The sequence below is a fragment of the Uloborus diversus genome, chromosome 6, assembly GCF_026930045.1.
Source record: "Uloborus diversus isolate 005 chromosome 6, Udiv.v.3.1, whole genome shotgun sequence".
Taxonomy (NCBI): Eukaryota; Metazoa; Arthropoda; class Arachnida; order Araneae; family Uloboridae; genus Uloborus; species Uloborus diversus.
In genome coordinates, this window is record NC_072736.1 from 135,368,811 (window position 1) to 135,657,168 (window position 288,358).

A 288,358-nucleotide genomic window follows, 5' to 3' on the forward strand; every position below is an offset into this window, starting at 1 on the left:
ATATTACTAAAACTCAGAAGTTTTTATCAAGTCCCAATCCCTTTATCTTTCATTCCATGCTAATTATTTTCAATATCTAGACATTAACTTCTTTTAACTCGGAAGTTTTTTCAAAGATGAGTGGAAATTTATTTTGAAGGAACAGAAAAAAAAAGTAATTCTATGAGAGAAAAATTCCTTCACCTTCTTTTGAAAATTCCTGCACAATAGACCTTTAAAGCAAGGAGAACACATGTTGAGCCAATGTGTCATAAAGGAGTTACACGTGCGGAAACGAGTATAGCTTGTTTCCTTTTGTTGTACTGCACTGTTTACATTTAGACATGTTGCTGGACTACGAATCTGCTTTTAAGCTGTCAAGTAGTCAACTCAACTGATTAAACCTTTATTCAAAGGCTGACCTAAGTTAAGATGCGTTCCCCTTCATTCTTTAGGTCGATCATTTACTCATAAGTTCCCGAGAGGGAGAGAGAAAGATTTGTCTTTACTATTAAAGATGCCTAAGTGAAAGCTAAAAATCTTGGATTTAGAAAGTAAAGTAAATCTTATTCATAGCATTTAAAGGAATCCAACAATGAAAAAGAAAGATATTGCACTGAATGATGGTATACCTCCAAATTACTCTGTCAACAATATTTAAAACAAGAGAGAAAATTCAAAAAACGGTATTAATCCATGAATCCGAATTTGAAACGAATGAAGATGTGCACCTTTCCTGATGTAGAATCAGCTCTATTCAAGTGGTTCTAGCAGTATCAAGACCATGCCATTCCTATAAGTGGGTCTTTGCTGCTTGAGAAAGCACCAAATTTTGCTACATTACTGAAAATAGAAAATTTCCAAGACTGCTGGATGGCTGGAGAAGTTCGAGACCAGACACAACTTTGTCTTTAGAACTCTTCACGGAGACTCTGTGCATGTAGAATTCAAAAGCTTCTAGATTCTGTAATTTTGTCTGTTATATGTACATATTAATTTAAATATTCGATGGTTTTTAATATCAAAATGTTGAAAACCAAAACTAGCGGTAAGTCGAACTTCTGATAAGTCAAAAGTTTTTTGTCGGTCCCTTTAGATTCAAGTTATTGCAAATTGACTGTATATATTGGACATCGGAACACCTTCCAAAATGAAACCTTGTCTATGCCACTGTCCCCTGTATGTCATTTACAGTTCTAATGCTCCCCTTTGAGTACCAACTATTCTTAATGTGATTACACTTTCGACAAATGCCATTACTACCTTTTAATTTTGACTCCTGGTTTCCTACCAAAACCCTGCCCCCAAAATGTTGATAATATGCATACAAGTGTGTGTGAGTGAAAGTTTATTATGTATGTTTTTGTGTTTTTTAAATGTAATTGTCTTTTTTTTTTTTTTTTGCAATTCTCCAATTCCAAAGTTTAATTCTTTAACTTAATACAACTGAGATGAATTATATCAAAAAGTACTTCAACATTTGATCCTGAATTAAGCTGATATGGTTTTCTAAATACAGTTCTCGCTTTCCATTTCTAAAAGCCCAATACCAGTTTTGTGCAAAAAAAAAAAAAAAAAGAGAAAAGAAACCTTTTTTTTACATCTCTGGAGTATATAAATTGCATTTGAATGTAGAAAATCTAAATTGTTTTTACGTGTTTGTGTAAAAAAAAGTTATGTATTCATTTGTATTTTTTGTTTATTCATTAGTTGCAGCATAATATTTTTAAAAAAGCTAACTTAATGTTAAAGTCTTGTATTTAATCAAGTTATTTTATTATAATTTTCTGAATATTATGCTTCAAATATCTATAGTACTTGAATTTGGAACAATCTTTATGTATAATTTTCTTCTACTAGGCCCTTAATATTGAATGTGTGCCAAAAATATTAGCTCTTGAGAATGAAGATTATCTACAGTATCTTGATGATAGTTTTGAAGGAGTGGTCCTAGAATATTTAATCAGGTAAATTATTATGATGAATAATCATTTTTACTGTGGCTAACTTCATCTAACTTTTGTTTATATTTGTGCATTAAAAACTCTTTAGTTGTTAGAAAAGTTTCATTCATTTTTCATAAATTACTATACAGTTCATCCTTGTTGTAACAAACCGACTACAGATGCCTAAGAAGAATTTGTTCCGTCCAATTTTACATAGAAATATATCCTTACTTACTAAAATATTTCTATAATGTACAACTTTATTATACGGTCTTTCCAGCGGCGTAGTTGGGGGGGGGGGGGTGAACGCTGAGGTGCGTGGTTTATTGTTGTAGAAACAACACAACTTTAATATTGATTAGTTTGAAACTACCTTTTTAAAATATTAACTATCAACCTTTTAAATTAAAGGGGCTATGAGTAGTTTTAAAGCTAAAAGGTAAGGTGTTGGTGGAGAAATGTGTCACCAGGAGAGTTAGGATGTGAAATATTAAATGTTTGTATTATCCTGTTAATATGAATTCTTATTCATATGTGTGATTCATATGTGTTCACAGTGTAATTTCAATTTTATTTCCATATTTTGGCTTCTATTGAATAAAAGTTTTTAAATATATTAAAACTTTAAAGGAGCTCTCACATCTTGAAAATATATGCATACTCATTTAGTCAAAAATACGTAGTTTTAAACAAAGAATTCGTGAAAGCAGGATTTTGAAAAAGAAAAAGATGTGTTTGTTTTGTTGTTTTTTCTACTCTAATTCTAATTTTCAGGAAAATTCTTGCCATAACTTCAACTAGCAGCTGACTTTATCTTCAAGATCTATGTACCGTTTTTCTTGAAGTTAAAGCAACTTTCTAAATTCAAATAAGTTCTTAATGTGTCAAATATCATAATGTGTCAAGAAAATAAATTTCATTTATTGTGTACTATCATTCAGTAAGACTATTATGGCTCGATTAATAGGGTGAAGTTTTCAGAATCACAACTTTTTTTTTTTTTTTTTTTGATGAAAAATTTTATACTTATTATTATTATTATTATTATTTAACTCTTTTTATTTTTGAAAAAAGTCCCTCTCCAACTCGATTTGCTTGAAATTTTGTCTTCAAAGAATAATTTTTATTTTGAATTGAATTTTATTAGTTTTTAGAAACATTATTGTTATTTATTTACTTTTAAGGATTATTATTTGATTTGTAAATGTTTTTCAGGTATCCAAAAGAAACTCTTCCTGTATTGCCTTCAAATGAAATTCCTAATCTTTTACCTGAATCAGCTAAAAATTCCTTTGAACAAAACAGTAAATATTTTTTTTAAATGCCTGATTTATATTTCTAATGTATTCTGACTTTTTTTTAATATTATTTTATATTAAATTTTTGGATATATATTTTTTTTCCCTCCACTTTACATAACAGAAGGAGCAAATAGAAAAGTCAGGATGTTTCTTATCATTTCTCTTTGAATAAAAACTATTGAATGTGTTCTAGCCAAATTTATTTCTCTAAATAAAGCAATCTCAGAAATTTTACGTTTTAGGATTATGTATTCATGTGTGGTATGTAAATACCATTTTTTTTTCAAATGATATTTTAAGTTTTTTATGCAAATATCTTTCCTTTTTATTGTATTTCTTTGGTATTGATATTTTTTTAACAATGCCGTCTTAATTGAAAGTTATATCATGACCATAATTGTAAACTCCTGATTATCTGTGGGGCGGATTATCTGCGGTCTTTCACACATTAAAAAAAAGTTGGCCATGGTTAACTGAATATAGATAAATGCACATATTTTAACTGAATAAGTGCAAAATCTATGTCTAAACATTTATCTTTCTTTCTTTCTTCTCCCTTCCAATGACATCACACCTTCAAAGGTCACAGAAATCTAACTTTTACGCTACTTACTGTTTCAGATCTAAACAACTTACTGATTCTTAGATCTACCTTTCATACTGTATTATACACTAATTATGCATGTAAACGAATGCCCAGACTAGTCTTGAAAAATTCTCCTCCCCTCTCTTTTTGGTGTAACCTAATTTAATCTGTTGCAGTAAATCTGTTTGTGCTTGTGTATGTCTGTAATCCCTTTGCATTAATGAGTGATCCATTTTTAGCTTTTTCAAGCATTTTTTTACATACACTGTTATTGTGTTAGCTTCAGTTTAAATGTTTGTGAGTTCTAAGGATCTTTTTAAGCCATTGCATATACTGGTATCGTTTTTACCAAACTTGTTGATTGTTCGCAAATTCGCTTATCTGCAGTTACCATGCCACCCAATTTCGCGGATAATCAGGAGTTTATTGTAATTATGTATCCGATTATTAAATTTTTTTAATGAATTTTGGAAGCATCAATAGTAACAAATCAAAAAACACAAATATTTAAACTAATGCTTAATGTTTTCAGTGGAACTCCGATTCTACGTTGTCCATTTCATACGTTATCCTGCTTCCAATGTCATTTTCTGCTGGTCCCTGAAAAAAAAAATTCTTCTGATAAGTTAAAATGTTCTGAAATTTACATTACTTTTTTTCGGAAAGTTCTCTTAATATGTTTTTCTACATACATATCAAAATGATTTTTCATCCACAGCACTCACATGAACCTTTTTTTTTAGATTTCTATTTTTTCAAGATAAATTTGTTTTATAGCTGTTTAAATCTACTATGGCATCCTTCACTCTTTTTGTTCCATCTAATTGTCCATTGTCTGCAAGAAGGATTTCCTCTGAACATCCAATCTTCCTTCATGACAATTTAGGACTAGAGCTGCTGACACTTTTTTCTGAACATTTTTTCAAAAGTTGGTGACCCATCTCGTTTCATCACATCACGAATTCCTTCAATATTACCCGCTTTTGGGGGTAATGATGAAGACGAAAAAGAAATATTTGAGGGTGTCCCACAGCTGAATATGGGATTCTTAGCATAAAAACTTTAAAATTATTTTTATTTGTGAATGCCGATTAAGGAGAAAATTTTCCAAGAAAATGTCAGTGCAGATCATGCATGCTATAAATGAAATTGTGTCTAAAAACAAAAAGCAAGTAAAGATAACTCATTTTTCCCTCTACTTCATTGGACCAAAGTTAATTTTTTAAAAATATGCGTACGTTTTTAAAGCTTACCTAATTTTACATTTTCTCCCTTGAAATGTTTTTTTATCACTGTTCCAACAGAAAACATAAAATCCTAGTTCCCCTGTATATATTTAGGGTAAAGTATCTAAAGTTACCTTCCAGAAACAAACACACAAAATTTAAAACACACACCAAAAGATATCCATGATCATTTTCGATTTTTTATTGATTGTCTTGCATTGAAATGCATGGTAAAACTGCATTCGAGTTTAGTGTAGTTTTCTTGTGCCACTTAAGCTTATTTATGTATTCATTTATTTATTTTTAGCTTCAAGCACAGAAAGTCAGCATCAGGACTTTAAAGAATGTAACTGTAGGTAAGTGTTACAATTGGTTTTCCATAGAAAAATAAAATTTTTGTTTGGAAAAAGTTTTAGTTGGCAAGTAATATTCATATGTTTTAAAGGCACATAGTACCTCTACATGACATGTGGGATGTTATAGAGTCTTTGAAAGTGAACAACATTGGTATGTTCTTCAGATACTTTTTTTTTTATATTTCTTTAATTATGGCAATTGTTTACGTTTTTTTTTCTTCTATGTTTGTAGTTTCAATGCATTATTGAGAAGACATATTGTTCTATAGTTACCAGTTTTTTTTTTTTTTTTTTGAAACTTTTTTATAAATACTGATTGACTTTGAGCTAAAGAAATTAACTGAAATAATTTTGAAAAAAATAAATGAAATGTGCAATTTATAGTAAAATTTTGTCAGGCTGTCTTTATGAAGAATCCTAACAATTTTTACTTTCTTCAAATGTTAACTTTTTCAAACTGCATATAATATTTGTGGGAGATGGTTTTATAAAACTGTGCAGAACAGTTTGCATATTCATATAATCCTTGGTTACTTTTTCTGTCAATTATTATAATCTTTTTTTTTCTTTCTTTCTTTCTTTCTTTTTTCAACATACAAGCATATAAATATTTTTCCTTAGCTTTTGCCTTGTCTATGGTTGTAGACAAAGCAGAAGCTTTATCCTTTTTTTCTCTTTTTTTTTAGATTAATTAGTCTTTTAACTTATGTATGGTTTGGAGTTAATAATTGAGCCCTATAAACATAAACGGTTAAAAGCATCTTTTTTTGATGCCTCCTATGACAATATAAAAGTAGTTACCTTTAAAGTGGTCCAATTTGTGGTGGGAGGGGGAGTGAAAAGTAGGACTTCTTGCTGCTTTATAACAGTTTGCCTTTGAAGTGAACATAAAAAGGACATTTTCAATGTCATTCAAAAGAAGGAAAGAAACTATCATTGAACTAATCTATTGTTACGTTTAATTTCTTAGGTATAGAACCAATGTTTCTTAAAATTTTGAGACTTTTTGATGAAAGTCAAAGCTTGTTTTACTGTGTTTTGTCTCGTTCTCCAATCATCGTTTTATGTACTCCACTGGAATTATCTACAGCTCAAAATTTCCTCAAAGCCTTAAGCATATTCATACCAAGAAGAAAAAGGTGAACACAACTTGTTTTTTTAGTTTATTTATTTATTTAGTTATTTATTTATGTCTTGTTCAAACAAATGTAATTAAAACTTTTTCTAGGTGTGTGCATGTTTGTGTTCATTTAAAAGTAAAGGATACTGAATTACAAGTATGTTTGATATTCCTGCTAATCATGTTTTCTAAAAAGAATTTAATGACAGTCCACTTTGTTGAAGAAGCAAATCCTTCTAGGAAGTGGGCAGTTCCGAAGATGTTCATGGAACATTGCGAAAAGATTTTCCTTTTTCTTTTTAATTTTCTCTTCACATGGCAATATTTAATTTTCTGTGTAAAGGTGAGCATTAATTAGCATAGATAACCGGGAGCCTTGTGTATTCTCAAAGTGTTTTCCAGTCATATTTCAAACAAACTTGTGTGTGCCTTTGATGCAGGTTCTATGTTTTGTAGTGTTTCGACTTTCTGTGGAACAAATGAGAAAATGCAGTCTTTTCACTGATGCTAATTCTCAACATACCTACAGAAATATTGACAATAATATAAACCACAGAAGATATTTAGAACTCCACAAGGACATGCTGACTCGATCCTTTGTGATTTTGCTCTCTTCTCCCCTTCTGAGATCTCAATTTTCTGTTTACAAGGAAATTGTTTCATGGGAGAGTTCAGCATATATTTACAACAAGTCAGACAGCGTTGACAACCTCGTAAACTTATGTTCTCTCTTCTGACGGGGATTTTAAATGGTAAAGACAGTGGCTTGAATTTATATTTCCTATAGTGTCACAGGGTATCACCTAACACCAAATAGAAAATTTTGATGGCCACAACAAATGTCCAGATCTTGACGGATTTGGGCTGTTTACAAACACCACATGACTGGCTTTTCCCAGAAAAGGGAGGCTACGAGACATAAGGCGTGTATTTTTATGGCCCACCAGACCACCTAGCTATAATTTTATGATAGAGGCAAAACAACTCTCTTAGTACATCTTTCTCAATGAGTGTGGTCTTATCAAGAATTTCTAAATCGGGCCCTTGACATTGATTTGAAAAAGAAAACATATGGAAGAAGCACATCAGTACAATACTATTTGTACATCAGTGAAGTTTTCAATTCATCACCTGCTAAATTTATAACAAAAAAATGTGCAGAAATGATAATACTTTTCAATAATTATGTTCTCATATAAGTACTATAATGTGTTAGTGTAGCATTCAATCTTCTATATAAAAATTCACTTATTGAACTTCCACCATGCAAAGTAAACCCGTTGTAGTGTATTATTCCTATATTTAAAATATGAAATCTTGAAATGACTTCAAAAGAAATATTTGCCTGAAGAGCTAATATATTAAGCTATAATGCAATATAAAGTTCATTAATAATAGGTGAAAATGGCAGCATTGCAAACAAATCCCTAGCTCAATTTAGTAATCAATTATACAAATGCGACAACCAGCAATAGGCTCTTGGCCCTATTAAGCTGGTCCTAGTTAATAAACTAGTCCTCAATGAAGAGAAGGCCGTCATGGCCTGATTGGTAAGGCGTCGGACTTGTAACTGGAGGGTCCCAGGTTCGATCCTCACTGGTCGAAGATCAACTGTCTTCATTAATGGTGACTGGGGGACGTTGAATATGCTCGTGGTCACAAAGTCCTCCAAGTGAAACAATACCTCTGGGGGGTGCTGGACCAGGGATTGCTCGGTTTCTGGTCTGGTTCAAAAAATCAGAGCTGTCTTCAGGGTCCCATCCAACTGGTTAAGCCACAAATAGTGGTAGGTACGGGAGACTCTGGAGTGCAAAGTCCCCAATGAAGATCAATGGCTCTCTCAAAGCTATCTACTCCTTTGATCATTGCAACCTCTTCCAGTAAGCTGTTCCAAATGCCGACAACCCTACTAAAGTAGAAATTTTTCCTAATTTCCTGGTTAGCCTGAGATTTGAACAGCTTAAAACAATTGCCGCTTGTCCTGTGTTCCATGCAAAAATGTAACCCATTAACATCTTTCATTTTGATTAATTTAAACAACTGAATCATATCCCCTCTCACTCTGATTTGATCCTGGCAATACAAAATTTATCTTTAGTTATCAATTGCCTTGGATGATAGTAAATCTCTTTATAACTTCAAATGCTTAAATATGTATTTTTTTATTGAAAACAATAGTGAAATGCTGAATGTGGACATCAGTAGGCAAGGACGAGTTAGAAAAGCAGATTTTGAACGTGTCGCTGCTGTGACTATCTGTTTTCAGAAACATGACAATGTCGAGGATTTCATTCCATTTGAGCTTTTGGTAAATATATCCCTATCATTCATCGTAAGTTTCATGAAATTTATATAGGATTCAAAAATTGTGCTCTCTGACTTGATTTATAATTGTTGATAAATTCTTTGCTCTTTTTTGTTGTTCTTTCATTCATTTAATTCATTATTGATTTGTTGCAGCCTTCTGTATGCATTTTAAACCTGAAAGATTGCTCCTTAACAGCTCCTGGATACACGGTATGTTATTCTTATTTTCTTAATATTTCCAACAGTCTCAAGTTAGTGGATTTTAAATGCACCAGGGCTGCGGCTAGGAGAGTGGGTACCCAATCACCTCCAGCTTTGGTTTGAACATAATTGCCAAATAGTATATATAGATATGTAGATAACTACTACTATTAGGTGCTTCATTTAAGGGATTGGGGGGTAGGAAGCATTTACCAAAAGGATTGTAGAGACAAAAAAAAAATTAATTGTGCATTTGGGTTTGTATTTTTCCCCCGTGAAATGTATTGAGTTATAGTGTTACTTACCCTTTTCCCCTAAAAATTTAGTAATGACAGGCTTGACTGTTATGACCAATCCCCTCTCTCCCACCCCTGCAGAAGTTAAATTCTGCCTACCTAAGTGCAATGTGTATCAAAATATTATTTTAGTTATCATTAACTTTTGGCATGTAATTTAAGAATTTAGATTGAGATTGTATACAGGGCTGCAAAGTCAGAGAGAAAATGACCAACTCCTATTTCTTTACCCCAAAATTGGTTCGAGTGCAACTCTGACAACACAAGCACTGACAGAGTTACGGACTTAGAGGGAAAATGACGGATTCTTGGAATTTCAAACCTTTAACTACCGACTCCACCCCCAAATCAGCTTAACTCCAACTCCACAGCCCTGATTGTATAATACTCTTCTTTTTTTTCAAAGTTAAACCATGCAACAAATGGCAAGGCTCCCATTTGAGGAACAAAGGTTAAACTAACTTTCTCATTAATTTGAATGATGAAATTTGGCAGAGATTTAAATTTGATTGCTAAGGAAATTGAAAAATATTGGTTACATGATCCTGACAACACAGATATACATTTACTGATATATTTTTACTCAATCATTAGTTTTTTTTAATTATATATTAGTCGCCTGCGGCTGCTTAGATAAATTTGGCGGCAGTAGTAAACAATCTGTATCTGGCTATATCAATATTAATTTGAATAAAATATTTTCTAGATCTATCTCCAGTTTTCAAAAAACTGTGCGCTTTATTCTTTTAATTAAATTGTTCAAAAAAACTCTCTCCTTGTTCCCTGTAGTGCGCAAAAAGTAGCCTCCTGTTTTTATGCTAAGTTCGCCGCCTACGGCGGCTGTTTAAATATGTTTGGCAGCGGTATTAATTAATCTGTATCTATCTTTTTTGTATTTTCTATACCTATTTTCAGTTGCGTTTTGTGTCATTCACCTTTTTGCGCCAAAATTGCTGTCTTTGTGATCTATCTCTAATTTCTTTTATCCATCTCTATTTATTTTAACCTCCCCACCTATTCTCTAATATAAACAAAAATCATTTAAAAAACTGCACTCGATTCATTAAATTAAATGGCACAAAAAAAAGCTCTCCCCTTGTTCCCCATAGTTTGTAAAAAGTAGCATTTGCAAAAAAAAACAAAAAAAAACACCTATCTATTTTAATTAAATTAAGTTCGCAAATATGTAACATAAAATAGATACAGTAAAACGTGTGGCAGAGGAGGGGGGATTGAAAAAAGAAAGAATTCCTAAATAAAAAAAAGGAGAAAATCGAAATCCAGGCATGACGTCACAACAATTGGGAACACCCTATCATGACGTCACAGATGGAAGAAAGCTTTTTTTCCCTTGATCAAAAGGACAGTAAAAGATAAAATGTGTCACTTTGAATTTAAAAAATTGTAAAAAAAAAAAAGCTATTGCATATTTTTGGAAAAAAAAAAATTCTGAAGAAGGTGAAATGTCTTGACTACTACATACTAAATTTTCAGAAAGAAATCTCTCATACATTTTGTGAGATGGGTTTAGAAAGAATTAAACCTAGGAAAAAGCAAAAAATGAAAGTTTTTTTCAAAATTTCATAATTTTTTTTTTTTAAAGCTCTCTCGTATTTGTGAAAACTTTTTTTTTTCTGAAGAGGGAAAAATGTTTTTACTGCTTCATAAAAATTTTCGGAAAGAAATCTCTCATACTTTTGACGGGATGGGTTTAGAAAAAAGTTTAACACAGGAAAAAAAATGCAAAAAAAAAGGTTTTTCCAAAAATTCAAACAAATTCAAAAATCAGTGAATCTTCAAAATTTTTTCAGTCATCATATTTGAAATTAATTTCCCAGTACAAAAAATATTTTCCTGGCTTGATTGGTTCGGGGTCTGTGACGAATTTGGGACACAAGAAAGGGCACAAAATAGGGTTAAAAATCATATAAAACATTTAATTAAGAAAAACTAATTAGAAATTTAGAATTTCGGCTTTGAGGTGCGCACCCCCGGGTTACGTTTGAGTTTTGTGCCAAGTTTCAGAGCTGTAGGTGCTATGGGGGCTTCTGGCCATCGGGTACAAAGAAAGAAACAAAGAAATACTGTCTGCTTTATATATATATAGATTGAGCGTTTTATTAACATAAGTTATACCATATTGCATTTATTCTGTAGAAAAAAAGCTAATTTCTGAATAATGTTTTTTTTAAACAGTTTACTTCTCAATAAAGTTTACTCCTAACACCCCCCCCCCAAGCCTTTTTTTTTCTCATAAAAATTATGCCTGAGTTGATTTTTTTTTTTCTGGGAGATGTTGTACTTAAATTTAATTCTATCTCCCCTCATTTTTCTCTTATTGGAAACGCAAGATCAAAAACATGCAAGATTGAGAGCTATATGAAGTTTTAAGTGAAAATTTGTTTTTCTTTTCTGTTTTTATTTCTTCTATTGTCATTATTAATCTTTATTCAAACAAAAATGTGAAACTGATACTTTTTTTCTTTTCAATGCTAAATTTATATTATTTATTTTGTTACAATGCCAGGGTTCACTTCTTGCCGATGTAAATGACAGGATAAGAGCAGTTCCTACAAATGGACCAGTTTTTTCAATAATCTATAGGTAATATTCTTATATTTCTAATTTTAGCTCAAAATGTTAGAATTGCGTTATTTTATTTAATTTTTTGTGGTTAAAATTGAAGCAAAATATATATTCTTAAAAAAAACTTATAAAAGCTGGTTATGCAAAAAAAGTTACAAAATTTAGACGCTAATTACTTTGAGAATGCTAATATTTTTTTGAATAGCTGTTTTGAAAATGCTATTAAGCAGATTTAAGTTCTGAAATGTGTGAAAGTTGGGAAATGTGGGGCAAAGTGAAATAGTTACCATGATTGATCTTTTTCAAAATGAACAAATTGGGAATTTGTTTAGAAAATTACAGTACATAAAGAAAAAATTGTATTTTATAATAAAACTTGCATTGAAATTTTTTTGTTTTTTTTTTTGGCAGTAAATTTTTGCTTTCAAAAAAAGTGGAAAAAGCCTTTTTTTTATGGGGCAAAGTGAAAAATGAAATATATTTGTAATGAAATATTTTCGATTCAATTATAAAAAATATTTTTGATCAAATGAATCAGTAAATAAAAGGTTGAATGAATAAATGAAAAGATACTGGAGAAAAAAAAAATTATTAATTAATGTATGAGGACAAATAAATGAGTGAGTAAAAGAGTGAATGGATAAGAAAACAAGTGGAGAAATGGATAAATAAGTGAATTACTGTATTAAGGTATGTTAGTAAAATATTTAATGAAGAATACATAAGAGATTTAGAAAATGATTGAATAATTAAACAAAAATAACTACTTTGCCCTGCATGTACTTGTCTAATTGTGCAAAATATTTAAACTGCACATAAGCTTAATATTAACTAAATAAATACTGCACCTTATACTAGAAAGTCTCGATTAATATTTCAAATGTTATTTACAAGAACTTTATCATTTAATAATACCAAAGATAATTTTTGACTTACAGCAAATTATTAGAATATGAGTATCAAATTTTGAAAATTGCTTGTGTTATTATATTCTATGATTTTCAGAGGTAATATTTTCTTGACTGGAATAGACTACATGTGTTACTAGTTACTACATAGTTAAAATATTACTCGATAGGTGGCGCTAAAAGCAGAGTAAATATTTCACGATTTCACTTTGCCCCACATTCCCCTACTTTTGTTTTAACCCAACTAAAATGAAAATGACATTTGGATTTGTTTAAGACATGCTTATAAATTTTTCTATTTTTCCATGTTTAGCATTTTGTGTGACATAGAAAGAACAGTTCAGTGGTGGAAGATGGTTACTTCTCCTTCTGTGGATTCTAGTGCAGCTCGATCAGCGATACTATCAAAGGGTTTTTCTCGAATGGACACACAAATAATTAAGGTAAATCTTTTTTTATGTAAGCAGGAGTTGAGGCAAACTTCCAATGAAGTTTCAAACATCTTTTACCCTAAGAGGGGAAACCAGTTTAGAAGCCTAAAATTTTAGTGTTTTTTGTGATTTTTTTTTAACAGGAAAGAAATTGTCAGAATTTCTTTATATTTGGAAGATATTTTATTCATCTTTTGAAGTACACCTTGTAATTTTTTGGAGTTAGAAGCTGCTGTCCATGGGGCAGGCTCCTTCAGAGCTTGTTGCTGGTGGGCATTACCGAAGAGTTTTTGTCTGTAATTATTAAAATTTTTCTTTCCCATAAACAGCATATTTCCTAAGAATATAAACCTAATTGTGATCAAAAAAGTTGAAAATTGTACGTTTTTGAGGTGTTTGATTACAATGTTATGTTTTCTACTATTTTTTTCACATTTCTTGCACTTAAAAAATATTTTTTTCAATAATATCATCAAACAGTTAGGCTCATATAGAGTATAGACCAAGAGCTGACCCCCCAAAACGCGATTTATCTCTTTTATGGCTTGTGGCCGGTTAAAATAGTAAAAAATACAATGAAAAAACTTTGGCTCGAATGCCCCCACTAATTTTGGGTCACACGGCTGCGTGGGTGGATGAAAGGTGAAAAAAAAGAAAAATATTAAAGTGATGAGTTAAATGGCTAAAAATTATATAATAACATTAAATTAATAAGAAAAAACACGTAGCGAATTTCTCCCCCAGCTATGTTGGGGCGAACGTGGTGCCCCCCAGGGATAAAGTATCGATTATTAAACTAAAAAAAATGATCACTTTCGTGGGGGGGAATTTTACAGGGTATTAGTTTCATTATTTTGATTGCCAAAAAAAATTCCCCCCCAGTAACTATGGGTCAATTTGTCAAAAAAAAATTTTTTTTGTTCCTCTTTATTTGGTCCAAGTCGAGTATTATTCGAATGTTTAAATTGCAAAAAAAAAAACCCCAAAGTTTGAACGTTTATTCGTTAAAAAAAACTCGTAGCAATTCCCCCCCACACACACCTATGGAGGGGGCTGCTACGCGGTGCGCGGTTTTACAACGTGGTGCCCCCCCCCAGGGGTGAATTATCGATTGATTAAATAAAAAATGATCACTTTCGTGGAGGGAATTTTACAGAGTATACATTTAATTGTTTTAATTGCAAAACAAAATCTCCCCTCCCCAGCAATTATGAGTCTACTAGCTGCATTGCCCGGCGTTGCACGGTCTACCTCAAAAATGTACATGTATTCGGCGTTCCAAACATTTTATACAATTATATAAATTTTCCCGTTTTCATTACATTTCTTATTGCTGCTCCACTGCTATTAGTCAAAGCGCAATGTTATATAGCCTATAGCCTTCTCAATAAATGGACTATTCAACACAAAATGAATTTTTCAGTTCGAACCCGTCGTCCCTGTAGACCAAGAGCAGAGCTCCCAAAACACGGTTTATCTGGTTTATGGCGGGTGGCCGATTAATATAATAAAAAAATGTAATTAAAAATTTTGACTCTAATCTCCCCCCGCCCACTATTTTTGGGTCACACGCTGCGTGGGTGGATGAAAGGTCAAAATAAAAGAAAAATATTAACATAAGTGAAATGGCTGAAAATTATATAATAACATTAAATTAATAAAAAAAAAACCACGTAGCAAATTCCCCCCCCCAGCTATGTTGGGGCGAATGTGGGAGCCCCCCCCCCCCCCCAGAAGTGAATATTGATTGTTAAAATTAAAAAAAAAAAAGATCGTTTTCGTGGGGTTGGGGATGGGGAACTTTACAGGGTATTTGTTTCATTATTTTGATTGCCAAAAAATCTCTCCCCCCCCCCAGTAACTATGGGTCAATTTGTCAAAAGAAATTTTTTTGTTTCTCCTTATTTGGTCCGAGTCGAGTACTATTCGAACTTTCCCATGACCTCTTAAATTGTAAATGAAAATTGCAATTATTTATTCGGTAAAAAAAAAGGTAGAAAATCCCCCCCCCCCCAGCTATGTTGGGGCGAACTTGTTGCCCTCCAGGAGTGAATTATCGATTGATTAAATTAAAAAAAGATTACTTTCGTAGAGAGGGGGGATTTTCTCAGAGTTTACATTTGATTGTAGCAAAAAAAAAAAAAAAAAAAAGATTCCCACCCCAAAAAAAATTTTTTTTAATTTAAATTAGAAATTTTGAAATATTTTTCAAAATGAAAGGAAGCAATTCATCGTCCGTACATCAGTGTTCAACTGTAGCCAACACAGTGAAGTCGTTATAGCTGTTGGTTTTTCTTTTCGGAGCACGCTGTACCGCATCCTTAACTGAAAACGTAAAAAAATCCTTTTTTCAAAAATAAATTTTGATGTTTTTATATTATGAGTGTTTTAAAGGGCAATTTTAAGTGTAGCCAGCCATTAAATAAAAGATTGAATGTCTTGACAGAAACTTTATTTGAAGGAATAAAAGTTTCAAAGATTCGAAAACACTGAAAACTGAGATTCCGTGATTTAGATTTTTCCGAGTTCTTAACAGAAGCAGATCATCGAGATTGTAGGAACATTTTTATCAAACTAGATAGACACTATCACAACCAATATGATGAAGGTAAATAAATCTATATGAATTACCAAATTATTATTTTAAAAATTCTTTTAACGCATCGGATTAACGCATTAAAATTTACAAGTAAAAAAATCGTTATTGCAATTTTAACATTAAATCACTTTTGTTTGTGAAATAAACTCATAATTACTGGGGTAGGGGGAGATTTTTTTTTTTTTTTTTTTGCAATTAAAACAATTAAATGTATACTCTGAAATTCCCTCACGACAGTTATTTGATTTTTATTGAATCGATCGATAGTTCAATCCTGGGGGGGGCACCACATTGTAAAACCGCGCACCGCGTAGCAACCCCCCCCCCCCCCACAAATAGATGGGAGGAATTCGCTACGAGTTTTTTTTAACGAATAAACATCCAAGCTTTGTTTTTTGCAATTTAAGCGGTCAGGCTAAAGTTCAAATAGTACTCGACTCGGACCAAATAAAGAGGAACAAAAAAAAAAAAAAAAATTGACAAATTGATCCATAGTTACTGGAGGGGGAGGGGGAGAGATTTTTTTTTTCTTTTTGAAATTAAAACAATTAAATGTATGCTCTGTAAAATTCCCTCCACGAAAGTGATCATTTATTTTTAATTTAATGAATCGATAATCCACCCCTGGGGGGGGGGGCACCACGTTGTAAAACCGCGCACCTCGTAGCAACCCCCTCCATAGGTGTGTGTGGGGGGGGAATTGCTACGAGTTTTTTTTAACGAATAAACTTTCAAACTGGGGTTTTTTTGCAACTTAAACAGTCATGCGTAAGTTCGAATAATACTCGACTTGGACTAAATAAAGAACAAAAAAAATTTTTTTGACAAATTGACCCATAGTTACTGGGGGGGGGGGATTTTTTTTGGCAATCAAAATAATGAAACTAATACCCTGTAAAATTCCCCCCACGAAAGTGATCATTTTTTTTAGTTCAATAATCGATACTTTACCCCTGGGGGGCACCACGTTTGCCCCAACATAGCTGGGGGAGAAATTTGCTACGTGTTTTTTCTTGTTAATTTAATGTTATTATATAATTTTTAGCCATTTAACTCATCACTTTAATATTTTTCTTTTTTTTCACCTTTCATCCACCCACGCAGCCGTGTGACCCAAAATTTGTGGGGGGCATTAGAGCCAAAGTTTTTTCATTGCATTTTTTACTATTTTAACCGGTCACAAGCCATAAAAGAGATAAATCGTGTTTTGGGGGCTCAGCTCTTGGTCTAGTATAATTGAATAAAAAATATTCATACAAAATTTCAGAGCGATTGGCTTATAACTCTTTGAGCTAAAATGCCCACCAATTGAAAAAAAGTTGTTTCTAGAAAAACGCATTTGAAAAAAATGCTGTGAAAGTTTTCGAATCTACACAGTCACTTTAAGTGCTCATAGCATTGGTACTAATCGGAATTTTTCACTGAAATTTTGACAGCATATTCTTGAATAGTTTTACTAACATTTATGACATAAAATAAGTGGATTTTTTGAACTGTCTGAACTGGTTTCCCCCCTAAAGAGAAGCTTTTTGTTTGGCCACAAAATGGATGCAACTGTAAAACAATGCAACTATATTGCATTCAGAGAGAATTGATAGAAGAAGTAAACGAAGAGGGCTGCTGTTTGGCACCAAAATTTGCCACTGTCATAAATTATTCATTGGATTGGCGATTCTTCTCGGGAATATCTTATTGGTTTTTGCCGTCCTATGAAGGGCGCCCATATAGGGGGGCAAGGGGGGCTCAAGCCCACCTAGAAATAAGAACTTCCTTGCTTTTAGTGCATATTTTCTTTGCAAAATGTATAAAAAAAAATTTCCAGCCATTAATGAATAAGATATTAAAAATGTCAAACTTTAATATCTCCTATCTGTACTGAAATCAGTTTCCATGGGGAAAATATTCTGCTAAACCATGGGGAAAATTTTTGAGCCCCCCCCCCCCCTTAAAATTTTGCATATGGGCGCCCTTGCATCCTATGGCTAATCAGACAACAGGACCGCCAAGTGTTACATTGCTTTGTTTACTTCCACTATCAGTTCTCACTGAATTCACTATAGTTTCTTTCAATAAGTTTTCTAAACAAAACTTATAAGTTGCGGCAAAAATATTTTATATTTGAAATTTATTACTTCTAAAAATTACGTTTCATTTAAACTTTGTCTTCTCAATTTTCATATCAAAGTTAGAGTTTGTTATCTGTATGTCATTATTTTAGTATAAATGTTATTTTATCTATGTATTATTATTTATTTATAATTGGAATAATAAGCATCTTCTTTAAAATGTAATAAATGTTCTTTTTCCCTCCAGAATTTATCAAATTTGGCTGAAAGATGAAACTCAGTTGAAAATAAAAGCTTTGAAAATTTGTAATCAATTTAGGCAGTGAGAAGCAACTTAATGCAAGTGGACGTTTTCAAGTTTTGAGTAAAACGCGTTTAAAGATTAGCTCCTAGGTAGGCTTTTATTGAAAAGTTTTTCTAAATCATGCTGTATAACAGCACCTACCAGGACTACTAATACAATCTCTTGCCCCAAGACATAGGAGAGGTTCACCTACCTTCTGTACTGGTTGTCTCCAAATTTTTAATGTTGCCCCTTACATCCCTTTACTTTTCACTGCCTCAATTGTAACTTATTATTTTTTCATTGTTCTATTTATCTGTTATCATTGTTTTATCATTTTATATTTTTAAAATTATTGATTTTAAATACACAGTTTTAAATATTTTAACGCATCTTGATTTCTAATTGCATGCTTCTTAGCAAAAAAAAAAAAGAACTATGGTTAAAACTAAATTAAAAACTTAAATGCTTATTAAAATTATTTCATTTGTAAATGCAAACGTATGCTATGAGTTATTCAACCACTAAACATACTGTCTCACTTATGTTTATGAGATTTATACAATAATATTGTATTTGCATTTAATTCTCACTTTTTGAAATGAAAAGTAATTTAATCAAAAATTGGAGGGATTAGCAATTTTATATTACAGCATTTATTTACAGTCTTATACAGCCATACAGCCATAGATTTTTTTTTTTTTTTTTTTTTTGTTTATGTACTTGTTTTTTTTTTTTTTTTTTTTTTTTTTTTTTTGTATATATTAATGATACCAGCTGCAGATTCCTTTCCAATGTACCTCATTACACCAATGTTGCTCAAGGGCACCCATATGCAAAATTGTAAGGGGGGGCTCAGATATTTTCCCCATGGGTTAGGAGGGCATTTTCTCCATGGAAACCAATTTTGGGACAGATTAGAGTCATTAAAATATTTCATTTTTAATAACTTATTCATTAATGCCTGGAGAATAAGTGTTTTTACATTTTTGCAAAGAAAAAAGTACCAAAAGCAAGGAAGTTCTAATTTCAAAGGGGGGGGGGGCTCAAACCCTCCCTTGCCCCTCTACTATATGGGCGCCCTTGATGTTGCTTCTATCTTGAGAATTTTTTTTTCCCTTTTTAAATTGTTTTTGTGTTATCACAACGAGCCATTTTTATTAAAACTACACATAATAGATGAATCAGCTTACTCTCATCCTCATAATATCTGCATTAAGGTATTTTGTAGCTTTCTGTTTAAAAAGTACTGTTTGCGGTCTGGGGTAATGGATAGTGGTCTAGAATTCCTCTGACATTGCTTCTAGGGGGAAAATATGTAGTTTTAAAAATAGTCATTCAGAGATTTTTTTCTGTACATGAAAAAAAAAGCTAATTCTTCATGCAAGCCTACTTTAATGCCAAAATATTTCTTTTTTAAAGGATTCTTCTCCAAATTGTTTGAAGATGTTTCTTAGTTGTTTTAAATGTAAAAAAACTCCTTGGAAATTTTTTATTATTTTCATGCATAGTGTTATTTTTTAAAAAAATTAAGTTTTAATCTTTACAAATTCATTGATCAATTCTTTACCTTTGTTTTGTTTAATCTTACATAGGTTTTCTCGATTCTTTTAAATAAAATGAATACCTTGGCAGATACTGAAAACCAAAAAGTTTTCCTTTCATGTGTAATTTAGTTTCTGACAAAAGAAATGCTGGAAGAAACTTCATCAGATATTATTTTGATGCATATAAATCATCTGAATTACTTCCAATCTGTCACAATTTACATAAAATGAAGAAAAAAAAAGGACAGGAGTTGAACTCCCATGAGTTTTTCCATGCAAGTTGAGCCTTGCTTTCAACGGAACAGGTACATTGAAAGTGATTCAGCATTCTTATTAAACTAGAAAGTCACACGTCAAGGTATGACGAGTGAAAATTGCTTCTACTCTTCTACATTTTAACGAAGCAACTGTCTGTTCGGTGATATTTTGATAGTTGAAATTTTAACCCTAACTCCAGTGGATTAACACGAAACTCCAGTAGATTGCGTTCATTGTTGACCATTTCTATGTTACTTCATTCTCCTAAAATGACACAGTCTTACCAGTAAAAACGTTGCGTTAAGTTACCAGAAAGCATTTTCCTGCATGTCAAACGTTACCAAAAAATATTATCAAATTATCATTCCGTGGCGCGAGTTTCATTGTTGATGATGTCAGCGTCAGCGTAACTCGATCATTCGCTATGATATATATGAGAATGAGATTCAGTTTACAGTACTTAATTTCGACTTCATAGAAAAAAGTGGCAGAAAGCTTTTCAAACCACTCTAAAAATAACTCTGAATAGCTACTTTACCCAACAATTGCCTACCATTTAAATTGATGCCCTTATAGGATTGCCATACACAGGAGAAATTATGAGTTTTTCTCATGAGCCCTGCTGGAATTTATGCCTTGGTGAAAGACCTAGATTAGAAGCGTTCATCCTTTTGCCAAGCCTCTTTGTTGCCACATTTTTTTTTTTAGTCTATGCCTTCATTTCACCCCAATCATATGCCTGTAAAATTGTAGCAGTAATATGGCCACTAAGCCATGTCTATTTTCTTTTCTTAGTAGGTACTGGCATGGCTATGCTTAGTAAGTTCGACCACTAGATCATTTTTGACAAATCTGATTTCCCTAGGTGTTTCCGTTTTTGGCATACGTTTTTATTCTCTGGCATACGTACTCTTTATCTTGAACTTTTTTTTTCTACTTCATTCATTTCAGATCGTCTACTTTTATTCAGGCTTACAAAATTGGACAAAATGTCTCTCACTGGTTTAAAAGTGTTATTTTTAAAATAGTGCAAAAGTTAGAAATAAATGTTTCGAAAAGAATGAAAGTAAATACAATGTAATGAACAAATTTAAGCTATGTACAACATTGGTACTTGTATATAGGATTTGTTCATTTTTGCAATTGGTGATTTTTGTAAAATGTGTTCAATCTGTTTTTGAGGTGACGGTTTTTGCAAAATGTTTGTTTTCATGATTGGGATATATGTTATGAAAGAGGTGAAAGAAGGTAGATGTTGTGAATAAATTTTAGCTAAATTAATTTTAATGATCAAGAAAATGTGTTAACTTGGCTCTATTCATATTTTATTTCATAAACACTCAAAGTCATTAGGAAAAAAAATTAACTACTGTCTGACCATCGATTATATGGAAAGGCTAATGTCCGGTTTATAGGCGGAAATGGATGCATCTATTAGTTTATAGGGGTGTTGGTTTGTTACAGATGTGCACTTTTGCCTCTCTATTATTTAGCCCCAGTTTTGTGAAAATGAAAATTTGCTCACGGCAATATTTTTTAAATCTAAAGTATATTCGATCTATATTCTCATTTCAAAAATTGATTAATTTATTCACAACGTAGTTTTAAACTTACCATTTTGCTTGCCGAACGAAATGAAAACATTTTATTTTCTTTTTGTTGTTTCCATAGTAACTATTTGTTTCCCCTCATTTTATTTTAGAGAATGCAATAAATGAATAAGGCACTAGTGACATTATAAAATGCATGTATCAATATCTCATCGCTATTTTCCCTTCTCCCCTGCTAGATTCATTCAGATGGAATCGTTTTTACTTGGCCGATTGCCAAATTACATGCAATCCGTGGCCAAACAGGAAATGTATGTATCTGTTTGCCTTGCGATATAAAATGTAGCATTCTTGGATTCATCAGCTTACTAAAAACTTGTAAAAAGAAATAAATATAACCTCATTTAAAGTAAGAAATAACATCAAAAAGCACAAATTGCAGATTACTGCAGAACACATGTTTTGAAACAAGTGAGGTGACATGACATTGTTATTTCTTACTTTATTTTTCAGCACAAAGGTAAATATTTATTCTTATAACCACATTCATTTGAATTATTGGCAATGTTTCAAGTATCATAGGAATTCTTTTTGTATATATTTCTGTTGGAGTTGCTTATAATATATGTAGGTAAAAGCAACAGAGTGTCATAGGTGGCTAATTTTGACTTCCAGTGGCAGAACTGCTTCAGGTAACTTTTTTTTGTTTCCTCAGACAATGCCTTGGTGGAAATTGTTATTTTTATACAGATATATTAATATGGCCTCTATCAACACAACATCCTTATGAATATTATGTTTTGTCATAACTGTTGTATGTAAAAATATATATTATTGTTTTTTTAATAAATCCATTCAATTTTAGATTGAGGTTACTTATTTTCATGCTTTTTTATTGTAAGAATAATGATTATTTTAAAAATTGAGGCTTTCATGACAAACGTCAGTAAAATAACTACTTCTAGTGGGCTATGGCACAGCCAGGGGATGGGTTTTGGAATTAAAACCCTTCTAAGAATTTCAACACATTCTTTTTTTTCTCACAAATGGAGGAGAAAAACAGCATTGCACTTTATTTTTCTGAACAAGATAGGTTTTATATAGTGGTTAGAAAAGCTTTTTTTTTTTTTTGTAGTTAACTAAAAAAACATTGCTACAAATACAATTAACTGCAAGTGCAACTACTTTTTTTAAACATAGTGGCCACAAACTAATTTTGAAATGTAGTCACTACTTAACTAGTTTTAGGTGATAAATTAAGCTAAAGTTTTTAAAAAAATCACTGTTTACGGATTGAATGAAAAAAATAAAAAAAAAAAACAACGGTTCAGAACAGGGGCTGCCAAACTTTTCCGATTTGCGGCATCCTCTTAAGAATTAGAATTTTCTCTCGACACACTATTCTATCGCTGTTACATACCCATATATTGATACCATGGACACCTCACCTCCTCCTACGGCACCCCAGGGTGTTGCATCGCACACAGGGCCGTGCTTAGGGGGTGGCTAACTGTGTGGCCGCTAAAATACTTTGAAGTTTAGGGGCTGCTAAAATATTACAAGAGAATAAAATATTCCTGTGTGACATAGTGCCACTTAGTGTTTGCTATTGTATTTTGAAAAGATAAAAGAAATAGAAAATTTTTCTTCTTATGTTCGTTTTTTTTATATTTATTTTCACGTTTTTACTTTCAAGAGAAATTTCCAACTTTTAATTTTTAGTAAGAAAATTATAAATTACCATGCTATAAATTCGTTTAGTGCTATGGATTTTTGTTGATCATTTTGCAACGTTTTATATTTTTCATCTCAGTGTCATTGTTTTAACTCTTGCTTATGGGCAGTATAAAATATTGTTTTTATTTTAATATACACGTATTTTGTTCGTGTGCGATTTGCTTCTATAATTGCAAGTAGTAAAAGTAAGTGAAAAGGCAAAAAAGGTCAAAAACTTTCAATCTTTTTCCGAACGTTGTTCTGAAGTTTTCAATCTCGTATTTCATACCCCCCCCCCCCTGAAAACAGTGCAGTTTAGATACAAGGTTTTATTTCATCAATTACTCCTCTTTCAGATTCCGAAAATTTTCTTTGCAACCATATTTTATGTCATATTTTGAACATCAATTTTGTAATCACTTACAAAAATCTCGAATTAACTTATACAGCTATCAAATTGTGTTAATGTAAATCCAACCTCCCTCCTTCTGCTGAAAAAAAAATGAATGAAAAGCTCTCTTCCTTAATTGACCACTTTCGTATTCGAAAAATTGTTATAACAAAGTTCAGCCAATATTTTTTCCTGTGACATCTCTTTGTAGAAGGAGTGTAAAGAAACAATTTTCTTATGAGTGAAATGATGAGCCAATTCTCGATCCAGAAAGAAATTATCGCATAAATTTTTTCAACACTCTTCTTGCTTATCAAGCTATTATGTTCAACGAGGAACGCTTTCAATAACTTCAACAAGAAATTTGGATTTCTTTGCAATATTCCAGCATTACAAACTTTGGAAGAGCATGACTTAATAACTAATTGCAATAACTTGGCGTTGGAAGTAGACGATGTGAATGGAACTGATTTATATATACAGAGTTAAAAATTCGTGTCACTTTCATTCCAGAAACTTTAACTTCAACACTAGATACACTTAAATATTTGTTTGAAAACAGTTTCCAAGATGCTTTACCAAATGTTGTAATTGCTTTCATTCTCAAAGCTTAAATTAAAACTCATTTAAGATCAACTATGACTAATGCTCTTCTTAATGCGCTAGCACTAATATCGATTGAAAATGATTTATGTATTTGTTTAGATTTTTCAAACTTAATTGATCGATTTGCTGCTCAAAAAAAGCAAGAAAGGTTAGTCTTCAGTAGATTGTTTTTTTTTTTTACCGTATATCGTAATTTAGTTGTCTCCAGATTCTTCTTTTTTCAAAATAAATGTTTGTTTTCGGTAAATTTTGTTGCGTCTGTTTCTTTTCTTTTCTTTTCTTTTTTTTTTTTAAATTCACATAATATAGCAATTTTAAAATAAAATGTCAAAATGATTGTCGGTTTTTATGTACTGCGGATGGTGCGGGTTGTAGTGTGCGATAATGAAATGTGTTATGTTTTAGGAGCAAATAAATAAATAACAAAAATGATTATTTATCGACTATTAAAACAAATTTCGCACAGGGCCGCTAAAACTCTAAGCACGCCCCGGGTCACACAGTTTGGGAACCCCTAGTTTATAATAATGAATTAGATCATTTGAACATGGAATATTATTAAGAATTATCTATTCATGTTTTTTAGAGCCAATTTGTCGTTTTAAATATTCTCTTTTTTTTCAATCTTCAACTCTTTAATCCTTTCTTCCTTATAAAATTAACAGGGTTCCTACGGGTCATGGAAATCCTGGAAAGTCATGGAAAAAAAAAATAAGTAAATTTCAGACCTGGAAAAGTCATGGAAAATTGAAATTTTCATTGAAAGTCATGGAAATTTATTTCAAGTCATGGAAAAATGTCCTGGACAAAGAGAAAGTAACTATAACTAAAGGAGCATTAGAAATCTTGAGTGATTTAACAGTATTGCACATAAAAGCTATTAAAAGTGGAAAATTGAACGATCCCAAAATCAAATCTGAATTTTGAAATCCCATTGCATCCACTTCTGTCGCAGCCGCTTGCCTTTTTTCGCGATATGAATTTACTGCTTGGACATCACTTATTTTAAATTTACTGTTATTTTTGACACTTCTTATGTTTCATATTCTGTAGTAGCGAAATTTCACGTTCTTAGTTTTGCCATGCCCACTCAAAAAAAAAAAAAAAAGCAATTCAATTGCATCCGAGTTCGATTCCATCACTAGTAAGAACTTTATTATTAAACTTATCAGAGTTTATCTTAATTTGTTGAAGGTTTTAGAAAATGAAGATCTTTAGTCAGGCGATAGAATATAGAAAAAGAGAAATTCTAATACTTTAAAACAGTAGTGCCCAACATACGGGGCGCAAAATTGATCCATGCGACCCACTGCTACGTTCAATGTCAGGAATCAAACATGTTCTGAAATTTCCGCACCTATTAATTTATATGCATTTGAAAATGTGCAAATAAGTAAACAAAACAAGTATACTTTTGAATCAGAAGATTGATTCATTACTAAATGGTTTTTTTCAAAAAAGATCTGATTTTGAAACATAAAAAACTAAACTATGTGGCTTTTCTTTAAAGAACCAAAATACTGTCAAGTAGCGTGGATGATTAAATGCACTGTTGGATACTAAAAGGCAACTTTTGAAGCAAATTTTTTGAAACTTAGTGATGACTCATTCAACCTTTGTCCCATTCAATATCATTCTGCCTGTTTATAAATAAAATATCAGACATTTAATTCTGATATTTTATTTATAAACAGACAGAATTAAGACATCATATTCGTTTCACTGCAGTTTTACTTTACCTAAATTTATATGATGAAGACAAATAAGAATTGAGTTTAGTTTTTTAAGTGTACACTTATATTTTTTCCATTACGAGTAAGTACTTCAATGAGACTGTGGCATTCATGTAGACGTTTTGCTAATGCTCATTTCCAAAAATTATCAAGTTTGAGATTAAATAGTGCTATTTTCTTCGAGTAACGAGGTCATGAAAATTTTCATTGAAGTCATGAAAAAGTCTTGGAAAAGTCATGGAATTTTTCCATCCAAACAGAGTATGAACCCTGAATTAAAGTTTCAGCAATAGTTTGAGGTCTGCAAGTTTTTACTACCCCCAATTTTACTGCTTCAGAAGTGATTAGCAGTGGATGAGCATTGCAATACTACATTTGTAGAAAGAATTGTAGAAAGATTATCTCGCAGCCATCAAGTACAAATATGCGGTTTGGGGTCAAAACTTTGCGGCCAAAACTTTTCCGGACAAAACTTCGCCGATCCATTACTTCGCGCAGTCAAAACTGAGCGTGGACAAAACTTCGCGTGGTCAAGACTTCGCGTGGACAAAACTTCGCGTGGACAAAACTTCGCCGATTCATTGCTTCGCGTGTCTGAAACTTTGCCGATCCATAACTTCGTGTGTCTAAAACTTCGCCTAGAACTTCGCGTGGGCAGAACTTCGCGCATTCATATAACAATGAACTTCCATAAACATATCATATAAACTTCGCAAACAAGTAAAAATTTGTCTTTTTTTTTGGGGGGGGGGGTATTGTTCAATGGTTTCCATCAACGCATTGGACACACACTACATAAAAAACTAATTTTTCATAATGAATTACTTGATTGCAAGTGAATTGTGTAAATCCTAAATGAATTTAAGTATAGCAAGTTAATAAAGTAATAAATAGATATAAATTTGAAGATTAAATTAAGATTAATTGATCACTTTGTCACGATCGACACCGCGCTCCGCCAAAAGTGGGGAAGGAAGGAGGAGGAGGAGAGAACGCCGCGTGAGCAAGGGGGCAGTTGACCCCTGGAAGCTCAAGAGAGAGGAGGTACGCCTCTCGGTCTCTTAGAGACGGGAGGTTATGATTTTCTTCTCGCGGTTTGCGAGAAGGGTTTATCTGGCATTGTCGGTCAGGTTACTACCCATCATTTCATATTTCGTCATCATCTTGTACATAGAATTGTGTAAATAAAGCTATGTTTTGCGAACTCTACTCAATTGCCTCCTCACACCAATCTCACAAGTAATTACAACGGCTTCCGCTCGGCCAACTCCGACACTTTTCCAAAAACGATTAATTGGTTTTATAATAATAATTTAATGTTTTATAGCTAACTAACTGAAAAATTTTTGATGATAAAAAAATTTGTATTTCTTTTTAATTTTTTTTCATCATTTATATATTCCTAATCCTATTTTAAAACTAGTTTTTCAAAATTTGTCAGTAACATTCAGAAGCGATCCCCCCCCCCTCCCCTCCCAACTTGCTTTCCGGTGGTGTTACTCATAATTAGCTCGCCTCTCCATGCGAGCGAGAAATTGAATAATTTAAAAATTTTCACCATTTTAGGTCATTTTAGGTTGCAAAAATTTTCTACTCTAGAAAAAAATACCGGAAATATCCGCTGAATTCGGTCGTTATATAGGATTAAGCAACACAGAATAGCCGTTATACTGAAAGCAAATTAATTTAGGGATAAAATTGGGACTTTTACCACTAGTCGTTATAATGGAATGGTCTTTATAATGTGTGGTCGTTATAACGAGCGTCGATTGCATTTGTAATTTAAAGATTTTTTTTCACATTAAAACTGAAATAGTTTAATTTTAAGAAGTTTCATTTTAGATACGAAAAGTAATACACGCACGAAGTTTTGTTTGTGCCAAGTTTTGTACGCACGAACTTTTGAATGCGCGAAGTTTTGTTCAGGCGACATTTTGACCGTGCGAAGTTTTGACCGATTACCCAAATATGCATCTGTGTGGAAGTTATGGGGTGTCATTTAAGCGATTTTTGAGCATTGAGAGGTGTAAGGAACTGTAGCCGAGTGTATCATAAAATTAAATTAATGCAATATTTGCATTTTGAACTCAGTATTCCTGAAATATTATGCTTTAAAACTTCTTACAATAATACAGTCAAATCTTGATAACTCGAAGTTTATAACTCGAATATTCTTTATTTGGAAGTTTTCATTGGATCCCAAACTCTTGAGACTGTTGTGGAAACTTTCCACAACTTGAACTACCGATAATTCGAATGTTTTAGCCGGTCCCTTGGGACTCAGTAGCGTAACAAGGGGTTAGCAGGAGCGGCTCTCACCAGGGGGCGGCATTTCGACTGATTGAAAAAAAAAAGATTTTTTTTTTTTTTTAATGAAAAAAAAAATATCATATAAGTAGGAAAATGTTTTTATTCATTAAAATAACAAAAAAAGCTCGCAAGAAAAAAAGCTACAAGAAAAGATGAAACAATCCTTAATTCTCAAAAAAAAGGGGGGGGGGATTTTATTCGTGTTGCGAAAATATATTGCGATTTATTGAGTTAACTAAACACTTATTCACATAATTTGTATACCAGGGAGTGGTGCTTGGAGGGCGTTCTATGCCTGATGATTCAATTTTTTTTTTCGGGAGGGGCATTTTGTTGTGTCTAGTTTGAAGTGTCTAGTTTTTCTTAGGCTAAGTATTTATTCTTATTATAATCTTACTACTATTATAAATGCGGAAGTTTGTCTGTATGGATGGATGTTTGTTACTCTTTCACGCAAAAACTACTGAATGGATTTTGATGAAACTTTACAATAATATAGTTTATGCATCAGAATAACACATAGGGTAGTTTTCACCCCGTTATGGGGGGCAAAACCCCCATAGGGGGCGATAAAACCCAATTTTCGTATAAATTCTCTAATATGAGGATGAAAAAATACTTGCACATATTAACATTATATGTCCATCGAAAGCTCTGATTTTTCTGCTAAAGATGGCACCTGTTTCAAATTTCTAAGTAGAATAAAAAACGAGTTATGAGCTTTTTAGTTCCATGTTCGAAGGCTTTCCTCTACACAATATGATATTTAGGATATCATCTCAACTCCCTGTCGATAGCGACAATTGTTGTATTGTTGACTATTTTTGCTTTTCGTCGGACTGTTCAAGACTTTTCTCGAGTTAAATTTTAAAGTAAGATTTTTTGCACAAGATAGGCAAATAATACATGGATTTGGCTGATTTTTTTCCAGTTTTACGCTACTTTGAGGCAATTAATGATTATTTTTTTGAGCAATCACGATTACTTATTGCTTTCATTTGACTGTTTTGATGTCCTATCATTTTATTTTCCCACCGCCACCCTCCGCACCATAACCGTCGATCGGTTCCTCACGATGCTGCTCCACTAGCGAAAGCCGTCTCCAGGATGCATCCAAGTTCTACACACACGCGCATACATACACAACTACACACGCACGCACACACACACGCACACACACATACACCTACACACACAAACACATACACACAACTACCCACACATTCATGCCTGCACACAGACTCAAACACATATGCCTACACACACATACACATACGCCCCCCCCACACACACATTCATACACACAACTACCCACACACTTATGCCAGCACACAGACACAAACACACATGCCTACACACATACACATACCCCCTACACACAAACACACATACCCCCACACACAAACACACACTCGTGATTGCGAAAAACATAATTTGAATTCAAGATGTCAAAATTCAAATATTTTTTTTTTTTAAATTTATTTGTGTTGATTGGGTGCTTGATCGACCAGCAGGAATCTCGCCACACTTTTTTTGCGGAATCATTTCAATAGCTAAGGCATGTGGCAATTTTTCCAATTGTCGCTGTTTTTGAAGCTAAAAACTATTACGCGAATACGGTTTCTCGGTTTTCCCCATGTAACCAAAATATCGCCATTTCTTTAATGTTTCTTTCTTTATATCATTTGTTAACATGTAAAATGATCCGCCTACTAAATTAATCAAATCCATAAACAGCACAAGTTTGCGCACAATTTCAAACACAATTGCCAAACTTTATTACTTATTTTGGAAACATTTCGGATAGCATCATTTCATGGTCACCAGAAGTATCTCAGTATTTGGCGACACTATCTCTTCGATAAAATTAGTAACACACAGTTTTACAAAGTAGGGTGTAGAAAATCTCTATAAAAATCCTAAAGTATACCTGTGCGCAAGAGGGCGCTTTTCAATATGCAAATTTCCCACATGTCGGTTCAATTTAGTTACTCTGTCTTTCTGTTAATGTATTGTGGATTCGTGGCATTCGATAGCTTAATTTTGTTGATCGTCTCGTGGCAGTTCGAATAGCAAGTGCAATTTGGAAGCCCTTTCGTGTGTAGAATCCAAATAAAGTTAATTTATGTTTTTAGATAGTTGCCTTATCATTTTCTTTATAGGGAGGGGGAGACTTATCCAAGATATCCCAAAACGACTACCGCAAATTTCGTAACATTTTAAATCGCAGTAAGGGATTACAGGCGGCTACATTTTTTAAAAGTTTGTACTTCAATAGCTATATAGAGAGGATTTTAGCATATGTTCAAGAAAAAAAAAGGTAAACCGTTTTAAACAAGTGAAGTTTAAATTCATATTTTGGAAATTCCTCGAATTTGTATATTCTTAAATGTCGTTTTTTCGTTTCTAAAAGAGTGCTATTTTGTCCTTCGTTATTATTGCTATTTTACTTTTATGGGTAAAGAAAAAGCTCGATTTTTTATTACGTCAAAGTGGTGTGTTTTGAGTTATTTCAGTTACAGAAGAAAACGAATAAAAGTAACTATATTGTTTCTCACAATTATTACACACCCAGGCAACGCCGGGTATTTTTGCTATGTACAACAATCTCGTAACTAAATAAAGAAAGTTATTAAATAGAGTCTGCCCCCCTACCCCCAGTTACCGTCGAAAAAAATATTTATTTTTTACCAGGAAAGGCCAACTACATGCAAAACATTTTCTTTGCAGCATATCCTGTTCGGAATTAAAATTTATATCTGTGAATGTAGATTAAGCAAACATTATACGCAGTTTTATAAACTTGGCAAGTCTCTGGCGAATATATGGCACTGTGGTCCTTTTTCCGATAAGTAATGGATTTGGATTATTTTACTCTTACGCTGCTTTTAATTGCAAAAATAGATAATGAATTAGATTGCATTTGTTGAAGAAAATGAATTTAATTGCAAAAAAACAATGACATTTTAAAAACTTATTCGATAGGCAGAGTTATGATAACTCGGTCGGGACGAGTGTTCAAAAATCTTGGCCCTACAGCCATTACAAAATTTGCATTAAAATGTAAAAACTTCGCCAAACTAAATTTTGGTAAAAAATGTCATTAAATACTATGTATAGGGTATTGCAGATAAAATTAATTCACCAAATTAGTGAAACAACACGTTCAAATAACATTAAAAATGCTATTAAAGTGTAAATTAATCCACCAAATCCATTTTATATCTCCAGACTTACCAGGCGACTATGTTAGCGCAGTGGCGAATTTTTTAAAATTTTAATGAAACTTTTAATTTTCTTTTTTCTTTTTTTTTTTTTTTTTTTTTTTTTTTTGTGTGTGTGTGTGTTTTTAAGGATTAATGGGGGTGCTAATTAGGATTTTGTGGAATTAATATCCCTACTTTAATAGCGACAATAGAGAGTATTTTTCTTTCTTTCGTTTTTTAAATTTGTTTTTTATGCTATCGGACCTGTACTGATGAAGATTTTCGGAATTAATCATGAAGGAGATCTTCAGAGGGAGATGTTATTTGAAAACGCTGATACCAACATTCTAATAGAGACTTTAGGGAATGTTTCTCTTTCTGAAATGAGAAGTTTTTGTGCTATTGTCCTCATTTAAATGGGAACTTAAAAAAAAAAAACTGTTGTGCTTACTCTGATTTTAATGGTATTTTTACTCTGAACTTTTTTGGTATTTTAATCAGGACTTCTTACGTTGTTAAGAAACAGTTGATTCCCTTCACGTGGGGGATTTTAATGGTTCGATGTTCTCACTATAAAGGGACATTATTAGAATCTGGATCTGTAGTGACTGTTGATCCTATTTTGGGACGATTTCTCGGTAAGAAGCTATACAATAACTTAGATAGCAGGTGTAGCGCTGGACACCATTTGACGGGGATAATAAGGGAAATGATTGACTTTATTTAAGAATTGTTGACCTCACTCGATTTGGAATTTTTGAGAATTACCCAAACTAACTTCTTTACAACTCCTGAGCGTTTTCCTGATTTATGTTGTGTGATTTTTTGGGTGTCTTCCCAGTTTCACCGACATTTCATTTCCCCTCCTCCCTTGATTTTCAGTTTTCATCATATCTTTTGATATAGTAAAGGGGGGGAGGCCATTTTAAATGTCGAAGAAATTGGGGAGAAACCATTTTTTGCTAAGTATTTGACCTCTCCCTGTGTTGACCATTAACTTGAATAGATTGAAAAAAACTACGTCAACTGAGCGAAGCCGCGGGTAAAAGCTAGTAAGTAATACATAAAAGCATAAAAAGTCTTATTTGAACAAAGTATTGGGAGGCCTTAATTAACGGATATTAATACTTTTATTTTGCCTCTATGTAAATGGTCGTATTTTTAAATCAATTTCAGATTAACAATGCTTTTTGTATTTGCTTTGCATTCCTAATTATAATAGAATTTTTTTCAAGCATTGATTTTTACTTTAAAAATTTTTGAAGATTTTTTTCTGTCTCGTAGTAAATGTGTAAATTATGTTTACTGTACAATGTACATTCTCCTAGTGGTTTGGGACAAATTCTATTAAAAGTTAAAGCTGTTTTGAAAAAAATAAATCCTTTGCTATGAACGGAACTGAAAAATGTTTCTTCTTATTTGGTTCAAGAACGTACTTTATTTATATTTATTAACAAATTGCAAATATTATTGGTTTCATTGAATTTATGTGAAATGGTGGCAAGAGAACTAAAATTTTTGGTATGTGGATAATTCTCAATTTGTCGAATGAGATCCCAATTTTACCGAGTGATAAAAGTTGAGCATGCACACTATACATATGTAACATTTATTGAAGAAACATTGGGCATTATTGAAAACAATTAGAAAAAAAAAGAAAATAAAAATATTAAAATTGCAATTTTGTCTCCTAATTTGTCGAATCAATTAGTCAAATGCTCTCCCAAAAAAATGTTTTGGGGAGATCACAGTCTGGGAGGCAGTGGGAAGGAGCCTCCAGTGACTTCCCGTCGGGTGATCGTTGGGGGGGGGGCGCAATTTCTTAAGTTTGCCAGGGGCGCCAGACCCCGTAGTTACGCTACTGTTGGGACTTCGTGTTATCGAGAGTTGACGTAGTTCAAAACATTCCGTGGCCCTCTGTAAGATGTGTCTGGCTTGTCGCTCCTCTGAATTTCATTTTCTTTCCCTGGCACTCCTAGTTTTTCTTGTGGCCCCGAGTGAGAAACCCTAAACTAAATGAAAGTAATATCCTCATCTACCGTAAAACGGAGTAAATCGGAACACTTTTCAACTTTAAACATAAAAAAAAAGTAATTAAAGATGTTTTTAAGGTTAATTTTTTGACTTGAAACTTCAGTCATGTTTTGTTCTTGCAATTTCAAACAAAAACAAACCATTTTGAACTGTTTACATTTATATTAATAATTGTGTTTGAATTGAGAAATATAATGATCAAATACATGTTCAATTCTTCATGTTGTTTATAAGAATTATCATGCCCTTTGGGGAAGGAGCAGATATTTGTACGTTTTCATCTAACTAAAGTTTCTTCATGACATTTTCTGAAAGGAACTATACCTCCTCCCAGTGGCGTACCTATTGGGTTTATCGCCTCCTCCCCCCGCCCCCAGGCACCATATACTATAGAAATTTAATAAAATCAATAGCATTAGAAATGCATTACGGAACATTAATAGTGTTTGATCCGGAACCAAAGACAGAGGTATATTTTTCAGTTCTATTTATAACTATGCTATTCTTTTCTTTTCTTTTTTTTTTTATTCAAAAGGCATTCATTTTGAAATTTTTATTTAAAACACTAGAAGTTGTGTGATAAACGTAATTTGTACATTTACTAAGAGAAAGAAGCAATAGTTTTAAAAGAAAATGTAAAATAAGAATTAAAACATTATATATAGAAAGATTTTGCTATAGAAAATGTAAAATAAGAATTAAAACAATATATATAGAAAGATTTTGCTATGATTAGACAATAAAAGCAAGTATAAAAATTTAAAACTTTACTTATAGCTCTATCTCAGGCAGAGCAGTCACGATGGCAGAAAACTGCTGTGTGTGTTCATGAAGGGAGGGGGGGGGAGCTCGATAGTCCCTTATTTTTTCAGACGCATTTTAAAGTATACATAGAGTGGATTCAGTTTCTGGTTTTGTAGGGAGAAAGGAATCATTTCTAGATTTACGTCACAATGTGTACCTAAATGTAAGACTCAGAAATGGGGGATCCGGGGTTCTCCCCCAGAAATTTTTCGAAACTGTAGTTTTAAAAACTCCGTTTTCTACGATCTTTGGTAATATTTGGTCTCGAGGAAGGAGAGGTTAGGGAGCCCCCCAGACTGTTTTTCGTAACTTATACTCTAATTGTAGATCGTCTTCGACGGAAAGGGGTTACGGGGGATCTGTCCGGGAAAGTTTTCAAAATTATGGTTCGTAATACGCAGCTTTAGGCTATGCTATTTTAAATGATGTTAAACGGGAGAGAGATTCGGGCCCTCTGGAAACTAATCGAAGTTGAGGTTCCTAAAGCGAAATTTTAGCTGATCTCCAATGACGTTAGGAAGAGAAGTTTTTGGAAAATGTCCGAAATCGGAACCAAATTTAAGACAATTTTTTATGCTGTCGGCGAGAGGAGGGAGAAAATGCCCTGAAGATTTTTTGAAGTTGTCGTTTAATAAAAGTTTTTTTAGATGATCTTGGGTGCAGTGTTTATGGGAAGAAGTTTCTCCTCTTCTTTTAAATGGTAAGATAATATATTGCATATATTTATCTTATTTGAAAAATGTTTTAAAATATTTCTTTACCCATCGAGAGTTTAAATGCTGCCCCCTTCCCGATAAAGAGGCATAATCTAGGATGGAAAACCGTCCCCCACCCCTTCCAGATGGGCCAGTGCTTTGTAGAAGTATTTAACTAACCCAAGGAATGTGCTATACATGCACGATTCTTCTTCTTTTATTTTATGAGCATTAGGAACTGTTTCTTTTTCGCTTCTCTAGTTCTACTCTTACTATTTTTTTCTGCGAAAAAATTACGAAATTATTTGAAAATCATGATTTTTTTCGAAATAATATTGGCGAATTGCCGCCCCTCTTGCTGTTGTGCTCCTCGCGAGAGCCATTCTTGCCAGTCACGTAGCTAGGGTAGGGCTGGATCGATCCGCCCGTGTAGCGGTATTTCGAGGGCTGCAATTTGACACCTTTGTTGTTAAAAAAAAAAAAACTTTATCACAATAAGCAGGTCTTGCTTTTTACCTTAAGTAGCGTTTTTAGGATGTCATTTTCGAAAAGTTTCTAAGGAAGAGCAGTCTAACTTTCCACGCCACCTCTTAATGCTCCGAAAAATAGCCTACAATTGCGTTTTTGAAACTTCGGTATCGAAAAATTTCCAAAGAGAGCCCGCGAACTTTCCCCTCTCTGTTAGCATCACCAAGGATGGCCTAAAATCGATTTCATTTTTGAAAATACTTTGGGAGGCAGCTCCTGTTCTCCTCATTCCAAAAATTGTTTTTAACATTTCAATTTCGGAAAATTTCCTTGAGAATCTGAAAACCCTTTGACGCCATTAAAGAAGGTCTAAAATTGACTTCAACTTTGGAAAAAAAAAAAAAATAGAGAGGAAGCATTAATCCTCTTTTCCATTTAAAAGTTGTCTAAAATTGAGATTTTTGACATAAGTTTTGAAATTTTCGGTGAATAAAGAAGTTTTCTTTCGTCAAAAATTAAGATTCAGTGTTATTTAAAATACTTTTGACCGTTAAAAGTATTAAATTTTTCTCAACAAAAGGGACAGCACTGAGCGGCAGAAGCTGTAGCTACGTCGCTGACTCTTTCCAACCCATAGGTACGCCACTGAAGCTCCTCCTCTATTTCTTTATAAATATCTAACACAGGCACCCTTTTGTAAATTTTCCCCCCACATATGTCGTCGTTGGAGTACAGTACTTTGACCTCATAGTGTCGGTATGAGTCCCCTCCTTCCCTTAGAACTTTGATAAGGAAGTCTTTTGGAGCAAATGTGCTTGGAATAGAGATGCAAAAAACCCTCAGTTTTGGAACTACGGGATTAAACCCAGGAATTTTGGAGAATAAACCTGGAACTTTGGGGAGCATTGGGAATTTTGGAAATAAAACATCTCTATGTTTTCCGACGTGGATTCTGGGCCTTGATGATACTTGATTTTCTGTAATGTAAGATTTTTTCAGATGATATCATTGCTTAAAAATCTTTTGTTCTCAGTATAAAATGAGCAATATGAAATTGAAATCGAATTTAAACTAAAAATGTGCTTGTTGAGCTTTTTTTTTCCTTTTCGAAATGAATTCAAATTGTTGGTTGATGTCCAAAAATAATTACGCAAGCAACCCTTGCTCGCGTGGAATGATTTAATGATATGTCTTACCTTAGTGAAATTATTAAAGGCTGCTAATTATACAAATAAATCATTTTATGGTTAATTATAGATTGGTTACATTGAAAAAAATATTTATCATTCAAATCTATTGGTTAAATGTTTTAATTGCGAACCAATTAAAAAAAGTCAGTTTAGGGGAGCTAAACTTTATTTTGCACCGTTTTTCTAGAAAAAATGTTGGGTAACTTGCATTTACAGAAGGTAAAAAGCATTAGAAGTTTGAAATTGTGTAGGCAATAAGTTAAATTTAAACAAAGTTTTCCTTTCTTTTCCGGTAATTTTCAAAGTTTTCTTTCCAAAAATCCCGGTTTATTGCCGGGAATAAATCCGGTTTTTTCCTTTCCTTGCAACCCTAGCTTGGAAGTTGGGGGTTTTCTGAGATTCCAAAATCTGTGCCCTCTTTACAAGTTGCAAACAATATGAACTCTTTGTCATTCTCTTAAATAAAATAATCTGAGTTGAAATCTTCAGACGATGGTTTTGTGAATAGTTTGTTTCGTTCCTTTTCCTTTTATTTCTTCTTTTCCCATTTCAAAAAAATTGACCATGACTTTGGTTTGACATTCTTACTTCCACTTATGCAGCAAGAATATGTTCTTTGAAGGAAGGGGGGGATAGAACAGACCCATACATGCATTTCACTAAGACTGGCAATGAAATATAGCTTGAAAACAAAAACCTATGTAGGGTTTACCTTCCAACCCTCCTCCCTCGTTTCTTTTCCTTTTCTTTTCCCATTTCAAAAAATTTGACCAAGACTTTGGCTTGACTTTCTTACTTCCACTATGCAGCCAGCATATGTTTTTTGAAGGGTGGGAGGGGGGGAGAGGATAAAACAGACCCATACATGCGTTTTCATAAGGACTGGCACTGGCAATATGACTTGAAAACAAAAACTTCTGTATTGTTTACCTCCAACCCTCCTCCCTCGTTGCGTGCTTGCATAGATATTTTTTCATAAAAACGAGCTTCGATGCGGTTTATCCGCCGCGCCGCGGAGAATAAAGTACGTAAAATATATGCGTAAAAATGGCTCATTTGCGCAAATTGTGCAAACGACAAAAAATTGCTCTAGAAATACAAAATAGGTTGAACAATTCTTCCACGACGTCTTGTTTATTATAAAACCTATAACAACAAAATAAAACAAACAATTTCTTATAATATTATTGAAACTCAGATTGCATTTAATTTATGTAACCTATATGGCAATGATTATTTATTTTCTCATAATTCAAAAGTACAATAAGTGCGGAAATTTCAGTGAAACAATTTTACTAAATGTAACCAGAAAGCTGGTCAACGCTGGAACATGCCAAATGGAACAAACAATCACACTCCTCATTCTCTAAAAAAGTGTTTCAAATGATCCAAGAATAATTGTTACTTGAGGCATGTTGAATGCAACCACGTGACCTAATTCGTGGTTGGACCGACGGGCGCGAAATGGCGCAGACTTCGTTTTCTGTGGAGTTGGTCGTTTCGTTTCGCTCGACGGTCATTTCTGAACTACTTCTTAAGAGATTTTTTTCAATCTATCTACTTTCACTCTTTCTTTTTATTATTTAATAACTTAATGCCGAGCTCTGAGTTCTGGAGTGACTGTTCTGTGCTTACATTTAAAAATAAAGTTATGTTCTTGTTCGATGTATACAACCAATCAGTTAATAGCAAAACTTGTACGAAGTTATGAGTTTTGCGGAAGAAAGTATTGAAGTGAATATTCAAAATATGTCCTATTTGTACAGGATTGCTATTTTTAATTTCAAATTCAGAGCAGTAAACGATGGCTTTTGATTTTATGGGTTTAAATCATGCTGAGTATTGTTACATCATTTATTTGCCAGTATAAAACTAGCCACCTGCGGCGACCAGCTGGTTCGCCTTTTTACGCCATTACCCTTTCTATGCAAGCAGCCGCCTACGGCGGCTGTTTGGCTTACAAGTCATTCACCTTCTTACGCCAAGATTGTCACCTTTGGCGGCTGTTTAAATAAAGTTGGCTACGGTGTTTATCAATTTATATCTTTGTGAATATGAATAAAATACTTTCTATATCTGTCTCCAGTTCTGTTTTGTGCCATTCACCTTTTTACGCTAAGAATGCCGCCCGCGGCGGCTTCTACCTACTTATAGGACCTATCTCAAAATTTTCTAATCAATCTCTATTTTTTTTAACCTAACCGCCCGTTCCGTAATAAAAAAAAACCAAAGATTAAAAAAAAAACCTCTCTTATGTTGTTCCCCGTAGTGTGCAAAAAGTAGCGTTTGCAAAAGAAAAGAAAAATCACTATTTTTATTGAATTAAATGCCCGGGCAGGGCCGGGTACCCGGCTTGTAGTGAATGCATTTCATGCTTGCTCCAGAGAAGCCTTGATTCAAAATTTTCATCATGATTACTATTAATATTGCTGTTGTAAGGCAACGAATTTTTGCAACAGTGGGTTTTATATTTAATCATTTAATGGGGAAATTGCATGAAATTAACTGTTCCCCATCATAACTTTTTTTAAGCTAATTTTTTAGAAATAAATTATAGCCTATGTTTTTTCATGGTAATGTAGTTATCTATGGTGAAAATATAGTTAAAATTGGTCCAGTAGTTTCGAAGCTTACCCCGGACGTACATACTTACATACAGGGTTTCCACGGATCCTTGAAAATCCTTTTAAAGTGCTTTATTTTAATGCTGTGTTACAAAGAGCCCTTCAAAGTGCTTTTAATTTTGAACAAAAATTATGAATTTTTTTTGACAAGGTGCTGCATTTTTGATTTTTTAAAGCAAGTCTTTAAAATGAAAAATTCTTTCAATTTTTTTCTTTTATTTAGTCTTTTCTTTCTTTTTTATTTCAAATACCATTGTTGATATCTTTTACTGAAATTTGACATTTCAATGAGTTACAAAGGTTACTTTGTTAATGATTTCAATTGCTTTTTTTTTTTTTTTTTTCAAAATTAATGTCAAAAAGCTCTCTTTGCTCCCATTTTCTGTTTCCTTTTGCAAAAACTGAAACTCAGTAAAGAAGTTGATTCGCTATCCATTTCTCGCCAAACTTCATTTAATGAGCAGTTTTAAGCATTTGCATAAATACTAATTTCCACGTGTCGAAATATTTGCAGACTTGTGTATTCTTTTTTTTTTTCTAGTCCTTTTCCTTATATAATGGGGTCGTTTCCAAAATTTTAAAAGTATTTTTTTCTGAAAGAGCATGCTTAAAAACATAGGATCTGACCATTTTGTAAATAATTTGTTTAAGTTTAATATTTTTAAACAATTACTTTAATCCGTGCGGTTTCACTGTTTATGCTTCTGCCGATGACATCGCAAATGATGAAATGCCATTCAGTGTTGCCACTCACAGTGTAAAATATTTAATTCGCATCTTTACTCACGTGTATTGGCAACGATATGGTTGATAGCAAGCGTAGAGCGCAATATTAATTCGCTTCTTGATTATCATAACGTGGAAATGCGGTGAAAGATGTGCCAGAGAACATCATTTGTGACGTCATAATGACCACGCCTTGTTTGAAAAATTGGACATTTTAAAAAATAAATTAAAAAATAACTGTTGTGAAAATGAAAGTATTTTCTGGGTCCATGTGATTTTTTTTTGCTTATTGTATCAATTTCTGTGACTAAAAGTAGTACTTTTGACTGAAGAAAACAACCCCATTGTAATATTTAATGGTAATTTAAAGTTTTGTAAATTTAACAATTTTAAAAATTTTTATTATTATTCAGTTGTTTCTATTATTGTTATATTTTATTATTTTAACATTAATCACATGTATGTGGATATGGAAAATTAAAAGTCTTTTGTGGTCAGAGTTGGATTTAGTTAATGTCTTATTAATTATATTCTAATAATTATTTTTATGCTAGTGCTTTAAATTATCAAAATGCAAACATAAACCTTAGTTATGTTTTTTTTTAAATAATTTTTAAGCTCAAAGTTGGACCGCTCTGCAAAATCACAAGATGTTCTACAAAATCACTGTAGATGGTTCTTAAATCCTTGTTTAACAGCTTCAATCCTACATTAAAATGAAAATTTGCTTATTTTGTTCTCAACATTCGTTTACGCTGTTGTCGTAGTTTTTAAATTTCTTTAAAATTTATAGTATGTATTTTCCCATTTTTTACTGGGAACTTCAGAAACCATGTATAAGTAGAGGATAATACATAAATTATGAAAATACTTTGATTTAACCAAGAACACAAAGCAATCACCATGGAGAAAAAGTAGAGTGCTTTAAAGTGCTTTATTTTAATTTCCGTTTTGGAATGGGGAACCCTGCGTACAGAAGTAGCCATTTATGTATATAGATTAACCCTAGTCCGTCTTTGAACTTGTCAAACATTCACAAATTCTGAATTTTTGTACAGAAGTATGAGATATATTGAAAGCTTTTATTACTTTTTGCTGCTTTTCTTCGATTTATTTAAAATATTAATTAATAAGAAAGATCTAGATCAAACTTTTTTTTTTTAAATTTTGCACGACTTCATACTTAGGGCATCATTTCAGATTCTGTTAGTGCGATAACCTAAATTCGTTTTTGTTGCCAATGGGGAGAATAGCAATAAGCGGCTACATACGGCAGCTCTTTTCCGTCATTCTCCTCTGAGAATGTTGAATATAGGGGAGAGTGAAATACACCGCCAGCTCAGTCATTTCCAACCGAGGACTGCAGTTTCGTGCGTATTAGCACTCATCAGCCCGGCATAGGAAAGTGACTGAGCTGGAGATGGAAAACCTCTTAAGGAAGCCAAGAGTGCAAAACAAACTGGTAGCTTCGAAACTGCAGTCCTCGGCTGGAAATGACTGAGCTGGCGGTGTATGTCACGTATTTTTGCTTTAGCCCTGGCTAATGGGCGGTAATTTACTGAATATAAGGGAGAGTGTTGTACCCCTTGTGACACTTTTGATATTTTAATTTTTAACGCCAATTATTTTAACCAAATTTAAAATCTAAAAGTCACATTAAAATGCCCCAACCTATTTCTATGCCATATATTTTTTTAAAATTCAGACAGTTTGAAAATATTATATTGCCAGCCATTTAAAGTAAAAGTTCGAAGCTGTCCCAAAGTACAACATCCTATTGTACCTTAGGACATATCCTGTTGTACTACGAGAAAATTGTTGTACGCTAAACATTTTTTCCCCCAAAGCATATCCAAAATAAAGTTTTCTTGGAATAGCCGGAGCAAAATTTGAAATATTTAGCTTATTAGAAACATTTAAGACAATAAATAAATAACTATGCAGAAAATACTAAAAACAAAAATTAAATCTAGGGTCTAAACTTTTGAATACTTTTCCTGTTTCATATGGGTAGAACTAAGATTCTTTGGCGTATTATTTTTTTGAAAGAGTTAGCATTTTTTTTTTTTTGCTCTGCTTTAGTTATAGCAAGAAGCAAACGTTTTTGAAAAAAAAAAAAAAAAAAAAGAAGCGAAAAAGTTTTCTCTCTCTCTTTCTTTTTAACCAAACAAGTTAAAAAAGAATAATTAAAAACACTATTTGTCTATTTGGTTTTACATTGTCATCATGTGACTGCATTAAAGTTTTTATGCTATTTCATGAAATTCCAGTAGTGAGATTCTTTTTTTTTTTTCTTTCATACTTTTCTTATTTTTCTACTTTTAAAATTCTTCTGTTAAAAACGTTTTCAAATGAGCTTAATATTTAAAAATATGCATGAATAATCCTAAAATAAATTTAACTAACGTTTAAAAAATAATAGCAAAAAAATCCCGTGTCGCCACATGAGGAAGAAAGAATTCTTCCATTTTTTACCGCCAGCAAGAAGACACCCATCAATCGCCTACGCCCTCAGAATAACCCATACGTGTTCCATCAACTTGCGTCACGGTTACGATCAGATAATCGTGTGAGGTTCTGTTTCCGCAGGAGGTAATGCGAGGAACAGGAAAAACCCTGACCTCTTTGCGGCGAAAGTCGATCTGGAAGGAAATGTATGAGGAAAAATATTTCAAGGGCCTTTCTCACCTAAGGATTTGAACCCGAAAAGTGAAAATTACCGATTTCAAGGTCGATGCATCCATAAACGTCAGAAACAGGCTCATCAGTTACGCTAAACTTGCACAAAAGTTTTTTGTACAAGCTTTTATAGCATTTTGTAATTTCTTGTGCATGATGAATGCCGAAAACAGGTTTATCAATTAGCATTTTGCAATTTATTTTGCCGACATTAAAAAAACTAATTCTCATAATTGTTTGGGGGCTGTCCACAAATAATGATGTCGCACTTTCAACCCCTCCCTCTTTTGTCTCAAAGTGTCCCATCTCTCCCCTGTGGTTCAAAAATACATGCAATTTTTTTTTTCTCCTAGATAACAAGACACTCCGCAATATTTTTAGACTTGTGGATAGTAATATAGTGGAAGAATCTTAGCTTCTTATTTCAACTGGAAGAGGGTGCTCAACCCCCTCCCCCAAACTTCATACGTATGGGGGGGGGGTTAAAAATACATTGAACTAAAAAAAAACCATGATACATATTATAATATACACGAGTAATATGCATATATATTGCAACAAAATAACTATTTACAAAAAAAAAAAACAGGTGGGGAAAATAAAATGTTTCTAAATTTGAAATTTTCTGTGCTACGGCTAATGTTAAATTAAGGAGTCATTGAGTATCCTCTTAAAATTTGCGTAAGAAGCTAAAACTTTTACAATATAATACTATTAGTAAGCCTAAAAAAAGGGGGGGATGTCCTACCCTCTAGCTGAAAAATAGTTTTTTTGAACCACCCCACTCCCCCTCCCCCATTTGTCACATGTCACGCTATTTTTCATGAACATATTCAAATTTTAAAAAATGCATGATTTCACTCTTCTTGTTGTCTCCTAAATCCCTTCCCATCTCAAAGCATGACACAATTTTTGAACAGCCTGTTAGTATAGAGAGCAGTATTAATACAAAGTATTCAGTAGGAGTAGCAGTATTAATACAGCTTCTAATACAGATTATTCTGTATTAGAAGGCATACGGCGCTTACCATCTGGTTTCTTTCGAGAAATATCGTATGCCCTATGATTTTTATTTAATTTGACTTTTTTTTTTACATTTTTGTTGCTTTTTAAAAATAGTTACGTAAAAAGTGTCCCCCAGCAGTATATGAGAGACATTAATTTCTGTCATTCTAATTCAATTCTCATTATTCATTTTTCATTATCTATTTTAAATTTATCATAGTTTGTTAGACGAATACGCCGTACTCTTCTACATAGGATATTCAGAAAAATAGAAACCCTTAATACCTATTTTCCAAGTTTCAAATTCAGCTACCGATCATCTTCCTTCAATAATTGCCTCGCATACTATCTTATTTTTAAACTTGTGTACAGCAGTGGTACCTAACCTACAGCCCGTGGGCCATATAGAAATCATTTCCGTTGTTAAAAATCGAAAAATATTTTTTTGAGTCTTCGAAAAAAAGAGAAAAAAAACGACCATGTTGATTCAGTATTTTGAATGATTGTTGCAAATTTGACGTCAAATGGACATAATAATTTCTAAAAACAGTTAGAGTCAATAAAGTAAGCATGTAGTATGAAACAATTCTTGGTTCGTAATTTTGTTCCCAGTTTGATTTTTTCCCATTGTTATCTAAAGATATTCAATTATTTTTTTAATTTATGTGTATCCTGGCTCGCGAAATTCATCTTAGTATAAGTAGTAATATGACGCTAGCGAGTAAAAAAAAAAGGTTGGGCACCACTGGAGTACAGAATACCTAAAGCTACTTTTACGACTACAGCACTAAATGAGCGGGGAAAACAGCAATACGGTAGCAGCTTAAATTTCATTGTGGTCAGGCAAGGGTTCTCAACCTCTTTGAACTCGCTTACCGTTTTTCGTGTATTACTAAATATGCACGCCCAAACAAAAGCACTTTACTTTTATTAAAATGTGGTATATCAATTAAAGTTAAAGTTTAATTACCAATGTTTTATATAAATTAAAATCAAATTTTATTTTAATGAACTTTTTTTTTATTTCAAGTTTCTATTAATCCGACAAAAATGTAAAACTTTTCAGGAAATAAGTGGGAGCACTGTGTTGGTTTTTGTCCACAAATTTCATCGATCTCCGATTTTAGCTTGATCAAATATAGCCGTTAATCATCATCAGCATTCACTTGTTTTAATAATTGTCCGTAAAGTTCAATTCGAAAACCCTTTTCCGTCCAAGTAAGAAAGTACTTCACTGAAATATCTGTTAGTTCTTGGTATTCGTTTTAAATATCAGTTCAGAAGTAAATAAAAAATGATTGAACTGGCATCTAATGAAAAATAATTTGATTGCTTACCAATCTTATGTGTCAGAAGATCTGTAGTTTCTTCAGACTTCATTTTATGCGCTTATTGAGAAACACAGAACGGCCTTCGATGACGAGGTTTATGCCTTACGCATTGCATTAAAGTAGCTCTTGTATCGATGCAACAAGCTTTTTAGCTTGTTCTTCTGTCAGGTTCCCAAGCAATTAGCTCTTTAGGGGAGACTTTTTTTTTTTTTAATTTAATACTCCAGTGTCTGGAACTCTTGATTTTTCGAATTTTCTGACCCGAAATGTTCCCCAGCTATTAAAACTGAATTGCTCTCGCGTGTCCTATCTATATACATAAATGGCTACTTCTGTATTTATGTCCGGGGTCATCTTCAGAACTACTGGACCGATTGTAACCATTTTTTTTTACCATAGATAGCTACATTATTAGGGATCAACTTAGGCAATAATTTATTCCTAAAAAACTTAGTTTAAAAATGGAATGATGGAAAACAGTAAATGTCATGTAATTTCCCCATTGAATGATTAAATATAAAACCCATTGTTACGAAAATTCGTTGCCTAAGAACAGCAATATTAAAAGTAATCACAATGAAAGTTTTGAATCAAGGCTTCTCAGGAGCAAACATGAATTTAAAGTCACTTAAATATTCGGAAACTCTACTTTTTGAAGACTTGGGGAAACGTAGTAGAGAGCCTTTGTGTGTGTGTGTATGTACTATTTTTTTTAATGAATAAAGCGCATGGTTTTTTTTAGTGATCTTTGTTTTTGTTAGTTCATATTTTGGAAATTCTCCAAATTTTTATATCCTTAAACGGCGTGCTTTCGTTTCTAACTGAATACTATTTCGTTCTTTATATTTATTGCTATTTTACTTTTATGGGTAAGGAAAAACCTCAATTTTAATCACGTCAAAGCGGTATGTTTTAAGTTATTGTCGTTAAAAATAGAAAATGAATGAAACTAGCGATTGTTTCTCTTAATTATTACTGACCCTGGCAACGCCGGGTACTTTTGCTAGTTATTCCATAAAACTCTTCATCACAAAATTAGAAATCAACGAAAAAATGTCTCAAGTATGTAAATTCAATAAACTATTGAACCAGATTAAAACGTCCACTAAAATGTAAAATATTTTTATTGACTGTCGTGCAAAAGCATCAAAATAAACAAATACAAAGATTTAATCTGTATAGGAACTTTACAAATATTTACATAAGCATTACATTTAACAATATATACATAAAACAATAAATGCTAAAATTAAAATCACATATTTCCAACAATATAATTGTTACAAAACATAAAACAACAGCCGAGACAACAACTTAAAATTAGTACACAGTAAAATTTGTATTAAAATGCGCTAAGTTTGAAAAACCAGCAGCCTTGTAGGGTAAACAGCACATTAAAAGTCACAAAAGATTCATTATCTTTAACATCTCCTTCAATTATTTAATTTTTTAAAAGTTCATTTTGACACGAAACTGAGAATATTGATGTCTGCTGGCTGTTCTTAAGCTGAACAATTTCATCACCGAAACGGTTTCGTCATCGAATAAAAAACGTCAAATTCTTGACGTTGCCATCCATCAAGATGGGGCTTGAACCCATCCTCCAAGTTTCCTCTCTAGAAATTCAGCGACGGCGAGCGAAAACCTGTCATTTTCAGCAGCAGTCACTATTTGCATACCCAGTGGTAAACCTTTAGAATCAAGTCCTAGAGGACACTGAGTTGTTGGTAAACCCATTGCATTGAATGCTACGCTATAACCCGTATTAAAAGGATTGGCCAGTATCTGTCCATGATGTGATGCCACGTGTGGAAAAGTTGGATACAGAAACACTGCTGGCTCGGGGGATAACAGATTGTCCAACTCCACTCTCATCTTCTCTCCGCACTGAATAAAGAAGTCCAAGGGTTTCTGCATTATAGGTGCTAGATAATCTTGTGCGCATGCGTTTAGAATTATCGGAAACGTATGTTGCGATTTTCCCGACAGCCACTTCCACATTTCGTAATGCAAGGAGTCGCATTCGTCTGGGGATTTAACGTTACCGTTCATAAGATTCGAGATTCGCTGGTCTTTAACCTCGGACAAGTATGCGCACCAAACGAGAAATCCCATTTTTAAATACTTTAACTTCACTTCTTTGATGACTAGACCTTCCATACTCAATGCGTTGATAACCTGAAAGACAGATTTATTCGTTTTGTTAAGGATTTTATTGATTGTAAAATATACAGGGTGATTCAAAAAATGGACACAATTTGAAATAGCTATCTTTCCTGTACTCCGCATTGCACTTAATTTCTGAAAATTACATGTAATTACACATACTGTCTGACCAAGGATTGTATGGAAAGACAAACATCCGTTTTACAGCCGGAAATGGACGAATCTATTATTTTTTTAGCGATTCAGCTTTTGCAGAAGGAGAGCCTCATTCAAATGAGCAGAATACGCGCATCAAATTTTTACTTTTCCCCCTCATTCAGATAGATTCGTCTCATCTGGACGTTGGAAAATTCCATACAATCCGTGGTTGGACAGTACATAGAAATTTACAGATGTGCAACATGCCCTTTTCCGACTGTATGGAAAACATCTCTAGATGGTAGCTCTACTCAGTCCTGCGAATGTCGTAACTAAGTTCACCACAGCTGTGGTGCACAGTTTCGTAGGTCTTTCAAATTCCTGGGAACAGGTGGTACATAAACAGCATCTTTCACAAACCTCCATAAGAAAAAAATAATCGCAGTGTGTGAGATCAGAGGACCTCTGTGACCAGAACTGAAGTGCATGATCGCCATATCTCCATGCGACCTGTCCATCGTTGAGGCAACTAACGCTGTAGCACAGTACGGTTCTGGAGCATTTTAGGGGTAGTATTCAAAACTTTACAGCATCTTCTTTTAAATATACCTGTCAGAATTCAAGTTCAACGTATAGTGCAGGAAATATAGCAATTTGAAATTGTGTTCATCTTTTTAAATCAACATGTTATGAGTAAATCCAAAAAAAAAAAAATTCTTATTATTACGATCCTGTTATAGCACTCACACATGTCTCAAACTGTCCACTCATCGCTAAGAAACATGCACTAATTAAAGTAATCTATACTGGCATACTACAGTTGTAGTAAACCTAAGCTGGCAGCAATATGTGAAGGTTATGCAGATCTTAATATCACAGCATTGCGGCACTGAAAGGTTAGGTTTGCCCCAACTACCAACTATGTAGTCAATCAGTCTGACTTCCGAATGTCTCGGATTTACTTCGTTGTTTTCGACTGCCACGTGACAAAATTCACATCAGACGTGAAACGACTAAGTAACTAAAACTGACTTTTTTTAGTCTCATAAAAACCCGTCAACCAAGGCATTTACTGTATAAAAATACGGCTTCCCCAAAATATTTTTTCATCATCTACAGCACTGAGAACATGGCAATGCTTTTGTACTTAATTTTTTTTCATCTACAGCACTGAGAAAATAGCAATGATTTGGTGTTTTTTTTTTTTTTACATCTGCAGCAACGAGAACATGGCAATGATTTAGTGCTTTTTGAAGATGGGGATCGTAAAAACAAGAAACTACATTAACTTTTAAATAAAAGTAAATATTTAATCCGGGAATATTTTCCCCCTTGAAAAATGGCAGCGTTATTAACAAAATATAATATCTACTAATTTAGACATTCCATCATGACGGTTGAAATTTCTGGACCGGTTGAAAGAAGCGTACTTGTTTTGACCTATAAAAGATATAAATATGAACAATTTGTAATTCTGAATTTCCCCTGGAAGTAAGTCCAGCCAGAAGATATCAAATAATTTTCGAGATTTCATAAAAATAACAGCATTCAATCAAGTACAAAATATCTGGTTATTAAATGGTTTATCAATTGGGTTATTTCATCCTTACAACACTCATTCACACTATCATTAATTATACATATTAAAAGCCAACAAAAGCGAGACATTGTTTGACAAAGAAAATAAACTGTTCAAGGGTCAATCATTCGGCAGGTTTTCAGCACCTATGATTATAACTGACGAGTCAAAAATCAACTTAAGAAATTAGTAATGTGAACTTGAAGGGCATCAGAATATGATAGCTATACGATTATAAAAGCAAAAGTGAAATACGTAGCATGTATAAAAATAAGATATATATCCACCTAAGTTCACTAAGACCATTACTTGAACAGATGTTGGGGTATGAAGAAGTAGCAAGCAGTTACATCTATATGGTCGGAGTCGATCTTAAAACTTGGTAAATTTTAAGAATTGGATGCATTAAAAGACGAGACAAAAAAGAAAAGAAACAAGAAAAATGTCGATGGTGGTTAAGTACAAAATTTTCGCACGAGGGAGTATTGAACATTTCATAAGACAAAATAAAACAAACTTGTTTTATAAAAGTGCTAAGAAAACGAAAGTATCGCTGTTCACAGCCCCCCAAAAGCAACAGCTACTATTTTTAGTAACCGACTGTCTAAAAAATCGAAAAAACATTCAAGCACAGCTTTAATAGAGGCTGCATTCTAAATGCGAAGACACGTTTATTTTCAAATAAGAACTGCTTTGATCCTTGTGGGAAAAAATATTTGCGTTTATGTAGTTATCACTACGTAGACTATTTTTTCTATCAGCACACGTGCAAGTCTTTGCATTTCGTATTGCTTTTAGGAATAGCAATAACGCTTTCCGAGGGAAAAAAAAACATTCGATTGAGCCACAGCTGTTATGCAACTTTCAAAAAAAAAAAAAAAAAACTAACTAGAACAAATACCAATTGTGCACCAAATTTTGTTGGATTTTATGCGTTACTTTTGGAGTGAAAGTGCCTACAAAAAATTTTTCACTCAGACATTTCCCCAAAACTCTCAATATGTATTTAGCACACCTTAAAACGTTTTAATCCGTTAAAATTCCATAACCAGAAATTTTCACGCATGTAGAACTTTTTCCTTCAATATACTTTAGATACACAAGAAAAATAAAAAGGATAAGCGGATCTGCATAAAACTAAGTTTTTGAAAACCTGGTATACCTTCTTCATAGCTTCTCTTATTTCAGATGACACCGGAGTGGGAGCAGGAGATCCTCCATCGTCCAACATGTAATAAATTTTCAAAGACCGAAGCTCGACCTAAAGAAAATAGGTATTTAACATTACAAACTTAATCACGATCAGAATTATACTGCGTTCATAGAAAAGAGAGACTAGACGTAAGCAAACAGGTTGCCAGATGGTTTGCCACTGTGTCTGTTCTTCTGTGACAAAAAAGGAAACCAATAGTATTCACATCCGCCGTCTGATTGACCAATTTGTTTTCGTCCAAGCTAAAATACCAGATTGACGTCGCCAAATGGCGCATTTCTTTGTTCACATCTAGTCTATTCCCTTGAGCGCAGAGTCAAGTGAAAATTGATAAAAATAAAAGCTAGGAAAACAGAACGCGTTCCCCGCCCCCCCCCCCCTTTTTTTTCTTAAACATTCTGAAAATGATAAGATGCCCGCAAAATTTCTTTTAAAAATTAAAATATTTAAATCTTCCCAAACCTTAAAAACGTTCCACACAAAATTTACTTTCAGATAAAATCTTTACTGTCTAGTGAATGCAATTTAATTCTTCTGAGTGATTTTCAATCATGGGGGGGGGGGGGGGCGGAGTAAGGGGGCTAAGTCTCCATTGACAGCTTATTAATCCCCTCCGCCTTGAAAGAAAAAAGTACAAACGAGGTTTATAGCCCTCTTTCTACTGATAATTCTTTTTTCTTTGAAAAATAATTCTCTCCTGAAATTTATTATTATTTTTTGTTCAGCAATGAACATACTATGAGGCTTTTATTCTTATCTTATGCCCTCTTAAATTTTGCTCGTTGTTGTTTACAGAGCCGGATGTTGGTGCTTGTGTCCCGTGCGGCAACCTTCTGAGGTTGACGAATTAACATGAATTCCATTAAGAAACCAAAAGGAGTTATAAATTGAATAAATATAACCTTCAATTTTGAATGAGAAAAGTCACTTTCTCGCCTCTTCTGTCCTATAACTTGGCCAAACTAGAACCCCTATAGGGACCTGAGGCCAATCATAGCCGATTTCTAGACATCACTTTCAAATAATTTCTGGATGGTAACAACTCTTCGTCTGTTGTCTAATATCGCCAAAAAAAGCTTTAAAATGAGGGTTTTTTTTTTTTTAAGGATTTGTTTGCGCTTTTAGAGTTTTAATTTTAAATACGCGAAGAGTCCCTGAACTCTCACGTTTCCTCTAACATCACATCAACAAACATACCCTGGGAAGAAATACATTTTTTGGGATTCGAAAAAAATTCCAAGAAAGAATACCCATCTACTTCCCTAACGTTTCATGATATAGCTGAAAATGAGTTGAAAACTTCAACATCGAAAAAATTCAGAGAGCTGCTTCGAACGCTTCTCCAAACATACAGCCTTAAAAGCGCTTTTTGGAGTGCTCCACATAGCTAGAAACTTCGTTTTCAGAGATATTCTTCTCATCATTTCAAAGTTATCTTGGGGGGGGGGGGGAGAGGCAAATGATACATACTCTAAACATCCAATTTTAAGAAAAGCAACAAAACAAATATATGTATGAGGCAGTGAGAAGCAAAGGGATGCAAGTGGACATTTTCAAGTTTTGGGTATAAACGCTTTTACAGATTAGCTGCTAGGTAGGTTTTCATTGAATTTTTTTTCTAAATCATGCTGTATAGCAGCAACTACCAGGGCTACTAGTACCATCTCTTGCCCCAAGACAGAGGAGAGATTCACCTACCATATGTACTAGTTATCTCCAAATTTTTAATTTTGCCACTTACATCCATTTGCTTCTCACTGCCTCATATGTAAAATATTAAAGAACAATACGTTTCCAAAATGGAGGAAGGAGTAACTAACTCCTCCTCATCCCCCTATATGAAGATCCCCCCCCGGAAGCTTAGTCCCCCCCCCCCAGACGCAAAAGTGTAACTCCACCCATATTTTCAACTTACAAATCTGCTGTACGCTAAGCTGTTTTTACATTAATAGCTATTAAACACCAGTTCGCTGTAGGGAAATTTATACTTTACTTACGTTGAAAATCCCCTTGGTTTATATTTGAACTAGGGTTTCCAATTCCGCGCCGATTTCAGTCCCGCGGGATTTCGGAATTGTAAGGAGCTTGTCCCACGGGATCCCGCGGAATTGACTTTATTCTATCTAAAGATAGAAAAAGTAGTGCGTTTTAGGAAGGACTGGTCTTGTTACTTGAATTAGAAGTTTTTTTTTGAATTCCGTACACCAATATAAGAGCACTACAAAGTCAAATTCCAATTGGAATTAATTGTTTGGTACGCAAAAGTGTGCCCTGAAAAGGTCCAATGCATCTTAACAAAGCCTCGCTACTACAGGATGAGAAAGGATTTTTTCTCAAAAAATAATTCGCTTTACAAAAACACGTGCTGTTGCTCCGCTTTTTCAAAAGATCTCCATTATCTTCATCTTCTGAATTAGATTTTTCTACTCTTACGCTTGGTTCCCCCCCCCCCCAAGAACTGCAAATTTCGGATAAAAACGATGGCTATGTATGTTTTGCTGTGTTCAGTTTAACTTGCATTAAACCATTGTTGTTTCTTAAGCGTTGATCATTGAATCAGTGAATTTGGTTCATTACTGAAAGAAGTACTTGCTAATTACTAATTAATTACTACTTGGTCTCACCAAGTCACAGGCTCATTAAATTTTTTTGGATAATTTCACTAATTTTACCTCTTACTTTAAAGATCCATTCAAAAACTTGAGCAGCTTAACTTACTGCACTGTCATGAGAGTCGTTTCATCTAAGCTTCTGTCGCCTCTTTTAGAGTCGTGTCTAATGTATAAATAATGGCAGGTTTTACATTGCTTTCTTCTTGGCAGAAAAATATTGTGCACTTTAAAGTTAAAGGTTTTGAGTGCATTCCTTAAGCTTACAGAAGTTCGACAATATTGCATTGAGGCTACCCCAGCGGATTTTGCAATCTCTCTATTTTTTTCTAAAGCGTAATTTACTGGAATTTAAATTTTAGTGATGGTTTTCGGAAATGCTTTTAAATTACATGCATTTTCTCAATTGTTGAACGTATGAAAACTAAATCCTCGAATGAGAATACCAATTCAATCTCAGAAAAATAAATTCAATTTTTATTGTGTTCTTAAATGGTAAATCCACAGTTCCATACGAGACAACGTTTTTCTTCCTCTTCTTGCAGATATAAGAGGAAAGTTCTTCAAACTTCAGATGAGGCTTGTGAAAATAGTCATTTTATGAGCGACAAAAAATGGAAAACATTTACATGGAAAAAAATTGCAGGATTGAAAATCCCGTGGGATTTGGCTCTCAATCCCGCAGGATTAATCCCGCTAAATATTATACTGAATCCCGCGGGATTCGGGATTGGAAACCCTAATTTGAATGCAAAGATTACTCATGACTTTTCATGAACTACAAGATAATTCGTCAGAATTAATCTATTTCATTAATACTTCGGACATTACATGCTATAACTTAAAATTTTTACAAGGATTGCTTGGTTAAGTTACACAGCGGAAGAATTTCGGTAATTGAGCCTCAGCCATTGTTTTCAATTGTCGCCGAACTTTTGACGACAAACACAAGTCGTTAATATATTTCGACCTTACTGACACTACGAGAATAAAGATTATTTCCGAAAAAATAGCAATAGCGCCAAAATCTCTATTGGAAACATTCATTATACTAGCGTCTGATACTCAAGATCTGAAAATTTCGAAGCAAGAAACTGTGTAAGTTTTAACGAAACAGTAAAGTTCCGAAAACTCGATCGAATGTGGACTCGAAAGGGTGGCTGAGTTTGGAAATGTCGTGTTATTAGGGATACTCGGCTATCAGGTTTGGGAGCAGAGTTTTTTTTTTTACTTGGAATAGCGATCGATGTGGACGAGTTTTCGAGACTGGGGCCAGGTTATCGAGTGCCAAGTTTTCAGAACTCAACTGTACTATGCTAGTTGGCTTCGGTGGAAAGATTGGTAAGGCACTGAACTCCTAACTGGAGGTTTTCATATTCAATGCCAGCTGGTCGTAGATCTTCCGTGTTCGCTAATGGTGACTGGTGCACGTTAAATCCGTCGTGGTCACAAAGTTCTGAAAGTTTTCCTTCCAAACCCAACTTCTGGCAGTGATGGTCTGGATCAAGAAAAGAACTGTCTTCCTCCATTCAACCAATTAAACTATGTGTACAGGCAACATTTAATAGTGGAAACCTCTTTTAAAAATGAAATATGGTCTTCCTCCTTTTTATCTTCCATTAAAAAAGCCTATTCCTAGATTAACAAGCAAGGAATAGAGCTGATTTCAACTTACCGGCGAGTCCAGTCTAAGCCGCCGAGTTGCTTCTTTTCCAGCGAGGGCGGAGAGAACCAGCCTGAGATCTGTCGCATAACGAACCATCGGGCCAACAACGACGTAAGGGGCAATTTCTTCCAGAGCTGGAGGAAACTGGCCGTTGATTGGGACAATTCCTGGAAGAACCAAAAATAGCAAACACTGCTAATTCGTGAACATGTTTAAGTTACGTTTGTGATATCGGATTTGAAAAGCTAAATTGAAAATAATTGGAGTAACTTGAAAAAAAAGAAGAAAAACTAAGGGATTTGGCTAACACCCCTGTTCTCTGCCGCTTACCAATCCTCTGGGAACTGTGGGCAGTTCCGTTAGCCGATCTCCACATTTATTATTACTTATCCATTCATAATATCGACGTAACATCATTCACAACTTGTAAAGTGCACCAAAAGACACTTCATAGTTTAAAGGTGAATAATTTGCGAATATTTATTCGGCTTATTTTCAAAATCTTAGTATTTTAATATCGGGAAAAAAAATAACCGAGTAAACCGTGAAAAATATCCCATGCTTCTGTGCGAAAAAAAAAATTAATATTCTCACTGTGAGATCATATGCCGCTCTGCCAGAGCTTGCGGAGTCGGACTGATTTTGGGGTAAAAGAGTCGGAGACTAAAATTCTCGGAGTCAATCATTCTTATTCCGACTCCGCAGCCTTACTTCTAAGTCGATGATATTGGCCTTCGTAAAACGTTTCGAAACAAGTCTCCCGCAAAGGTGTTCAACGAACTGCTCAATTGGATGACCTATTGAGTTCGTCATCTGGCTAAGTTTGATCGTGGTTCACGAACAAGTATTCTACCCTGTTTTCAAGGAGTTGAAATCAGAAGTGTGATTGAGTGCTTACTGAAAGAACAATTTCCGAAAACTGTATAAATAAAAGGGGTGTTTTTTTCGTATAAAAGCTTTTTAAAATTCTATGACACTTAAGTCACAGAATACTAAATTATTAAGCTTAGACAGGCTGAGAGCAGGTGAGTTTTGTTGAAGTTACTGAAAGAAAGAACTGAAGGTGGACATAAATAGCTTTGCCTGTAGTAGAAAAATTAAAAGGTCATTTGGTTCGCCTGTATATTTACAAATAATTGATAATGAAATTTTCGCCAATTTGCTGTATTAATTTGCCTGCCCATGTTACGGTTCCACGTTATGATAATTTGGTAATTTACTCTTCCACGTTGTGATAATTTGCTCGGAAAAATTTAGTTAAAATTGGAATAGAAAAAGAACAAAATCGAATTTTCGAAAAATCGCTTAGAGGTGCACACTCCCATGTTTCAATCTAATTCTGTGCCAAATTTCATGAAAATCGACCGAACGGTCTAGGCGCTATGCGTGTCAGAGATTCTGACAGACAGACTGAGATCCGGACAGAGAGGGATCCTGACAGAGACTTTCAGCTTTATTATTAGTAAAGAAGATTGTTTGGTTTCCGCTGAAAATAAAGCTCGGAAAAAACGTTTCACTAATCCAAAACTCATTTCTTCAAATATCTCAAAAACTCATTTTGGCAGACACTGCGCTTTACTTTCCAGGGCAGAGTTCTGTCTTCCATTTTTACTTCTATTCCATAAACAATGTAATGTACAAAGTGTGAAACAACTCGCAAAGAATAAATTCTATCGTACCGCTCACTGAAGTTTCTACAAACATTGCAATGCGGACAGATGGATATGTTTCTTTAAGTAAAGAATAACGTAGATGGTTTGAACTAGCTCTCTAAAGGATGAAGTTCCTTATTCATTGAAATAACTTTATCACCAGTACGCTTTAGTTGAGAACAAATGAAAAATAAAGTTTAGTTGTACAAATTGAAGATGCAAATCGCACTCCAAGACAGTGCAAAAGTACTTCCGAGTTTTGAAAAAATATTTCAACTCAATGTGAAATTCGATTGTCATACTTCTTTTCATGCGAATCAATGAGCACACACGGATCTATAAGTATTGTTACTTTCGGATAGTTTAAATGAAATTTTCAAGTAAAAACTACTTGCCTTGGGAGGGCTTGTGTCCAAATATTCCAGTAAAAAATGCTGGCAGTCGAATACTGCCACCCAAATCTGTACCCAAACCAATAACAGAACCTGCGGCTGCGATCAACGCTGCCTCTCCACCTAGAGGAAAAACAATCTTAAATAAATAAAAATTATTAATATTAAAACTCGCAACATTTCAATGAGCACATTCAATTTTATTCTTTTGTTTTCCCATGAAAGATCATTTGTGAACACTTTCGTAAAACATTTTTAGCAAGCGTTCTTTATTTTCTTTTTCGCATTCAGTTTCTATTAGTAGAATAATTTGTTTGAAGCCTTTTATCTTATTTTAACGGATATATCTAATTTGTATTTATTTCTAAGACGACAATCCACCAAGTCATACAAAATCCTATAAAAAATCTAACGTAAAATCACATCATGCTTACCTGAATATTCATACATATTCTGCCATAGTTAATTGTAGCTTATTTATTAGTTTGAACTTCGTTTTCATTTGAAGAACTAGTTATAAAAGAATGAACAACACTTGCTTAAAAAAAAGTAATTGTCATTCTAGGAAAACGAATTGGCTTTCTACGCTTTAAGTTAAGCACATAAGTAGGACTAGTACTGTCATCTTTCAAAAAATTTTAAGACTTTTTATTTCAAATTTTCTTAGTTTAACGAACCATGCTCATGTATGCTCCTTGTTCCACATGTACCCCTTCTTCCCTACTGCATACAATATATATTTCTTTTGAACACAAACATGCATTCGACCATCTAATGTTATACGGGGGGAAAAAATAAAATTCTTACCACTGCTTCCTCCGACTGTTCTGGTAGTGTCATATGGATTGTTGGTTCTTCCATGAAGTTTATTATAGGTCTCCCACCACATGCAGATCTCGCTGGTGTTCGTTAAAGCTAAAGGAATGGCACCACAAGCTCTCAACCTTAGTACGGGATCACAGTCTTGGTCGGCTTTGAGTCCTTTTCGACACACCAAACCGCAGGTGCTGGACAGTCCTGGAAAACGAAAAAAAGTTACTGATCAAGTGTCTCGAGTAGAAGCTTTTTTAAGGAAACTAATTACAAGAATCGTGCTCCCTTTAAACAACTATGTGTATTATTTTTAAAAATCCGTTAATAATCAGACCTGTGTCTCTACAAGGTACCTTGAGCCTACGATTCCCCCCCCCCCTTTACAGAAATTCAACTTGTTCATCGGATTATTCCACAAGCCAACATGATTACTCGTTCATTGGAATTATTCGTTTAGTCTTCGAGATTTTCTATATTAACGTCATTTTAGTTTAGTGTCATGATTGTAGCAATTAGCTGTTTTGCAGCATTACAACTGTGCCCATCTATGAATACGAGCTTGAAGAGATTTAACACCCTTAATTCTTCGTAAACGAATTCACAAATCTACGAAACAATTCTGCAGATTGCAATTTTGCAGTGTGCACACACAGAGTCCGATAAAATCGCCCATGCGATTAGGGGGAACAAAACGCTTTGGTGACAAGTTCTTTCAGAAACAATGTCACACTAAATTTTCCTATTAGCTCTCTCCTAAATTTAGTTCAGAGGTACTTGATTACCCAGTAAATAAACTCAAGGGGGGGGGGTGTAGATTTCTGCACGAACGAATCTCCATAACACTCTGAAACTTTTATTCCGATATTTATAAAAATATTCGGACGTGGGGCTCATTGGAGCGAGTCCTAATATGAGTGAAAAAATATGAAACAAACTCCTAGAAAAAAAAAGATCTGATTTGATGATTTAAAAATTATTTAAGAGGGGAATACCTCCATGAGACTCGACTTGCTCTAAATGTTTATGCTTTTGAACTTAGCATCTCTCTAGTCTCCTAGAAGAGTGTTAATGACTAATATAATGCTCCCTTTTCCTCCAAATAAAAATTTCTATAAAACTGTGGAAAACTGAAAAAAATGAGGCGCCGTTTACAAAACGTGGGACGTAATGGGAAAAATTGGTGGTCATATTTGGATTCAGGGGGTCATTTTACATAAGAATCAGAGAGAACTATGTCAGAATTACTTTGAAGGGTTTTTCTTTTTTCTACCGCGCAGTAGTATTTAAGAGTAAAAAATGTTTTACTATGCGTTCGATTTTTATCTTTTTATTTACTTATTCTTCCATTATTTCATTATTCCCTGTCAAGACTGATTGTTTCCACTAGTGCAAAAAAGCTGCGTAACTTACCAACATTAATGATTAAGATAAAACATAATTGCACTTGATTGTAACCATGCGTGACAACAGTCGCGTAGTGAAGGACAGTCTCGTTATAGTTATAAAGAACGAAATCGAAGCCTTCATCTTCCATCTGCATTGTATTCCATTTTTTCCCGCCTATTATTTTTTGCAGCGAAAATATTTCATCACTTTTTACAATCGAAACAATCAGGTTGAAATGTCAGTAAAATGACGGAAAAAGAATTTTAAAATGCAATTTCAATTATTTTATTGTGGGGGATTTGAACAATAAACGAAAAACATGCGGAAAAGTAAGAAGAAAAATATATTTGTTTAGTTTGTTCACGCATTTACTAAAAAACTTTTAATTTGATTCTGAAAATAAATCCTTTTGTCGCTGGTGATAAAATAAATGAAAAATTATATTGTTCGTCAAAACAGCACATTTGAGTGTTAGAAATGTGCTAATAACGTGTGGAAACCAAAAACACGGGTTTATTTTTTTTTTACCAGAGTAATTGAAGATCGAAGGGGATTTGAAGGTTGAAAAAAGACTACCAACTTTCAATAAGAAAAAAAATAAGGAGAAAAATACAAGCAAATGATATGTTATTACGTTCAGGTGCTAAAATTAGCTTTTCTTCAATAATTTATGGTACTAGTGCAACGTTTCGAAATGTTAAAAAAGCATTTTGAAGATTATCGAGCTTCGCTTAAACAAAGATGAGTATATATTATGTTCAAGCGCTAAAATTAGCTTTTCTTCAGTAATGCCCGGATTCACAAAATGCGTTAGAATGATCTAAAATGGCGTCCTCATATATATATATATATATATATATATATATATATATATATATATATATATATATATATATATATATATAATAGTCAATGATCGAGTAACGCTCCTGACGTCATCAGCAATGAAACTCGTGCCACAGCATGATAATTTGATAAAATGTTTTGGTAATGTTATGCAGGGAAAGGCTTTGTTTGTGACAAGGCTGAACTCGATCCGGCAACTTAAGTTTTACTAGTAAGACTCATTTCAGGGGAATGAAGAAACGAACAAGTGGTCAACTATTAACGCTACCTACTGGAGTTTAGGGTTCATCCACTGGAGTTAGGGTTAAAATTTCAAATATCAAAATATCACCAAACAGGTAATTGCTTCGTTCAAATGTAAAAGCAATTTTCACTCGTCATATCTTGACGGGCGATTTTCTAGTGTTTTTTATGTTCTTTTCGTAAAATATATTATATTTTTAAAAATTACTTCCTCTAGATTCTTCTGTTTCATTTTTGCTTTGTATGTATTTTCCATATTTTAAGTTTTCCCGTATTTTACGTTTTTTCAACTCTGTCCCTTCAGAAATGCTTAATCGGGGTTTCGCCGTTTTTCAATTTCAAAATCAAGAACATGAGAACTCACCTTTTATGAGTAAAGCTTCTTTGGCTGTGAAGGGCACACCCAACAATGGCAGCTGCTCGGCCAACTGTTCTTGAGTGAAACGGCCTGATTTGACTAATTCGTCGGCAAGACGAGCTTCTTTCAAAGCCTCAGAATACCGGCCTTCAACTACAGCGTTCAGCAGACCGTTGATCTTGCCAATGCGGACTATGTAGGCTTTGACCACGTTCTCGCTAGATACCTGTAAAATAAAAAAGAAAGTTGTCAATTTTTTGTACCAAGTACGATTTGTGTTAAAACGAATCAGCACCTGTTTTCATTGAGGTTCACCTGTGCACCGACTTATTGTTTAAATCATTATTTTTATAGGTATAAGCAGTCGCGCCAGACGAAAGAAACGTTGGATTTAGCCAACCCCTTTAGAGTTATTCGCTCTAAAAATGAACCATCACCAATTCTCAGTGTAGAGCCATCCCCCCCCCCCCCCTACGAATCAATTTTTGACTAAATCTTTTCATTACTTTTTGAGATTTAGCACTCCCACTAAACGATAAAAACGATGGCTCCTCTTGAGGTGATTGGCGCGAAAAACGATACAGCAATTGTCACGGGAATACACGAAAGGAGTAAATTTCGTTAGATTTCATACATGACGTTCTGGTGTAAGCAAAAAAAAAGGGGGGTGACACATTGTGCAACAACGGTCAAAATGTCTTCAACATTCCTTAAAAATCCTATTATCCGAATCAAATTTGTTTTCCTATGTTTCGGGAGTATAATAAAGAAAACTTCTGATACAAGTAATTACCCATTGAATCTGTCTAGCCCAGTGGTTCCTAAAGTGGTCCACAGGACCCCCCCCCCCTCTTAGGGGCCCACGCCAGTTTTCCAAAGGAGTACATATCAACGAAAGGAAAAAGGGGGGAGGGGTGCATGTGATGAAATAGTGGCCCGAGAGCCTGGATCGCAGTTTATCAAATTATCACTAAAATCTAGGCACTTCTATAAATGCTACAGCTAATAAAATAGCATTTTCTCCTATTTTTCTTCTGTATCAAATATATCTATTTCTGCCATCATATGCAATTTCTTTCACTACAAAATGCCTGCAATGATGGCCGAGAAGATTTCAGATTAGGGTTACCTAAAATGACAGCACTATCGAATTTTTCACAGCTCATTTCCAAACTTCAAACTAATTTCAACACACCGGGGAAAAGTTTCATGACTTAATAACTAGATTATTTTTAAACTAATGAGTGGTTCTGGGTGACTCACGCTAAATGAACTAAAGCAAAAACAAAACTTTACAAAGCCGCCAGGATCTTCCTTCACTCACAAATCATTGTCAAGGAAGGACTCGCAATTTTCAATGTGAAAGTTTTCTGGTTGTGTGTCACTGATGTCGATATCCACACGTTGGTTTCGTTCTCCTTAGTAACTTCTGAAAGAAGTTCTCCCAGTGAGCTCTGCATAGTGTGAGTTTAAGAATTATGTATACTTCTAGAAAACTAATTGCAAAAAATTTCTCCAGTGGCCCAAGCTCGCTAATTAGCAAGCAAAATTGCAGATTAACGCATGTTATCTATCGGCAACCTCAGAAGTTTGATTTTTAAAAGAGGGGAAAATTTTTTCTGTTTACAATGCCGCTTTCGCGTAAAATCGAAACTCATCCGCGTAAAATAAAGAGGCCAAATCTCAAACCGTGTGTATATAAAATAAAACCGCGTAAAGTGAATCTACTGTATATAATATATTTTCATTAAACAGTGGTGGCGACTCGTGGGGTGGGGGCTTTTTTTATGGTTTATTAATTTATTTTATTTTTCAATTCCAGAACCAAAACTAAAATTTATATAAAAAAAAACAAATGTCAAAAAATTTTGAACATAATTATTTGTTTTACTTTGTATATCTGTTTACGAAACATTATTCAGCATAATCAGTAACTTTTAGTTTTAAATATTAGTAAATCAATTGCTTTGCTTAAAAACAAGCCATACTTGTTCAGTGAAATTATTACCAAGTGCTTGTGACACCTCAAAATACTTCGGGGTAAATAATGCAAGTCTAATCCATGTCTAAGTGTTTCTTCGGGGAAAGTCATTGTGCCCATAATTCATCAAAATCTTAAGAAACACGTAAGTTTAGTTGTTAAATTTACATTAATTCCCACTTATCTGCTCTCAAACGCAGCCATAACAAAATTTTGTACTCCCCCCCCCCCCTTTTTTTTTCATTTGTGCTGCCAACAAAAATCCTGTTTTTTTTTTTTTTTTTTTTTTTTGCAACCCCCTCCTTTCAGCCCCAATCGCCACCTCTGTCATCAAAAGAAAATGAGTTAACGCATGAGCAACTTCAATTAGGAGCGAATTTGATTTAACAGGAGTACAACTTTTTCAGCAGAGTCTCAGAACTTATTTTTACGTAACCACTGTCCCATTATTTAGCGATTGTGTATTATAAAAATAAAAAAAACTTAATTTTATTTCAAAATTATATAATGGGAATTTTCTTTGCTTCGAGAGTCAAAAAAAGCGACGTCAAATGGATGATCAATCGCTTTAGAGACCTTGCAACGACACTTTTGAAACATAAATCATGTCTCTTTTCAATGATGAATGATGTGTTTGCCCTTAATGTTTTCAGAATCAATTTCGACTGCAAACGTCACATTTTCAGTCAATGGTGTTTTCCAAGTCAGGATAAAGTTAACATAAATAAAAGTAATTTCGTTGTAATCAAGAGAAGTGCATTCCATGTTTTACAACAAAGATATCGATGTGCCAAAAGGGTACATAGATTAGCTGGTAGTATTGAGTTGATTAGCCATAATCGGTCAATTTTTAACGATAAATCGGAGAAAAAATTATCGAATTAAAATCATCGAATTAGAAAAAGTGCTGAAATAATTTATTACAATAAATTAAAATTTTATGTAACATAAGCAAAAAATATCTAAATAAAATCTAACAGCGTTAATTCCTTCATGTTAAAAATATTTATTAAATTTTGAAGCAACACTCTGATTGGAACAAAATGTACTTTATAGAATGTAATTTCTGTAACAAAGAATAAAAGAATGACACTCAGAATTTAAAATAGTTTTGAAAAAAAAAATGTGTGAAAATTTAGAAAAACAAGTTCCTCACTACTAACTAAATCTAAAAAATAAAAATTGTACTCAAAAAAAAAAAAAACTTTTTCTGCAGGTAGTTGTTACTATTTCGTACACCAATGATGACCGTAAGTCGAAACTTGATTACCGTAAACCGATGCCTTAAAAATGCTTTTACTGCACTTAAAGTCCTTTCGTAAATAAAGCACATTTACAGGATTTTACCGGTTCCTTAAAAACGCTTTTTCTGCACTTAAAGTCGTTTTGTAAATAAAACACATTTACAGAAATTTAAGAACCTCGTATTAAATTAAAATGGTTAATGGCTATTGCGTTTTAAATCAGTTAATGCATTTTTAGTTCAAATTTACAAGGAAAAGTGCATATGCGTTTCGGAGTTTCAAGGAGCCCAATTTTTAGTGCAAACAATAAAAATAGGACTATTCCATTTTAGATCTAATTCAAGTTCTGTATAATAAATCAATGAAATAATTTCAGATTCCGAACACGTATAACACAATACATAACATAATTTGATTTTAAATCGATTTTTTAACGAACCAGAAATATTAAGAATTATCGTCTGTGGGTTAAAAATCAAGACCTCTATAAAAGTAGATAATGTTAGAAGAAAAAGCTTTGAAACAGAATTCGGAAAAAAAAAAGTTTTTTATACTTCGGAATCTGAATACATTAATCTTTTGTGGCTAAAAAATGAGGGGGGGGGGAACCCAAAAACACCTTTTCTGTATGTTTGAAAACCATGGTGGAAAGAATGGGTCAGCTCCACATTCTAAAAACTTTCAAGAATGACGAAAAAACCTTTTAAGAATTCATTTTTAAACATTTTGTCTTCATATTGAAAGGTAGTATGTTTGAATTTGAAACTATGAAACCAATTACAAAGGCATTTTAATAAAATGTTACCATCGTGTAATTTGTTGTGCATTGGAGCTGTCCCGTTACGCATAAAGATCTAAACACATATTGGATTTTTAATAACAGCTCGAATAATATTTGTTATAAAAAGAAAACAATGCGAGTCTTGAAAAAAAAAAAAAAAAGTACTTTAGTTTCAAAATATAGAGTTTTTCACAAGCTGCATCGCTCCTATCCTGAAATGTAACTCTTAATAGCAAAAACTAACTGAGGAAAAACAAATGTTTTTTTTAATCCTATTCATGACGTTGAAAGCTTATGAACAAAATAAAGAAGTCTAGTGAAAAGAATGGCATTTTGCTCACATTTGTTTTCTCGAACTGCCACAATAAAAAGAAAAAAACCGACACCCGAAACAAGTTTTGCCCAAGTTTCCGTTAATAACCATCTTACCAGATTTTAATTTTGCGAGAATTTGCTAAAAAGCATACAACTGAGGAACTATTTCAACATTGAACTTATCAATCATCTAGAAAAAGAAGTCTTAAGTTGCTCTATTTTGTAAGTGTTTTTCATTTGCGTCAGCATGAGAAAACTCGAAGAAATGCTTTCTTCCCTTCTGGTTGGTGAAGTTCAATGCTTATGGAACACAATAAAAAGGAGTCCAGTGAGATTAATGGCATTTTAAACAGATTTATTTTCCTAAGCTTCACATTGAAGTGAGGAAACGATGTCCGTATAAAAGATTTGCCCAAGTTTTCGTTGAAAAGCACCCACCAAGCAAGCGCGGATACAAAGGGGCAGTGGATGGGGGGACATCCTCCCCCTTTAAAGATAGATAAAGGAACTGTCCATTGCAGATTTTCGATATTAAACTATCAAAAACGCAATCTTTTTTTATTTTCGATGATGTTAGAGGAGAAAAGTTCGGCGCTCTTCCCTAAAAAAATTTTGAAATTAAGTCCTAAAACGTTGGCCATCTCATTTTATGTTAAAAGAAGGAATGGAGTTTGGAACTTTTAGTGGGGAATTCAGGATACGTCACAAGGGTTGAGTAATAAAAACCATTCACTCTCACCTTGAATAATTTCTGTATCCGCCTTAGCCACCAAGATTTCAATTTAGCTATTGTGAGGTTCTGACTAGTTGAGCTCCGACTCGAACAATGTTTACCTCTGTTTCGGTAAATAGGGAGTGGTAATAGGCGCTAAGTTGAGTTGAGTTGAGAAACTCTTAGTAGTTCTTCAAAAATATTCCAACTGAAATCCGAGACAATAACACGTCTATTTTTCACTAAACTTCCCTAAAACAGGTAAACATAGAGTCAAGGTCACAGCTCAACTAACCAGAGCTGCACTATAGAACTTGCGAGAACAGCTGATAAACAATTTCAACACAGAAATAAACAATCTTCTAGAAAGAAAACTACTTAAGTTTCCCTGTGATTTCATTCGGGTTAGCATGGGAAAACCCGAAGAGTTGCTTTCTAACCCTCTGGTTCATGGTCATTTACTCTTGGCATACACACTCAGGGGCCCGGATGGGTCTCTCGGGTTAGTGGCCTTTCCAGAAATTTCAATAAGAAATCTAGTCACGACTTAAACTTGTCCCATTCAAAGGATTCGTATATTACACTGCTGCGGACATGAACTCGGCAATATCATTAAAAAAGTCTTCAAAAGATTATCTTGTTTGAGATACAGTACGGGGTCAGGTGGGATGATAAAAAAGGAAGAATGCCCTAGCAATAGTTTTAAACTTGGCATTTTAGAGAGGGTAACGGATTTTATGGGACAAAAACAGGGTTTAAATTGGGAAATGAAAATGAGTTATACAGGCAATGCATAGTTATGGTCAGGGCTGATTAATGCACGGTCCTACGGCTCTGTGAACCACCATAACTTTAGAGGCACCGAAATAGGGTAACTTTCTTCCTTTATGCTATTTTTTTGAAGACTACTACTTTGAAAATGTGTAGATATTTTTCCGAGAGGGGCACCAAATTTTACCGGGACTGGGCGCACCTAAACAATCTTTACTTTGCTAGAGATCATGCAAAAGTTTGAAGACTGCTGATTGGCTACCACGAAAAAACGTCATCCATATCCTCTGTTGCTTACTTTGCGTGATCTAATTATTTCATTTTGAAACAAGATCTTCCAGACAATATTCGAGGGGAGTCGGGTATTAAAAATATTTAAAATTTAATTCGGAACTTCTGAGGAACGAAATTTGTTCAAATGCGCTGGATGGAGGGCAAAATATGGCCGACGCATTTTCGTCTGCTGATAAAAAACAGGGGTCCCAAAACTATTACAGGGTTCTAGCTGAGTAAAGGTTAAAATGTCATCTGGACATCACTTTGGCCTATGTTACGTTAATTCGTTTCGTTTCGAATGAGACTGACTGAGTGTTTGAATAATCTGTCATGTTGTTCCCGATCAAAAGAAAGAAAATTACCCATAATTACAAATTTGAAATATAAATCAGTAGAAGTAACATAAGAGACAAACAACGCATATTGGTTAGTTTTTAGACTAATCTTTTCCAGCTAGAAATGCCACATCGATGACAAAACATTGAAGAAAAAAATATACTTCAAAATATCCTGTTTAGAACATCGGTTTTTTTTTTTTTTTTTAATTGTACAAAGGAGGGAGAGATTAGCATTTGATATTGTCCGAGTTTACCAATTTAAAACTAAGATTTGTCCAACAAAATGCATTTTTAAAGTATCGTTTTTTAAAACAAAACCTTGATGTCTTGAAAATATAGAAATAGATATTACATCTCTATCTCCACACCTAAAGAAGTACAAGCTATCTGGGACATGAATTCTTTTTAATGAAAAGATAAACGAACAGAATAGGAGTCTCCATCACTCAAGGGTCACATTGTTATTTTTTGGAGGCGAGGCGGGCCAACAATATTTCCGTTTAGGTGGTCTAATTAGCGCAAGCAACATACACCCATTTTTTTTAATTAAGCGCTTATTGGTATTAATTATCTTTAAAAAATTATCTTTAAAAATACATAAAAGAAAATATATGAACGAAAAACTTTTTTTAAAATTTTCTGTCTTTAAGCGTCCCACGGGCCAAAAGTGACCCATGGGCCATGGGTTGGAGACCCCTTCATAGACTTATGTTCAAGTGTTTTAATGCAGAAATACGATTACCGCGAATTGACGTACGAGGAAAAGTGCGATCCGTAAATTATGGTTTTATTCAATCACAACGCAAGGTCATTTTCACAAGACTTCCATCTGTCACCCAGAGTGAATAGATTGGAAGTTCTTTGTTTTCTTTCTGTCATTTCCTTACAGATGAAAGATTAGTAGTCCACCTGTCATCCATAAGCAGAAAAAAAAGAACATTCGTTTGTCTTTCTGATCATGCTGTCCCCTTCCACGTGAAGACGGTTCAGTATCACTGGTCTTTGTGTGGGAATATGCAAATGCGGATGCTTTGAATGGAAGTTTACAAAAGCAAGTTACTTTCTAGAAGTTTCATGTTTTCAATTTGCATGGAAATCAAATTTTCTACAAAATAGTTAGCAGTAATTCAACTCGTAAAATGCACATGCTAATTCCACATAAAGCTTTACCACGGACAAATGGCGGATAAACTTGAAGAGGAAACATCTTTTGTAACAAGTTATTTTGTAATAGATAAGATAAGCGGAGACTATTCTTACTACTCGGTGCTTTCAGGCTGATTCTACCTATTACAAATGATGTTTTTGCTTCAACGTCATTCGTCATCTCTCCGTGGTCAAGTTTTTGCATATTTTTATCACTATTGGTAATACTGAAGGTGAAATCGTAATGTTGTGCGAAAAAGTGCATGAGAGCAGACATAGTTGAAATGCATCACATTATTAGCTTTTTTTTTTAGTTATACAGGGTGTCCTTGCGTTTATGAAAACTTGATGCAACATGGAGCTAAATTAATTCTTAATCGTAAGGTTTTTTTTTTTTTTTGCTTTTTAAAGCTTTGGCTCCGGTAAGAAAATTAAAGCATAATGTAAGCGAAAATATAAGTCTCAGGTTTAAGATTTCAGACTACAATGGAATTGTTTTTTGTTCAGAAAAAAATAATAAATCGTATATTGAAATATAGATTCTTCTAATGAGTTTTTGACTCTTTGTACAAATAAAAAAATTACTACCTCAATTTGAAGGGTAAAATATATATTTTTTCTTCTTTTTTCAAAAAAAAAAAAAAAACATAGCCTATCACATTTTTACTACATTGGAAAAGCTACGCTTAAAAAAGAACTTAGTTCAAATTATTTTGCACTTTAACCGTGCTGTTAAATGATGAACACGTGCTACCATCTAATCTATTACGGTTCAAGCAGCCTGCGATAACAAATTGTAAAAATTTTCAAAAATAGAAACACTTTTCTTAAATATCTTATCTTATATATTATTTCAGTGGATTATTTTTCTGTTAGTATGCTTGGTCTTATCTCTTGAAGAAATTCCCACCTCGTTTTAAAACTTATCAGGCCGGCTAATAATAGCCGAAAAATAGACTTGCGGTCTAAAAATCAAGTTTTCGGAAACGCCCCTTGCTGTTGCAAAACCTTGATGCAGCCTGTAGTTCTTATGCAATTTTTTTTAAAGCAAAGTTCTCATACAATTTTCCAGTTGTTTGCGTCGTTTTCGGCAAGAAAAAAAAATTAAAATCAATCTGTGTGTGTGTGTGTTTTTTTTTAAATAAAGCTTAAAAGCACTGGACTTAGTTGTTCGGTTAAATTGATAAGTTTTTTTCGGTAGAGCGTTCGGCTATAAACTATTTGAACTTCGGGCAAGCTCGGGCTGTCCGACATAATAGCAAATTTACATTTATATTACGCATTACATGTACTCATAACATACAACAGATAATACACATAAAATAAATGCAGTGGGAATGCTACTTGGTGTTTCAACTCCACAGTTATCATTCTGATAAGTTTACTGTTAATCGAAGGGTGTTCTTCCTTTTTTTTAAAGCTTTGACTCCGTCCAGACCACTAAGCATGATGTAAGCATAAAAAAGTATTAGATTTACTTCAAGGGAATCCTTTTTGTGCAGAAAAACATTTTCATTGTATGTTGAAATGTAGATTTTTCTAATAGCAGTGTTCGACCTTTTGTACAAATGAAAAAATACTACGCCAAATTGAAACTACAAGTTTCACCCAGTAAACCTTTAATTATTTATTCGAATACGATATAAAACATTAAAATTATTATCAACTTCATTAGTAAGAAATCATTTTCTACTCCTCTGCTTTCGGCTGAAAAAAAAGAAAAAAACACATTTTGTCTACGTTCGAAAAATTACACTTAAAAAACGGACTCAGTTCAACTGGTTTTGAATTTTAAGTGTTCGATTAAAAGAAAAACATGTGCGGGTATTTAAGCCGTAATGGTTAAAGCAGCTTGATATGGGAAATTGTTCAATATTCAAAAATAAAAACACTTATTTTCAATCGAATTTATTACTTCAAATTCAATGTTTTACGAATAATTTTAAATCGTATCATGCTGGCTAATGACAAAACATATAGACGCATGATTTTTTTTTTGGGCAAAAAGCTTTTTTGCTGTTTTTATTACGCATTCCTTCAATGAATAGCATTCGAAAAGGAAGGCGCAATCGCTAGATTTGTTGGAGTGTCGCGCTGTTAATCAGAATGGCGATAGTTCGAATCCGTGCCAATAAAGATCTCTTTAATGTTTCTTTTTTTTTCGTCAGATGCTCACATGAGCAGGACTGTATTTGCCACAACTTGTTTTTTCACATGCAAAATTACTGCTTTTTCACGAGTCACTCAGCCACAGTTTTAATGTTTGCATTGAAAATACGTACAACCAAAAGGTTAGCGATGATCAAATTATTACAAAGTTGTATTTAACGAGGTTTTGTTACTGATGTCTTCAAATTACATGCCTTCTCTTGTGCGCTTACTTTTTTCGGTTCTTCTTCATAATGTTCTTTCTTTGAAATTTTTAAAGAGCGAAATGCCTTATGAACCGATTCGAAGCACAGTGCGGAGTTCCGCACGGGTCTACTAGTATTTTCATTACTAGAGTTTTATATGTGAATCGTTTGTGAACTTGGAATGAGCTTGGGTTCCGTTTAGATGTGGTTCGAGAAGCACACGGTGCACACATTGAACTCTGGTAATGAAAGGTATTGCTTTTTGTTGAATACAACGATCTCACAACGTTCATCAACGTTTGTTTTTCTTACTTTTACAATACAGCGATTCCGCACTATTACGCTTTTTTTTTCGTTATTATTTGTTTATGATGTCATAAAAAATTCTTGAACATGTGAAGTATTATGGCGCAAACTGCATATTTATACGACAGTTGATTGCTTTTTTATGAATATTTAAAACTTGTCTAGGACTTTTCGGACACAGTGTAAGTGCACTAGATGGTCGGTCGTTCGAGTTACAACCTGTGTACCCAATATGCGAACTTCAAAATACTAGTTTGTATTGCTCGCAGGAATATATAACTAGAATTTTTTTTTTTTCTTCAAGGGGTAAAACCTTTCTCGACTTTTTTAGATGAAAGACATCAACTTAAACAATTAAATACCATAATAGTCATCAGTTGCATTAGAAAAACTTATTTTAAAGGATAAAATCGAAAATGGTAGGAAAGAAGAGGTGCGTGCTATTTTAGATTTTAAACATTTAAAATTGACATTTTGCGTTTCAAAAAAAAAAAAAAATCGAAACATTTAAATGTAATGTTTTAAAAACTACAATTGCTTTAGTTTTTTTTTTTTTTTTTTTTTTTCATTTTTCTCTATGCCAAATTTTTATTTTGAATATAAAGCATGGAGAATGCGCTTGACTAAATTTTTGAAGCGTGGTTCCGATCCCCTCACTTAGCACTTTATTTTCCAGAGAGCAAAAATGGAATAAATCTGATTCTATTGACAGGGTCGACGAGAGGCTGTCAGCCTAGTCAGAAACAGGAGGTCCGCCTCTTAAGAGGGCCCGGTTCGGAAGCAGTATAACTTTCATAATTTTTATAGAGGGAGGCGGGGCCAGGAGATTCAACTGACAAGAGGACCGCCTTGACTCTCGGCAGCCCTGTCGATCAGGACAGACCTGGACACAAATCGCAAGTTCTGAAGACAATTCTAAAAAAATTCCAACGATACTTTGTCCTGGATCCTCCTCCCCCCTTTTAGTGCAAGGTTTAAAAGTAGACTTGTTCTTTTAAAATAAGTTAAACCTCAATTAAAATATATTTGACAAAAAAAAAACATTACTGCAATGAAATATGTTTATGCGAATTATTCCCTTTTATTTGTTTCCAGAACTTTAATTTGTTTCTTCTGGAAAAATTTTGCGATAGTTTATCAAACACAACACAAGATCCAAGGACAAACTGCAATAGATGGAATTCTGGAACACGAGTTACATACGCACCAAGAACTTACTTCACTTTTACCCCTTAGCTAAGACAGCTGCAAGCATTTTGCGTCATAAACGTGAGATGCGTTAATTTACACAAAATGTCCCTGAAGCCGATTATTCGAGATAACATACAAGTTTTGATTTAACGCTAACTCACTAAGTATGAAGCCATTTTGCCGATACATCGAAATGTCGGTGAAAGTTCTTTTATTATGGCTGTATCTAGAATTGTTTCGGGGAGGGTTTTACCGAACAATTTGATTTTTTTTTCGTATGTTCCACTGATTTCTCTTACAGTAGGTTATGTAAGTAAGAAGTGCTGGTGTAAGGGCATAAGGGTCATTTCACGGTATTTTTGACATTTATGTAAAGTCCGTAACGGTACCTTTTTTTGCCATAACTTTTTAATTTACTGTTTGATTTGAAATTATTTTAATTTGAGTTGGTGTGTTGGTAGGAAAAGCTCAAAATGAAATAATATGCTAATCATACAGTAAATTAAAATGTTATGGCAAAAAAAGGACCGTTACGGACTCTACATAAATGTCTCAATTACCGTGAAATGACCCATAAACATGAGCAAATGTAAAACGTGACGTAATTATGAAAAAACGAAAAAAAAAATGTTGTATTCGCTACATAACTTCACTCTTGGTAAAAAAAATCCTTGTATTTTCAACAGCGCAAAGTAATAGGTACGTGAACTCATGCGTAGTCAAAGTAATTATCTCTTATATTCATATACTTTACTAATAATAAGGCTGAAAGTCTGTCAGGATCTCTGTGACGCGCATAGCGCCTAGACCGTTCTGCCGATTTTGATGAAATTTGGCACAGAATTAGTTTGTAGCATGGATGTGTGCACCTCGAAGCGATTTTTCGAAAACTCGATTTCGTTCTTTTTCTTTTCAAATTTTAAGAACATTTTCCCGAGCAAAATTATCATAAGATGCACGAGTAAATTACCAAGTTATCATAACGTGGAACCGTAACATGGGCAAGCCAATTGGCGAGAAATTCACCATACATTATTTGTACATATACAGGCGAACCAAAAGACCTTTTAATTATCTACTACGGGCAAAGCCGTGGTGCGGGTGCCACTAGTATAAAATATGCTAGCGACTTTGTGTTAAATAATATCAGCAATCACTGAGTTAATGGATCGTCTCCAATCTAACCCAACAACTGGTAAGGTGCTTATTTTTCATAACGTAAGTGATGAGATGGGGTATGCAACCGCAACATTCATGTCCAATGCACTCCACAAAATTTAGTAAATAAAAATAGGGAAATTTCGAATGATTTTTGTCTTGTTTATTTGAAATAATCAAATAATTTCGGCCATTTCTAAGAACTCCTAGTGAAAAATATTCTTAAAAACGATCCAAAGAGGAAGTCTAGCAGAGTTCTGGTAAATAATTTTTTTCTCACTTTTGAGTTAGTTCTTTGTGAATATTTTCTTATGTAACACGTTTCAACAGCACAAATTTAATAAAAAGTAAAACAAACACTAGAAAACGCCTGCAGTGAATATTACGGTTCAGTACCGACGAGACGACCTATATTTTAGTATCTATTTATGAATGAATGTTTAGTAAAATTCTAGTTGACATAAACCAATAATAACCACAGGTAACCAATGAAATTTCGTGGAAAGGAGAATATGAAAACTTGTCACTTGATAATTAATGGTCAAGTCTTTGAATGTTTCTCGAGATTCCAAAAAGGGTCGCCCTTAAAAATATCAATTTGAGGGGGGGGGGAAGGTTGTGAAATTGAGACTGTTTGTGGCAAGGGGTTGGAGTGGGTAACAAGTGTGACATTTTTTTATAGCAATGACGAAAAACAGTGAATGTGAAATGTGACACGGGGGGGGAGGGGGTAGTGTTACACTTTATGACACAGGGTGAAGGAGTGTCAAATTTGCTGAAAAAAAAAAGGGTGGCATCATTTATGGGCATCCCTTAAAGGGAATGTTTTCTCTGCTAGAATGCTTCCTCAGAGGTTTAAGAGGGCACTTCATTTCCTAAATTCTTTTTTTTCCCTTCACATTGTTTAATTTTCATAAAAGCTTCAGATTGTTTGAAAACAACGCTTTAATAACACTCGCAAAACTTGAAGCATAAAACTTAACCGTTTTATGAAAGAAAATTTTAATTTCTATAAATTTTTAAGTTACCGATAACGTCGGGTGTATCAAAGACTTTGAAGTTTATTTTTAATCCAACTAACTTATCAGAAAAAAAAATTGCTGAAAATGTGCCGCCAGGGAAAAGCAGGTAATTTTGTAAATCACCCAGGTGATAAAGTAATTCTGTTTATTGATGTAAATTCTGAAATGTGTTCAAGCGTAATGTAATGCCTGAACAATTAGTCGAAATCAGTACTATATATTATGTTTCATGAGCAGCTTAGGGAGATACTGTTATTTTAGTAATGTTTTTGAAAGGAATAAATAGATTTTTACTGTATTAGTCTTTCTTCATTCATTTTGCTATCGCCGAAATGTAACCCTCAAACATTTCTGTTTTTACATTTCCTAACTCCTTGTTTTTTTCTGAACAAAATACAAAAAACAGCGTTAAAAAAATTGGTTTATTTCTATAGTAGTTTGAATGAAACTACAATTTTACCCATGCGAGTTTAAAGGGACCAGTGGATCAGCTGTTGCATTGTTTGCATTCAGTTTTGGAGATAGATTAAGCGTTAAACTTCGTCCTCCATGATTTAAAAGCTTTTATTTTAGTTTTTACCAGAGAAGAGAAGCTTTATATAGCTGAACTTTCCTCCAACGTGGTTTGTTTACGTTTTCAAGCGAGCGATAAAGCGAATTTTGATTGCAAAGACAGCTGTTGTTTATTTTTCATCTTATTTTTTGTTTTTTCATTCGAAGTTTTGAGATTATTACAGATATATGGAGGAATCTAGTGCCAAAAGGCCATCTGGTTCAAGGTCAAAAAAGAGGAAAAGAGGCAATTTTTATAGAATTTAACATGGAAGTAATAAGGGTGATACTGCAAAAGCAAATGCGTCAGCTTCATCAAAAAAGTTGGACTCCTCGTTTTATGAAGACACCTTCGAACATTCGGACAGTAGTTTTTCAGGCTATGCACTTGTGGATAAAAAGTTATTTTCTGGATTAGAAGACCTATTATGTTGCAAAAAGGTGTCACAGTCCAGTATCTGTATCCTCAGAAGTAGTCTATGGATTATCATTGAACATAAACATAGTTTGTACAACATGTGACAGTCTTGATACCATAAATTATTCTCGAAAGATCGGTGAGAAAAAAATGCTTCTGACATAAATAGAAGATTTGTGTTTGCAATGCGATGCATTGGAAAAGGCTATGCAGACATGGAGTTCTTTTGCGGGATGATGGACTTGTCTCCACCCATAAGTCGCAAATCCTACAACAAAATTTTACACCACGTCAGATCTGCCACGCACACTGTAGCAGAAAAAAGTGAAAAATGCTGCACAGGGAGAAATTAAACTAACATCCAGCACAAATTTAACCGTGAGTGGGGACGGACGTGGAAAACACGGGGCAATTCTTCGCTGCACGGTGTGTCAACTCTCATCGGTGGCGAAACTGGAAAAGTTGTTGATCGACATGTTTCATGCTCATACTGCAAAGGCTGAAAGTGTGGAAAATGACAGGAGAAGCCGCTGTAAAGTGGAAGCAGGAGCAAATGATAAAATTGCGCTAAAAATCACTCCGGATCATCAGGACAAATGGAAGTTAATGGGATGGCCACCATGTTTGCTCGTTCAGAAAAGAAACATGGTGTTAAGTACACAAGTTATATTGGTGATGGTGACCGTAAGACTTTTTTGGCAGTCGAAAATTCTAATCCTTATGATGTCCTACTCTCAAAGCAAGAATGTGTTTTGCATGTGCAAAAAAGAATGGGTTCGCGATTGCGTAAACTTAAAATTGCGTACAGAAAAAAAAAGCTCAGCGACAAAAAACCCCTTTGTGGTAAGGGTCGCTTAACGGACGCCGTTATAAATCCACTAATGATACATTATGGCAATGTTATTAGGCAGTTCCATAAAAACTATAAAGAAATGCAGAAAGGAATATGGGCCATATGGTACCATAAGAAATCCACTGACAGTGAAGCGATTCATGACTTTTGCCCGAAAGGAAAAACGTCGTGGTGTGCTAAGCAAAAGCTAATGGCACACTTGCCACTTTTGAGCATTCCAAATCCTTACCTGCAGCAGTAATGGATGTCATAAAGCCAGTGTTTAAAGACTTGTCCCACCCAGACCTTCTAAAAAAAATGCCTTGGTGGGAGAACACAAAATGCCAATGAGTCGCTCAATGCCCTTATATGAACATTCTGTTCGAAAGAAAAGAACTCAGGTCGGCACATTGTAGAAACAGCAACTAATTTAGCCGTTTCAAATTTCAATGATTGGAAAAAGTGTCTCTTACACATTATGCAGGAACTGGAGCTGACACCCGCACTACATAGCATTTTGTTTACAGAGAATGCTGATAAAAATGGAATTGCAAGGGCCGAAAAGCGAGCTTATAGTTACTCTAGAAGCTCGCAGAGCTAAAAAAAGAAAAATGAAGTAAAATGCAATTAAAAAAGACAAGAAGGAATTGTTTATGCCCCAGGAGCATTTTGAGTGCACTTGAAAACTAGTATATCAATAAGAGACATAAATTGAACTTTGACACGTTTACTCAAAACACTAAATTCTTTCTTTGTGCGTAGTGTTACTTGAAAACTATGCAAGATAATGTCACAAAAATTTAACCAGTTTAGCGTCTGTATTCTCTACAACTGAAAACCAGAAAAAGGTAAGATTTGTAAAAAATTGTTTGTGCATGGGAAAAATATTTCGAAAAATTGCAAAATTTTCATATTTTTAAATTTTAATTTAAAAAAATATAATCAAATCTTTTTACAAATATTCTGGTTTTAGAACAAATACAACATTATTATGTGTTCATTTTCATTTGAATTTCTAATTGATATGCATATTTTCAGATTTTATCTTGCGCGCAAGAAACTTTAATTTTTTTCTAATTACGTGTGTTTTAATTTGAAATTTGAAAAATTTATAAATTTACAAGCTTAAATTTTTTTACTAATGTACATTGCAATCATAACTTTACATCTAGAGTCATTTTTATTTATAAATTTCATTTATTGCATAAGTTTTAAAGCTTACAATGTAAGTCACTTTTTTCGCTTTTCGACAAGTCCAAAGGTGTCCTATCCCCTTAAACGGTAAAAACACTAATCAAGTTGAATTAGTGATGTCTAAATGGATCAGATACCAATCTTTTTTTAATTTGAATTTAAAAATCAGAATTTTTTCGCTTCTATTGTGGTTGGAATTTGACAGGTCTACCAACTGACTTAGAAGTAATCAACAATCGAAAGTAAAATAAAGATTGACTAACTTTAATTATTACGGTGGATACACGAAGTTACGAAACTCAGGCATTTCTCTCGTTTTTTACACCGATTAAAATAGTCGCTCATACTGAACATTTCCAGAAGAAAGAGTGCTATTTGAGTGCTGAACTCGAACTCTTATGAAAACAATTCTACTTCTTGGAAAATTTTAGCACAGAAAACTATTTACCGCATTAAAAATAAACACATATCAAGCGATCGCAAATCGTTCTAAATAAAGAAATGGATTATTTACTTCGCGAAATTACGGTCAAACACGTTTTAAACTTTCGCCATTTAATTTCACAAATTCGAAAATATTTATCAAAATAAGCTTTTATTAAAAATAAGCTTCACTTCGACACCGAAGTGAAGTGAAGCCGAACGCCTGTGGCTGAAAAGTGAACCCGATTCAATGCAACTACCGAATGGTGTCCGCAGCGCTTCCAGCACCTCAAGTACGTTGTAATCCTCGAAGGTCGACTTCAGAATAATGACGAAAGAGTGGCGGGGAATACGTTCGAATGCATTAACCGAATACCAATTTCGTAAATAATGCCTTTAGGGCGTTCCGGTGGGCAACCTAGCTCAACCACTTTCTCTGACCTCACGTTCATTACGAAACGAAACCAAGTCCTTTTGCTTTCTGCCACATTGTAATCAGACAGTCATGGCAAAAAGTAAACATTGAATGAAATGCGTCATGAACAATAGGAATATGTGGTATTCCATTTTTTAAATGTAGTTTTAATCTGAATTTTCATGGAATCGAAGACAAAGTCTTTCAGGGTTTAACGGATCGTAAAAACTAGCTCAAAGAACAATGTATCTAAAAAGCATTAACCCTTTAAGAACCATAAGCTTTGCAGTTGAGTATGAACATTTATAATATGGAAAACTATCAAAGGGTGTTCCGAATAACATATGCAATAAAATTGCAACGAATACTAATACAACGAAATAAATGTTCAGACCAATTTTGTTTTCACTGAATGTCATGTTTTGCAAAAATTGGTTCAGTAATTTTTGTGTAAATGGATGAGGCATATCTGTCTCTGTGATACATAAGAAATGAACTAGATTTTTTTTCGAAACTTTGATCATTTTATTCAGAAATATATGCATAATTAATGACAATACTTTAACAATTTAACTGAAGATGAAATGCACATAATCTTGAACAAAAATAGAGGAAAGACAGTTTACAAATAATTGTGGTTCTACCCTCTCGCCTTTCCTTTCACCCTCTCCAAGAAATAACAGATCAAGCTTCGAAAACTAAGAAATGATTTGATCTGTATGTAATAGACACGGCTTCGAGTTTGACTTCTGTTCAAAGCCAATAACCAGTCCCCTAAGAATCCCTGTATACGGCCCTCCATGTTAGTAACCTTGAATAAAAATATAAGGAACCCTGTGTAAAGATTTTTGAAAGATGAACGAAAGCAAAAGTAATTTTGACTGAAAGTAGAAATTCTCATGAATAAAATTTACCAGTTTCGCTTTGAAATATTAGTCTTGATTTACCCTGTCTTGGGCCATAAGGGACAAAATGTATCCCAACGATTAATTTATACACTAATGCAGGGGTTCCCAAAAAGGGGTGCCACATGGAGAGCCGAAGGGTACCGAGAAGAGTCCACGACATCTATATACACACAGATGAATTAGGGTCCCGTGAGAAAGTTTTAACTCTTCAAAGGGTGTCACTAGTAGGAAAGTTGGGGAATTCGGCACTACGTAGAAAATAAATTTCGCATATCGTTTCGTTCGTATTATTAACCGAATACGAGTTTGTACGCACCAAAAAAAAAAAAAAATCCAATTGAAAAAGTTACAAATATTTTGTTGATTCAAATCAGGGATACGGAGTCGTTTTGGAATAAAGGAGTCGAACCGGAAGTCTAAAGTTTATAAGTAAAAGAGTCGGAATTGATAATTTTTCCTCTGATTACAGACCTGAGTCAAAGTCACCAGATTTCGTTTATCTTTTGCAATGTTCTCACAAAAAAAGTCAATATTTTATTTCACTACTTCTTCACTATGAAGTGATTTTTGGAAATTATAAGACACATATCGCATCCTTGCAAAAAAAGTGACACAGCTCGAAATTTGAAAAAAAAAAAAGCGAACTAGTAATTATATCTAAATTTAATGCTCTTTCTTGCCGCAAAACTCTCAAAGTTAGCTTACATAACTGGTGCTTGGTGTCGTAAAAACCATATCAACAGTAATATATTAAATTTTCATAATCAAGAAGAGATAGTCTCGAACTTTAAGCATGCATTACGAATTTAGACAACAAAAACTAACCAGTAAATATCAGCGTTTGAGACTAAGTCACTTCAAATTACTCTGTTGCGTGTTTTTTTTTTTTTTTTTTTAGTTCTGTCACTTTCTATGCCAGGGTGCGATTTGTCCCGAAGAAACTTTTAACCCCGAAGAAGTTGTTTTAAAGGGTTAAAAACAACTTTTAACCCTTTAAAACAACGTTGTGCGTTTGAAATGCACAAATAGTGATAGAAAATGTAGACACGTATTTCAGTGTCAAAAGGAACCTGCTTTTTTCAATGCAAAGAAAAAAGCAGAGATGCAGCAAAGAAAAATGCCTATGGACTAAAATACATTTGACAGATGACACGTTTCTTACGAAACGGAACCACGTTCTTATGCTTCTGCCACATTGTAATCAGTCATAGTAGAAAGTGAACATGCAACGAACACGAACAAAAGAACGTCACAAATGAGAGGAATGCGTGCTATTCAATTTCACTGAATGCATTCTTAATCGAAATTTATTTGGATTTTCGTAGGAATCTAAAATGGAAATAATCTTTTTGGTTTGGTTCTCAAAGTCTCACTCGAACATTTAAATAAAAATTCATTGAAATTCGAGTTAAAAGTGTATCAAATAAAACTGAATGGTTTATTCTTTTGGTTCGTGCCGAATTTTCTTCTTTTAATAAAGTTCTAAAAAAGCTAATTTACAAACTTCGGGAAGATATTACACCAAAATGAACAACCTAGGAACATCCTTTCTCACTGTTAGAACGATTCATTTATTTTCCCTTTCACTGAACACTCCTCAATTTTCACACTTGGGCAATCAGGGTGGTAAAACAATTCTGTGAGCTGGAATTGATTTTATTATTCCAACTAAGGCAATTTTCTGTCCGAAAAGCAACAGTGGGATAGAAAATGGGGTGGTCCCCGGGTCAGGACATCTCTCTTTAGGCTCAAAATTAAATTCTTTTAATCAATTAAAATTATTGCCATCTGATGAAGTGGTATTTTTGAATTCTTTTCATAATCCATCACGAACTAATTTTGTGCATGCATGACTGTCTATGCAAAATTAAAATCAAGTTCTGATAGCTATTTACATTTTCAAATATTAGAGTGGACTATTTTTAGACCTTCCCTAAAAGATTTTCTTGCTCCGCCTCTGAAAAGCAATACTATAATCTCACAGTTTTAGTAGCAAATGAAAACAATGCTTCACACACTGAAACATTTTCTTACTACTGTAATGAGAAGTATGCATTCCGGTTTTTTAAAAACTTTTTTTTTTATTAAAATTTGATTTGAACTTCATTACTTTAGTTTTAACCGAAGAGCGCTTGGCATCAGACTATTACTAGTCTATTCTTTCAAATGAAAATAATTTATTCGACCCCCCACCCCCCGTTGGAGAACTTCATTGTGTCGTTCTTAAAATGAATCATACGAAGGCTGTTCAATAAGTAATAAGACTAAATTTATAAAAAATACAGAACAACTTTAATCGTCGTAATGTACATTTAAGAATAACTTCTGCAGGACTAAATGCATTTCTTCCAACGTTCTGTCCACTTCTTAAAAACTTGTGAACGCTAAGTTTGTAAGAGCTATTTCAGAAACGCCTCCGAAAAGTTCAGACATGCTTTGTTGCTTTCAAAATGTTTGCCTCGTAATGGTTTCCTAAGTTGAGGCAACAGCCAGAACTGACTGATGTAAAATAATTCTTAGATAACCCTTAATAATAATAATAGCAGCAGTGTTAATCATTGTCTCTGTGATGGACATTGAAGGTTGTCCCTCACGTTCAATAGATTCCATTTTCTGTCTGCCTTCCTTAAAAGCTTTATGCCAGCAAAATGTACTGACTCTAAACATTGATTTATCATTGAAAATTTCACGAGTCATATCAAAGATCTCCGATGCTAATTTTTGCAGACAAAAACAAATTTTAATCGCATAACTTTGTTCCAACGACTGTTCCATTTTGACACCTTGCTGCGTCTTGTAGGCGAACGCAAACATCAGGCTTCAATTCAAATACGTTATACTCAGGAACATGAGTCTATGCGCCAATTATTGGTAGGTTTTGTTAATACAGACAAAGACATTTCTCATGCCACAAAAATTAACATTCCGATGAGTGGTTTTGCGGCAGTAAAATTAGTCTTATTACTTATTGAACAGCCTACGTACATTTCTACTAGTAAAAATTGGTGCTTTCGGAAATCGAGTTTCACTCTTATTTTGCTTGCAGAGCTCGCTTTAAGGAAGAATGGTTCACAATATACTGTCATGAGCAGGTAAACCGTATCTACAAAAATGAGTTTCTGAGATATTAGACGAAATGCGTTCCTGATTCTCCACAAACGAAGTAAAATGTTGAAATTCGACTTTCTTATCTTGCATTTAAAAACCAACTTTTTTTGAAACCAACTAAAGCAAGTTTTTGCAATAAAGCTGAAGTAAAATAGATGACGAAAATGAAAAACGAGAAATTTGCAGATACTACTTTATCTGACCAGGGTAGAATAGTGACTTGGGCAATCAAAGGACAGTGACTGCAAATTTATCGTTTTGCATTTTTGTCATCCAAAACACGTTCGCTTAACTAGACAAGCTTGCTTATTTGGTTCACACTGAGAAAGAAAAGTGCGAAAAAAACACCAATTCCAACATTTCTCTAGTGTTAGCATTGAATCCAAAACGCTTTTCTTCAAATACCTCGAAAACTCATTTCTGCACATACTGCCGCTTGCCTGCCTACGGAAGAAGAGATAGCACGTAGACCCTCGTTTTACGCGGTTTAAGATTTGACACCTTTATTTTATTTTACGCGGATGAGTTTCGGTTTTACGGGGATGCAGCAATGCAAACAGATAAAATTTTCCCCTCTTTCAAAATCCAATTTCCTAAAGATTGCAGATTACGCGTAATGAACTGCATTTTGGCGTGCTAATTATCGAGTTTGAGCCACTGGTTATGCGATTGGTTCCAGAGCTCTTTTCAGAAGTAAAGTTATTAAACTCACACAGTTCAGAACTCACTGGAAGAAGAGCTTTTAGGATTGACAAAGGAGGCCAAAACCAACGAGGATACCGACGTCGGTAACACACAACCAAAAACGTTCACACTGAAAATTTTAAGCCATTCCTAGACAATAAGAAATGATCTTTTTGATTTGTTAGTGAAGGAAGATTCTATCATGGAAATGACGCAAGTGATCATGTATGCGTTAATGCTCTGCAAAGAATTAGAAAAAAATTCTTAATGAATGCCAAAAGACTGTCATAGCCAGATCCCCTTTATAAACAGGACACGAAATTAATTTGCTTTCTTCATGCATGTTGTGCATAAAAGTCGATACAAGCATACATTAAACTCATTATACAATTAGTCATCACTAGAATGAAGTATTTTTTTTTATCTGCGGAACCTAACCCCTGTTTTAACACTAGTATTAGGCCTCAATTTACGCGGCTTCGATTTACGCAACATTTCCGCGGAACGTAACCCCCGCGTAAAAACGAGGGTCTACTGTACCTCAAAAACTCATTTCTGCAGATACTGCCGCTTGCCAGCCTACGGCAGAATAGTCCTTTTGTAGTTCAAAGAAGAGATAGCACGTATATTTTCATTTTCGGTATCAAATCATGAGGCCTACATTTCCAATTGTACCACAACAGTTGCCTCTTCCTTTATTATTTTAATTGCCTTTGTTCTCATGCTTTTGAAACCATAATTTACTTCATTATTTACCGTCCTAAATGTTTATTCCAAATTTCCGGCAAATACGTGTTAATAGTGTTTACAACTTTCCGGCCGAGTTATGGCTTCTTCGTTTTAACCTTGGTCGTAGACTTGAACCCCAATTAAGCCTTTCCTCCTCAACATTAGGGTCACAGCTAACTCTCATAAAACATGTCTGCAATAAAACGTTATGACGTCTTAAAGACGTTTACCTGAAGCCAGTAACGTCATATCGGCGTAAATTGTCAATAATACGCAAAATAATTTCAGCTCGAATTAGTAACGTAAAAATCAAATTATGACTTCGGTAAAATGTTCAGCTCAATGACGCGAATAGATGAATTAAGAACCTTTGAGAACTGACAGTCGTAAAATGCAATTCTGCCGTAATAACTATAGCCGAATGCTAAACAACATGTTTTGAACATTTATACCAAGTGAATTTCGTTTGCTGACTAAGTATCTCAGAGTTTATTGCATCGAATGAATTATAAAAGTAAGAAAACTAAACTAATTTTGAGTAGGCAAGCAAAAGCCGTAAAACGCCCAACTGCTTAAAACCGTAAGTAAACATCCTAGTTGGCAAAGCAATGAGTCCATTCGCGAAGATTCGAGCTAAATGAGAAAATAGAACAAAACAATAAGAAACGAATAGAGGTGCAGGCGTAAAACGGGGTAAACGATTGAAATTAAGAACTCGGGATAATAGCCTAACTTGCGTATAAAGACTTCAGAACATCTAATTAAGGCCAAAATCATTAGGATTCTGAGTAATTTATTCGATCAGGGAAATGAAATCACTATACATAATCCATCTATATCTTAACTTAATCAAGTTCTAAATAAAGTTTTTGTAAAATTTTACAATACCATTCATATGCTTTTTTTAATGTTTTTAGTTAAATTTATTTGAAATGCGATCTCTGTTGGTTAATTTACAGAAAATTCTGTCGGTCACGTGGTAACGTTCTCGAGAGACTTTTTTTTCTGTTATAAATGAAGAAAAGGGCTTTTGCAGCAGATGTACCCAAATTGGAGGTTACCCCGAAAAATTTCTTTATCCGAAAAAAATTGGAAAAAATGTTGCTTGTTAAAATGTAAAATTTAAAAAAACGATGATTCATGTCTCTTTTCATTCCATGTAGGTACGCATGTATATTCGTATTTTGTCATTCGGTAAGATCTGGAGTTTCATTCTATAAATTGAGGATTTCTCCATTCGATCCCCCCCCCCTCCCTTCTTTCCGAACGAAAAAGTTATAGTTCGGGACACCACGGTTTTTAAATTGGCCTTAACTCGAATGCTTTCCGGTTACCCCGAACTAATAGTCTAAGATCCCACTAGGCTTGACCTACGTTCATCGAGTTTCCAGAAATTGTTACAATAGAAGAATAAAAGTTGTAAATAAAACGTGAAAGTAAGAATTTCTGCATCTTTCACGTGAACTAATCAGGGTTTCCAGAGGTTGAAAGGTGCCTAAAAATAAGTAATTTACCCTCATCGAGTTTCTAAAAATCATTATCATAAATGAAGAGTAAAAGATGGAAATTAAACGCTTAAGTAAGGATGCCTAACTTTTTCGGCTCTCTAATCAGGGCTGTCAGGGTATTAAAAGTTTTCAATAAGGGAGATAATTTACCTCTCATCGAGTTTCCGGAAATTGTTGTCATAAATGAAGAGTAAAAGCTGTAAATAAAACGCTAAAGTAAGGTTGTCTACCTTTTTTCGGTTCCTAAACAAGATGGCCAAAAGCTAAAAAGTGCCCAAAAATGAGTTATTTACCCTCATCGAGTTTCCAAAAATTGTTGCCATAAATGAAGAGTAAAAGCTGTAAAGAAAAAAACGTAAGAGTTCGGTTCCCTACCTGTTGCGTGTGAACTAATCAGGGTTGCCAGGTGCTAAAAGGTGCCCAAAAAAAGTAATTCACACTCATCGAGTTTCCACATAAGTCATAAAAAAAGGAAATAAAAAATATTACAAAACTAATGATATAGGGTTTCCTAACCAAAAGTGGTCCTATCATAGGGTTGCCGCCGTTCGAAGTTTCAATACTGGGTCATTCCATACGAAATGAGCAAAATTCGCAAAAACGTGGTGGCCGCACGGTAACAGATTTTTATGAAATTTGGTATACAGGTTCCTTTTATGCCTATATAAAAATATCTAAAATATTTGTACTTAAAATTTTTTATTTGAATAGTTACATGCGATTGAAAATTGGTCAAATTGAGCAGCATTCTCATAAATGCTAAATGTTGCACTTTTGAAGGCTTGTATCTTATTAACTATTTAATGAAAACATAAAAATTATATGTTGGTGCAATCTATGGAGTAGGGTAATTAATCTGATATCAGTAAAATTTTCAAAGTTATTATAGTTAACTTTCAACCGAGTTTCAAAAACTGAAAATATTTCAATTTTCTCATAATTAAGCATTTTATTTTTTAATCTCAATTTTTAAGGAATGCATTAGCTTTGATGAGATTAATACCCAATAATGTGCCAAGTATCATAAAAGAAATACTTTACTTTTGAAGTTGTATTTTAACTCCTTTGTCTTCAAAATCAGTTTTAAACTTAGTGACATTTTGTAAAATGATGATTTTCCCCTTCACATACACACAAAAATTCAAATGAGGGAAAATTCAGACAACTTTAAAATTTTACAAGAATATAGATCTGTGTTTCTACTATTTGCTTGAAGAAACTCGAAATTGGTTTTTGATTTCCAAACGTAAAATAAAATTCAGAAAAATAGCTTTTTTTTTTTGTTTTATCCATACTGGTTCGACGGATGGGGCGCTCGACCATTTTTAATTTTTTTTTGAAATTCATATTCCTAAAAGCTGCATATGAAAGATGTTTAAAACCACTTTATTTTTTCTCTCAACTGGACTGATTTTTTAGAGGTCATCAAAAGTGATTTTCGTAGTCAAAAATGGGACTTTCAGATCTTAGCATTTTGGCCGAAATCTATTTGAGTTACATTTATGACAGTTAATTTAACGCTTTGATGTTAAAGTGCATAAGTTGATAGTCTTACATGCTGAGTTACGTAGCTGTAAGTTAATAATTAAAATAATGGCAACAGGTTAAAGTTCAAGGCCAAATGTAAAAATTTTACTCATTTCAAAGGGGGATAACTCACGTAGGGGACGGAAACACAAAATGAAATACGACAAAAACTAATCGCTGGAACCATGCTAAAAAGAATATGTAACTGTTGTTGTGTGGTTGTGCACCCTTTATAGATTACAGCCCCTCAAAAATCGGAAAAATGACGAAAATGATATTTTTAGACCCCTATAAACCAAAGGGGGATGGAATTAAAAATAAAATTTCCTGGCCAATTGAATATTCCGTTCAAGTACTATACATGTTATACATATTGTTTTTTGTATTTGGTTTGCAAAAAAGATACAGTTCTTTGAAATTAAGCAATTTTGCTAGTCATTTCACACTAAAACAGAAATAAAAAGTGTGAAAACGTCATGGCACATTCTTAAATTACGTATATTGTGCCCTATATAAAACATTATACTGAAAATACGTATTGTAATTTTCAAAATAATTATTTTAATTTGATAACATTTGAAAATACACAAATATTTGAACATGAATGAGTAGTTTATACTGTATGGAACCTGTATGGATTGATCCTTATGTGAAATTACGAGAATTCAAGGAATTAGATAAACGACTAAATGATGCAAAAGCAAGTAAAACTAACATTTATTTCAATTAAAAAAATGTACATTTCAGACTGTACTTCATAAACATGCTTTTGAGAAAATGAAACACGAAAGAAACGGTTAGTTTTGCTAAACTTACAAAATAAAAAGAAGTAACTAATGAAATTTAACCTTAGTTCAAGTTACTCTAGTAACAAAAGTACGCTGATACCAATAATTAAAATTTAGTAGCATCTAAAAGACACTTCAATATGTTACGTAAAAAAAATTAAGTAAACTTAGAGCATTCCCTCATCTTCAAAAAAAAAACATCTGAAACAGAGGAAAAAATGAAATTTTTGGAAATTTTCGATTTTTTAAAGTACAATTTCGTCATCAAGAAATTCATAAACAGTTACTAAATTAGAGCAGATAGTTAGTTATAGATAATTTTTCAATCTAAATCATTTTTACTGTTATTTTTTCATTAAAAGAGCTAGAAGAGTGATTTAAAATCTGAAGTAAATTGGCAAAATTTCAATATTTGTTAATATCTCAGATTCAAAAAAAGATTCGAATAAATTTTACTTTGCTCTTTCCCAATAGAGATTTGTTTATAGAGTGTAGAAATGTTTATTTTTTAAGTGTACGTTTATAACTTATGGAGTTATTGAGTCACAAACTAGCTGCAATGAACTCTGAAAATTTAGGCTTAGCGTAAGGATAAACTTCTAATTTCAATAACAAAGCAACAAACAGTTTTTTAAACTTCCATACTTTGCATTCCCTCATAGATATGCATGGTTTACCTAAATAAAAATTTTCATTGAAATCTGTGACATGTCAGCCACATCTGATTTGCTCATTTCGCATGGAATGACCCTACTGAAACTTCGAACGGCGGCAATAACTTTTACTCTTCATCTATGGTAACAATTTTAGGAAACTTGATGAGGGTGGGTCAAGTGGGATCTTGCCCTATAAAGTCGACCATCCAAAACGTACTAATCCGCTTCATTTTTAATGTAGTTCGGTAAACAGAAAACTGCAGCTGGATTTTCCGGAACAAATCTAATGTGCTTTTAAAAACTTTTAATCACCTGCTAACACATTTATCCGGGCAAACTGGGACCAAAAGCAATCCGGGTAGTATGGGTAATGAGCAAAACAAATCTTTGAATAAGCAGTGTCACTGTTCATTGCGCTATAAAAACTATGTTTTGAAATAAAATTACATAGAATTGTTTAGGAGGCATTAAATATAAAACCTTTTCAAAATAATTTCTCAACAAAGAATTATTTCACTGTCTTCTGTTTCAAATACAGTACAACTCTTTTATCGGGGCTAGGCCCAAAGGAAATCCGGATAAACTAAAATCCGGACAACTTTGGTAATACGCAAAACACATTCTTACATAAGCAGACTTATCTTTTGATGGAGCAAAAACAGTGCTTTGTAACAGAAATACATAGTACCGTTTCGTGTAAATACTTTTATTATTTATATCTCAGCTGCAGTAGTGTCGGACTGAAGCTCCAAGTACGCCATATTACTCGTTAAATTAGTACTATACTTTATTATACGCTCTATGCAGGAGTAGTACGTTTAATCAAAGCAAAAAACGATTATTTTGCGTATTAATAGTTCCGTTCTATCAATTGTTATTTAGAATCATTATTTAAGTAAATACAATTTTTTTAACTCTACAAATTTGATCCGGAGAAACCATAAATCCGGATAACCGGAGGCCGGATAAATGGGGTCCTACCAAGGGCGCCTATATGGGGGGCAAGGGGGGCTTGAGCCCCCCTTTTGAAATTAGAACTTCCTTGCTTTTAGTACTTTTTTCTTTGCAAAAATGTAAAAACATTTCTTCTTCAGTCATTAATGAATAAGTTATTAAAAATGTCAAATTTTAATGACTCTAATATGTCCTAAAATCAGTTTCTACAGGGAAAATATCCAGCTAAATCACACGAGAAATATTTCAGCCCCCCCCCCTTGCAACTTCGCATATGGGCGCCCATGGGTACTACCGCACAGTCATTCAGGTTCTTTGAGTCAGTCCAGATAACTTTGAGTCACCTTATATTTTTTAGTTTATTCGACTTGGAGAAAAACTAAAAGTATCGGTGATACTTACTTGTTAGCGAGGTCGCAAAATAAATTTATGCTCTTTATGGTCTCAAAATATACAGAATATAAAAAATATGAGGTGACGCAGAGTTATCCGGACTTGCTTAAAGATATCCTGAGGGACTGCATGCGTTAAAGTTAGAATGAAGCTTTTTCATGCAAACGCGTTATCATTCATAAATCTATTTCTACCAGGGGGCCGCACCTCATACTAAGTTGAATTCCACGGGCCGGAACACATACAAACTTAAAATATTTTTAGTTACCATGGAAAAAGCAAAGAAAATTACAAACCAATTGTTATAACGACTGCATGCTTCTTCTATTGATACGAAATTTCCGCGTGTTTTTTCAGGAAAACAATTTTTGACTGATCAAATTTGCAACAATCATTCGTAATAACGAATGAAGGTGACCCCGATGATTAGGAAAATTCCAAAGTGTAGTTTTAGATTCGTAAATTGAGTCTCGAGGGCCACATATGGCCCGCGGGCAGTAGGGTTAAATCTACGTGATCCACTGATCTACGGGAACATACTTTTCTTAAATGAGCTGATGGAATCACATGACTTCCTTTTACACACCAATTTAATGTTATTTCCACATTATTGGCAATTTTAATTTGATTCAGTAGTTAACTCTCTAAGTATCAGTGGCCAAATTGAAACCAGATTTTAAAAAAAATGCCCAAATTTGGCGACAAAACTTGCGACCAAAAGATTGGCGATGTATTGCCACACACACAAGCGTCCGCCAAACTATAACACCGCTTGATTTTGCATGGAAATTAACAATGATTCCCCCCCCCCCCAAAAGGTGCAAAAGACCCCTTTAGAAACACTCGAATGCAACCAAAAGGGGAGGTGCACAACTAGACCCCACTAGGAGTCAACGTACCAAATTTCACCTTTCTAGGACATACCGTTCTTGAGTTATGCGAAGCACATCCATACGTACATACAGATGTCACGAGAAAACTCGGTGTAACTCGGGGATCGTCAAAATGGATAATTCGGGTGTCTTTCCGTTCTTAGGTATATATGCACGTTTAGTCGATTCGAAAAAAAACTACATTCATTCGAGGGTAAGCAAAATGGAAATTAAGGTTGATTTTTGAGTGAAATTTGTTTCGCGAATCCAATACTTCCTTTTTTTTTTTGTAAAAGGAAGTAAAAAGGCTACGAATTTGATCCGGATATCTGGCGACCTGGATGAACGAGATTTTACTGTTCTGTCTCCATTTACGATCTCTTAAGCAGCAAAATTTTGTTCATTGCTTTTTAAATTATTTTTTAATTTTCTAGACCAGGGGTTCCCAAACTTTTCCCCATTCGCAGCACCCACTGAAGAGTTAGAATTTTCTGACAGCACGCTACTCGGTCTCGGACACCTCGCTGCACCCAGTTTGGGAATTCCTGCTCTAGACCAGCGTTTCTTAAATTGTGTTCCGCGGAACCCCAAGGTTCCATGAGATCACACAAAGGTTCCACACAAAACATGCATTTCTTCCTTTTTCCCCCCCTAAGCGTTCAAATAAATCACTAAAAAATAAAGTTTGAGTGAAATGTTTAATGAGACTTGAATGAATGGCTGAGAACATATCAATTAAGTGGGTTAAAAAGCCATTTGTTCTCAATGTATGGCTTTCAATTATGTCAGCTCTAGAATACGGCCATTTTATTAAAATGGCATTTGATCCTTTCTTGCACCAGAAACTTAAAACTACGCCATTCAGTGAAATTCTGATGCAATTTAAAAGATGAATGTTCTCACTTGTCACGAAATTCCATGTTGGCACGTTTGCTGTGTACAATTAGATTTATGTTCTTATCTGTCGAGAAAAACAAAATATCACCTGAACCTGATTTGAAAATGCAGCTTCCATAAAGCCTGATATTAAGGGTTTATCTATCATAGTAAAAATATTTACCACTCATATCATTAAAATTAAAACTTCAAAATTTTGTTTGAAACGAGTTGTAGACGTTTCGTGAATGTTGAGTTTAAAATTACATTTTTTTAAGTCGAAATATATCATATATATTATATAGTTTCTTTTTTTAAGCAAAAAAGTGCTTTTATTGAAAATAAACCATGCCTAGAATGTTTTATGCAAACTCTGCTGTTAAAGAAAAAGCAGGGTTTCCCGAAAAACTTCGACATTCAAAGGTATTCCACAATTCAAACAAATTAAGAAACGCTGCTCTAGACAGACATCGCGCACTTGAACTACTCTCTCAATTATTAGAATTAGTGAAATATTTTAGCTGCTACGTGCAGGACAATCCCTTTTCCCGCGAAATGGCCCAAAACATTCAATTAGCATATCTTTCACTAAGTTCGAAAAGGAGAACTAATTCCAAAATAAGCTAAGCTTATACCAAATTAGCGCAAGCTTCTCTCCGCAGCAGTTATTACGCTTCAGAAATACATTAAAGAATAACAAAACAAGAGAAGTTGCTGAGATATACTGTTCGTTGAGTCAACTTCTAATGATTTCAACTTTGAATTTTCTTATAAAATAAAATATAAATGCAAACTCCTACTAAAATTCACTTCGTTCCATCGAAAGAAAAAATAAAAAAAGTGCAGAGAGATTTTCAACAACTCAATTTTGATGCCATTTTGTGAGAAATTCTTACAGCTCGAAATAAACTTGTGGTAACTTAAACATTTAAAAATTCCTTTAATTTATCAATGAATTCTCTAATCATACTTTTTTTTAATTTCTGCTTTCAGTTAGAAGAGAAAGCTAATCATAAAAGATAAAGCTAACCATAAAAGCTAAAGCAAAGCATAAAAGAGAAAGCCAATAACTGTTCAAATGCTTTTATAAAGAAATGTTTAGCCATAGCCTCCTCAAATAGGCTATGGTTTAGCTTAGAGAAATATATAAAAAAAAAAGAAATTGGAAGTTCTTCCTAATAATAGTTTGTAGTGTACATAGTTCTGTAATTAGAGGAGGGATGTGAAGGGATGCCGCGCCCTCCCTCTGAAATATTTTTTAATGTTTTAATCAGGGTTCGTTGTTTGTTGATTTAAGCCACGAATAAAATCATTTTTTTTTCAAAAAAATCATAGATTTAAATCAATTGATTTTTGAATCAAGTAATGTTTTTTTTAACAAAATCATTGATTAAAAACAGTTGGTTTTATTTTTATAAACCGGTTTTGTCTTTTTAGAATTTGTTGCTTTTAACTATAATGCATTGTACAATAATAACTTCAATTGGCAAAACTACATAGATCCCTCTTTCTGCGTGTGTAACAGATTTTCAGAATCCTGAAATATTGCTTTTACTCCAAAATTACAATTCAAAACAAAATAAAAAAATTGCAGTTTTTTTCTTGTACACCATAACTAATATAGCTAAGAAAAGTAAGTGTTCAACGTATTATTTTACGCTAAAAAGTACATGATAACGGAAACCTTATATTTAAGCAAAGCATAAGAAAAAATCATATCTTATCTAAACATTACAACGTATTTCTAAACCTTTAGAATTTATTCAATGTTTAGAGAACTTATCCGAATTTTAAGAGTGAGCCGAATGGATTCATTAGTTCAGATTGCTTCATCATCAAGTTTGCGATCTTCACCCCAATAGAATCCATTTCAGAACTTTTATCGACCCTAAAACTGGTCTACTTATGACTATTATTAAAAAGTAGCTACTGCGGTGAAATGAAAATAGCTAAAAAGTCGCTTTTTCATCTTTTGTTTGAAATATGTTATGTTCAAAAATGTAAAGTAATTAACTTACAAATTTTTGAAGATTAAAAAAAGCGATTTAAATTTAAAATAAATCAAATTTTTTGATTAAAAAATTTTAAAAATCAAAACCAGTGTTTCATTGTAAAAATTAAGTAAATGTTATCTGAATCGGTTTCAACCCCTCCCCCTCCTTTTTTTTTTTGTCGAGTCCCCTCAAACCTCAAGGGGCGTTTTCCCATACATGAATAATATATTTTGTATATATATACACACACACACATTTATTTACAAGTACAGCACTGAATATACGCTACGCAGAATTACAGCAATTTTTGCTTCTGGAAATTTGAGAAAAAACATGGGAAAACCCGACCTCCGTATGATAACATATAGAGGATAGGAGCATATAGAGCTATATGATATAACATATAGAGCAGTCTTTCAAAACTTAGGGGTTATTAGTTTATTTTTTTCAGAGAATAATTCCGAAAATGAGTGATTGTTTTGACTTTCAGGAATCTCATTTCGATATTTCCAGCCCTTTTTTTTTCCCTTTTCCTCACATGATATATTTTCAAGATTTGTACTTCAAGATTATGTCATGCTATCAACTAAGTATCCATATTTTAAATACTACGAATCGTGTATCTCCAGGAGAGGATCGGCACATTAGTCGCAAGGGACCATTCATTAATTACGTAAGGGTCCCGATGGGGATGTGGGTTGGAAAAATCTCTGCATACTCTTACTTTGGAGTGGGGGTGGGGGCTAAACACATTCTTACGTAATATTTTTCAAATCAATATTTTACATTAGAAATTTGGCAGGGATCCTATTTCATTTCCGTCTGGAAGGTAAAAAAGTATCATACGATGAGTTGTTTTTTCTTTGTTTTACAAAGAATGAATAGGGTAAAATATATTAAAAGAGTCGCGCTGCGTATGGAATGTTTTACTTTTAATTAGTATTGTATCACATGGAGGAATAAAAATTTCAAAAAAACAGTTAGTCTAGATTCCAACATTTTTGAAAATATTTCTTAACACAAAAAGGTTTAATTTTATTAATAGTGAATTTAATAACGATTCCAGTGATGTAAGATTCATTATTTTATTATTTTAAAAAAACCAAAGGAATCTTACGTAAGAGTGGGGGGGGGGTGAAAAAAATCTTACGTTCTCTTACATGGGGGGGGGGGCCAAAAATTGCCAAAACCATTCTTACGTAATTAATAACATTCGAGCATGATGTCAATTACCAACACTTAATTCAAAGTATGTGAAAGCTCTAAAATCTTCAGAATTAATTTTCCTAGTAAATAACCAGAATTTTGTCCAATATGAAAATAATTACAAAAAAGGAGCTTTAGTGAGTTCTCATGCAAATTAAGCCTTGGCTGCACCTATAGCTGGTGACGTACAACGTGAATTATTTCTTTAAAAAATGCTATTTTAAGTCATGAGGGGAAAAAAACAGAAAAAAGAAGTTGAAACAACATGACCGAAAATAGCTTCAAAAGAATTAGGAAAATACAAAATGGAAGGGCCCTTTTCGGAAATAATTTCCAAGCTTGGTGGTAACGATTATATAAAATTTCATACAAAGCACAGATTGAAACGCCAGTAATTCTCTTTAAAGTTATAGTAAATTAATAAATGAATATTTTAAAGAACCCTTACCTCAGCTTTTCGTATTTTCGCTGCTAATTCTGACGCCGGCAACAACAAAAGATCATTACTGACGGGCGGGACTTGTCTTTTACATCCAACATTCAGCACCGAGAGCACGCCATGGGTGGTGTTTTCAATAGTTCCTCTCATACCCCTTATTAAAGTATTGAAAATCATTGAGGATAAGCCATATTTCACCGGCTGCTTTTTGCCATCAAGCGCCTCGGCCATCGCGAATATCACTACTGAATAAAAACGTCAATCCCTCGATCCGCTGGCCTTTTAATAACCCGGGGAATGACACTGCTGCAGTTTCCGCCGGATCGAATCAAGCTTTCACTTTTTGCTGCTGCAAAGGGGTTACCGTGTTCCGCTTGGCGCGCTGCACGGGCGCCAAGGAGCGATCGTTTGGCGAGCTTCTAACTCAATGTTGCTGCTCGAAGGAAAAAAATTGAAATTAAAATTTTGAGGCATTTGGTCAGAACTAAGAATTTAAAGTTGTTGCTTTAACCAACGAAAAAAGAAAAACAATGTTGCTTGAATTCATAGATTAAAATGGATGGTCAGTTAAGTTGCAATTTCAGAAAAATATTAAACGACTGTGACAATTCCCAAAGCAATTTAAAATCGTTTCACGGGGTTTTTTATGCAGGCATCAAAACAATACACAAACAGCAAAACACAATGGAAAAAAAGATCGAAGTTCTCCCCCCCCCCAACTTTAAGGGAAGTAATTAGTGGCAGAAAATGTAACTGTTTATCACTGGCACAGCCAGAATTTCCTAATGGAGGGATAAGGGAGGAGTCATAACAAGCCTTAATTTCCTCCTTTGGGGGGGGGGGGAGGGGGATTAGTTACATCAGTTTCTGAAAATTATTTTTTTTACCATTTTACGATTGGCAATATATTTTAAAATCAAGTGTTCTGAGGGGTTAACCACTAAAAGTTGCGCCCTTGCTGCTTATAAATTCATCAGGGGTGCCCACCATCCCTAAGAGCAAGAACGAACCCCCCCCCCCCCTACATATCGCAAAGAACCCCCTACCCAAAAGCAAGAGCCCCCCCCCCCAAATGAGAAAAATACCCGTCAAACCGCCCCCCCCCCCAGGTGGGAACCCCTGAATTCATATAAATACTAAGCTGAAATTATGTCACTGATACAGTGCAATGATTTTTTATTATCAATGAAACATTATTGTGCAGAAAAAGATACAGTTGTTGTGAAAAAGTTTCTCAGACAAGTGTGTGAAAGATTTGTAAAAATTTCGCTCGATGATTTTCGCCAAGTATTGAGCTTGTGGAGCGTGTCTGTCAATTACGGGATAGATTTTTTTTTCTTTTTGAGGTAGAAAGTTGTGTGGGTGTTTCTTCCCCATCATTTCCAGAAATAAGTTAACATTTTAGCAAAACAAAACGTTTAATATCTCTTCGAACGTCAAATAAATAAGGTAGTTTGAGTCAAGGGACTGTCCACAAAGGATGTCACATTTGTTTTCAACACTTTTGGGTTTTTACCTCTTTGTCCAAATGTGTCACGCTTCATCTTACCTCCTCCCCTCCCCTCCCCTTGTCAATTGTCACGTTATTTTTCTCCATATTTTCATTTCAAAAAATATGTGCTGGCGAACTTCTAGTTACGTCCTCCATCAAACTGTCACACTTTCGCGGACCTCCCCCCCCCCCCCTCTCAAAGCGTGACAACATTTGTAGACGATCCCCAAGGAAAAGAAACATGACAGAATTGACAAAAATGTAAATCTGATTATTCATCTTGAGCAATCACGAAGCTTACTTTCCTCACCTGACCAAAGTTGATGTTGCTCTAATTTTTCAGATTTCCATGACAACGGGGTTGTTTTTAATATTTATTAATAGAGCGAAAATTTCGTCATCATATTAACAAATCGTCTGCAGTTTGATTTTGTTCATATTTTTTTCAAGTCTTAAATCAAGCAGACTTTACATTTAAAAAAGGCGTTTTTGGGCAAAATTACATTTATTCAGGAAAAGATACCTATGCAGATGAAATTAAACAGCAAAACTTCATCTTCATATAAAATTTCCAGATTATAATCATTCCCATCATTTAAGATTGATAAGAAATAAGAATACATAACGTTATACGCTGTAAATCATCTTTATGATAAGTGTATTGGTGGATATCGGGCATAAAATCTTTATCTTTATTACCGCAACCTAATCACTTTTTTTTATGGATGTGCCTCGTATTACCTATTCTAGAAAATCACCTGTCATAATATGACAGGTGCAAATTTCTTGGTCATTTCCAATCTATTCCATTTTATATAAACAAGAAACCCAACGAGTAGGATCCCATTGCAATTCGTGATTGCGAAAATCATAACTTGAATTCAAAACGTCATAATTCAAATGAATACTTAATTCTTGATCTTAAAAACTTTTTAATTCATTTATTTATTTATTTTGTTCCGTTCACTCAGAAGAAAATTGTAAAATAATGAAATCGTAAAATTAATTTACCATTTCAACATCATACTTGTTTTGTGTGTGTTTTAACAAAATGGCATCAACCATGGAAAATTTCTCTGACGTGGCAATATCGATCCCGGGTATAGACGCTGGGAGAATCGAAGAGGTGACGGGTATTTTCAAAACGAGTGTTCGGAGAGTTGGAGGAGGATATGACGTGGTATTGTGATAGAGACTGTAGTGATGAGGTGTGGTTGCGGGGGAAATAACATTGAACTAGTTGACCCGTGCGGAACTCCGCACTGTGCTTCGAATCGTTTCATAAGGTATTTCGCTCTTTAAGAATTTCAAAGGAAGAACATTATGAAGAAGAACCAAAAAAAAGTAAGCGCAGAAGAGAAGGCATGTAATTTGAAGACATCAGTAACAAAACCTCGTTAAATACAACGTTGTGATAATTTGATCATCGCTCACCTTTTGGTCGTACATATTTTCAATTCAAACATAAATATCATTAAAAGTGTGGCTGAGTAGTGGCTCGTGAAAAAGCAATAATTGTGCATGTAAAAAAACAGGTTGTGGCAAATACAGTTCTGCCCATGTGAGCATCTGACGGGAAAAAAAGAAATATTAAAGAAATATTTATTGGCACGGATTCGAATTGGCGCCATTCTGATTAACAGCCCGACACCCCAACAAACCTAGCAATTGCGCCTTCCTTTTCGAAAGCTATTCATTGAAGGAATGCGTAGTAAAAAACAGCAAAAAAGCTTTTTGCCAAATAATAATAATAATAATAATAATAAGATCATGCTTCTATGTTTTGTCATTAACCAGCATGATACGATTTAAAATTATTCGAAAAGCATGGAATTTGATTAAAGAATGACGAAGATCTCACGTAGCGATTGAAACGAACATTCTAGAGAAGTAATAAATTAGATTGAAAATAAGTTCTTTTTATCTTTGAATATTGAACTATTTCAAATAGAAGGTTGCTTTATGAGTTACGGCTTAAATGCCCGCACAAGTTTCTCTTTTAATCGAACACTTAAAATTCAAAACCAAAACCTGTTGAACTGAGTCCGTTTTGAAGTGTAATTTTTCGAACGTAGACAAAATGTTTTTTTTTTCCAGCAGAAAGCGGAGGAGTAGAAAATGATTTCTTGTTAATGAAGTTGATAAAATAATTTTAATGCTTTATATCGTATTCGCGCGAATAAAAAATTAAAGGTTTACTGGGTGAAACTCGTAGTATTAATTTGGCGTAGTATTTTTTCATTTGTACAAAAGGTCGAACACTGCTATTAGAAACATCTACATTTCAGCATACAATGAAAATGTTTTTCTGCACAAAAAGGATTTCCTTCAGGTAAATCTAATACTTTTTTATGCTTACATTATGCTGAGTGGTCTGGATGTAGTCAAAGGTTAAAAGGAAAAAAAAAGGAAGAACACTCTTCGATTAACAGTCAACTTATCCGAATGATAACTGTAGCCTGCATAAAGGAGTCGAAACACCAAGTAGCATTCCCACTGCATTTATTTTATTACGTTTGTATGTTATGAGTACATGTAATGCGTAATACTAATATAAATTTGATATTCTTTCAGACAGCCCAAACTTGCCCGAAGTTCAGATAGTTTATAGTTGAACGCTCTACCGAAAAAAACTTATCAATTCAACCGAACAACTAAGTCCAGTGTTTTTAAGCATTATTAAAAATATAAAAACACACACAGGCTTTTTTTTTGCCAAAAGCGACGTAAAAAATGGAAAACTGCATTAGAACTTTGCTTTTAAAAAATGCATAATAACTACAGGCAGCATCACGGTTTTGAAACAGCAAGGGGCGTTTTCGAAAACTTGATTTTTCGACCGTAAGTCTATTTTTCTTCATTAGCCAGCCTGATAAGTTTTAAAATGAGAAGGGAATAATATATAAGATAAGGTATTGAAGAAACATTTTTTTATTCTTGAAAATTTTTACAATTTGTTACCGCAGGCTGCTTGAACCGTTATGACTTAGATGGCAGTACGTGTTCATCATTTAACAGCACGGTTAAAATACAAAATACATTGAACTATGCTCTTTTTTAAGCGTAGCTTTTCGAATGTAGTAAAAATGTGATAAGCTATTTGTTTTTTGCAAAAAGAAGAAAAAATATATATTTTACCCTTCAAATTGAGGTAGTAATTTTTTTATTTGTACAAAGAGTCAAAAGCTCATTAGAAGAATATATATTTCAATATACGATTTATTATTTTTTTCTGAACAAAAACAATTGTATTGTAGTCTGAAATCTTAAACCTGTTACTTATATTTTCGCTTACATTTATGCTTTAATTTTCTTACCAGAGCCAAAGCTTAAAAAGAAAAAAAAAACGTACAATTCCGAAGTAATTTAGCACAAAGTCACTTCAAGTTTTCATATCGGCAAGGAGCGTTTCCTTCTCATTTATTCTATTCCTTCATAGTTGTTATTCACTTAATTAAGTGTTCATGTTATGCGCGATATTTCTCTAATTTTTTGTTGCAGATTGTCCGGACGTGGGCCCGAACACGCAATCACCTGGTTACGAAGAGAACGCTCTGCCGATCAAGCTATTCAGCTCTGTCGGTCATAGCGCAAATTAAAGTTATAAGTTTAACCGAAAACCTCATTCCGGTTCTTTAAAACAGGTTTTTCGGCTGGAAAAAACGATTTTTAGACCGTGGGTCTATTTTTCGTCAGTAGCCAGCACCATAAGCTTTAAAATAAGGCGTAAATCAAAGAAATCGATCAAGAATTGAGGAAAATCTGGCGTAGAAACCAAAAACAGGCTACAGAAATAATATATAAGGATTCACAATTTCGTATTTTAATCCCAAACTCAGAACGTTGGGAAATTTTTTCCTGTTGTACATTTCCTGATGTCCGAACCGTCTTAAGAGTTTAGTTCAATTATACAGAGATATTGAAAATAAATTAGTTTGAATAGAATTAGTTAAAAAATTTTAACATTAATCATATTACTAAATTCTTAAATTAAGCATTAAACTATAAAAATATTTTCAAAAATTATTTTTGACAAAAAAATGGAAATTAAATGTAAGAATGAAAGAGATAGAAAGGAAGAAAACATGTAATCTGTCTTAAATGTATCTCTTAGATTTATAAATAAAGCAAAAATTTCATTAAAAATTGCTTAAAATTTCAAGAATGGTATGTTTGCTTTTTTTGTTTATTTTTTTACAAAGTTTTTTGTATTTTTAAGCAATATTTAAACCAAAATTAGCATATTTCTTTTTTACTGCAATTTAAACATGCATTTGAACTTTGCATATAAATTTCTTTCAAAGAATGAACTTAGTTTCAAGAATTCACTCATTCTGTCTAATTAATGGATACTTCACTGGTGTACTTTGAAATAATACAAAATGAGGGTTAAGAACTAAAAATTACAACAAAATAATAAATATTGAGGTACATAAAAATTCATATCGCAAAGTGAGAAGATTCTATTAATTCTCACAAAATAGTACTTTGAAAATAGTTTTCCCCAATTTATTTCCATTTATATGAAAACAATTGCTCAATTACTAATTTATTTTTTCCCAAGAAATTTTTTGGACAACCAGAAAATCACTCTCCTGACCTATCCGGATTTTTTTTTTCAAATTAAATTGTTCAAAAATTGTATATTAACATTCCATAGATTAAATTTGCGATACCAAATTATACATGTACTCAAAAGGTGCAGAATAATATGATTTTTATCTACTTAATCACTCAAATAAGCAAGGTACCTACATCATTTTAAAGATGGTTAAAAAGATTTTATATCACTCTCTTGGCCTACCAACAGTAGCGGCGATTCGGTGGGGGGGGGGGGGGGGGCAACGGGGTGCGACTGCTCCCGCACTTTTTTCATCAAAGGTTGCTTCCACGTTAAGATTTTAATTCCAAACCATTCTGAGGAGATTACCCAAACGTCACCAAATATTGTTTAAAATTTCAATTTTGAAAATTTTCTAGGAAAAAACCTAAGAGCACTCTCTCCTTCCTTTAAATTCAAAGATGACCTAAATTTGCATTATAAAGACTCAAGGGGGGGGGATCAGAAAAGAATTCCCTCTGATAGCGTAAAACTGCGTTTTTAAGATTCCAACTTAGAAACAAGATTTTTTTTTTTTTAAGTCCTCAAAGGAAGTTCAAAACTGAGTTGTTAGGATTTCATCAGTTCAAAAAAAAAAAAAAAAAAAAAACTAGAAGAACCTCCGAACCTTTTTGTTTCTCCTAAATGCAATAAAAGAGAAGTCTGAAATAACGTTTTAATGGACGTTCAAAAAATGTTTTAAACTTTGCAAAATTTCTGGGAGCGAACCCCAAATCCCTTGCTCTAAGTTTGCTAAAAATGGCTTTTATTTGCGTCTTTAAGACATTTGTTTAAGATTTTTTTTCCCGGGAAGATCCTTCCTTACTCTTACATTACCAAAGACAGTCCAAACTTTCTATTATCATTATTCGTAATTAGACTTTATTAAAAAAAAAAAAACATTATAGGGACAACTCTGAAAACTCTTTTCCGTTCCCCAAACGTTGACGAAACTCTACAAAGACGGCATTTTTAAAACTACAATTCCAAAACATTTACACGAGAGAACATCAGCAGCCCTCCTCCCCCCAGTCACTCAAGATAGCATAAAATAGCCTTAAACTTCCTTAAAAAAAATTTACCTCCGCACTCTTAAGCCCCATTCGCCGCCTCTGCCTAGGAATGAGTTCAATTATTACAGGTAGAAAGAAGAAAGTTGGAATCTGCTGTACAGCAATGTTGTTGATTCTCACCATTTCGTTAAATTCCTAGAGTATTTTGTAGTACTGATTTACCTGTAAAGTTCAAAATTGAGGAATGTAACATTTTTGTTCTCACTATCCTGGATAACATTTCATTTCTGTGTTATAGAAAGCGGTTTTTTTTCCAACGATTCTTGTGTTACGTGTACTTTAAGATAAGAATAAAAAATAAAATCTTTAACCTTAAATATAATTCTTGGCTTTAGTAACAAACTCTGTGTATGTAAAATGTCACTCCCCTGGCACATAAAAATCTCACTACCCTTGGCATATAAAAAATGTCCCTCTATAAAAGGACAGCATAGCTAAAATGTAATATGAAGAAAAGTGAGTTTCATTTATTTTTCTCTAAGCAATATGAAAAGTAGATGATCCCTACCAAACCACTACACTGCGCGATTTTTTAATAAAAAATATCGACTTGAAAAATGTTATGTAAGAATGGGTTTGACCCAGGGTTGGCAAAACCCCGGGTTTTTTCAAAAAAGCCCATGGACCCAGGGTTTTTTGGGTTTTTTAAATAAAACCCAAAAAAACCCAACCAAAGTTGGGTTTTTTTAAATAAATGTGGATTTTTTTGTCTTTTTTTAGGGAAAATGTGGGGTACTTGTAGCATATTGCAGCGTAAGTATATGGACAAAGTGTAAAAAGTGTCTTCGGGTAAAAAAAGCTGGAAAACTAGTTAAAATTTAGCGTTTTCTGAAGAGAAGTATAAAAGACGAAAAAACCCAAGAATGGTGAAGTTTGAGGTTTTTTAATTTTCATTATTACCAACAGTTAAGGCAAAGTTACTTCTCAAGTGATAAAATCTATTATTTGTTTTTAATTACTACAATTTTTCTTTGCATTTTACTTTATTGTATTTCATTTTGTTATGCAAAACTACTGTAGAACCTCAAGTAGTTTAAATCCCTTTTTACGAAATTCCAGCTTAATCAAGACATTTCTTTGAATTTTATGTTGGCTGTTTTTCTATTTCTGTGTACAGAGTAAGAAATACTAAGCTTTTCGTAAGATAATGAAAATACTGTACCCGTTCTGTTTTCTGTCGACCGTTTGAAAAATCTGATTATTTCTAAAAAATATACCTTGTGTTTATTCGAGATTTGTGACGTGTTGGTTAGCAGAAAATAATTCACGTGAAAGCCTTTTAACTAGATTAGTTTCCTCTGTACAATCTACAAATATTGAGAAAATCAGACGTGACAGGACTTGGTCAATATAATTTGAGTTATTTATTGACCAGTTAAAGAAAAAGTTAAATACATTTATTTAAAATCTTTGACGTATTTTTTTAATGCCGTTAAGAATTAAGAAATACTATTAAAGTTCAAAGTTCATTTTTTATGTTCATTGTTTGTGTTTCCATTTCAACTTGCTCTTCATCTTCCTTTTATACTTGCTCTTCGTCGTCCCTTTCAACTTGCTGTTCATCTTCCCTTCCAATGTCATTTTCATCTTCGCCTTTAGTTTGATCTTCATCTTCCCTTTCAACTTGCTCTTCATCTTCGATTTTAACTAGATCTTCGTTTTCCCTTTCTATTTTCTCTTCTTCTTCAGTTTCAACTTGCTCTTCATCTTTCCTCTCACCTTACCTCTAGCACATCTCTTCTTGTATGCATCGGAAGGCGAATGCTGTTAGTTTTTTTTAACAACAATCAACATTCAGAACGTGCTTTCATGCAACAGGAGATGAATCTGTGTTGGACACCTCTTCGTTCGCTTTGTATTCTTCAGCATTTCTTGTGATTTTGAGAAATAGAAGAACGAGCTATTTGAACTAAACAATATTTAGAAAGAAGAAATAGTGGATTTCAAAATTAATTTCAAGTAGGTTACAGTGTGTCTGGGAACTTCAATCGAATGAAAAATAGCAGTTTAAAAATTTTTCATGCAGTTGAAACATTTCAGGAACTATAGGGTGGTAAATAAATACTGTAACACTCCAAAAAATAAGGGTTAATTTTAATCGTTTGTAAGATTTCTGACTGTGAATCAAGCGCCTATTGAGGTTGGAACTAGAAAACCTCAAAGAATAGTGCAATTTGTTGTTTGAACCTTGAAAATAATAATTTAAAAAATCTAATAGCGGGACAAAAAGTCGAGCTGGAATATTCATAGGAAAACAGGTAAAACACTTGAAAAACAGGGCCGACGAGATGCCATGTCAGCCTAGTCGAAAACTAGGGGCCCGGCACGGAACGGGAGTAGTATAAGTTTTAACAGTTTAATGAGGGGAAGGGGTCCGGGCTATATGTAAACTGACAAGGGGCCCAACTTGGCTCTCGGCGGCCCTGCACTTACATTTTCATTGAAAATGGAAAACAACTTGTTGCTAAAGCATACTTAAGTCAAGTGCAGAAAAAAAAGAATGCGCTTTTTCCATTTTCCTAAAACCCGTTAGGAATAATTAAAACCGGTATAGTAGAAAGTATTTCGCATTAAGTTCAAATGCGCTCTTGACCCAATTTTGTTATGCAATGTGGTTTTTCGAGGGGAAAAAAATCTCTCCTCTTTCTTTGTGTGTGTGCGTGTGTGTAAAAGTAATTACCATCATCTTCTTGCCACTAAAAGTTTCATCGTAAAACTTCAAAAGTGATTTTTTTCCCCTTTTGATTTTGTATGATTATGTTCAAATTACGAAAACACTTAGCCTCGATAACACGCATTCGAATTATACGAGTTCCATTTAATAGGTTCAGAGCAACAATTAGATTTGTGTAAATCCATCTGTCAGTGTAATATGCTTTAAAAAAATGCAAAAATATTTTTATTTTCTGCAATATACCATAAATCATCAAAGTTATCGAAATTATGAATTTTAATCAACGGACTTCAAAATGAAATATATGGACAAAACATATGAACGATAGTTTGTTCATTCGTTCATTTTTTTTTTTTTTTTTTTTTGAGCAATCACAATTGCTTATTGTTCTTACTTGACTGTTTTGATGTCCTATGATTTTATTCCCCCCCCCCCCCGTCTCCCTCTGCAGCACCACCGTCGAACGGCCTCACGATGCTGCTCCTCTTGCGAAAACCGTCTCCAGGTTGCGTCACTTACTTGCCTTCACTTACACATACACATACACCTACACACACACACACATACACCTACACACACACACATACACCTACACACACACACATACACCTACACACATACACCTACACACACACATACACCTACACACACATACACCTACACACACACGCATACACCTACACACACAAACATATACACACACGCATACATACAGACACCTACACATACAAATACCTACACATACACACACCTACCCACACATACACATACCCCCCACACAAACACACATACACACAACTACCCACATACACACACACACACTCGTGATTGCGAAAAACATAATTTGAATTCAAGATGTCAAAGTTCAAATTATCTTTTTTTTTTCTTTTTGAACTTATAATACTCAAAGAACCAATTTCGACGGTTCATTTCGTAATCTATAAAAGCTGATCCAACTTAGGTTCCGTACTTTTCTTACACTGTATTTGTTTTTAGAAAGAAAAGGTTCGAGTGAAAAACTAGTAATTTTCACATAAAAATAGGCAAGGCTTGATATATTCTCACTAAACAAAAGATTAAATATGAAATTCATTGCTTAAACAATATGATCTCCACTAACCAAGTTCCATATTAATATTGGCTGTCATTTTTATAATAAGATTTAAATTTAAATCGTTTTTGAGCAGCAGAACTTCTTGATTAAAAAATAAATAAATAAATAAATAAGAGGAAAAAGGCAAAGGAGAAGGGGGAGAGAAAACGGAAGATACTGTCTTCACTCGACAAATTCTGAAATAACTTAACTTAAAAGACTTAAAAGTATTGACGGTAAAAACTACAGACGGTCATCAGTGAGTCTGTAAAAGTAAAAGCTGCTAATGGTAGAAATTGCAGAGAAGAATTTCTGTAAATTAAAACGGAGCCCCTAATTATTTTAATCAACATTTTTAGTGTATTTTTAGTATTTTTAGTGTAAAATTTTAGTTTTTAGAAAAATCGCATTGCTGTTTGCAAATCTTCCTGTTATGAATGAAAAAGAGCGAGAGAGAGCAAAAAACTTTCATTCTGTTTACTTACTGCCTTATCATTATTAAAGACGCTTTTTGTTAAACCTAAACTAAAAGTTAAATGAAAAAGTTTTTATGAAAGAAATTTTTTAACACCTAGATATTCCTCTCTTGTCAAACTGTCTACTGTTAAATCTGTCATTTTTAAAACGAAAGAACTCGTTTTCTCGAATTTGTCGAATAACTTTTAAATGAAATTTTGCAACTTAGTAACCAACGAAAGGCACAATAAAAGTTCATATTTTTTATTATTGAAAACTTTATTTTTCAATAATGAAATGATAAATTAAAACGTGCTAACAACAAACACCAACATAAGCTGACTGCCTCAAATGAGTGACGTCTCAAATCAGTCCTAAGACTTTCTCTTTCGGCGGTAACGGATGAACCCGACAACATCTGTTCATGCGTCGAACTTAGAGGTTATGGTGTCATCGTACCGCATTCAATAGACGGAGGCATAATTTTAGGTGCCATATCCAACCTCGGAAACCTTATGATAGAGGCCGTTTGAAGGCATGTATAACAGCCTAAAATCTTTAAGATTTAGAAGTCACCTTCATCATGATCCTGTGGGGTCGCGAAAAATTTTTCCAGAACAAAAGAACAAGGCATCAAGACAGTAGCAAAATCTACACTGCACGAAAAGTCTTGGAGAGCACGAAGTTCAATTAAATTGCCGTTTTGAATTGACCGGCGCGCAGTACCAATCTAATCATCAAAGAGAAGCAATAAGCAATTGGATGACATGAAAAAACTGATTCATACTCTGGAAAGATGTGCAACGAAGTTTAAAAAGGAAGTTATAATGAATTCATTGGAATCATGCTAAAGAGCATTAATGGTAAATGAGCACTAACTCAATAACTGCTTCAACTTTGTGGTAGCCAAAGTTTTGGATACCCATTTTCTATTAAATGTTATCATTGTAAGGTATTAAACAGTTTTTTATATTTATTTTTGCTTCTTAATGTCTCTCTCAGATAAGACGGGGAACAGATCTGTACAATAATTTCAAGTTTTTAGAAACAAGTGATAGCTAAAGTTTTATCAGTGTTTGTTGATTTTCTATTTTTCTCATACTTTAACAAAAAGCATTTCTGATCATTTCTCATGCCCAGAAATGATTCAGGATTTCTGATGATTTCTGAAGTTAAGCAGTTTACTCGAATGAACATCAAACTGATTTCTATGGTTTTTGGTTTTGTTAAATTTGCCTGTTTTCTGGCAAGAGGGAAATATACTAGATTATTACTAATTAACCAACAAAGATTTTAACTCCAATTTCTACACTTCCAAATTGAATATCCAGGAATAAATCAAACAAATGTTTTTTTTTTTCGAACTAGATAAAAGTAATTCGGACCATTTTTTGAAAAATACATCATTTGTCTCTATATAATTGAATGGTTTTGTATACTTTTAATGATTACATCTATCTACCGGCAATTAAAATAATTACTGTGTCTTACATCAAATTTAAAATCCAACTTAAACCTCATGGTATTCTAAACAGGTAAGCAACAAACAATGCTGTCAGCACTCAAAAGCGTGACAACAGTGCATGTGTAAGAAGATTTTATTGTTCCACGTTAGAATAATGGAAGAAAAGAAACAAAACATTTTTTACAAGGTCTGTCATTACCATTTATGACATGGAGCAAAACCTTCTCGGGCACCACGCGGAAAACAGGTTTGAGGTGGCATGTGGCATGTTTATGTTTCGTGGGTTACTAGATTTGTGTCTTTATCGTTGTTTGAAGTTTTGAAGCGAATGGATTACGTTTTTCCCTTCTGTCCAGTCCAGTCATCAAAAAAGCAGAGTTGGAGGATTAGTTTATCGACGACAACAGAGAAAAAAATGTATTAACTAAGGGAAGACTATAAATGAAACAGATCGAATTAAAATCAAGAAAAAGTATAAATAGGTGACGTCGAAAAAAAAAAAAGATCCACTCAATAATTAATTTTTATTAGAAGAAAAAAGAAAAACTCAGCAACAAAAATTTTACAAGCTATGAGCAGGGCCGGATTTAGAAATTTTAGGAGAGTAGGTCACAGGGTTTAATTTACATTGGAACTCATGGAAGTTGAAGTCTTGCACTTCAACTCCATTTTGCATAAAAGTTAATATTTTAGGTGAAATGCAGGTTATTGACACGTAAAAATGAGTTGTAGGGACTAAACTGCCATTTTAAGAGCAAAAGCCGTATCTGCAGCTCAGTTCAAAATGAGAAATTGCCGTTAAAAGTTTTGCGGTTCCATGCATTTGATTCAGGTGGAATTTTTTAAATCATTTTTTAAAAAAGATTTCCCATTTTCATTTGACCATAGAAAGAGCATTTGGGTATAATATGTGACGAAGAACCATCTGAAGACCGTAACTCAGTTTCGATAAAAAGTGCAGACACGACTTTTATGCTTAGCGAGGCAGCATAGGGTACCTGCATTTCTTTTCGTAGAAATTAGGCCCTGGTAGGACAGATATATCTGTAAGGGCCTCTTTAATAGTACAATCAAAGAAAGTGCCATTGAGGTCCCTCGATACCCCTCCCCCTCCCCAAGGGGCTACAGGCTAGGACAAACTATAAGGGTGTGTGCAAACGACCTAAAAGAAATACTAGATGGCAAAAAATTGCTGTTTTGATGTTAAAAGCCAAATTGCTATACACTTGATGCATCTCTCTAGAGTTTAAAAATCATAGTAAACAAATTAAAATCGTATTTTGATTCATTTTCTACGATGTTTATAATTTTGGGGGACCACAAGTCCTGGCATCATGGGCCTTTTGGTAAATCAAGTCCTAGCTTTAGATAGAATGATTTGAGTTATCATCTTGGTGTAATTCAACATGAAATCACTTTCTGTAGCGTGGCACACGAACTGGTTGGCAGTAGTTGGCACCAGGGCAGCGAGGAACCACGCCAGGTCCCTTGTCAGATTGGCCCATGTGCCCCCGCACCGCATAAAACTTATGAAATTTATACTGCTTCTATTCCGGACCGGGTCCTCTCAAGGATCGGGTCCCTAGTTTTCGACTAGGCTGACACTGTCTTTTTCGCCGCCTCTGGATGGCATCAGAAAAATATCAGATTAAAAAAGTAAGATTAATGCAAATAATATTGTTTTAAACGTATTTTTGCAAATTCTTATGCAAAGCAGTATTAATCAAAGCCATTTTACCGTTACGTGTAGTTTAAAGAAATTATGTTTTGAAAATACGTTTTCAAAAACATTTTATGCAATTGCTTGTTTAAAATGTTTATGGCAAAAGTTTATTTATTGAGCAATCACGATTGCTTATTGCTTTCATTTGACTGTTTTGATGTGCTATCATTTTATTTTCCCGCCAGCACCTTCTGCAGCATCACCGTCGACCGACTCCTCACGATGCTGCTCCTATAGCGAAAACCGTCTCCAGGTTGCATCCATATGCTACACACACGCGCATACATACACAACTACACACACACACACGCGCGCACACACAAATACATACACCTACACACATACACAAACACATACACACACTCAAACACATACATAGACACACACGCATACATACAGACACCTACACATACACACACACCTACACACAACTACCCACACACTCATCACACTCATGCCTGCACACAGACACAAACACATATGCCTACGCACATACACATTTCCCACCACACACAAACACTCATACACACAACTACCCACACACTCATGCCTGCACACAGACGCAAACACACATGCCTACACACACATACACATACACCCTTACACACAAAGACACATACCCCCCACACACATAAACACACATGCCTACATACACACACACTCGTGATTGCGAAAAACATAATTGGAATTCAAGAGGTCAAAATTCAAATTATTTTTTTTTAAATTTATTTTGACTTACATTTTATTTTAGAGACATTTTAACTGGATATTAAATAGTTTACGTTTTACTTTTTTTCCCCTTTTGCTGGAAAGTAGATCAAAAAGACACACAGTCAAAACATACCTTTTTCTCACCTATTGTCAAAATACTCTCGAAATCACAAAAAATAACGAGGAAAAGAAAATCTTTAAAAAGTTATTATATGTAGGTAGATATAAGTTTTATTTCCTGATGAGATGGAACTAATGACTTACATAAAAATAAAAAATAAAGACCAAGAGAGAGAAAAAGAAGACATAACTTTGACGTTCGAAAAGAGCTATCAATAGAACCTTTTGTTAAAAGCAATATCATTACCGATTCATGAAACTTGATATGAGTCAGAAAATTCTTTTCATCATCAAAGCAAAAAATAATGACATTTACATAGTGTCATATCTCAGTAATCCAGGAAAAAAATAAGAATACGGCATTACATTCTTCATTTCAAGATTTTGTCAACACTGTTTGTGTAGTGATTGACAAGTTCAATCACTGTTTGAGTAGTGATTGACAAGTACATTATACAACATAGTTCGTAGTATGGGCCGTGCTTAGTTGGGGGGGGGGGGATATTTAGCGGGACGTCTTTTTTTATTGGGTACATATCACAATTGAAAATTTTTTGTCAGACCCAGAAAACCCCATTAGATTTCTTACACCGCCTTTTTTTCAAAAAGTAGACATTGGTTTTCTTTAAAAGGTAGTTTCAAACTAGTTGGGTTATTTTAATAAGAATAATACAATAAACTACGTATTTTGGGGGACGGTATCACCCCTACGTTCCCCCAAATGAAGTACTGAGTATAAGAAAGCAAACTAAAGCTTATACTCCGGTGCTGAGCACAGATGTAGTTCCTGCTAGGGATGCCCGATTAAGCTGCAGTAATCGGTAATCGGCCAAATTGTGCCGATTAATCAGCGGAGAAAATATTCTTCAAATACTTGTTCACTATTTTCAAATCTTTAAGTATTCTTTGAACAAGAAGCCAAGATGAATAAATAAATGAATGAATATATTAATTGAATGTAATTTTCTGTAGGGGGAGATGGGGCACGTTGGTCCGCGGGGTACGTTGAACCAGTTTTAATTATTTTAACCCAATTATTATTTTTTTTTTTTTAAATTTATGACTAACAAATAGCACCTACGGTGCTACAAATCCTATAATAAAATAACATGGTACAATTATATTGAATAAATTTTATTCCAGAAAGTGTTTTGTTTCAGTATGTGCTGAATAATTTTCAGAAAACTGCAAGATTATTTTTTTTTTTTTATGAATTTCATCAAGATTGCTGAAAAAAAAATTTTTTTTTTACTCCTTTCCTAAAGTACGTTTGTTTAGTTCACAATTATTTGCATTTTTTAAATTTTTTATCACAAATAAGGAAATTATGACATCATTTTTTTCAGACAAAATTGTAATTCGCGAACAATGATAATGATGATGATAGTTTTTTTAGAATAAGTCATTAATGAAGTAAATTGTAAAGCCAAAAAGTTTTTGATTTTTAACGTGGTTAAGAATTTTTAAAATCTAACAGAATAAACCAGAAAAAGTGTAAAATTCATTTCATTGCTAAAATATATCTCATGTAACAACTAACCCCATATATTGTAACAATATGCCCCGTGGTGGGGTAAGTTGTTACAATCTACATCTATTCAAAAAATTTGAAATATTTTGGAGTAGTGGTTTTTAATCATTTTTTTAAAAATATGTTATGAATGTTAAACAATCTAGATGCATTTTAAAGTTTCACGCGTGTAAATAATTAAAATAGTTCAGCGTAAAAAAATATTGAAAAAAATTGTAACAACTAACCCCTTTCTCCCCTACTTTTGACTGATGGAAACAACTACATTGTGGTAAATCTAAATTTAGTGACGTAAAAGCTTCATTTCTTCTGCCCTAATTTTGCATAAACCCTAACAGTAAATAATCAAACATAAATTCTAATGATAACTATTATCTGAAATAAGCTAGCAATGCTCGACAAAAGAACATTGACAAGATAGCATGATAAGACACCTTTTGTTCCGTTCGATACGAAATCCACTTCTTATCAGATGCATGGAAATTAGGCTCCACGGGAAAGAACGTTTACCGGTGTTCTTGTGATTTTTCCTGTGGGCGGACACCGGTTTGTTTTGGAATTCAATTTCCAAAATGGAGCTACACCACCATGGAGTTGTGCTTATTTTATTCATTTTTCTGTTTCAGCATACAGTTCATTGTGCAGGTAAGACTTTTTTAAGACTGAAAAATGTAATAAATATTGCTTTAAATGTGTGAGAACTCTTGTTTAGAGTTTAATTGTTCATTTTCAGTTTTTTAAGCAGTATAAATGGTAAGAGAATGAGGGGTAAAGTGAAAAGTTAAGATGACTTACTTTTTTCAAAATGGAAAATTGGAAATTAGTTTTGGAAGTTAGTATATAAAAAAAGAACCATGTATTTTACAATAAAACTTGAATTGAAATATTATTTTCTATTTTTGGCAGTCATTTGTGCCACAAAAAAAAAAAAAAGTGGAAAAGTTTTTTTTTTTTTTTTTTTTTTTTTTCATGGGGCAAAGTGAAAAATAAAATATTTTTGCATTGAATTATTTTTCATTTTATTGTTTTTTTTAATTGAATGAGTGAACAAAAAAATAAAGGAATAAATAATGAAACAATAAATAAATTAATGTATTAGATTTGAAGAAAAATTATGAGTCAGTAAAGTAGTGAATTATTCAGAAAATAAGAGAATGAATGAATAAATAAGTGATTTAATGAATGTAAATGAAAACATAAGTGATTCAATTAATGAAGAAATAAGTAAACGAAATGAACTATATCTCACTTTGCCTCACGCGCACTTGATAATTTTTATTCAACATTTAAAATCGAAATATGCTGAAATCAACTAAATAAGTACTGCAGTGGATATCAGTAGATCTCAATTAATGCTTTAAATGTCTGGCCGTGATTAAGTACTACTTTTCCAGAAGCTTTGGAGTATCAGCTGGTTCGTGCTTTTGGTTTTCAAATTATGGTTTTGTCATATCCTCCGCCCCCCCCCCCCCCTTCTACGATTACAATGATCCGTCAACGTCATTAGGGGAATGCAGTCTGAACGAATTTAATTTTATACGAAATATATGTATCAAATTGCATTAAATTGGCTTTGCAAATATTTTCCAGGGATATGTCAAATTATATTTAATCAGTTCTACACAGCGTATTTCTTTCTCGTTATTACGCTCAATCTTTCTTTGTTTAAAAAAAACTGTCTTGTTATAAATATTGAGCAATCATGAATTGTTTATTATCCTCACTTGACCAAAGTTGATGTTGCTCTGATTTTTCAGATTACATAATAGTTTAATAGTTATTGAGAAGATAAATTTACATCGCCATGGTTGCAAATCGTTTGCGCTCATTTCGTATCCGTTAAGAAAATTGACTTGCTTTTTAATGAGGCAAAAACTTCTGGCGTCAATGTTTGCAATCAAGATGTAATTATCGCATAGAAAACTCGGAAACGGTCCTGGAGATCTCACATTTGAAGTTTTGCACCCAAAACACATATTCTGACTTTTTGTGGGGGAAAAAAGAATATTAACTTATCAAACCTGAATTTTCTCAATCTTACAATTTACAGCGATATATTCAGATCATTAATTTCATTTATTTGAGATATTTTTTCGAAACAAAATGTAAATTAACCATTTTTTCATCAGGTTTGATGGTAAAACTTTTTCTTTTTTTTTTCAAATTATTCATAAGTTATGGAAGTGTTTTTATGGACTCAACAAGTGGAGGCACGAATCCGAATCAGCTGTCCTATTTGCACTTACTGTAATCAAGCACTGGCTGCTGCCCCCTCACACCTCGCTAGAACTTTTGATATTGAAGGGACACCTGTTGGCTCGGGCCCGAACCTGAAGGAGGCCCAATAATTTTAAAAGTAGGGGTGAAATATAAATTTAAACAAGATGGAGGGAGGCCCAGAAAAGTCATTTGTGACGGGCCCCAAAATTTCTGTGCACACCCCTGCCTTTACCAATCACTAACCGATTGAAACGTCAACGACAATAAGCAATCTTGATTTCTTAAGAAAATTTGAAGGAAAAAAAAAACAACGGACAGCAATCTTTTGAAAGCCAAACATGGCTTTGTTGTTGATTCTTTCACAGAAGAGTTTATGCCTTTATTTAAATGAAGTAATGTTCAAAATTTGAAAGTTAAACTTTAAAAAATAATTTTATTTAAAGGGAGATTTACTTTATGGAGTTAAAATATCAAATACTAATTTTCTTTATCTTTGCTGTTATTTTTTACAGAAAAACTGAAAGGTCCTCCAAAAATTAGCGGAAGTTACATGGCCTATGGAGAAATCGTAGAACCAATAGCTGATGCTTCAGGAATTCTACCACAGGTGTACTTTGAAGAAAGTTACAATTCGATCACCAAAAATGCAGCGTTTACCATAAAGTCGATGGGGATTAACCTCACCTTTGTCGAGAATTTCCAGACAAATCAAACGTACCGATACCTTAACAATACAGGTAAGGTTATATTTATAATTAGGTTGTTCCCGAAATTTTATAAGTATTTTTTAAGTAAGAGCATTTTTAAAAATATAAGTTTTAGGCGTTTTCTAAATAATTTGACAAAGTTTAGTCTTTTTAAAAAAAATATTTCAATCGGTGCGCAGATTCAATTTTAATTTTTTCGATTCTACTTATGCCATCACAAGTGATGAAATGCTACTCACTGATGCCATCAGCGCACAGTGCAATATTTTGGCATTAGATAAAGATAAAAACATTATAGCACAATAATACCAATAAATTTCATGTTTGCATCAGAAAAGTCTTCATTCAAAATTCTCATTATGGTTCCTATTAATGTTACTGTTAAAGGGCAACCTTTTTTTTCTAACAATGTAAACATTCAGCGCGCCAATGGAGCAGCGCGCTAAATTCACATCACTAGTGGCGTCATAAAGACCACGTATTATTCCCAAAATTGGACATAATTAATAAATAAATAAAACTATTGGGAAAATAAAGAAAAAAAAATTATCTTGCCTTTTTTTTTGCTTATCCTATCAATTTCAGTGACTAAAAGTAGTACTTTTGACTGAAGGAAACAACCCCATTGTGTCATTTTGTCTCAAAGGAAAGTTGTATGTACTCAACGAAATGCTAAATGTAGGAAGCATACAATTATTTCATTTAATAGAAAAACTGCTTTAGAATGTGCTAAGCTGATGATTCTTACCAGTGAAATTCACGAATAGTGTAATAATGAAAAAAATTGAAATAGGTAGTAATCGAAAGAGCATATTGAGATTTTTTTTTTTTTTTGACACAAAAAAAGTATTTGCCCTCGTGCCCATGTTATCAAGATACAGTCTTAAAGGCTGCCGAAAATTTAAGAAAAACGCCAGATTGGCGCGAATTTGAAGATACCAATCTCTTGCCTACGATTTCACCGTCTGCATGCGTTAGGACATTGAACTGCAAAGCTCGTGAAAGACGTCTGCTGTTACTCACTGAAACTCGCTAAATTTGGCGACTTTTCATAAAATTTCGGCGGACTTTATCACCTCATATTTCGTTTTTGGGGACACGAGGGCAAATAATTTATGCATCTAGAAACATGTTTTTGTATTTTGTAGTAAGTTACCGCCCTAAAGCCAGGGCTAAGGCAGAAATACTTAAAATACACCGCCAGCTCAGTTGTTCCATTCGAAGACTGCAGTTTCGTGCTTTTTAGCACTCATCAGCCCGGAAGAGGAATCACATGAGCTGGAGGCGAAAAATCTCTTAAGGGAGCCAAGAGAGCCAAACAAACTGGTAGCTAATGCAGAATTAGCAAACCAGATGAGCGACCGCAGCAATGGTGCAGTTCAACTCAAAAGATTGATGGCAAAGCTAAGGTATACCTTAGCTTTGCCATCTATGCTAATTCTGCATTAGCTACCAGTTTGTTTGGCTCTCTTGGCTCCCTTAAGAGGTTTTTCGCCTCCAGCTCATGTGATTCCTATTCCGGGCTGATGAGTGCTAAAAAGCATGAAACGGCAGTCCTCGGATGGAATAACTGAGCTGGCGCTGTATTTTAAATGTTTTTGTATGTTCGTTCAAATGCTACTGATCTTTTTTTTTTTTTTTTTTTTCATTTTTACACTATCGTATATTTTCCTGGATAGGATGATAAGTCTTCAGGACTTATTTTAATGCTTATAAATAGTCTGGATTCCACCTATGTACAAAATTTTTCATGAAATGGAAAAGAAGTGTAGGAGCTGAGCGCTCGTGAGTCTCATACACATTAAGCCTTGATTTCAATTAATTCTTTATGTTCGAGTTTAATTGTTAACGGAACAAGAATTGTTAGTTAAAAAAATATGTATTTATTTTGCGAAGTTTGACAATGTCCTGAAACTTTGTTCTGGTGTCTCTAGCGACTTGTTCACTTGTGACGTCAGCAGCGACAATGGGAACAGCGACTGAACGTCTTTTAAGATGGTTTTTTAAAGAGAGAAAATAAGCCAAAATTTTTTTTACAAAAAGTAACTCACTCCATGTTTTCGACCGCGCTCTTTCATTTTTTTTTTTTTTTTTTGAAAAATAGGAAGCAACCCAATTTTTGTGCTCAAATAATTACAAAATTGTGCATGAAAAAAAAAAAAATACATTCCTCTTAAAGTAAGCCCTAGCTTCCTAGCTTATCTTTAGCTACCAAAATTAATATAAGACTGGGTCTTATATTCAGTGAAACACGGCATGATATTGCGTTGCCATTGTACGAGGGTCGATCCAAAAGTAAGATTCTCATCAATTTTGCAAATATACAGCACTGTCTATTCTCATTGAAATTTACATCGTTGGAAAGAGAAAACATTTCTCTATTTTCATGCATAATCGCCTTCTTTTTCTGTGCATTATTGTCGACGGTGCCTTGCCTTAACTTCTGTATCGAGTGTCACAGAATTCCACCGCCAGAGTGGGACATGACAGTCAAGAAACCGCTCCGTTCTTGATTGCAGTCCAGAGTTCGAGTCTAGTGATTACCACTTGTTTCCTAAGTTTAAGGAACACTTTGATGGCCAACGTTTCCGGAGCGACGACGAAGTCAAAAAAAAGTGGTGAAACGCTCTCTCAACGGGTTGGCGGTGGACTTTTGTGACACTCGATACAGAAGTTAGGGCACCGTCAACAATAATGCACAGAAAAAGACGGAGATCACGGGACGCGGGTGCGTCCCGCCCCGCCAAGGAAACCAAACATCAGCAGCCAACAGAAGCAAATCCACCGCCAAAGACGAAAGAAAATAAAGCGACCAAGAACACGATTACACGACAGAACGAATTGGGGTTTTTTGGGTTTTTCACCCCTCTGTATCTCAGCCCCATGAAGACCCCCGGAGTTGATTTTTGGTACACTCAATTTCTAGTGGCCCCTGACGCCGTAAACCAAAATACAATCCCCTAGACCATCAGGGGGAGGAGGTATTAAAGTTATAAAATCGCTGTTCCAAAAAGTTTTCGCTTTCTTTGACAGGGCTACAGCCGAAACGAAAAAAGGAATCAAGCTGAAATTTCGCACACACATTCCTTGTGTCCTACTGATGTGCCTTTTGTGCCATTTGACCCCCCTCCCCTTCCCACTCGTTTTTACCCCCCAAATTGTACCTTCCCGGGGTTCTATTACAGCCCCCCGGGGGGCTACGGTAATGATTTTTTGTATACATATTCTTGGGGGGCCATTGAGTACATATACAAAAATTCAACCCCCAGGTACATCATGGGCCGGAGTAATTGAAGTTTGAAAATCACAACTTTTCCCTAAATTCTTATGTACTTACTCTCAGCTCATAGGGTTTGTTTATCTCGGACTGCAATTGCAATGTTAGAACAGATCTAACAGTTATTCCAAAGTTGTCTTAGGAAATGAAATTCAATCAAGACTAAAACATATCCAACAGTTGCAACTATACGTTAAATCGCGGATATCACAAATTTGCCACAGCGACTGCGCATGCGCGCAGACTTAGCTCATTGGGCTTTCTGTTTTCAGATTCTATGTTGTTTGTTTATACTTAAGCAGAGAAACAAATTAATGAATGTGATTAGAATGCTGTCCTCACCCCCCCCCCCCCCCCCAGTTTCGCCGATACAAAATTTCTTATCTTCCTGTTTTTCAGTTTTGATATATTTTTGGAGGGAAGAAATTTTAAATGTCGGCGCGAAACTGGGGTTAAACCATTACAATACTTTACGTGACAAATTATATGAAACTGTAAGCATATGAATACGGCACATATAACTTTTTAATTGAAAGCGAAAAATACCACTTTTTTATTGGTTTGCTTATTTTCTAAATTAATGGATTTTTCACAAACAATACATATTGAATTGAAAATATATGAAATTTGTGTGGATATCCGTGCTTTGCAGTAATTTGTTAGCTGAAAAATTTTTTGCAATTAATTTAAACAAGACTTTTAATGAGCTTAGTCCGCGCACAACATGCGCATTCGCTATGGCAAATTTGGGATATCCGCGATTTGACATCGAGTAAAGTTGTATAGATCTTCTGACACATTCAAATTTAAAATATTTAATGGCTTAGTTTTTTTTTTTTTTTTTTTTGCTTGGCGATAACATGCGTTTTTTCGTTTTTTAAATGGACTTTTAAACAAAACTAGATATTAAACAAGACAAAGACTTCTATCAAGAAAAAGATAAATCACCAACCAATTAAAATTATCCCATAAAACGTAAAATAATCCACGATTTAAGAAAAAATGTAATTAAACAAAAAGTGAAAAGCTAGATTAAAATAGCCCTCAAGCTGTAAAACATTTAAAGAAACCTTCATGAAAATGTTGAATAATCTGTCAAATAAAGAAACTGTAATAGAATTTTTTGCGAAGTTGTAAAATACTCGAAAGCAATATAATTTAAAATATAGTATTTTATGATTCAAGAAATTTTCTTTGCAACAGAGAGGATACAAGGATTGCAATAAAATTTAAACCGCCCAATTCTCGAAAAATGAACATAGAATCTTAATAGTCAGAAAAAAAACTTGACGTAAAATTAGGCTAGCCATTATTGTTCCTTAAAAACACAAAACAGCGTTGTTTCAATTGAAAATTTTTTGACTTGATGCTCTCAATTCTAAAAATAAAGACAAAATAATAATATCAATGTAAAAAGATGTGATATCTCATCAAAAACAGCCCTGTTGTAAAAATTTCCTCGCCAAGAAAACCTTTAACTTTTCCGCACAAAAAGAAAACCTGCATCCTAAACCCAAAAACCCTCCGCCATAAAAAGTTATGATATCTAGTTTGCCCGCGAAGTATCTGCCAAACTATCATCCTCCCTCTTCTCCTTTTTCATCACAGCTACTTCCATTAGAACCTCCTCCCCCCTTCAACTCCTCAGAAATATGGATAGATGTTTTAAATTGTTTATCTTGTTTGGCGGGAAGCTTTTTGCTCACCAAGCAACCACTTCACTTTGAAAAGCTTCACGCCAAACAAGATAAACAATTTAAAACATCTATCCATATTTCTGAGGAGTGGAAGGTGGGAGGAGGTTCTAATGGAAGTAGCTGTGATGAAAAAGGAGAAGAGGGAGGATGATAGTTTGGCAGATACTTCGCGGGCAAACTAGATATCATAACTTTTTATGGCTGAGGGTTTTTGAGTTTAGGATGCAGGTTTTCTTTTTTGTGCGGAAAAGTTAAAGGTTTTCTTGGCGGGGAAATTTTTACAACAGGGTTGTTTTTGATGAGATTATGCATACGAGAGCTGTTCAGAAAGTACCGAGACTGAATTTATTATGCAAAAACATACATACATAAAAAGGTTTTGAGTCAATCTCCTTCGAAATATGCTCCATTGACAGTAACACACTTGGCCCAACGATGTTTCCGTCCTCGAAACATTCCTGGAACTCAGACTTTAGGATGGCTTGAAGCTGTTGCGGCGAATTCTGTTTTATGGTTTCAATGTCCTGAAACTGGTGTCCTTTTAAGGTGCTCTTAATCTTGGGAAAGAGGAAGAAATCTGGAGGTGAAATCTCCGGCGAGTAGGGAGGATGTGCTACTTGGGTTGTTCCGTGTTTTGTCCGGAACTGCTGCACAAGATTGCTGGTGTACGCTGGGGTTCCGTCATGATAAAGCACCCAGCGAGAGGACCACTCAAAAAACCGAGCACGACTCATCGCCTCATCTCTAAATACTGTTTTCGTTATCTCGTAGGTTTAGGTTCCCCTTTTCATGAGCTTAAAGCAAAAATTGATACAGATTCGCTGCTCTGTGTTTTCACATATTTTCTGTTTTTGACGAACACTCGCAAACACTCTATATGTAATAAGAAGTCATTGTGACTGAACGACCCGCTGTACACACCTGCCGATTTTTGTGAGACGAGGTGAAATATGCACGTGCTTGATGCGCACAGTCCCACCGCTAGGGATTTTCTGGAATAAATAGAATACATTCAGTCTCGGTACTTTCTAAATAGCTCTCGTAAAAATAGAGAAACTTTTTTTCTTTCCAACGATGTAAATTTGACCAAATTACTAAAGCCAACAATTTACTGATTATGACCATATTACCAATTGTGACATTCTATACTGATTACGACTTTGTTACTGCACCAGTAAATTTTTAATCATTCTTATCGCAAATCAAGATTGTTTTTGAAAAATATAGGTTGTTTCTAAAATGTTAAATAACACTTTTAATCACTTTGTAATTAATTATCCTTATTATTTATGTTTTTGAAGTAACACCATTTTCTCTTCAAAATTGCATTTAAAAAAAATCATTTATATGTTTTTCTTCAAATTGCAATCAACCTTAATTATGTACACAAAATGTTCATTTTGATGGTGTTACTGTATTTTGTGTTGTCAAAATTTCAATCGAGTCAGCTGTTGTTCAGGGTTTCTTTGTTGGACGGCGAAGGAAAGTCACTCCACATCTCGCACCAAAACCGAGAAGGTCTTGTTACCATTCGGGGGAGAAGTGGAGGAGTTGTCTTCAATTGTCCAACGACGTAAATTTCAATGAGAATAAAAGGAGCGCTGTATATTTGTAAAATTGATGGGAACCTTACTTTTGGATCGACCCTCGTATGTTGAGAATAACTGTTCAAATGGCTTCCTTCTTCGTTAAAATGTAATTCATAAATCGATTATTTAATTTCAGTGTGCGTTTTACTCACTGTGTCTGATTGGCTAACAACTGATTCTGCCCCGTCTTTGTTGCACTACGAGAGCGGCGATGGCACTGTGCGGTTTTCACTGAAGCAACTGTTTTCTCTGAGTGACGACTTTCTGAAAATATCGAATGAATCTGCTTCTGTGAGAGGAATTCCTGCGCGGAAGTGGGTGTATGAAATGACAGAAAAAAAGGACCAAGACGATGAGACGACAGGAGTGGTGAAAGTAGAAGTGGAGGCGTATTGGTCTGGTACGTATGTAACAGTATAATATCTCTGTATAGGGAAATGTGGGGCAAAGTGAAATTGCTAAGGTAAATTACTTTTTTTTAAATGAAAAAACTAAAAATTTGTTCTGAAAATTACCGTACATAAAATAAGAAAAATATATTTTAAAATAAAACTTGCATTGAAATATTGTTTTTTATTGTTGGCAGTGAGTTTGCATCCCCCAAAAAAGTTGGAAAATTTTCACTTATATTTTCATTGGAGCAAAATGAAAAAAAAAAAAAATTTTCTAATGAAATATTTTCTATTCAATTATTAAAAATAACTTTCATTAAATGAATGAGTAAATAAAAGAATGAATGAATAAATGAAAAGGAAAGGAAACGATAAACAAATACATAAATAAATAAATAAGTCATTATATCAAAAAAGATAAATGTGAGGATAAAATAGTGAAGAATAAGAAAATAAGTGAATGAAGAAATAACTAAGGGAATTATTAAATAAAGGAATGCAAATGAACTAACTAATAAATGAATACTTAAGTGGTTTGATAAAAGACCGAATAAGTAAACGAAATGAACTATTTCATTTTGCCCTGCATGCTCTTGACTAACAGTACAAAGCATTTAAAACACAAATACGATTAAACAAATAAATAACTGCACTGAATATTACAAGTAGGTCTATATTAATATTTCAAATGTTAAAAACAAGGACTTTATCATTCAATAATATCGAAAATAATTTTTGACTTGCAAAAGAATCCTGGAATATGAGTATTATTATTATTATTAATTTTTTATTTTTTTTTTATTTATTTATTTTTTTTTTTTTTTTTTTTTTTGAAAATTGCTTGTATTATCATATTCTACGACTTTCAGATGAAATTTCCTTTTGACTGGAATAGACGATATGTGTTATTACATAGTAAACATATTACTAGATAGGTGGAGCTAAAAGCAGAATGCATATTTCACCATTTCACTTTGCCCCGCTATTTCACTTTTCCCCACATTCCCCTATTAAAATAAAATAACTTCAAAAAAATTGGGAAATTGTGTCTGTGACTGTTACACTTCTAGGAGATCTCCGTAGCACCTACAACCTTGAAATTTGGCATAAAATTACTTCGAACCTAGAGGGTTTCCTTCTCTCAGAGCAGGTTTTATTATTATTTCTTTAAATTTCGAATTTGCTTGTAATTAATTTTTTACGCTAAAATTTCACATAAACTGCCCATTAAGGTGGTTTTCGACGTCCTGTAACGTTCTACATCATTCGAAAAACTTTCTTTCTACATAAAAGACAACTTTGATTCCAATTTTCTCAATCAACTAGAACAAGAGGTAGCGATAATATTAGGCTAAACTCAAGTCAAACCCGGAGCTAAAGAGCAAAATGTTACTGGTGACCACGAGTTTGAAAACGAGTTTTCTTGCGCACAACAGATCGTTTTGCTATGCTCTGGAGCCCCTTAGCACCTATAGCTGCGAAATTTGATACAAGTTAGTTTGGACCTTGAAACTAAATGGGCCTCAGACCCGGGTTCAATCCCCGAGCTCAGCACGACCGACTGATGACTACCAAACGTGATTGGGAACTTTTTTTTTTTTTCCAAATGGGGGTTGCGTTTTAGTCTATTTAGCCTTTAGCAGACCTAACGCGATCCTCCGATATGGTATCCAGTCTTTCATGTGCTACCATTAAGGTGCGAATGTCAATGGCACGAATAATTTGAACGCCCAGTTTCCACCAGGTGGAGACTCTCTTTGAGGCGAAATTTATACTAGGATTATTATTATTATTATTATTATTTTTTTTTTTTTTGCCGAGGGAATTCTAAGACAAATGAAACCCAAGGGATCTTTTATATGCCGCATAATCATACGACATGGGCGTTGATGATTTTCTGTATCTCGAAAACCCACCGACTGGCCACCCCAGGTCAGAACCTGGGTCCACAGGCGTAGAAGGCCATCGCCTAACCATCACGCCACCAGCGTGTATGATTGGGAACTAAACACTCGGGGTTCCACTATCGGCTGACCTCCTGACCGGAACATCTGCTCTTGCACAACAGTAGGCCTTTACTCCCCTATGGGCTGTTGCGCCTCTGAGTTTAGTTTAGTTTTGATTTGGATCTTGGAAAGAGGTGCTCTTTTGAAGTGCTTTAATGCACATATTTTTATCAAGTTCTTTCCTTCTTCTGGTGGCAGCGAGATTTAAATATTATTTCTAATTATAACGAGCACACACGCATGGAGAGAGATCGCTATTATCAGCGATTCACAGTTTGGGCGTTATAACTCGTGCTCGTGCGTTCGCGTTCGTCAGAGGGTAACGCACCCACATTTGCTCAAACATTCCTCGAAAACCCGGCCAAAAGCACACACGTTCTCTGCTTAGAGCAGGAATAATAAATGGAGGGAGCTGTCCAATCATTGGCTAAGCAAAATCTTGGGCATGGAGCTAAAGTCACGTGACTCAACAACGACGAATGATTGACACGTTTTGCGTGAAACTAGCCTAAGAAAACTGAATTTCTTCCAATGCTTTGCTTTAAAATCAATCACATGACGAATGAAAATCTTCACTTCCTCCATTTTATCTCTTCTCAATGGTTTTATGTAATCTGAACAATGTTTCCCGCCGCATGAGCCACGAATAAATTAGACCACTCAGTAGGTCGCGGATTTAGCAATCATGCGCTGATCAGGTTCAATGGCATAGGCTCCATTGTTCTCTCCGCAGAGAGAAAAGGATCAGACTATACTGCATTCATGGGAAAGATGTACTAGATGAAAAAGAGGAGAAAATACGCCATGTGGTCACGTCAACCACGTGTTTGGTTTGGACGAGAACAAATTGGTGCCAAGTGCCAAGCAGACGGCGAATGCTATTGGTTGACTTATTTTCATTCCAGAAAAAATCCCCAAAAGAGCTAAAGTGGCAAATCTACTTGTTTATTAACACGCTTTTATTAGCTTCACCTGTATGTATGTATGTATGTATGCATGTATGTATGTATCTTTTAACGGAATCTTGCAGCTCAAATTTCGCCCACTTCCTGCGATCGGATTCTTTTGAAATTTGGCATGCGACCTCAGACCCGATGACAATGCAATATTCTATAATCAAATTAATTAGTTGACTCTTTTAATTGTTAGTTTCCTCCTATTTTAATCAATATTTTGGCATAAATCCAACAATGTGAAAAAGGAAAATTTTTTAAAAATACATTAAAAAATGCTCGCAAAAATTATTTAAAAATATCTACAAAAACCTTTAATTTTTCTGCATCAGACAAAATTAGTTCCAATGTTCCAAGGTAATTAGAACATGAAATATAATTGTTTTTAACTAATTTCATGCCAAAATTTAGGTGAGCCTTCAATTGGAAATTCATTGCTGATCAGACCATTGTTGAACAAAACTTTTATTCAATTGCATCTCAAATTTTCAAAGTAATATAATTATGATTTTCGCAAACATACATCGATGACTCATAGTAGCTTCCCATCGGGGTGCCCTTGTCTTAACTTTAGGATATTACCTCGCACTCGTTTTATAAATAATTTCGTCGCCTGATAATTCTCCAACATAAGACTAAAAAACAGAAAAATAAAATAATAGTTTAAAAAACTAAAAAACACGCTTTCGTAGCAAAATGAACTAAAAAGTGAAAAATAATCTTTGGATGATAGTAGTTGACCAATCACTTAATTTTAATGTAATACAAAAAAAGCGTGGGGGCTTCTTATCAGTTATCTTGAATTTCTTCCATTTCTTGTCCAAGCAAAAATGTAAATAGACAGCACCCCACGCTTCTTTGTATTACATTAAAATTAAGTGATTGGTCAACTACTATCATCCAAAGATTATTTTTCACTTTTTAGTTCATTTTGCTACGAAAGCGTGTTTTTTAGTTTTTTAAACTATTATTTTATTTAGTGTATCTTTTCCGTGAACGTAGTATAGACTAGTAGAACAAGTATGCTTCGAGTCGGTTTCTCGGTGCTATTTGCGCAAATGCGGACAAGCATGCGTTATTACGTTTTGCGTTATTTTGTCTCGTGATTCCGGTGTCTTTCAATGCGTGCGCACTTAAGTTTGGAAAGGACATTGGTTACTTTCCACCTCTGGCAAGTTGAGCTCCGCTGCCCGACCGATTCAACGATTCCATTACTTAAAATAAGGGTGAGAAAAAACGGCTTAAGAACTTGCGGACTTAGATGGCAGTGTATTGCCTATTTGGCGAACAATATTACTATTTAGGTAAGAAGTAAGAAGCGGTGCAGGATTTTCTCGCCAATAAAAGGGTTGCAATGGTAGCCCAACTCTACGCCTAACAATTCCACTTCTTAGTGATTGCTCTCCCTTGAAAGAAATGGACTTGTTCAAGGTCATAGCTCAACTTGTCGGAGGTGGATAGTATAAGAAATTTTATTCACCTTTCTCTTATAATTGTGTTGTATCTTCACAGATGGTACGTGGGTTACTTCAGACACAGCTCAAATTGTTCCACTTGCTTTTGTCGTCACGAAACTTAATACTACAAAAGGCCAGCCTCACGTTAAAGCACACCAACAGTACATCAGTGTTTTTGGATTTGCCAGGGATACCTATGATCACAAAGTTTTTCAGGTAAGTTTCCAATGCTTCTGTACAAAACTTTAGTCTTAAAACTATGAATAATTGAATTTTTTTGCATAATTAAATAGATTTAAATAGCAATTGCCACAAAATATTTTGTCAAGCACTTTTAATACTTCAAAACAGTGGTGTTTTTTTTTTTTTTAAATACAGGGAAGGGGACTTAACCTTACACCCAACCCCATTTTAGTCACCTCTTACGACATGCATTGGGACCTTAGAGCAGGAATTAAAATGGAGGGAGCAAGTCCAATCATTGGCTTAGCATAAGTTGACCCAAGGATCCCATGTCACGTCACTCAACAATAAGGAATGGTTTTCACGCTTTGCGTGACACAAGCGGAAGAAACCTGATTTCTTCCAATGCTTTGCTTTAAATCTATCACGTGACTTGGGTTCTTGGTTTCATGAATGAAAGTCTTCACTTCCTCCATTTTATCTCTTCTCAATGATTGAGAATTTCTCGCCTAACTCGGTCATCACAGGAGTTATTTTATATGAGGATCGAAAATGATAGAGCTGCATTGAAAGTTTTCAATGCAGTCCCTTTTGGACAACGACCAACAGGGCCTGATTAACGCACAGGCCAACTAGGTCTTGGCCTGGGGCGCCATCTTCCTAAGGGGCCCCTGTTTAAAAAAAAATATGCATAGCTACAAAAAATCATGACTTTTTGTGATAACAACAAAAAATTCTCTTTTAAATAAATGTTAAACATTATTTTAATATTATTTTGCGTTGACTTAAAGTGATAGAATAGACAGGGGAGCCTTCAAAGCATTGTGGGCCTTGGGCCTCACTTTCAGTTAGTCGGGCCTTGACGAACAAGGGGTTATAGACCGAAAAAGAGATGGGTCGACTGTTTGGACTCCGATTTTCGTGTTATTGAGAACAAAAACTGGAGGACCACGACCAAGACGAAAACAGTCTAGCCAAAGCAGTAACCACATTTTTGTCCCCCCCCCTCCCCTGCCCAATGAGGTTTTTACCAGAAACACATTTCTCGAAAAATCTACATGATCAATCAAATTCGATTTCATTCGTATATTTTATTGATTTTGGGATGGAATTGACCCCATAATAGCTCGAATATGTCCCCCTTCTATTTTGATCTGGATATGCCCCTGGGTTTAACCCCTAAAACCCTCCCTTTGGACGCGGTCTTGGTAGCTGGAGTTCACTGAAATACTAAAGCTGAAGGGAGGATATTTCGCTCTTGCACAAAGATTTGTTGTACCGAGAATCTAGAGTGATGTAAACAAGCCCGACGAGAGACCTTGTCAGCCTCGTCGGAAACTAGGGGCCGGGCCTTGGGGGGGGGGGGGGGGGCGCCCACACGCAAAGAAAAAGAAAGAAGAAAACAAGGGGGAATATAGGAAGAAAGAAAAGGGGGGGGGGATTCCGAATAAGAGAAAACGCAAAGATTAAGAAAAATTTAATCTTTTGGTATTTGCTGTTGTGTGGCACTTAAAATAGTTAATTGTTTTCTAATAAACAGTTTTGATTCCCCCCCTCCTTTTTCATTCTCTCCCCATTTTTTCTTCTTTCCCCCCTTTTCTTTTCTTTTTTTTTCTTCTTCTTTTTTTCTTTTTTTTTTGGGGGGGGGGGCAGGAGAGGCCCGGCGACACAACTGACAAGGGTCCCGCCTTGGCACTCTGCGGCCCTGGATGTAAAACAAGTTTAGTGCCTAAAACTTTAAGACCATTGTTCAAAGAATTGTCATCTATGCAGAAACTACAAAATTGAAGTTGTTTAATCATTCAAATGTTTTAGTTGAAATGATTCTAATTACTGAAAATCGCTATTTATTTCAGCCTTTTCAAGGAGTCCACTGCGAAAATAGACAAAGCACCATGGAATTTCCTAGCATCAACGAGTGGAAAGCAATGGCCCTTCATTCCGAGTTTATTTTACCTGATTATAGGGAGATTAAATATGTTGATGTAAGTTAAACTACCCCTCTCTCTCTCTCTCTCTCTCTCTCTTTCTTTTTTCCTTGGAGTATAAAATGCTTTTTGAGCAATTAGAAATTGCTTAGTATCCTGGTTGATGTTGCTCTGATTTTTAAGATTACCATGACGGCGAGAATAAGTCTAACTTGTTGTTTTAACATTTATTAAGAGGACAAATTTTCATCGCCATGGTTACAAATCCTTTTACGTTCATTCAAGGCTTAACTTAAACAGATTTTACTTTTAAAAAAGGGAAGGGATGAAAAATTATGTTTTTTCAGAAAAAGCACCAACGAAGATGTACTTAAAAAGCAAAACTTCATCTAAGTACAAAATTTTCAGATTCTCATTCCCATCTTTTGAGATTGATAAGGTAAAAGAAATAAATAACGTTATATACTGTAAATAATCGTTATAATAAGTGTACTGGTGGATATCGACCATAAAATCTTTATCTTTATTACCGCATCCTAATCACCGTTTCTTTTCACCGTCGGACATGCCTCGTTTTACCTATTCAACGAAATCCTCATTTATAATATGATGGATGCAAGTTTCTTGGCCATTGCCGTTTCAGTCTTGAAAACGTAATTATAGAACATGTCTTTTCACTTTAGTGATAAAGATCGGAGCTTTATTTAGGAAGTTTTTCGAATTTCCAAAAACTCGATTTTAGACGATCTTAGAGGGGTTTTGTTGGCTCTCTGGAAAGTATTTTCATTTGAAGTCAAAAAAAAAAAAAAAAAAAAAACAATTGTAGGGCACTTTTGATGACGGTAAGGAAAGGGATGGGGTTCAGTACACCCCTCCGATTTTTTTTTTTTGAAATGGAAGTCAAAAAAAAAAAAAAATTTCGAATTGTCAAAATTAATTTGAATTCTGAAATTTTGAATTCGAATTATGTTTTTCGCAATCACGAGTAGCGACTGGACCCTACTCATTGGTTACTACCCCACTCTCTTGTTTCTAGAAACGGTGCCCGTCCCTACTCTTGGACGGTTACGTGTGTATAGTTGTGTATATGTAGGATTGCGTGTGTGCGTAGACATGTGTGCATGCACGTTGGCATGTGTGTAGGTGTGTGAGTGTGTATGAGCGTGCGTGTGTTTGGGACATGGACGCCACCGACCAGGAGCAGAGGCTACCGGGAGGAGTTACGCCTGCAGAGGTCGGTAGGGTTGAAAAAGGAACCAAACATCATGGACTGTCAAACGAAAACAATCAGCAATCGTGATTGTTAAAAAACTTAATTTGAGACAATTTTCAATGATGTTAGGAGACGGAGGTTTGAGAACTCATAAAAGGGTTAAGTATCTGAAATCAATCGCCCCCTAGTTGAATACTTTCTGGATCCGTCCTTGACCGTGAGTAAAAAATATGTCAGTTAGCAACTTGTCAACTGAATTGCTTCTGTGAGATCGAGTCTGTGTGAATAACATGTCCGGAAAATTATAGTATCTTGCACCAAGTAAACGCCATGCATGAAAATCAAACCTGACTTTTCATCGTCACTTTCCAATGCACCTATCTCTCTTAATTCCTCCTAAAAATGTTCATTTAATTTTTCAGAATTGGTTTGATGCACAACACAAACTCCTGCGCATGGACAGCGAATCAATTCGAGACGAAAACCCGGTTTTCGAGGCTAAGGAACGAAAATATCAATCAGAAATAACTGTTGCTCCCTTGGGTAATAATTTTCTATTTCCTTCAAATACTTTTTGTAGAAAAAGCTTTTAGTATTAATTTCCTTCTATCTGTTACTCATATGTACTTATGAACAGGTTAGAATGAAAGTGGTGTGGTCAAAATGTATAGTTTGAGTTAAGCGTGGATTTGGGCTCTTTCGCTCCTGTACAGTCAAGTGCCCATACTGGGGACAGTTTTGAACTTTAACCTTCTGTATCGTATCAATAATAGGTTTTATATTTAAACGAAGTATTTATTCTATTTTTAGGAAGCGTTTTAGTATTTTGCCTCAGGACTAGATATAAATGTGTGGATATGTCCCTTAAAAAATACTTTTTTTTATATTGTCAACAGTTAGGGATCCTCCTTCCTAACTTGGGACACTTAACATTTGATTTTTCTTTTATGTATGCAGCTATATAAGCTTGGGGCACAAATTATCATTTTGAAGAAGCATATTTTACAACTAAATAAAGAAAAAGTCCTTGAAAATGTTGATTGTCTCTCCAACCGTCTCAATTCTTTTTAGAGATGTAAAATTTCCGGAAATTCTGAAGTGGTGGAAAAAACCGGTTTTTTACCAGTTTTTTTCGGGGAAAAATTGGAAAAAATGGAAGAATTGATTTTTTTTAATGAATAAAATAGGGTTTCTTAATAGCACTCTGTTTCTTGGAACATATAAATGCTTAAGTATTAAAAAATATATGCAATCGACACATCTTCTTTTTCTGCTTGACAGAAATACACATAAAGGTAAGTTAAATTAGAAAAAAAGAAACTTTTTGTTTTATAACTGAGAGCTTTCTTGGTCAAACACCAGAAATAAGTCAAGTCGTCGTTCAAACAATAATATTGGAAAAGGTATATCTAATCATAACAATTACATTTTCTATTTTAGATTGAGTTTGAAACCTGAAATAATAATTGTAATTTTTGACTTTCAAACATGATTGATATTAAGATAAATAAATACCTTTGTGCTGAATAGTAAAGTCAGACCAAACAACGTAAGTAGAAGCACAAATTTGTAAATTACAGCAGACACGTGTTTCGGCGTTACAGGGAACGCCTTTTTCAATGCAAAAAATAATGAGCTTATGGATGAAAAGACATCCGACAAAAGCCAAGAGCAGATAAGCATGCAGCTTAAAAGATAAAAACAGCGGATTAGCCAAACACCAATGACAAAGTTATAAACCGATCAGGAACCAATAGGAATGCAAGCAAAGGCCAGGAGCTTTCTCTTAGGTACGAACCCAGAAAGAAAGAATTCAATTGGACAAGGATTAAGCCGAAGCTTAAACAAAAAGAAAAGAAATTGTCAGTAACCGTGAACCGCAAGAAAGGAAAAGCAGAATGGAAAACCATGAAATAAAATAAACAGAAACAAAAAATATTCGAAAAAAGGAAAAATAAAGATAAATAGAAGAAAATTGGGGGGAGGGGGTGTCAATCAAGACAAAAAGGTAAAAATAAACAAAGGAAGATAGATAAAAATGAGTGGGAAAAAAAGGGGGGGGGATGGGGAAAGGACAGTATTAAAGATATGGGAGCCAAATGTTAGAAAAATATGGAACTGCACTAAGATCGTTAACTAAGTTAGAACTGTTCCTCAAAATATGAAAGGATTCCCAAAAGTCAAGATCTGATGAATTGGGGCATTTTTGGATAATCTGAAAAGAGTTAAAATCAAAAGAGTGATTCGAATCCCAACAATGTTGAGCAATACTAGACTTATTTAATTGTTGTTTTTTCACATAATTTTGATGCTCTTTCAAGCGAATTTTTAAAGCACGCCGAGTCTGTCCCATATAGGCAAGTTTACAACTACAATTAATTCTATAAATTCCACAACAATTAAGAGGGTGAATAGGATCTTTAAGAGAAGAGAATGAAAGTTTATTAATAGGAGAGAACACCACCTGGAATTGGAAACGTTTTAGAATCTTAGCAACCTGATAGCTTACAGATGGAAAGAATGGCAAAACAACCAAATTCTTTCTGATGAAGGTTCGGTTAAGAACATTAGTTTGGGATTTATTTGAATTTTTTTTATAAAGGGAATCAATCAAAGTTGGCGGATAGTCTCTATCAATTGCCACAGCTTTAAGATAATTAAGTTCCACTTTAAGAAGTTCCGACGAAGAACAAATATTAATTGCGCGATAAACAAAAGAATTGAAAGCAGAATATTTTTGATTTGGAGGATGAGACGATAGTCTATGAGGAGGTAAAGAGACAGCAAAAGGTTTGCGATAAACAGTAGTTTCAAAACCAATTTCAGTACGAGAAACAAGTACATCAAGAAATGAAATGCAATTATTCCGTTCTTTCTCACAAGAAAACTGAATATGAGGATCAATGGAGTTTAAAATTGATAAAACCTCATCACTCTCATACTGATTTTGGTTCATTAGAACAAAACAATCATCAACATACCGAACATAAAATTGGAACTGCAGTTTTTGGAACAGCTTAACCTCAAAATAATGCATGTAAATATCACTAAGAATGGGGCTAAGTGGGTTACCCATAGCCAGACCATCTAACATAATATAAAAATTCCCATTAAAAACAAAAGAACATTGCTTAAGACAAGTACGGGTGCATTCCTATTGGTTCCTGATCGGTTTATAACTTTGTCATTGGTGTTTGGCTAATCCGCTGTTTTTATCTTTTAAGCTGCATGCTTATCTGCTCTTGGCTTTTGTTGGATGTCTTTTCATCCATAAGCTCATTATTTTTTGCATTGAAAAAGGCGTTCCCTGTAACGCCGAAACACGTGTCTGCTGTAATTTACAAATTTGTGCTTCTACTTACGTTGTTTGGTCTGACTTTATGATTGATATTGTTTGAAGGAAAAATAAATATGATATTTCCCTTCCTTACAATGTAACTTTACTGTCTGAAAATGAAAGCTATTGAATTTTGATTTTTTTCGATCCAGTTTTAGTCCAAATCAAAACTAAATTGGTTTTTCTTTTTCTTTTCAACAGAAACACCAAACCAAAACTGCGCAATGGTTTCTAAAGCTGAACCAAAACTTGAACTGTAGTTTCAGTTTATTCATACAGCCGCGCTAAGCACAGTAATAAAAGTAGTCATACCTGCACTTTTGAACAAAACTGAGTTATTATAACCAAGTTTTTCTCTATTTCATATTTTACTTAATGAATAAAATGCTTTGGGGTCATTTTATCAGGAACTATTTTTTTTTTTTTTTTTTTTAAATTCTGAAAGAAAAATGACATTTGAAACAAATAGCCTAAACTTTAAACACAAAATCCCAGCTTGAACTCAACTACAGATTCCACTTTGTGCTTAGCACCACTTTTGCCGCACCCTGTATAAAATACAGGGTGCGGCAAAAAAAAAAAGACACCTCAACCAAAGATTGCAACATCGAATGGAAGTAAAGTAATTTCATTTTAATGAGTGTCTTATTTATTTTTGTTTCTCACTTTATTACAAAATAATTTACAATATATCTCCTAGTTTATGTATTGTTTTACGGTTTTCTTACAATTTTAAGCAAAAGACCTACTGTTTTAAAGTTATTCGATGTCCGAAAAGCGTACAAAAACGAACAGTGAACATTTCAGTTAATCGCCAGGTCATCCAAAAGTGAGTTCAGTGAAATCCTTGGGTTTCTACGAGAGAAGTCGTTCGTAAGATAGAAATTTGTGCCCGATAATTGCGACTAAGGGCAAAAACAGCTCAAACAAAAGTTTTACGAGTTTCAAAAAGTTCAGACATTCATATGACTCCAAAGATTCCAGAAACGTTTGAGACAAGCCGCAAGTCCACGCTGGAAGAGATACCTTTCACTGATTTACCGTTCAACCAGTTCAAAACCCTGAGAACAACAGGATTTGGTCTGTGGACACTCCAAGCACTTTAGAAAATATGAAACATCGCTAAAATCCAAAGTCAGGCTTTGCATATGATGGAATCAGCACAGGCGAAAGAAAATCTCAGTTTTTGAGAGGATGAGGGCCATAAAATGAATCAAAAAGTGTACCAGAAGGACATTTTGGAAGCTTCTGTGGACCTAAGAGCACTTCAGCACAGCAATGTAGAATGGACTCAATTTAATTTGACTCCACACCAGTTCATACGGCCAAAAAGACAAGAGTGGTGCAAAGGCGCATTGTTTTTGACATGATATCATCTTTATAGTGAACGCTCTACTCGCCAGATCTCAATCCCATTTATTACATTGTGTGACCTGTTTTAAAGTCAAAGGTCTACCCTGAACTACATATAAGTTTGGACACCAATTGCTTTATAGAGAATAGGATTGATTAAAGGGCTTGCGGCCCTTGAATGAAAATTTCAATAAGCAGTTGCACCTTTATTACTTCAAAAGGTGGTCAGTTTGAAACCAATTAATTTATTGATCGCTATAAGTCTTCTCATATCATTATTTTTTGTGATTTGTTTATTTTTAATAAAGTTACTTGGAAAATTGCTTGCCCCCCCCCCCTTTTTTTTTTTGCCGCACCCTGTAAATTTGATTCGCACAGTCAGCAGAAACACAGAAACATAGTTCTGTGATTAATGTTATGTTTGTTTTATGAAGAAAGAAAATAAGTTCTTCACTAAGGATATTGGTTTATTTTATCATTATTTTTTTTGCAAAAGCGTTAAATGTTTTTTGATCTATATGCAAATTATGTTCAACCTGCATTATCAAAGATAGACAGTATTAAAACATACAAGGAGGAGCTGGGGGGAGGAATTTGCATCAGAATTTAAGTATGAGAAATTTCTAATCACTCTTTGCCGAAAATTTCAATTAAAACTTCCTAAAAGGTTGAAAAAATTGATTTTTTTCAATTTTTCCAAAGTGGAAATAAAGCCCTTAGGGAAAAAATGTGTTTTTTTTTCCCCCGTTATCTCCGAAATTTTCCGGTTTTTTTCCGACCATTTTCATCTCTAATTCTTTTGCATGCAGGCTCGGACTGGCCCGCCTGCCAACCTGCCCGAGGGCAGGTGCGCCCTTCCTACTTTTTAAGATGAAATGCAATACAAACGCCTTCGCTGGAAAAAAAAAAAAAACTTGTCTTGCAAATTCAGAACGAAGTTTTCTAATTGATTCGAAAGCTCCCATACCTTCCCCTCATTTTGAAGTTTCGAAAATTTTCCTCCGAGCCCGGTTTCCCTAATGTTATCGTCTAAAATTTTCCGTCTTTTGAGTTTCAATTTCGAAAAATTGCCGGGAAAAGTTCCTTCTATCCCATCTCCCCTCCCTTTCCGTAATTTTTCCAAAGATGACCAACAAGAGCGTTTTTAAGACTCTTATTTCAAAAAAAAAAAAAAAAAAGAAAAGGGAGAGACCTTCGAATCTTCAATCAAAAAGACTGCCTATTCTGGAACTTCGATTTCGAAAACGTTCTGGAAGAAAGTTTCGAATCGCATTTTTTTCTCTAACGTCATTAAAGATGGACGGCAATAGCGTTTTAAGATTGAAATTAAAAACAATTTCTGGAGATAAGGCCACTAGACCTTCTCTTTTCATCTTCTAACATCATCGAAGTTAGTCTGAAACTGCATTTTTGAATTACATGAAGAAGTTTATTATGGTTGGTAGAGTCGGTAGGGGTTGCCGTTTGAACGCAGTTGTCTAGGCGTTTGTCAGTGAGTTTTTCTACACTTAGTTTTGATGAATTTCATAGTGGAAAAGTTGAATTTCGTATAGATATGTAGCAGTGCATTTTATAACATAATGACCACTTGACATCAATGTCGCCTAGTGAAAAAAATCTCTCTCAGAAGATGCGAAATCAAACCACTGGGCGACTTCAGAAATTCGGAATGTACTTATTCATTATTTTTTCTAAATTGCCGTTTTTGGCACTTGATTGAAAAAACTAGTGAAACGTGCTTTCCCCTTCCTTACAAAGATGGCCTACAGTCAAGTTTTTACAATTTCAATGGGAAGTCCACAAAATCTCTCCTCTCCCAAATAAACAAAAATCGTCTAAAATGGTGTTAAAAAAATTCCGGGAAAAGATCACCAAACTCTCTCTCTCCCCCCCCCCCCAACACATCACAAAAAATCGTCTACAACTGTATTTTTATGACTTTAATTCCGAAAATTTTGCAGGGGAAAGTTCCTCAACCCCCTCTCTCCAATGCCATCAAAGATTGTCAAAACTTTTGAATTTTTGGAGCTTCAATTTCGAAAAAATCGCCGGAATCGAAAACTTTTTCGAAAATGTCGGTAATGAGGGCTTTTTACGTTTTTAGAACTTCAGTTCCGAAAACATTCCGGGGGAGAGCCCTCAATCTCGAGTCCTTCTCCTAACGTTAATGAAGACCCATTAACTTATGTTTTTGAAGTTTTAATATTTAAAATTTGAGGGTTTACTCCGGACTCAATCCCTTCCCTATACGCTACCACAGACGGAAAACCTTCGTATTTCAAAGCTCCAATTTCCAACAATTTCCGATGGAAAGTTCCAAACCCCGTTCCTTCCCCTACGTCATAAAAATTGGCTTACAACTGCGTTTTTGAAACTTCAATTTCAAAAAATTTCCGGAAAGGAGCCCCCATGTCTTTCTTTCCTCATCTTTCAACATCATTCAAAGATTGTCTAAAACAGCGTTTTTGGAACTCCTAACATGAAAAGTTTCTGTTGAAAAGTTCTGAACTCCATGTCTTCTGCTACGTCATCAAACATGGTCTACAATTGCGTTTTTAGGAGTTCAATTACAAAAAAAACTTCCGGGGGTAAGCCCCCAAACCCCCTGGTTTTTAGCTACACTAAAATTGCGTTTTCAAAGCTATCATAAAACAACTGGGGAGAACTCATGTGTCTCATCTTTTCCTTCAAGAACACAAAGATAGCAAATAATTGTGTTTTCGAAAATATACCCTTAAATTAAAAAAAAAAAATTCCGGAACGGGACCCCCAAACCTCCCTTTTACTTGTTAACCTCCAAATAGTCTAAAAATGCTTTCCGAACAAAAAATTTTGGGAGAAAGCCTGCAAACACTCCTTCCTTTGCGCGAATATTAAACACAACTCAATCAACAAACAAATCCAAAACTATCTTCAAATTTTATTTACAAATGCAATTTTAGTATTTCATTATGTTCGGTACGTAAACTGGTAAAAAGAGATGCCATTTTGTTGCTGCAATCTTTCTTTTATAAGGAAAAAAAAAAAAACAATTGAGGACCTGAATAACAACTGAAAAAACTTCACGCGTTTTCAAACGAATCAAAAGTTAAAAGGTTTAATTTAGATAATTAGAAACTCTTTTTTCAGTTTTTTTATTCTTGTGTGTGTGATACTCGAAACACTTATAACTTTCATTCAAACTCTTTGAGCGAAGCACATTACACATTATTGGGGGGGAAAAAACATGCTATAAATTTTTTACTTTTAAAAAAAAATTATTTTTATTAGTCCACCGTCCCCCCCCCCTTTATGAATTAAGCAATCGCCCCTCTCAACAGGATCGTCTGGATCCGCCACTGATCGCTCCTCTAAAATAATCGTCTATATCCTTTCCGCGATCCCTCCCCCCCCCCCCATTGGCATGCGCCTTCAGGAAAATTGGGGTATGCGCCTTTTTGAGGACCCAGTCCGACCCTGTTTGCATGTTATGCTTCCGCGTTTCCGTCTACATTTGGAAGCATTGGTGAGCCCAAATAATTCCTCATGGAGCTGGAACTCCATGAGGTTCAGCTCCATGATGTTTATGATGTTCCTCATTAAACATCTTTTGCATTCCTTTTCATCCTTTACCTAATAAGTGAAATTGACAACAAATTTATTGGTTGCCTCAAAACTTCGAGACTCATTTTCATTAGTAGAACTTACATTTGTAATACTTTGGAACAACGTTTTTTGTTCATCGATAAATTCCGATTTTTCTACCGATAACACATTTTCTATCCTGTAACGGTAAGATACATTTTTTGTGATCAAAATAGTCATTATTCTTTAAGATTTATTAAATATATTTTTTCTCAAAACAACTACACAATTTATGTCTATTAATATTCCACGTGAATATTTTTTTAAATACCTTTGTACCCTAACTTCGAGCAGTGTCCAAAGTTTGGAGTGTGTTCTCAATGTGTCTGCCATTTCTTAAATTTATGAATAAGTAAGTTAAATTGAATTTGTTGGATGGAAATGAATATGCACAAATAGCCGCGTTTACATGAGACTTTTCTATCTAGCAATTCCCTGCTAAAACTCAAAAAAAAAAAAAAAAAATTTGGAAAACTCACCTTTTACACGTAAAGAGAGGTTGTACGGTTGTACACGAGAAAACGGTTTAACTCAGCAGCCTTAGTGGCGATAATGAGCAAGTAAGCAAACTCGTTTCACGTAATGCCCTATAATGGTAATGGTGCGCTATAATGGTTTAAAAAAAACCCCTACATTTACTCCAGTCCAGTGCAGGAGGAAAGAAGATCCATATTTACCCGGAAAATAACCGGAATGTGATTTAAAGCAGATTTTTTCAGGGGTAGAAAAAGTCCTTGTGATCGGGGCTAATAAAGCACAAGTACATAGCCGAGACGTATGGCAAAAATTTAAACCAATAATGTTCAGTTGACATTGGTAACCAAAATTATTTTTATTCTTAAAAATTGCATATTTTACCAACATTTTCAAAGAATTATAAAAACACTTATTTTTAGCGAAAATGAATATACCGGTGATTTCGGGAGCAGAAAAGTTTGCGAATTTCATATGAACCGAACCGAAAGTAGAAAAATATTTCTTGAGCCCAAAATTTTCGCGATTCCAACGAGCTAGCGAAAATAAATGTTTTTTCAGTATTAATCAACTTACCCATAAAGTTGAAGCATCAGAGTTGAACTCATATAGCCACAAAAGAAAACTATTCATTTATCCAAGAACACTATTTATTTCATACTCACTGGTAGAATGCTGACAGGTGTAAAAACCCTCCAAACAAAATTCGGCAAAATGTCCAAATTAGGCACAAAAATGTCCACTGATCCGAACTACTGTTGAGGTGAGAATGATTAGTGGTGTAAATTCCATGTCGCGGGTTGGACCAATGGCCATGATTTTACACTAGGGGAAGTCTTAATTTTTAACAGTCCTGGCATATATTTGACTTTTTTTTTTTTTGAGTAAATTCATTGTAAATGTAGAATAACAGTGGTGTAAGTAATTTAAACTTATTTGTAAACCAATAATAAGCAACTTCTGAAAAGTTGAATTATACTAAAAAGGCAGGGGCGGATTTACAGTCTATGCACGGGGGTAGCGGTTGAAAACCGTAAAAGCCATTCCTCTACCCAAACCCGTCATGCAGGGGGCAGGGAGTCAATTGCACCCCCCCTCCCTTTATCCTGTCTTTTAAATACTAATCGCCCCCTATGGCCCCTCAGGAACTTATCGCTCCCTTGAAGTGTTATGTCCCCTTGGGGGGCTATATCTCCCCACTGTTCCAGTCATAGCAATATATTATACCAGTATAGTGTAGTCCATGTAAGAAAAAGGTTGGAAGACAAATATAGAATTATAAAAATTATTATTCAAAAAAAAGGGGAAGGGGCGAGCTTAGGTTCAAATTAAAAAGTGGGTAACATTGTCTATATTCGACTACACTAACTGTTTAAACTTAATTTAAAACAAATTTGTGGAACGTACTTGATTGAAATTAGTAGCGATGGCTAGTAATTCCTTCAATTCCATATTATTGGTTTTAGAAAATGACTGTCCCGGAGGGGGCGGTCGCTCCCACCGCCCCCTAGTAAATCCGCCACTGTAAAAAGGAAGTACCTACTAATAAATAAATACTCATCCCTCTTTTGCAGTTGAAATTCCCAGCCTTGATTTTTTTCACGGATGTTTTTACAAAACCTTCAATAATTCGAAACAAAGTAAGGATAACTTGCACTACTGTCATTCTAACCACTATACATATACAAAAAAAGGTTTCATCTAACTTGTGCCTTTTAACTTTTAAGTATTTTTTTTTTTAATTAACTCGATGGACTTACTTTGTTACAAACAATTTTTGTCCAAAAAAAATCGTTATTTTACTGCTTATTTTTTTTCTTATGAACTTGAACTTCATTTTTATCTATTCACAGGTGTTGTGTTCAAGGTGAAGTACAAGAAAGGTCTCACCAATTGTGAAATCGAGGAAATACAAAATTACAAGTTTGATATACAAACTCTGTTTAATATAAAGCAGACGGCAGCAGAGTGGAGCTTGGAAAGTTTGATGGGAGTAAAAACCACTTCTTACGTGTACACAGGACAGGTTAGAACCTTTCTGAAACTTTCTGGATAGTTTTTAAAGACTATGTTTAAGATCATCTACATTATCTTTACTAATAATAAAACTCAAAGTCTCTCTCAGGTTGTCTGGATGTCTAGATGTCTGGATCTCTGTGACGCGCATAGCGCCTAGACCGTTCGGCCGATTTTCATGAAATTTGGCACAAAGTTAGTTTGTAGAATGGGGGTGTGCACCTCGAAGCGATTTTTTGAAAATTCGATTTTTTTTTCTATTTCAATTTTAAGAACATTTTCCGGAGCAAAATTATCATAAGATGGACGAGTAAATTACGAAATTATCACCACGTGGAATGGGAGGGCGAATAAACACAGCCAATTGGCGAGGAATTCATCATCCATTATTTGTAAATATACAGGCAAACCAAATGACCTTTTAATTTTCTACTACTAGCAAAGCCGTGCGGGTACCACTAGTAGCAAATAAAAATAGTTGTTACATATTACTTTCTTCTGGAATATCAATCCATATAGATCAGGCAGACCAGTACCACACTAAGAGAACAAACAATGCAAAGAATGAACAGTAAATCGCACCCCGACATGGAAAGTGATATCACTCAAAAAAATATTTTTGGAGAAAATCAAGGTTTTATTCAATAGTAGTTTTAAGTGATTTAGTCTCAAATATTACTTAACGTGCAAAAAAAAAAAAAAAATAAAAAATATATATATATAATGTGATGTTTACTGGTTAGTTTTTTCTGTCGAAATTAATAATCCATGTTTAAAGTTTGAAATATTTTCTTCTAAATTTTTAAACATTTAATGATGTGTCACTATTGATTATATCGATTTTGCGCCACCTCGCACCAGTAATGCAAGATAACTTTTATATAAGAGCATTAAATTTAGATTTTAAATCAAAAGCTAATACATTTTTTTTCTCCAAATTTTGAGTCGTGTCACTTTAAAGTGTTCGCTAAACTGATTCTTTGTTGTATTTGTCTCCTTAGACAGTCAAACGGAATATTCCTTGCCATGTATTCCAAGGAATTCGGAAAGACTGGCCAGACCCGAGTGCGAACGTGACATCTTTATGGGAATGGTGCTTCAATGTCAACATGACAGAAAATGTAAGTATAAATAAATTTATACTGAAACGAAAACGGACCGCTTTTATAAATTACACTGTACAAAAAAAAAAATTCGTTAAACGTTTCTGAACATATATGAGGGCAGTTGCAAATTTTCAAAATCGTTTCTGAGTATTTCGGAATCCGCTTTCTATAATTTCCAGAAATGTCTTCGGAATCCTCTTTCTGTAATTTTTGAAAACGTTTCCGAGTGGGTCGGAAACCTTTTTCTGTAATTTTAAAAAACGTTTCCCGGTATTTTGGAACTCGTTTTCTGCATCTCAGAAACTTTTTGGAGTATTTTTGGATTTTGACAAGTTTAAATGTGTTTTATCTTATTTAGGATAATGTTTTATTCAAGGACGGTGAAGTTGGACTCATCAATGCGCAAATAACAATTACGGAGGTAAGTGGTTTTTTTTTTTTCAATCTATGTATTGTTACTACATTTCTCTAAAATGGAACCTAAATTAATCAAGTAGCATTTATTAATGTAATTTAAAACAATATAACATCATAGTTGTCGCAATACAAATACATGAAATATTTCGTTCTAGATGGTATACTGTAATTTAAACCTAATGTAACAGATCATATAAACGACGTTTTATTTTCCCTCAATCGGAAAATTAAAATCTTCATTAGTTTGAATGTGAATTTAAAGGACCTCCCCCCCCCTTATTTGTGACCTCCTGCAATCTGAAGTCATTGGAGGGGAAAAAACTACCCTTTTTCACTAATTCACTGGCGCGGAGATCAAAATTAACCCTTTGAGGCACAGTGACTTCGTTTGAGTATTGAAGGAGGGAGAAAATACCTTTTTCACGAATTCACTGACGCGGACGCCGCGGAGCCTCTTCGTTCAGCTGATATGCTCATTTTTCGACTTCGTCCTTAATTTTTGCACACCAGTGTATGTCATAACCATAAAGTCCTCCAAGTGAACCAATGCCTCTGGTGGTGCTGAACCAGGAGTTGTTTGGCTTCTGGTTTGGATCAAAATTATCGAAATGTTGATAGATGGACTTCCACCAAAGTGGTGCTCTGTAAGAGGAAACCGTACCCTCTACCTAAAACCGGGTAACATTGTCTACTCAGGCTCGGATCCCGAGTGGGTTAAACAACAACAAATTATTTATTTATTTATTTATTTATTTTTTTGCTCTGCTTGATATACAGCTGAAAAACCACCAAATAAGGAAAATAAATTGACTGAAATGTTTCTTATACACCAAATAAGGATGATACACTGACTGACATTTTTATTATCCATGTATTTTAAACAAAATTTTGCATCAATTCAACAACTTACTTTTCAGAGCAATTATCCATATTTCTCTAAAGGCTACAGATTAATTCATCACTTTTATCACGTGAACCACATAAAAAATGCAGATATAATGGAATCCACAGAGTTTAGTATCAGCAGGTGCTATCGAGAAGACCAGAAAGTAGCCCTACAATTCGAATCCATTTGTAAGTAATGCTTCAATCAGTATTTTAATCTTAAACATAATTCTTTTGTACTTCCAATTTATAATACGGTGGGGAACAACTTTATCTCTTCTTCCATAAATATATATTCAATCGAGGGTTTTTACTGTAACTTTCTCCTCTTTTTTAGAATTATTTTTATTTTTTTTTTCTCTTTTTCAGTACTACCACTGAATTTCACTACGAAAATAGTTGCTTTAGTAGGGAGAAAAACGAAAAAAAAAAAGTCTTTAAAATAGTCGCCCGATGCAGAAAAGTTTTCCATTTTCAAAAAAAAAAAAAGCATTTATGTCATAATAGTGTAATGATAGTTCGATAAATAGACGTATCTTGGGTGCGTGGATGTAAGCGGAACCACTTAAAGTAGAAGACTGGGCCTATAAGAGGGGCAAATTTTCAAAAAAAAAAAAAAAAAACAAGCAAACAAACAAACTGCCTTTTAACAATAAATAAGAGAGAAAAAAACCCTTTCGAATCATTAGTACAACCCTTATAAATCCTTAGAAATAATTAAATGGGTCTCTAGAAGAAGGACATACGTATGTTTCTGGAAGAAGGGCATATGTTACACTTAATCTTCATTATTATTTAGTCCTTCCTGTCCTAGAGGAAGGACGTATATTACAAATCAATAATAAAATTCCTAATTTGTAAAATATGCCCTTCATCTCTTCTAGGGATCCATTCAATTACTGACAGATTCTGGTATAACTTCAGTTTATAAAACACACCAAGTGGCTGCATGAAAAGCGCTAGAAACGCCGCAATCGCGATATTTCCGATCTCATGGAAAATAGCTTTTGTTTTCAGCAGATGAATGTAACACAGTGACGAGAAATAAATATGCCATAACTTAGAGATATACATAAAAAATACAAAAAACAATTCATAAAACTAATAGTAGCAGAAACGAACTTCAGGCAAAAATCGCGATCACAAAAGCATACCCTTTATAAAAACTGCGATTCCATAGCGAAAAATTTCGCATACAAATATGAACACTACACAATTTTGATTGTAAATATGTTTACAGCATTTCATTTTCTTACGTTTGAAAACGCTTATTTCAAAATTTAAAAAAAAAAAAAAAAAATGCAGTAAAATGTTTAAATTTTTTTAGCGAATTTCCAACATTTTTTGTAATCTCTAAAGAGCAGTTTTTATGTAATTTAATCACTTTTCGCTGAAATAGTCACCGTTTTTTACAATTGTTTATGAAATAGTTGTTCTTGCTCACATTTTGGCTAAAATAGCAAGATTTATATATATTTTTTTTTTCCTTCCTATTTTACGAAATTCTGCTTCTATTTTCTCTGCTACATATTTTACAAAAACTCACTTAGGGCCTTAGAAAAAAAAAAACAGGAAGTGTGCCCACTAAAAACTCTTCCCACCCTCTTTACTTCGGAAAAAAAAAGGTATCTAGGGGAAAAAAAATAATAATAAAGCAGCCATGCACGACTGAATGAAATCTTGTTCGGCGCCACCTGGAGGAAAACTTCGGAATTATGATTCTTATCTTGAAAACAGAACACGATATGTAGAGCATCATCGATTTAGAACAAAAAGACACTTTGTGTACATCAATGAAAATAATAGAACGGTTGAAGAGCATTTTTATTTTTTCGTGATTTCCTATACGTGACGTGAGAAACTGATCTGAGAAAAAAAGAAACAAGCTATAACAATGTACTTTTATTTGACATTGCGGTGTCATGTTTTACCCGAAAGATTGTTATTTCTCTTTCCGTTCAAGTTTCCTGACGTCACAGGGATGTGAATCCCAGACGTTTTCGTGAAATCACAAAAAAAAAAAAAAAAAAAAAAAAAAAAAAAAAAAAAAAAAAAAAAACTGCACATATTACCTATTCTTGATTATTGTCAACAATGTACCCGTTTGGTGAATCGATGATGCTCTACAACTTTGCAATTCGCTTTTTCCCCCTATCTCGAACCGTTTTTGAGGTATGAATTCTAACTGAGCAGTTTTCCACCAGGTGGCTTTATTCAGTAGTGTACGAATCCACTTTTACGAATATAGCACTTAGTAGCGGCCGTGACGATATTAAGAGGGTGGAAAGGGACTTTAGTGGGAACACTGTATATAACATTCTAACAACATCTATAATTTTTTCTTAACTTCCCCGTTTCAAATTTTTTTAGATAGAATCACTGATGACAACTTGCGACTTGTGGAGAATGCAACATCAGACTTGGTCTTCCTACAGAAGTGGAAATCCATTATCTATCGTTACACTGAAATGCCATCCTATAGTTTGAGAGTATCCAACGTAGAGTCGGTAAGGAAAACTAAAAGAAATTACACATTTACAATACACATTAATTTCTACCCTGATGCAGAGTTTTTCAGAAATCGATTCCTTTATTGAATATAGGGCTCAAGTTGCCATTTGTTTTTTAAAAGAAAAAAAAAATTATTTTATTATGTTTCAGGGTTGGCAAAAACCCGTTTTTTTTTTTAAAAAAAGCCCATGGACCCAGGGTTTTTTGGGTTTTTTTAAATAAAACCCAAAAAAACCCAACTAAAGCTGGGTTTTTTTTGAAAGAAATGTGTGTTTTTTTTTTTGTTTTTTTTGTCTTTTTTTAAAGAAAATGTGGGGTACTTGTAGCATATTGTAGCGTAAGCATATGGACGAAGTGCAAAAGTTTTCTTGGGGTAAAAAAAGCTAGAAAACTAGTTAAAATTCAGCGATTTCTGAAGAAAAGTATAAAAGACGACGAAACCCAAGAATGGTGAAGTTTCAGATTTTTTAGTTTCCATGATTACCAACAGTTAAGGCAGAGTTACTTCTTGAGTGATAAACTCTATTGTTCATTTTTAATTACTACATTTTTTATTTATTTAATTTTTTTTTTTTTTGCATTTTACTTTATTGTATTTTATTTTGTTATGCAAAACTACTGTAGAAGCTCAAGTAGTTTAAATCCCTATTTACTGAATTCCAGCTTAATCAAGACATTTCTTTGAATTTTATTTTGCCTGTTTTTCTATTTCTGTGCACAGAGTAAGAAATATTAAACTTTTTCGTAACATAATGAAAATACTGTACATCCTATTCCGTTTTCTGTCCGACTGTTTGTAAAACCTGTTAATTTCTAAAAAATATACCTAGTTTATTCGAGATTTGTGACATGTTGGGTTTCCGAAAATAATCCACATGAAAGCCTTTTTGCTAGAGTAGTTTCCTCTGTACAATTTACAACTATTGAGAAAATCAGAAGTGACAGGACTTAGTCAAGATAATTTGAGTTATTTATTGACCAGTTAAAGAAAAAAGTTAAATATATATTTTTTAATCTTTGAATTATTTTTTTAATGCCGTTAAGAGTTAAATACTATTAAAGTTCAAAATTCATTTTTTATGTCCATTGTTTGTGGTGCAGAACAAATAAAAAAGAAGTTTAAATTGTAAAAGTATTTATATTAATTAATTTTTTAAAAAACTTCTCAGAAAATTTAAAAAAACCCTAAAGTGGGCTAAATAATGGGTTTTTTTAAATGGTTTTTTTCAAAAAAACTCATTGGGTCCAACCCAATTGGGTCCAATCCGGCCAACCCTGTTATGTTTTGAAAAGGCACATTACTCACTGAACTGTCTTCCGCCTTGTCTAGTGGTCAGAGAAGTCTGACTGCGATGGGCAAGTCTCGGGTTCAAATCCCGGCTCGGGTATGGATGTACTTTCTCTCTCCTATTCTATTCTTGTCCTTCCTTCGCGTGAATATATTGTGCTGCGAATTTGCTTTAAAGTAAATAAATGAATAAATAAATAAAATAAAAATTAAAAAAAAATTATTTTGAAAAGAAAATACTAATAAAAAACAGAACCCTAGTCAGGGCCGCCGCTACCAGCAATGGGGCCCGGTACCAATTTTCATTCCGGGCCCCCCCCCCATGACCCCCGCACCCCCATTCCTTTTTTTAACTGTCGCGCTTCATTTCCTTTCACTCACACACTTATTAACTTCAAAATGAGTAGTTTAAAATTGCATTCATATGTGATGTTCAATTGTTTAGTTGCCGATAGTTTTTTTTTTAATTTTAATGTTAATTTAAAATTTAATCATCTTTTATAAAATATGTTTTCAAATACAGTAACTTCATGCGGTAAAAATTGGATAATTTGTCATGTTTGAGATAAGTGAAGTTACATGATTGTGAATTATGAATGTTCAGTAAGGCGAAGCCGGATGAACGAAGGGAAAAAAAAATCCGAATTACGAAATAAAAAGCTCTAGACGTAAAAATTAAAGCCGAACAATGGTACCGTAATGATATTATAAGTCGAAATATCATTGAAATAAATGCTGAATTTATTACCACACATACATATCACATTTGACTTAGATAATCCACAGTCAGGAGAAAGTATTGAGTTTCTAGAGTAAATATAAATTAATAATCGAAAATAACATATACATATAATCTCTCCGAACATGAGATTTTAAATTTATATTTAAATTAACTTACATACGTTTCCATAACTTTAACTTCTAACGAATATAGATATACCTGTCTGGATTACAGAATGGACATTTAGTGGTTTTTTTTTTTTGTCAGTAACATTCACTAACATATTCTCACCCTACGTACTTTTTTTGTCGCAAACTCGTGTATGACTGAATTAAAATCCACTTGTGCTGCCAACTGGTGCTCAATGCCAAGAATAGCTAGCGAATTTAGTCTGTCTTGTCCAATTGCTGATCTAGTCCATGTTTTAATTCGATTTCCTAATTTACTAAATGCCCTTTCAGCTTGGGCGACAGTCAAGGGGAGAGTGCAGAATATGCGAAGGGCAATACATATGTTAGGAAATATTGTTTGAAGCTTTCTGTTGTAAATCTCATTCAAAAGCACTAGGGGAGAAAGTTCAGTTACTTCATTAAACACTGACGAATGAATGTTTCTAATGTGAATAATCTCATTTCCAAGTTGACTATTTAAGTCGATTGCATACTTTGATGACAAGCATGCAGACAGCTTTTGCACTTCTTCATCATCTAAGGACGTATATTTCAGTATTGGTTTAAATAGAGAAAAAATTTCTTTCATTTCTTCAAAACGAGTATTTATATCAATTATAATAAAGTCCAAAACTGTAAAAATTACTTCTGTTCGAAATTTATATTCACCGGGTAAGAGTTCAGTACTTTGATGCATTGCTTCTTCTTCAACTTCTGCTCCTTCGTCAAAAAATACTTTTCTCTTTTTTGTTCGTTTTTTTGAATTTGAAAATTCGATCTCCAAGTCCATGGCTTCAGAAACCAATTTTGTTTCTTGAAAAATTGCAGGCCAACCATCCCTTAACTTTTGGAGATCTTTATGGATATCATTTAGAAGGTTCAGTTCCACATCCAGGGAAATTCCACGTGTTTGGATAATCACGTTTCGTTCGTCAATACATGACAGCACTTTTAACCAGAAAGCTGACATAAGCATGCTCTCAAAAGAGCTAAAGTATTTTCTTAATGCTCGAGCTTCACTGAAGGCCTTCTCGGTTAATTGTAGTTCATCACACAAACGATCGAGAGCTTTCAATAATCCTGGACGGTGCAAGGAGATGGGTCGAACAGCGTCAATGCGAGAACTCCAGCGCGTTTCTGATAATGCCATGAGAGAAATTGGTATCTCTTCTAAAAGAATGGACCATCTGGAAGGACTGGCTGCAAAGAGTACAAATAATGCTTGCACAGAACCAAAGAATGTCATTATTTGAGGACACATCTTTGCAGCATTTACTCCAGTTAAATTTAACGAGTGGGCCCCACAAGGTGAAAATAGAGCAAGTGGGTTTTCGTTTAGAATTCGGCTCTTGACTCCTTTCACAGCGCCCTTCATATTCGACCCATTGTCGAATACTTGTCCGCTGCAATCCTCTAATGGAATCGCATGCTTTTTAAGGCAATTCAACAATTCCTGAGCAATATCAAATCCCGTTTTTTTTGAGAAATTCAGAAATTCAATAAATCTCTCCTGAATTTCAAACAAATTCTTATCTGATGAGAAAGAAAGATACCTTAATATCAATACATTCTGTTCTTGATGACTTACATCTGGTGTTGCATCAGCTATGATAGCATAATAAATTGCCTTTTCACGTTCTGCAAGAATTAATTTCAAAACCTGATCACCACATAAGGAAATAAATTCATTTTGGCTCTGCCATGACAGATAATGCGTATGTTTTTTGCTTTCCCCACGTTCCTGTTCAAGTTTAATTTTGTTCAGATGATCTCTAGTTATTTCATCATAATGGCTTATCAATTCTAAACATCCTAAAAAGTTTCCGTTGCTCACATGCCCTATGTGGGAATTATCTCCTCTGAAGGGGAGACCTCGAGAAGCGAGATGAAGTGTAACATCAATTATTCTTTTAAGAATTGCTTTCCATCTTTCTGTCTCGCACATTATCAGAGTTTGGATGTTGCTGTCAATACCCTTCCCAGCCAGAGACTGCTCCAAAGATTTCCACGAAACATAGCAATTCTTATGTCCTGCACTTTCTTCATGTGAGGGAAATCGAGAATAACATTTTTTCCAAGGCACTTGAGCTGGTGAAAAATCACTTTTCTTCGCAAGACTGCTATTGCCTTTACTAGAAATGGAGTTTTTAAATAAAAAGCAGGGGAAACAGTAAAGTGCTTGATTCATAGAACTCCATACAAGCCAGTCTCGCTGCAATTCTTCTCTTTGGTTTGAGCTTTTGCTGTATAGAAGCTTCTTTTGAAACTGTTGCTTGTTTAGGTCTCGTGGAAACTTAACTGCAGACAGTTTATTAAAATTTGGAGCTCCAATTTTTATTATTTCTGAGCGAAGAGTATCATTTATAAAGTCCGGCCATTCTGCAGGATCACTCAGATTTGCATTGCTAGTTGAATCCAGTTGACTTATATTTTCACTTCTATTTTCATCAAATTTGGAGCCTAGAGAATCTTCTTGAGTTATTTCAATCGCTGATGTAATTGGTTCATTTGATTCCAGTTCAGTTGTTTCAGAAAATACTGGTTGCACTTCAGGATCGTTCAGATTTGCATTATTAGTTAAATCCAGCTGATTTACATTTTCTCCTCTACTTTCATTAATTTCGGAGCCCAGAGAATTTTCTTCAGTTATTTCAAACGCTGAAGTAGTTGGTTGATTTGATTCCAGTTCAGTTGTTCCAGAAAATAACGGTTGAACAGAAAAACAAGCAGAGGATTGAAAAAAATTAGTAATCTCTTGCCTGCCAATAGCACTTTTTTTTTCTTTTTCAGCTCGGAGCCTTTTCTTTTCAGCCCCTGATTTGTGTTTGTAGGACATTTTGACCAAGACCTGCAGTAAAACTTTCTCTAACACGTAAATTAAAACACGCGTCAAGCGAGATCGTAGATTACCGTGAAAACAAAATCAAAGCACATTCGAAATACTACGTCTTTCACGAATCGCAAGAAAATGAGATTTCGAACCGACTCTCCTTGCGGATTGCATTGTAACCGACAGCGCATTGCTAAACGCTGGCTTGCATTGTCTTGTGGTTCTTGGAAGCAGTGGTTTCCCAGGCCGCTATCCGCCTACCCGTCGCGATGTCGCGACCATAGGTCGCATCAACATGTGCCGAGTGGACAAACAGCGTGCAGCTAGCCAAGGTAGATTCCTAGGCAACGCTGATCGCGCGGAAAAATTGACTTAACGAGTTTTTGTAGCGGGAGAAGAAAAGTTTGCGTTGCAAAATTCCAGTGGTCAGGTTGATTTCAGCTTAGCACTTCATGAACAAAAGCTTAATTTTTTTCGAGAAATTATTAACATTATTATTGGAAAAACTGTTTCATTACTTTACGGGCCCCCCCAGAGCTCCGGGCCCCGGTACTATAGGTCCGGTGTCCCCCCCCAAACGGCGGCCCTGACCCTAGTTTTTTTTAGTGATTTACATGTGGGTGCACTTCGATTCTGTCGGCCCCCTTGATGCACATGAGTTCTCTTAAAAGTACTTCAGAAACCTGTGACCATGTAAAAAGTTAGATTTTGAGTGGTCTCTCTCCCCCCCCCTTCCTATCAAGCTCTCAAAATCGAAAACCATTCATCTCATTTGGACAATTTTTGTAATTGAAAGAATAGAAATAGCGAAACTGTATGCCAGTCAGTTTAAATGTAAATTTAATATATTACTTATTTATATAATTTATTTTTTTATTCTTATTTTTTCAGACAGTGATCAACAAAAGATTATACGTTAAATTCCTGATCTTGGACGTTCACGAAGGTCTTCCTGAAGCTGTTAAGAAGGGGCAAATAAGTGCAGAAGAAGCAGAAAAAAATCTGAGAAAGAACATTGATGCGGGAAGCGTCATTATATTCTATGACTTCAACAATGACGGAACGGTAATTTTTTATTGTTATTACGTTTCAATAAACGTCTTCTGTTTGTGATCCCCTTGATTCTCCTTTGGTGCCATTAATTATAAGTTGGTCCCCTTTTGTGCACGTTAGAGACTAAACATAAAGTTACTAAAAATTCGGAAAAACAAAATGTTTTTTTTTTCTTTTTTGGTTATGTTACACTAATTGCTACAGATTTTCATTCAGAAAATTTCCTCTGGTTCCTTTGCAATGTGAAAATAGTCAATTGCTCAAACATCTCTGTTTACCTTTCCTAAAGACTGCAAATAAAATCTGTACTTCAAAGCCAGAGAAACGTAAGTCACACTATGATAATTTTACAGTAGAAAGGCAAAACTTTTTTCTGATGCAGGTAAAGGATGGGACGCGGGCTCTTTTAACCCTGGTAACAAATTGAAAAAGATATTTTGTAAAGAATTTTGTTCACATGGCTCGATGCGGGATAGGCTTCCACATACAATGCACTAATAAACAAAAAATCGCAATTTTTGGACTAACGTCACTCTGGCTCTGAGGTACAGAAATGTGGAAAACAAAAAGTCGGAAATAAATAAATGAAATAAAACAAGAGAACAATTAAAGTTTTCTTATGGTATATCCAGTTAAACACAGGGTGGTTTAGAGGTATATCCCCATATGAAGCCCCATAGTGAACTATCCACTGAATCAATTGAACCAAAATTTTAGGTAAGGTGGTTTGAAAGTATACGCTCGGGATTGTGATGGCTTTGAAGTTTTGAATAACGCAGTGATCTAGGTTACGGTTACAGTGAACGAATTAAAAAGCTTTTTGAATGGCGACACCTTTTTTTTTATTTGCGGAAATTGATCGGCGTATTGAAAAACTTCAAATGGCTTTGGAATGAATGGCGTGTGAAGAAACTTGCCAGTTTAAAGCATTTACAAAGATGAGAATTTTTAGGTCTAACAACAGCACAAAATATGAGGATTTTTGATGCAATTAGCATAACTGTCAATGCAAATAAGCATCTCGCGTTCAATCCTATCAGGATTGAAGCTCTACTATCTTCATTAATGGTACCTCGAGGGGAGGGGGGGAGGAGGCTTAAATATGGTCGTGGTCACAAAGTCCTCCAAGTGAAACGATACCTCTGGACTAGGGATTGCTTGGCTTCTGATCTGGATCAAAAAATCAGAGCCCCCTTCAGGGTCCAACCACAGGTCATCCAACAGGTCAAACCAAAAATTGTGGTTGGTATGGGGAACCCTGGAGTGAAAAGTATAAAAAGTAGTATAAGCACCAATAGGGGGGTCCCAACAGGACGTCAGAGACCTCCAAAATAGTTTCTCATTCGGTAAATATTGACTGAGATTCGGAAAATTCGAAGAAGGAATTGCAATATTATAATTTTTATATTTTTCAATGATGCTTAATGTCTTTTCTCCTTAGACGAGGTATGTAAGCATGCACAAATCTATACTTTATTTAAATTATTTTTTTTATTATTCGGTAAAATTCGGAATTTTATTCGGTAAATTGAGAATTTCCCCCTTTCAAAAGTTTAGATTCGGGACCACCTCAATTACTAGTCACAAAACAACAAGTGCAAAGCATTGCTTTTGAATAATACCTTTGAAAAGCAGTGTGGGAAGGATGTTTGTTTTCTTCAGTCAGGTGCTCAAATATGCCAACTTCCAAAATTTCACAACAAACCAACATGGTGGTAACAAAATCCGGGAAATAAAGTTCCCTGACAACTCACTGATATTTCCTGATCGAGTTCCAAAAATTTCCCTGATTTGACAATCATGACTTTCACAGATATGTAAAGGATAACAACATTATTGTAACACAAAATTTCAGAAAAAAGGTACAGATGTTTCAGAATTACAATGAACCTTTTTATCAAAGCAAAGGAAGTAATGGATAAGAAACATTTGACTAAGGGCAACAAGCAATGTTTAAATCGTCTGATGTCTTTTATCTATAAACTACCTTCTTCACTCATAAAAGGGGGTAACCCCTTGTAACCCGGAAAATGTGTCAACTTTTCTTTTTTCAAGTTTTGTACTGCACTTTAAAGATTTTTCCTTATTATTGGTTGCTCATACAACTTACTATTTCTTGAACATTTGACAATGCAAAGCAGAGTATGCGAAAATAAAATGCTATTTTTCAATTTTGATTTTCCTTAGGCGTGTTTTGTTTGGAAAAAATGATATTTCTTTCATTTTGTTCAATGAAAGAAAATTACCAAGATTAGCCGATTTGGAGACCGCAAACAAAATTTTTTCCCGATATTAAGAGAAATTTTTTAACACCCCCCCTGATAATTTTTCGATATTTTCTAGGTTGTGTTACCACCCTGAATCGCTGTGATGTCATTTGTGGTTTTTCAATACGCTGATCAATTTGCACAAGGAAAAAACGGGGCTTTCTATTCGAAAATGGTGCACTATCACCGCAATTATGAGCACTGTGTCGTTTAAAATCATCATAATCTTGAGCCCATATCTTCAAATGACCATACCTTAAACTTTGGTTTGATTGAATTAGCGGTAGTGGATAGGCCACCAGGGCTTCATAAAAGGGGAAGTTTCTTTTGGACCATCTTGTGCAATGACATGCAATAATTGATGAATTTAAATATGCATTAAATCTTTTGGAAAACTTTGTTAATAATCGATTGTTGCCACAATTGATGTAATACTAGCATTTAACTCCAGAGCCTTTAAAATTTCTGATTTTTTTTTTCCGCTGTATCTGCAGTAACTAACGTTTCCTTTCTTGTTCTCCTTAGTTTGACAAAGTTAACGTAAAAAAAGAATCCCTACGAAACCAACTCAACAAGACATTTAAAGCTCATACTCTGCCTCCACCACCTCCGCCCCCATCAACAACAACTTCGAAGATTTTCACTCTGAGGACACCAGGTCCACATCATACAGACAACCCAGTTACTGACGATGCAGATGCAACCAAAACCACCAAAAACAAGAGTACGTATTCGACGCCAGAGAGTAGCAGCAAAGATGATCACGGCATAATTACCACAACAGAAAGAACCAAGAATAAAAAAATCAAATACACAGGACATCAGAAAGGGACGGTAGCTGGAGTGTCTATTGCAATGTTGCTCGTTGGTATTTCCATAGGATCTATAGGCACGTTTTGCAAGTATAATGGTCTGCCTGCTTTCCTACAAAGGGGATGATCACCTTTGAACTGTTTTATCTAAGGAACACATGAAATTTGAGATGCAATTGGTTTATATTGAACTGCACCAATTAGTGCCTTGGCTGAAAAGATAATACGGAAGTAAAAGTCAAAGTTATAAACATAGTAGTCAGAATTCATTACTAGAACCCAAGATGCTTCAGAAAATGCTTTGGAGTAGCATATTACAAGAACAATATTAACAACTACTTTATTTTGAAAGAAATAACTGCTCAAAAGTAGATGCAAGCACAAAATAACATACAGAGTGCTTTTCTAATAATCTGTATTGAATGTCGAAAGCATGCCATTAGTATTGTTGAGATATAAGACAGCTTTGGTTATCTTTCATTCAGTTCAAAAGCTCAAAAAATATCTTGTCTCAGAAATTTCTTTTAAAAAATAACTTTTGTACAGAAAGATTCTCTTCCATCCTCAAAAACTAAACCTATTTCTTAATTTGTATCTATGTAACCTTTACAATAAAATATATTTTACTTTTTAAAACTTGATGCTTTTGTTACTCAAATTATCCAAAAACGCATGAAAAACAGCATTTACAAGTTTTACTGCTTAATATGACTGACAAGAACAAAGTTAATAAAATAAAATACAAATTTGCCTATTAAACACATTAGTTGTTTAACAGCTACAATAGAATTTCATAGGCTCCATCCAGCTCGAATGTTAACTTTTGATATAAATATCGTATCCTTGTGTTATAGTTATGCTTAAAACTTTAAACGTGTCAGTAAATTATCGCTATCGAAACTGCAAAAGAGTACTACTTTGATTTTCAATTAACATCTTCGGTAACTAAAGACCTACAAAGATGAGAACGGGCCTAAGAAAAATCCATGAAATTTTATTGTTTGTATATTGAAGCATGTTTGTGAACTATCATATTGAACTATCATATGAGGCAGTGAGAAGCAAAGGGATGTAAGTGCCAAAACTAAAAATTTGAAGTTAACCTGTACAAATGGTAGATGAACCTCTCCTCTGTCTTGGGGCAAGAGGTGGTACTAGTAGCCCTGGTAATTGCTGCTATACAGCATGATTTAGAAAAAAATTTCAATGAGAGCCTACCTAGGAGCTAATCTTTAAACGCGTTTTACTCAAAACTTGAAAATGTCCACTTGCAACCCTTTGCTTCTCACTGCCTCATATGTACATCTAAATGATATATGTACATCTAAATTTAGGTGGGTCAGAAGGGGGCAATTGACCCCTCCCCTGGCTTTGAGAAATCAATGTATTTCCATACATGTGGGCGTGGTTTTTTTTTTTGGATACACTCTGCATTGAGTATACTTTGACCTTTTTACTCCCCCTTCCCCCAGGAAAAAATTTTAAATGACTGACTGGTCTAAATGGCCGTGTGCATTAAGGGAAGCTCAGTTTAATAGGGTCCGGATAAATGAAGACTTACCATATCATTACATTTAAGAATCATAAAAGTAAAATTAAACACATTTCCTGTATAAATATTTATTAAATATGTATAAAAAACATTGCACATATACTGATTACTTAACAAGAGTAAAACAATAATTTGTATAAAATATATCCTTTGGTTTCTCAGTAGGATTTTTTAACTTTCCACAAGACATCAGAAGCGTCTTGTAATTAATACCATTTTCTTCCTATTGTTTATTTCATACAACAAAATCACACTGGCAATAACCTGGTCCATTGACAGGCTCGACTTTTAATCCATTTCTAAAAAGAAAAATTAAGACATTTAACAGGATTTTATATTTTTCTAAAATATTTATTGCAACTTTGATTTCATTTCTTGCAGATTCTGTTTATGTAAATCTAAAATTCTGACAATAATTGAAATGTTTAAATTTTTCTTCATTGCAGTGTTGCCATTGCTCAATCGTGCAATTTGCTTTACAAACAAATTGTTTACTGCTTGCAACATGAAAAGTTTCTGAAGGAATGCCAAAGAAAGTCATTGCCTTTCCTAGTTTTGCTTTCTTGGAGAGCATCACATGCATCTGCAGGGCTGCAAACCCCCCTCCCCTTTCCGACTTTTTTTCTTTTTAAATAAAAAGACTAACTTTCGGAAAAAAGCCAGTCTTTTGACTTTTTAAAAATACAAGCTACTTTTAACATCCAACATCTATAAATGAGGTACTGAGAAGCAAATGGATGTTAATGACAAAATTTAAAAATAAAAGATATCCAGTACAAATGGTAGGTGAACCTTTCTTCTGTCTTGGGGCAAGAGATAGTACTAGTAGCCCTGGTAGATCATATTATGCAATAATTATAATTTTCTACATGGTCTATAATTTTGGGTGTCCCCCAGTGTGAGTGCCCCTAGGCCAGGCCTCATGAGCACAATGATCAATCAGGCCTGGGTTTTACATGCTGAGGAAACAATTTATACACCCATATATCAAAACTATTTTTTATAACTATATGATTTGTAACGTAAATGGGACTGAGGTGTGTGAGTTTTGTCAAGGGATTATTATTAAGTTTCTGGTAAGGTTCAGAATCTCCTGAAGTTTCTGACATTGAAGAACTTTTCTATATTGTGTAAGTAGCTATGCATTTTTTAATTCCAAAAAAGGAAACACAAGAGAGCAGTTATGTTTTGTGAAGGTAGTTAGTTTAACAAGAGTGTCATCATCCCCAAAAGCAAGGGCATACCTCCCCTCCAAATACCACAAAGCTCCCCTAAGAGTGAGCCCACCTACCCAAAGAGAAAAATAACCCTCAACCCCCAACCCTCATAAAAATTTCAACGCCACAGTTTGTGCCATAACACTCCCAGGAGGGTACCCCTTAGTTTAGTATAATATATGACCATGTATAAAGACAATGTTCACCAAATTCAGCTAGTAAATAATATAGTTACTTGATCATATTGCAACGAAGTTTTTCAAGTCTTGGCATCGCTTGTGTAGAATTGGCAACGGACTGACTACTCCACAGCTTTTCAGCAACAGCAGCAGCTCTTGGCCTAGATAAATAATTACAGACTTAAGATTAGTTAATAAAATTTGAAATAGGATTTTTCTGTTAATTAAGTTTTGCAAATTTCCAAAAGAGCAGTAAAGCTGTGAATGAGAAATTTAAAATATGGTTTTAAAAAAGAATAAGAACCTCTATAAATGTAACAATCTTTATACTGCACATCCACTTCAAATTATCGCAAAATATGGGCAGATGATGGCCAAAAATGAATGTATCATACTTTCCTCGTTGGATTAATTTATATGTGAGTTTCATCATTCATTTGCTCATACTAATTAATTTTTAATTGCATAATTATTTTAAACTTTTGGCTAGAAATTTTTATCAAAAGAAAACCCCATTGGTAATGGTAAGACCCCATTTGGAGTATGCTGTTCAGTTTTGGTCTCCTTATCTTAAGAAAGACATTAATGTATTGGAAAGGGTTCAAAGGCGAGCTACAAGGTTAATAAGTGGACTTTCCCACTTAGATTATGATTCCAAGCTTAGAAGGCTTAAAATGTACAGTCTTGAGCAAAGAAGAGACCGAGGGGACATGATTCAGCTGTTTAAATTTATTAAAACGAAAGATGTTACGGGCTGAAGTTTAGCACTGAAAACAGGACAAGGGGTCATTGTTTTAAGCTATTTAAATCTGAGGCTAACAGGGATATTAGGAAAAATTATTATTATAGCAGGGTAGTGGAACCTTGGAACAGCTTACCGGAAGAGGTGGTAATGAGCAAGGGAGTAGACAGTTTTAAGAGGGCCATTAATCTTCACTGGGGATTGTAAATTGACTAGGACCAGTCTAGCTGGGCCCAGAGCCTGTTGCTGGTCGTCACTTTTGTATTTGTATTTATATTTGAAAGTCAACGTATTACTTTAAATTTTACATACACAAGCGTTTTTGCATTTTTAATGCAGCATTTATATGTGAGTTTCAGCATTCATTTGCTCATACCAACAAATTTTTAATTGCATGTTTATTTTAAACTTTTGGCTAGAAATTTTGATTAAAAGAAAGCTAAAGTATTACTTTAAATTTTACATACACAAGTGTTTTTGCTTTTTTAATGCAGCATTTTAGTTTAAATTATCAAGTATTCAAAGAGAGTATAAGTATTCCCTCTTAGTTCATATTTTAATTATGTAACACTGAAAGCAAAAACTAATTTAAATTGGAGTTTGACCTCTTTGCTGATATACGAGCAGACTGAAATTCAAACAAAATTCAATAACTCAAGAATGCGAAGATAAAATATACACACACACACACAGGGCCGGATTTGGAAGTGCGGAGGCCCCGGGGCAACGAAGGAGTGGAGGCCCCTAACTAGGGTTCGAAAAGATCATCATATTTTCGAAAATATCCGATATTTTCGACCCGTGAAAGTTAGGATATTTTGTAAAAATATTATTGTGGGGGCCCCTTTGTTGTGGAGGCCCAGGGGCAGTAGCCCCGCCTGCCCTCCCCTAAATCCGGCCGTGCACACACATATATTTCTATATATGTTCAGAGAGAGAGCTTTTTTTTTTCTCATATTAAAAGCGAGGGGGGGGGGGAAATCTATTTAAAAAAAAAATCAACAGCTTACATTAGAAATGACATTTGAAACAATAATAAAGTGATTTTCTCAATATTTTGACTAGTAGAGCAAAAAACTTAATCATACCAAGTTCTGGTAATTACGTTTGTACCGTCAACATATTCACCCCACATGCAGGCTTCTCCTCCAATGACTAAACGTTTCTGTTTTTCAGTACCTAGGGAAAAAATTATAATTATTCTAAAAATAAATTCACTGGCAGTTTTACTTGAAATATTAGTGTAATAATATTAGTGTAATAGAAGTAATTTTTCTTGTAAATTTAGAATATGTACTACACTACACAGTTGTGTAGAAAAATTAATGGAATGTATTAAAACACAACAAATGAAAACTATATATCTTTCATATTAAATCATTATTGAGCATTTGTTGACCAAATGAACTTAAAGAGAAATGAATTTTTAAAATGTTTGCACCCATCTGGAAGAAAAAAAAAATGCAAATGATCCAAAACCTTTAATCTAGAAATATGAATGCAATACAACTAAGTTTGCTTCAGTAGACGTGGAATAATTTATTATACACATTTTAAAATATTTTGGAGGGGGGATGGGATATTTGAAATTAGCTACTCACTGACATTTATCTATTTATTTATTTTTTAAAAGATTAATACTGTGTGCCAAACGCTGGAATCAAAAAATGTTTTGCGCTACATTTCAGATATTACAAACATGATTATTTGCACTACCATGTATGAATTCCTTACTAAAACCAAGTAATGTATGAAATATTTTTTCCCTACTTAGGTCAAATTTGCACCCCCATGCATGAAAACCATATTTATATTGCTAAAGCTGGTGATAGCACTAGTTTTAGCGAGCATTTTTCGTCCCCATATAAGAGAATTTACGCAAAAAAATTTTGATTAAAATTGGAATAAACTAACAATTAATAATCAACTAAATAATTTGAGTATAGAATATTGCATTGTCATCGGGTCTGAGGTCGCATTCTGAATTTCTAAAGAATCCAATCACAGGAAGTGGATGAAAATTGAGTTGCAAGAGTTGAACAAGATATGTAAACAAATATATGATGATTATGAGCTAATAGTAGGAATTGGACAATACTAAATCTTTTGAAGGTGATCAAAATTCCTAGCTAAAAGTTTTCGCTTTATCTTATTTTTTTAAGTAGACAGTTGTCATACTATGAAATTTCAAAAGTGGAGGGCAGAAACAGAATGAAAACAGAACAATTTTGAACTTTTTAGTTAATTAATCTCTAAGAGCTCATACACAGTCAAAAACAACCCCAATTACATTTATTTTTATGAACCAAATGGCGACTCAATTTGTTTAGTAGCAGACTTTGTGTCCATAGTTGTTGTATAAGTGTTTTTGGAATTGTTTGTACCCCTATTAGACTCCCTTCAACAAGGCGGTTTTCTGAGAATGGGGTCGTTTTTGACTCCATGCAAGTTCTGACTTAAGAGAAACTTTTGGAATGAAATAAGTATCAAATTAGTTCAAAAATGTAATGAATTAGTTTCTATTACATTTTTGAATACTTTGAGGAAAGATCACGTAATTTCCTTCAATTCTCATTTGAGTCATTGCTTTGAATGTATAGGTTTTCCGTTCAAAATGGTTAGCTAGATTAATGAAAAATCCACTTTTATGCACTAAAGTTTTTAACAAAATGTGTTGAGAAATAAACATTCGAAACAAAAATGTAAGTTCCAAACTAGTATTTGTCACCACCCACTATCAATTCAAGAAGAATAACATTTTGACCATTTCCAACATTTTGACCCCATCCTCCTTCTTGTCAGCCACCCCTCCTCCTTTTTGTCACAGAGGGGCACTTCACCTTACCCTCCTCCCTCCCTTTGTCACACCTCATGCTGAAACATATTCTTAGGGGGAAAAAGCACAAATCCTATAAAAAGTTCTTCATACCAAACATATGGACACAGACATACTCAACATTCTATGAGACTGAGTGAAATGGCTTCCCTGAGATATTTTTCATCCAACAATACAAGTCTCAAATTTGAATGAACCATAAGTATTTAAGAGAGATCCAGACAAACAGTGAAACACACAGGGTTAAATAATACAGATAACAAAACAATTTATTAAATAAAAAAGATGTTTTACTCAATATTTCAAACCCAAATACTCTGAATTTGGGAAAAATAAAGACTCCCAAGTAGTGTTAAGTTCCTGATCACAATCCCTTCTGGTTGCTCCATTTAGGTTTCTAATACCAAAAGTTTTTCTCAATATTTCAAACCCAAATACTCTGAATTTGGGAAAAATAAAGAATCCCAAGTAGTGTTAAGTTCCTGATCACAATCCTTTCTGGTTGCTCCATTTCGGTTTCTAATACCAAAAGCATACTGGTACGTTAAAAAGCATTAAAGCAACAACTACTAGTCCAAAAATAAACAAATAAAGAAACAATAACAATAACATTGTCCAATATTATTGTGTATTCATTAAATAATATTTATATAAAAGCAAATGTCTTCCAAAAATTAAATTAGTGAGTTAAAATAATAATTTGAATAAAGATATCAGGCTTGATTTACCTGAAAAATCATGTGGCTCACAGGAGTAATATGAGATCCAGTCATTTCCATAGGCAATGTCACTCAAGTACCAACAGGCAGAAAGTATTGCATTATACCCAGCAAGTGTGACATTGGTTAGCTCGGATTTGTAGCCATTTTTCCAGATGTGAACTATTGTGTCAGGCTTTATCTTTAAAGCAAAGAAATGAACCAAATAATTTGCTAAATTTTAAAAATGTATGGTTTTAAAATAAAAAGCATATGATTGTTATTTAAATAGGAATTGATTTCCCAGATTTCTTTAACAAGTTTATAAAAAAAACTTCAGTTTAAGTCAGTGGTGTAGTTTTGCAAAAAGAGGAGAGGATTACTTGGATACGAGCATAAGTTGATGAAATCAAAACTGATAGTGCTAAAATGTTAAAAAGTGGGCGGATGCCTTCAGAGGAGGATACAGAATACTATTGGAGGGGGGGTCAAGTTTTAAGGGGCTGAAAAATGACCCCCCTTCCCCACTCAATGGGTAAATCAACAGGCAAAAAAACACTGAAACTGCTTGGATGTATATTAGGCAATGAGAAAAAATACTGAATAACTTTGTAGGGTAAGAGATATGTTTAGTAATTTTTAAAAAAAACGCCCATTTAACTTCTAATGGTATAGAAATTACATAGAAATATTCTTGTAATGAGAAGCAAATATGTAAACAAATTTCTCCTACTAACAAACAGAACAAGAAAATGAAGTTTCATATAAATTATTGTTTACAAAAACGTGTGAAAGATAAATTATTTTTTTCTCTCCATAAATCATGCTTACATACATTATTGAACACATTCAAAATAATTAGAAACAGAATTTTATACTTTAGGATTGAAATAAAATTGCCTACCTTTACTTGATTGTCAAAAACTTCTTGCCAGACAATGTAACTTTTATTAAGTGACTTTATTATATTAAGCAACCTGAAATAAAAAATTAAATAACAGATGTTTTTAATTCAATCAACGTATTTAATTCTATATTTTGATAAAAAAAATCCCTGAATTATTAGTGAAATCTATAGATGATTCAATCAATACCAATAAATATCTTGCCAGCTACAGTCACTATATTTTCATATTAAACGAACTGATATGTGCATCACATGACTTCTTTTTACACAAAATTTTATGATAATAGTGCCTTGGAGTAAGCAAGGAAACACTTTAAATATTTTCACCTCTAGTTCGTCATGAACCGATGCAAAAAAACGTTTACAGAGGGGGGGGGGGGTTAATTTGACATTGATTGAACTGATTTAAATGTTCCTTTCATTTTCTCACAGAAGGAAAATGTTTATTTGCTTTAAATTTGTATGGAGATTGGTGATTGAATATCTGTGCTTGAGCCCTAGCCTGAAACCTATTTTCAGTTCTAGAGCATGAGCCCGCTTCGGGCCCGGGCTGAGCCCATCTCATCTCTAATGTCCATACGTTCTTAGGCACATGCGGCAGGGTCGAAAAAAAAAACACTCAACATTCATTTGGGGATGAGTAAAATGGAAAATTAGGCCGCAATTTAGGGGAAAATTTGTTTGCGAATACAATACTTTCAATAAAGGAAGTAAAAACACTGAATTTGCTCAGTTTATTCGAGTCCCATCCAGTACAGCAGAGTCTCGAAAATCTGAGTCTCAAGAGTCCAAAGTTCTGTTAAACCGAAGGGGCTTTTTTAATATTTTATGCTATAGTTTTAATAGCTAAAAAATTATTTGCATTAAAATATGAAAATCTAAATCTTTTGCAACTGTAAAACTTCTTTAGTTACAGTAATAAAAAAGGTATTGATAGGCGGCAGAAAGTATTTATTGACAACTAGAGATTGTTTAATTGATGTCTTGAAGAAAATGACTTATGAAAAAGGACTTAAAATCAGCATTATTTTGCCACAAAGAAGGAATTAACAGCCAGTTTGGGATATCGGATTGCAACCAACAAGAGAAGTGCACAAATTAATGGCGTATGAGTCAAATATATGAAATTTTAACCTTCTATGACTAATCATTTCTGTGTTGTGTAAAGTACTTACTTACATATATATGCACACACATACGTACACATGTCATGACAAAACTTATCAAAATATATTTGAGAACAGTCAAAATGCATTTTGTGGTTGCCTACATGTTTACACCAACTAAAGCACTATAATAATAGTAAAATTGTTTTAAAAAGGATGGTCTAATCATATTTTGATTTAAATTTTGTCTTTCATGTAAATAAAATATATGAAAGCAATATTTGAATCGCTTTTTGCGAAAGCGCAAGGCAACTTTGTCTGTAAGTTGACTTACGCTCTTTCACCAAAAACCGATTCATTTAAAAGTTTGATATTTATTCCTTTCAAACATACGCGTTTATTTTTCTTCATATCAATATTTCAAGAACAGTTGATTCAAAATGCTAAAGTACAAAAAATACAACTACCTCTAGCCAAATGTGATAAAATCAAATTATTATTATTTTTTTTTTGCATAAAAAAATAGACTTGAATGGAAAAATCTTACTTAGAAATATAATAACCCTCCAAGAGAGCATAATTGTCACCAAATTTCTTTTCTGCCATAAAAGCTTGAATGTCTGGATTTGAAGCCCTTCATTGAAAAAAAAAAGATACAAGCAGTGATTACATAATTCTTTTTCTCGCACATAGAACTTTCAAAATTATGTAGAATTTGTTTAGAAAAAGAAAAAAAACTTTCAAATGAAGAGCATAAATACATATACACATGGGTGTGTCCAGAATATATATATATATATATATATATATATTTAATTTTTAGGGTAAAATTTTTGATGAATATTGTAGCCAAACAAATAATGATACTTTTAGCATAATATAAGCTAGTGAATTATGACACACAGATAAAAGTAAAATACCAATATAAGAGTAGCAAGTTTAATTTGAAAAAAAAAATCACACACAAATTACAAAAAATATGCATTAACATTAGAATTATGGAAGGGATAATTTGGGCAACAAGCAAACTGTTTTTTGCTTATTGTTCCTCTGTAAAGCTTAATCTTTCCATGACTTTTCCTAAATAATCGTGCTGTGCAATAATATAAAGTTTTCAAGAAGATTCTATTTTTTAAACCCGAACTAAAGGGATGGTACCTAAAATGTAGGCACGTGTCATTTTGACCCTTTTGAGAAAAAAAGAAATGAAACTGCATTTGCTGATGTTGAAACAGAGCACCAATTCGAAAATGCCTCTTAGAACATAACATTGAAAGAATTTGAAGCAGCACATTCTTTCATAATGTTTTTGCACGCAAAAAGGAGCTTTAGCTGCTAGTTTCTGAAATGCAACTGAAACAGCGCTGGTTATTTTAACGGTATATAAATTTTTTTAAAAATAATTTATTATGCATTCATGAAATCTTTACATACTTTAAAAAAACTGCATTTAATTTAAATATGGTTATTTTAAGCTAATTTTTCCAAACATATACAATTATCTGGGGAACTATGCAGATTTCTTCTCGGGGGTCAAAATGATACCTGCCGTAATTTTACATATACAAAGACCTCTGTAATTCTAGTGTTAAAAACCATCATACTTTCACAATGACAGGCTCGCCAATTAAAAAAGAAACTTTCCTGTATTTACATTATAAAAGAGTTAAACTGGCTAAAGACTTGATGTTTGCAAAGATTTATATTGCAGAAAAGTTTAAACACAATATACATGCAGAAAAAATAAACTATGATCGTAATCAACTTTCATGTTTAAGAGTAATGCCATAAAGATACTTTTTTAACATGATATTACAAAAGCTTACTAACCAACAATCAAAACTGACTTCATCGCCTCCTAAATGCAGATATGCATCAGGGAAAACATTTATGACTTCAGCAAAGAAAGCTTTTAAAAATTGGTATGTTTCATTTTTGGTGGGATTTATAGGTCCAAGCTGTCCATTAGGAAGACCAGAGGAAAAGCAAGGCGTCAAAAGTTTAGGCCTTCCTTTTCCCCAAGAAAGTGTATGACCTACAAAAAAAAAAAAAAGATACTAATGGTTATGGTGAAAATTACTGAAAAGCAGTTTCAACAGTATAAATATTATGAGATGCAACACAAGTACACTATCAACTTATATGAAGAATTTTGTTGCCAAGTAAGCAGAACTGCAGCTCTTGCAGGCATGGCCCAACTATGAGTTTTGAGGACAAGCGCTATATTTGGTCCCCTTTCCCTGTTTACACAAAATAATGAAGTAATATAATATTTTTGAACTGGAAGTGACTGCAAACATTTTTTTAAAACATTTAAAACTGCTTCCTAAAATAAAAAATGTCTCTTTTAGGAAAAATAAAGCTGTTTGTTAGTATAAAGTAGACAGCTCGATAATTGAATCCATACATCGTTTCTATGAGTTTTCTTTCCTTTTTCCAAGATTTAATACTTTTATCTTGCTATAGTGCAGAAACTAAACCTACTTTTTAAAAACTTTAGGTGCAAATTTGGTGCCCTAGACTTAATCTGGTCCTGGTTGCAGCCATCGAATTATAGTAGTTAACACTTTTGAGACATTGAAGGGAAGACTTTTTCAGGCAGATGGGAGATAAAATGAAACGTTTGGAGACAAAAAAGAGACGATTTGGCTACAAACTAACCAAAGAAATCAGATAACTAAATCTTTGTTTGGGAATTTAGAGAGCTTTAAAAATCAGTCCTCTGTCGTTACAAATAAAAATATACAAATGTGACGACCAGCAAAAGGCTCTGGGACCAGCTAGGCTACTCCTAGTCAGCTTATCAGTCCTCAATCAAGATCAATCGCTCTCTTAAGGCTGTTCCGGTAGAAAAACATGCTAAACTTGACTCTTTGGGAACAGCGACAAAAAAAATCTAATCGCCGGATTGCAATGAAACTTTTTACTATATCAGATGAATGTGTAAAAAACAACGTGCATGAAGTAAATTGCTGCTGAGTTACCTACATTTATCACAAAATGATATTAAAAAGTACTTTTTGTCAAATATGAAATATTTCTCTTAAACACATTCATGAAAAATCATCTAAACACAGAGATTCGAGATTTTTTTCTCTGAACCATAGAAACAATGTAGACGCATTGCAATTGAAATATTTTGTAAATATCATTAAAAAATTTTTCAATGCTCACGTGTTCTGAAACTTACTCGATTCTGTCCACTAATCTTATAGTTGCCTAAAGTGCCAATAGATGGCGTCAAAAACTCGAATAAGTAAGGATACGTGAAATTAAGGTCTATTTTATTAATAGCTCGGCTTTTTTCTCATTTTTATGCTAATAAATGATTCCATATGGACCATAAACTTTCTGTAACAAGTTTCATTCCTTCATATTCTTCATAAATCAGTCTAGATTTTTTTTTCTCTAAAACCAATTGTTCGTGATCGCGTGGAGATCCCGCCGGACAAATATCGCCATCAGTCAGTTTTGCAGATGAACTAGATTTTTGCGAAAAAGTGAGGCTTTCCATGCGTGTGCCCGAAGTGATGGCCAGTGGTATCGGATGTCAGTGCTTGTAGCTTGGGCTCGAGGCGGCAGTGATTGTAGTCAAGGAAAGAGAAAGGGGGGAGGGAGGACGTCCCCGTGTGTATTTTCCGTGTTATTAGAAACAGGTGGGTGAACTAGAATTGGAGGGTTGGCCTACGAGTGCTCGCCACACAATCTTTCCTAATCCGCAATGAATATCTTTCTAAATTGACGCAACAGAGATCATTAAAATTTCGTGATATTTTATTTCAACAACGATTTTAACTATTTTTCAAGAAGTAATTAATATTTTCTAATGTTAACGAAGGACAAAGATGATCTGAAAATAGTTCTTATTTAATTAAAAAAACCTTGCTCAATCCATTTGCGCAGGTGTGACATCTTTGTGCATATATTTGCCCTTTATAACAAAGAGCAAAGTATTATGTATGATAATATATGAACTTTCAAAAAAAAAAAAAAAAATTGAACTTGAAAAGTAAAGATTTTTACATATTGTGTGCGTACGCGTAATAGGCTCAAATCATTACCTTGTAGACACGAAACTTTTTTAGAAAGTAGGTACTTCGTATATTATGTAACGTTTAATGGTTTTTATATTTGAATGTATCAAAATTTTAAGACAAAGCTTAAAATTCTGGGAATAAATTGCAAATACAAGCATAAAAATGTCAAATTTGTGCAAATGGATTAAGTAAATCTTCATCTCAATTTTATACTTTAAAGTTTTAGACTTGGAAAAGTAACAGATTAAGTAAACATGATATTGATAAGCGTTTATTTAAATTGCACAGGAAGTATTATAGTGTGATCCGCGAGTTACAGACCATCAGCCAGTAAGTTGAACTAAGTTGTAACAAAGGTTTTGATTTGACCATTATGAAGGTTACGTACGATATACTTACAGAGACATCTAGAAGTTTTCAAGGAAGTCACTTTTCTTACTGGTGCAAATTGTTATCAGATAAAATGTTGAATCACCTTTTTCTAGGTTAAATTTAATTTTACAGGTTCATTTACTGAGATATGCTGATCAATGCTTATTCTCAGTGAAGGAAAAAAAATGCATTTAATAACTATCCATTTATGCTGGTTGTTATTGAAGGTTGGTCGATTACATGCATTGATCTAAAATGCCTTCAACGCCAGTAATTAACAAACACGATCTACCTGTAGTAATGACATAGTTAAATGCTAGTTTTAAAGCTTTTTTCTTTATACCAAAGTAATTACAAACATTTTTATGCTAAAGATATGAATGTGTATAGTACAACTTTTATTGAGAAAAAAAATATTTTAACCATTAATTGACTAGCACACACAAAATCAACTCCTTCAAAGTTTCAGTAACGATACTAAAGTTAGTTGAAATCTATGATCTAATAAACTTTAATTTTAAAAGCACCAGCTTTGATACGGTGCTCCAAAACTTGAATTTGTTTATATATATATATATATGTTTTTGTTTTTTTTAATTATAAAATGAGAAAAAGCTTACTGATGATCAATTGGGTGACGGAGAATTAAAAACAGCAACAATAGCGATAATAATAATGAACAGAAATTTAAAATTAACTTTAAATTTCTTTCTATTAGAATTATGTTGTCTGAAAATTAATTTTTTTTCTCTCTTTTTTCTTCAAGTCCTTATTCTATTATACCCTTCTCAAATAGTTTCAATTATGCGTGCTCAGTCATTTAAAACGAGGGGCATCATGACCGGATAATTGGACAGTTCGGGCAATTAGAGTTTGGATAACTGGAATCCTACTTTGATATAACACAAATGTAATGTATCTTCAAACTCAGAAAACTGTAATTCTGTTATGGGGGAAAAATTCACTTCAGAGAACTCATAATTTAAAAATATTGATTTTATTTTTAAAAAACCATTTTTTGTGAAGTTATTTCTGAAATTAGATTTTTTTGGAGTTTTAAATAATAAAAAATGTAATAAACATCCATGGAATGACACAACCAATGATTAAAAAAATTATAATAACGAAAATTTAAAAAGAATCGCCGTTTTTGGTTCTGGACCAGAAATGGCAGCCGGGGGGGGGGGGGGGATTTTGGAATGCCTCCCCTTTGTAAAATTTTTGTTTATACAATGTCTACAAGCATGCCGAGTTTCATAATTTTATCACAATTTGCAGTTTCTTCCCCCGTAGCCCCCCGACTATTTCCAAGTTAGGCGAAAACTAAGATCGATCTCGGGGGGGGGGGGGGGCTGTTCCTCCCCCTCTTGGCACGACTGGGCCCTGTTAAATGCCGTAAAAAACTATGTTTTCTTCTTCAAAATTTTAAAAGATTCGTACCACCAAGTTTTCTCTGTAATTCCATGGTAATTTTTGTGGACCTTTGTCATGAACAAAAGGTAAAATTCCTCGTAAAGATTAAAAAAATGTGACCTTTCAAACACAATTTTCTTTTAAACTGTCCAAGTCTGATTTAACAAACTTTCCAGTCTTTTCTATTACTATTTAGCAATTTCTATAAATGCAGCATGAAGGAAACAAAGCTTCTAAAGATTAATATTTAAAAAAAAAAAAAAAAAAACATTAGATTGACAACTTTTATTAGTAGATTTAATAGCCAAAAAGAAGACATTTCTAAAATATGTTGCAATAAATTTACCGAAGTTTCCGCGGTTAAAAAGATGAACCCTTAGTATAACGAAATCATTTCTGATCTAAACTTCAAATCGAAGCAAAAATGCTCTCATCTCATTTCTCTGCAGCGGTTTTGTTTGCTTTTCCGATTCCTTCGCGCTGTCAATGCCTGAAGGCACTTGAGGGGTGTGTTTCGAACAATGAAAGACATTCCTCACTGACTCCTCTGAAGAACAATATCTCCTCCACACAAATTCCGGTTTGTCCCCTTTTCTGGATGTCGCGTAAATCCTGTCAGTTGTAAAACTAGTTTGCGGCTAAAACGTACAACGAGCATGATGCTTTCGTCACAACCAGGGTGCAACATTTTGCGCCATCTATTGGGTAAAGGAAGTTTTTTTCATAAAATGGGACAGTCTTAAAGCTAGTCCCACCCAACTCGTTAAACCATAAATATTGGTAGGTATGGGGATCCTGGAGTGAAACGTATGGTGTTTTAAATGCATTTAAAAGAATTGATATCAAAAGAGCAGATTTTTCTGGGAAATGATGGAAATGAAAAGCTCAGTATGCACTGTCTGCCCAAAGCTTGCAGAATTTTCATAAGTTTTTAAATACAAAAGATGAAACTGTAGGTCATAGTTGAATGTTTCAAGCTCAATAGCTGACACTTCCCAATAATGGACTAAACTTCCGGTCCCATGACTGTCTATTATTCAAATGTACAATGCAATTAATATACTGTTTAGATTGATTTTCTTTCTATTAAAGACAAAAAGAACAGAAACTAACACAACTGGAAATTAGCTATTAAGAAATTATGTATACTTATACATGGTAGCAACAATATTTCTTTTTAAAGCATTGATCTGAGCTCAATAATAAATTTACAAAAAAAAAAAAAAAAAACAAGAAGTTAATACACCAGAAAACTATCAGGCACAACATCTGAATTAATTTTGTTAAAACTCCCAGTTTTTCAGCTAATTAGCCCCATATTTGAGCATTCATGTAATACAATTATTATTACCTTTAAAGTTCAATATAGTTAAGATATTATACAGAATGAACATCTGAATTAATTTTGTTAAAACTTCCTGTTTTTCAGCCAATTAGCCCCACTTTTGAGCATTCAAGTAATAAAATTATTATTACCTTTAAAGTTCAACATAGTTAAGATATTATACTTGATGAACATCTGAATTAATTTTGTTAAAACTCCCAGTTTTTCAGCTAATTAGCCCCACTTTTGAGCATTCATGTAATAAAATTATTATTACCTTTAAAGTTCAATATAGTTAAGATATTATACAGGAAGAAAACTTTCCAAATACATAATTAACACAGCAACACAAAAAAATTATGCATTAACAGAAACAGCTTATAGTAAAAAAAAGCAAGATTTTGTTGAAACAAATAATAGTAATATCAAAAAATAATGATGACAGTAATAATAACACATTAATGTGATAATACCTGGGGTATCATATTCAACTAACACTCTAATTCCTCTTAAACGAGCATACTCAATTACTTCTGATATATCAGTAGGAGTATAAATGTGAGTGTCAGAGTCGTAAGCTCCCTGAAAGAAAATAAGGTAAAATTAATACCCTATATACTCAAGTATAAGACGACCCCACTACTATTAGGAGAAAAATAGAGGAAAAAATCGAATGTGTTAGATATGGTTGTAAGAAAGAAAACAAAAATCACTCAGGCATTCAACCCTCATGTTATGAGCTGTGAACAAGCTCCACAATTTAAAAATTTATATTATTGAGGAAAATTGTAAAAAGGAATTTTTTCCCCCAATGTTCAGCTGCATTTTGCATCTGCAGCTCTAATTAAGATCATGAAGTTCTTAGAGACTAATAGTCTGTTGACTAGTTTGCAGTATGGTTTCAGGAAAGGTAAATCCTGTACTACTAATTTATTGCATTTCTACGACAAGGTTACCTCAGCTTTAGATAACAAAAAATGTGTGGATGTTGTTTATATTGATTTTCAAAAAGCTTTTGACAAGGTACCGCATGTTGCTCTTCTCAGCAAGTTAGCTGACATTGGAATAGGAGGAAAAACTTTACTTTGGGTTAGAAATTGGCTTACTGGTAGGAAGCAAAGAGTAGTTGTGAGAGGAAATCATTCTAATTGGAGTGATGTTTTAAGTGGGGTTCCTCAGGGATCAGTTTTAGGGCCTCTTTTGTTTATTATATTTATGAATGACATCAATGAAAATATTTCTGGAAGCATGAATTGTTTTGCTGACGATGTAAAAGTTATGGGGATTGTCGAAAATGAAGAACAAGTAAAACAGCTGCAAGAGGATTTAGATCATATTACTAAGTGGGCAGATAAATGGGGTATGGCAGTTAATGTAGGGAAATGTCAAGTGCTACACTTAGGTCATGGAAATAAGCGTATGAGATATCGTTTACAGGGTTCAGTCATAAATCAGGCAGAAAATGTTATGCATCTGGGTGTCTTTATAAATCAGGACTTCAAGTTTAGTCAACAGTGCAGTATTGCTAGTAACAAAGCCAACAAAATGCTTGGGTTCATCAATAGATCTATTTCAAACAAATCTAAGAAAGTTCTTCTGCCTTTATATAGGAGTTTAGTAAGACCTCATTTGGAGTATGCTGTTCAGTTTTGGTCGCCTTATCTGAAGAAAGATATTTTTGTATTGGAAAGGGTTCAAAGAAGGGTAACTAAATTAGTAAGGAGACTCTCAGATTTAGATTATGATACCAGACTTAATAGGCTTAACATGTATAGCCTGGAGCAAAGGAGAGTCAGAGGGGACATGATTCAGTTATTTAAATTTATCAAAATGAAAGATGTAAATGGATTAAATTTTTGCGGGGAAAGCAGGACAAGGGGTCATTGTTTTAAGCTATTTAAATCTCAGGCTAACTAGGAAATCAGGAAAAACTACTACTTTAGCAGGGTCGTGGGCACTTGGAATAGCTTACCGGAAGAGGCGGTAATGAGCAAGAGGGTGGATAGTTTTAAGAGGGCCATAGATCTTCATTGAGAACTAATAAATTGACCAGGATCAGCCTAGCTGGGCCCAGAGCCTGTTGCTGGTCGTCACATTTGTATTTGTATTTATAAGTAAGGGGCTGTCCATAAATGTTATACTTTCTATCAACAAATTTGACCCCCCTCTTTGTTTTATCACAAAAAAAAAAAAAAAAAATCACACTTCACTTTACCTCCTCTTGTCACAAGTTTCACTTTTTCACAAGCATATTGTCACAAAATGTGTCATATCACACTTCTTGTTACCCCCTCCCCAGGGCCTCATTATCATACAGGCCGACTAGGCCTGGGTCTGGTGCCCTATTTTCCAAAGGGGCCCCAAATTACTTGAAGAATTATGCATAGGATTACAACTATTCGAAAAATAGATACAAATGACTTCAAAAATGCATTCCAATCTTCCATAAACCTGTACTGTTTGACCATGGATTGTATGTAATTTGGCAATCTGCCAAGTAAAGACAATTCCATCTGAATGAATCTAGCAGGGGAGAAATGAAAATGACGATGGGATTTTGATGCACGCGTTTTATAATGTCACTAGTGCCTTATTCATTTTTATTGCATTCTCAAAAATAAAACAAGGGGAAACAAAAATAGTTATCATAGAAACAACAAAAAGAAAATAAAATAGTTTCATTTCGTTCAGGAACGTAAAAGCAAAATGGTAAGCTCAAAACTTCGTTGTGAATAAATAAATCAATTAATTTTTGCCGTGAGAATATAGATCGAATTACTTTAGATTAAAGAATGCTGCTGAGAGCAAATTTTCTTCTTTACAAAACTAAGGCTAAATAATAGAGAGGCAAAAGTGCACATCTGAAACAAACCAACTAACATCCCTATAAACTAATAGACACGTCTATTTCCGCCTATAAACTGGATATTAGCCTTTTCATGTAATCTATGGTCAGCCAGTAAGTCAACCACTGTATTCCGCTTTCGAGCCTTCTTGGGGCTTCCAAATTATTGTGGGTCAAGCGCCTCCCTTTGAGTTAGTTGGGCCCTGCCCCTCCTTGTTACAAACTCACAATTTCACTACCCCCTTCCTCCCTTAAAGTGTGATATCATCTCTGGACAGCCTCAAAGAAAGAGCTTTCAATGTAAAACACATTATTAAAAGAGCATCATGCTACATAGCAATTTATTCAAACATAAAGAAACTCATAAAAACACTCACCTTCAAACTAAGATTAGGAAATTTCTTACTAACATAGGGAAAAGATTGATCATCAACAATATGCCAATGGAAAACATTCAATTTAGTTTGAGCCATGGCATCCTATAAAAAGTTTGCATTAGTGAAAATCAGAAAAGAAACTTGAAAAAAATGATTGAAATAAAAATATAACTTGCTTTTTTAAGTAATTATTATAGTTGGGGCAAGCTTAACCTGGCAGCATTGTGAAGGCTACGCAGATCCTGAATACAGCATTATGATGCTGTCAGGTTAGGCTTACCCTAACTATAAAGATTAGAATATTTTAATTACGACATCATGCTTTGCTAATGCTACAAAAAAAAAAAAACCTAAGACTTCATATAAATACAAAAACAAGCTGGTATTTTCAGAGTGCAGTTTAAAGCATTTTATGATGAATGTACCTCAAGCCAGCCTAACGTAATAAGCATTGAGAAGAGGTAAAATGGAAGGAGTGAAGACTTGCATTCATGAAACCAAGACCCCAAGTGAGGTGATAGATTTTAAAGCAAAACATTGGAAGAAATCAGGGTTCTTTCGCTTGTTTCACGCAAAACGTGCCAACCATTCGTCTTTGTTGAGTCACATGACTTGGGGTCTTTGGGTCAACTTTTACTAAACCAATGATTGTACTTGCTCCCTCCATTTTAATTCCTCCTCTAAGGTAATAAGCAGTAAGTCCCCCTCCCCCTCCCCCAAGCTTTAATCAGATGACATCTGACTCCAGCTCGGTTGTCAACTGTTTCAGACCGATGTGTCCATAACAAAGACGAGATTGCAGTCTCTGGATGTCACAATAAGGCTTTCGGCCAAATGTAAGTTACATCATCACCAGTAAGAAAGTAAAAATGCTAGTCTGGTGCATACAAAGATTGGGACTTTTACTCTTATAAAAATGGTAAATAATTATTTAAAAAATTTGGTTATAGACTTACGTTGATATGCCTGAATGCTGAATAGGATTCTGCATGCAATGCAGAAATAACCTCAAATTTTATTTATTTGGACTTGCCTTAGTCTGGCCGTGAGATACAGATAAAAAAGTTTTTTGAAAATCTGAATTTTCATTGCGAATTTTACAAGAAAGAAAGTTAGAAAGTTCTGAAATAATTACCAAATTTTTCAACAAAACTGGTACAGGAATAAAATGGCGAGAAGTATCAAGCATTAATCCTCTATATGGAAACCGAGGAAAGTCACGGATTGAGCCAGAATAAATTCCAAACTGAAAGAAATACACACACACACACATATATATATATATATATATATATATATATATATATATATATATATATATATATATATATATATATATATATAAATATATATATATACTTCAATTCAGAGAATATATTTATTTACAAACTATAACACAAAGAGCAATGCATCAAGAAGGCATTCTAATGGGGTGAAGTTGGATAGGCCATGCATACCTTATAATAGAATATGCAAATGCTAAACTTTTGCCATCTAATAAAGAAACTAATTAGAAAATGTGCTACATTTCCAGTACTAATTATAATTATAACAATAAAGTTCAATCAATTTATTTTTCATAATTTCTTATAGGGTTTTTAAAAGTTTGTGTTTCAATGGATGTCGAGAAACATTTTCCATCGTAATCTGCGTTTGAATCTTCATCGTAATATCAGAATTTCATTTTGTTTATTACTTTATCCATTTGACTTTCAATACATGCTTTGATTTCATGATGATTGTACAGCGAAATCCTGTTACAACGAATACTGATGCAACAAAATATTCGTTACAATGAACAAAACGTTCGGTCCCTCTTTAGAACTCATACCATAATTTATAAAAAATCTCCTTTAACGAAACAAATTTCTTTAAAAAATCGTTGCGACAAAATGTTTTTCTCAACGTTAGTTTGAATATGTTTTTCTTAATGCTGTTTCCGGAAATTAAAATATGATTTTCACAAGTTGTAACGTTAAAACTCCATTTGAACATTCCAAACAGAGCAATTCAAGGTGGAAATCCATTCATGCTGAAACGGAAGCTGATATGAGACAACAAAAGCCAGTACCTGGACATGCATAGTCAATTTCTGTGCTGAAAACAAAAGGCACCCTCTGGGAGCAAATTTCTCGCAGAAAAGACAATAACTTTTTTGTGAAGACGACCAATGAATACAGATCAGTGTTTAATATATTTCTTTGTTTTTACAGAAGAAATAAAGACTTTAATTATATTTCAGATTGAAGGTAATGGTAAATGTTGAAGATTTAATTGTATTAGAGTGTAGAGTAGATATGCAAATTTAGCACTTTTATAAAAATACAGAAAGTTTTAAAACAATTCTGTTACAACAAATAATCCATTACAACCATTATTTTTATCTGTCCCTTGAAGTTCATTGTAATGGGATTTTACTGTATATATTTTAGTCCATTTGTGCAATAATTTCATATTAAAATCATAGATAAAAAATGTTTAAATTGTTATATTGATGGAATTTTATGCTGCTTTCTAATTTTGCCAAAAATGTTTGCTTTTGCTTCTTTACTGGACATTTGTTTTATAATGAACAATGTAGTGCAGTAAGTCTTGCAAAAAAGAAAAAACGTAGTTAGATCTGAAATTCAAATTTTTAATATTTAGTTTCATCAGATATTCATGAATTTGAACTTTAGAAATAATCTTTTTTTTTCTCAAACCTTTAAGAGCTTTATATGCATATGGTCACCTCAGAGCAACACCAAGACATTGAATCCCAAGAATAATGCTAAAATATCCTATTGTTGCTCCGAGGCGACCAAATACCAACCAATAAGACATTTTTTAATATTTAAGTAAATCAAACACTAATTTTCATTATAGAAAAATATGCAGTTAAGAAACATATTAAATGATATGTTGACTGTTTAAAACAATAAAATGCTCACAATGCCTTTTTGGAGATTAAAAACCAGCTGGCTGAATGTCTCAAGACCACGCAATGCACCCCATACAGTAGTACTAAACAATAAAGCACTGTTTATGGTGTCTGATGTATTAATCCTCAAGATATCTAAAATTGTACAAAAATAATAAATAGCAGTTTAAACATTTCTTAAAATTTCTCATAATTCAAAACTATGCATTGTTTCACAAATTACTGAAAACCAAATAATGGAAATACTCAAGGGACTTCAACAATTGAGAACATTTATAAACTAAATCAAACTCTGAACACAAAAAACTTTGATTTCCCATAACCACACATTTGTGATTACAATCTTAAAGTAACCAAGTATAACAATGATAGAAAAGAAAAAGATTGAATAATATTAAAAGTTTTAAAGTTAGTTATAGTTTAAAAACTTCAAATTACAATTAAAATTTACATCAATACAAAGGAAAGGAGCAAGAATAAACAACAACATGAGTCTGCAAAAATTGACAGGAAAAATCAGTATATTTATGCAATCGCTTGAAAATGTTCAATTAATGAATTTTTGGGAGGCATGCGAAGCAAATCAACTTCTTTGCTGTGTTTCAGTTTTTGCGAAAAAGAACAGAAAATGGGAGCAGGGAAAGCTTTTTGAAAGTATTTTACATTAATTTTGAAAAGAAAAAAAAATCAATTGAAAACATTAACAAAGCAATCTTTAATTCATTGAAATGGAAAAAAAAATCAGGAAAAAAATCAACAATGGAATTTGAAATAATACAGAAAGAGATTATTGAAAATATTGACAGAAATTTTAAATTTTAAAGACTTGCTTGAAAAATTAAAAATAAAGCACCTTGTAAAAATAATAAAGAATTTTTGTCCAAAATGAAGCACTTTAAAGGGTCCTTTGTAACACAGCACTAAAATCACTTTAAAGGATTTTCAAGGACTTGTGGGAACCCTGATTTTGCTAAAAAATTTCAACTAGTTAAAGAGATGCACCAAATAGCATACTTTGTCAAATATTGAATATCCAATTCATATTTTTTAACAATTATATTCACATTTTCATTTTATGCAAATTTAAAATACAAGGTTCTTCTTAATTTTATGTCTTTTGTAGAAAACAAACATACATTTCTACATAACGCCCTAAATTCATGTACATAAACTTCTTCATTGGCTTTAATGCATTTAGTGCATTATTTATGAAAAAAATTTGACAGTTGAGGACATTGCCGGATTTGGAAGTGTGGAGGCCCCGGGGCAACGAAGGAGTGGAAGCCCCTAATCAGGGTTCGAAAAGATCATCATATTTTCGAAAATATCTGATACATTGATATATATCCAAATATTTTGATATATATGTATATACCCGAATTTTTCGACCCGTGAGAGTTAGGATATTTTGTAAAAATTTTACTGTGGGGGCCCCTTTGTTGTGGAGGCCCCGGGGCAGTAGCCCTGCCTGCCCTCCCCTAAATCCAGCCCTGGTTGAGAATGGTGAATAGGTTAAATATAATTATTAATCTGAAATCAACATAAAATAAATCATTCCAACACTAAAAGTAAACTAATATTTAGTAAATGGATAATTTGGTTTATGCTTGCTTGTTATTTATCTTAATATTTATAGTGAGCATCTATATCTAGAAGCAGGGAATCTTTATGATCCAAAATGTGATAGTTGCAACCTAAAACTCAAATTATTTGCTCTTGAATGTAGATTACTCAATCTAAAAATTTAAAATGCACTTCACAGTTTTCCACACCTATTCGGGGAAAAAAAAAAGGTTACAACAATTTTAGAATCAACTTTAATATATTTATGCAAAAAGCATGTCAATGCTTTTTACTTTAGTTCATTAAAGAGGAAATATAGAACTATTCATAGCAACTTCGAGCAATAATTTCTCTATTTTAAATGACCTTGCTAATATTTTAGAAGTTTGTTGTGTACTTAAAGGTATAAAATGAAAGAAAAACTCCCAAAGTATTTTAGAGCAATCCAAAATTAAGAAATAAAAATTACTACCACATTTGAGATTAATTATTAGCCTAGTTCAAAGTTACCATTTATCATAACTTTGAGATTCGTCAGAAATGGGACACAAAATAAATTATTTTAATAAAAGTACTGCAACTGTAAAGCAGAAAGTAAAATTTCTAAATGTTTACTCCCCCCCCCCCCACTGTACAACATCTAAGTCAAATATGCTAAAACGTTTGAAGTAGGGCTAAGTTAAATGGCATTTTTCAAAGTTACACTGATGGTTATAAAAATAAATATTATAACAATAGAAACGTACAAATACTCACATTGCTCATCCATATTCATGTAGGGATACTTTTCACACGGACCGACTACTTTTATAGTCAAGTTCAATAATTGAACATTACTGTTCAGATGCAAATTACTTTTATCATCAACTGAGGACTTAGAGCATTCTCGAAATATAATTTTCTGATAACGCTGAATGGCTTGCTTAATTATATCACACTTGCTTCCATATAAGAATTTAAAGTTACCAGGTCTGATGATGAAAAAATCAGATCCCATCACATATTGTTGGGGCAGTGGCCAAACTTGTTCCTTAGAAAAATCAGTCTAAAAATTACAGAATACATTAATTAATAAATAACATTTTTTTTATTTTAAACATTTTTAAAATTCAATAATATTAAACTCTATATAAAATAAAGCAAAATATTTATTGGAAGCAATAATCTGGTATATGTTGCAATAGGTCTTTGCAGCTAGTTAATGCTTTTTCAAACAAAAATTAGAATTTTACACAAATTTAGATCCTATAATGACTGCAGTTTTAAATTTAAACTGAGCCAATAATTTTAACACAAATGTTTAAATTTACCTACAACATTAATTTTGTATTAAATAGCTTTAAACTGTTGAAATGTGACCTGGTATTAATAACTTCTAAGCAGGGTTGGCCAAAACCCGGGTTTTTTTTTAAAAAAGCCCATGGACCCAGGGTTTTTTGGGTTTTTTAAAAATAAAACCCAAAAAACCTAACTAAAGTTGGGTTTTTTTAAAAGAAATGTGGGTTTTTTTGTCTTTTTCTAGGGAAAATGTGGGGTACTTGTAGCATATTGTAGCGTAAGTATATGGGCAAAGTGCAAAAATTGTCTTCGGGTAAAAAAAGCTGGAAAACTAGTTAAAATTCAGCGTTTTAAGAAGAAAAGTATAAAAGACAAAAAAACCCAAGATTGGTGAAGTTTCAGATTTTTTAATTTTCATTATTACCAACAGTTAAGGCAAAGATACTTCTCGAGTGATAAAATTTATTGTTCGTTTTTAATTAATACATTTTTTTTACATTTTACTTTATTGTATTTCATTTTGTTACGCAAAACTACTGTAGACCCTCAAGTAGTTTAAATCCCTTTTTACTGAATTCCAGCTTAATCAAGACATTTCTTTGAATTTTATGTTGCCTGTTTTTCTATTTATGTGTACAGAGTAAGAAATATTAAACTTTTCGTAAGATAATGAAAATACTGTACCTGTTCTGTTTTCTGTCGACCGTTTGAAAAATCTGTTTATTTCTAAAAAATATACTTTGTGTTAATTCGAGATTTGTGACGTGTTGGTTAGCAGAAAATAATTCACATGAAAGCCTTTTAACTAGAGTAGTTTCCTCTGTACAATCTACAAATATTGAGAAAATCAGACGTGACAGGACTTGGTCAAGATAATTTGAGTTATTTATTGACCAATTAAAGAAAAAAGTTAAATACATTTATTTAAAATCTTTGAAGTATTTTTTAATGCTGTTAAAAGTTAAGAAATACTATTAAAGTTCAAAATTCATTTTTTATGTTCATTGTCTGTGGTGAAGAACAAATAAAAACGAAGTTTAAATTGTGAAAGTATTTAAATTTATTAATTTTTTTAAAAGTTCTCAGAAAATTTAAAAAAAACCCAAAAGTGGGCTAAATAATGGGTTTTTTTAAATGGGTTTTTTCAAAAAACCCCATTGGGTCCAATTCGGCTAACCCTGCTTCTAAGACAACTGAAGGAGCCACTTTTTAGGAGCTCCTTTTTTACAAAAACGAACATAGCCCCTAACCTTTTTTTTTCTGATTTCCTTGTGAACTCTTCTTATTAAAGATTTTTTTTCCAAACATTGAGAAAAATGCTCTTCTAAACTCCTTTTTTTAAAGAAAATAAAGATATTCTGATTTTTTAAATTCAAATCAGATTTTTTGATTTTTTTAAAATCTTCAATAACGTGCAGATATTAGTTACTTTATATTTATAAACATAATATACTGCATACACTCGATGAATCCATTCAGCTTACTCTTAAAATTAGGATAAATTCTTTAAATATTCAATAAATTTTTAAGATTTAAAAATACATTATAATGTTTCAATAAGATCAGATTTTGTTTTATGCTTTATTTAAGGTTTGCATCATCATGTACATTTTTAGTGTAAAATAATATGTTGAACAATTACAAATGTGACGACCAGCAACAGGATCTGGGCCCAGCTAAAGCCCTCGAACGGAGAAGAAGTAGCAACATCGTTTTCCCCTATTGTCTGGTGCCGCTTCCGATTCTTATTGGATGTGACCGATCACGTGGGTAATTGTTTGACATCTTGGGCCCAAAATCTGAGTGCTTACCGGTCTTTTAACATTGCGTTCTCGCTATTCTTGCTCATATTTATTTATCGGTATATTTATTTCTTCGTTCATTTTAGCATCTACTTACTGTGCCGTTAAGTGAGTGAATAATGCAGAATCAGGCACCAAATTATATCCTTTACCTAGAGGGAAACGAAATAAAGAAAAACGTAAAATCTGGTTGCATTGAATCGGCAGAGATGACTTCACTTCTTTTATCCCTCCCCCCTCCCCCAGTGTGCATCTCTGTATAATTCAATGTTTTTTGTATATATATTTTTAATATTTGTTTGTATTCAAACTCACGTTTTTTTTTTTTTTTTTCCAACGCATCATAGTTGAAAATATTGCATTCCTTGAGTTTTTACTTTTTCACAGTGAGTTCTTGTTCATTTCTTCTTCTAGGATTATTTTCACAGGATATTTTTCTGCCATTTTTGGTGTTTCATAAAGTATTTATTGTAACTCTTTCGTGTAAACACGTATTTATTAAATGGCCAGTTCCTTATTTATTTATTTACTTTTCTTCAACAATATCGATTTATTTGGCCAAAATTTAAAGTTCAAATTATTTCAGCGCAGTTAAAATTTAAAACTTTATCGTCAATGCTTCTATTTATCTCAGATCTGTAATCTGAATACTTGTTCAGTGAATTCAGGAAAAATGCCAGTGAAACGAAAGCAACATTTTGAAACAAGCAACTATTAATTTCATGTTTAACAGAATTGTAAGCATGCATTAATGTGCAATACAAAATCAATAACACGAGTAATTGATTCATCTCTTTATATGTATTTTAAAACTTTTGTTTAAAATCTTAAGCTAATTTATTACTTTTATTCTATGTTTCTGTGAGTTAATATGACAAATATCTCCCTTTATTCATTGACATTTAAAAAAGAAAACAATCAATTATTCACGGACATTATATTGTTGAGAGAGTTGATGTTGCATAAAAATATTTATACTAATCCAATATCTTATATTTTAACAATTTTGCAATATAAAACTTGAAACACTCACCGTATTTTGCTGTGTTATTTTTAATGAACATGCTACTTTGACAACATTTATTTTATTTTATTAAAAGGCAGAAAATCTTACTTTGCATTTCATTGCGTTACTCATTCAAAATTTTATTTAAATCCACTTTGTGTAGTGAAACATTAATGCTGAAAACGATATTTTATATTTTAAGTAAATGATTAAATATAATTATAAGTTTTCAAAGAAGAATTCAATCCTTGAAATAAATAGAAAGTTTGTTTTAATCCATGAGTTTTATGGATGAAAAGAAAGCCGCTTTATTTTTAAATACTACATTGTTTTCGATTCGAAATTTCATTTCAGTTTAATAATAAAAACTTATATTCTATACAAACTGGAACTGCAAGTATCATATTTATACATTGATTATGTTACTTTAAAATTCAAAGAACCAGTAGTTTAAACCCTCGTAACATACAGCTTAATTTTGTGTCTGTACGATAAAAAAAAATCCACTTTTTGGTTAATAAAGTATATCTGTTGTGATTAATCAATGGATGATTAATTATTTATGCTGTTCTGATAATCAATACAATCATAATATCTATTCTTTCAACATAAATATCCTACTTCCATGCTTTTGGGGAAGAGAGTAAAAAAATATTTCACAAAAAGGTCGAGAATTATTGTAAAACATTAAGCATCAACATCTTTGCACATTAAAATGCCTTAATATCAAAATTAGTTTCCTTACCAAATAAAAATTTTAAAAAAGTTAATGTACATTCAAATTTTTGTTATCTTGAAGAATTTAGGAATATTTATTAACAAGGAGTTACTAAGAAACCACTATTTCATCATAGCAGACATAGGAAAACAGCCGATGCTTGGCCCCAACATGGCCGACAACTCCCCGTGTCACTACTTAGGAGAAGGATCCAGGGCTTTAGGCCCAGCTAGGCTGGTCCTAGTCAATTAATTAGTCCCCAACGAAGGACTATGGTCTTCTCATAGCTATCCACCCCCTTGCTCATTACCACCTCTTCCGGTGAGCTGTTCCAAGTGCCCACGCTATCCTACTAAAGTAGTAGTTTTTCCTTATATCCAGGTTAGCCTGAGATTTGAATAGCTTAAAACAATGACCCCCAGTCCTGCTTTCGGTGCAAAAATTTAACCCGTTAACATCGTTCATTTTGATAAATTTAAGCAACTGAATCATGTCCCTTTGGCTCTCCTTTGCTCCAGGCTATGCATATTAAGTCTACTAAGTCTGGTATCATAGTCTAAATCTGAAAGTTCCCTTACTAGTCTAGTAACTCTTTCCAATACAGAAATATCTTTCCTGAGATAAGGAGACCAAAACTGAACAGCATACTCCAAATGAGGTCTTACTAAACTTCTATATAAGGGCAGAAGAACCTTCTTACATTTGTTTGAAATAGATCTAATTATAAACCCAAGCATTCTGTTGGCTTTGTTACTTGCAATGCTACATTGTTGACTAAACTTGAGATCCTGATTTATTAAAATACCCAGATCGATAACGTTTTCTGCCTTACTAATAATTGAACTCTATAAACGATAACTCGTGCACTTATTTCCATAACCTAAGTGTAGCACTTGACATTTCATTAACAGCCATACCCCACTTATTCGCTCACTTAATAATGCGGTCTAAATTCTCTTGAAGCTGTTTTACTTGTTCCTCATTTCCTACAATCCCCATAATTTTTATATCATCAGCAAAACAATTAATGTTTCCAGAAATATTTTCATCAATGTCATTCATAAAAATAAGAAACAGAAGAGGCCCTAAAGCTGATCCTTGAGGAAGCACGCTTAAAATATCACTCCATTTAGAATGATTTCCTCTCACAACTACTCTTTGTTTCCTTTCAGTTAGTCAATTCCTAACCCAAAGTAAAGTTATTCCTCCTATTCCTATATTAGCAAGTTTGCTTAGAAGAGTTACATGCAGTACCTTATCAAAAGCTTTTTGAAAATCAATTTTTCTTAATATTTTAGTCATGGTGTATAACATGGGAGGTTTGTAAGGGTGGGCAAGGGGGCAACTGCCCCCTTCACTTCTAAAAGTAAAGGAGTCTTGCCCCCTAACTTTTCAGTGTTATAAAATAATAATTGATTGAAAAATAATTTTTTATAGGATGGAATGATTCATTTCATGAAAATGAAAACTAAAAATTTCAAATTTCACCTTAATTCAAATAAATAAAACAAGAAAGTCAACGGCGGCGATTCGTCCCAATTTTCGATGCCATATTCCACATTTTAAAATGTTATTTACTCAGAAATATTAAAAAACAGTAACATAGCAAAATTTTATTTTAAAAAAGATCAGTTTCAAGGTCCACGCCCCTTAACTCCCACACTTCTTTGTTGGACCACTCACTTTTTTGGTGCACCAACCGTCTATGGTGCATAAGAAAAACTAAATTTTTATTTAGTTCTGAACTGTAATTTTGAAGTAAAAGCAATATTGCAAGAGTGTAAAAATCTCTTACACACACAGAAAGAAGGATCTATGTAGTTTTTTCAGTTGAAATTAAGATTGTATAATGAAGTGTAGTAAAATTTAGAGCAACACATTCTAAAAATGCAAAATTAATTTAAAAAAAAAACTGATTTTAATCAACAATTTTGAAAAAAAAAAAATCTCTTGATCTAAATCATGTTGATTTGAATCAACAAACCTTGCTTTAAACTCTGCAAAAGAGCAGGGCTGTAGATTCAGCGTTGGGCTGACTCAGAGTGGTGAAAAAGTCAGAAATGCTTTAAAAAAAAAAAAAAAAAACAGTCCACTTCAGGAGCAAAATTTACTCCCAAAACATAAATAAACATAAAAAAATATCTTTGATATTTAAAGAAAGCTCACACTTTCACGTTGAAATTATTCAAAAAAAAAAAAAAAAGAAAGAAAAAAAAAATGCAAAATCTAATGAAATTACTCAAAAAGGAATCAAAATGACAATAGCATTTCAATGTCAACACTATCAAGTGAACAAAATTAATCACCTTTTGGAGTGTTTCAAACTGCTTATCATCACTGATATAATGAGCGAATGCACTTGTGAAACATAGAAGAGCAACAACTAGAATTTTCATTTTTAATCTGTAAATTAAAAATAAAACAAAATTAACCAAAGTAAATATGTCATTTATAAAACATTTAAAATATACATTATCTTTTCTTAATCCTTTGATTACTAACAAAATAAATACATTTAAAAAATGTAATTTTTATATTAACACCTTCATAATTGACAACAGTGGTTCTAAACCTGAGAGAGTGGGCAGGGGTGTGCATAAATGAATTTGAAGGGATGTGGGAATGTTTATAAAAACAGTAAGTGGGAAAGTAAAACTTACAACAATTCACTCAATTTTCAAACTATACAGTAAACTCCCAATTATCAGCAAGCGGATTATCCACGAGTCAACTGACAATCAGGAACATGTATTTTTGAAGCAAAAAAAAATGTAATTAGCTATTTTTTCTCTTTTTTATCGAAAAATTGTTAATTTAAATGGGTTGTTTTTATTTTTATTTATTTTTTTGTGCTTTCTTCATCGTATATACTTGTTCTTTATTGATGTTACGTTCTGCTGCGTAAAAATAATGCAAAACATTTTTACTAAACTGTATATATTTTCACTATTTGGTAGAAAGTATTATGCATCAATACAGATGAGTTTTTGAGGAAAGACGATTTTTACCTGATTTGTCCCTCATTTTAGCTTTTTGCATTTTATCTATGATTTTTATTATCTGCGACACTTGTGCCACCCAATTCCGTAGATAATCGAGAGTTTACTGTATTTGTCAAAATTATTGAGTAAGGCATCAAAAGTGACCTGGATTGAGCTTATCACAGTTGTAACCTAATACTCAAAAACTTGTCAAGAACAAATAACCACAGAACTCCCATTGTTGTCATGAAAGTGACTGGGTATCACATGGCAACCTCACCTATATTCAAGAATACATCACATTAACTTGCATTTTTCCTTTGATTTCATCTGTTCTAGTAAGAATATGTTCAAAATCAAGTTAGGCGAAAGAATACAAATGTGATGACCACCAATAGGCACTGGACCAAGGTTACACTGGTCCTAGTCAATTTATTAGACCTCACTGAAGATCAATTGCCCCCTTGCTCATTACAGCCTGTTCCGGCAAAGCCGTAGCAAGGGGCCAGGGGGAAAACAGGGGGAAAGACCCCCTCCCCCAAACTTTAAAAGTTTTACATGCTATAAAAAAGCTGTAAAAAATTTCGTTTTTTGAACTTTGTCTCAAACAAAATCCAGATGCCCCCCTCCCCCCCAGTATTACCAAAACTCATACAAACTTTCGATTTTAAGGCTTTATTTTGGAAAAAATTACCTGGGCGTGCCCCCAAACCTTTCCTCCCACAAACATTACTGAAAATAATCTGAAACCGGCGTTTTAGGAGCTAATTTCAAACATTTTTCGGGGGAATGTCCCCCCTCCTCCTCTTCTCTCTCCAACATCATTCAAGATTGTCTTAACCCCAGAGAGCTCGGGGGTGCTTTTCGTCACAGGAAAGCTCGCGGGGGGCTCCGTAGGATCGGAGTGGTTATTTCAGTAAATTGAGTTTGCAAAATAGAAAAAAAATTGTGTTTTCAACACTGAAATATAAATAGATCAACAGCCTCTAAAATATGTTTTAAAAAGTAAGGTTTAAGAAAGTTTTATGATACATGAATCTAAATCTTCTTCTAAGCATGACTGATGATCGCTATACTCCCAGTGGCAGAAATGCCGTGACACGGCAACATCGTCGCGGACAACAAAAGCCTATTGCGGACAGTTCTGTCCGCGCTAAAAAAATAAGTTGTCCGCAAAAAAAAAAAGCTGTCTGCAACTGTCGGACATTTATTTGCATGAACTGTTGACGCGAGAAGAGAATGATCGCACAAGTGATCGTTCGCCCATCCCCGGTGGCATATACTAAACGATCTTTGAAAATTTTTTTACTGAAAAAGCAAATCTGAAATCAAAATACAGTCGACTCCCGCTACAACGCGATTCGACTTACGCGAAATGGCTACAACGCGAGTTTTTTTCCGAGTAACGAATCTTAGAGCCAACGCGAAATTTTCGTCCACAACACGGATTTTTTTGGAAGAAAGTATCTGTTTCGTTATTGGCTACAAAATATTTATTTTGTAAATGTTACTACATCACTTTAAGCATCACTGACAGTGAAAGTTCTCACATCGAACTAATCTACGCATCGCGTTGTTAGTGCATCAAAAAACCACTCAGCATCTTTCATTTATTCATTTTTTTCATTCTAAATCTTAAAGTGTATGAAATTTCTGGCACCTCAGTGGCACCTTTATCTAAAGTTTGTGAAGATGGGAAGAAAAAGAAAGTTTCTGATTTTTTTTAAAAAAGCCTTAGATTCTCGATAGACTTGAACAACTACAAAACGTCGACGGTATAGCACGACATTAATATGAGTGAATCTTCCATACGTACAACTAAAAGTCAAAACAAAAAGATATCCGTAAAAGTTCATAACTTAGTTTCAATATTGAAGCTTGCAGAGCAGTCTAGCAAAGTAAATATTAATAAAGAAGCTGCTCTTGTATTGTGGATTAAAGAGATAAGAAAGAGGGGCTGTTGCCCCTAAATTGAAACGTTATAAAAGAAAAGGCGAAGCAACTGTATTTAAAAATACATTAGATGAGAATAACGATCTGATCATGGAGCATACATCATCATCTTCATTTTTTAACTCATAAATATTATTACTGTACCTACTATACAGTACTATTATAGTTCAGTATTTAATTATTAATACATACTTTGCATACAGTGTTGTTTTATTTTATATCTATATCTCCATTCATTTTGAGCATTTAAAATATTTCATGTTGAAGAAATGCTTTTTTTTATTTTTAAATACGGTAAAAGTTCAGTTCTTTATTTAAGAAATTGTGGTATGTAGTTAAGGAATTTTTTTAAGGCAGTTTGAGACGTGTTTATAAGTGACGAAAAGAATTTGGTATGCTTTAAAAAAATGTTTTTCATATACTTTTCCACAAAGCCAAATTTCAACTTACGCGAGGAGTCTTGGAACGCATCCTTCGCGTAAGTCGGACACTAGACTGTAATGCATATTACTGTGCACACACACACAAAAAAAAAAGCCAGCACATTTCTGTGATGCAAGCGATAAATATCTAATAACATAGTGAATAATTTAGCTTGTTTGTTTCATCAAATCGTTAGCAGTACTGTTGTTATAAAGTTCTCTGAAAATGAAAAGTTCTCTCTAAAGACTTTTTCTTCCCACTAATGACTTACGAAAAAAAAGCATGTATTAGCGAATTGAAATGTGATCGCTTCAAATAAGGTTACCAGCTTTAAAATTATCGCTATTTAGTGTCTGGTGTTAAACCTTTTATTCATCCTTTTGTTTTTTCACGACTCCGAATTTTCGGTGAATATGTCAGTGATATTAATAATATTCATCAGGCACACTTGTTAAATGGGTATTCTAAAATTATTTTACTTTAATAAACTTTTTATTTACCATTTTATACTTTAATGTTTTCATTTTGAAAAATGCAATCTGATTGCATCCGATATGAAAATCAAACTTTTACTCTTTTTTTTCAAGCTAACTTCACTTTATATGGAGGCAAATAAATGAAAAGTATTAAAACCATCATTTCAAGATTTTAAAACGAAATTCCGTTTTGCTTGAGTCAGACATTTAAATGTTGAATAGATAGTTTATTTTTAGTTTTTGCTGCAACTTTGTCGATAGATATAAATGATATGTTTATTATAAACCTCTAAAATGCAATTCTAATATTAAAAAAAAATTCTTTTATGAGCCGTTTTTACAGTTTTGGAGCCGTCACTTTGCGAATTGCAGTCTCTTTGCATCCGCTTTGAGAAACAGATTTTTCGAATTTTTGATGTTTAATACGCTTTGTTAAGAGGTAAACAAATAAATTCTCCTTTTATTTTTATGGAAATCACGAAATTTAGATGTTTTTAACGAAATTCGATTTTTTTCCCAATTATTAAACAGAAAATATAATATAATAACGGAAAAAGAAAAAAATTCACACAAACACCCATTTTGATATTTCACTCTTCTGCTCCCCCCCCCCCCTCATGCAAAATTATTTGCTTTTTAACCAAAAAAAATGGACCCTGTGGAAAAATCGTGGACAGACCTCTGTTTAATAGCCAACACATTTTTTGAAAATGTCAGGTGCCCACCAAGGACAGGGGTGCGGGGGTCATCAGATTGCACCATTGAAACTTTTAGGAGGAGGTAATTTGAGAAAGATTTTGGGCTTAGTTTGGAGGAGGAGCATCGTCTTTGGGTGGGGGGCACCTCCTGCCTTATTTCAAAAATAATTATTTAAAAAAGACTCGTTTATTTTTTTTAATTGAAACCACGCTCGAAAATTTGCAGCCAATGAAGTTCTAAAAGCTTGTTGCAGAACAGCTACAAAACTTTCTGCCACTGGGGCTATACTGTTCTGTGTCAACTTCTTCTTCATCATCTTCATTAAGGGAGTTCTCATCAGTTGGAACATCAACTAACAAGGTCTGCAACCTCTTCATTTCATCTTTGTAGCTTAAATAGCGATGAATTTCATAACCTTTTTTTTTACATTCACAATCTGAAATAAAAAGCATGAACACTCGCTCCGGGTCTTCAAGGGCCATACTGGAATTTCCTGGGCAGGGTTCGTACTCAATTTCAAAATTAAAATGAAGGAGTTTTGAAGGAGTAAAATGATATTTTGAAGGAGTACTAACGGACTGTCTTATGTCGCACTTTTTTTTCAACATGTTTGACTCCCTTCCCCTTTATCAAAAAGTGTCATACTTTATCTTATTCCTCCTCTTGTCACATGTCATATTTTTTATAAACATATTGTTATAATAACTGCGTGATGTTACTTTTTGTCGCCCTCTCTCTTCCCCTTGTCACAATTTTATGAACCAGTCTCCCCAAGGCACTTGTGGATGACTCATTTTACAATATCATAACTGTGATTTGCTAAACAATTGTTTTTTACACAATCACTTAATATTGTATTTTTAAATATTTAAATAATACTTAGACAAACTGATTTTTTCAGCTGAAAGTGGGAGAGAAAAGCAATGATCATAAAACTTGAAAAAATGGCCAAGCACCATTTAAACATGGTTTACTTCATTTATGAAATGTCTTAGTCATCTAATAGGTAATAATTTTACCTTCAACTTTTATAACTTCTATGATCAATTTGTAAATCACTTTTTTATGAAAAAATAAATATACGAAATTACTACATTAAAATTGCCCTTATACCTTCGCCTTTGTGATGAATTTAAGTTGTTGATCGAAGTATTTAAGTTACTGTCATAGGGAAGATCATGTAGTCTTGAATTAAGAAAGAAGGAGTTTTGAAGGAGATCAAACCAAAATGAAGGAGTTTGAAGGGCCCTTCAAAAAAATTTCCTAAATGAAGGAGTATTGGAGGAGTTTTGAAGGAGCGTACGAACCCTGTTGGGGAAAAAGGGGAATGTATATTCCTGAAAAACATGTGGTCAGTATGCAGATCACCTTGAACGCAACTACTGTGGACCTCATTCATTACCGTTGAAAATGTGATTTTTTGGCAGCGTAGTTTTGTAATGACCGGGCTTGAGAGACCCGATGTGAGTTCTCCCGGATTAAATTCAGTTTTCGACGCTTGAGTTTCGAAAAAAGTTTCCGGAGGAGAGCTTTTGAAAATTCTTCTCCTAGACATCATTGAAAGTGAACCAAAATTATGTTTTTGGAGCTTCAATTGGGAAGATTGCCAGTCCCCTCAACGTTACCAAAAATGGTCAACACTCATGTTTCAAAGATTTCTATTTTAAAAAATTTACAGAGATTGGCCCCAAATCTCTCTTTTTTCTAACATTAACCAAAAATAGTCTAAAACTGCATTTTTGCAACATACTTTGGAAAAATATTGAGGAAGAGCTATTGAACTCCCCATTTCGTAGCATAATCAGAGATAATGAACAATTGCATTTTATACGATTTAATCTAAAAAAGGGACCGGTGGTGTGTCCTTGAACCTACCTCAACCCCTAATTTACATTACCAAAAATTTTCTACTATGCATTTTTAAAAATACAAATTAAGAAAGTTTTCGTTGTTGGGTCTTCGAGTCCCTCTTCCCCTTAACGCCACAAAAAATCGTCTAAAATTGCGTTTTTAGAACTACAATTAAAAAAAAAAAATTCGTTGGCGAGCCCCCAACACAACGATATTTACGCCGTTGTGTTAGTGTGTATGAACTAGTGATAAAAATTGAAAAGAATCAACATATCATTCATTTTGAGACACAAGCGGTCACTGCTCCTTTGATTAGAACAAATGTACTCTTGAAAATGTACAGTACTTACTACCAATCACCAGAGCAAGTTGCGACCATAGAAATTACCTAGTTCATACAAGCAAGTATAATCACCACCTTTGACGCCAAGTGCAACAGCTTGTTTACAATTTTGACACTTATCAATCATATGGCTTTGTTGTGATAAATCAAAAAAAAAAAAGTTGGAAAGGGGAAGTAGTAGTTCTTTCAATACCTATACAAGCCGTGTTGAAAATAACATCTTAATTTTTCCCTAGTAAGTTTCTTTCTTGAATTTTGAAAAATATTTCAGATAAAATACGTTCACACACATTTTACAGACTCAAAAATAGTTTTTTCTGCTTCCCAAAGCATAGATGTAGCCCAAACTTGATTTTTGTAGTATATTTTGTTACTGATTTCTGATGTTTGGCAATACTTGCATTGCAATATGGAATTGTGGGTAAATTGGAAAATTTCGGGTCAACGGAATGGAGTTTGGTGTGTATTTTTGAGCTGTCAAAATTTGGACGGACCTTTAAGCAAATAAAGTAATCCTAAGAATAGTAATATACAATTACTCTGTATTTATCTCAACACTAATTTACTATTCGAACGATGTGTTTTTCTTCCCAAGCACATAAAATAAGTTTTGTGAACTTGATTTATAATCAAATAGTGTAAGAAGTAAATTCACTTGTGTTTTTTGGATCTTATATCTATAAAACCCCCAAAAATGTTAAGTTAGTACCTTCACAGGTATGTATAGTTCTATGATTCTTATTCTTTAATTTTATACGTGTTATATTTCAATCTGTACGAAATGAGAATAATCTTATTGCATAGTATGTTATAACTTTTCACGGAGAAGATAGTTACATATTTATGTAATGCTGCCTCAGAACAGCAAATAACTTAATAACAAATATATTTTACACATCACTACTGTACAATGGTTTTGAATACGTTAAAAAGATTATTTTCAAAACCTCGGCATATTTACGAAACATTTTGTCTGCAGTCGGACCTTCATATATCGAAGTAAAAACAGCCAAAAAAATCGACGTGTAGAAAATTTTTATGCATAAGAAGCGATCTTAATTTTATTGCAATTACTTTTACAACATTATAGTTATAGCCAGGGCCTGATTAACACACGGTCCTGCAGGTCCATGGACTTGGGCACCAGTTTTATGGGCATCAAAATAGGGTATTTACATTTTTTTTTGTTTGTCCTCTTTTTTTTAACTGCTACTTTGAAAAGGTGCAAATTTTCTAATGAATGGGCTCCAGATTTTACCAGACTGGGACATGGGCATCACGTTAGCTTGATCGGGCCCTGATTAGAAGCTAATTTTCATATGCGACACTTTATTTTTAATTTATATGTGAATTGCATCAATGTATGAATGTTTATAACTAAGCAAAGAATTATATTTAAAAATATTATTGTTTGTTACTTTTAAATAAACAACAATTTACAATGATCAAGGTCATAGAAGTTTTTCAGAAAGTTCACCAAAGAAATGTTTCCATTTACCAACTCCACTAAAACTTCATAAAGGACATTTTTTGCAAACTGAAGTCCATGATATGTGTTTTAAATACCTTTTGCAATTTGTGTTTGATGAGCTAAAAATGCTTACAGATTTTTGCTGAAACTAAGCTGATTTAGGAGTGAGGAAAAAAGGCATGGTTTAAAATTGGTTTTACAGAATAAGTTGCAACAAAAATTTGAAAATGATTTTATGTATAAGAATGAAACAACTAGAGATGCACCAAATATTTGTTTAAAATTTATTGAAAATTAATATGAATAATTGAAAATTTTGAATTTTATGCCAATTTAAGATATAGAGAATGTTAAATTATAGTGCTTGTCAAATAGTGACGACATTTTATGCCCCCTCTGTTACATACACATTTAATTAAATTATGGAGGTTAAATGAGAGAGTAATTTCAGTTTTAGGTCAATTTATCAAGCATTGTTCCTAAAATGCCAAAATTGTCTGTTTTTTTTTTTAATTTTAGAAAGTTTCCTGAATTTTTTCACAGTAAAATATGTGTCTGATGTCCCCTCTGTTACATTCAAAACTCACCCTAAGTGTTTTCTCCTTGTTTTTGGCTGCATATTTTATATTTAAAAAAAGTTTTAATATTAAGCAGTTTTAAATTAACATAATTTATTACTACTAAACATAATTTTACTAATGATGGTTACAGTCATATTTAAATAAGAGTGTAATTATATTATGTGTCACAAGATAAAAGAAAATTTGAAAAGCTTCAGCAGAATTTAAATTTAACATGGTTTTTCTTACAATGTAAGAATTTCTACATCGTGATTCGTTGCCAACCTTACATCACAATGTTATACATCATGATGTAAGTTTTTTTGTTTTTTTAAGAGCTTTACTTATAACTGCTTGTTTAAATTTTACAAAAAATATTCAAGATGAAAAAATATAAATTATGTCGATACTACAAACATATTCTAACATCAGAAAGAAATTGTCAAAAAAGAAAAGAAAAACAGTGTTGAAAATGCAAGACAGCAATAAATATTAGACATGTGTTTTGAGATTACTATGAATTTATTTTTTCAATGCAAAAAGATGTGAGCCCATGGAAACAGCCTCATCTGCTTGCATTTAAAAAAGGATTCTTCGAAATACCAAAATATGTGTGTTTTGGTGAATGATTGCAATATATTTTCTGTCATGACTTTAAAAAATTGCATTTTCTGCAAGTTTTGAGAAAAATGGAGACCTTGGTTTGCTAAATGATAGGTACTTTTACACAGAGATGCCCAGAACTTGAATATTTGGGAAGGGGAAATTTTTAATTTGCCAAATTGCACCAAATCAAAAATTTCCAGTATGAACACAAACATGTATCTAATAAGAAGAGACCTGAAACATTATTATATTTTAAAAAAACAATTTCAAAGTAGTTTCCAAATTTACCAAAGTGTTAGAAAAAAAATGTGGGATTAGAACCTTTTTCGTAGATCACTGTGACCTTCCGTTGGGTTGACTCTGCTTCCCGAGTGTTTGGAAACAATTAACAAACGATCGTGGACAAGTGTTGAAACATCAGTGCTTGGATTTGTAGTGGGTGCAGTATTGATCATCCGTTTAGAGAAAAATTCTAAACCTGTTTAATGAGGCGGGTTATGTACTCCGGTTTTTTACATAGTTAAAAACCAGCTTTTTCTGCAGGGATGATTTTTGTAATTTCGGCTTTCTCTATTGGCGTTACCCCGCCCCCCCCCCCCTTTTGTTGCCTCTTTTAGGCCTTTAAACAATCCTATTTCTCTTTAAAATATGAAAAGATTCCGAGTTTTCCTAATTTGTAGTCTCCGTTTTCTTGTTTCGCCTCAAATCTTCATCTCTTCCACAATATCTGTCAAAAACGTATGTTCGGGAAACATGCCAAAAATGTCAGAGAGTGAGATTTACCACTCTTACGGTCTCTGATTTTAATGAACTTTTTCTATGTAATTAAGAAAGTACAAAATATTTTCGGTGAATCTCAAATGGTTTTGGTATTCCATGAGGCAACTGCAAGTTTTTTTTATTCTAAAAAATTAATATTTTGCTTTCGAACAATATGTGCCATGTATTAAATACTACCCAATCATTTCAAACATAATTAATATGGAAAAATATTCCTATTACCTTTGAAACTAGTAAATTAGCCATTTTAAGTTTTATTCTGGCATGTATTTTTTAGACCAACATGTCCGGCAGGGCATGTAAAATTTTTGAGATTTTTCTAGCCCTGACTCTCATCTCTGTTCATGGTAATACCCCAACCCTAGCTCTGGGCCCAGCTAGGCTGGTCCTAGTCAGTTTATTAATCCCCAATGACCTTAAACAGTGCCAGCTCGTGATTTGAATTTATAGGATTTGCAGCTCTTAAATTTTCAATGTACCAAAATTTTGGGCAGAGATATAGTTAAGATTTTTCTGAAGACATGGAAGACATTTTTTTCCTTGACATTTTTAGAGAATTGAATTGTACAAAATGAAAAAGACCAAAGCGATTGATTCCATAGAAAATTAATTTTTCTATATATGAAACAGAAGATGACAGGGGCATGGTGTTTTGTGTTTTTTAGAATGTTTAACATTTTGTATTTAATAATATAATGGAATATTCAAATGTAATATTTTTGAAATTCCAGTCACATTTTTTCTCCCATTTTCCTTGATGCTGATTTTTCTTTTAAAATACAAAGTTCAAAAATATGCTTTACTAAATACAGTTTAGAATGTACGATTTTTAATAAAATTATCTTATATGAAAATATTTGTATATGGGTGAGATGAAATTATAAAAAAAAAAAAGAGTAATTGTTTATTATATATGTAAATTCTTTTTTGAGTGAGTCTTACAAAATGTTTAAAATAAACAAAAATGCTGTTTATACATAAAATTATTCTTTGATGCATCTTATTTTAGAAAACTTTTTAAAAACTAAGTCCATTCATCTTGCTTTATTTTAGCGAAAAGATCAATAACTTTTACTTTAATGTCTGTAAGAATTAGTAATTGTTTTCCCTCTGAAATCATTGCCAATGCGTTTAATCTATTCTGATTCATTGTGCTTCCATCACAGATCTCTAACACACAAAACAAAAACCTTGCTGTAAACTCTCGCAGTTGTCTTTGAAAGCAAGGACCTTTTCCATAGATAGTACTCGTGAAAAGGAACTGTTTCAAATACAGTAGTGCCCAGAACTAGAAAAATCACAAAAATTTTGTATGCCCTGTCGGCAGTGGCGGCTCGTGCCTTGAAAAGGTGAGGGGGCCAGATCATGGGTGCATGCACCCCTCCCACCACCCACGTCGGGTTTTTAAAATCAAAAAGATTTTTTTTTTAAATATTCTTTTAATATTTAAATTTTCTCAAAATATTCTTATTTGTGTTAAATTAATAAAGTTAAATCCTTTTTAAACAAGGGACAAGCTACGAAATACTTAAACTACTAAGTAAATCACAAAATATATTAATCTCATGTTTATGTCCATGATCACCGCCAGGGTGGTGCACTTTCAAAATTAAAATTTAAAAATCAGATTGGGAAAAGCTACAAAATACATCACAAAAATTATTAATCTCACATTTATATCCAGTACGCTTTCGGTGCTGCAGTACCTCTTCCCTTTTCATAATAAATTTTAAAAAGCAATATTAATCTAATATTTTTAATAGTAATATTACGTTTAATCTTTAAATAACTAATTATTTTGAATGAGTAAAATTAATTTTATTTTAAGCAAGACCAATTTACAAAAGTGCAAAAATATTGTTATCAGAGAAATATGTAAAAATTAGCGGACCCGACAGACGTTGTTCTGTTCAAACTTTGTAAATTGAAAAGTTGAAAAAGTTCTATAACTATCAAGCGTTTCAACCGTTTTGTCAAGAAAAATAAGTAAATAGAAAATGTTTTAAGCTGCTTGGTGTCAGAATGCATATATTTATTACAATTTGATTTATCTAGTGCCCACTGAGCAGTTGTTTTATCAACTATTTTTTCTGGCGTACTTGAAAGATCTTCATAGATTGTATGGTTTTTCCTTCAGCCATACTCAAAGGATAAAAATCATCCTCAGGTATTGAGTATAAAAAAACTAACTAGATGCATTTAAAAAAACGGGAAATTTCCACTGCAACATGCCCGATATGAAAAAGAATAAAACAATCGAATGGATATCGTTTAAAAAAATGATAAATCTAAAAATATTTCCCTGAATAAGCAAAAAATCTGCCCCCCCCCCTTCCTGATGTAAAATAAACATGTTCTTCAACTAAAATGACTAAACACTCTTTAAAATCAAAAAAACAGTTGTTTGCAATTTAAAATATTTCACCAAATGAACAAAAAATACAATAAATTACATTAACAGTAGTAAACAAATAAATCACGCAACTGTTTTGTTATGGCCAATGTCACCAAGCCACCACGTACCTGTAATCCAGCCAATCAGTGAGCGAAGCAAACTCCAATCAATTAGCAGTACCATCTTTTGAACAATAATTTCATATATTTGCCTAATTTGTTCTTTCCACCAAAGATATAATTCTTCCGCTGCACTGATCTTCTGTGTACAGAACTACCCTGTTGTAATTTATCTGGACGAAAATAAAATTTGTTTCGTCTTCAAATTCCATCATCCTTTCCTTTAATAATATACTGATTAGTTTGATAATCCTCAAAGTATTCTTGATATATGTGCCAAAACTCAGATGGATTTGAACCGAGAAACAAATGTTGTTATGGATGACACTATCTGATCATTTGGTTAGGAAAACCTAGAGCCGCTATATAGATAGGCCGACGCATCAGCTTAAGTTTGGCCATTTTGGATCGGATTTTTCATTGTTGCACTGCTTGGGTTGCCGCAGCAAAGTTTGGGATTTTGCCAAATTTGCAGAAAATCATATTTTATTTTATAAACAATTCACGTTTGCTAATAATTGCTTACAGTCAACAATCACCAATGCGATAACTCGCCAGAAAAGACAACCATTCAAACACGGGCTCCGATCCAAAAAGGCTGATCTTAAGCTGATGCGTCGGCTCGTATATATAGGGGCCTTAGGAAAACCTAAAGCACCGATCCGGTAACATGGTTTAAGTACGACAAAAAATATGCGTTCTGCGTGAACCTAGTGAGAGAAACTCGATTTCTTCCAGTACTTTACTTTAAAATATATCACTTACAAAAAGCAGAGCTGGCTTTCTTATTCTCCTTTGGCAATGGGTTAAATATTTATTTCAGTTCTCGCTCAACAATAGGTTAAAATAAATATTAATTATTTGGGAGATATAACTATCCAATGTTTAAATTAATTAAGAAAAATGTTTCTGATTCGATCCATCGCGCTTCGAAACCATGCTTACCACAACTTAATTACACACAAAAAAATTGATCAAAATCGGTCCAGCTGTTTAAAAGCCTTATGGTGACAAACGTCCACACAGAAGATTTTATATATTTAGATCATAAATTAAAACCCTTTAACAAAGATGAAAATACATTTCAGTATTCGCTTTAAAATAAATAAGGTAAAAATCGATAAACTAAATTTTTAAAAAGGAAAAATAAATTAAGAAACGGTAGTAAAAAAAATTCTGAGCGATTCTCATGCAAGTGCACCTTTCTGCATATTATTTCATGTGCCAGATACAGAATTTTTCTGCAGACAAAGAAAAAAATATGTAACTTTTTATTTTCTTCAAATTATTGATAACTTATCACATTTTCTTTAAAACTGCACGAGCAGTAACTTAAAAACAAGTAATAATTTCTCTGTAACAATGGGAAACATTTTTTGAATTAAAAAAAATAATATTTTGACAATATATGCACTCATGTACATACAACACAACACACAGCAATGGCACAACTAGAAAATAGTTTTTAGGGCGTGGAAGGGCACAATAGGAAAAAAATCTCATCAATTTGATTGATTTGATTTGCTCATCAAATCTCTCGATGTTGAAACTTTTAGTAGTTTTAGAAACGCAATTTTAGACTGTCTTTGGTGATGTTAGGGGAAAGAACAGTACAGAGGGGACTCCGATAAAATTTGAATAAATCGAAACCTTAAAATGCGGTTTTAGACCATATTTATTGACGTTATGCTAAGGGATGGAGCTTCGGGACTCTCCCCGTTCTTTTTTTTTTTGTTTTTGAAAAATAAATAGAAATAAATTCCTCCTCCCCTCTCCAATTTTTCGAAATTGCAGTTCCAAAAAATGGAATTGTAGACAAACTTTCAAGATTTTTACGAAAAGGGGTACTGACGCTCTCCCCTGGAATTCTTTTCAAAATTTAAGTCCTAAAAACTTAAGCACAAGATTCTATGGTAATATGAGGAGGAGAGACTATTCCACTTAAATTTTTCGTAAGTCGCTGTTTAAAAAACCTATGTTTTGATGATATTAAAGAAAGGCGGTTTGGGGGCCCTTGCTGGAAACTTTTTTGAAAATGAAGGCTTAAAAACGCAATAGTAGGACCATAATTGGTAATGTTAGGGACAGCAATCTTTTGAAACTGAAGCTCCAAAAACTCAATTTTAAGCGATTTTTGAACGCAATTTTAAACAATGTTGTAAGGTATTCGGAGACTTTCCCTGGAAATGTTGCGAAATTGAAAAATCTGGAAATAAAAGTTGAGATTTTTCATAATGTTTTTGGCGGGAAGGGGGTGGGGGGTTCGGACTTTTATTTTCACACAAACTTAAAAAATTAGAGCAAGAAATAATACAGGGGGGGAGGGGGCGTCAACTAGCTAAAACTATTGAAAATTTTAAATTTTAATTTCTCTCTTAGTTGAGAATATTAGGAGGAATCATTTCATTTCAGGGGGAAAATGCAACAAAGTGATGTCAAAAAAATATATTTCCTGGACCACCCCCTCCCTTTTCCCTCCAACACATACATTCCATTTTTTTTAATTTCAAGCATGAACGCACCTCCCCCTCCCCCCCCCCCCCGCCAAAAAAAGGAAAATAAATAAAAAGTTATTTATAATTGTCTGAAAAAAGTGCAGGGGCCCGGGCCCCTCCCACAGGCCACCACTGCCTGTTGGGCATGTTTGTGTAAAGAATACATGCCCAAATAAAAATTTTACATGCCCAATTTTATGTACTCAACTTAAGGCAGGGCTGGATTTAGGGAAGGGCAGGCGGGGCTACTGCCCCGGGGCTTCCACAACAAAGGGGCCCCCACATTAAAATTTTCACAAAATATCCTAACTTTTACGGGTCGAAAATATAGGATATATACATATAATCAAAATATTCGGATGCATATCAAAGTATCGGATATTTTCGAAAATATGATCTTTTTGAACCCTGATTAGGGGCCTCCACTCCTTCGTTGCCCCGGGACTTCCATACTTCCAAATCCGGCCCTGACTTAAGGCTTGTCGCTCACTGACTTTGCCAACGATTCCTAATGATTTTTGGTTTGCCCGAGTATGATTTTATCAATACCGCTTGAAATAAATTTGAGGTCCACTATGGATGTGGACATTTTTCAATAAAATACAAAATAATAGAGTTTTAGGGAAAATATTTGATTTAAAAAATACATGCCCAGTAGTTCATGTAAGGGTAAAAGATTCATGCCTGCTTGGAATGGCCATTTTACATGCCATGGAGCATGTCGGCCAATATAATTTTTTGAATCCTGGTAGTGCCACTGTGTAATATAACACAGAGACTGAGAAGTTGAGCATGCACCCATTTAACTTAAAATTTGGCACTGCAAAAAGAACAGTGCTGCATCTTAGCGTAGACATGTAATTTACTGTTGGCACCATCTGGTGACATTTGCTCATATTTTATATAATACTAGCTGCGTCGCCTGGCTTTGCACGGTCCACCTCGAAAATAAAAGTTATGTCAAGTGACGCGAGTTCAACACTCAGGCTTGAACCAAAAAAAAAAAGTCAGTGAAATTTTGTGGCAGATTGCAGAAAACCCCCATAAAGTAAACATTTTAAATCCCCTGATTACAGGAAAAGCCTCAAAACAAAAACAAGAATTTTACCTGAGCAAAAAAAATGGCAACAGATCTTTCATCTCAATGATTTTCTTCACGCTCACATACATTTTAATAAAAGCATTGTTGCGGAAAGTTGAGATGAAGCACTGAATAATAATTTAAATGGAGGAAAGCCTTCGAAAAATAGGGATTTGATTTTGAAATCTAAGAGTCATAATTAATAGTTTTTAATTGATATCTCCGCTAATTATTATCGGAGGATTATGTTAAATAGCTAAACATGAAGACGGGAGGATTACGAATCCATCGATACCTGGTTCGATGGTCAGTTCACTGTCGTTCGGGAGAAGAAGCTTGGACATAGATAGATAGATACTCAGATTTTATATGTATAAGATTGGAGAATATGCATAATGTTTGGTAATAATCAATAAAAATAAATAAATTAATAAGTACATTTTACAAGGACAAAAAGAGGGGACGCTGCAGTCTTGCAGTGTCTATACACAAGCCGCCCCTGTTCTTAACGCTATCACCCCCTTGCTCATTACCACCTATTTCAATAAGCTGTTCCAAGTGCCCACTACCTTACTGAAGTAGTTATTTATCCTGTTTTCCAGGTTAGCCTGAGATTGGAATATCTTAAAGTTACCCCTTATTCTGCTTTCTGTGTAAAAATTTAATCCATTACAATTTTTGCTTTTGACAAATGTAAACAACTGAATCATGTCTCCCCTGACTCTCCTTTGCTCCAGGCTATACATATCAGAGGCGTAGGAACTTAGTGGAAGTAGGGGGAGCTGAGACACATTATTCCATAACCGGAAAATAATTTTGGGGGGGGGGGGGCAATTAATTTTTGCCCCATAAGAAATTAGCTTTTTTCTCCATCTCTCTCTCTCTCTCTTTCCCAGCAAAGTTTTCAATCATATTTAATAAATACACTGTATATGGAAATAATGAGGTGATAAAACTCCGGTTTTGAAAGGGGGTCGTTCAGTACTCGAAGATGAGCACGTATAAAAAAAGGGGGTTCCGGGGGACCCTCCCCGGGGAAAATTTCAAAATTCTTGTTCTAAAAACGAGTTTTTAAGCGATTTTTGGAATATTAAGGGGAGAAATGGTACGAATAAACTTCCCGGAAAATTTTTCGAAATTAATGTCTTAAAAACGGATTATATACTATATTTTTTAATGCTAATGAAACTAATATGACTCGAGGGATTTTCCTCGATCGAATTTTCAAATCGATTTACATCTCCCTCCCAATATTTCGAATTTGAGGATCCAAAATCGCAATTGTAGACAATCTTCAATGATGTCAGGGGAAAAGGCTGTTCTAGGGCTCTACTCTGGTAATTTTTCAAAAATTGTCCTAGAGAGCGTTCTTCAATGGTGTTATCAGAAAAGGTTCAGAGGTTCCTTCTCCTTATTTTTTTCGAAATTATAATCTCTAAAAAACGCGACTGCGGATGATATTTGTCAGCGTTAGGGGCAGGTCCCCAATAACAAAATGTGAGGCCCTAGGCCTGCAATAATTTCAGGGCTCCCTGAAGACTCTATTAGCCCTGTCGGAATGCATTTTCGTGGGCCAAAGAACTATGTAAATTATTTATCATGTGCATTCACGAATCCCCTTCGGGGCACTCGAAATTGTGGCATGGTAAATTCGATACTGGCAGAATTAACAAAAATTATCCTTTAAGGAAGTTCTTTTCTAAATAAAAAGTCATTATTTTTTTATTATTACTTTTAAAAATACATGGAATTTTTTCGTATAGTTGTAATGCTATGCATAATTTTTTCAGTAATTTGGGGCCCCTTAGGCCTGGCCAATTAGGCCCAGGTCTAATTGTCCTGTGAGGTAATTAAGCCCTTGTTAAGGGCCGAGTAATTTTTTGAAATTGAATTTCCAAAAACGGAATATTATTTATTTTCCCATGTTATTGGAGAATGAGGCATTCAGGCACTCTCTTTCGGAAATTTTCAGGAAACCCAGTCCTGAAAACAAAATTTGAGGCGCTCTGTAATAATTTTGAAGGAAAGGAAGGACTTCGGCAGAGTAGCATTTAGAAGACTCTCTTATTTTCTGAGAACTAGAAAAAGGGAAAAGGATGAAACATTATGGTGGAGAAACAGAACGTTAGAAATGTATTAAAATGAAGTGTTCGTTACATATTTTATTGTTCAGATAAATTTTAGTAAAAGTCTTTGAGAGAAACTAAAATATTGTAGGAGATTTTTTAATAAATGAAAAATAATAAATGAAAAGTTACAATTTTGGCATGAAAATATATCTGTAAGTGACAAAAAAATCTTAAATTAGGAAAGCAAAAAATATGAATAACTCTAACTTCGTAAAGTATTATGTTCAAAATTTTTCATTTCAATAAACTCGCACCTTTCAAAACAGATTTTTACATAGTAACTGTTTTTATAATCATTGAAAGATTTTAAGAATATTATAATAATAAAGATTTCACCGATTTTGATTTATGTGAATTTTTGTTCCTGTAGGGTAAGTACCTTTAGTATTCTTCGAATGATATATATCTTTGCAGTTTTATAACTAATCTATCCCTGACGCTTTAAAATACAATAAAGTAACGGGCACATTTTTTTTTTAATTTTTTACCGTGGGATAGTTTTAAAAAATGCGTTTTTTATCACCGCAATGATTTGCGCCCCCAAAATTAATTTCTGAGTACGCCGCTGATTTATGTTGTTTCTTTTGATAATATTTCCCATCAAAAAATAAATAAAAAATTTGTTTGAATAATATCTATTTCGGGCGCTACGTGTTCTCTATCTGGCAACAGATTACTTTCGATTTCGATAGATCATCGAACAGTGACATTTTTGCGATCTGATGGTACCTTTTGATCGAAACATAGAATTTAAACCCGAAATATATGTACGTTCATGATCCCTCGAGAATTAGTTTAGGACTGTTCATTGTTTTGTAACTACATAATTAGACTTTTGGGAAATCTTTAAAGAATTGTCTTTGTTCGGGGCTTGACTTTTTATGAAGGAGTGAAAAATGATCAAACCAGAGAAATAAACGACGGAGTAAAAAATAAATAAATAAATTTGTTTGTAAATGGGGATCCCTCCTCCCCGATTTCTTTTTATTTATTTATTTATTTTTTAATGTAGGTAATTGCAATGAATAAAGAACAATACCAATTGGTCTTTTAGTTTAACTTTCACGTAAAATTTTGCAAGTTTATTTTAATCAACCAGTTTCAAAGGACTCCGCTGGAAATTCCTTATATTGTGCCTAAGAAGTCATATATCTTAAAATGAGATAAGTTTCTGGAAAGTTGAAATCACTTGATTTGAACAAGTTGCTTACCTTAGTAACCTTTTTTACAGTTATGTCTGTATCATATTCCATATTATTCATATTTAAATGCAAAACTGACTCACTATTCTTTTTAGTGATCACACGACAAAAAAAAAAAAAAAAAAAAAAAAAAAAAAAAAAAAAAAAAAAAACGGTATGCGAGGCAAAACTAATAAGAATGTGAACTAAACAGCGATGCCGCTCTCGAAACACGAGCTCAAGGTGGGGAGCAAACCCCTATCGGTACGGTACTGGTACTGATTTTTGCAGGCCGCGGGGCAAAGCCCACTTTTCCGCAGCCGGTAGGATAGCTTGTCTAAAATTATTTTAATCTTCTTCCGGGAATCAAGAGGTGTGTAAACAGTGAGAAAAAGGGTGAAGGTGGACTCAAGTGCACTGACCACTCCGTCTGTCCCCTGATTTTGTTGCTTATTGGGTGGAAATTCTTAGAAAAGGCAGATCACATTTTTGAAATCAGGTTTGAGGTAAACAATGTATGACAGAAAGCTGCTGTGCGAGAATTTTTCCGGGGGAGCTGAGCCGGTCTGAAATATTCCAGGGGGAGCTCAAGCTCCCCCAGCTCCCCTGGCTCCGACGCCTATGATACATATTCAGCCTTTTAAGTCTGGTATCATAATCTAAATCTGAAAGTCCCTTTACTAGTCTAGTAGCCCTGCTCTGAACCCTTTCCAATAAAGAGATATAATATCTTTCCTGAGATAAGGGGACCAAAACTGAACAGCATTCTCCAAATGAGGCCTTACCAAACTCCTATATAAAGACAGAAGAACCTTTTTAGATTTTTGGCAATTGTTATTTGGATTAAACTGTTCACTTATCAGTTGCCGAACATTGAAATATTTAGTCTAACCAACTATTTGGTTTGTCTGCCTAATGTGCAGTATACCAAATACCAATAGAATATTTGTTGCACCTCTAAAAAAACACTTTTTTGTCCATTCTGTAACGAGGGTTTGCCGATATATATCATGATATACCTCACAGCTGGGCATTAAAGCATTGCAGTGTTTGTTGCGACGGTAACTATAATAGCCGACAGCATTTGTGGGGCAGCCCAATTTAGTTCAGAAACTCATCTACTCTGTATTATGTTGCGTTAACCAGTATGTCACAAAACAAGGTTCACCATATTTTCCGCATCCCTTGTTTGGTTCTTTCCTCCATGCCGGAAAAAACAAGATTAGAAAGATATATAAAACTTAATGCACTAACGTAACCACACTTACCTTCTGGAGAGGTGTTTTGATCAAAACAGTCCAACATGTCATTAAAGTACTGTATTAGGATTAGCAATAATATTAAAACCAAGATCTCTGGAGGGTGCTTTTACCCCCCCACCCTCCTTCGCTGCACCACTGAAAGTATAAGTTTAACTTAAAAATTAATGTGAGCTCTGTATATTATCTTATTCACGTTAATAAACAATTAAATTTCATTACATTTTCGACCGTCTTTGGTGAACCTAGTGGTAGGGATTCAAGGCTACTGTCCTGAAAAATCTTAGAAACTGAAGTACAGTAGACCCTTGTTTTACGTCGGGGTTACGTTCGGCGGAAATGCCGCATAAATCAAAACTGCGTAGATTGAGACAATACTAGTGTTAAAATTGGAGTTTGGTTCCGTAGATAACAAAATACTTTATTCTAGTAATGACTAATTCTATAGTACGTTTAATGTGTACTTATATCGACTTCTATGAAACAACATGCATAAAGAAAACATAAATCAATTTCGTGTTATGTTTATAAAGAGAAGCTGGCTATTATAGTCTTTTGGTAGTCATTAAAAAATTTTCTCTGTAATTCTTTGCAGAGCATTAACTCATCCAAGATCACTCGCATCATTTCCATGATAGAATCTTCCTTCACTAACAAATCAGAAAGATCATTTCTATTGTCTAGGAATGGCTCAAAATTTTCAATGTGAATGTTTTTGGTTGTGGGTCACCGACGTCGGTATCCTCGTTGGTTTTGGCCTCCTTTGTCACTCCTAAAAGCTCTTCTTCCAGTGAGTTCTGAATTGTTTGAGTGTAATAACTTTACTTCTGGAAACTTTCTGATTTTTATCTCATTTAGCATTATTTTGAGAAATGTTTACCCTGTTTTGTACCACCTCAGAGTAGTTATTAAGAACTTGTTTCCATGTTCAATGCCGGCCTAAATGTTTAATAAGTGGTACAAAGTGCCTAAATTTCATGCTGCACCTAGCACTTGGTTTTATTGAATAAATAAAGCTCATTACTGAGTAGTGACATTAATTTACTAGTGGTTTTTCCATTATCTTTATACATAAAGGGCTACTTCTGTCCGGATGTCCGGGGTAAACTTCAAAACTACTGGACGGATTTTAACCATTTTTTCACCATTGATAGCTACGTTATCAGGGAACAACTTAGGCTATAATTTATTCCTTAAAAACTTAGTTTAAAAAAGTTATGATCGAAAACAGTAAATTCCATGTACTTTCCCCATTAAATTATTAAATCTAAATCCCATTGTTACAAAAATTCGTTATCAACAACAGCGATATTAAAAGTAATCATAATGAAAATTTTGAACTAAGGCTTCTCCGGAGCCAACATGAGTTTAAAGTCATTTAAACATTTGGAAACTCTACTTTTTGCACACTTAGGGAAACATAGTAGAGAGTTTTTTTTTTCTTTTTGTTTGTGTGTATACTATTTAATTAAATAAAGCGCAAAGTTTTTTTTAAACTGATCTTTGTTTTTGTTAGTTCATATTTTGGAAATTCTTCAAATTTTTATGTGCTTCAATTCATGCTTTCGTTCCTAAATGAATACTCGTTCGTTCTTCATACTTATTGCTATTTTACTTTTATGGGTAAGGAAGAAGCTCGATTTTTAATCGCGTCAAAGCGGTGTTTTGAGTTTTTTCAATTAAAACAGAAAACGAAAGAAAGTAGCGATTGTTTCTCACAATTATTATTGACCCAGGCAACGCCGGGTATTTTTGCTAGTCAATACATAAAGTTGCAAGAACCGAAAACTTGGATGTGTTAACTTTTTTTTTTTTTGTATTGATAGGAGTTTTAATACCGAATTAGCACTCCCAAATGGAATGCCATTGTCCAGTTTTATGTAGCATCTCTAACTATGTTGGTGTAAAGATATAAGTAATTGCTGCACTTAATTTTTTAGGTATAATTTGGTTTTTCAAACATAGATTGATTAGGTAAAGCATTGTCATTGTGTTTTAATAGGCTCTATAGGAAGATCTATTGAGACCCTATAGAAAGATTTATAGAGGCTCTATGAGAAGCTCCATAGAGGATCTATAAGAAATACTTGTATATAGTTTTATAGAATTATGGCCCAATTTTCGATAGGACATTTCTATAGAATTCTATAAAAAAAATCTATAGCACTCTATAAAAAGTATATAGAATTCTGTAAAACTAATTTTATAGAAACCTATACAGTGTTTCACTATAGAATTCTCTAGAAAAATGAGCCATAATTCTATAAGACGGTATATAGATATTTCTATAGATTTTGTTCAATAGACTTCTTTATAGACCATTTTCATAAGGGCCCCATTCAACTCTTGTAAACGTCTTAAGCTGTCAGTTTCTCATTGCTTACTTCTACTCGCCTGTTTATTCTAGTTTATCGTGGAACCTAAAACTATTCCTGTGTTTGTGTAAGTGGTTTCTGGGATTCTTTTGAGTTTTTCTCCTCCATATTACAATCATTCTTTACATTTGGTGCTTTTGGTAACAACTTTAAAAGTTGTCTTGTTTAGATTTACAGCATTTCATTTCCATTATCCTTTGACCAAATCTAGAAGCATGGATAGCATTAAGTGCTATGTTAGATAAAGTACTCTTAGATGACATGGCTTAAGACTCATTACTAGATTGACTACCTCTAAGTATTGACAATGAACCTAATTGTAAACATAATATTCACTCAGGAGTAAGGGTGATCGGCAGTTTTTCCCATGTATTAATTTAGAATTTGTAGTCTTAAAAATGCATTTTAGACTATCCTTGGTAATTATAGGGTTCAGAGGCGCTCCCTCACCAATTTTTCGAAATTGCATCACTAAAGAGCAGTTTTAAACAGTCTTTGGTGGTGTTAAAGGCAGGGGAAAAACAGAAAACCATTTTAACAGTCTTTGGTGGTGTTAAAGGCAGGGGAAAAACAGAAAACCATTTTAGAAAGGGGGGGGGGTATGCTGAAGAATGACCCCCCCCCCCCCCGAACGAACCTGCAGTTTTGGGCACGAAAAATTTCTGAAACTGCTTGGGGGTCAATAAAAAGCACCAAACCGGTCAGGAATAAGGTACCTAATTGGGGATAAACATTGCAAATTAATTTTATAAGGAGTAAAACGAAGTTGTAGTTCAAATATTTATTATCAAAAATAATTAATAAATTGAAAAGATAATGTAATCGTTTACATTTTATAAAACTAAGTGTATGAACACAATGTGGGCGGATGCTGCTGTTGATTGTTTAGGGAGGCGGGGTCATGACCTCCATGACCCTTCTCTTGTATCCACCACTGATTAAGGGGTGTACAGAGTCGCGGATGGAACCCCGGAAAATTTTCTAATTTGTATAGTTTTAAAAAGGCAATCTAGACAATCTTAGATGCTGTTAGGGAGAGAAGAGAGGTCCGTGGGCTCTGAATTCGAATTTCGAAATTGAAACTTTAAAAATGCAATTGTTTATACCGCTAAATACGTTAAGGTGCGGGGGTTCTGGGCTCTCTTTCAGAAATTTTCAAATTTTTTTTTCTAGAAAGTTTTTTAAGACCTTCGGTGATTTTGAAAGGAGTAGAGATTCGGGGCCCCAGAAGTTTTTCTACTTTGTAGTCTTAAAAATGCACGATCTTTGGTAATTTTAGGAGGTTAAGGGGTTCGGAGACACTCCCCCGGCTATTTTCGAAATTGAAAGATTAAAAACGCAATTGTGGATTATATCCGAATATGTTTGGGAGAAGGAAATTCGGGGGCTCTTCCTCGAATGTTTTTCGAAATTGTAGCTATAAAAACGCAGTTTTAGACGATCTTTGGTAATGTTATGAGGAGGAGACATTCAGAGGTTTACCCTCAGAAATTGTTTTCAAATTAAAAACTTTAAAACGCAATTGCAGGCGATCTTTAGTTATGTTAAAGGGGGTGGCAATGTTTCGACATTGAAGCTCCAAACTCATATTTTTATTTAACTTTCAATGTTGTTAGGGGAAAGAGTTTTTGGGAGCTCTCCCACCGAAGGGTTTCAAAATCTAAGCTTTTAGAAAAGAATTTAGTTATGATCTTTAAAGATGTTGGTGCAGGGGCAGGGAGGGGAACTTTTAAAACGCAGTTTTTAGACGATCTTTGGAAATGTTAGTGGATGGAGAAGTTAGGAGCTCTTTCAGTAGTTTTCTGAAAATGAAATTCCAGAAATGCTATTGCAGATGATCTTCGATGATATTTTCTGGAGGCTCCGGGCTCTTACCCTTACCAGAAATCTTTCTGCCATTGAAGTCCTAAAAACGAATTTTTTTTTTTTTTTTATACAATCGTTGGAGATATGACGGGGACGGGAATGTTTGGGCACCTCCGAAATTTTTCTACTTGGTCCTAAAATCGAAAATTTACACGATCTTTGCTGATGGAGGGGGGGGGGGAGTATTTCTCGAGGGTTTATGTAGGGGCGCTCTCCTGGTAGCTTTTCGAAACTGAAGACCTATATGCTCAATTGTCATCCATCTTTGATGAAGACAAACGATAAGGGAAGGAATAGGGTTTGGGATCTGTTCCCTGGAAGTGGAATTCCTTCAAAAGCTAAGTTTCAAACATGCACTTGTAGGTGCGCACCTTTAGTGCCAAATAACAGATTTTTTTAAAAAATACTAAGCACATCTCATAATGCACTCAAAAGAACAAAATAACTTTTCTGGATCAGAAAGGACAATTGAGGCAGTGAGAAGCAAAGGGATGCAAGTGGAGATTTTCATGTTTTGAGTAAAACAACTTTGAAGATAACATCTTAGTTAGGCTTCCATTGATTTTTTTTTTCTAAATCATGCTATACAGATGCGCCTACCAGGGCTACTAGTACTATTTCTTGCCCCAAGACAGAGGAGCGGTTCACCTACCATTTGTACTGGTTATATCCAAATTTTTAATTCTGCCACTTACATCCCTTTGCTTCTCACTACCTCAATTTAAGTATTCTTGTAGTTTTCAATTATTCCGAGAAAAATGACTTTAACGAAGAAAAGTGCGGCTGAAGTCATGTAGAGAATTTCTTATCATTATCTAGCTTTCAATCATAAATTTGAGTGTTGAAACATGCATATTTTTCTGAGAAAATTTGGTATGAAATCTTAACTTGAGTGAAAAAAAAAAAAGAAAAAAACTTTGTATGTGTAGGAAATAATTATAATGGTAGTTTTAAATATATGTTACAATTCGGTTAATGATGCTTGTTAATTAGTACTATGAGTAAATGGATTAGTGATATGTGATAAATAATACTAAGAGTAAATTGATTGCAAGTTTTTAAATTGGTTGGCTGAAAATTGAAGACACGGTATGTAGGATAATGTTTGCAATAAAAAAAATTGTCCAATTCCTATCACTGATTGTGAAAAAATTGCTAAGTTCTAAAATGTGCGAAAAAACGATAGTCAAAACAAACGAGAAAATAATCAAACTCATGAATAGAATCTAAGCCCGAAAATAGTGAAAAATAATCAAAAATTAAATGATTAAATTCGAAATAATTGAAAATAAACTAAGTCGGAAAAACTAAGAAGTTCGAAAGGCGCGCAAAAAAACTTAAGTTGTAAAAAATGATAAAGTTCGAAATTCATGAACAAATCAAAGTTCGAAAAATATTTCAAGGGTAAATGTGCATAAAAACAATTGGACTTGATAAATGAATGAAAATGGATAAAGATTAGAAAAATGATAAGGTCAAGTATACTTTTAAATAAATAAAGGTTGCAAAAATAGTTAAAAATCGAAATGTATTAAAAAAAAGTCTAAAAAAATCGCGAAAAATAATCAAAAGAGCAGTAAAATTGTCTAAGGCCTAAAAAAAAAAAAAAAAAAAAAGAAATGCATAAAAATAATCTAAGACTAAAAATCACGAAAAATATTCTAAGTTCAAAAATGCGGGGAAATAGTCAAAATCCAATATGTTCTAAAATAATCAAAACTGAAAAATAATCCATAATTATAACTTTGAAGTCCGAAAGGTGTAAAAATAAATCTAAGTCGGGAAAAACGACAAGTTAAAAAAAATTATAGAAAAACGACTAAGTGAAAATAATCGAAGTTCAAAAGAAGCGAAAATAGTCTAAGACCTAAATGGAAAAAAAAAAGTTGATGCGGTGTGTTGTTTTGATACACCGGGCTGGATGGTGGGACCATCAACTTAAAACAAAAATTTATTTTTGAAAAACGACAAAGTCCGAAAACGTCTGCGCGCGAAAAAAAAAAAAAAAAACAACCGTAACCTTTCACGGTAAAATGACCAAGTCCAGTATGTTTGTAAATAAATAAAATTCGCGCCAAAATATCTAAAACGCGCGAAAATACCACTGTAACCTTTCGCGGTAAAACGACAAACTCCAAAAAACGCGGAAAAAAAACGAAAATATCCTCGTAAAAGATTATGAGAAAAAAAACGAGAAAGTTAAAAACGAGCGAAAATACTCAAAAACGCACGAAATACCCTCGTTATCTTTCACAGCACGCATTCGGGAGGAAGAGTGACAAGGCCGATTCACATGGCGACCGATCCGTCCGCCCGTTCCGATTTATCGGACGTGACGGATGGGTGTGAAAATATTGCAACATTCATACTAGCTCCGTCCGATAGCCACGTGAAGGTGTTCACCCGCTAGGGGTGAAGAGCGCGGATCTAATGCCGTTCTTTTGTCGCTCTCCTAATCAAAATAAAATTAACAAGAAGTTATAAGCGATGTTGCTGTGATTGCAATAAGCCTTTTAAAAATACATTATTGTTTGTCACGAACGTCAAGCAAGCGGTTAGTAGGATCACTCTGAACGTTTAAAAGAATTTGGGGCAGTAGAAATTAAAATGGCCGAATGATAAGGGTAAGCAAGTAGTGTAACAGAAAATTTATCAAATTTCTGTCTACAACATCTCTGTCAAAAACGTGTTTACACACCTCCCCCACCCTCTTATATTTAATAGAATTTAAGAGAGAAATATTATTATTATTATTATTATTATTATACTTTTTTTTTTCTGAAAAACTTGTTGGTTGAAGTTTTAGCAAAAAAGTAAAAATTGAATGAGAATTGTACATAAAAAAAAAAGAATCTGTATTACATTCCACTCCTCCCTCCCCCCCCCCCTTGATCTTCAATAAAATATATGAGAGAAAGATTAAATGTTCAATATTTTGAAAAAACTTGCTGGTTGAAGTTTTCGCAAAAAAGTAAAAATTTAATGACAACTATACATAAAAAAATCTATTTAGTTTGAAATTAATCTAGGCATGCAACAGATGAAACTTCGATTCGATGCTACTACAATAGGTGTTGATACTTCATATAAGTTCAAGAGCTAGAGCACTCTTCGTCTCTTAAAACATTAAAAAAAATTTTTGGTCTAATATTTCAATCGTTTAGTAATAACTGAGCGTTATATGATTAGATCCCGGACTTTGATGGCCTAAAAAATCTATAAAAATGCTCTTAAGAACTGAAAAAATGTTGTTAAAATTAGCAAAAAAAACCCCTTTAAATATATAAACATTGTTCTTTAAATAAAGGAGTTTTCTCTATATTTTAACATGGATTTTCACTTGAATTACTATTTATTTCTTAAATTTACAAACAGTATTCTTAAAATATTTATATTGAGATAAATTTGGGTACAAATTTCCTCTTTTTACGATTCAGGATGATCGATAAAAAACTTTGATTTCTTCAATTTGTTGTTGGATTCTTAAATATTTTGCGTAACTAAATTTTTACTGGGAAGTGAGCTAAAGCATACTCTTAAAATGACAAAAGCTACAAAAAAATTCGATTATTATATTTATCCAGAAATCCAAAAAAGTGACAATTTTTGAAAATGTCAGGATATTTCTGACAAAATAGCACATATTATATTCATGAATAAGTTCGTGGCAAAGCCTATTTATTCAAAAGTTTGAAAAGTCCAGCAAACGTTTAAGACAGTTTAATATCATTAGGATCTGACGACATTTTAACGCGTAACCATAAAAGATTTAAGTTGTATGATTTTTTTTTTTTTTTTTTGGTTAAAATATGATTTGCTTCATCACATTTCGAAACAATGACTATTCAAACAGAGATTCAAAAACTTCTACTGATTAATTAAAAAAAAATAATAATAATAATAATGGGTTTCGTTAATGGTCCCACTGCCAATGTTTAGCGTTAGAAGCTGGTTTTGCAAGTTATATGAGCTGTGGAATTATTTTTTAACGAAAAAACAAATTGCAAAACTAAATTTTCACGTAATTATATCTAATTAAGCATTCCACGCAAAATAAAGACAATTGAGTAATAACCCTCATATAACTTCTAAGGCATTCTCATTTTGAAAAACATCAACTGTCTTTTGAAAAATAACCACAAATTTTGTACGAAACTAGCAGTAAACAAAACGAGAAATATTCCCGCAAAAGTAAAAACGGCGTCTCTCCTTTGTTTGGCTATCACATTCGCTCCCCGAATCGGACGGCCGTCAAAATCCAGCATCGCCAGAACGTGACGGGAGCCGAGAAATTCGGCGTGCTGTCATGGCAACGGATTCCGAAAACCAGTTTGGCAGCAAAAATATCGGAACGGACGGACGGTTCGGTCGCCATGTGAATTGGCCTACAGGCGGCTATCGGCAGGCGATGTGAGTTGGGAGGCGGCGCAGGTGGATTGCACAATGCACCTCCGCATGCTGCAGGTGAACCGGCCTTTATCCCCTACTACTAATGTTCGCCATCATTATCGAAATATTCCCCAATTTGCTCATAAAGAGAAACCAGTGCGCGGTAAAAGTAAAGAAAAAAGAAAAGAAAAACAAAACAAATATGAATGCCATGTATTTATTGTTAACGCATTTTAAAACTGAAAAATTATTTTTAAAAAAATCAATGTTTTCTCACCCAATGATTTTTGTATGCATATTTAAAAAGTTTTTGAGGAGAGGGGGAGGGGCAAGCTTCCTCATATTTTCCGAAAATTTCACTGTCTTCAGAAAACTTTACTTATGTCCACTATCACACCCCTGTTTTGTATAGCCTAATTTCCATTTTAGTGTTTAAGAATTAAGTTCGCTTTTGAAATCTGAACTCTTTTTATCGGTAACACCGACAGCTTGAACTTCATTCCTGCCGACTTGCCACTTTTCCACGTTTATGTTCTGTTTTGATAATATCTTACGAAAAAAACATCTACTCAACACGATTTCTTCATCATCATTTCATTTGCTGTAGAAACACATGATTTTTCAAGACAAAAAACGTAACACTTATTCTTTAAAACTGGAGCATTATGTGAAAAAAATTGCAATGATAATTGAAGATTCTTTTAACTTAGAAATTCGTAATTATGAGTATAACCACGTTTAGACGAACTCTTAAGCGCCTGACTCAACCTAAATTGTATTTCTGAAAAGATGGTTACTCTTCAAAAGTATCATTATAAAGTATAGAGTTGACCAAACTAAACAAATGAAGGCAGATCTGTTGAGGTCATCTTTTCACGGATGACTAAAACTGTCTAGAGGGGGGGGGAGCAGAGATGGTGTTTGTTCACAGATGTTTAGATTTCGTAAATTACTGAGGTTTATTTTTTACATTCTTGAAACGGGAGAACTTTAAAAAACGTAACAAAATTGTTGCAAAATCAATCATTCATAAAAATACATAATTGTCAGAGATGAGAATCAAACTTCCACCAGGAAAAATATATGCTGCCAGGCAAATACCGGCGGCTAAGCATGAATGGAAACGTAAAATACCTGACCAGATTTAATGAACGAGAGAGTATGAAGTCACGGGGACACGCCAGTGACGTCATCATAGCGTATTACGACTATGATTCGCTTTAGAAGAGCGATCTCTCTGCGTGCTGGTTTGGTTAAAGCGATCGATACATAAATCGATATAACTTCACGAAAAACGGATTCTGCGAGTAGTTATCTCTTTTCCCTCAGAAAAGTTGTATACTGCGAGCTGAAGTCTTTTTCCAAATTTGAATCGACTGAAATGTGAGAAAATCATGGATTAGAATTTTTTTTTTTTCGAAATTCGAAAGTCGGAAATGAACCGCAGAATCGCTATAATTCGCTATAATATTCAAATTATTCGCTTTTATTATTTTGGTTCTGTTTAAAATCGTGGAATTGAAAAATTGACACACTAAAAATGCAGAAGAGAGACGAAACGTTCTTATTCGGTAACTCCAATAAACTATAGGGAGCGCTGTAGCCACTGTCTAATGGCAGATGAAAAAGGTAAAACAAATGCCGTAACTTATAACTTGCTTTGACGCTTAGTGAATGACGGTAATTTTTCATCCTGTTTGTAGGGAGCTTTCTTTTCTATTCTTCTGAAATTACATTACACCATAAACTCTCTGAAGCCTGTAATTTATCCCCAAAGAAAACACGTGGAATGGAATGATTTACCTTTTTCTTTAGTATTGTTAATCATCGCAAAATAGCGTATTCGAGCTCTGGAGTTGCGAATCGGAACATTATTAAACGTTTAAAGATCTAATAATTCCGTCATGACAGCGCATGTTGCTCAGACGTAGGGTCACCATATTCAAAACTGCTAAAAAGAGGACAAATCCAGGGGCGCCCCGATGGGAGGTTACTGTGACCTCCCAAAAATTTCCTTATTCGGCAAATTCTATCTGACAATTCGCAAAATTTGGAGTTCCATTTGGCAAATTGAAAATTTCCACCCTTAAAAATTTAAGTTCGGGACATACCCTGGACACCTCTGCTCCTCCTTCAAGCTTCAAGGTATGGACATTCAGCCTATAACAGAAAAAAAAAAGTTAGCAAAATTAGTTTTTTTTTTTTGCTAACTTTTTATTATTTTTTAAAAATATATTTACAGTGGAGTTTCGACTTACGTGAGGGAGGCTTTCCAAGATCCCCCGTGAAAGTCTTTAAATTTCGCTTTGTGAAAAAGTATGCATATGTACCGCTAAGCAAATTGGCCGATTACCGATTAATCGGTGAAAAATATCGGCCGATTTTGTAATAATGAATTTTAATGCTATAAGTCTTCCGTCACCGTTTTTTTTTAAATCTTTTTTTTAAAACTTATATATATTTTTTTCTCTTTAAACTTAAAATGTTAATCTCAGAATTAATAGCTTGTTTATTCCTGTGTTCCTGTGACTGATGCGATTTATTTTTCTCAGATTTCATGTTTAAAAAAAATAATAATATTTATAAATTTTATTCTGAGTCTGTAAACCAATTTTTCTATTTTAATAGAAATACATTCTGTTTATCAGACATGAAAATTCAAATATTTAGTTGCCCATGATCAGTATACACTTTCAATTTAGTAGCTATTTTTTTTATTTATTTTTAATAGTCACTAAATCCAAGACTTACATTTTTTATTAAAATTACAAGACAATCTTAAAGCACCATGTTAATGATAGAATAGTAGGAAAAGTTATTGACACATTATATTTGTAAAAACATTGCATATATGCGCATTTATAAAGTACGAGATTATTCCGGTTCTATTGAACGGATTCGAGTGAAATATACAGCGTGTAAAAACTTTTAAGACCAGTAAAAAAATTTGAGAAAACTGGAAAATGAAATTGAAGAATTTTTATATGATTGTATTAATTGTTAATGTTCATTGGTAAGAAATAACTCAACAAACGGAATGTGTAAAGTGTGAGATTACTAGAAGCACAGTGTTATTTTCAAAGTTAGTATTTCAGCCTCAGTAATACTTTAAGGCCTCCAGCATTTCTTAAAAATTAATTGTACATATCATCGCCTCAGAGCAACCGTCAGAACATTTATTGCTCTGTAACTTTGGTCACATAAAAACCATGTTCAACTGTAATTTTCCAATAAAACTTAAATCACTCATGCATTTAGGGGACCAGCTACAGTTTGAAAAAGCAAAGTAAAAAAAGTTTCAGATCATCCTTCATCGTTGATAGCTGGTAATGAGCTATAAATTTCGGAAATAAGTTTACTTACTATGAAAAATTAAGTTTTATATTTTCGTGATAGTATCACTTATACTCCCGAAGATGTAGCATTTCTTTCAAAAATTAAAATTTTATTTGATGGTTTTCAGCTCATAACATGCAGAGTTTCCGTCAACCGTTACTAGACTTTCAGAATATTTGACAGCATGCAAGGAAAACGTAATAGTAAAACTTGAAATTAAAGTACTGAAAATTTGATGAAATATAAACGTTTAATGCAATAATATTTTCACTGCGTATGCGCGAAAGATAGCAATTTAACCTTCATAATTTGAACCCTAAATAGATTTCCCAACTCATTATCAAATTCCAGTTCAATGTTCCAAAAATTTTAAAAGATGTTGGTCGCAGTAGCGTAACTTCAAATTTTCGGCCGCCCCGCAAAATCTGATTTTGGGCCCCTTACTAAAAACTTTTTTTTTAAATACACACACACACACATGTATCGTCGCCTCATAGCAACACTGAGACATCTAATCCTAGGAATAACACTAAGATATCCTATTGTTGCTCTGAGGCGAAGCTATATAAAGGGGGGGGGGGGAGATTGAGATTTAAGTTTAGAAAGGGATCATTAGCTACAGAAATCCGGAGAATTCGTCACAATGAGGAGAAAAAGAATTACCAATATGAATTTAATTGTAAATATAATATTTGTACAGAAATTGGGGTTCAGGGGGAGTTTATAAAGTTCTTCTGAAATTCCAGTTTAAAAAACGAAATTTCATACTATATGTGGAAGAAGGAAGGTTCGGGGCCCTTCGTCGTAAATTTTTCGAAATTGAAGTTTTAAATAAGCGATTTCAAGCCATTTTTTGTAATGTAATGGAAAGGGGTCTGTGACTCTCTTCCACAAATATTTTGGTAGGGGAAGTTCGGAAAACGCAATTTTAAAAGACTTTCTTTAACGTTAAAACAACGGAGTTCGGGGGCTATCCCAGGAAATTTTTCGAAATTGTACTTCTGAAAATTTAAGAGGTTATCTTCGATGACGTTTGGGTGAAAGGATGAGGTTCAGTACTCTCCCTCAAAGTTTTTCCAACTTCCAAAATAGTGATTTTAAATGTTCATCAGCGATGTTAGGAGGATGGAAGGTTCGGAGGCCTTATTTTTCGAAAGTTTTTACACACGCGATTGGGAATCACGTTTGGGGGAAGGAGTCAGGGGGCTCTTCCGAAAATATCTCGATATTAAAGTTCTAAAGACGTAATTTTAGACAATCTTCGTTAATGTTAATGAAAAGGAGGAGGGAGGGGGGTTCGGGGACTCTCCCCCAGAATTTTTTTGAAATGAAACTTCTTAAAACGCAATTGCAGGCCACCTTTGATGACTTTACAACAAAGGATTAAATTGGGGACTCTGCCGAGAATTTTCGAAATTGAAGTTCCAAAATCGCAATTTTAGGCGAATTTAGGTGACATTAAGAAAAGGGCAAGTTTTGGGGACCTTCTTCGTAAATTTTTCGAAATTGGAGTTTTAAAAATGCGATTGCAAGCCATCTTTAAATTGCCTTTTTGGAACTTCGGTATCGAAAAATTAAGGGACAAAGTCTCAAACGCCTCACCCTTCCCCTAACTTCATCGGAAGTGATCCACAAATCGTTTTAAGGATGTTATGTATAATGAGAAGCTGTTCAAAGATAAGACTTCAGGAAAATTATTTTGATATTTAAGTTTCCAAAACGCAATATTAGATGATCTTCGGTAATTTAAAAAGGAATGAGGGTTCGTAGGCTTCCCCGGACATTTTTAAAAATTGAACTCCTGAAACGCAATTGTAGGCCACCTTTAATGGCCTGACGAGAAAAGATGGGGTATCGGGGCTCTTCCGGCATTTTTTGAAAATTAAAATTTTAAAATCCGAAATGTGGGAAAGGATGAGGTTTGGAACTTTGCTCCAGAATTTTTCGAAATCGAAGTTCCAAAACAGCGATTTGAAGCGATTTTTGGACACTATAGGGAGAAGGAGGTTTTTCAGATTCTCTCTTAGAATGTTTCCGAAATTGAAGTTTAAAAAAACAATAGGTTGTTTTTGGTGAAGTAAAAGGAAATTATTTAGCTTTAGGACCCCTTCTTTCACACCTTCTTGGCTAAGGCCTTATATTTTATTTATTTTGAAAAAAAAAGTAAGAAAACTTAGTTGGTAATTTGTTAGCAATTGTCCTCAAAAAAATTTTAATCTTAAAACAAGTAGCTATTACATTTCTTTTCTTTAAATTGGGAAATCAGGAGTTGGGATCTATTCCCCCACCTAATGTCAGGGCCTGTTTACCGAATAGGTCAAATAGACCGTTTCCTAGAACCCCTGCTATTTGGGGCCCCTAAGTGGCAAAAACTGTTTTAGCAAATGTCAAAAATTTTAATGTTTGGTTCAAGATGGCTCCGAAAATGTTTGGCATACGACCTCTGATATCTTATTCGAGGGCCCTGGGCCAATAGGTTGAGATCTCGCTATTTGGGGCCCCAAATGGCTATAACTGTTTTAGCAAATAGCAAAAATTGTAATGGTTGGCAAAATGAGGGCCCCGAAAAAGTGTTTGGCTTAGGGCCCCAATATTTTAATCGGGGGTCCTGGGTCAATAGCCCAGAACCAAAAAGCTTTTAAAGTAAGTTTGATTTTTCGAACAATTTAATGAAATTGAATGAAAACAAAACTCAAAAATTTTCGGGCTCCTTCCGATTCCGGGCCCCACCGCGTTGCGGGGTCTTGCGGTACGTAGTTACGCCATTTGCAACATTCACACTACGTCCGCACATCCGTCACCGACGTATGCTTTTCTCCCTAAAACCAGTTTTCGACCGGCGTTGCCATGACAGCAAGCCGTATTGTACGGGACCTGTCGACGGGACGAGAAGCCAGATTTCTGACGGTCCGTAGAGTTGGGCGTCGCATTGCATTGGTCTCTACGAGATGAGCCCGCTCTCTCTATTGGATGAGAGACTGACATGTGACTTTTTCGCGTTCCGCAAAGTATGAATGCTTCTTCCTTTTCGGAAAACGTTACTCTGTCCGCTTTACGTGGCGAACGTGATGTGCGGCCGCTGTTTGAATGTTGCAATTGTGTTGGTGATTTAATGAGCCGATGTTCAATAATTTTTGGATAGGTGACGAATCGTAAGGGGTCATTTACAAATTCGCTACACTTGCTTGCAATCGTTCGGTGTGATTCATGATAAAAACAGATAATTTGCGATCGATCCCTTACAATTCATCGTCCTATCCAAGAATTATTGAAATTTGGTTTATTAGATCGTTGATATTTTTCTAAGTTTTTGAACTGGAATTTATGTATGTTTCAAACTTTGAAAAGCTCCTGTTTTTGTGATCGCGTAAAGGGTTCGTTTCGTGATTACGGTTCTTGCTTATTGTTGCTTTTATTCAGAATTAATGTGAGTAAAATCTGGCTATCGAATGCCTCTGGCTTCATTACATTCGTTTATTTAATAAGAAGTTCGTCCAAAGCTTAACGAGCTTACTTTATGTTAACATAAAATTTCTTGCCATAACTGTATCGCTTTGTCAATCTGAGCAATAACAATCTTCAGCAATAACTTCAAGCTAATTCTATATAAACTTCTAGCAGTAAGTCTGAGACAACTGAAAAGTCAGTTGTCTCAGACTTCAAATAAACTCAAATATAACTATTCAAGAGTTAAGAACCATTTAATATATATATATATATATATATATATATATATATATATATATATATATATATATATATATATATATATATAACTTAACTGATAATTTAATTATCTTGTTTCAGTAAATTTAGCTAAGTTATCAGCTGCCGCTGCTTCCGATGGTATTCCACTTCAGTATATTCCTCCCGATTTTTTTTTATTATTTTTAATAATTTTCTAAATATTTTATTAAAATTGCTATTAAAATTTATTATTATTTTTTAAGCTTAAGACCGATATTTGAATAAAATTTTTGCCGACCTAGCTTGTCATTTCGCGATCGTCCATCGCGGTATCTTACTTGTAAGTTGTTGAAATTAATTCAGTGAGAGTCTAAGATTGCTGCAATTAATCAAATTTAACATATTGCGAGATTTCCTCTTAATTTACGCCGTGAAATCGACAGTAAAATCGGTAGATTAAAGGCATTTTTAATTATTTTTAAAACCTAAATTTTCCATTCCCTATTACTTTTTACGCCATCCAGAAAAATGTAGGGGGAAAAAAGCTGGTGGGGGGAGGCACAGGGTGGATCCGGGAAGATCGTTTTTCGATCGGGCAGGCGATACTTCAGTATTTCAGTTACGCGTAAAACATTTTCGCCATATTTGGTCATTCACCAAGCTGGAAGTAGACAAGATGCTTAAGTGCCTAAGTTTCCGAAGTCAAAGCAGAATTGGATGTTTTATTTAACTGCAAACTAATAAAAATAGTGACGCAAAATGTTCTGCAATTTTATTATTATTATTTTCAATAGTTTTTTTTTTTTTTTTTTTGAAAAATGAAAAAAAAAAAAAAAAAGCATTTAAATTCTAATCTTATCTTTATTGCTGTGGATACAAATATGCTAAAAACTCATCAACTAAACTAGTTTTATGAGAATATTTATCATTTTTATGCTACAAATTCAAAAATTTATGTTTTAATTTTTGATTTAGGTGTCATATATTTGGTCATTACCAAGGTGAAAGTTCACAAGAGTGCAAACAAGTTCACAAGTCTTTAAGTGCTTAAGTTTAAAATCAAAAAAACTCCGTTGAATCGTCATTGCAATGCGAGCTTTTGAAAATAATGCAAAATGTGCCTTTTTTTCTAATTATTCTAAATTATTTTCTTCAAAAATGCAAAAATTTATCTTCAGAATATTATTTTGCCCTTATTGCTTTAGATGCTAATGCACTAAAAACTGACTATTTGGTCTAAATTATAATTTTTTGAAGATTATTAATTATTCACATAATTACTTTTATGCAACAAATTCAAAAATCTGTTTTTTATCTTAAATTTTTCGCGTAGTTGCCATGTAAGGTCATTTGCAAGAGTGGACAAAACTATTAATTGCCTAAGTTTCCAAAAACAGAATTGGATGTTTATCTCAATGTAAAGTTTGAATTGAATATAACATAAAATTATCTTGTTATAAATTACAGTTTTTTTTAAAATTATTTTTGTGAAAAGTGAAATTTTATCTACACTGTATTTGATCCTCATTGCTTTGGAGGCTTTGCTATAAACTGAAAACTACGTATTTCGCCCAAAATAGTTTCCTGCCGATTTCTCATTACTTATTTATTTACTTATTTTTTGAAAAACATTCAAAAACCTATTTTAACTTAAATTTTCCATATTGTGGGGAGGGGGAAGCATTGAATAATTCTCTTTTAGGAAGTGCAAGAATATATTTTTTCCCCCTGAAACAGTAAAAATTATCCTCTCCTCCGAATTTCGTACGTGACCACATAGAACAATTCTGACTCTTGACCTTTAGGTCCTATAGTTATGGGGGGGTCCCTCAAAATAGCAATATGGTAAATCCACTACTGAATGAGCAGAAACATTTTTTTTTCAAAAACTGTTTGTTGTTTGTAAAAGGAAATATTAATTAATAACAAGCTGTTAAAGTATGCACTTGCTTTAAAACTGAAATATAGTGAACAAACTTGAATTCTTTCATTAAACATGGTATATAATATAATGATCTTGTAAGGGTAATTTAAACAAAGAATGATGCTTTTTTTTGGGGGGGGGGGGGGTCTTAAATATGACTTGAAATACTTCAAAAATATAGACATTGTACAAGACTGACAGCTGCTGGGGATGTCCATTATAATGACCTTTTTCAACATTTGTTCTGTTGTTTTAAAGTGTTTTAATTGAAACGAGCGTAATTTTTTGATTCAAATAAAGAATAACAAATCAAACATATATGATGTTTGAAAAATTCCAAAAAGGCAGCCAAATCATTTTGAATGTTTTAGGGCTAAAAATTACCCTCTATTTTGAGAACCACTCATAAGTGTACAAAACATAATGGTGGTTTAATTAATTTTTAAAGTACAAATTGCTTGTGTTCATGAAAAATATCAAGATACAATAGTTTTTCATAAACATAAGAGTTTTTTTTAACTTAAACTAAAAAATTGTGCTCTTATAAATATAACTAAATCTGGATAATTATTTGTTCATGCTCGTAGTGAATGTGCTAGATAGTTACGCAAATTTAAAGGTTAAAATTCCACAATTATAGACTGTGAACATAAAATATTGTCCTGGTGTTGATTAATGTTATGCTGAATTTAAAAAGAAAATTAATTTAATACTGACATCTACACTATGCAGTCAGTCAGTGTCACTTGTTTGCCACAAAAACAGACAACCCCAACAAAAATGTTGAACTTTGAAACAAAGATTAAAGATGGCAAAAGCAGCTCCGAAATCAGCTAATTTAATCACAAGCAATGCTTTAACCTAAAAAAAAATGACCCCACTATATTTAAGTAAGTTTATAGTTAAAAGGTAGCAAATTTTTTGGAAACCTTTCGTTCTTTAAACAACAAGCTTTCCTTTTTTTTTGTTTCCAAATTACGAAATGCATGAAACCAAAACAAACTCTACCCCTAAATGCTTTTTGCTAATCAATAATTACTGCTTCTGAATATTATTAAAATCTGCAATTTTTCTTACAAATATTAATTATGTACTCATATTTATCAGGGTTTATGGCTCCAGTGCTCCGTCACTGTCCCTGCCTCCGTCCCGAAAATGATGATGTAAGATTATTGGATTACAGCCATTCAAATCTAGAAGATGTGCCAAATGAAGTATTCAGCTTTGAGAGAACGTTGGAAGAGCTTTTTTTGGATGCCAATCAGATTAAAGATCTTCCAAGGGTAAGTGCCAATACCAGGGCTTTTAGTAAGAACCCTAAAACCCTGAGAGTCCCTTTTTTCATTCTGGTCCGTAAAAGTCACGTTTTCTTTAAGTTCGTCCATAAGTTTTTTTTTTTTTTATTCTATAGTGGAATAATAGCAGTCTTTTGGAAATGTTTATTTCTTATTAAATTATAGTTAAACTTTTCCTTTAACATCTGCGCCATTGAAATTTTTAGAGGGAGTGTTTTAAGGAGTATTTTCTCTTTTTTGGGATCTTTGTAGCATTGGGGAGGGAGGGGGGGGGGCACCCTTCCTCTTATGGAGGATGGGCTTAATTTGCCAATCAAGTTAATCGGATTGAAAATTTTTGAGAATTTCTTGATACAAATGCACAAATTTATTGGTTAGTTCACCTGAAAAGTTCAGGGAAACAATTTCAATCATAGAGAGAAACTAGGGATGCACCGGATAGTGATTTTGCCGGATACCGGATATCCAATGCCCCCTTACCTGCCGGATTCGGATATCCGGCATTTCGATTGTATTGCATGTTCGCATATTTTTCTACAACGCCGTTTCAAAACAATAAATCAAACTTGTTCCACATATCATTTCTTTAAAAACATGTTAAGTACATTCAAATGTACTTTTTTAGAGCCTCTATATTTTAATTTAAAAATTGTGCTACATATAAAATGAAACATTAAAATATTGTTTTATTTCGACAGATTTTTTTGAAAGAGACAAACTTTCGGCAAAAATTATTTCTGTATGTAATGTACACATGGTTTAAACTTTTAATTATTCATAGTTGAAATCTTAAAGGTTGTATAATGAGTCGTGTTTGTTATTAGATTTGCATGACGTGTAGAAATTTTTTAAAACTTCATCATAAAGTAATACATTTTCTTGTTTCCAATTTAGAAATAACAAAAAATAAAACTTTGCTTTGAAATCATTTTTATTACAGATAATACACATGTAAAATTTTTCTAACATACAAGTTAAAAAAGAAAATATTAAAACAGGTCCAGTTTGACTCAAAAAATAAATAAATAAACTTAAATAATTAACTTAAAATTTTACTTTAATTCCAGAAATAAAGGTGCATTTTCTTTAAAGATGCAAATTAGCATCTTAAATACAGGGGTGCCCCCCCTAAGAGCAAGGACCCACCCCCTAAAAACCATAAATACCCCCTCCCAAATAGAAAGCCCCTCCCAAAAAGAGAAAATACCCCTAAAACACCCCCCCCCTCCCCCTAGGTGGGCAACCCAGTTAACAAATTAATAAACTTATGCTAAAATAATCAACTGAAAATTTTACTTTTAATTCCAGAAAACAAAGATTCACTCTCTTAAAAGATGCAAATTAACATCTTAAATACAGTATTCAGAGTCATTCTCAACGCGTTCATTTTTTAAAAGCAAATTAATAAACTTAATCTTAAATAATCAACTTAAGATTTCCCTTTAATTCCAGAAAATAACGATTCACATTATTAAAAAATGCAAATTAATATCTGAAATATATTATTAAAAGTTGTTCTCAACATGTTAACAATTTTTTTTAAACATAAAAAAAATTATACTTAAATAATCAACTGAAAATTTCAGCCGATCTGCCACCCTCCCTTCTCCTTCCTCTAAAATGTGTCATGCTTTCAATAAAATGAATTGTACGTTTGTTCTGAGATTTTTTTTTGTTTTTTGTGGATGGTTTTTTTTCCAGGTAGATTTCAACTCATTTTTACGGAAGTGGAATAATTTAAAAAAGGGGGAGAAAACTTTTACGGATAACTAAAAATGGAAAAAATACAAACGCAACACAAAATTTTGGATATAAATGAATGCAATGAAAGGATTTTAGCATGTGTAGAAATATACAAGCAAATATAATTTCGAAAGTAGTTCATTTGTACAACTGCGCGGGCTGGGTGCAAGCATCGACTACGTCATTGGTCACTACATATTGGTTTCTTGATGGTTCTTCATCCTTTTAGTATCACTGAAAACGGAAGTTTCCACGCCGTACTACTCTAAACATTGCTTTGTTTCAGTGCAACTATTCCGCATTTTTCATTAGTTTCTTTCATTCTTCGTTTTAATGTTCATGAGATATAATGGCACCAAAGCGTGCATTATTAAATTATTAATACACAGTAACTATATTATTGTTTTATTTACATGTCCCTCTCCCATTGACCATTAATTTTGTACATCGTAACAGAGTTTTATGGTGAATAATACAGCTTTTTTTGTGCAAGAAATGGTAATATATAGTTAAGAAATGGTTCAAAATAGTGTGAGAAGTGTTTACAAATGCCTAAAATTTTTTAGTATGTTTCTAAAAATCCGAATTCATACATTTTTCTACTACGCTAAATTTCAACTTACGCGAGAGGAGTAGTGGAATGCATTCCTCCCGCAAGTCGGAACTTGACTGTATTTTAATTTTCAACACAGCCGCTCCTCCAACTTCAAGCACTTTGATATGAACCATTTCAAGGTTGACTTTTCACTTCAGTGTGTTAAAGCAGAGAGAGTGAGAGAGGGAGGGAGAAATTATTGGGAACATACCGTCCGCAGATTTGCCAAGGGGAGGGGGGGACGACGCGGGATAATGCCAGAAGCTAGGTTTGAAGAAGAATGGTTGTTTTTGAAGCAGCAATATTAAAAGAGGAAGCATGATCGAAAAGTTTATGAAACAGTGAAAGCTTTAACTGGAATTTTTGCAAAAGTAAATTCAAAAGTAAACCCTCATTTCGTACCGGATAATCCCACATCAACCCTGGATATCTCTCACATTTTTACCGGATAACTGCCCGGATATCCTGCAAAAAACTGTCGGATATCCGGATCCGGAGTGGCTTGCCGGATCGGATACCTCATAGTTCCGGATAGTTAAAAAATCAGCCGGATAGGCCGGATACCGGATAGTTACCGGATATTCAGTGCATCCCTAAGAGAAACCATTTCAATAGGTCTCATTTCTGTGAGGCTATAATCTGGAGATATTAGTTAAAAACCACAAAAATGGGAGGGGTGCCCCCCTTGAAAAGAAAAGTGATGGGGCACTTTCCACCCCCCCCCCCCCAAAAAAAGAAACAGACCCCAAAAAAAACACTGTCTGAAAGTTTCGATTGCAGTAGCAACCCCTTTTGAACACTCTAAAACAGGCACTTTTCATCATTTATTTTTAGCAATAGAAATCAAGGCAATGCAGATGATAAATTGAGACTGCAAAAAATTAAAATCATAAACATAATAGCTGAAACCCCAGAAAGCAGTTGAATTAAGTTCATAAAAATAAATTTCTGCAAAAAAAAAAAAAACTCTTTCATCTGTAGTTATCTGAAAAGTTGTGTGGTTTGGTGTCAAATATTGCGTTACTATCAGTCAGCAATCATACAACTTCTACTGTATGATTATATTTTTACCATCAAGCTGACCTGTCATCATTTGCAAAGATTAGGCAATATGCCTGTTACAACTTCATTGATCTAGCCACATTTTATGGGTCTGCCACGGTCTCTTCTGCCCTTAGGAGCATAATTTTGGGCAACCTTAGAGAGTCTAGTACTCGGCATGCGCTGTACATGACTTTTGTACTTGGTGTGGTATTCTTTCACTCTGTCACATAAGTTAAATATCCGTAATTCTTTTCTAATATCTTCATTACGTATTTTGTCAGCAATTGTGCATCTCTTTATTGATTGGGGGTTTATTTCTGATGCTTGGATTGTTTAAGTCTTCATTCTCTAGGGTCGAAATCTCTGACCCATATAGCGAAACAGGTACTGCCATAACTTTGTACATCAAGCTGACCTATCCTTTGATGTAATGATAGAAGTTCCATCTGCTCTAAATGCAGCAGTCAATTGACTATTCATCTGAGGATGTTTTGCGCAATTTTTGACGCCTCACTATCTATTGAAAATTCCATCTTGCATATGCTATTTCTTAAGGATACATTAGCTATAAGTTAGTGCAGACAAGAAATTCGACATTTGGTAAAACATTCTGTCACAAGGTAGACAAGTGAAAGTGTTTCCAAGTGAAACTTGGAACAAGCAAGTGGCAATGCAATGCTGCTTTTGTAAATAAAGTAGCTGCATAGAAATTATTGACACATTCATACAAGAAAATGTACTTAAGTGGATGAAAATTTGAATATTTTTATATAATGCTTTTGTTTTCGTTATTTATATTCATACTTTTGCTGTTACATTCTGAAATAAAGTTTTTTCTACCTTTTTTTTTCCCAGCCTTTATTCCATTGCCATGGCCTGAGAAAATTAAACTTAAGTGACAATGAAATTCAAAATCTTCCTCCAGCAATAGCATCTCTCATTAATTTAGAGCGACTGGATATTAGCAAAAATGGTAATTTATAACTTGGTGTTTTTTTTTCATTTCAGCATGTGATATTTTAGATCATTTATGTATATTATGAGAATGCAAGTACTTTGAAACTGTCTGATTAGAAAAAGACATTAAGGTAAAACATTTGGTAATGATATGTTTCTGGTTTTATTCTCTACGAGTGGTACCCCGCACGACTTTGCCTGTAGTTGAAAATTAAAAAGTCATTGGGTTCGCCTGTATATTTACAAATAATGAATGACGAATTTCTTGCCAATGGGGTTGTTTCCTTCAGTCAAAAGTAGTCCTTTTTGTCACTGAAATTGATAGAATAAGCAAAAAAAAAAATTATAACATGGACCCAGAAAAAACTTTTATTTTCCCAACAGTTATTTTTTAATTATTTTTTTTAAATGTCCGATTTTTCAAACAAGGTGTGGTCTTGATGACGTCACAAATGATGCACTTTGCCGCATCTTTCTACCGCTATTCCACGTTTTGATAATGAAGAAGCGAATTGAAACTGCGCTGTATGCTTGCTATAAACCATATTGTTGCCAATACATGTGAGTAAAGATGTGAATTAAATATTTTGCTCTTACAAGACGCAGAATAGCATTTCATCATTTGTGATGTCATCGGCAGTAGACATAAACATTGAAAGCGTGCCAATTTAAGTAATTTTTTAAAAATATTAAACATAAACAAATTATTTAAAAAATGGTCAGATCCTATTTTTTTAAACATGCTCTTTCAGAAAAAAAAAAACTTTAAAAATTTTTGGAAACGACCCCATTGGCTATGTTTATTTGCTCTCCCATTCCACGTCATGATAATTTCGTAATTTACTCGTCCGTCTTATGACAATTTTGCTCTGGAAAATGTTCTTAAAATTGAAATAGAAAAAGAACAAGATCAAATTTCCGAAAAATCGCTTCAAGGTGCACACCCCTATGCTACAAACTAACTTTGTGCCAAATTTCATGAAAATCGGCCCAATGGTCTGGGCGATATGCGCGTCACAGACATCCTACAGACATCCAGACAGAGAGATTTTGAGCTCTATTATTAGTAAAGAAAATCTTTTTTCAATCAATTTCAAACTGGCATAATGTTTGCATAATTAATGTTTACCAGCTTTTTGTTTATAAATTATCTGAGATATGAAATGTCTGATTCAAAAAGTAACTGAATTTTAGATCATCCACCTCCACGAGGTTGACATATACTGCCCTGTGCAGGTAAATGGCAGTAACTGCATACATTTTTAATTTTTAATTTTTTTTTTTTTTTTTTTGTCATCTATTAAACTTTATCTTTTTTGTACAAGCTCGCTTATTTGGTTTCCGCTAAGAAAAAAGCATGAAAAACCGTTTAATCCCAGCATTTTCCTGTTGTTAGTATTGAATTCACCATACATTTGTTCGAATATCTCGAAAACTCATTTCTGCAGATACTGCCGTTTACCTGCACATGGCAGTTTAAATGTTTCTACCTGTTATTGATTCTGATGTTTTTAGTACATTCATAAAATTGTAATGTTATCATTCCTCATCATGTTATTAAAAGATTTTGTTGTGGCATATAATATTTTTTAATAATTTTCTCAGTATTTGCTTATTTTCTTTAGAAAATGTTTAATTATTTCTGTGTTTCCAGGACAGTAACAGATCAAGATTTGTCTGAATTTTATAAATTAACTAGTAGTACCTGCACGGCTTTGCCGGTAGTAGAAAATTAAAAGGTCATTTGGTTCGCCTGTACATTTACAAATAATGCATGATAAATTTCTCGCCAATTGGCTTGCCCATGTGATGGTTCTTGGTTATGTTAACTTGGTAATTTACTCGTCCATCTTATGATAATTTTGCTTGGGAAAATGTTCTTAAAGTTGGAATAGAAAAAGAACAAAGTCAAATTTTCGGAAAATCGGTCTGAGGTGCGCACCCCCATGCTACAAACCAATTCTGTGCTAAATTTCATGAAAATCGGCCGAACGGTCTAGGCGCGTCACAGAGATCCTGATAGACAGAGATCGGGACAGAGAGAGACTTTCAGCTTTATTATTAGTAAAGATAAAAAAATATACTGTGAGCTGGGATTTTTTATTACTTTTAGAAAATGGAATAAATCCTTTTCTTCAAATATCCAGTGATTGGTTATTGAGAGAAAGCTAAACTGCCTTATGAAATAATTTTTAAATTTCCTGCTATCCAGTTTTTTCCCTTGCAAATAATTTTCCTTTTGCATTAAACCTTAAGTTATGTAATTGATTTCTGCATTTTATAAAAAATAAAGGAAGTAAAAAGAAAAAAAAAAAGAGAAGAAAATATATATTTTTTCCTGTAATCTGTAAAACTGAGCAGTAAATCACTGTTTTAAATCCTGTGTGTGTGTGTGTTTTTTTATGTCTGTATATCAAGTAAAACTAAGTATTTAAAAATTTTAATATTTAATTTAAAAATTAAAATATAATTAGGGATGACACGTTCATTTTCAATGAAGTGATTAATCACCAGAAATAAAGCAAAAATATGCTTTACTTATGACTCATGGCTTATGACTACTTATGACTTACTTATGATGAGGGATTATGACTTATGATGGACTGGGTGATGTCTGAATTTTAATACTGCAATATATCGCTCTCCAGATATTTGTTATATTTAGGCCTGTAAGTTCAACATTTAATGGGGGGGGGGGGGCGAAGGATATGAATTCAATACATATTACATAAGTAAAGTAATTAGTTTGCAAGTAAGTCCGAGAAAGAATTATATAGATTGAGATCTGAATATGGGTATTGCGGTAGTAAATATAATCAATGTTTTATAGTATGTCCCATCTTTCCCAGCCCTACTTATGATACACCAAGGTACAAAAGGTTAAATCTTGTTTGGTTGTTTAATGATTTGTGCTTTAAGAAAATTGATTTTTCGTTTTATTCATTCTTTATTACATAAAATCTTTCATGTATTCCTTTCTTCTTTTAAGGAGTAATGTCTTTGTGATCACAGTATATTTGTCACAATCAAAAAATTATAATGAAATAAAATAAATATGTAAACAACTTTTCAACATAGCTCAAAAAAAAATAAATAAAATAAATAAATAAAATTATTCATTTGAAACACTGAAAACAATGAAGTACAAGAAAGGATCAGTGTGGCTGTTTTTATTGATTAAATTCAGATAACTTACTGTATACATTATTTAATTGTCTATTTTTGTCGCATGAATGTCTTTAAGTGCTTGTGCAAAAACCTTTTAACTGTAAAATACTTTTGAAATTTTACTAGGTATTTTAGAAATTCCTGACAACATAAAGGGATGCAAGTGCCTTACTGCCATAGATGCTAGTGTAAACCCTTTAGGAAAGTAAGTATATCATTTATTCAAGCTTTTTTTATTTTTAAATGTTGCATTTCTATTATTTTAACTACTTCGTTGAACTTAGAAACTTTTAATTGAAATTTATTCGCTTTCTATCTTAAGACATTGTATTAGTAAATTTCCCACATTCAAGGAAGTAATTTTTGTGAAGAAAATGTTTTAAAAGTTTCAAACAGTCTGAAAGGTATTTTTGATAGAGAAATAGTGCATATTATCAATGCAGAACAGATATGCACAACAGTTAAAATCAACAGTTATGTACAAAAAATAAGTCAAAGTTAAGTTATAAATTTCTTGTCGCAAAATTAAATGCCACAAATCCTTAGCAAAGTTAAAAGAAAAAAATAGTTTGAATTTTGAGATTATGAACTCAGATTATGTTTTATACAACCACAAAATGCGATACAACCCTAATCGTTGAGTTTCATGTTTTATCGCAAACATAATTATAATTCAAGATGTCGAAATTCAAATGAATGCCAAGGGATAGATGTTGTGTGCCGAATACTGTTTTCACGTAAAAAGTATTGTGTTAAGTCGAGAACGTTGTTTAAATGATTCGATTCCGAAGTACATGGACGCCTGTATTATGGGCATAGAAAAATAAAATCAAAGGATGGATGTCACTCAATGGTTTTGTGAAAACAATAAACAATTCATAATTGCTCAAAACAATAATAAAAATCATTCTTTAAAATTTAGTGAAAAAAGAAAAGTTTGCTCTTATTAAAAATATTTCAGTCAATTATTAAAAGCAAAACTTTAATTAAAAATGTATTAACTGCCAGTCAAATCTGTAACAAAGACTGATGGGAGAAGCGATATTGAGTTACTGCAGATAAAGTAAAACTCAATTTTCTAAATAAATATTATATATAAAATGTCAGTTTTTATTCTATGCCTCACTTTATTAGTTACTAGCAGTACCCGCACGGTGATACCCGTGCCCCCCCGTTTTCATGCCAAGTACTGCGCTTACGGCGGCTGTTTAAATAAATTTGGCATCGGTATTAATTAATCTATATCCTTCTTTTTCGTATTTTCTATACCTATTTCCAGTTGCGTTTTGTATCATTCACCTTTTTATGCCAAAATTGCAAACAAAGATCATTCAAAAAACTGCTCTTTACTTGTTTAATTAACTAGCGCTAGAACTTTCAAAAAAAAAAGAAAAAAAGAAAACACTTCAATATTTTAATTAAATTAAATATGCAAATATGTAACATAAAATAGATACAGCTAACGGTGAAACGTACTGCGGAAGAGACCGCGCTGCAGTAACTCACCCAGTTGGTGAACGAAACAAACTCTGACCGATAAGCAATTGCAATTAAAAGGCATGGTACATCTAGGACAAAAAGTAAGTCCCGTATCCTGTATGAAAACGAATATTCAACTTCCCAGCAGAAAAACACTCAATTAAAAAACATGGCACATCTAGGACAAAAAAGAAATCCCATACCCCTCTATGAAAAATTTAACTATTGAAAAGCTATTGTTTGCGCAAAGGAAAAAAAAACTCTAGAATCGCTCTCCCCCCCCCCCCCCATCTGATGTCAAATACCAGTAATCATAATCCGCAACTCCATTGTTCGTCGCCAAAGTTGCCAAGTGACTTTCAAATTAAAAAGAAAATCAATTAACATTGGCACAATGAACTATGACAATGGCGCAATAACCAAATCAAGAAACCACCGGTTCTACTATTCAACCGCAACCATAGCCTTGTCATGACATCACAGAATGAAGAAACATCCCCCCCCCCTACCGGGAAAATTGTGTCACTTTGAATTTTAAAAAAATTGTTTAAAAAAAGCTATTGCATAATTTTGAAATTTTTTTTTCTTCTGAAGGTGAAATGTCTTATCTGCTATATACTAAATTTTCGGAAAGAAAGCTCTCATACATTTTGTAGGATGGGTTTAGAAAGAATTAAACCCAGGAAAAAGTGAAAAATAAAGGTTTTTTTCAAAATTTCATAAAAATTTTTTTTGGAAAAAAGCTATCGTGTATTAAAAAAAGAAAAAATTCTAAAGAGGGAGACATGTTTTGACTATTACATACTAATAAGAAATATCTAGTACTTTTTAGGGGATGAGTTTAGAAAAAATTTAAACCCGGAAAAAAAACACAAAATAAAGGTTTTTTATAAAAATTCAAAAATTGGTCAATCTTCAAACTATTTCCATTTGTCTTGTTTGAAATTAAATTTTGGGTTCAAAGTGCAGGCCCCCTGAGTACATTCGATTTTTGTGCCAAGTTTCAGAGCTGTAGGTGCTATGGCGGTTTCTGGCCATTGGGTACAAACAAACGAACAAACACCGTCGCTCTTATATATATATAGATTTTATAAATATACATATTTTTATTTGTTAGAAATAATTCAATATACATTTATGTCAAAGATTGGAAGTGTTAGCACAACGATTAATCATATTGTATCATCATATGCAAAATCTTGTTTTTTTTCCTCTTTTGAAAGTGAGCAATTATGATAATGGGGATCAGGAGGGGTAGAGACAAAAGACTCGAGGTATAGCATGATAATCTCTGGTTTTTCCACTTTGAAAAAAAAAATCCTTATTTTAACGTGCATGGAGTTTTAAATGTTTCTGCAAAAATTATTTTATGTGTTCTTATAATGCCCAATTCATCATTGAAAATTGACTGATAAAGAGATAATTTAGCAAATCTTATCATGTACACTAAATTTAAACTTTTGCTGATAGTAATTTTTCTACAGAATTTATGCATTGAAATGATGATATAAGAAATGAGAAAAATTTATTTCACCAATTGCTCCTGAGATTTATGATCTAAAAATGAAAGAATATGCTAATACATTAGAATTGTTATTTTTTTTTTTACATTTTTTTTTGTCTCCTCCTTCCAACTCCTTCAGTTTTTTACACTAGGAATTTTTGACCAGGGCAATTTTGCATGTTAGTTTCGATAAAATGTTGTGTAAATTGCAGTCTCAAGAAGTTTTCTTATTTGTATCAAAAGAAAGATAAGTGAGCTATTTTTTAAAGGCAATGAAATATAACTTGAATATTATTTCTCTTTGTCTTTTTTTCTTTGAGTTTTAATGACCAAAGAGGTTTTGAAAGTCATGGAATAAGTATTTTTTTAAGCTAAAATTTCCTGTTATTAATACTTGCTTAAACATTTTAGAAATTTCTTTTGCATATTCTACCACTCAATCAACTCCAAGCCTAGCATATAAAGTAATTTATATAACCATTTTTAATATGTGTGTGGGGAGGGGGGATAGGAAAGGTTTTGTGCTCTATATGTACCTTTGTACATATTTGCTGAGACATTTACATTACACATACATTTTTCTTTCCAGACTTCCTGAAGGTTTTACTTTTCTCTTAAATCTGCAAGAACTTTATCTCAATGATACCTTTTTGGAATATCTTCCAGCAAATTTTGGGAGGTATGTTTTGAGTAGCATGTTTTATGTAATCTATGTATATACCTATTTCTGAAAAATTGTTTCTGCTTTTTAAAATGCATTCCCAATCCTTCTTATTTAAACTGCATTTTCAGTATAAATAATTCTGTTTTAGTTATGTTTAATAATGGAATGTATTTATGTATTTATTTTATATTTTTAGGCTATCTCATCTTAAAATTTTAGAGTTAAGGGAAAATCATTTAAAACTTCTCCCAAAATCAATGGCAAGGCTAACGGAATTGTGTAGGTTAGATATTGGCCAAAACGATTTTGCAGAATTGGTAAGTTACTTGCAAATTTTTCTGAATGCTGTTAATTTAAAATTGTAATTTTGTCACAGTTTTCTTATTTTCAAACTGTTTATATACAGTCAAAATAACTTTTGAATTTTGAGGTATTTGAAAATATCTTCTTGCGCCATAATTCGTTGCAAATCTTGATTGTTCTAACTTTTCAGTTTCTTTAACTGATTTGTTATATCAAACTTTTCAACTTTTCAGCCCGGAATAGGAACTACCTGAGCTGGAGGCAAAAAACCTCATAAGGGGCTGCGGTCACTCATCTAGTGTGCTAATTCTACATTAGCTATCAGTTTGTTTGGCTCTATTGGCTCCCTTATGAGGTTTTTCGCCTCCAGCTCAGGTAGTTCCTATTCCGGGCTGATGAGTGCTAAAAAGCACGAAACTGCAGTCCTCGGATGGAATAATTGAGCTGGCGGTGTATTAAAGGAAGGAATTATTGGTTACAGAAAAATAAAAGAGAATTAACAAAAGAAAAGCAGTAGAACATTTAACATTTAGTTTGTACATAGATATTAGTCTTTTCTTGCTTAGGAAAGTGGAAAGTAACTAGAATAAGGGGCTAAAATCTATTCTTCTAGGCGGGCTTTGAGGGATTTAAAAAAAGAAGTTGTAAATTGGTTACAAAAAGCAGAGTAGTTTTTTTACGCTCTTGGAAAGCTAAGGTGATATATGTATCAGGTAAGTCAGACGTGCATCCGTCATTGTGGGAAGTTAAGGACTACTTTTTCGAAATGTTGTTTCTCGAAATTTTATAGTCGCTTATGTATGGAACGAAAGCATTCCTAAGTGTTCATTTGAGCAGCCAGAGTCTATTTTTGGCTCATTTGTAAAATTAAGCAATAGGACATTCATGATAACTTCATTTTGCAGCTAAAAGCAAGTTAGAAACAGAAGTTCTTTGGAAATGACTAAGAATCTGAAGCAGACAATTGTATTATCATATTTTACAGTGAATTAGTTTCTAAACGGAAAATAATGTAATAAGTATATTTTGTATTAAAAGAGAAAAATTTTAATTTCCTTATTTAAAGACATTCTTATCATAATATTCTTAATTAATGTACTGCAAGCAGAATATATATGATTTCTATTGGTACTATTTTATTTCTTGCATGTTCAAAAACGACCTCTAAAAGTGACCGATCTCCATTAACAGCTAAGAGACCTGATAGCAGGGCCGGATTTAGCTTTTGAACCACCCCGTACTAAAGTTGAAAATCGCGCCCCTATTTAATTATAATGGTAAGGATCCCTCCCTACGCAATATGCAGAAAACTTTTATTTCTACATGTTTCTGAAAACGTAAAAAAACTAGTAACAAATGTGTCCCACGGTTATTTTCGTGAATATTTAAATTTGCTTAAAATACTTCATTTTGAATAACGATTAACAGGAGTGATTCAGATGGTTTTGTCACACAAATCATTGATCCCGCAAACTTTTATTCAATACAAAAACAGTTCAATAATAACCGAGTACTTAGTTCAATACTCAGTTCATACGACAGCCAGGTCTGTTTGAGATGTTATTCGCAAATATTTCTTGTTTTCCTTAACTTTGTCACCCTGCCAATACTTATTGGAAGAGTTTAAAATTCTAAGAGAAATGCTTAAGATTAGCTCAAAATTTATCTCTATCGTCGATTTCGGAACTTGCTTAAGATGGTAAGTTTCCTACTCTGAAAAATATCACGAAAGATCATCACAAAATTCCAGCAGAGCATGCCTACATCCGAAAAAGGTGGAGCCGACAGTCGCAAGTTAAAATAGTGTGGGGTGATGGGGGGGGGGGGGAGATCGATTGGAACCATCCTTAGTTCATTATTTGAAAAGATTGATTCAGGGAGTCTCCAACGGAAATTTTTTGCAATTGAATTTCCATCAACGTAATTTTTGGCGATCTTCGATGATGTTAAGGAGAGAGGAGTTCGGGGACTTTTCCCCGAGGCTTTCTAAATTGAAGTCCAAAAAAACAGAATTGTAATCTGAAAAACAAAATTTTGGTTGAGAGTGAGGCTTGAGGGATTTCCACGGAAATTATTCGAAATTGAAGTCTTATAAAAACGCCTTTGATGACTTTCGGGACTATCCCGCGAAATGTTTTTGGACTCTTAATGATTAGCATACGCAGGTTTACGCCATCTTTGACCGCGTTATAGGATTCGGGGATTCTCTCAAAAAAAGGTTTTGAAGCATAGATTTCAAAAAGCAATTTTAGATAATCGTCGATGATGTTACGATGAGGAGAACTCCCAAGGAACTTTCTCAAACTAGAAGTACTAAATAAGCAATTGTACATCATCTGTGATGTTAAATCAAAGGTAAGGATCAAAGAGTTTTCCCCAGAATTTTTTAGAAATTCCAAGTCCGCAAACCGCATTTTAGGCTCACTTTGAGGATGTCTGGAGAGGCGTCACCATTCGGAGGTTGTCTGCAGTAATTTGTTGATATTGAAATTTTAAATACTTAATATTAGTTTATTTTTTGAGACGTTAAGGGAGGTGTCTTCCTCGAAAATTTCTCTATACTGAAGGCATAAAAATTCCATACTCCGTAAGGAGGAATATTAGGGTTTGGGAGCCTTCCCGAGAAATTTTTTAATTTGAAGTTCTAAATACACAAGTTTCAGCAATCTTTGATGACGTTAGGAAACGCGTGGTTCGGAAACTCCCCTGTAGATTTTTTTGAAATTGAAGAGTTAACAACGGTGTTGTTGGTCACTTTTGATGGCGTTAGGGGAAAGGGTGGAGGTATTCTCCTCAGGAAATATTTAGAAGTTAATTTCCAAAATTGCAGCTTTAGGCAATTTCTGACGATTTTACGTACAGGACTTCAAGGACTTCATCCGCAAATTTTTCGACATTAAAGTTGCAAAAGGCAGTTTTAGGCTATCTTTGGTGCGTGAAAGGAATGAATTAGAATCTGCGACTCCCTTCCTTTCTCTCCTGGGATACTCTCCTATATACCTAAAATAAAAAAATTGCAAAAACTCTCTCCTAGTTTTCAATCATGAAATTTTTAGTTTTTCACCCTTGTATTTCTATTTGTTTGAAATGCAAACGTCTGTGGCCCAAGTAAAAAGATAGGCGGCTACTATGCAGAAATCATGTTAATTTTTTCTATGTTTCGCTAAAAACAGGCTTTCCATTATTTTTATAATGTACTAAATACTTTTTTTTTTCGCTAAAAAAGGTTTGAAACGTAAACGTTAGTTAGGGTATTTTAATAGCATATATTCTAGGATATTCCTAAATAATATTAAATTTGATTTTTATTCTTATTATTATAACTATTATAAAAATTTTAAATTTCCTAGAAAAAATATAATGTCACTTTTACTCATTTGTTCATTTTTTTGAGCAATCACATTGCTTATTGTTTTTATTTGACTGTTTTGAATTCCTAAGATTTTATCCCCCCCCCCCCCACTCTGCAGCACCACCGTCGACCGGCCTCACGATGCTGCTCCTCATGCGAAAACCGTCTCCAGGTTGCGTCCATATCCGACACACACGCACATACATACACACACATACACACACTCGTGATTGCGAAAAACATAATTTGAATTCCATATGTCAAAATTCAAATTAATTTATATATTTTTTAAATTTTAAATTTCAATTATTGCGAAGATTTTTATTTTACCATAGTTAGAAAGAAATGGACTGCCCTTTTTTTAAAAAAAGTTAGACCCGAAGGGAAGGAGACTGTTAAAATATTTTTTTAAATAGTGTATTAAAGCTCCTGCTATTATTCAAAATTAGAGTAGAACTAAATTTGTACTTCATATGATAGCCACGACTGATTGTAGAGTAGATAACTGGGAGATTTCCTGGCTCCCCTTCATATGTAGAGAAAATGCGTCCTTTTGCATTAAAAAAATTCTTTGGAAATACAGAAGAAGCTTTTGTGGATACAAAAAAATAAAAAAAAAAAATTGAATGGAGATTTATTCCGGATGTTTCTTCTACCACTTCATAAAAAGTTTTGCTATATTTTTGTAAAAAAAAAACTGTCTCCTTCATTTGGTATCCATCACTCATGTAACGCATTGAAAAATGTTCGGTTATTAATGTTGTTGATTTATTTTAATTTTTGGAATTTTTCGCGAAAAGTTTCTTCTTTTTTCTTTTTTAGAAACTTGGCTTCACTATTTTGCATGTTTTGATTTGGCATTTTTGCGCCCCTCCGAAGTTTTCACTCCATGCCGGGGCACGGACTAACGGAGTGTTAGTCCGGCCTTGCTGATAGTGGTTGCTCCAGAGAAATTTCACTGCAATTGGTTATAGTATTCTGCCTAGTGTTACATAAACAAATCTTTTATAATGTCTTCAACAAAATTAGATTTACCTTTAAAATTGTTTTCTGACTGTAAATATTATCTTTAATTTTTGAATTTTGTACTGAAATCAGTCTTTTTCAAATTGTTGTTTAAAACCAAAATGCATGTTGAAACTTATTAGATAATTAATATTATGAGAACAGCTGAACGGGATTAATAAGAAAAGAAGCAACAAGGTGCTTCTAACTGACGCTGTAGTTAAAAAAGAATATATTTGGGGGATTTTGCCAAAAGAAAAGGTGGTATGAAAACAATTTATATTACATATGCATTGTTCTTGCAGTAAAAAACAAAGAAATATTTTGAGGTCCCCCCACTTTCTCCCCTAACTACAGCACTACTTCTAACCGTGTAATTATTGGTTGTTTGCTGGAACTGTTCATTAAATAAATTCATCATTTAATTGAGTTATAGATAGTTTTACAATATAATACTGCAATGAAGTTTAACTCAATTGATTGTCTAAAATTTTATATATTACACTATTACTTCTTTTATGAGATTTTTTGACGTATCTATAAGAATTTCTTGTATTTTATCCATTGTTTTATTTTAAGTCATTTTTCATTTGTAGCCAGAAGTGATAGGAAATTTACCTAGATTAACAGAGCTATGGTGTGATAGTAATAACCTTAACTGTCTTCCACCAGTAAGTACTACAATTTTTTTAGAGTGATACACTTGAGCCTTTTAATCCTACTTAAACTCTCAAGGAGGTTTATGCTATTTAATTTAGGTTTTTGATGATTTAGTTAGCATTCTCTGTGTGTATTTTAATATTGTCTATCTGTGTCTACTTGGACAACTAAATTTAATAAGCCACTTAGGCACTTAGGAAAGACCATGCCGCATATTTTGAATGGTATATTTTACATATTTTCTTTTTAAAAAAATAATATGAGTAATTGCTAGATTTTTATACTCATTGTATTCAAAAATATTTATATTATGTATGTGATAGTCTGATAAATTGTTTTCTTCCTTTTTCCATTAGTTTTTGGGAGGTCTCAAAAAACTGACTTACTTAGATGCAAGTAAGAATAAAATTTATGAAGTTGCTGATGAAATTGAAGGGTGTATCAGCCTCAGTGATTTAACATTATCATCAAATCGTATCAAAGTACTTCCTGATGGCTTAGGTATGCTACCCCATTTTTTTTATGAAAAGAATCATTACTTGATATTAAAGATTCTCTTGTGTATAATATTAATTTTGATTTTAGCTGTTGCTTATTGTTATTTTTAACATTTTTCCTGTCCTAAGTTTAAATACATGAGTTTTTAATTTAAATATTTGTGTTAGGGATAGTGATGTCCCGGATTGTTAATTGTGTTGATCTATGGATACGGCTTTTTCGTCTGTAGGTTTGTAAATATGGAAATGGACCTCAACTTTTTTACCCAATTTAATCCTGGTCTAAGTGTAAAATTTGTGACAGAAGGTACTCTTGTAAAGGTAAAGGCACAGCTCCTTTAAAATATCCAGCTGTAACAAAAACATCCCCAAGAATATGATTTATTCTTAAAATAAGTTCTAGGAAGAGTAGGGAAGAGTTGGCAGGAATGGGAACATGGGAGGAATGTGACAACAGGAGAAATGCTGCCATGCTAAACACAAAACTCGTATCTGCAGCTAAGTTCAAAATGGTTAACTGCTTTTTAAAGTTTTATGCCTCCATATATTTGATTCAGATTCTAATTTTTCAGAATTACATCATAATTATTTCTCATTTGCAAATGACCATAAAACATTGTACACTGATAAATCATCTTTTATAGAACCACCACATGACATGAACTCAATTTTGATAAAAGGTGCAGGCAACTTTTGTGCTTGGCACAGCAAAATAGGGCAGCAGTATATTTAAGCGAATTAAAATGGCTTATTAATTATTTTGGCTTATTCAGTAGATGTAGCAGCTAGAGTCTATAGCTGCTTACATGTACTGGGTAAACTAGAAATCAGTTTTCGAATTTTTGTTCGACATAAATGCAACGTTGTTCCATTTCTCTAATCTTGTCCCTACCAATGAAATTGCATAGCTGGGAACATTTTTACAACCTGTACAGAGAATTTATTCTTTCTTTTTTCTAAGAATGTGCAGCAAAGCCAAAATAAAAAAAAAAATACAAACCCCTAATCCATAAAAAAATCACTATCTAATATCTGAAATGACACCCTATATTTTTTATAGGAAAAAAATCTAATTCAAATGTAATTTAATTGCATTTTGTACTCTTACCTATATGTAGAATTCCTAATTTAAGACTGTAAAAGATGTTTAAGATCCGCCAAATGTAAAAGGGATACAGATCTCCATTTTCCTTTGGATATCCGGCACATCACTAACTAGGGAAAACTACATGCATGTAAATACTAGTTTGCTAGTCAATTTTTGTACTTGAAGTTGAAATCTACATCCTTGTTTAATTCGTTTTAGCTCACCTGAGAAAAATTACAGTATTGAGAGTTGATGAAAATCGTTTAATATCAGTGCCTGACAGCATTGGAAAGTAAGTGATTGGTTATATTAAATTTTATTCTTGAAGCGTAAATACTATTTCAATAATTAAAATTTTTCATTTTATTCCAGCTTGCATAACTTGGAAGAATTAGTTTTAAGTACCAACAATTTACAAATGCTGCCAATAAGCATAGGGTTATTGAGAAATTTAAGGACTTTAATAGCAGATGATAATATGTTGGAGGAAATTCCTTGTGAGGTAAATTCTCTTTTGTACATACCGTCAATTGGGTAACTTTTGGCCTTGTTTTTTTTTTTTTGGGGGGGGGGGGGGGTAACATTGGCTCTGCAAACAAAAGTCAGTCAGTATTACCAGTAATGATTAAGTCAGGCCCCTGCTTCTTTGACTAGGTCCTAGGTACGTGGTAATCACCCTCCTATGCCTATTACAGTTGGACATTGTCGCCTGATCGGTAAGGCATCAGACTCGTAACCAAAGGGTCCTGGGTTGGATGCCAGCTGGTTAAAGATCTTCCATGTTCGTTAATGGTGATTGGGGCACATTAAATATGTGGTGGTCATAAAGTCCTCCCAGTGACTCAGTACCTCTGGAGGTGATGGACCATGAATAGCTTGGCTTATGGTCTGAATAAAAAATATAGCTGTTTTCAAGGCTTCACCTTACCGGTAAAACCACAAATAGTGGTAGGTACAGGGGACCCTGGAGTGTGATATGATATGTCTATTACAGTATAGACAATGTGCTTTCGTACGTTGGGCCAATGTTACCTGCAAAGGCCAAAGTTACCTCGGTCGACAGTGCCTTATGACATTTTTACTTTGTTAAGTTTTATTTGCTAGAATAATACCAATTTTTAAACTTTCGATATCAAATTGTATAATATTAAGATACTTGGTGGATCCATATGGTACACCCGGCAAAAATTGTTTTGCTTTGCACAGGTATGGTTGATTTTGTTTCAGTTAACCACAATGTTCATTGTGCTTTCTCATGTGAAGTTCATTTTCTGTTCTTATCACAACTGGTTAGAAACTTGCTGCATCTGCTTCAGACAATTAATGCCAGAAAAAAATCCAGGTTTTTCATTAATTTTGTGCTAGCCGCATCCCATTTCACCTGTTAGTATTTTTGTTATTAATGTTTATAACTGAAAATACTTTTCTTGAGCATGTTGTATACTTGATAGTACATAGGTAGATGTAGCATAAAGATTTTAGCATGGTTATCTGTATTTGATTAGAAATAAAATTTACTGATATATTTAATGATTTAAAATTCATATTTGTGTATTTTTTAATTTTGTATTAATATCTAATTTGTTCTATTTATGTTGTTTAGATTGGAAGTTGTTTGAAGTTGACAATACTTTCTTTAAGAGACAATAAATTAGTTGTCATTCCTGATGAGCTTGGTCACATTTCAGCATTAAAAGTCATAAACCTGAGTGGTAATCTTTTGCAGTATCTACCTTTCAGCATAGCTAAACTTCCTAATTTACAAGCACTCTGGCTGTCTGAAAATCAGGTAATGTGTTTTAAAAAATACTTTTAGTGTTTAGGGGCCATTCATTAATTACGTAAGGATGATTTTGGCAATTTTTGTTCCCCCCCTCCCCCATGTTAAGATGAGTAAGATTTTTCATCCCCCACCCTTCCATCTTATGTAAAATTCTGTTTTGTTTTTCAAAATGATAATAATAATAATAAAAAAAAACATCTTGCATCACATAAAATCGATATTTTTTAAATTCACTTTTTAAATTTAAAATAAAAAAAAACATTTTTGTGTAAAAAAAAATATTTACTAAAATTAATGTAGACTGAATGTTTTTTTGACAAATGTTTTTTATAAATGATGCGATACTTGTTAATAATAATTCATGCCATACACAATGCAATTCTTTGAAAAACAAGTAGGAAACAGTTCATCCTCATACATTTTTTACTTTCCAGAAGCAGCAAATGAAATAGGATCCCAGCCAAACCACTTGGTCGCGCGATTTCTAATATGAAATATCGACCTGGAAAATATCTCACCCCCCCCCCCAGTAAGGGTATGTAGAGATTTTTCTAACCCCTCTCACCCTCGGGATCCTTACGTAATTAATGAATAGCCCCCTATTCATTATAAATAGCAAAATAAGACAGAATTTCCTGGAGAATTTAATTTTTTGGTACCCCTCAGCAGAGTCTGGAAAAAAACCTTGACTTTCTTTTCAATTTCTTAATGGCTTTAGGTTTTTTTTTTTTTTTCAAAACCATTTTCTTTATAATTATATAATGTATCCTCACTAATAAAGTCTTTAAAAAACATTGGTTTTTCTTATCCTCTTCCACATATTGTAAATTTTAACTAGAAAACTATGTTCCTCATCATAATGTTAACAGGGTTTTATTTAACGTTGGTAACATTGTAAAAAATCCCTTTTAATTTACTAAGTATTATGCAAAAGTCTACTAAGTAGAAACATAGAAACGTCATGAATTAGTGATTCAAACGGACATTTTTGAGTTTTGTAATGTCTTCAGAAGAGTGGCCCATACATAATACCATTCTTAAATAACATTTCTTGGCAAAGTTTAAGCTTAATCAATTTATTTATTTAAACTTTCACTTATTCAGTAAAAGTATGTTTATTTTTGCTTTAAGTGTATAGGCTGTAAAGTTCAATATGCACTGCAAACTTCAAAAGTAAAAATCTGAACAATGAATTGAAATGATGAAGACGAATGATTCATTTGTCAAAATATTTAAGGATATTTAGCAGAAGAAACTTTTTGACTCATGCAGAAAATTTTTTGTATATGTTGACACTAAATAAAATGAAAAAAAAAAAAAAAAAAAAATCTTTACATATAATGTTCATTTTTATCATACTGAGTGAAATGTTTCAGGAATTATATATAATATGACATTAAACTGACAAAGTCACTATAATTAATAATTTAATTTTTCTATTTTAGAACAAACCCTTAATACCTCTGCAGTCCGATACAGATCGAATTACTGGGCAAAAAGTTTTGACTTGCTTTATGTTACCTCAAGTACCATTAGAAGGAGGTTAGAAGTTCTTGTTTTCATTAATACTCCTTGTGCAAATTATATGTTAAAATGAGTTTTATTATTTGTAATGTCCATTGTTGTTACTTGCAATGGGATGATTAGTTTTTAAGAGAGCTTTTGATCTCCATCGGAGATTTATAATTTGACTAGGACCAGCCTAACTGGACCTAGAGCCTGTAGCTGGTCATCACTTTTGTATTTGTACCCTAGCAAAATTTTCAAAATATTTTAAAACCATGCACAAATTGCTGTTTGTATTTTAAATTAATAATTAAGGATTTCACCATGATTTGAATATTTATCACATTTCTTTGAATTTTTGACATTTTCTCTCATCTTTCGATAGCATTTTTACAATATTATTATTACTTATTTATTTTATTTTGCTTACATTACTCTTAGGAGTATTTTATTGTATTTCCATTCAACTTGGACTATCTGTGATACATATAATCTTAAAATTTTGACATTCTCCTCTTTTTGCCTATTTTCTCTGATATGGTAAGAAAAAAAGAAAGAAAAGCTTTCAGGAAGGCTTAATATGTCGTATAAAAGAGCTTTATAAAATAATACAAGTCAGAAAGTAAAATTAACTAATATATTTCTTAAAATAAAAATGGGGAAGCAGGACTATAAGATGGAGATATTTGTGTTTATCAATCATCCCCCCCCCCCCTCCTGCCATTAATATTATTTTATTTGAAGTAATATTGCACAAATATTTTTTGTTAGATCTCAGCCAGGTCACTTCTTTCTCACATTTTTTATCCTAAAGATTTTTGTTCAATTTTGAGCAGTTCAAAAAATAAATAAATTATAATAATGGATTTTATGTGAAATTTAGAATCCTACATAAATCTTGATCTATCTGGTTGATTTGCTTTAAAAAAAAAAAGGATTCTGAATGTAGGTTAAGTTTTGTTTCAAGAAATCGAAAAAATTAATAAAGCTCCAAATGCATCTAGTACTCCTCATTATGTGATTTTGTCCTTTCCTTATTTTCAAGATATTGTTTCATCCATTTTTTCTTAATCTACAATTTGTTTAAATGTTTTTAACGTTTACATGTTTTAACGGCTGTTTTTTTAATGCTAATATTCAAAGTTTTATGCCTTTTACTTCAAAATATAAGTACTTTTCTTTTTTTGATTTAATTCTTAAATGAAAAATAAATAGTATATGATAAAAAAATCCTTTGGCGCAGTATAGCCCTCAAGGGCTCTTGAGCCATAAAAATCAAATAAACCAACCAACCAACCAACCAGCATCTAGTACACAAACTTATCTAATATCATTAACAAAGGTAGGGGAGTGAGTGATTGATTCATTTATTAAATTTTAAGCACCCCAGTAAAAGTCAGAGAAAGAAGAAAACAACATGAAAAAAGGTTTAATGCATCTTAAAATTATCGCAAAAACAAAAAAAGTAAAAAATAATTAAAATAAAAATCGAAGACTTAAAAGTTGGAAAGTAGGGTATTGAGATGGGGAAAAATGTCTGTTGGTCTGTGCCCCCCTAATAACTTTTGAGTGAATAGTCCGATTCGAACAACTTTTTTTTTGTTCAAAAGATCTCAGCAAGGACATCTCGTTCCCATATTTCACTTTTTGATTTTTTTTTAATAATGAAAATTGAAATTTTATTGTTTAATTTTTGAAAGTACATTTATTCTTTTTTTTTCAATTACTTTTTGGCAACAGGAAAAGCGAACGATTTATTTTAAATCTCTACATAATATAAAATAAAGTCTCCAAAAAACGTCTGTTTGAACGCACAAAACTCTAGAACTACCCGGTCAATTACGCTGAAATTTTCACAGTATCTTTCTTTCAGCACTAGAATGGTTTGCCGATTTGTTCGAAAAAAGTTCGATAAGTAGCTCTTTTTATTCCAATTTGGGACCAATTTTCACATAAATTTCCGAATATGGGGATGAAAAATTATTGCACATATTAATATTACGTATCATTGAAAAGGGAGAATTTTCTGCGTTCTATGCAGTTTGTTTCAATGCTCTAACTTGATTACTGCAGTAGTTATTCACGTTTTTAGCTCGAATTTTTTTAGGCTTAACTGAAATTCTTTCTTCATTAAATCTATCAATACAAAATGAAGAAATTGTCCCACATTTTCTTTATTTATTTATTTTTTGAGACCATTGGAAAAAGCGGCATTTTTTACTCCAGATCTATCTCAACCTATTGTCGAAAAACTAAGCTTCTATTTCCAAAGAAAAAATGTTACAAGCCATTTTAAATCAAGTTAGAAAAATCTCATCTCCATTCAAGTTGTTAACCATTTTATTTTCGCCTTTCCATGGTTATTCTTCTTGAATCCATTGTTTCTTTCCATCTTCTCATTTTTCATTTCTTAAACTTATTTTATTTTGTGTTTCCATGGTTACGCTTTTTAAATCCATCTTTTTCATATTAATTTCTTAAAAGTATTTTACTATCTGTCATCATCGTTTGGAAGGGAAATTTTGCATGATGTTTTTTTCTTTTATTTAAGCCTGATTGTTGAATATATACGTCACTAGACATAATTTTTATTCTCAAGTTAGAACCGGCAAAGTCGGGCAACGCTACTAGTATTATGTATTTAATTTAATGAGCTTATTATTTTTAATTCTTTTTGAAAGCAATTAAAATATTTTTTTTAAATGGAAAACAATATATTAGTTGCTTTGTGTTTAAAAGGTGCTGCTACTTTATTTGTTCGTTTATTTATTTTTAATGCATCTATTTCTTTAGATGGGCGAGGCATACTTTGTTTCTAGAAATCAGCTTGATATGTTCGAAATAATTAGCAGTTTTAGCTAACTTTGAAAGAAATTATCCGATACTAGAAGAAAGTCGATATTGGTATACGGGAAAGTAAGCTCCCTTAGTTCTGGACAGAACTTCTTGTAATATAAATGAATTATTAGGATGTGTTTGTATAGGAGGTTTTTCTTTTTTTTTCATTCTAAACTTTTAATAAAATATTTCATTTTTTAAAGTTTTCCTACCATAAATTAAAATTAAAATAACCTTCTTATTGAGGTAGCTTAGAAATAAGTTTCTTTGTAAAATAGTGTCTAAAAATTATTCTTTTTTGATTTCTCATTTTTTTGACCTGTTAAGATCATAAAATTTTAAATTTATATTGGAGGAAATTTTTAATGTAAGTCAAGGTCCCTAATTTCTTTCTCTTGCATTTATACACTTAACTATAGGAAAAGCATTTAAATTTAGAATGTCCGCAGCTTAAAAATTCATTTGAAGTTGAGCTTTATTGAAAAATAAAATCTTGCAGTTACTGAAAATAATTTAATATTAAAGTAAGAAATAACAACATTAAAAGCACAAATTGCAGATTACTGCAGATGTGTGTTTAGGCGTCACAATGAATGCCTTTTTCAATGCAAAAAGTAATGAGCTTATGGCTCATTATAGGGAGACTCATTATCCATAATATGGCTCCATATTATGGAATCAGCTTTTCTTTTCTTGCGGTTCATGGTTATTGACATTTCTTTTTGCTTTAGCTTGGACTTAATCTTTGTCCAATTGAATTCTTTCTTTCGGTTGAACTGTGCCTGTGAGAGAGCTCTTACCCTTTGTTTGCATTCCTATTGGTTCTTTATTGGTTTATGATTTTCTCATCGGTGTTTGGTTAATCGACCATATTTATCTTTTAAGCTGTTTGCTTACCTGCTCTTTACTTTTGTCGAATGCCTTTTCATTCATAAGCTCATTACTTTTTACGTTGAAAAAGGCATTCCTTGTAACGCGAAAACACATGTCTGCAGTAATCTGCAATTTGCGCTATTTGACGTTGTTGTTTCTTACTTTACTTTTCAGCACAAAGGTATTTATTTACCTAATTTAATATTGTTTTCATATCAAGCCCCCCCCCCCTCCCCTCCCATGCACACACACAAAAATTCGTTTTTAGGATTTTTTTTTAATTTTTAAAAAGATTTTTTTGAGATAGCCAATTGAAAGAGAGGTATAGCCAAGAGTGCAGTTTTTTTGAGGGGGGGGGGGGAGTGATATTAAATTTCTGCAGTCTAACCTGATAAGGCTCATGTATTTAGCGTAGCATTTTTGCAAAACTTCAAATGCATTATCACACAAATGAAAATCATTGCATTCTTCTCCAGTGTTTTGCATGTAGTGATGTAAAATACCCGGGTATTTATTTTTAGGGGTAAATACCCAGGGTATATACCTGGGTAAATACCCAAAATGGGTATTTACCCGGGTATTTATTTCAAAAATTTATATTCAAATAAAATACTTTTCTGTATGTATTCCACTATGTATATATACAGAGTGTTTTGTTTTAATCTTCAAGACCTCTATTTTTGCAACCGTTAGTCCTAGATGCATACTTACAATTGCAAAAATGTTCAAAATCAGATGCAGACTTAAGGTATTGAAAATTTGAAGTAAAAATAAAAATGAGTAAAAAAATACAAATTTTAACTTTTTACATGGGCTCCAGATCCTCTGACTTATTGATATTTAGGGAAATAATATCCACTGAAAAACAATTACAAAAAAAGTTTGTCATTAGTACGACCAATATTCACTGAGATATGAAACGCAGCGTTTTGTAACTTACACCATTTTACACTCGCCGTCAGTAACATCTTTTGGGGGAAAATATAGCAGTTAATGAGTGTTTATATAAAATTATATGTGTGCAGAGTGATTTTTCAAATTGTTCAAGGTTTTGCAGCGTGTTTTGCGTATCACGGCATAACATTTGCATGAATTTTTGAGTAGAAATGAAAAATGTAATATACCTTGTGTTTTTTTACTTTGCCAACCTGTCATTATTCTGAAAGGGTAATAAGTTCTAATCTCATCTTCTGCATGGTCCCTAAAACTTTCAAATGGAATATCTCCTTGAGTTTTCATTGCACAAATGTCAAGTTTTTTTGTGTCAGTAAGTTTTAAATCCATTTCTCTAAATATAAGTTAGGGGACCTAGAGCCGTATAAAAAGTTAAATTTTGTAGTTTTTGACTCATTTTTATTTTTGCTTCAAACTTCCAATATCTTTACTCTGCATCTGAATATTTTTGCAATTGGAAGTAAGCATCTAGGACTAACGGTTGCAAAAATAAAGGTCTTGCAGGTTAAAACGAAACACCTTGTATAACCAACTATATACAAAACAATAAATTTTTCCCTAAAATTTGTATTTTGATCACATATTTAAAGAATTATTGTGTGAAACAACTCAGCAATCTAATATGATATTCACATTAAATGTGTTGGATATGCCTAATCAATGTTAATAGCCAAATTTCACATATAAAAAGCAATTCTACAAAACGCCCAATCCAAAGTTGCGGGTGTGACATTTACACTAACTAAATTAGTCATCAGCAAAAATATTTTAGAGTATAGGTTTCAATTTTTATATTTTTCAATAAAGATCACTTGCAGGTACATTGATGCCAATTTGCAAGTTGATTGATATTTTATTTATTTTTTAAAAAATTAATTTCTACCCGTTGCGGGTGTGACATAAAAAGGACATGCATTTTCACCTTGCGATCAAAACATTCAAAACTCTGTGAATTATATCAACTGATCGAACTGGTTTTTTTTATGTTAGACAGTAATACTTAACTAATTATTCCATACAAAAATTTTGATACTCACTCAATTAGTTTCACTGTAAAAAATATTCAAAGTTGCCGTTGCGGGTGTGACACCCCGTTGCGGGTGTGACTTGTGTGGCCAATAAAATAACAACATACACAAATAGTTATCAATCAGACATTTTATGATTAGCACAGTAATAAATAAGAGAAATTGCAAATAACTAAGGAAATTTTTTTTACATAAATCTCATTTCCAATCTAGAATTGATGATTTCAGGGGGTGTTAGTTTTCTTATTACAATGTTCTGTTTCTTCCATGATATGTCTGACTAATTGGGCCTGATGTATACATGTTGAAGGTTTTTTTTCCAAGTATTCTACTTGTATGTCTTCTCCATCTATTTGCTTGATATGACCTTTTTTTTTTTTTTTTTTTTTTTTTTTTTTTTTTTTTTTTTTTTTTTTTTTTTTTTTTTGAGGTAGAAAACAAAACTAATTCTACAAAATCTCCAATAGCATTTATATTACCAAGGGAGATCGTTTCCGACTGAGGCAGCAATGAAACTATCTTCAGTGCACTTTCTGCAGTTAGTGCCTGCCACTTGAATTGTACCCATATCGATCGGTACAACATGGTGTACCGATTGTAAGTTTGGTATAGCTTTGTACAAGACAGCAGCGTGCGTGAAGCATTTTTGCAACATCTTTTGTGATGTCGCTCTCCGCAGAATAAAGTACTCTGATTTTTTTAAGAGCCTTTTCTGCTCAAATGGCAAAATCCGATGCAGAATTGACTGTTGCTCTACGCTGTAACGGCAAGTGACAACATTTTTTATTTGTTACCGCACCAACACCATCCACAGCTCCTTATCTATGAGTCCTTGCAAAGTATGACTATGCAATTTTAATATTGTAGTCTTTATGGTTGTATGACATTAACAGAAGATTGTACCTGTCTATGGATTGCATTACCAAAGGTTTGAGCTCTTCAAAAAATTGCCATCGACTCTGCTTCTACAGCTGGAGATGGTGTGGCCCCTTTTGTCGAAGATTTCTTTCTCTCTCTACACTTTCTCTGCCTCTCATTCTGGTTTTGCCTCTACATTTTCTTTTCTTTCATGGCCACAGATGTAATTTTTTAAAGTAGTTTCTTTGTAATTTCTATTCTTGCTTTGTTTCTTTCCCTTTCTTTTAGAAAATATTCCGAGTATTTAGCCGAGTTTTCTTTCATCTTTTTACGATGATTTCGGAATCTTTCAGTGCTGTTCATTCTTCTGCAAAAAAAAAAAAAAAAAATGTGTAAAGTGAATAAATATAGCACTACAAGTCCCAAAATATATTGTTGAACATGTCTTTTTTTTTTTTTTTTTTTTGAAGTTCTTTGAATTTTTTAACCCCAATTGAAATTAAAAACATTAAGTTTTGATTCATTTAAAACTTTAACTGACAGAATTTTATACAAAGTTTTTTTTAATAAATATTTTAATAAAAGTTTCATTACTATTTTTATTATTTCTTTATATTTATTTTGAATTTGAAGTAAAAAATAATCTGTCCCTAATATTACATTATTTGTTTTAAAAAGTAAAGGGGGAAAAAGTCAAATGCTGAAAGCAAAATTATACATTTTTATACATATTAAAAAAGATAAAATATTGTTTTGGTTTTTTAAAGTTTTATTTAAAAAAAAAATCTTACCTTATTGAATAGTTGCTTTAATTATAAATCAAAAAATACAAAAATGTTTCTTAGGAGAACCAATAATATAGAATACCAAGCTAAATAAATCAACTGCACATGCTCTAAAGATACTAATTTTGAATTAACTGGTGTCTAGACAAATAAGTCAAAGGCCAAAGGTTAGGTCAAAGGTTAAAACATTAGTGCTGTCATCTACATGCATTCCAGAATTACATTTGTGTTTAATTTAAAAAGATGTTGCGGGTGTGACTTTAACTAAATGTCACACACGCAACAGGAACATGTCACACACGCAACGCTTAATAACTCCAATTAAAACATTAATTAATTTTTTTTCTGTTTGTTATTCAAAGTACTTTAGTAAACTATTTTAGAATACAAAGTTTCAAAACTTTTAGGCAAATAAAATTTTCTGTGGAAATATAAATGCATTTTTTTGTTGCGGGTGTGACACAATAATTAAGAATAATTAAATATGCTTACCTTTTGTAGTGAAGATTAGTAGACATTTCTCTTCGGGAAAAAACTGTTGCTAATGAATGTCAGATTATGTGTGAAACTTTATAGATTTCTAGAATTATTTGTTCAGCTGTAATAGACCATGCAACATAAGCAGTTTTGGTGCAGTCTAGTTTGCACTGATATAGTTCCACTTTAGTAATTAAAATAAGAATGTTAATGATATAAATGAAATTTTTTTTCAATAAAATATGAAATAGTATACTTTTAACAGTGTGTATGCAAAATTTCAACCACATTGAATGAAATTTGAATTTTCATCCTCATGTCCACTTTTTTTTGGATTGGGCGAAAAAGTAAAAAGCTTAACTGGTTAAAAAAAAAAAAAAGCAAACATCTTCTTCAATTATGGCATTGAAAAGAAAGATTCTTTGGTTCGTGATATGTTTCTTTCATAATTTCATTAAGTCTTTCGATAAAAAATATTATAAACTGTGTAATACATATGTATGTATCAGTTTTACCAATTATTTCATATTTAGATTTTTAAAAAAAATTCTTATTCACTTTTTGCATTTTTTTGTAAAATACCCAGTTTTTGGGTATTTACCCAGGCCTTGGGTAAATACCCGGGTAAATACCCAAAAAATATTTACCTACCCACTGGGTATTTACCCGATCCACATCACTATTTGCATGCAATGGAGTTTTTCTCTGCCACTGTTTGCGAGTACACAGGGTTGCAATTTACTGATTGACCAAAAAGGGGTTACACCATGCAAATGGTTGAGCACCACTGTGCTATAGGTTCACTTGGAAATCATGCACAGTCAAACAACAAACAAACCACCAGACATTGTCCCCTTTATGTACAAAGATTGTCCTAATTTGGGGTTGAGTGATGCTCTCATGTTTTTAACAATAAAACTGAGGCAAAGCAGCATTATTTCATTCTTGGAGAACCTAAAGTTCAGTAATTTTATCTTTAAGAGGATACCTCTTTTTCCAAGAGGTTTCAGAGATTCCCCCCACATATAAAAAACATCTATAAAATTTACATGCTTTCTTTGTTTATAATATTAATTTAGGTTACCTGATTGTCTTACCATGTTGTATAACAGTTTGGTTTAAAATTCAAGTTTTGTGAAGCTATGTATTTATTTTCTTTTCAAGAAATAAATGAGGTTCATAACAGTCAAATTGAAACTCCTGATCCAGTGAAAGGGAGACATATCATAAAATTTGCTTTCGATGCTTCAGTTGATCAACCTGTAAGTGTTTAGTTTACCTTTTAATTTATTTTAAAAGATGCATATGTTTTATTATTATAATTATTCCTTTATTCATTAAAAATGTTTGCAATTACTTTCGGAGAGAAATATGTTGTTTTATTAGCAGAGAATTGTTATACTATTTTCCTAAAGTTAGATTTCAATGAATTGTTGTAATTTAAACCTACCTGCCTATGGTGAGTAGATAGTTCACTTTTTTGCACAATTTACTTTTTATGCCTTGAGTTTTTCTGATGCCAGAATTTCAGCTTCAGCCACTGCTTAAGTGAATTTGATGGCAGTGGGCAATATAAGAGTACTAGTTTCAATTCTACAGTAAGATTAATTGTTCAATTATTGTCCCTCTCTCTCACAAGACTAACCAAAGCTTATATTATTTTTATTTGCATTCATATTGGTTTAATTATCTATTTCACTAATCAAATTATGTTTATCTTGTTATCTTAGAGCAAACTTGTGAGAGCTCCTACACCTTACCCTAAAGAACTTAAAGCTCATGCACGACATGCAAGAAATTATGCCTTGAAGAAACAAGGATCTAAGGATTCTGAAGGCAACGAAATATCTGAAGAATCCTCTCAGGTATATATGAATAAATAAATAAATGATATATATGAATAAATTAATAAATGTGTCTTTTCAAAAGATTAAGTTTGGCAATATTAAAAATTCTTTGAATTACTTTTATGAATATTATGTATTTTTAAAAAAAATAGTCTTTTTTACTTTTAAATTTATTATTTTAAATCTCCCTGTTCTAAAACTTCATCAGAAATACTTTGTTTGAGGTTTGAAACCAGAAAAAAGATATTATGTGAATGAAAAATTAGTTTAGCAGAATATCAGTAATCATTAAAGATTTTCATGAATTGGGAAAAATCAGAGAATTCAGGAAAGAATCAGGGAAAATCGTTAACTGTTTTCAAACAGGGATGGGCAGCTGTTTCTACATTGGTTTTATGTTTCTGTTAAGTACCATTCAAAACTTGGTAAATCTTTGAATGCTAGTGTTGTTCATCAGAAATTAGGCGGCGGAGAATAACGGGAGGAAGAAAGAAAATGAAGGAAAGACAATGTTTTGCTTCAAATTTTCCACTGTTTTTCAAGGTGAATATTTCAAAGAACAATTTAAAGCTTTTTTTTTGTGATGTTAGAGTAATGGGTAGGGGTTGGGTAGTGCCCCCCCCCCCTAAAATTTTCTAAAACTGAAGTCAGTCTTAAAAATGTTTAGTTTATCTTTGGTACTGTAAGGAGAACAGTATTTAACTAATTTTATATGAAAAACAGACATATCTTTTGATTAGGACCTTTTTCCAGTATTATTAAATTAAGAAAATCATTTAAAATATTTTGTCCCCTAACAAATTAGCTACCCTTAAAACTTTTTCATGTTACCCTTATTTAATGTGTAAAGTATTGTAAAAGGCTAGATAAAATAAAGTTTCAAGCAGTGTAGAAATATAGCCATAAGATGATAAGAAACCAGGCCATAAGAGAAATCAAGGAAAAGGTACTAAATCGCTTTTACTCTAACTGTGACTACCCTGAGAAACGTGAATTTCTTTTATCAATTAAATGAAATTACTTGTGCATTTTAAGTTTCATTCCCGAACTTCTTAACTCGGTGTGTGTATGTTTCTCACTTATAAATTGTTGACACAAAAATATCTTAATCATTTTTCTTCCCCGACTAGACTGCGATTAGCATTCTGAGCTCCTTTATACTTAAGATATCTATAATACTTTCTATAGAAGTTATTTTTAAATAGTATATTACCCCATCCCCCTTTCATCTATAAATGAAAACAATTTAAGTTCTTCTGCAAAGAGAGACTTGTGTTAAGACAATGAGTGACATGATAAATTATAGTTTATGACCATGAACCTGTTTTACATCTGTTATTAGAATAACATTTCTTTCTTAATCTGTTGCTATAGTTTTTGTGTTGAATGAACAATCTAGTTCATAAAGAATATGCTAAATAAGTATATGTCTTAAAATATTTAGCGTTTTGCCATTTGTATGATAAGCAACTCAAATTAGTACATTATTCATCAATTTTCTGTCTTATATGTGTTGAAGTATTTAATATTTTAATGGTATCATTTGAATGGCATTGTTATATTCCTATGAAAGTTATTTTTTTATTAAAATGTTTCATATAAAATTTAAGGAGATTGATTTTTCTTTTTTCAGATGCCCCTTAAAACAGAAAATTTACATGCTACTGGTGCTACTCCAGACATCATGATTTTACCCAATGTGCCAAATCAGGAATCTAATTCACAAGTGAAAGAAGCTGTGGTCTCTAAGCCAAAATCTCCCTTGGCTTCCCCTTCAAAACATGAAAGACATTACATTCCAAATGTGGGGGTAATTTTTATTACTGTTTTTGCAATTCTAAGTTTCATTGAATGTTGTCATAATTTCAAAACATTTATGTTTCTAAAAGCCTTGATGTTTTGAGCAAATGAACTTCTTGTTTATTATTTTCAATAATTATGATTCAAAATTGAAGTAAGTAAACAACCCTTACTGCATCATAAATGTACTTGTCCCATGTGCAATGCACTATTGAGGTTCAAATGAGGCAGTGAGAAGCAAAGAGATCAAAGGCGCCCGTATGCAAAATTTCAAAAGATGGGGGGGGGGGGGGGGGGCTCAAAAATTTTCCCCTTGGTTTAGCAGAATATTTTCCCCATGGAAACTGATTTCATTACAGATTAGAGATATTAAAATTTGGCATTTTTAATAACTTATTCATTAACGGCTGGAAAAGAAGTTTTTATTCATTTTTACAAAGAAAAAAGCACTAAAAGCAAGGAAGTTCTCATTTCTAGGGGGGGGGGGCTTGAGCACCCCCCCCCTTGCCGCCCTATATGGGAACCCTTGGAAGAGATGTAAGTGGGCATTTTCAAGTTTTGAGTAACAAACATTTAAAGTTGCGGTCCTAGGTAGACTTTCATTGAAGAGTATTCCTAAATCATGCTGTACAGCAGCACCTACCAGGGCTACTAGTACCATCTCTTGCTCCAAGATAGAAGAGAGGTTCACCTACCACTTGTACTGGTTATTTCTAAATTTTTAATTTTGGCACTTGCATCCCTTTGCTTCTCACTGCCTCATATAATGTATCTTGATGTTATTAATTCTTAAACCAAAGAGGGATTTTGTTTCACACTAAGTAGATTCACATTCTTGTACAACAAGGCATATAATTATATGTTATTTTCCTAAATTTTAATACCTTCTCCTGAACCCCCTAACGAAGTAAATATCATCTTAGTTTTCACCAAAACAAGAAAACTCCCTAAAAAGGGAATTTTTTATTAATTGGAATTTCGGGGGAAAACTTTCTCACAAAACCAAAGCATTATCTTACACAAGTATGAAATGGTCAATTTTGATAAATGATTATTTCATTTTCCTGCTTTTAAATTTGCATTTCTCAAAGACTGATAAAATGTTCCCAGTTCTTCTCTGAATTTCCTAAATTTTTACTTATTGCATGAAATGTTTATTATCCCTTTAAGAGAAGAAAAATGTATGCATCTCTTAAAATTTTTTCAAACCTAAAAGTTGTAGTTTTTTAACTTCAGAAAAGCAATAATAGTTATCTCAATTTGTGAACTTTGGCTCCTGCCAGATTTACAGACACAGAATTTTTATCCTAGACAGGCTTGCCCAACTGTTTTGAAAATCCCTTTTCCCTCAATTTTTTTTAATTAAATTTATCTATACTTAGTCTCTCAAATTTTATGCATAAGTTTCCCTAATTTTTAGCTTTCAATGTTGGCAGCTATGAGAATTCATTTTTTTGCCAAGACAAGCTGTTTTAGTTTATTTCAATTTTAATAACATACTTTCATGTATTTGTGTATTATATGTGTTTATTTTCCAAAGTCTTTGAATAGTAGTAGATTATAAAGCTATGTGCTAGTCTTAATGAAAGTTAACTATTTTTTCAGTATTAACATGTTAGTTTTTCAAAAATAAAGATCATTCTGTTTTTTTTTTCATGTTAAAGGATCGTGCCTCTTTAGATGTTCTTGAAATAAAGCCTCACAGTTTTCTTGAACAAAATCCTTTGCAAGTAAGTACATATTTTTTTAAATATAAACTATTCAACTAATTCATAAAAATCTTGGGTTTTTCTGTTAACTTTAATGAAAACAAACTTTTCCTCACTTGTCTTCTCATAATAATGATTGACATACAAAAGCTATACTTTCAGTCGGGGATTCCCAAAAGTTTCTGATTTCCGGCACCTTTTGAAGAATTAGAATTTTCTCATGGTACCTTACTGTATTTGTATTATCTACAGTGGAACCCAGCCATTTGTCTGCCTCTATACTGATAGGATTAATTATTCCCCCAAGTTGTGTAAGTAAACTTCAAATCGTCATTTGTATGCTCACTCTGCAATATCCAGACTATGCCACTTTGTGGTTGAATCATGCGGTCACTTCATCTCAGTCTTATCACTCTTTTTGTCATTATGCATCATCCACGTGTACTCCTTAAGACTTAGCTATTTCATTATTATTTTTGTTTAAAATAGTGCAGCCATGGGTTCAAAAAATATTAATGATTCAACCAAGCCTAAAAGGAAGCAGTGAGAACTACAACTGAATTGAGAAAAAAAAAATATATTTTTTAAAACTTTGTAGAGAGTGAGGGTTTTACTTATTTCCAAGTTATTAATTGTGGAGAAACTGGCCTCTTCTGGAAGAAGATGGCTAAGAGGACCTACATCACAAAAGAAGTAGAATCATTGCCAGGACGCAAGCCTATGAGTATAGGCTTGCAATCCTGTTTTGTATTAATGTTAGTAAGGACCTCAAAGTTATACCTTTGCTTGTTATTTCATGTACAACACCGTCCAGCCCTTATTAATGCATGGGATCTGTGGGTTTGGACTTGGGCATCGAAATAGGGTAAATTTCTTTCTTTCTGCCTGTTTTTTGGAACTACTACTTTGAAACCCGATGAATTTTCTTGTGAGAGGGGCACTAAATTTTGCTGTTTTCATATTATTTACTGTTTTTCATAGGTTTAAATAAGAAATCATCTGTGGTCTGGAACAGATTTATACTATTTACATTACATCTTTCACACAAAAATAATACCCCATTTGTACAAAGTGCCATTCAAACTACCTGCTGGAACAAATCATGAGGTTCCACTCTTTGATAGTTTTAGATTTTTGTGTAACAGGAATGAAAAATGTTTCTCTTCTAGGTTAGTCATGCATTGAATGAGATCTGTAACTCTGATATTGCTGCCAAAGTTTTAGGAAGAAGAGGTTTGTTTTATTTTTTTTTAATTTGTTGCAGGTTTTTAACTTTTACAGCATTAAAGATTTCAAAATTAATTTTTTAAAATATTTTTCTAAGGCTATCTTTGCTTATTCATTTAATTAATACTTTTGGAATACAAATGAAGTAACATGGACTTAATTTGGATTACAAATTTAGCCTATCTTATTATTTAGTATTCTAAAGAAAGAAAAAAATACATCACATCAATGGAGAAAGCATAGCTAGCAATAATCTATTACTTATATTTTCCCAAAAAATGTTGAATCCATGTAAAAGACATTTTAGTTGAGTTTTCTAAAGCAACAAGTTGTCTTAAAATGTATTATCCCTCCCCCCCCCCTCTTTGAATTTTGAACAAGCAGTTCCATTCTTTTTGTATTGCTTTAACTTATGAGTTTATTTACTAGTGTGTACATAGTGAGAGTTATTAGTAGCAAGTCTTTCACACACACATTTTGTATTTCTTAAAGGAATTGATAACTGTTGTTTACTAATTTGTACAAGGTATAACTAGCTTGACCCCCTCCCCCGTTTTGTGGTGTTAAATATGCCATGATATAAGTTCATATAAAGTTTGCTAGTAGTGCTTAAAAATGAAAACTATTTTCTTCTACAACTTTGGATTTTGGTTATTCTGAGTCATTGCAAACAGTTTGAACATAAGAATTCAAGCACTGAGACTTGTGAGAGAAGAACTTCTCCTCTGGGTCTAGAGAGAGCATAAAAGCAGGGCATTCATAGAGAAAGACATGTTCCCATTTTTGAGGATGACTTTTGTTCAATTAGAAAAATTTTGATCAAGGTTAGTTACGCCATACTGAATTGTAAATCCAAATTTTTCTATCTTCTTACCTGGAGAAAGGAATGTAGGCAAAAAATTTATCTCTGAGAAATGTATTAATGATTTTATTTAGTGCTTATATGCAATGGATTCTATCAAGACCAGTAAAAGAAATGTTTAAGTGGTTAAAACCTATAAACAAGTCTATAAATGGTTCTCTGGTATAGTTTGATGAGTCATAAGGGGTGATTTAAATATTTTTTTAGTAGAATAACTTCTTATTCCATGTGCTTAGTATTGAGAAACTCACTTTATTTTGAATCAAATTCAGGACTGTAAAATGCAAGGGATTTAAAATTAGGATAGTTTATTTATTGAAAAACTGATATTGATATTATTATTTTGAATTCTTAGTATGCAAATTGCTTTATTTGTTGTGTTCTATTTGTCTCATTTGTTTGAATTTTTGACTCGGCAAATATGTTATTGTTTGTTATGTGATTTAACTTTATATTCAAACTTAAGAAATTATTACGAAAAAATAAAGTAAACTGTTTACTAACACTTAAAATCACATTATATTTTTGTTATTCTTATTCAAAGTTCAAACTTTATGATAGAATGATTTTTTAAAAACTTTTTTTTCAGATTCCCGTGGAGATGGCTCTTCAAGTGAAAACACATCTACCTCTGCAACTGGATCTCCTAAATCAACTCCTGATAACTTACTATCAGAAGGCTATGGCTATTCTCCTAAATTGGACAAAGATGGCCACTTTAAAAAGAACTTACCTGTTTCCTCTAAAAAGGATACCTGGATGCGTCAGAGACTTTTGAAACAAGGCAGCGGAGACAGTGATCGAGGTTACAGGAGTGATCACGAAGTTTATATTTCTGAAAGGGACCAGTATGCGCAAAATTATCATGATGGATATGCCAGTGACTGGGAAGCCTTCCTAGCTAAGCAGACTTACAGTTCACCTACCAATGGCCCTTTACAAAATCCACCCCAATATTCACGGGCATCACTTCCAGGTGATATGAGTTTTCGGGGTCGAGCAGAAGGTCAAGAAATTAAACTGGAAGGAAGTCAAGAAAACTTTTCTTATCCTTGGGATCAGAGATTCAACTATCCAGAAGAAAATGATGGTGCAATAGTAAATGGTGAATATCACCCTCAAATAAACCAGGCATATGAAGGATATTGGCAAATGGTATGTGCATAAATGTATATTTAAACTGGCACTTAATGTTAAGTTAAATATGTGTCTTAAAATTAACAAATGCAAGTGTATGAAAGTATTACAATAGTCCTGACCCTAAAGTAAAGTACTCATGACAGAGTTAAATTGTGTGCTGCCGACTGGTCAGTATCTGAGAGGTACCGGATATACCTGGTACCTCTGGATTCATGGTCTTTGCAGGAGGTTCCTGAAAAACAATGTGATTCGTGTCTTCTACCGACTCCTTTTCAGGAGCAGAGACAGGTTCAGCAAATGCTGGCTGCATCTGTATATGTCAACTTTGTTTTGGACAGTTTTCACCCTCTAGGTTTTTTTTTGTTTTTGTTTTTCCCAGCGATGAGGGTAGGTAGAACTTTTATCGCCTGTATTGATTATCTTTAAAGACAGAAGGCAACATGCCACGTGGTTTGCCAGGCACCTAGGTGAAGCGTTAGCAACAAACTTTAACCCTGGTTGTCATGTGAGGCAGCGGGAAGAAAAGGGGTGTAAGTGACAACATTAACAATTTGGAGATAACGAGTACAAATGGTAGATGAACCTCTCTTCTATCTTGGTGCAAAATATAGTAGTAGTAGCTCTGGTACGTGCTGCTATACAACATGATTTAGAAAAAAAATTCAATGAAAGCCTACCTAGGACCTAATCTTTAAATCAGTTTTACTCAAAACTTGAAGATGTCCACTTACATTCCTTTGCTTCTTATTGCCTCTTATAGTTATGCTATATTCTCTTCAGCACGGTTACCACACCTTGGATTTTGGTTGTCTTTTCTAGCTGGCTGAGAGCCTTTACACTCCGCTGACCACAGAACTTTTGACACCCTCCTCTTTTCTCATCCAGGCTTGGGACCACCAATGGCAGAGTTGGGGGGCCTACTAACACCTGCTCATATTTTTTTCTACTATGAGCAAATCGTGTTTTTGTTAGGCTAAGGAATTAGAACGGTGTTATTGGTTGTTTTGAAATAAAAAATTAGAACCTATTTTCCAAATATTTTACTTCAAAATAAAGTTTTCTCAAAACTTAAAGTCGTTTTAAATTTTAACATGGGCAAAAACTTTTGAGAATAATTAAAATAAGACTTCAAAGACTAAAAGTTGATTTGCATCAATCATAATTAGAAATTTTTTTCACTTTCCAAAAGCATTGCAATCGGCTGGAGTGCAAAAATCAAAATCTGATAAATGCTAAGTAATAGTTGATGTACAAAAGTTTAATGTTAATTTCTCCGATAGTATGTTGTAGATGTGAAAATGATTGTGAGAAAATTTGAACTGTATTCTCTTGATTTACAGGAAGAAAAATGCTCCTTTCTATTTTTGTATTATTAACACTAGAGATATATGAAATGCATGTATGATGTCCATCCATCAAAATTAATTTTAATGCCGAGTTTAACATTATAGGATCCAGTATCTGGCCAGATGTTTCCAGTTTATGATATGAGTCATTCTTATCCTCCAGCTGCTGATAATCCAACCTATGTTTATCCAAGACAAGAAATTCCTCCTGCTCAGATGCAACATTTTTATGAGGACTGTGATGGCTATAAATATCCCACTCCCAACTTTTTCATGCCACGCATGCCATCTCCTAATCCAGTCATGTGTAATAACCAAGGAACGATGCCCAGGCGTTTAGGGTGTGCTTCTCCTCGTCTGAAACGATCTCAGTGCCTCAGTGTTCAAGCTCCTCTTCATGGTAGCCCTCAAGAATATCATCTTGTACCTCATCAAGCTGGGACAGCGAGACCAGGTGGCTCCCCACATCCTGGTAGGGCGCCATCTCCTGGAGTTGACAACAGGATATCTGCTCAATACTCTCCTCAACCATATCCAAAGTTTCCTCCTTCATTTCAACCTCAGTATAGCAATCAAGGATTCCCAATCACCACACAACCTGTTAATCCAGTTCATATGCCAGCTCCTCTTCCAAACACTCATCCAACCTATGGCAACTTTCAAGATACGTTTCCTGTGTATCCAACCATGCCACCCCCACCTCGTATGAAACAGAACCCATATGTTATGTCTACAGTTGATGATTCTGCTCTGTTTGACAGATCTTTCCAGATGTCTATTCCTGGCAATCATGGTCCTGGTTATTATACTGGGAACAATTTGCCCGAGGCTGTGCATTCTTCATATAGTCATGAAGCAGCAAACAATCATGATATGTTTATGAAAGTTCAAGATGCTGAATATGGAGTGATGTCACCTGTGGCAGCTCCGTATAGAAGTGGTTCAATTCCAGCTCACATACAAAACATTGATAATGAAGAACCAGTCGAGGTTCAGCATTTAAATCGCTCTGTTCCTAGCATTAACATTATACCAAGCACCTCACCTCCGTATACTTCACGCTTAACTTCATCAAATGGAGGATGGACAGGTATTTCAATTTTTTCCACTAAATGCATTTTATGATTATAGTTTTGTGAAAAAAAGTATTTTTTTAATTTATTTTGTTTACAGTATAACCTTGATTTAAGGATTGTAAAGGGACTGGAAAAAGGTAGTGGTAAATCAAGGATAATGTTAAATCAAGGAGCATATACATTCAATGCAGTTAAATCCGAAACAGCGAAACGTATCATTAAATTGTGGAAATCGTTAAATCGAAGTTATATTGTTTGTGTTTTTATTAATTTCTTTATTTTTCAATAAGCTATAAATTTTGCAATTTTTTATGTGCATTTATTGTTCTTATCAGTTTGTAGTCTTTTTTTCAAGTATTTTTTTCATAATTAAAGTCCTCTGACAATAATAAGCATTTAAAATTTAACTTTGCTTGTTAGTTTACAAACAAGTTATGTATGAAAATAGATAATGTGTTACTAATTCTCTCACTCTATCCGGAAAACTTCAAACCATCATAAGTTCTACAATTTAGGAAGTTTTTTGTTATTCTATTTATTTAATTATTTTCATTATTATCATTTAAATACATATGCCATTGTGATTTTCAACAGTTTACTTTTGTTTATTTGAATATTTTTACTTTTACTCAGTTACACTCAATTGCCTTTATCTATTTAGATTGCATTTTAAGTTTTTAGTCAGTGACATATGAACACTTTCTTCACATTTTAAGCAAAATTTGGGCTTTACCTAATAATTTTGAGGATGAAAATTAAATCTGAAACTTTTATATAAGCCAGTCTTAAAAACTTGTGTGATTAAAATTCTAGTGACAGTATCAATTCTGTGGAAACTGGTTTTTAAAAAATGTTCATTTTATTTTAAGCTGCCAGGATTTCAGTGGATCGAAGCTGACAATGGATAAAAGCAGGTAGCTAAGATACACAAATTTCATTGCACAAGAATTGTTTGGCCATTCTTTGGATTCTTCTAGGAAGAAATATGAGTTTGAGATAAATTATTGTACTTATGTATTTTCCCCCTCTCTATTTCTGTTAGGACATGCTTATGGTGTTAAAATGTGGTTAAACTAGGAAAAAAAATATTCAAAATAGATTTTCGAAAATCAAATGGCATATGTTATCGGCATAAATAAATTTGATTTCTAATATAAACATTTTACTCAAAAATTTTTTTGTTTTAAGATGTGTCACTAAAGTTGAATCTTTAAAAATAAGTTGTGTTGAAACATGCATTTACATGACTTAAAAGTATTACATAACTCCTTGAAAAATCATAGTTCATTCAAGCTACTTTATTTATATCCTTAAAATTCCGGCGTCTGAGCTTATTATAAAACTAGCTGATAAAAATTTATCATTTTTGTCAGCATTACAACTTTAAAAGATACTATGAGAAGCAAAGGGTTTAAATAGACCTTTTTCAGTTTGTGTAAAATGTGTACAAAGTTCAAACTGTAGGTAGGCAGTCTTTTTTTCTCCCTAAATCATGCTGTATAGCAGCACCTACCAGGGCTGCTATTACCTAAAGCCCTAGATCAAATCTTAAGCAGCCAAATGTCTGCCATCTTGGGGCTAAATGCTGCTTTCTTCCTATGTCTGCTATAATGAAGTAGCCTGTTTTGCTTCTTGATTGTTGATCAACATAAAGTTAATTAGAAATCACAATCAAGAAGCAAAACAAGCTACTTCAGCATAATAGTAGACCTAGAAAGAAAGCATTGTTTAGCAACAAGATGGCGGAGGTGTCGTTACTTATTCTGTGGTTGAGTGCTTTACTTATTACTATCACTTGCTACAAAACAGATGTGAGTAAATTATTTATTTAATTTGGTGGGTGGAAAGTTTTTCTGAAGATTATATAAAGATTTTTGTATTATACTAATTAATGTGCAGAAGTGTGTAGATATAACTGCAAATAGATTTCATTCTTCTATTCATTTGATGCAAAATTTGCATTGTTGCACTCTGGGATCTTTTTATGTATTAGAAAATTGTACCATGGTGTTGCACATGCCAGTATTAATTTCATTAAACCAAATAAGTTTTACTTTAAAACCACGAACTCAGCCAGAATTTACCTTCTGGGGAAAGGGTCATAAAAGTAATGACGATTAATTTAACTATTATGTTAGGTTTGGCAACATGACTTAAACCAAGGATTCTGGGGAGTTGACCCCCCCCCCCCCCCCCCGCCTGCAGGCCTGTTCAAACCAAATTATTATTAGGAATACCAGAAACATTTTTTAAAAAAGAATAATTAAAAATATTAGCATGATGTAAATTAGCAAAATTCAAAGCTGATGGAATGAAAAAAAAAAAGCTTCAGGTTTTGCGAGTTAAAATGTGATAATAACTCCCTCTGCAAATTAAAAATGAAAAGTTGAAAAAAAAAATCAATATGCAAAGTTTAACTGAGATCTAAATCAACACTTTTTACAAGATATATGAATGTATACCACAGGATATATTTCTAAACTACAAATTTATTTTATTAGCAAATTACAAAAAGTAATAATAAAGGAAATTAATTTGAACTACTTTCTGACAAAATTGGCCAAATATAGCTTTAAAACGGTATTTTTAGGACTTACATATTGACTGTTGTTGTGCTGGATTCAGCTCGGTATCTCAGCCTAAATGTGTTTCATATTTGCTGTTATAACAGTTTTTTTACTTTATTTTTGATTTTGAAGCATTAACTACACCTAATTTTTCTAGATAACTCTACTGTGATTCCTGTTGAAAAGTCTGGAAAAGTTGCATCTGAAATGAGTAATAGTGCTGCAGATACTGATGAGCGTGGAAATAAAATCGCACCTGATGAAGTTGCATCCTTGTGTAAAAGTCATGTTGAGAGTGAAATTTGTAAGGATATAAACAACAGAACTTTATATAATACTGAACTTGATGCAAGCTCTTCGCAAAATTCTGATCAAAATTCGTATACTGTAATTTCTCCCAAACCTAACAAAGCACCTTCTTCATTAAATAGTAGCATTGATAATAATGTTGTTAATAGTAGTGAAACTCAAGTATCTCAAGTTGTTGGTGATAGTCAAACTGCATTCCGTAAAGTTGGTGGCTTTCAAGCTGTGGTACCTAACGTTCATTCCTTGCCTCGCAAAAAAAGTTCAACTGATGATGATATAAAACTCAACAATGAAGCAAGTGTAGGAAATTCAAGTTTAACAGAATATAATTTGCAAAATGTTTCAATGAATCAGAAAACTTCATCTGTTTCTGAAACACCTAGTCAAACATTAAATTCCAATCTCACTGAAAATCAAAATGATAATCCAAAAACTAAGGTGCAATCTGGGTTTGTCGAATCTTTGGTAAACCATCTAAATAAATCTGCAAATTCAGTAACTAATTCTTCTGAAATTAACAGAAAGGTTCTTCCGAGTTCTCAACCAAAAAGTCACTTGAACTCCTTGAACAGTGTTAAAAATGAAAGCAAGTCTGAACCTTTTTTTCCAAAACATAATAAAAAACCTGGCTATGCTGTTCAAGTGTTACCAAGTCAAAAACCACTTCCTCCCATTCCTGGTGAGAAGATACCACCAGCACTGCCTAAGAAAGAAAAGAAATCTGTAAAAAATACAGAACTATTGACAAACAATAAACCAACTGTATTTGTTAGTCATGGGAACCAAAAGGATGTTCCAGAAACGAAAAATCCTAATACAGTGAATGCAGTAAGTCATAATCCAGAATCTGGAGAACCTTGCAACTCTTATCAAAACAAAATTGCCCAAGAAAATTCAAAGAATAGAAAAATAACAGGTTATAGGACTAATACTCATTCTCCTAATCATTCCAGACAAAACAGTGAACCCAATCCTGCTGCTCAAATGAAACCAAACTCAAAGTCTGATGGTAATGAAAGTGGAAAACAGTGTTCATCTGATAAAAGATTCCAAAAAGTACTGCCCCCACTTGATAAATCATTCCAACTTAAGCCTTGTAGTGCGAGAAAAAATACTTCCCAAAGTGATTCTTCTGATAGTGGGTATTCTAATTCATCTGGTAATGATGTTAAAATTGAAGAGCACTGTTCAGATCATAATGTGAATTCTCAAACAATTACTGGTTTTAATTTAAGTGGTTCTGAAAACAAATCATGCAAAGCTGACTCTAATGTTCCACCTGCATTACCACCTAAGCGATCATCGGCATGTCTGTTGGGTGGCGAGTTGACTTCAAAAAATGCAAGACCAGAAAATGATTTTAGAAATGAGTTACAAGTGAAAATGCCACCTGAAAATTCTGAAAAAGAATCACTTTCTGAAATGACTCCAGAAATCATTCATAAAATTAATGTAAATCTTGTTGAAGTTGTAAAAAATATTAATAATGAAAATAGTGATGTGTTACAAAAGGAAAATATGCCTGATCTGTTAAGTCGAATAATTCCGAATGAAAAAAATGAATTTATCTATGATAAAGATGAGTCTTTCCAATTTTCTAAGACAAAAGATGAGTTAGTGAAAAACAGTGAAAATCTACCTGACAGCCAGTTAGACAAAAGTCTCCAATTTCAAGTGCCAGATTCTCCTAAGTCACCTAAGAGGCAGTCTTGGTTTTTTGGAACCCATAAAAATTCATTAGTGGTAAGCTTCTGAGTTATATAGTTCTTCTTTACCATTTCTGAAATCATTTTCATTGTTACTTTTTACACTTAAAATGAAAAACTTTAAATAGCATAAAATAAAATTTTATTATTGTGATTTTTGTAATACACTCAAACTTGTTTTTATGCGGGGTTTTTTTTTGGGGGGGGGGGGGTTCGAATTTTTTTGTACGGTATGTTAAAATTTCAATCAAGATTGGGATTCAATTGACAAAATAATTTTTTGAATGAGTGCGAGGTATTATCTTCCAAACGATGACATAGGCACCCCGACGGGAAATCACTGTGATCTCCCAAAATTTTCCTTATTCAGGAAATTTTAACTTCTCGGCAAAAATTATCACTTGGTTTATTTTGATTTCATTTAAATATTACATTTTTGTAAGTTTTTGGATTATTTTCTGTATGAGACTTTTTTTATGCGGTCCCTATCCACCGTATTAAAAAAAAAATAACTGTGTTGCAAAAACAACTTTTTAAAGCTACTCGCGAAGTTTCAAACCATTTTTTTAATGCGATTTTTTTTATGCGGTCCCTATTCACCGCATAAAAACAGGTTTGGGTGTCATAAAAGTCAAAGTAATAAGTAATGTCCTTGATATAAAAATTTAAAAATAAAAAAAGAATATTTTGATTGTAAGTGCAATATTTAATTTCTTGCTACTTATGTCATTCAGCAGTGCTATGCTATGTATGCCACTCTACATTGTATAAAGCAATGGCTGACTTCTTTTGCATCAGTTCATGATTTTAACTGCAATATGCTCCTGTATATATTTAGTGCAAAAGAATATTTTGTAAAATTATGATCAAGTTATTATTTTCTTAATTTATCCACTTGCATTGTTGTGCACAAGGGTCTCTCCAGGATTTTTCACAGGGTCCCTTTTTTGGAAAAATCAAATAATTTTGTGAAAAATCAAGCAATTTTGAGAAACATCAAATAGTTTGAGAAAAACCAATTAGTGAAAACAAATTTTCAACATTTATACATATAGTAATGTATTCGGAGGTGAAAGTTCATAGCCATTGATTGAAACAAATGAACAAAAATATAAAAACAAAACAACTACTTAAGCTGTTAATTTCTCATAAAGAAACAAAAAAGTGCTATATTTGACAGTGTTAGTAATTTATCACTTGTGCAAGAAACAAGACTTTACAAGCATCTCATGGTTTTGTGCCTGCCCAAATTTTATTTATTTATTTGAAAAATTAGCAGGTTGTTGTATAAGCTGATCCAGCTAATTTAACTTCAAAAAAAGTTTAAAAAAATCATCGGCTTATACACTGAAATATGCATTGTTTTGAATTCAGATTTGCTTTTTCGATAAATAGTTTGAAAGGGTTGTTCTGGTTGGTCAGAATTTTGTTAAGGGGTCTGTTTTGTGGTTGATCCGATTTTTGTGAAGGGTCCATTAACGGAACCAAATTTCCTCTGGCCAGATCTTTGTTGCAAGTTGTCATTTTGTTTATTATTTTTTGTCTTTTGATTTCAAATGTACTGCATTTCAATTTGGAATTGAATAATGCTCTCATCTAGTACAATTTTTCGCCCAACCTTTTTGTGTTTGAAATAAAAATATGCAAAGAATGCTTTATTGATTTGTATTTTCTTTGTAGTTCCCTGTTATTATCTCAAAAAACCCTGAACTTGGTTTTTCCATTGCGGGTGGTATTAATGCACCAAGGAATCCTGGACGACCAAATGATTTGGTAAGATTTAAAATTTGTTCTTCAAGTTAACCTTCATATTTATATTGCATCATTTTTAAATATAGACTAAATTGGCCATCAACATTTGAAAACAGCCAAAGCATGAGCTATCTCATTTGCTGGTTTTCTATTACTAAGTTCATTTTTAAAGAGGTGTTAACAAATGAGAGATGAACATTCAGAAAGCTTTATTCTAGTAACAGAGCTCTAAAATATTATTAAGAAATAATTCCTTTGCTATAGGTACTTTAAATATAATTAAGATTAATATGATGTGATTATTGTGGTTGCCAAATCGAAAATAAACTATTACTTAATACTTGAATGTAATACTTTTACATTTAAGAAGCATTTCTTGAAAGTTATGAAATTTTGTGCATTAAAAACTTTGTTTCTGAAAATGTTTGCAATTTATAGGGTATTTATGTCACAGAAGTATTGGCTGAGGGTCCAGCAAATAATTTATTGAGGCCTGGAGATAAAATTCTACAGGTAAAAATTTCCTTTATTTCCATGTACAATAGTTGATATACTCTTTTTTAGAGTACCTCTAAGATGAATTAAATCATTTTAAATAATTTTCCGGTTTTTTCCAGTTACATAGTGTGTTTTTATTTTGTATGGGAAATGTGAAAAGTACTAAATTTTGTGTGATGACTTTCAGTTTCTGAAAGCAAATATATGTGTACATATTACATAGCTGCCAACTTGTACGATTTAGCCGTACAGGGTTTGTATAATAAGTAATGAGACTCATTTTTTCCTGATGCGACTGTACCTCTCAGTGCGCACAAACTGGTTAGGTCTGTGGTGGGGGTTACTGGTGGGACTTACTCCGGTCCGCTGTCACCTGGGAGTCTGTTTGGGCAACATCGTCATTATAGTGTACCTTTGTTGCGTATGTCGGTTCCAGCTCCAAAATGCGGAGAACATTTGAGCAGCGTTGCAAGATTAAGTTTTGTGTGGAACTCGGTAAATTGGCCTTAGAGACTTTAGTGATGTGTAAGCAAGTGTTCGGAGATAATTGTCTGTGAAAGGTGCATGTGTTTTGGCGGCACAAGTGTTTCAAAGATGGCTGGGAGAGCTTCAAGAATGGATTTCAAATAGGGGGTCTGTCAACCAGCAGATCGTACACAAATGTGGAACATGTGCGTGTTGTGCTAAATTTGGACTGCTGGTTAAGTGTGAGAATGGTTTCAGATGAAATTGGACTTGATAAAGTGACAGTTCACAGCATCATCTCTGAAAACTTGAGAAATGCTGGAAACACCTGCTTCATCCTCCAAGACCTCCTGATCAATAACGGCATATCTACTTTTACCCACCCCACCTACAGCCACTATTTAACGAAGAATTGCGCACTTCTTTATTGGATAACAGCATGGAGACCATTTTAATCTGTAAGAACTTAAAGAAAAACTATTGTTTAGAACAAGTTTTTGATAGACAATTTTTGAAAGCTGCAAAGTCAGAAACTTTTCAAAGTTTAAGTTCAAAGAAATAAAAGTTTATTTATTTACTTATTTTAAAATTAATTTATTCATTTTTTGCTTATAAAAGCACAGATCAAGTAAAGCTAAGGATTTGAAAACATTATAACACTTTAAATTTTAATGCTTTGCTTTATAATGGTCAAAAAAGCGTGAAAATATAGCCACTGCATACATTGTAAGATTTTTTAAGTTGGCATGTTGGCAGCTATGATATTATTTTCAGTGTTTTTAAAATTTTAATTTAAAGCTACTAAATTATAAGCTAACTTTTTATTGTTTCAGGTTGATGGCACAGATTTTACTAAACTGGATTTTAATAAAGCTCTTACTGTTCTTCGGGAAAGTGGAAACACAATATCTTTAATGGTTTCTAGAGAATAAAAGACATTTTAACAATATTATTTAAAAATATTATTTAGGCAGAAATTTAACTCATGGTGCCTTTATAAGAAATTGCTAAATTTTTAAGATTCTTGTATGAACAAAATCAAAAAAGTGCAATAATTTATTTCTTTGATGAGTCAGGTATTATATTACATATTGGTTGCATATATAAAATGAATGAGATTGTTGATTTTACTGATTTAATTTGTGTAAATCAATGAAATTATGATTTGGGATGCAACAAATACCAAGTTACTTCTCTGTTATAAGCCATTCCCTTTGACATGCGATTTTAACAAAAGTAAATGATTGATTTAGACTAAATGAATTTGGTATCCCCCTGATGTGGGGTGATAAGAGGTCACTGTGACCTCCCAAAACTATCCTTATTCCGCAAATCTTGTGTGACGATTCGACAAAACTGTCATCATTCGGCAGGATTTGGAGTTCTATTCAGCAAAATTATCATCATTTGACCAAATTTGGGGTTCCATTGGGGAAAAAATCATCATTTGGTGAAATTTGGAGTTCCATTGGGTAAGTTGAGAATTTCTATCCTCCCAAAAATTTAAGTTTGGGATGCCCCTGGGTATCAATCACACATTAGTGAAAACAAACAAGCAAAAAAATACATTTATTTTATTTATTTATATTTTACAATTGAATTAACACACTTGCAAAAAGTATCCTTTTTCATTGATGTTTAGAGATTAAAAATATCATTAGTGGTTAATGTTTATATGCTTAATAGTCCGTAATAATGGATTGCTTTTTAGTCATTGAGTTCAAGGTAAATGCAGTATCTTTCAGGATTGAAATACTTTGCAAGTTTTTTTCCTGATCTTTATGAGAAAGAAATTAGTCTTTTACTATTACTCTTCAATGCAATATTGAAAGAAGAGGCGGACTGAGCTTCCGGCGGCAATTCCATTTCTGTTTTCGTAGATAACTCTAAATGATACATAATGATCATAAATGAAACATAATGGAACAGATTTTGGAAAAAAAATTTAAAACTTCCCTGGGAAAAAGTAAAATGCGGGAAATTCATATGCTAAACTTTTAATCAGGATTAAATCAACATTATTAATCTATGGAAAAACAGGGACCTGATTTTAAAAAATTTTAAATGAGGGAAAAACGTAGATTTAGAGGTGTATTTTTTTAAACACTAGCAATATTTTAAGACAAAAAATGGTTATTTTATGGCTATAAATGATTTAATTCATTCGTAATAAGCTTTTGAATGTGTTTTGGAATTAAATGCTATTGTAACATTAGGTTGAATTATATTACTATTTTTCAGGCTTGAAAGGCCCTATCCAGAATGTTTCTGGATGCCTTTTGGTCTGATGTACTTAGGACCTCTTTAGAGTACAACTTCAGAGCAATAAAGAAGCCTGAAATGTGTCAGGCAAAATATCAGCCAGAACATCCTGGATAGACCATGGCCTAAAAATGCTGGAATATAATTATATTATCGACTCTGACCACAAAAGCATCAGTTTTTATGCTAGGTTGAATCTTTGGCTCTCAACCTAATAGCTATTTGTTGCATCACAAATCTAAGTTTTTCTTATTTCCATAGCTCAATGTTTCATATTGACATTCTGTTTTATGAGCTCTTGAAAGTGGTGTTTAATTAAATAATATGGTTGCATCTTTTGGACCAATTGCGTGTAAAGTTTTTAATATTGTGGTTTGTTATGTTCATGGACTATATTAATTAATGTATCTTCTAATATTTTATTGTAAAGTTTTCATTTCTTAACTTTTACTTAATTCATATATATTTTTTTTTCAATTGTACACTTTTGTGAACTTTAAATTGTGTAACATATCTTTTTATAAAAACAGGGTTACAATTGAGAACAAGAAAACTATTCAGGGTTTTTTTTTTAAATCTTTTTCTTGATTTTATTTTTTATTTATTTATTTTTTAAGTCAAAAGTTCTAATAAGTTTTTAGTGTTTTTATCAGCATTTAATTTAAATTATGTCACAGTATAAAGTTTCTTTAAAAATTCCAATTTTAGTACTGAATGTTTTAATGATAACCTAATTATGTGTCTTTTAATAATGTTGTTCTGCAGTTGTGTCGCAGCAATGCCCTTTGGTTATAGTTTCTTCAGAAAAGAGTGAACTTTCAAGAAGCATGGAAAAATTTGTCAGTTCAATTTAAATGACTCAAAATAAGGCATATTTTGTAGACTATAATCATAGAATGATTTGTTTCAAAGGCTGGATATTTCTGGGCACATATTATATGCCCAATGATGTAGGTAACACTTTTCCTGGGAAAAAACTTTTGAAGTTTTCTTAGTCAAAAATTTAAAAAGATCAGAGACTTTGCTGGTTCCAAGGCTTGTTTTTATGAAAAAGTATTCACTTAGTTTTGAATCACGTTTCCTAAATTCAGGATAAAATTTTTAACCAAAAAGGTGAACCATGTAGTTTATCATAAATATTCAATCCTTAATATGGAAATCTTAAATTCTTTTGTAATTTGTAACATTAATTCAAGTTTTTTTATGCTACATTTTGTAGATTTCTTGACAAGATTTAGTAGTTGCCATAAGTCAGCTACCACTATGGAAGGGGAAAAAAAGGTGAAAAGATATTTCCATAATTTTTCAACCCAAAGATGTTTTTTTTTTTAATTCAATGTTTAAATTTGTGCACATCAATTCCAAAATTTAGCAGTTTTTATACACTTTCCTATGTTATTTCACTACAATATAAAAAACAGAATGGATAATTTCAGCATCTGCTTTTTGTTTCTGGAAGAGTAATTGATCTGAACCAACCACATCATAAATATATAGGTTTTTTATTTTTGTTTTTAAAAAGAGAAAAATCAATGTGTCATTTTAAATGATAAAATTTTGACTTGAAATCAAATTTACTAACAAATTAGTTGTAGCCATTCATGAATATCATTTTTTCCCCCAGTATGTAATCAAATGTCAAGCAGTAAGAATCTTCCTCACCCAGCTGATTTTGACATGATAGGCTGGACTTTCTTCTGACCTTAAGCTGGCACATGTATTGTATAATGGATAGTGATGAGATTCATCAAAGTATCATTTATTCATCATATACATACTTTTATTTCACATTCAAAAATCTTGTAATGTGTAGATCTTTTTTGTGCACAGAAAAACACTAAAAAAAGAAAAAAAACGAACGAAAAAAAAAAGAAGACAGGAGAAGAATAACTTAAAAAATTAGCAATCATTTTTATAATTTTTTTAAAATAAACTTTATAAATGAATCACTATGACACAACGTACATTTTTCATTAGTATTAAAAATATTTTAAAGCAAGAAAATGATTATTTTAAGCTATAAATGATGTATTTCATTGGTAATTAGCTATTGAATTTATTTTTAAATTAATTCCTGTTTTTATATTACGTTGAATACCTAATGATACTACTTTCCACGTGTTGTTGAATATGTTCCATCTAGGATGCTCTGGCTGATCTTTCACCTGATATATCTCAGGCTTTTTCAGTGTACAACCTTTTCAAAACACAAAAGAAGCCTGATACTCTTTTCTTTCACAGAGAGATTTATGAAATATGATGACGTGCTGCTGAAAGCCATTGGTTTTTCTGTCTAGGTTTGCATAGGTGAATGGAAAACAACTTATAAAAAAACAAGGATAAAAATAGGAAAAGCAACTAATAAATAGAGGTAACTGCCCATGTTGTGCCTAGTTTACATGCTTAGAATATAAAGGAACGACACAGAATTTATGTTTCAGTTAGATGAGAAATGTAATTTAAATTAAATGCTGTGCTAAAGATTAAATGTTTTAATTCTAGAATTTCTATTCATAATGCAATCGATCAAATTTTTATGATTAACTATTTTTAACATAACATGTGTTATTATGTGTTACTTTTTTTTCTTTTTTCTACTATTTTTCTGTTACTTGCATAATAACCTTGATTAGTAATGCTTTATATGCTAAAAAATGCTTCAAATTTATGTACTATCTATAGTATTCTGTAAACGTTGAGCTTGATATGATTAAATGTGCACTAAATTGAGCTATATATTTTTGGATGACAATAAAAATGTATTACATGAAAAATATATTTGTGAAGGAATTGCTGAAAGAGTTATTGGTTAAAGTAATGTGATGTAAATTTAAGATTAAATATGTATAAAACAATTGATGATAAACGTATTTGCATATTATAAATTCAATTTGGAGTACTTTTGTATTGAAAACTGAAATATATTGTCATCTGGTTTACATTTAATATCTAATCAAAAGCTTATATAATGTATTGTAAGAGGAGAAAAACAGTATTTATACATATGATGTAGGGAGCTTTAAATGAAAATCTTCATGAGTTTTTCTGAACTTCCTATTTGTGTAAATATGTTATTGTTATAGTGGCAACTAGGATCCATTAGGAGTTTGTTAGTAGTTGTTAGAAAGTTTGTTATTGTTTTTACAAATTTCAAATACAGTCTTTCATTCAAAGTTTTATGGTTTTGTTACGTTTGAATCTGTTATATTGATAAATTTCAATGTTTGGTGTGGTTTGGTGCTAAATCAATAGGATTTTGAAATGTAAATATTTATACATGCATATAATATATACATATATATATTTGTAAAGAGAGATTTGTAGTTTTGTCTGTTTATAATATTTAATATATTAGAACAAACAATGAACATATTTTAGAAGCAGTTTCATGCATCAATGCTCAAAAAGTTAAAACGTGACTGTCTCATTATGATGTTTATTTTTATACTTTTATGTTAAGTTGTGCATGCTTATATAATTTTATATTAAAAATTTTACAATTACAGTATTAAATCTTTTTTTAAGTTTCTTACTATCGTCAGTGAAGCATAGAAGGCATAAAAGAAATTCTTATTTAAGATTTTTTAAAACAGCATTTCTTAACTTTTTGGACTTAGAGACTCGAAAAATTGGAAAACATTTTAGGGACTGGTAATATATTTTATCTTTTCCTTTTATACATCAAGAATCAACTGTCTGATTTGTGAAAAATTCAGTCCATAATGTTTACCACTGCCGTACCTAATGTTAATATGAAGATTGTTGGATTAAAGAGTTCCGTTAGCTTTTCATGTGTTGGTTTTAAAAATTGGTCACATTAACTTGATCCTGTGGCACAGCTAAAAGTCAATTTCTAAATGGTAATGGGTATAGAATCAATAAATTTTATAGGAAGAAAACAATAAAATACATAGAAAAATGCATTATTACGTTATGTTTCTGAAATTAACCCCAAATGAATGATTTAGAACTAGTTGGAATGGTTTGGAACTTTTTTAACCTTCTAAACATCCCTACTACTTTCTTCACGTACCTATTTGTCAATTTTTTGGAGATCCAATGTAGACTTTGTATAAGGAACATGCAATCACATATGCATATTGAATTGCAGAATCTTTGTTTTATTTAAGTAGATTTTTATTTCTTTATTTTATTTATTATTTTCTTTGTTCATTCTTTTTGAATTGGAAACTTTTTATTCTGTTCAAATAAAAATCTCTAAGACTTGGTGAAATATTGTCACGGACCGGTGCTTGAGAATTGCTGCTTTAAAAGATTTATGGACAAAAATTTTTCAAACTGCAGTTGAAAATGTTTTCAAATTTAAGGTAAACAAATATAATTTTCAATCCTCACTATGTTTAATCTCCAAACCTTTTTGTTTACAAAATTCATTTACTTTAAAAATTATTGCTGTCAAATAAATGTTAGTCCTAATACAGAAATTGCAGAACTGCTACAGATTTATAACTAAATCAAGAAAGAATACAAAGTTATCAGCACAAAAATCTTTGAAATTCTGCTGTTCAACTTTTTAAAGTATATTGTTACCATTTATTAAGCTATCTCTTTTATCTTTTTTTTTATCTTTGATTTCAAAATTTATATTTAAAAAAAATCTTATGTATTCTACATTACTGTTGATCTGGATTTAAATTTATTTTTAATTATTATTATTCTTAAAGCTTTTATATTTTTAGTGTTATTGGTTTTATTCATTGGGGTTTTTTGAACATTTTTTTAAATTACTTTAAGTAATTTTTCATTACTTTATCAGTTTATCTCACAACTTCAGGATTTTTGCATTTCTAAAATATATTCATTACATTGTGGTGTTACAAAAAAAAAAAAAAAAAAAAACTTTTGAAAAAATAAATAAAAGTGAAGGCACACATTTTATATTTTATGAACGTTAGACATTGGCTAGTATTGATATTCTGTTTTATGTACCAACAAAAACAGTAAAAATAGGCTCTTTTATCTATTCATGGTAATGTTCATAATTCAACAAGTCTTATCCCAATATTTGTGTGTGTGATATTTTTAATAAGAATCTCAACAGCACATGTGCATATCAGAAACTAAAAAAATATACCACCCATTTGTGTTTACTTAAGATCGCTTTTTTAGAGTGTCAGATAAGTAGGAATCTAATGTTTTAAAGTAGCATCAAACTCTTTTCAGGAAAAATCATTGCGTTTATCTATTACCATATCAATTAAAAATACTTAAGTAAAAATGTTGCATGAATTGAAATATATATGTGTTATAAAATAAAGATATTGCAATGTTTCAGAATTATTAATGATTATTAAATATAAGGAGCATATATACAATGTAATATGCAACTGTATAGTCTTTAAGAACTGTTATTTCTTCTTAATATATTTTTAGCTTCAAAAAATGTTCTATATTGTCTAATCAAACTTTATTCTTTTATGAAGTGCAGAATATTTACTTGCAATATGGGTAAGATATCTGCTGTGTCTCCATTGTAAATAATAATTTCTATGCTATATCTTATGTTGATTCTGTTCAGTTTTGTACATAAGAAACTGCTAATACATTTCTTGTATTTATGTCAGAATTCAGTAGATGGGCGCTATTAGATATTTCTTGTTATTAATGTCTCTTGTGTGATTTTCTAATGTATGTGCATTAGTTGAAATAGCTCATTTGAGATGAGAGGTCAGTTCTAGCTTATGCATACATATAAACCCGATACAAGAAAAATTAAAATAAATTGTGGTGCCCAGAAACATATTTTTCATGTCATTTTTTGGATAAAAATAGAGAGCTTTTAACTATTTTTCTTCTTAACATATAACATTTAAGTTGTGTGATTTACATTTATTTATTTATTTTTTAATTTTATTTTAAGAATGTTAAACAGTAGTTTCTATAAGCATTGTATGCAAAATTCTTCAACATTTTTTTGTAGTCTGTATAGTTCAAGTTTAGTTTTGTGCTTATTTGGTTAAAATGTTCGCCTCAATTCCAGAATATTTCAAGCATATTTGTTTATTTTTACCAATCTAACCTACAATGTTTTTCCCCCCAGAAAAGAAAGAAAAGGAGGGAAAAATACTTGGCTCCAATTGAAGCCGTTTCAAGTTTCTTGTTTTAAAATTTGCCAGATCTGTTATAATTATCTCATATTAGGATAAAATACATTATGCACAATGAAATCTTTTGCAAGAAGTAATTAATTGTAACCATTTGCAAAGCACAAAAATAGGGCTTGCTTAAACCATTACCTGCCTAATTTTTAAATTGGAATTTGCTTTTTATAAGTCTCTGACAAAATAAGACAAAAAAAAAAAAAACTAATTTTTAAAAAAATAATTAGAATACATCTTAAAAAGATTTATTTTATCATTTTTCATTTTAAATTTGGAGAAGTTCCTTTAATATTTTAATGTTGACTGTTTTAAAACTAATGTACTTTTTCTTAAAATTAGTATAATTTTCCTTATTAACTGCATTTTGATTGTCTACATATGTAGGAGTTATATTGTACATGTGAATTTTAAATGCATTACTCTGTACAGTAAAACCCGAAAAACATATGATACAGAGCTGAAATAAATTTTTGTGATCTTATTCAAGTACTTGTGTAATGTATATCAAAATAAGATATTTTACATACTGTGCGTAAAAAAGCCTTTGCAGAAACCTGTTACCAATTATTGTTATTATTAAACTCTTAAAGTTATAAATGATAAAAATTTTAAAAATATTAAATGTTTAGACATTGAAAGTATAAATTGAAATTGTGAGTAATAATTTGAAATCTGTATATACTCTTTATATGCAGTAATACACATATCATCGCCTCAGAGCAACAATAAGATATCCAATCCCAGAAATAACACTAAGATATCTTACTGTTGCTCTATATATCTTAGTGTTATTTCTGGGATTGGCTATCTTATTGTTGCTCTGAGTATATGATATGTAAAAGTCTGATTTGTAATGTAAAGTATAATTGTTTTATAAGAAAGTTTAACACATAAAGATAATTATGCAAAACATTTTATGCTGTTGTATTTTTGCCTCTATATGATTGAACAAGTGTGAATAATTGTTCATATTGATGTTGATTATATTCAACTTTACCACATTGAACAGTCTTGAATATCAAGTGAGATAATAAACAGTAAGTTACCTCCCTAAAGCCAGGGCTAAGGCAGAACTGCCAGCATATACCAACAGCTCTATTATAACATCCAGAGTTTGTAGTTTCCTCCTTATTATGGACTTGGCAGTCTGGAATCGTCAGTAATCTAGCAGGAGGCAGATATCCTCTCATTGAAGCTGAGATGACCTTCAAACTGTTAGCCAAAATTAATTTTCCAAACCTTTTATGTAGTTCGTCTTAACCAGGTGGTCAGTATTACGCTTGTATTAAGTGCAGTATTTACTCTGAATGAAATCCCTTTCTTCATTAATTTGAGATTGTAGAACATGCAATAAAATAAGTTTTCATTATTTAAATGAATAATTTAGATTTCTTGACTAGTTACTGTTTAAATAAAAATTGATATTGTCAGGAAAAATGTGTCACTTTTGATTAAAAAAATGAAATATGAAATAAAGTTTTGTTTTCTATACCCCTTCTTAAAATTCAATAAAAGCCTCTGAATATGCATTTTGAAACACAGCATGCATCTATTATTTAATTACAGATAAAATGTTTATGTTTAAGTGAGAGTTTTGCAAGTTTGACTTTAGAGAAACTAATAATCACTGCTAAATATTGTGCCAGTATAGTTATAATAACCAAGTAAATAGAGTAAATGTTTTATTGTACTTTAGACCTAGTTAATTTTTGTAAAAACATTCAATCAGTTCACATGTCCCAACATTTAATGATTTTATTTAATATGTTGATGATTTACATTGTTAATTATTTTGATCTGCTGTGTTACATTAAAATGAAATTGCTTGTTGTCTTAAGTAGAAACTCGTTTTTTATTTTATTTTATTTTCCCACTTTCCAATTTATTCCCCCTCCTCCTTTTTTTTCTCCTCTATCTTTTAAAAAAAAAAGAGGAAAGGCAAGATGTGATAGACATCTTTTTTTCTTCTTGGCTAAATTCTATTTGTCAAATTATTTATTATGTCATGAATAATGAGCTACGTCACTTTTGCTTTATGAAAATAGACAATCTCTACTTGAACTTTTTAGCAAACATTGACAACTAATTTTTTAAAAAAAGTTTTGTTTTATGAAATATTGGTTAAATGAGTACATAATATCTATCAATGCACGGACTTCTACGGCAATGAGAAAAAAAAATCTAAAAATGTAATGGACTGTGTTTTGATTTTTGTGAAATTGAAAGCTGTACCAATGAGCATTTTCATTCATATTTAGTTGTAAAGAATTTAACTCATAATATACTTTTAGCTGCAAAATGAATTACATTCTTTTTACAAATATTCCAAGATATGCATGTTGAGCTTGTTGATTTGTGCATCTTTAATTACATCTATATCTGTGTAAATGCTGTGTGTTTTAATGTTTTAAATTGAAGTATGATGTAGTAAAATATTAGTGTTGTAATTTGATTTTGCATAGCTTCCATTTTCAATAGATTAGGTATTTTAGATTTCAACCAAAATATTTATTTATAGTTTTTAACTAATAAATTGTTATCGATATTGCATTTAACAAAGTTAGATTATACATATATACATATATTATACATGTAAATACAAATGTTGTACATATATTAGCAAGTTGTACATACATTTTCTAGAAATGTCCAAATTTATTAAGTGGTATTTATTTATAATAATGTATTGTGCACCAAAGATAAAATTTTTATCTTGATTGTTTTGATATTTCAGAATTTATTGCAAATTTATTTTAATTACATATGTGTAATTAATATTTTTGTTCTGTTGGTTCAATTTTGCATCTTTTTCGTGGTATTATTGACCATGTAATTTATACATTATTAACATTCTTAAATGTACCATTTTTTCTGTTACACTTCTTCGAATCTCATCTTGAAACTGGTTGTAATCCAATTTCTTCATTAGTGTCATTCAAAGTTTTTTTGGACCTGTAAAATATTTATTTCAAGTTTGATTTGTTTATATTTATCATAAATGCATGTTCAATTAAAAGGTTTTTGCTTTTTCTTCCATTTGTGTTCATTCGAAGTGGGTTGTGTGTTCTCTTCTCCGTATTTTGCAAATAAAATGTTATGTGTGTGTTAAAAGGTTACTACCCAAAAAAAAAAAAAAAAAAGACACTCTAATTTTCTAATTATCCACTAAACCTATCCTATAAATGCTTAAGATCACAAATGACGAAGATTGAATAGGTCAGAGCATTGGACTTGAGATATGGCGGTACTGTTTCGGGTAATTATTAACGAAATAAATTTAAGATTAATGACTTAAAAACTAAACTAAAAGAGTTGCATTAAAATGCTACAATAATTTTAACTTTTGCATTATTTTAATTTAAATGTTTTAAATTAAAAAGTTGCTCATGAATTATTTAATAATAATAATTGTTTAATAAGTGTAAATTTTATCTATGTATGTGCAAATTTACCTATAAAATCTGGTTTCTCTTTAGATTAAAATGTATGTTTTCTTAATATCTGTAATAATTCTGTATTCTCTATGTTAGATTTATTCTGTAATCTGGAGTAGGATGTACATTTTCCTTCTAACTAATTTTATGCTTCTGTTAAAATAAAGCAGCGGTTCCCAACCAGTGGTCCGCGAACTCCTGGGTATTCGCGGGAATAATATTTTAATGGCGGAGTTGTAATATACCTGTGTCTGATAAAGTCTTGTGTTCAAGCGGTTTCAGTCAAATTTTGCTCCTTTATAATTCATTTGTCTTTCGCACATTCGATACTCTTAGCATGAAAATATTTGTATACTGGCTGACACATTTTACATTTAAAGAATTTAGTCTATCATTGCAATGCGCCGATTGAAGCGCTTGAGAATGATAGGCTTGTAGCAATGCTGTAAAAGCTCCACTTATGAATACAGGGCCGGATTTAGGGGAGGGCAGGCGGGGCTACTGCCCCGGGGCCTCCACAACAAAGGGGGCCCCACAATAAAAAAATTTCCAAAATATCCTAACTTTCACGGGTCGAAAATATCAGATGTATACATATATATCAAAATATTCGGATATATATCAAAGTATCGGATATTTTCGAAAATATGATCTTTTCGAACCCTGATTAGGGGTCTCCACTCCTTTGTTGCCCCGGGGCCTCCACACTTCCAAATCCAGCCCTGTATGAATACAATGTCCTCTGATGAAAGAATTTGAAAGCATTCGTTTCATCAGAAGCTTTTGATCGGAAAGGTTTATTAAACTTGATGAAAACATTACATGGAGCATATGCGAGCGTCTCAAATATTTTGATGTTTAGTTTCTTTACCATTTGAGTCCGACGAAGAGCTATCGCTCTTCTCGTGTTTTTAGTCAAAAATGCATAGAAGTGAGATTGCGCTGTTTGTTGCTCTGATTTTCACACTACATAGACTTTAGTTTACTTCGAGCTTCATTGTTAAGAAAGAAAAAGTATGGCTAGCAACCCAAAATTGTCACAGGAAGTACGGAAAATTAATTGCATTAGTAAATTTTTGTGCGTGAAAGTTTGGCAGTGTAAGGTTAACGCAGTAAAAAAAAACGGATTTTGTCCATGCAACTTAATTTGTGCTCTATGGAAGTAAAGAATTTATAAAATGAAAATATATTAAAAGTGGTTTTAATTTTTTTCATATGCATCTTTTAGGGATATGAGTTCTAAAAAAATTAAAAATTGTCAAGTGCAGCCATCTGTCAAATCTGTATGAAATGACCCACAAGAGAAATTTTTCTGCACAAACTTCATGAGTTAATTTTTTACAGAAAGCGAAAATTAAATTGTATGGCTAAATTCCACTATTTTTTTTTTTTTACATTGTCCGGACACGGCTGAAAACTTCAATCAGGAAAGTTTTCTAAAACAGTTTATTAAGGTTAGGTTTATTTAGTAGTTAGGGGTTCGCAAACCACCGGTTGGAAACCAATGCATAAAAAAATAGGAATTAACTTAGTATTAATAAAAAGAGCTGTGGTCATGATATTACTTTTTCAGTCATGAAAGATTTTTCTCTCTTGTTCTTATTGGAGCATTAGCGCATCCATGATCATCCACATCACTTCTATGACCAGAAAGAGCATTTGCCATTGTCAAGGAAGGGCTCCAAATTTTCAATGTGAAAGACTTTTGGTTGTGTGTCTTTGATGTTGGCATCCTTATTGGTTTTGTCCTAGTTTGTTACTTCTAAAAGCTTTGCTTCTAGTGAGCTCTAAATTTTTCAAATTTAATAACTGGAAGAGCTCCGAAAGCAATCGCAGAATAATATCTCCAGTGGTCCTAAACTGCTGTTGATTTGGTGTAGTCTGCAAGCTGAGGATTTGAAAGAGGGAAATTTTTTATCTATTTGCAATGCCACATCCACGAAAGGTAGGTAGATCAGGTGTAATAGACTGTAATTTACAAACCTTAAGCCTAGGCTACGGCAAAACTATGCAGAGAATGATATATCGGGTGTATATAAAATAAGTATTTCTTTATTTGGAGAAGTCTGTAGCTTGAAGGAATCATCCGATTGCAACCAAAATTGGAACACTTACTAATCTTGAAGGGGGAAGAAGAATGTTGCAATAAAAAATTTTAGTTGCAAACTTTGCCAACAGGTGGCGCTTTTGAATTTATAATGTGTAACACAAGAGGAAAGAATAAGCATGTAAAGCTGGGTGGTTTATTAAAAATTGTGACAGGCATATTACGCTTGCTCATGGCAGTGTCGATTAAGTTCAGGTCCCACGACTGGGCCATTTAGCTAGAGGACACAATACAGGCAGTCTACGGAGTTTTCAACTGCGGAATGCAAGGCATCTGAAGTGTGATGTTTAGCACATTTTTAGAGATGTTATCTTTAATTTCACTGAGATATGACACTTCCACGGTACACATTAGACTTTAAGACCCCCCCCCCCCAAACCAAAAATCACATGGTGTCAGAGTGTCAGATCAGAAGACCAAGCAGACTACGCCATTTGAAAATACCTGCTTATTACCCTATCATCTATGAAATTTTGCTGTAAGAAATTTTGTACTGCTCACCCAATAAGGAGTTTGGCTCCATTTTGCATAAAAACCATTTCGGAAAGACACCGTTTTTGCTACAGTAGATGAATACCAAACGTTCCCAAGATGTTTTTTAAAATCTCAACATGTGTAAATAGCATTAAAATCAAAGCGCAATCTGACAAACTGAGAGACTTCTCATGCCACGTTACTGGCAGAAATGACTTCTTTAATTTTCTCATGATTACTACAGTGTTTGCATCGTCAACGACATCTTTTGAAGGCTACAGCGCCACCTATCTGTGATTGCAGCAACTAAATTTTTTTATTGCATCATCCTTTTTCCCCCTTCAAGATTAGTAAGTGTTCCAATTTTGGTTGCAATCGGGCGATTCCTTCAAGCTACAGACTGCTCCAAATAGAGATATTATTTTATAACCAGCCAGTATTTTGAAGCAGGCAGCAACAAATGTATAAAAAAAAAATTTTGAAGAAGAAATTGGGGAGTGATAAGCTAAACCAATTACTGATTTGCTATTTTTAGCCAAAAAATATACAAAGAGAACAGGACATTATAATCTTGTATAATGTAACCATTTATTTATTTATTTATTTATTTTTTGAGAGAGTTTTTAAATAAAAATATTTTGTATGTTAATTTTTTTAGTAAAATAATTTACCAAAATATCCCGTGCAACAGTCAAACCACATTAACTCACAATTGGCAGGATCATGACAATTTTATGTAAACGAGATTTCATCTTATCCCAAAATTAAGTGATTGTTAATACATGGGACCCAAAGAAGATATCAAGTAAACCGATATTTCATGTTAAGCAATTTTGCACTTCTGAGGTTTGACTCTAGCGGAATCACTTTTCCCCACAATTACAAACAAGGGTGTTCCCATTGGGTCTACTCCATATATGCCGTATACTCTCAAACCTTTTTTAGACTTATTATGTACATGGTCGCATACACATATTGTGCATAGTGGATCACTGGGAATATACCCTCAGAAAAATTGATGGGAACATCTCTGCTTACAAACAGGGGCGGCAAATAGGGGGAGCAAGAAGGGGCGGTTGCACCCCCAAATATTTTGCGCAAAATATTAAGAAATCGGGAAATTCAATTCACATAACGCACGAATCAGTGATCATATTCAATTATTAAAAAAAAAAAATATCTGCAGATGATCTTTAGTAAAAGTTGATGAAATTCGAGACCTGTCCAGACACGAGCAACTGTTTTTCGCTATTAGGGTAATAACTTAGAAATTCATGAATCATTTTCAGAACTTCCAAAATAAAAAACAGATGGAGAATAAGTTTGTTTCAACTGAAGAAGAAATTTCCTCATATGGGTTAAATGCCTCATACTTTTAAGTTCGGAGTTAAGATGATGCTTCTGCTTCTAATGTGAAAGGGCAGTGCACAGGTGTGACTGGCCCGATTTTTACGAGAAGTTTCTTGATATTTTGAGTTCATTGTTGCGCCTATATTTTAAATGTACGTTCAGTTAGTGAGTGAACGTTGATTCCTTCTGTTAAGAGGCATATTTGAGCAATTCAATACATTGTATACTTTCATGGAAACTTCTTACAAAAGACACGCTATTTCTGAAAAAAATTCGTGCATCAACAAATACTTTTGTTGGGTTTACTTTTGTATTTCTTTAACTGAGAGGTACAAAATGGTATTCAAAAGTTAAAGCTAGAACTCTTGATTGAGCTCCTATTAAGAGTTTCTTGTTAATTTGGAATTATTAGACCCATTTAAAAAATATTTAAAAAAGTGACAAAAATTCACATAATGATGCAAAGTCCTAAGTTTGGCTCAATATTTTGTATCAAATAATAGATTCATTCAGTTTCTAGTGAAATTAACACAAGATTTAGTGATAAATCTAAGTTCAATATTATATGTGCAGGTTATTGAACAAGATAAATAAAATATTTCAGTTACATGTAAAAGTTGTTGAACGAAGCAAAAAGAATCGTTTTGTGAAGTGCCAGTGTACTTCAATGATGAAAAATGAAGACTAGAGCACAAATTTTAAACCTGCGTGGTTTTTTTAAAGAGAAAATTTTTAAAGATGCATTTTCTAACATAACTTAGTAGCTTCATTTATTTTTCACCGATTCCAATCAACTCAGCTAACTGTGAAAGATCATTTTCGTGTCTCAGAAGGTTAGGGATTTTTTTTTTTCGGTGCATGATGGGACAAGCAAGACTTTCATCTTCAGCTATACTGCCAAGAGCATGCCACTGGACATTGACGGAATATAGTACCAAGATTTCCTTTTTTTCTGGATT

At 33.1% G+C, this 288,358-nt stretch overlaps 5 protein-coding genes across 6 annotated transcripts; 3 read left to right on the top strand and 2 right to left on the bottom strand.

The window, feature by feature from the left end:
• The first annotated feature begins 8,696 nt into the window (after positions 1-8,696).
• Positions 8,697-18,414, top strand: LOC129224997 (uncharacterized). The gene is made up of 5 exons (XM_054859545.1): positions 8,697-8,822; positions 8,975-9,031; positions 11,846-11,922; positions 13,126-13,255; positions 18,156-18,414. Exons 1-5 carry the CDS (start codon positions 8,697-8,699, stop codon positions 18,180-18,182), a joined length of 417 nt encoding a protein of 138 aa, XP_054715520.1. The 3' UTR covers positions 18,183-18,414.
• A 27,769-nt stretch (positions 18,415-46,183) lies between these two features.
• Positions 46,184-94,502, bottom strand: LOC129225312 (fatty-acid amide hydrolase 2-A-like). The gene is made up of 7 exons (XM_054859902.1): positions 94,206-94,502; positions 60,132-60,351; positions 57,287-57,496; positions 56,483-56,602; positions 54,445-54,602; positions 50,110-50,208; positions 46,184-47,242 (listed from the first exon to the last, which is right to left on the bottom strand). The coding sequence occupies exons 1-7, from the start codon at positions 94,425-94,427 to the stop codon at positions 46,643-46,645; spliced, it is 1,629 nt and encodes a 542-aa protein (XP_054715877.1). The 5' UTR covers positions 94,428-94,502; the 3' UTR covers positions 46,184-46,642.
• Positions 94,503-111,662: 17,160 nt separating this feature from the next.
• On the top strand, positions 111,663-154,241 carry LOC129224333 (uncharacterized). Its single transcript, XM_054858774.1, has 13 exons — positions 111,663-111,779; positions 113,867-114,091; positions 120,761-121,024; positions 125,488-125,648; positions 127,472-127,600; positions 129,179-129,299; positions 139,398-139,570; positions 140,562-140,681; positions 141,025-141,087; positions 142,001-142,157; positions 144,339-144,475; positions 150,380-150,553; positions 153,334-154,241. Exons 1-13 carry the CDS (start codon positions 111,707-111,709, stop codon positions 153,745-153,747), a joined length of 2,211 nt encoding a protein of 736 aa, XP_054714749.1. The 5' UTR covers positions 111,663-111,706; the 3' UTR covers positions 153,748-154,241.
• Positions 154,242-155,234: 993 nt separating this feature from the next.
• Positions 155,235-191,376, bottom strand: LOC129223778 (beta-hexosaminidase subunit alpha-like). 2 transcript variants are annotated; one of them, XM_054858137.1, is made up of 14 exons: positions 191,246-191,376; positions 184,819-184,915; positions 178,465-178,753; positions 176,156-176,280; positions 174,361-174,471; positions 173,226-173,327; positions 170,477-170,585; positions 164,688-164,892; positions 163,405-163,491; positions 161,749-161,821; positions 160,875-161,046; positions 158,399-158,489; positions 156,625-156,729; positions 155,235-155,471 (listed from the first exon to the last, which is right to left on the bottom strand). In XM_054858137.1, the coding sequence occupies exons 2-14, from the start codon at positions 184,906-184,908 to the stop codon at positions 155,408-155,410; spliced, it is 1,623 nt and encodes a 540-aa protein (XP_054714112.1). In that variant the 5' UTR covers positions 184,909-184,915; positions 191,246-191,376; the 3' UTR covers positions 155,235-155,407. The 2 variants fall into 2 exon arrangements, with proteins under 2 accessions (XP_054714112.1, XP_054714113.1); XM_054858138.1 differs by having other exon boundaries at positions 191,284-191,375.
• A 32,627-nt stretch (positions 191,377-224,003) lies between these two features.
• LOC129224998 (erbin-like) lies at positions 224,004-272,582 on the top strand. The gene is made up of 22 exons (XM_054859546.1): positions 224,004-224,174; positions 228,424-228,541; positions 231,820-231,898; positions 235,266-235,355; positions 235,537-235,657; positions 240,597-240,671; positions 241,017-241,161; positions 242,464-242,536; positions 242,617-242,746; positions 243,848-244,033; positions 245,473-245,569; positions 254,511-254,608; positions 255,077-255,211; positions 256,827-257,003; positions 258,658-258,723; positions 259,872-259,935; positions 261,381-261,946; positions 263,383-264,367; positions 267,078-268,972; positions 270,616-270,708; positions 271,126-271,200; positions 272,484-272,582. Exons 1-22 carry the CDS (start codon positions 224,004-224,006, stop codon positions 272,580-272,582), a joined length of 5,538 nt encoding a protein of 1,845 aa, XP_054715521.1.
• Positions 272,583-288,358: the final 15,776 nt, after the last annotated feature.

What these genes read in the sequence shown, in the direction of transcription:
- LOC129224997 (XM_054859545.1), top strand. Translation starts at nt 8,697, where the DNA reads ATGCTGAATGTGGACATCAGTAGGCAAGGACGAGTTAGAAAAGCAGAT. An exon ending in TCATTCCATTTGAGCTTTTG is followed by an intron (nt 8,823 to 8,974) that starts GTAAATATATCC and finishes GATTTGTTGCAG; the next exon opens with CCTTCTGTATGCATTTTAAA. An exon ending in TGGACACACAAATAATTAAG is followed by an intron (nt 13,256 to 18,155) that starts GTAAATCTTTTT and finishes TTTTCCCTCCAG; the next exon opens with AATTTATCAAATTTGGCTGA.
- LOC129225312 (XM_054859902.1), bottom strand. Translation starts at nt 94,427, where the DNA reads ATGGCCGAGGCGCTTGATGGCAAAAAGCAGCCGGTGAAATATGGCTTA. An exon ending in AACAGTCGGAGGAAGCAGTG is followed by an intron (nt 56,603 to 57,286) that starts GTAAGAATTTTA and finishes TTTTTCCTCTAG; the next exon opens with GTGGAGAGGCAGCGTTGATC. An exon ending in TGGACACAAGCCCTCCCAAG is followed by an intron (nt 54,603 to 56,482) that starts GCAAGTAGTTTT and finishes TGGTTCTTCCAG; the next exon opens with GAATTGTCCCAATCAACGGC.
- LOC129224333 (XM_054858774.1), top strand. Translation starts at nt 111,707, where the DNA reads ATGGAGCTACACCACCATGGAGTTGTGCTTATTTTATTCATTTTTCTG. An exon ending in ATGATCACAAAGTTTTTCAG is followed by an intron (nt 125,649 to 127,471) that starts GTAAGTTTCCAA and finishes TATTTATTTCAG; the next exon opens with CCTTTTCAAGGAGTCCACTG. An exon ending in ACTTCAACAATGACGGAACG is followed by an intron (nt 150,554 to 153,333) that starts GTAATTTTTTAT and finishes TGTTCTCCTTAG; the next exon opens with TTTGACAAAGTTAACGTAAA.
- LOC129223778 (XM_054858137.1), bottom strand. Translation starts at nt 184,908, where the DNA reads ATGAAAATTCTAGTTGTTGCTCTTCTATGTTTCACAAGTGCATTCGCT. An exon ending in TTCCTAATCTTAGTTTGAAG is followed by an intron (nt 170,586 to 173,225) that starts GTGAGTGTTTTT and finishes ATTTTCTTTCAG; the next exon opens with GGAGCTTACGACTCTGACAC. An exon ending in AGTTGAATATGATACCCCAG is followed by an intron (nt 164,893 to 170,476) that starts GTATTATCACAT and finishes TTTTTTTTGTAG; the next exon opens with GTCATACACTTTCTTGGGGA.
- LOC129224998 (XM_054859546.1), top strand. Translation starts at nt 224,004, where the DNA reads ATGGCTCCAGTGCTCCGTCACTGTCCCTGCCTCCGTCCCGAAAATGAT. An exon ending in AGATTAAAGATCTTCCAAGG is followed by an intron (nt 224,175 to 228,423) that starts GTAAGTGCCAAT and finishes TTTTTTTCCCAG; the next exon opens with CCTTTATTCCATTGCCATGG. An exon ending in AAAACGATTTTGCAGAATTG is followed by an intron (nt 235,658 to 240,596) that starts GTAAGTTACTTG and finishes TTTCATTTGTAG; the next exon opens with CCAGAAGTGATAGGAAATTT.